Genomic DNA, 288,358 nt, shown 5'->3' with positions numbered 1-288,358 from the left:
AAGTTCAACATCAAAATCCAAAGCGTTTCAGGTAACAGTAATCAACATGTCTTCCAATATTGTCAACATTTCAAAGGCCAAATGAAGTTTCAGTGCTCCCCTCGCGAATTAGAATCTCAGCCCCCCCCCCCCCCCCCCCCCGTGCTTGCCAGATACAGTGGCAAAAGTCTTCAAACTAGTTTATAGTCATTCTCACGATGTATTCCTTGAACTTTGTTGATCACAAGCATCCTCACCGGCTATTCACTAACACCTCAGTGATAACTTTTTTTAAAATAATCACTTGTCAAGTTTTTAGTCGAACAAACACCGTGCAACAATCATGCATCCATCGCGTGACCGACTATAAACCAGCCCCTACAGGAGAACCTCCGTCTGAAGTGTCTCCAACCAAGCATTCTCGTTTTTCTCCAACTAGTTCCGCATCTCATTAAACAGTTTATAAATAAGGTCACAAACAACAAAATAATAACACTAAACAAATTTAAAACACTTTTGTTTATCGTGGGGCACCCGCGTCTTAAATAGCACTGAGTCTACTCGGAATTGTGTGTATAAGAGAGGCATATACCCGTAGACCCTGGTAAAGAATTGCATGCACTTGTGACGCTCCTTGAAATGCCAGTCGTCTTTGGAGAGAGCTTCTGGGCAAGAGGGACAGCGGAACGTCCAGCGAGAAGTGACCTGATACAAACGTCAAAAAGTGTCTCTTGGTTATTTTAGCCTGATTTTCTGAGACTCTTGGGAATCAATCATGCTTGGGTTAGGATGTCAAGGGGTAAGGATGTCATCAGGTTTAGACATCAAGGTTGAAGATTAGGAATATTTGAGGTTACTGTAACTAGAAGGAACACTTCACAGAAGACAGTACTCTGCGAATCACAGGCCATGAACTTTGATCTTGAAGGGGCACAGCGATTTTCCTCTAGAAAGGCCACCACAGCAAAAGTTCAGGGCACCACAGCAAAAGCTCAGGGCACCACAGCAAAAGCTCAGGGCACCACGGCAATTGCTGTGTGTGTCATCACTCAAAAGAATTGCGCTTTCTGTTGCGCTTTTGTATAGATGAAAAGGGTTGACACCTTTATTTTAAATTTCAACAAACTTGTACTTCCAGATTCTGGCTTGGCTAGGACTTTGTTGTCAACTTTGTTGTTAGGATTTCTCCATTTTTAGATCAGTGGATGAAGGAGAGGAGTTTGGAAGCAACTGTAACAACTGGACAGTACGCAAGATGAGAAGCAGCCTTGAGCCAAGCAATGACAAGCTTCGAGTTTTGCAGTATCTTGGGATGCTCCATCTTGAATTTTGAACAATCTGGATGTGGACAGCCTCATTTTTCATTCACAGCAAATTTAAACAGGCCATTAGCTCCCAGAGGTATTTGAAGTCCACAAATTCTTCTCGAGAACTAGTTTGTCAACTTCCAAGAATATTTACCATATGCTTGAGTACTTGCATGCACGCTTGGTAGACAGCAAAGATAGCATCTGGCATGTGATGTTGAACCAGTGAGAATTCGACTCTAGGTCGTGAATATGTATGAAATACATTGTATCTAATGTAAGGCCATGTCTGAGTGCGGCTGAAAGTAATGCTAAGGGTGTGCTATGGGCATCCTACAACCTCTCTCCTAATGGAGTACGATCTCGCCATGCCATTTTTTATCAGATCATAAACCCCTGGAAGTATGACTTTGAAATATTAAAAAATATTTTGATATTTTAATCAGTCCTGTGGTTGATCCATTCTGTGTTTGAGAAGTACGCAAAACGCACGCTCAAAAGAGGCATCAAGTCAGAGGGCAATTGTTTTCCTCTTATTCTTCTTTGATCTTGTGTCAAGTCAAACTATTCATGGAACAGTATACAAATAATGAATGTTTATGAGTGCAATGGTGCGAATATGTTCATGAGTTGAAAGATGGAATGTTCTATTCATTGAGGCGATGCTGAGTTGAATGGAACATCCCATCTTTCAACGAATAAAGATATTCGAACTATTGCACAAATAAAAAACATTCTTTATTTGTTTGTTTTATATAACATCCAAGTAGATCTTTTTTCCATTTTGATTGGGGGATACAAATTTTAAAACAAACAAAGCATCTGAGACATGCATACGTCGAAATAATGTGCCTTGCAGGAACACTGCTGCGTTACCAAAGACACGCGCACGCAGTGATGTTTTTACCTCACCGTGCAATAGTACTTTTTGGATGGAACGAAAAATGCACAGTGAGTGACGTAGCGTGCAATAGTACTTTTATTTGCTAACACGTTTCGGACAGTTCTCCAATCAAATGGCAAGGATCTGCTAGGGTGTAATATAATGCAAAATAATAACTTGCATAAATCCACTCATATGCATCCACCATTTGTCAGTATTTTCTTAAGTAGTGAATATTCATGTCACTGATAACTGTTGAATATTCATGTCACTGGTAAATGTTTAATATTTATTACACTGGTGCACTTACCTTTACTGGTGGTTTTCTTGTGACGTGAGATACCAGGAAGTTCATTGCGATGTCTTCACAGTTCATATATTCATCCACTTTATCTCTGATTACTTGTGGCATAATGTTACTATACAGGTATGCATAATACTGCAAAGAAAAGAAAGAACAAAAATTATAAGAAATTTTCTGAAACTTCTCAGATTCAAATTAGTTAATTTGAATCTGAGAAACGATTTGTTAAAGGCAGTGGACACTATTGGTAATTACTCAAAATAATTATTAGCAAAAAAACTTACTTGGTAACGAGTAATGGGGAGAGGTTGGGACATTAGAATAAAACATTGTGAGAAACGGCTCCCTCTGAAGTAATGTAGTTTTTGAGAAAGAAGTAATTTTCCACAAATTTGATTTTGAGACCTCAGATTTAGAATTTGAGGTCTTGAAATCAAGCATCTAAACGACACAACTTTGTGTGCCAAGAGTGTTTTTTCTTTCATTATTATCTTGCAACTTCAACGAAAAATTGAGCTCAAATTTTCACAGGTTTGTTATTTTATGCATTTGTGAGAAGACTGGTCTTTGACAATTACCAATAGTGTCCAGTGTCTTTAAAAGGTTGGGAAGGTAGTGCATTCTGCAATGTGCCCCTGGTGACAGCCCAAATGGGTTTACAGCCCAAATGGGTTTACAGCCCAAATGGGTTTACAGCCCAAATGGGTTTACAGCCCAAATGGGTTTACAGCCCAAATGGGTTTACAGCCCAAATGGGTTTACAGCCCAAATGGGTTTACAGCCCAAATGGGTTTACAGCCCAAATCAGTCAAGTGTAGCCCTCACCTTGAAGTGGCCGTCCATGGCCTTGTCAAGTTACGCGATCTCTCGTTACATTTTTTTAACAAAAGTATGTTCTCGTTTTTGGCAACTGTTTAAATGAGTTATGATAAACACATACATGTATGTCACTGGTTACCTTATGAAAGAAAGCTGCTCCTGTTAAGACCATAGACAGCTCACAGGAGTAGTTTGAGTTGTAAAGAAATCCATTATTTTGATTGACATCCCAAGCGTGATATCGCCCTGGAAACCCTACTATCTGCTCACGGTTCTCACGCCATACTCTGAAGAAAACAAGACGAAACGAAACAAATGAAACTGTTCCTCTATGCTACAGGGCTAGCTGTTGAAGTGAAAGTAATGTTAAGAGACAGCATACGTTTGGTAATCACTCTTCAAATTAATTGCAATAAAAACTTACTTGGTTGGAAGTACAGAAGCTTTCAAAAGCATTTTGAGAATCATTTCATTTGGAGGTTATGGAAAAAAGGTTTTAGTCCCTCTTAAAGCCATTGGACCCTTTCGGTAAACAGTATTGACCAAGGCCCACACTTCGTGTATCACAACTTCTATATCAAGTAACACACCTGTGAAAATTTGGGCTTAATCGGTCATCGGAGTCGGGAGAAAATAACGGGAAAACCCACCCTTGTATCCGTGCGTTTTGCCGTGTCATGACATGTGTTTAAAATAAATCCGTAATTCTCGTTAACGAGAATTGATATTGTTTTACCGTTTTCTAAAAAAGTAAAGCATTTCATGGACTAATATTTCAAGAGAAGTATTTCACCACTACCTTCTGTAAACCCTGTAAGTTATTTGTAAATCTGTGAACTTTTTTTTTTTTTCTGTACCGAGAGGGTCCAATGGCTTTAAGAGATGTTACCGTCAGAAATGTTTTTCCGATTGTGCATTCCATTAACGGACTATTCTTCCTGCATGGACATAACTGCTCTGGACTTTCAGATAAATCTCAAAACGCTGCCACCTCCTTTTTAATGAGGTTAGTTTTATTGTTATGATTGTATATTTATTGATTTATTTCATAAAAACATTACAAAGGAATGAACAGTATGACAACCAATATGTTTGAATTGCACCAGAACATGTACAGTATACAAAATTCTTTAAAAAGAGCTAAAAAGTTTAACAGTTAAAACACACAATACATGTAGGTAATTAGCAAGAATTACTAACAATCAAAACAATAAACAATCACCCAGCACTTAACCAAAAAGAATGAGACTTAACGAAAAAAAAAAATCAAATGGTTCCAGAAACCAAAGGCATACTTTGCCTTTTAATGTAGTGGATTGTTTGTATTTACCTGAAGCCAAATAGAATCTCATCATGTCTAAGATGTGCGTCATCATCTAGGGATAGTATAGCTTCAGTCTCGATCTCATCGTAAGGTAGAAACCGATTGTTTAGACTGTTCCTCTTGGTACGAATCACCTGACAACAACCAAAGTAAATAACAAACATCAACATAACATATAAGTATTGTTTGAAGCTTTGAATGGTGTATAAGAAGAAACTGTAATGTATATTTGGTTTGCGGTAACACAGGTAGAGTTGTTCTTAGAGAACTGTCTTGCTTTATTCTACTCACATGGTGTTACCGCAAACCAAATATACATTGATACCTCACCATGCAATGCCTCAAATCCTAGATAAGAAACTATAAATAAATAGTAAACTTGCGGGTACAACCATGTGTAAATCTCTTAATAATATATCATTATGATTATTATTCATGGTTTATTAAAAGTATTCAATTTGGTTGCCAAAGGCAAAATACTTATGAATTTGAATTACAGAATTACATAAAAAACACCACTGAATCCCCAACACTCACAACTCCTTATGAAGCCATTCCAACAGGGAATATTTTTTTTTTTTACCATTTAGCAAGACTCATTGAGTTTTGGTAATTAACATTTGGCTGTTGAGTTGCAAGTCTGAGTTTGATTCCAATGGGAAGGGTGCAGCTCTAAGTCCTGTGTCAATGACCATCATTAATCGATCACAAGTCAGAATCATTACAAAATGTGACTCACAAGATATGACCGATACAAACGTTCATTTTTGTTTTAAGAAAATGAGTAATGAATCACATCTTACTTTGATTGGTACATGGATTTCAGGCCAGATAATATCCGGAGCAGCAGGTTTTGGTGAATTCCATACGACTATAACCTGTAGCATGTAAAGAAAAGCAAACACCGTTGTAATATAGGGGTACAGTGAAATATATTAAGTAGATAAGACAGATATTTCAGCAAAGTTTAAGTCTAACATCAGTTTAAAACTAGATATACATGGCATGTCCTGGGCAAGAGGTTAAGCGCACTGGACTCAAGCTCTGGCGTTTCTTATCAGCAGAGTGTGGGTTTAGACCCAGTCGTGACACCTGTGTCTCTGAGCAAGACACTTAACAGAAAGTTACATGTGTCTTACACTAAGATAACTAATTTGCCTATTTCATTTGAAATATTGACTAGTAAAGACTGACTAGTGAAATGATCCTGCTGGCCAGTCACTAAAAACGAGATGGGCAAACCCTGTTGGATGTGCACCAGAGTCCATGGCTGTGAATAAAAGACTAATTCCATGGTTGGATCATCTGGATTTGAACCAGAGACCACACTTGAGAAACAAGTGAGGCTGTATACTTATTGGTGGCTACAGCTACAGCTACAACTGATGCTAACGGAGCTCATCCTACACTCTAACAATGATGCAGAAATCTAGCTGTACCTGGAGCTGTAGCCGCCAATTCGGAAATAGCCTAATTCCGACTAATCTTACCTTGTTAAGATACGGCAACCCCATCAATCTCTCCAATGAAGTCATGAGTAGAACTTCTCTCTCATAAGTCAACATGATGATCGTAAACTGCTCTCCAGGAACGTTACCTCCGAGAGCTTCTTGAAACTCCCTCCCAGTGCCTCCAGAGCCTTTCCCAATCGGTCGGAACCCAAGCCCCGACCCGATGAACTTGGCGTCTGAGGGGAGAAGGGGATCAAACGGGGTGTTGGGAAAGAGGTTGAAAGGACCAGGGACGTTGTTCCATGACGTATCGCGATTGATGGTGCTGTAGGTGAAATTGCGGAGGTATTTGAGGGAGGGATAGGGGAGTTCAGGAGGTGGGAAGAAGTCATCTGATTCCGGAATCATGCTCTGGACTTGTTTCTGCTTCGGTGGGATGCCGCTTGGGAAGATGCTCGGTGATTGCTCATCCCGGATGATACTCGCTGGGATGGATAGCCTGGTTCTTAGGGTCGCTAGGATGGTGTTGATGACGGCGCTGGTGGAGCTCAAGTACGTGGTCCAGATGAACCAACCTTGGCGTCGGAACAGCAAGATATCGTTATCTTGGATTGTCTTGAGGTAAAAGTGAAGCTCTGAAGCCCGGGCCTTCGGTAGGATGATTGCAGCTTTGTTCCACATGATGAATTCGCTAAAGGGAAGATGAACATGCTCTCCCAGGATAACTGGAATCGCTCCATGCTTTAATGCTTCAAATAGTCTCTTCTGTATCATGGTGGATGATACAATATGATCATCCGGTGCTATGATCAACACAAACGTTGACTGTTTTAAAATACTAAGCCTTTCTTTGGTTCTACAAATCCACCATTCCGATAGATCCACTGTCGATGGGTCTGCGTTTAGAGGCGGACAATTAAACTCAATATAAAATTCCCCCCCTTGTATGCCTTTCAACTTCAGAAGTTCTTCCGTGATAAAGTCACTAACTGAGTTTGCTTTAGTTCTATTGACTTCTTTTAGGCGTCGACTCATGACGACGTCCTCAACCCCAACATGGGTGTGGTCAAATTGTCTGTTAGTGTATGGCGATAAAACTCCCTCGAAAGACATCAGAATTTTTCTCTTAGCGGGAAGGTGGGACGGGGTCTCTTTCCAGTCGTATCCCGATTCTTTCCCTAAAAGCATCGAGGCAACGATATCGAACCCTGGACGGAATTGAGAGTTGTCAAAACTCGACTGCACCACAATTGCACGATCTGTATTGATGCTATAAAGTATATTTTTCATCGAAACGTTTCTCGCAAGATTCAACAAAACGTGATTCCTGCCATCCCCCTTCCATAATGGTAGCTTCCGGAGGCTAGCCTCCAACTCAAGGCTGTTGGTGCCCTGCCAATGGTCCTCGGTGTCACCGATTAATACAAGATATACACAAGCAATATTAGGATCGAAAGTAACATGAGGGTTGGTTGTCATAACATTCGCAACGCTACTCCTTATGAAATAATCCACTGGTCTCTTTGAAAGCACGACATCCTCCATGGCGTATATGTAAACGGGAAAATGTGATGTGAGCGCACAACGCGAATAATCAAAGCAATTATGTTGTCGGCATTTTGAACTTGCTTGCGGTGGATCCACGTCACCATTATCATCCAACTGAGGTAGGATCTGCTTGGGCGCTCCAATATAGAGCATAGCACGCTGCATTACCTCCTCGTAGTTCTTGCGTTTCTGCTCGATCTCAAAGTTCACCTTGTCTAGTTTATCCTGAGAGTTCCGAGTTTCTTGAGTCTTGGTGGTGATGAGATTCGTGAGTTGATCGATCTTATTCTGCATGTCTTTGCGTTTCTCCTCCAGACCGCGCAACTCGTGCTGGACCGAGGTCCGGATTCGGTGTAACTCCTCCAAGTGAACCTTGAGCTCCTGAGGTTTCATGGCGTGGACGTTCTCCATGGACACCTGCACGGTTTGTCGACTGACGCTGGCCGGCGCGTCGGCGTTACTCAAATAGTAATGAGTAACGAGCGGGATGCTGATGGTTAGGATTGCAATCAGCATGATCAACCTCATCAGGATTCCATTGCGTTTGATCCAACGTACAAAATCGCACGAGTATCTCAGCGTTGGGTGATGGCCACCTCCGTTGTGGCCCTTTCTTAGCTGGTACTCCATCACCGGTTACCTCACGTTTCTCGTCATGAAAACACCTCCTCGGTACAAACCCAAACTATCAACGCAAACCGAGTGTTCACATGAGCAAGTCATACCCATCCTAAACATTACAAACGATTCACCGAATCATAAACCTGTCATTGATAAAAGCCCCTCTCACTAAGATTCAAGTGAGGTCGAATACCACTCGTTCAATGGCCTTAGCTTTAGAGAGTCAATTTTAATGAGTCCATTTATCTCCATGAATATCCACTCTCCATAATGTCTTAATAGCCCACCCTAATCCAGCACAAATGATGACTCATGCGACAGTAAAGCCACCCTATTAGCTCCGACTGATAAAATGAATTTCTTCACAGGCAAACTTCACATAATTTCCACCACTCTAACTGCTAGTCCTACGTAATTATAATCAGTGTCAATTTCATTCCCGCATTGCTTTTCTACACCAAACTCCTTTTGTGATACTGCAGTGATAAGACTCCAGAATGATTTACAGACTTGTCCTAAAAGTGGACTAGTAAGAAACTGCCCAATATCAAAGTGCTGCAATTTGTCATCAATCCGTGGAGGGCTGCTGTGGTATTTCTCTGTGTTGATGACTGGCCAGTAGGAGCTCAATCATTGCTAGGCCTCGTTAACTCTGGAACCAAAATCCTGATGATGATTAATGGAAGGAGGTCTGAGTATTAAGTGTCCCACAAGTTGCCAACATCCGGTAGAGTCAGACCCGCTGGTTGTATCAGAGAATCTATGGATATAAACAAATATCATGGACAAATAAATACATTGTACAACACACAATACTAACTTTCGATTTGAGTATGTTTATGGGGAGTCCAATCGGTGTTAAGGGTATTGCGTGGATGTGTGTTTGCCATCAATTTTTCGTCGCAACCTGAAGCAAGGTTGAATTTACACAAGAATGCCAGACCCTTCCCTGTCCACATCTTAAAACCATTTCCTATTGTGTCATAGCCATTATCCAGGTCAGATAACAGCTATGATAAATGACATTTCCAACCTGTTTGGTATTATCGTAATACTGTTTATGACATATGTAGGCCCTTTTCAAACTACATGTACCTCGGTAAATTGGCGTCCAGTGTAAAAAGTCTTCTACATGGATTTAAAACTGACCAAGATATTCTTTTCACACTATAATAACACCTGTAGAAAATGTTGACCCAATTCCATCCTGTACAGTAACACTAAGGTGTGTGGGTTAACCCATGGAGCAATAAACTGGATAGTTTATTGCTCCATGAATTTTACCTGGAATAAGCCAATTTGGGGCTTGTTAATCCAGAGAACTTGTAGCCCTGAAAAGTGTAGCGAGATCGGTCCATTTAATTCGGCGAATATCTGTGTTCAATTTTTCTATAACACTGAGATGCTCCAGATGAAAGTGTAGTGTGAAAGGGGCTACACAAGCACACTGTGTGACTTGATTTTTAGAGTTACGAACAAACTATTATCTAAACAGTAGTAGAGAGTTTCAAGTGTTTTTTTTTTAGTAATTTCAAGTTCCCTTTTTGAATTTAAGGTTTGTTTAACAAGTTTCAAGTTCGTTTTTCAAGCTCAACTGAAAGTTAAATTTCCATTTTAAGAGTTGATAAACATCTAAAAAATTACTTCAAACATTGGCTCTTATTGGAGATGGTCACATTAGTGCCCAATTTCTTAGAGCTGCTTCAGCATAAAATGTTGCTAAGCACAACAAAATTATGCTCACCAGAATAAGTTACAGCTAAAAACCATTTTGTTTTTTATGTACAAAATGTGACCTGTATCCTGCTAATTTTCACTTAGCCAAAAACTGCAAAGCATAAGCATCTCTATGAAACTGGACCCAGGATAAAAGTCCATAACCTCGAATAATAGAAAAACAAGATGGCTCGTCCATGATAAGTCTTGTCAGTGACAGGCGATATAATTCTTGTCTTCAATTCATACAGTACTGTACTAGTCCCGCCTACATGTACTGCCTATAAAACTAGAACTAGCTCCGATTACTCAATGCGAGATGAGGACGCTCTCTCTCTATGATCATTTCCCAGGGATTGATTTCACAAGATCCCATTTCCTGTCATGTATGTGGACCACATGCCAATTGAAAAAATAACACACATCATGTCCATATGCTCATCACTCCATACGCACGCACGTAAGATTTTACTATCTGCCCACACAGGATTTCCCACAGAACGCTGTTAATGCCAAGACCTATTTTGATGTCCAGGAAGAGTAAAAATAAGAACAGTAGAAAGTTGGGGATGTTTATTTGCAAGGCAGCAAAGAATGAAAGTTTATTTTAACACAGGAATACATGTAAGCGCTAGAATATTGTTATGCGAGTGAGAAGCTATTTGTTACCACCATGGTGTGGTCCTGACACCATGGAGGAAGAAAACAGATAGATTACCGGTTAAGCCTATAGCCAGGTAGCATCGTCTCAGACCAGTCAAATCTTACTAATTCTCATACTGTGTATTGGCAGAGCCATTTAAATCATACAGTTCGAACATAAAATGGGCTGTGCATTTCCTCCTTGGTACATGTAGTAGAATTTTTGAAAGCAAAGCGGAACCAAAAGAAAAAACATTCTACATGTGTTCATACATGGTACCTCCATGGAAAACAAACCTCAAACCAGGAAAAAATACTGGCAAATTAAATTACAAGCAGGCATGATGTACGTACTTTGGCCCGCTGAAAAAGTATTAGTAAAGGACAATTTCATAAAGTACAAAGGGCCGACCTTCTACACAACTTTCAGGCAATTTATTAACAATTTTGCCGATTTTTTGAGGGACAAAACAGGCCTTGAACTTTGCTCTAGAATTGAAGGGAAACAGTAATTTCCTTCTGGTGTTTTGAGAGGCACTTCTATGGAGAATGAACCTTGCAGAGGGCACCACAGCAAAAGCACATGGCACTACTGCAATAAGCCTATTTGAGGTATGGCGGATGTGATACGCGCGCCACACGCGGCGCGACTTATGCCACACTCACCATGTTGGTGGTCATTAGGTTTACGTGTAAACTCCCGCGTCGCCAAAAATGTGCACTTCACTGAATAACACTGAATATTTCTATGGTCATAACGCACAAATTTACCCAATCCTTTTAGTGTTGTAGCATTGTGTCCGCCATATCTCAAAAAGGTTAATTGATGAGGATGCCCTGGGTTTATTTTTGAGGCCTGACAAAAAATCAGACTGGAAGAATATCATGTCTGATTACATGCCTCAAGTCTGGCTTCTTTGGGTAATCCAGTGGCCTTGTCCGATAGTAGCAATTTGTCAATAGGTGTGTTGTCCACAGTCAACACCCTAAGTCATAGACACCTGCCAAACTTCACTGCAATCTACATGTACCTCATCACTCTATATCTGACATCATCCTACAGGGCATTGAGGCACTGGGCTTGGTTTTTGTGCCTGTTTGTCTGTTGTTTGTTTTCCTTCTATGGTGGTCTTGCCAGTTAGTTTAGATTCTTTACAAAGGTAGGGCTAGAGGTGTCTGACTCCTGAAAAGATCAAAGCATTACCGATCCCAGCAAGGTTAGGCTTGCTTACATGTAGAAAGTAACTTTTAGTTCGCTGTTACTAACAGCAGGACAGACATATCCCTATACTGTGGGGTGGGCACTGGCCTGGTGACCAGTCTTGTTTCTTAAATCTTTTGCTCCCATTCTGTTCATTTGAAAAGATCATTGTTATGCGGCGCAATATAAATTTTAGTATCATTCTTAATTTGTCTGGCATCTAGAGAGACTGTTCATGGTTCATCTGAGTAGGGAGAAACAAGGACCTTTCACAACCCAATGGTTTGACCATCCAAGAAGGAAACCCACCCAACTGATTTGACCATGGATTTTTTTTTCACAGAATTAGGGAAAGTACAGAGTATACAGTGCTTTAATTGGTGTAAAGGGTAAAAACAACTTAATATATTGATCCATGATGTAAATAAAACATTCATTCAATCATTGAGTACCCACTGCTAACATATTGGACTTGAACTGCCTGTAGCCACCGGGCTAACTTGGAGGTCTAGTGGTAAGACATCTGTTCTAGCAATGCAAAGGTTGTGGGTTTGAATCCGATCAAGTGATTTGGCTGAAACTTGTTTAAGGAACTCAGGAAAGTACACAATGTACTTTGCTAAATACACATCAGTGTAAGAGTAAAACAAATTATACTGTTTTTTAAACGTTTTTTTTCTTAAACAATAAAGTAATCCATTTGTCCATGTATCTGTAATAGCAAGTAATCTTTACAGTAGAAAAACAGTCTTCACTTACTGTATTCGATCATCCCATCTTATGACCACATCTGTTCAACTGCCTTTAAAATAACCCAAAAGGAAGGAAGTGGTTTGTATCCCCACAAGATAAAGGTGGAGTTCAAAAGGTTAATGCAGGGGTCGGGAGGGTTTTGTTACCGACCATTAGCGATACGATTGACATATGTCCAGATTCAATATGACAGAAGACAGATACATATGATTAGGCAGGCATAAAATATCATTGAAAATTTTTTTATTTTTTTTTGTAACTGGACAAATTATAAACCGCCCTCTCCACAACACTTCAACATCTTCACCAATTATAGATTTTTATCATGGACAGAATAAGAATGTGCCAGAAAGATGTATTACATTAAAGGCACACCTTTGGTAATTGTCAAAGACCAGTATTCTCATTTGGGGTTTCCATAAGGCAATGGTGTGTCCCAACGTATAATTTAACTAATCTGTGAAAATTTGGACCCAATTGCTCTTCAAAGTTTGCAAGAGAATAATGAAAGAAAAAACACCCTTGTTGCACATGTGTGCTTTCAGATGCCAAGGCTTCAGGCCTAAAGTATTCTATTACTTGAGTGAGAAATTACCTCTTTCTAAATAATTATGACACTTCAGAGGGAGCCGATTCTCGCAAGGTTTTACACTATCAACAGCTATCCATTGATTGTTACCAATTTTTATGCTAACAATTATTTTGAGTAATTACCAATAGTGTCCAGTGCCTTTAATGAGAGATAGACAAGAATGGGCAAATCACAACATGATATCTACGCTGTACCTCGGTCGACTAGAGAGAGAGAATTACAAAAAAATTATTGGGTACTGCGTTTATTACTTATTTACAAAACTTATACTGTATGTACAGTTCAGCGAATGACAGATAAAGTACAAGGGTACAAACACTTAAAAGTGCGAGTCCCAAAGACCTCAAGATCCTACTGGCCGTTAATTGAACACTTTAACAGTTATGTAACTGTACATTGACACTATAAGTACAGTACAATCCTGTGAATTTTTAGCTTCACTTGATTCGGCGAATCTTCCGTGTTAAATTTTTTCTTAACACAGAGATTTTCTGGATTAATAAAGTGTAGTGTGAAACAAGCAACTATACATTTCTCTCTCTGCAAGAGCGACAAGTTTTAAAAACCGAAAACGTACTACGCTTGTTACTCATTTACAAAATACTTACAGTTCAGTGAATGACAGATAAAGTACAGGGTGCAAATGCTTTTAAAAGTAAGAGTCCCAAAGACATGAAAGACGTCAAGATCCCACTGGCCGTTAATTGAACACTTCAACAGTTTATGAGACTATTATAAGTACAGTACATACAGGTGAACAAACGTATACAGTACTATTGATGTCACTGACATTTGTCAATTATCCACACTGGCTATTACAAGTGTCTATAATTGGTACACTCTGTTAATTACAGCACTGTTGAACAAACAACATGCATGTAGCACTGAATGATGGACTTTTTCCTTGAATGACAAAGCTCTCTCATAAATTACTGCAAATGGAGTGGCGCCATCTCTTCCAATTGATTAGTTCTTACAGCCTAAACTGAAGTCTCATCCTAAAAGACACAGCTATCCTTGTGGTTTTAATGGCTCTTGCAAATGTTATTTTTGCCTATAGTCATGAATCCTCCAAAATCCTTCACTCTATCAGTGACTCACCACCAGAACGTCTAGACTGATGGTACATGTATACATGTGGCTCAATTTCACAAAAAGCTGAGATTCATCTTCAAGGAAAGTTTTTTCGTTTGGTATTTAAAATTAATTGCAATACAAACTTACTCATAAAATTGTATACAACATTTTGAGAATCATTGTCACTTTGGAGCCATGAACAATAAGTTTTTATCCCCCAAACTGTGAGAAGTGTTACTGACAGTAATGCTTAGCTCAAATTCTGTATTCCAATAATGGATCATCTTTCCTACATGTACACGGACATAATCTTTCCGGACTTTCGGCGATATCTCAAAATTGCAACAATAAACAAAAGGATAGATTATTTTTTTTAAACTTCTGATATCCTTTCTAGACCAAACTCCTTTGGGTGGGACCATTTAGCAGAGAGGGGATTCCTGGAGGTCCATTTACATGAATATCCAATCACAATCCTTCCTAATCCATGCAATCTAAACACTCAGCTTCACCCCTCATCTCCGAAACCCATCCATCTACTTTTAACAACTAACCCATTCTTAAGAGTTGTGGGTGTGTAGCTGTGATGATAACATTGAGTACTTGCATGTGACCCCCTTAAGGTCAGCTAATGGTCTCTGCATTGATCAGGGTGGTTTCTTAACTCCACTTACATCTACATGCACACTACATTTAGGCCCCTACTCCAAGTCCTATCAACCACTTCCATTTCAAAGTAAATCCCTTCCATTTCATAAGACAGACATTTCATAAGACATTCAATGTACTTTCTATAATTAACATAAGACAGACTCATGACATGGAATCAATAAGGAGTGAAGACACTCCAGTCCAGATGAGTGTGAGACCTCTCTCTATGGTGAGATGAAGCACCAGATCAAGTAGATGCCTCTAGCATTATGATTCATGTTGAATGGTAGGAATGTACCAGATAAGATACTGCCCATGGGTTGAAGTAAACAATACCCCATCCTGCATTGATTATTATACACATAATGAATGTTTATGAGTGCAATGGTGCGAATATGTTCATGAGTTGAAAGATGGAATGTTCTATTCAACGAGGCGGAGCCGAGTTGAATGGAACATTCCAGCTTTCAACGAATGAACATATCGTCGTGTGCCCGGCAAAAGGGCGTAAGGCCTTACGCCCTTTTGCCGGGAACATAAAGTAGTTCGACCCAGTAACAAAAGGACGTAAGCAACAAAATGGCTCCTGACATGAAAAATATGTCATTTTTGTTTGTTCTTTTGCTAGAATTACCCTGAAGACATGTTTCCCCATTCCCCATGCAGAATTTAACCTTTCTAGAATGACTTTTGCATGGCAACAAATTTACCAAACTTTCCCGCTCATAATTCTTGAAACACAAATTTTAACATAAATTGCTTACGTCCTTCTGCCGGGAACTTTCCCTTACGTCCTTTTGCCGGGCACACGACGATATTCGCACCATTGCACGAATGAAAAACATTCATTATTTGTTTTATATAACATCCAAGTAGATCTTTGTCATTTTGATTGAAAGATACAACTTTCAAAACAAACAGTTTCAACTGTAGAAGCCGAATGCTAGTAATTTTACTATGCCTTCTTGCAGTAACACCTGCTGCGTTACCAAAGACACGCGCACGCAGTGATGTTTTTACTCAGCTTTTTCGTTCCATCCGAAAAGTACCATTGCACGCTGCCAGCGTGCAATGGTACTTTTCGGATGGAACGAAAAAGCACGGTGAGTGACTCAGCGTGCAATGGTACTTTTATTTGCTATCATGTGACGGACAATCCTCCAATCAAATGGCAAGGATCTGCTTGGGTGTTATATAAAAAGCAACATCCATAAACAGTGTCCATTGTACAACCATCTGCCGACTACCATTCATGTACTGCTTCAAATCTGCATACAGCATAATTTCTTTGTTGTTTACCCGCGCATATGACATGTATGATGGCATCACTGACAACAATCTTTGTACATTGTGTGTACTCCAATGTTTATTTCATTATTATGCCTTATGTATTTTAAAAGTCCATTAATTAAAGGGGAGAACAGGCTGCATACATGTAACTCAAGTGACCAGGGGTAAAACTTGAGCACTATGAGCGTCTCTTTGATTTAACCACTAAACAAGAAGCCACTATTATTAGTCTTATTGGAGGTTTTTTTTCCACCAAAATAACCGAAGCATCCTGGCCCAATTTCATGGCTCTATGTACAATGTATAGGCCTATCATGTTTTCGGTATAGAATCAGTGGTTATGGAAGCAGTGAATTCCGTACTTATGTCAATCGTATTCACAGGTAAGCAGGGCTTTTGGCGTGTGAGTACTTCACCTGACTATAGTATTAGGCATTCTTCGCTTACACAGCTAGCGCAGCAATTTTGGTACATGCCTTGCAAGCAAAGAAGAACAGTACACATGTCTGCATGTCCCATTGTAGTTGTAGTAGTATAGTTCATTATGGTGACTAGCACACTACTTGATCTGTATGAATGATCTCATAACAATGTCTAATGTGACAGTCAGCCTGAGGGAATATTGCAGCATTAACAGGCCATTGTATCAATACAACAAGGGGGTTGACTCTAGGGTAAACTATGACTGGTTACTTTGCACACATGCCAACCATTATAAAGGAAAACTATCATCTCAAAGCATTTCTGATGCAGTTTTACAATCAATAAAGTGACAGAATGAAAATGTACTGCACAAATTTTCAATTTCAGGTATGCACTGCATGTTTGTCAAAAAGAGGGAGAGTGCCAGGTACAAGATGACGCTTTTAAAACAGTGTACTAAAAAACATGTAATTTTTGATGGCATACTGTAGCTGGGAAATCACAAACGAGCGAGATCATCCAATCAGCTAAAAAGTTGCATGCCTGATATTCACAAATTACAAGAATCCCGTGGCGTGTTCACAGTTGCGCATGAAAACTGCACATTATCCAACCAGATCTCAACGTTTTTCTTACAGCTTTAAATCCCCCAAACCCCCCCCCCCCCCACCAAAAAAAAACACCATGTGAAAACAAGTGCAATAACAGCTCAAAGTTATGTGTTTAACAACATCCAAACAACAAAGTGCGTGTTGCTTTTTTGTTTGCCTCAGTCTAGTTGCAAAAAATACATCTTTGTGTACAGCATGGTTACTTCTAGGCCAAGTTTGTTTATATTAGCTCCCCAATGATTTACACTTGAATTCCTTGCCTATGATGAAAGCCACAAAGCGTTACAGTTTCTTTATTAACGAAACTCACGCTCTAGATTGAATGGGATTATTAGAATGTGCAAGTCCTGCCCGTATTGAGAAAAAAACATTTTTTTTTCTTCTGTGAAATCATCTTCACAAAATTCTTTGAAAAAAACGAAAATACCTACTAAAGCAATTTGTTTATCTTGCAATTTAAATTTTTAGAATCAATTTTGTTTTTGATAAATGAAATACTATGCATGCAGTAACATTGAAACAAAATGATAACTTGGGACGAAAATGCTTTGTCATGACCAGTATTCAAACCCAAACTCTGACGACTGAACCATCAGATCTTGAGTCTGATGCAGATAATATGTAGAACCTGCCCTCCACGAATCAACCGCTCGGCCATGACACACCACATGAAACTTTCCAATCAGAAATCCTATCAAAACCATTGTACCTTTAAAAACAAACGATTGCCACGCTCCATACCTCTAGGGAAAACACATGACTTGTTTCCCTCCTGACCGAAATTTAATATAGTTTTTTATTTTATGACAGGGCTTCTCCTTGCTTGAACAACTTAAATGAAAAAAAAACAGCCACCCAAAACATAGACTGGAGGGCCAATGTTCCAAAGACAACTAACCCAATGTCCTGTAGGGCTTGTTCAGGAAATGCAAGGAATGGCTGCAATTTTCCCCTGTCAAGTTTGATATGTGACGCGACAGAGCGACCTCAAATATCTGACGAAATTACTTTTGCCGGAGGAGCTGTCAAGACGATCGGAAGGGTCTAGCAAAGAGACGGTGGGACAGACTACAATATATGAAGCCTTATTAACAAAATGGTGATGCCAAATCAACTATGGTGATTTTCAGGTGGCATGCTACATGTTTGGCAGAGCATGTGGGAAACATCCACAGGGCCAGATTCAAAATGAGAACAAAATTCCTGACAAAGTTTAGCATGCATTCAACTGTTTTTATATGAACAGGAACTAAAACATGTTATTGTTAGAAAAGAAGATATCACATTTGTCTTTATGGGTACTCTTAACAGAACTGTGCTACTCTTAAGAACTGCTTCAAGAGAGAAATTGCGTTATTGTCCCTTTTTCAGTGTACAGGTAGTTTGCTGATTTCACTAGCAGTCCTGTATGCTTAAAGTCCATTTGTGAAAGGGCAAGAGCACCAACGCATTTTCAACTTGGTAAAGGGCACCCAATGGGGGAAGTTATAAATGTCTACAGCTCCTGGGCATTTCAAGGGCAACAAGGCAATGACCAGGGGGTATGGACGCAATCGCTTCTGTTGCCTCTGTGATAAATCAGGCATGCACTAGTCTGCCAGGTTTTTTACTTAAAAATTCACATTTAAAAAAAGGGATTTTTTCAACACCCAATTAGCCAGCCAGTCGAACCACTTGGGAGTGAATGGTGTTTGAAGCTTTGCATGGTGTGGAGAATAAGAGCCACTATAAATATAAATATGAATAGTAAACTTGCGGGTACAACCATGGGTAAAAACTCTTTTGAAGGAGTGGTGGCTCTGAGTGTTTGGTCTCGACGTTTCAAACAGTATACTCTTCTCCTGAAGACAAGCAGAGTATACTGTTTGAAACGTCGAGACCAAACCGGCTCTTTTCAGAGCCACCACTCCCTCAAAAGAGATTTTACCCATGGTTGTACCCGCAAGTTTACTATTCATATTTATATTTATAGTTGCTCTCACTTGGGAGTGAATTTTGACTGGTCCTCTGTGTTTCAACAAGCAAAGCCAGCTGAATACTGTTAAGGGAGAATGCTGTTTGAACTGAATGAAATTGGGGTCAGAATCTTACCTTTTAGAGACTGTGTTTATCTCGGCTCAGAGCTCCTATCCATCGGATAGATACAGACAGTACTTCTCGGCATGTCGAGACATAAAACGGGTTTCTGTGAATATAAGGAATACCATGGAAATACAGACTTTATTAAAAGAAAAAAACTTGATATGTTTAACAACACATGTAATATGATGTTCTTTAAAGGCAGTGGACACTATTGGTAATTACTCAAAATAATTATCATCATAAAACCTTTATTGATTACGAGTAATGGGGAGAGGTTGATGGTATAAAACATTGTGAGAAACAGCTCCCTCTGAAGTGACGCAGTTTTTGAGAAAGAAGTAATTTTAGACAAATTTGATTTTGAGACCTCAAGTTTAGAATTTGAGGTCTCGAAATCAAGCATCAGAAAGCACACAACTTCGTGTGACAAGGGTGTTTTTTCTTTCATTATTATCTCGCAAACTCGACGACTGATTGAGCTCAAATTTTCACAGGTTTGTTATTTTATGCAATGTTGAGATACACCAAGTGAGAAGCCTGGTCTTTGACAATTACCAATAGTGTCCACTGTCTTTAAAGCAATAAAACATGCATGACATGTAAACATTTACAGGATGTGTCACATGGAGATTATAATAACCGACAATATTGGTTATCCATAAGTAGATCCAACCATGGAGGAAGGAAATCAATTCCCCCCCCCACCCCCCCAAATGTACCAGTGAACTTTGATAACCCATGAAACGAGAGTTAAAGACACTCGGCACTATTGGAAATTACTCAAAATAATTGTTAGCACAAAAACTGATTTGGTAACAAGCAATGGAAGGCTGTTGATAGTATACAAGATTGTGAGAAACGGCTCCCTCTGAAGTAATGTAGTTTTTGAGAAGGAGGTTAATTTTCTCACAGAAATATTGACTTCAGGCCTGAAGCCTTTTGAGGCATCTGAAAGCACACACATTTTTGGAACAAGTTTGTTTTTTTCCTTCATTATATCTTGCAACTTCGAAGACCATTTGAGTTCAAATTTTCACAGGTTTGTTATTTTATGTTGGGATACACCAAGTGAGAATACTGGTCCAAAGGTGTCTCATTGCCTTCAAAACATGAACCATGGATAAACTATAAACTGACGACCAAAAAACTCTACGTGGTTCAATTATAGTTTGACATAATGTAAACTGTGCTACAGAGAACAGACTGGTACCAGCACCAGCCACTACCCATCACATCCAGCCAGCATTCACCACCTTGCTCCCATAATTTGATTGTCCCCCGTGGCCTTGTGGTTTCCTACTCAGGGGGTGAGCATTGCAAGTGATGTAATTCACATGAGTAAGGAAGTGCCCATAGCTACACGTGTACTGTATGTAACAGCAGTATACACGTAAATGCAGATTAAAGAAGTACTTGAAAATGTTTACATATGTATCCCCAACTGGTAGTCCCTGCCCTCGATTCTGTACATTACAAAAATATATATTACAGTTGCGTCACGTCACCGATTGGTTTTTTCCAAAACGAAACAACTTTGATTTGTTTACCCTAATAATGCATTTTAACAGGGATGGTGCAAAGCAAACCCATTGCCATGTCCAAATTAATAATATGCCAGTACTTTATTAAGATAACTCAGCTATCTAGCCCTATATATCAGCGGTCTCCATATTTTGTTATTTTGTCAAATTAATCAATTTTATTCAGTCATTTTCCCTTGTGGTGTATTACTTAAAAGTATGGGCAAACATTGTACAGACTCAAACTCAAAGATCCGTACAGTAAGTTTACTGGCCCAATGCTGAAAACACTGGCCTCGGACCTGCTGTCCAGCATTAGTTTTGAGCCAGGTAGGATCCATCTTGTAATGGAGCATGTCTGTTTGTTAATTGATGACTACAACCAGAGTCTATTAGAGTAACTGTTCTTAGATCATGTTTTCCATTACCCGGATGATCCACGGTAATCTGTATGGATTCTGTGAGTCATGTCAACCTGAAACAACTGGTTCCCTCTCAGAGGTACAATTCAATTATACGCTCATATAGTATCGTTGAAAATAGCCTGTAGAGAAACACAGTGCTGGACAGACATTGCTACCCGAAGAAGTTGCAAAATTACAGACAAAAGGCTTGCCAGCCCATTAGATGGTCTCCTGGTTTTTCTGCAAGAGGACGTGAGGGCGTTCTTTTTAATTCTGTTTCAAGGAGAACAGGAGAATTTGCTGGCTTTGAAAATACTTAAAAACAAAAAAGTGTAGCCTTTTTGGAGACAAAGATATTTGTTTAAAGTTTGTTAAAAGGATGAAAGGATGCGGCTTCAACAAAGAACGATGGCTGGGACAATCAAGTGGAGGGTTTTTTTAAATTTAATTTTGTACTGGGCTTTGTGTTTGAATGGTCAATTGTATTGACTGTCTCCAAATGCAAAGTTGCAATCAGAAGTAAGGAGACTTAAGGCCGGTTTATAGTCGGTCGCGTGATGGTTGCGCGACGGAAATCTTGCGCGCAATCCTAAGACTGAGGCCTAAAAACGTGTCTTTTGATGATTGCGCGTCAAGATTTTCGACGCCCGACCATCACGCGACCACCTACTATATATTGGCCTTAACATGTACCTTGAAATACAAAACTACCTGATACACACTTTGATGTCAAGGAAATTCAAATGTCCTGGAAGTTGTACCCAACAAATTGTTCCAGAAATAAATGTACAAAATTACCATCACTATTTCAGACTGGAAGCATACATGAACATGTCACCCCTATCGTTTGGTGAACAAGAAATTCAATATTACACTTGAGTTGATTGTAAATTATGCAAATGTGTGTTACACTATGCATTATTAGTACATGTAGTCTAAATAACATAGATTGCAAGGTTGACTAATGAGCTATTTAATAGACGTGGATTGTTGCTAAATAGTCAGGTTGGCTGGCACCAACAGAGCCTTGGCTGGCATCACAAGCAATCCTCCGCAAACCACAGAACAGAAATGGCTCTGTTTGCATTATTATTGCGTGGGCTCGCTGTAGCTACAAAATTGATCGCACAGGCAGCCAGCAATAAAACCTCTGGCGCCAGTCATAGATCTGAAGATGTTTTATGAGAACATTCTATAGCCTGCTACTTTATTTATAAGAATACGGCCAAATTCTAAAGGTCTAGGAGCAAGAATTGAAATCCAAGAACAGAGACCAAGGGATAGAAAAAAATACGTGGATGCCCTACATCTCAAATATCTGAGATGCGAGTATTGAAGGTCCAGTAATGGACAGTGGAGGAAGACCTGAGCCTAGACCAAGTATCAAAGGTCAGAGACCTAGGTTCTGAAGGTCAAGTATTTATCTATAGACCATAGCTTCACTGGGGATTGACAAAGTTCCAAGGGTCAGAGATCCAATAATTGCAGATGGACATCATCACAGACAATGAGAAGGTCTCAGGCACAAATAACAAGTCGAGACCTACCATGTAGTACTGAAGTTCCAGTAATTGACACAGACCATAGAGGCAGGGCCTGGGTATTGGCCTGGTCCCAAAGGTCAGAGTCCTGAAAATCCTCAGAATGGCCTCCTAGGTCTAGACCAAACTCTGAGACCAAGACCTGGCCTGCCAAGGATCAAAGAACAGAGAACAACAGCAATTACAACAAATTGAACCAGTTGCAACCGTCTGCTCCTCAGAAATCACCGAGTTTCGAGCCTCAGTAGGGTTATACCTTCATGTTGGAAAAATGTCGGCAGTTGTCATCGACTTGCTTCCAGCCTTTGACGGTGGCATCGTTTTTGGCAAGTGAAATTGTGATCCTGTTCTGTTCATGTTTATGTTAGTTGTGCGGACCCACTCACTCTGTACTAGCTGAGGTGTTATGTCATCCTGGACTGGTGTTTCAATCACCACAATGGTGACAGTCTGTTAACTCTAGCACTTCTTTTGATCTTAACATCACCGTAATATTTTCATTCCCTTCATTCAACACCTTCCTCTGCATGTAGCCTACTCGCCACGTTCCCAATCACTGTAAGACCAATAATCTGGATTGGCTTATAGACCAAGTAACTGGGGCGCTGTATTCCTTTTTTCTAAATTTTGACATTATCGGTCACGCTAGTATGACCATGACCATGGAGGTAGAATTCTACCTCCATGTATAATGTCAAAATTAAGAAAAAAGGAATACTGTACAGCGCACCAGTTACTGGGTCTAGGATTGGCTGCACTTGTGTACAGTGTATGTAGCGTAACAATTCTAGACTTGTTCAGAATCATTCCTACATGTACTATTCTGTACTCTTGATACAGTATTCTGTACTGTATCAATGAACAGCCCCTTGCTCCATGCATGGATGCACTTAATGACTGTAGTCCTCCACTCATTCAACACCTAGCCTATGTACTTGTACACATTGCACAGAGCAATAAAACCAAGTATTCAATGCTGTTGTGTGCAAGAGCCCATAAATGGTCCCCTTTAATGTGGAGCAATTAATTAACTCCACATAGGTGTTAAAAGTCAAACGCTGATTGGTCTTGGATTTGACAGGTTTTTTTATGACAGGTGTAATCTTATCCATGATTAATGAATGGATCAGACTGATTAGGGATTAAGGAAGATAACGATGTTGACAATCTGGTGGGTTGGATGATAGATAGACAGATTGATTTGTTCAGTGGATGATTTACTATCAAGCGGTGATGGTTCCTGCTTGGTGTGCAGAGAGAAACCATAGTGAAAGAATGGTGAAACAGAACTGTCAGGAGAATTTAAATTTCATTTCACTGCATTTAATAATTCTGGTTATGAAGCCAGGGACTCTAAGATAAGGGACCCAATGGAGATAAGACAAAGAAGGAAGTTTCAGTTTGATATGCACAGAAAACTAACGCAATCAGGTCAGGACTGAGCACTCAATCTACATAGTGCCTCTGCAGGATTGGGACCCAACCCTAGATGTGGAAGGCAAGGAAAGATACCACTCCTTCCATACTTCCTAGGCATTCCATAATTACCATAGAGGCTATCAACTCTGTGGCATCCTCCCTAAACCCTTTCCTACTTGCCATAAGTCAACTCAACTCCTTCTACCCCCCCTCTTCCGTACCATAATTGGCAGCTTGATAGTTGTCCCACCTTACACACAAAAAAACACTGTACCATGGAGGTTTGACAATATTTGTTATTTATGGCATGATCGCACAGCAAAAAGTATTTAAAGATACCTGTAGCATTGCATTGCAGTATAAGTTTGATATGTTGAGGTTTGGGATTGTTTAATATGCAATAAACCCAGTCTTTATGTTTACACACATTCCAGGCATGACCTGCTTTTTCATTACTTTTAATTAAATTCTACGATGGAACAAACCTCAACTGTGTGTACATTGCTAATGTCAACCAGTATGTAAACACTATGGGGCAATTTGGCTCTACGATTGTGTGGCCAAAATATTTAAGAATAAACTATGTATAGGAAACTGACTGAATACACTTTAAAAAATTTTTGTTAAACTAGGACAAATTGACTAGAGCATTGCTCCACCAACTGAGCTATCTGGTCCTAATATTTGTGGTCTCCCTATTTTGTCAGTCTTAAGGGGTGCCATAAAGCCAAGGATCACAACGGCAGCAGAAGGATCACTTCATTTCAAGGGCATGCAACTTTTCATTTTCAAATATCAAGTAACAAACTACATGTTTAAAGTAATGCCAAAGGTATAGGTCTACATCAATACAAAATCATAAAGTAACCTCCTTCTTCCATCCAGACAAGACAAGACAAGGCAGTAAAATATCACAACATCCCTGGATAACATCAGGCAAATTCTCAAGTTCCACATACTTGGCTTCACCTTAGTACAGACTCGCCCAGAACTGAATCTATCTTCAGATGTCTACACATGTATTCAATAAGTAAATCACCTGTACCAGCACCCTAATGCTAGATCCATTATGATTGAGGTTGATTGAGGCAGTGAATTGTTGGTGTGTACAAAGCCAGCAGGGTCCAGAAGACCCAAGGGGATGCTAGCCATATGGTACCTGTTCAAACATTGTAATAAATGGTGTCAGGTGTTCAGAAACTTTTGGACAGAATGACCTCAAGCTTGCATGATACAAATCTTTTAATTAGACTCAAGTGCAGGGCTAAGTTAGAGGTTGTTCAGAACGGTGCTAAAAGTCAGTTTAAAAGGCACTGGACACTATTTGGTAATTACTCAAAAAAATAATTATTAGCTAGAAAACTTACTTGGTAACGGGCAACGGAGCAATCTAGTAAACAAATGAGAAACAGCGCTCTCTGAAGTACATGTTACAATACTTTTTGAGAAAGAGCTAATTTCTAACACAAATATTAAAATACTTTAGGCCTGATAATATTAGCCATGTGAAATCACACTAATTTGTGCAACAAGAGTGTTTTTTTCTTTCATTATTCTCTTACAACTTTGATGACCAATTTAGTCCAAATTGTTATTTAATGCATTCTTAGTTGGGATACAACAATTGAGAATACTGGTCTTTTACTTTGTTAGCCAAAAGCTTACAAGTTTTTAAGAAATACAGTTAGCTTTCATAATTACCTAGCCAGTCAGACCACTTGGAGTGAATTTTGACTGGTCCTCTGGAGTTTGATCTGGCATTTGGCCAGCGGACTTAAGTTAAGGGAGACTGCTAACAAATCCCTGCTTTCTGATTGCATTTAACACTGACTAGCCAGAGAGCAATACCCTAATTGGCTGTCTCAGCCAAAACTTCATCAAAATTAAACCTTCTTAACAACAACAAGAAATACTTTCCTCACTTAGTTACTAAAAGGATTATGAGATCCTGGGAACAGTTTTCTAATAGAGACCATCTATTAAGCAGACTATCGACTGATTAGATCAGAATCTAATCAGATTCTCACATTGAGCCTTGACATTTCCTGGGGATCTTAAGTAATGAGAGGACCAAGGAAATAATCTAATAAGATGTTTTGACAAGATACGATGTGGAGTCTTAGTCAGTGCATGAAGCATTACGGTCAGGGTAGATAGTTTGGCACTAGAATACAAATGAGACGAGTCACCACTGCTAATATTGTGTATAATTTACATGTAGGGGCCCATTAATATTTTAAAGTTGATTGCGAGAAACGATTTGGTCATGCAATTTCGCACAGCAAACTGACCATGCATGTTTGCTTACTGAACACTTTTAAAAGGGAAGGTACATTTGGTAATAACTCTTAAAGTATGATTTTATGCCATAAAATTTTAATCTGATTTCAACTACAGTGGAGTGGCATTAGAATGTAAATGATGCCAGTGAGCAGTTAAAACTGTGTTTTAGACTAATATGTAGTGTAGGTGCCCATTAATATTTTAAAGTTGATTGCGAGAAACGATTTGGTCCAACAATTTCGCACACCAAACTGAATTCATGTTTATGCTTACTAATACTAAATACTTTTAAAAGGAAAGGTACATATTATTTTGTAATCAGTCTTAAAATGTGGTCGTAAAAAGATATCAGATTTGTTTTGCCCTAAAACTTGAATGTGATAGTTTGCAACTACAGTGAAGTAGCACCAGAATGCAAATAAGACCAGTGACTCAGCTACTGTGTTTTTAGAATAAATGTAGTGTAGGTGCCCATTAATAATTTAAAGTTTATTGCAAGAAACGTTTTGGTCCAGCAAGTTCGCAACTGCCGGCCTGATGCCCTGTGCTTTTGCTGTGGTGGCCTCTGCATGTTTATGCTTACTCACACTGAATACTTTTAAAAGGAAAGGTACATTTTGTAATCAGTCTTAAATTTGGTTGTAAAAAGATATCAGATTTGTTTTGCCCTAAAAGTTGAAATAGTTTGCAACTATAGTGAAGTTGCACCAGAATGCAAATGAGACCAGTGACTCAGCTACAGTGTGTTTTTTAGAATAAATGTAGTGTAGGTGCCCATTAATATTTTAAAGTTTATTGCAAGAACATTTTGGTCCAGCAAGTTCGCACACCAAACTGAATTCATGTTTATACTTACTAATACTGAATACTTTTAAAAGGCAAGGTACATTTTGTAATCAGTCTTAAAATGTGGTTGTAAAAAGATATCAGATTTGTTTGCCCTAAAAGTTGAAATAGTTTGCAACTACAGTGAAGTGGCACCAGAATGCAAATGAGACCAGTGACTCAGCTACTGTGTTTTTAGAATAAATGTAGTGTAGGTGCCCATTAATATTTTAAAGTTTATTGCAAAAAACGTTTTGGTCCAGCAAGTTCGCACACCAAACTGACATTGCATGTTTATGCTTACTCATACTGAATACTTTTAAAAGGAAAGGTACATTTTGTAATCAGTCTTAAATTTGGTTGTAAAAAGATATCAGATTTGTTTTGCCCTAAAAGTTGAAATAGTTTGCAACTACAGTGAAGTTGCACCAGAATACAAATGAGACCAGTGACTCAGCTAATGCTGTGTTTTTAGACTAAGTGTACAATGTAGTGTAGTTGCCTGTTTATATTTTTAATTTATTGCAAGAAACGTTTTGGTCAAGCAAGTTCGCACAGCAAACTGACATTGCATGTTTATGCACACTAAGCACTTTTAAAGGGAAGGTATAATACGTCAAATGGCTAGTATAAAAACATACTTGGTTAGAAATCAGCTTTCGATATAATTTTAACATTTTTAGAATCATTTTACTTTGAAGTAATATGGTCATTTAAAAAGATAGCAGTATTACTCTTAACAAAAAATCTCAAAATGTACTGGTATTTGACAGTTTTATTACAATTTTTGTAAAACATTTTGTAAAACCATAATATAAAGGTCACCAATGAATATAAATATTTTGAAAGATGAGTATTGATGTAGAGAGTGTACACGCAAGCCTCAAAATAACCTCTGGCACCCACAGCAACTGCCGGCCGGATGCCCTGTACTTTTGCTGTGGTGGCCTGTGCAAGGTTCCAATACAATCTTACATTTCCCCATAGAATTGCCCCCTACCAGAGGAAAATTGTTGTGCCCCTTCAAGAGTGAAGTTCAAGGCATGCACACGTGTACACAAAATAAGTAAATTAATTCCCAGTTTATAATGATTGTGGTACAATACAAAAACATTGATATTTTAAACCAGCATGGTCGTGGCCAGCCAGGTGATCCACGACTGAGCCAACACGGCCAAAGGCGTGGTCTTTATCACACAGCCACGACCCGAGTGCCACAACCCAGTGATTTAAGCTTTTATAGGTTTTAAGCTATGTAGTGCTCCAAAAGGCATGCCTCGTATCGTTGACATGTAACCCATGGCATCCGCAGCTATTACTGAGGTGCCGTGTGCTTTTGCTGTGGTGCCCTTTGCAACGTTCAAAAACAAAAATTGACAATTTCCTCATAGTAGAAGTGCCCCTAATACAAAGAGGAAAAATGTTGTGCCCTTTAAGAACAAAGTTCGAGGCCTGAAAAGGTGCACGGCTACAAATGCTGAAGGGGCGTTCACAGCTGGTCTTACATTTAAAGGCAGTGGACACTATTGGTAATGGTTAAAGACTAGCTTTCACAGTTGGTGTATCTAAACTTAAGCATAAAATAACAAACCTGTGAAAATTTGAGCTCAATCGGTCGTCGAACTTGCAAGATAATAATGAAAGAAAAAAATACCCTTTTTCACACGAAGTTGTGTGCATTTAGATGGTTGATTTCGAGACCTCAAGTTCTAAATCTTGAGGTCTCGAAATCAAATTCATGGAAAATTACTTCTTTCTCGAAAACTATGGCACTTCAGAGAGAGCCGTTTCTCATAATGTTTTATACCATCAATCTCTCCCCATTGCTCGTCACCAAGAAAGTTTTTATGCTAATATATATTTTGAGTAATTACCACTAGTGTCCACTGCCTTTAAACAGTCACACCTAAATGCTAGCTTGTGCATCAGGAAGAACCATGCATGGCCCTGGTAGCCTTTGGCCTATAATTCGTCAAGTGTGAGAAACTGCTTTTACTTTCAGTACATCATGTAGTTCAACAAGTGGTGTTGATTTCAGGTAATGAATCATTGATGGACTGATTAGCATTGCACCAAAAGGAAACACCTAATTACAATACGTACTTGAGTGCATTAGGTGCCACTGTACAAGAATTGGAGACTGGAGTCAGTGACTTGGTTGTCTTGGGTCCATAACCTTCACATGAAATATTTCCCAGCCTCGCTACACCATGCATCATAGACAGCGGGCAATATTGCCCATTAGCTTTGTGCAAGTCTATTCTTGGTTGGATCAGACACAGTTGTCAACCAAAATGAAATAAAGAAGAAAGGCTGTCCGGTTATCCATGTTATCACGAGCATGAGATAGTGACATCTTGGACCAAGACTAGTGACTTGGACGAACTCCCGCCGTCAACCAAAATGAAATCAAAAAGAAAAGCTTGCCCTCTGTCGGGTTATCACATTTACGTTACGAGTATGAGATAGTGACGTCTTGGATTAAGACTTGACTAGGACTTGACCGTAGAAAATGGACCCTTTCTCATGAACTTGACTTAGTAATGAGTGGACAATTTGTCGTTTTGCATCAGACTGATTGTAACGCCATTATTGTAACTGGATAACAGAAAACCAATACACAGTTTAGATTGTGCATGGTGGTCAACAGAAGAAAAAGGCATGGCAGCGGGCGTGAGGAGAGGTGAATTTATTCCAGGTGTATGTTAGCCAGTAAGAGGGGCATCAACAGCTACGGTTGCATCGTGCGTGGCCGCACTGAATTTCGAGGTATGGGAACGGAAACCTGAATCAAAAATAATTTTGACTCCTGAAATCCTGACTAGTGGGCAGTTGTAAATTTTCTATAAACCGTGTTGGCAGTGCTCTCTCAATCCATTTATCAAAAGCTCGCCAGTTGCATGCCAAAAATAATAGGCTTGTGTTGTTTTTTTGCTTATCATTATCAATGTACATGTAACGAGTCACATTTCAAGTTTAGTTTCCGGTACCCAAAACTAACCCATCAATGATCAATGCACAGGCAAGCTATGCTGTATAAAATAGCAGAGTGTTGGTTCAAGTCTCGGCCGCGACACTTGTGTCATAAGCAAGACACTTCTTAACTATTCAATGCCTCGTCCTTCGGATGGGACGTTAAGCTGATAGATAGACTGATTGAGAGCGCACGTGCACATGGCCGGGTAAAACACAGTTAACGTTGCGAATGTTTTACCTACGGCTGTTTGCTGCGTGTGCAAAAAGTGTATACATACTGGTACCCTGTGCGAGCTTCGTGGTTCCGTGCTGCATGGACATATGTTTTGTACATAAAGCACAGATCGTACCTGCCCTCTCGTGACCTACTCTCGCAAAATTAAAAAGAGGTGTCTGCAAATTGTTGGCAGAACAGTATCAAGTACAGTAGATAGGGACTCCGAAATTACGGTAAGAATTTATCATTTTTAACCAATTTTTAGATTGCGGAGTGGATTCTCTGGTCGTCCCCTCGGACATTGAGATATCAAAGGACACATAGAGCTAAATTTTGGTGAGATAAAAAAAAGAAGAAGAGATATTTGTGATTCCAAGATTCATTGAAACCATCATCATCGTTTTACGCATGAGAGATATAAACCTATGAGGTTACGGGAGGCGATAGCCGGACAAAACCGAAATAGTTCTAGTAGGAGTAGTCACTCATGATGTCTTGCAGTCAGTTCGACTATCTTCAACCATTAGAACGTATGAAGAGACATTGAGACTAACATTACGATAACATAACCCAAAAGTCAAAACATATAAAAACATAATTAGTCGCAATGCCTTCCTTCCTCCAGGGATGGTCACACCGTGACCATGTGGTCACACGCCGGGACAGTCCTAGTACACTGACCATGTACAATACAAATCCCCATGCCATAGGATACGGCCTAATTGCACCATTTCCCCGATATGGCACGGTTGGTTTTGATTTTTTTTAAGGAACACAACAGTGAAATCAATAGACCTACGTCTGCAGTCAGAAACTGGTAAAGCAAAATACATTGCAGAGTTTGTTTAGCATATCAACGACGACTATTAATCTAAGTGTTGAGAACTTACCGTTTAAAACCTCGATGGCAAAGTAATGTTTAGAGCTCTGCAACTGACACAAAGACACCGTCTTCTCCTTGCAAGAAAGCCGCACTAATATGTATATTGTTAACTCGTTGCGCTAATAAACGACAACGTTTCGAGCAATGGATAGCGCCCTCTGTTGTTTTAAACTTTGCAAAAACAAAATGGCCGCGCCCACGTAAAAATAAAATCGGTACAGCAGCCAGTAGTGGGGCCTTATTATTTTCAGATTAAATACCAATTTAAAGTGACGAGATTGACAAGAAAACATTCAAGATGTTCTCTGAACTAAATGATTACATTGGGTTTGGTCCAGGTAACCCACCGAAGGTATGTTTTTATGAATTTTATTTTTGTTTACAAAAATGAAATCTCATCTCATCTCCTCTCAAATTCGAAACAAAGCAGTCAACAATTCAGCTCATTGTCAATGAATATTGAGTACAATGTCGGGATCCGAATGTCAATCATCAAGTGTCTGCTCTGTACTTTTTGTGGCATGTTTATTAAGTCTGGGCCTAATTTCACAGAGTGCTTGCAGCCTTTCATTTGCACTCGAGCACAACAAAAAGTTAAGTAGTTACGATAGGGTTGTTCTAAAACCCCCTCGACCCCCTCGACCCACGACCCACGACCCTCCGACGTCCGCCCCGTGTTCGAAGATCGAAGAATGTCCCAATTCCGAATTCATAAAATCGCTTTACGGCCGAGTAAGAATTAAGTCCCCGATTTAGAATTCAACAGTGTGTGATCCGTGACGCAACTTCCTTCCACGATTAGGCTTGACTTCAAGTCTGAGACTGCGGTTATATTTATCTGCATCAGCCACACAGTATTGGGAGTATTTACTCTCCGCTTCCGCACAAGACAAGTGCACACCGATTGGGGACCCCAAACACGTCCGTGTGGCCATTCGGTCGGTCGGGTCTACAACCTTGAGCTCCGCTTAGAGCAACTAGTAGTAGTACCATAGTACACAGGACGGGAGCGATTGGCCGGAAATGGGTCCATCTGATCATCACGTAATGAGTCGGCCGTAATCGTACTCGGGCGGTAAATGCAGGTTCCCAGTTGGGTTAATAATCTCGGATCGGCCAAGAGATACACGTGGAAATGCCGCGGTTTTTTATCTGTACATCGTAATTGCCACAGGCCCGATCTCGGCAGCCAATCACGCGAAGTTCGCTTCGTGCATACTACGTGTCTCGTACGCTGTGTTGTTGTGATCTGCGAGGCATGGTAGTCGATGTCAGCAAACAACATTGTGTGCGTGATTGGCTGAGGTTGTGAACTGTGGCAATTTCGGTGTACAGAAAAAAAGATCGCACAAAAGTCGATGGTCGAGGGGGTCGTGGGTCGTGGGGGTCGAGGGGGTTTTAGAACAACCCGTTGCGATAACGTAACCCCCCTCCCACCGTCAGGAGGAGGGTTACATTATCGCAACATTTTAAAGCATAAAACAAAATAATGTTGATTTAACAACAAATAAAAAGTTACTAGCAAAAATATATATAATGTACAATTTTTTTACACAGGGTCAACTGATGCTTGTAACAGATTCATTGACAGACGGAAGTTTTCTCATCCATCATTTTCTCTCTGTATTCCTAAAAGGTAACGTAAAACTAGGGTAAACCTCACAACAATAGCCAAGTTTGTGGTTAGACAAAACTTCACTGTTTGTGATGTCATCTACACAATCGTAGATGTGTGATTCTTGGAAATCTTTGTTTATACATGTATTTATGATCTACAAAAGAAAAGGCTCTTTTTCCATAAAGTTTTACTTTTAAATCAAGTATTCTAGGGAGAGCATCATTAATACTTTAGAAATAAACTAACTTGTTTTTTCTTATTGACAAGTGCAGTTCATTCACTTATTTAGTTAATTTGTTTACTCACACACAGGTGACCACAAGGTTTGTTTCTTAGCCTTAGCGCAGTCATTCAGCCATTACAGTGCCGTTGCACAGAAACTAGTAAGTAAATACCCCAAGCCTCTTCAGTAATATGAGTAAGGTGTTATCATTTCTTTCATATTTTAGATTTGTAGGCCAAAACATAGGATAGACCCAGTAACTGGGGCTCTGTACTAATTTTTTATTTTTATTTTGACATTTGCATCTTCATACATTTGCACTCTGGTATCAAGATGCAATGTAAAAAAAAATATACGGAGCCCCAGTTACTGGGTCTATAGACCTTATGCATTGACGTCATCCAGCGGCCATCTTAGTGGAAAAACGGTGACGAAACAATCGAATCGCACAGATTTGTACGCGTGGCGCAGAGGATTGGCCAATGAACAACCTCCTTTTGACCTCTAGGTGAGGGCGCCCTACTGAAATGACGTCATGTGCATAAGGTCTATTATAAGGATGTTTACAATAATTACAAACGAATTTGTTAATGGTACAACATTTTCTAAGAAAAAGATGCTAGTAATAGTATCAAGAAATTTTGTTTAAATCCAGAATCTTGTCTTGTACCTTGCCATAGTGTCTCATGCAAGATAAAGCAAAGCAAACAGATAACCTCAAAACAAGAAACTATTTAGTTATGATGTAAGAACAAATGATAACCTATCACTTTGACATTGTTTCACTGGGTTTTTTTTTTCAGGGAGTGAATCTCGGTATTGCAAGAAGGAACGAGCAGCTAACATTAGTCAATGGTTTAGACTTCTCACTGCAGCTAATGCATGATGGCATGGAGGAAAGCCATAAAGATGAACGGATGATATTACAGTGTCTAAAGTAAGTCTTTTGTTGAACAAGGATACCTGTGAGACATGCGATGTCAATGTCTTTGATGTCATAAAAAGAAAATGTGGCAAAATCATCACATCAAAGATACATACCCTGGCTCTACATGAAAGACTTTAACACACAAAACTATTTAGCTCACCAGAGAAAAATTCCTTAGCAGACATTTCTTTAGCACAATTATTGTCTGCTTAAGCACCTGTTTGAACCAGGCTGGGTCTGACACTCATGTCACTAAACCACTCTTGACCATTGGTGACAATCATAGAATTAATTGCAAGGTTATCCGATTTTGCCCACAAGCAGTAAATATTTATGTACTACTTTTCTTACACAGAGATGACAAAGTTTCAGTCAGACCGTTGTACAACATCATCACAGAGTCATTTGCCCAAGACCACCAAGAGAACAGTGGTAGCAGATTGATTTTAATTGATGACTTGAGTGTGCTGATCTCATTGGGACTGACTGTTCAGCAAGTGATGCAGTTCATTCACTACTGTCAGACTTCACAGGTTGGTGGAAATTTATCAACATGTTGTTAAGAATAGCTGAACATAATATGTCTGATAACTAACTAAGTCGTTTTAGTTTACAAAAGCCCGAGGAAACCTGTTCAGAGTGCTTGCTACGTGAACTAGAAACACCAGGGTTAACCCCTACTTTTCCATGCTCTGGGTGGCTTTACAAGCACTACCCGACCTAATACAATTGACATACAGCTTAATGTCTCATCCAAAGCCACGACATGTAAGCTTAACGACATGCAACAATATAATCTAAATGATAGTAGAAACTGACAGGAACATTGTCGTCCAAACTATCCTGTTTTGGGTACACCGATACCATGATGGGGAATAACCTTATCCCAATGATATAAGTTAAGGTCATTACAATAATTATTTCTTTTTATATTTTGCTGTAGAGAGCTTGTTATCTTTTATTATAAAAAATCACTTTATAAGTAGTTTGTATTATTGTTATCAATAATTATAAGACAGGATACAACATTTTGACCAAAGTGTGTTTTTACAACCCATGCTCTGACACATTTTGCATTTATCTTCTTTAGCCTGATGCAACCATAGTGTGTTTAGTACACTCTGATGCTGATGTGGAGGATGATATCAATCTGTCTCTAATCACACATCTCAGGCATCAGTGCCATTGCTTCCTTCAAGTACAGGGATTAGGAAGTGGTTTCTCAAAGGATATTCATGGACAGGTAATTCACGTGATCCTCTGTAGAATGACAAGGGGAATGAGGTGTGGGGGTGGTGCATCCAAAGGGGCTGGAGGGGAGGGGGCAACCAGTGAATAACCATTGGAGCCCACCCTTCAGGCATGATACTTCACATTGGCAAAGAAGGCGGTTTGCTTCCATGTCCCCTGGTCATTGCCTTGATGCCCTTGGAACTCCTCCAGCAGAAATTTACAATTTCCTCAAAGGGTACCCTTGACCAAACAGAAAATGCTGGTCATTGCCTTGATGCCCTTGAAATCCTCCAGCAGAAATTTACAATTTCCTCAAAGGGTACCCTTGACCAAACAGAAAATGCTTTGGCGCCCTAGCCCTTTTAAAAATGAAGCATACAGACCTGCACCCTGTGATATAATCTGTAGAAGAGACACATAACAACGATTTGAGGAGTTTTAAGGAGGCGGCTAATTCTGCGCTAGGCTAGCCGAGTGTCATTGTCGAGTGGTCAAGCACACTGGGCCCCTGCTCTGGTTACTGATTTGCAGAGTGTGGGTTAGAGTCCTGGTCTTGACACCTAAACCATCATTACTTTGTCTTTCGAATGGGACATAAAGCCATGGGTCACATTTGTTGGGTAACTGTAATGCACGATTAAGAACACGTTGTGATTGCAAGAGGAGGTTGCCTTGATGTGTCTGCATACCAGCTTAGCTATCTATGTGAGCTGTATAGGGATTATTCAACTCGAGACCCCCTCTCCCTACCCAGTTGGAATTAAAGTCGGCAAATAGGCTTTCATTGGCCTTTCAAAGAAAACTCCTAAATGCTTTACCCCTGGGTGAAAAAATACACCAGGTTAGTGTAAAGACGTTTTGCAAAAGATCTCAATTTTTTTGCAAACATTGCGGTTGTTTTTCATAAGAAAAGCCACACAGCACATTGATGTATGAAGTAAACATTCACAAGTTTCTTTGTTTCATTTCAGTTAACGATCATCAAGAGGGATCCAGATGGTACCAGACCAAACCGCAACCAACCGGATAGGACTCTGCAGTACAAAATACTGGACAAGTCTGTGACATTTTTCGCTGTTGGGACATCATCAGCTGTGTTATGAGACAAGCCACTTTGTGACTTTTGGATTGTGAACATCAATAACAAGGGTCAGCTGTCTGCTGTTTCTCATTATTTATATGCATGTGTCTGTATCTGTATCTTCACGAGCCGCATAAACAAAAACTGGCATACTGCACAATCTCCTCATATCAGGATCTACACAGGTGACTGAGCAGCAAGATTGACATAAAGTGGCCCCCTGATGTCTCAGATTAAACTGTAATTGAATAAAACAATTGGTGTCAATTACAGCTTGTCAAGCTCCTGTAAGGACTGCTCGCCAGGGCAACTGTGAAATCAAGTCACTGGTGATGTGGGCAGCTGTTCAAAGGCCAGCTCCACACTCGGGCTTAACCATCCAAAACATTTCGCCCGGAATCAACCATGATCAGTACGGCATCTGTTATTATCGGCACTAAGCTGCTCTGGGCAGGTGACATTCGAGTGGCTTGGTTTGTCTATATAGCCATGCAGCATTGATGTCGACTTTAGTTCAAACTTCTTCCCATTGATGTGTCGCCCAGGAGACTGGATTGTGATAGTCAGCATTACATAATAAAAGTGTTCTTTATTGAGGAAGGCAGGCAGACACAGAACGAGGAACATTAGATCAAACTTTTCTAAAAATGCCACCATAACAAGATCAGAAGCCCCCCCCCCCCAGGTAGAAAGTTCTTCTTTTTAATAATAATAATAACAAGTTCTTATATAGCGCATTTCACAAAAACCTTCTCAATGCGCTTTACGATCCTGATTCCCTTCAAATGTAAATCCTCATAGTGCAACTGATCAGGGTTATAACATTGTTATCCACACATTTGTGGCGAGTCTTGCTGAAAACTGCAGGCCTCAAAATAACCCATGGCACCCACAGCAATTGCCCAAGTGCCGTGTGCTTTTGCTGTGGTGCCCTGTGCAAGGTTCCATGACAATTTCACATTTTCCCCATAGAAGTGCCCCTTACCAGAGGAAAAACGATGTGCCCCTTCAAGAGCAAAGTTCGGCAACTGCCCTCAGCGACCAGAACTGCAGCTAAACAATTTTCAAACTCATCTCCAAAACCAAGTCACTTGGTTACATCTCTTTAATTTACAGTCCTACCCAATATACTCAAGGGCATGTACCAACAATTGTAACACTTGACTCAATGTAAAACCAACAACACAACTCTTGGAAAAATGATTCATAGGCCTGAAGTCTTGTAATATTTTAGTGAGAAATTACCTCTGTCTACAAAAAACTATGTTACTTCAGAGGGAGCCATTTCTCACAATGTTCTATATTAACAACAGTTCTCCATTGCTCCTTTAGCGAGTAAGTTTGTATGCTAACAATTATTTTGCGTAATTACCAATAGTGTCCAGTGCCTTTAAGAGGTACTTTGGCCAGTCCCAGGGCCCTTATTATATGATAGTAGACTGTACTTTAACAGTGAAGGAGAACCTATTTATAAACTCTGTTACATAAAAAGGTTAGTTATATTGTTTGATGTAACCATTTATAATGCATTGTACAAACAGTGGACAAGAAGAGACAACTTCAAATTTGGTAAGAATAAAACAATCGTCTAGATCACAGGTTTGATGATGATAGTAGAAAACATCATCCCATGAAATATTTCTGTCTGAATTGTCATATTTGATAAGAAATCTATAAAACTAATTTCTTGTTTGGAGTTTGCTCAGTGAGCGTTTTATAGACCATGTGAACTTTGTTTACAATAAGTGTGACCTTGCACATTCTTTGAGTATTCTGGCAGGCACAATATTGCACAGATCAATTGGGAAGTTGACATTTTGCGTCATAATTTCCACATAAATCTAAGAATTATGGGACAAGTTTTGAGATGTGCCCCCTTTCATCATATCAAACGCTGATAAGAATTAAACAGTGCAATCTCCATAAAATACAAGATTTTATGATTTCTTCCATTAGGCTGTGTGGCTCTTTTATAAACATGTGATGTCACAGGTCACATCGTCTGTGGAACTATTTTGTTAGCAAACACCAAATATGTAATGGTAATTAAACTTACCTGTCGAAGGCTCAGCTTGATATCAAGGATAACACGTAGATAGTAAAAATCCCAGACAAATCCATGGCTTGTAGACATGGCATCACCCTCAAGAGCAGATGACCAGCATTTTAACAATATCTTCAAGATCTATAATAATAAATTAAATAAGAGCAAACGGTAATAAAATGCATCTAAAACATTGTTTTAAAAATAGCATTAAATCTTAAACTAATTTGAATTTATTTTCCTTCCTATATTATGGTATCAATAAATGAAATTGAAAAATGTTTTTAAAATTGTATTGTTGTCCTATTTAAAAAAAACATTGTTAAAAATCTCAACCATTTATACAATTAGAAGAAAATAAGTTGTAACTAAGTTGGTGGAGCATCAGGATGCACAGAGGCTGCAGGATTTAAACTTGTTCTTATAAATAAATTAAAATTCACCCCAAGAATAAACAAGTTCATACATTTTTGTGTTAAGGCATTCAAGAATTCGTAAACTGTTATGAAGCACTTTATTTTACAAGTGGTCATAAAATTCCAGCAAAAGGTTTTTAAAGAGTAGCCTGGGTTCGATTTCACAAAGAGTATTATAGACTAGTTATAAGCATGGCTACCTCCATGTTATAAGTTTGGACGATTGTGGAACCACCCTAGGAACCCTTCACTTTTTTGAGAGTATTTATTAAAGTATTTTAACAAAACTTTGAGTTATGTATTTCATTTTGTGGACTTGCGGCAAGTTTAGGTAGACGTTCCGTTCGAATGAACGCAAACAATAAGTAAAGGGAAAGTGCAGGATGACGTTCACGAAAACAGCCGCGATTCGGTTCCGCTTGAGCGCATCACAAAAGCCCCACACCCTGTTCGCAATTCCACGGGCCATTCCCCGGCCCCGAAATATGCACCCACTATTATATAGCCATAAACATCGCCATTGTAATACATATCTAAACGTCATCTAAACAGAGCCAAATAAAACTAAACCTCGATGTTTTGACATCTCAAACGTCGATTATATATTTTGGTTTCATCTTTAATTGACTATCTGTGACGACAGCATGACTTCAAGACGAGGATGGTTGTGTCCCTTCGTAGGGATCGTCTTCCTGCTTTGCGTAACTCCGGTTGTTGAAGGACTGTTAGAGTGGGGTAAGTTGTGGGAGAACCATGGAGGAAGAAGAGAGCCATGGGAGAACATTGGCAGAAGTTTCCGTATATATGGTGCCATTCGATATGAAATAATTGAGTATTTAATGTATCTCACCGAGATATCCCTTTTGGTGAAAATGAGTGAACAAGTTCATAATGTTATAAACAAGTTAATGTTCGTTGAGATAAAAAAAATAATGCTTAGATGAATTGTCATTTTTTGTTATGTGAATGTCCCTTTTATTGTGAATTATATTTTGTTTTTTCATAATTATTATAATGAATGTCCGCCAAGGGCAACATCTTCCGCCCATTCTGTTGTTTATATTTTAAAGTTAAATCATCTAGGGGCCTAATTAATGGCTTCTTGGTCCCAACACAATAGCAATAATTGGTTTGACTTGCTTTTATTTTATAATCATCTGATCACATAGCACAAAATAATCATGAACGATGCAGTAATCGAGATTTAGTACGAGATACGAAGTGTCTTGTAAGAAGGTACGAAGTGTCTTGTAGGAAGGTACGAAGTGTCCAAAGTAAATTCGTATCTTGCAAGGGTACGAAGTGTCCAGCCGCCAAACCAAGTATGTCATGTTCTTAATTGTTTTTTTTATTTAGTATAAAAAAAGGTTGCGGTTTTCAACTTTGTATCGACCATTCAAACTAGGGTTCCCATTACTTTTGGCTTGGCTATTATTATTATTTTCACCCATTTCCGTTTTTTATATTTTTTATCCTTTATACCTGATCTCTATAATATGGCCTACTTTAAATTTCATTGAATTCCTGTAGCATTACATAATTCGTTTTTGCTAGAAAAACAGTGACAATTTAAGCACTTTGTGAAATCCACCATAATTATTTTTTTATACATAAACTGACAAACCTGGTTTGGGATCGATCGGTCATCTGGGTCACGAGAAAAATAGTGAAAAACGATTACATTATACACTTTTTGCATGACATCGATTAAAAAAATATATGAGTAAAACGGGAAACTAGTTTTATTTATTTCTCATCTATGACATTTCAGACATAGATATTTCAAAGGATGTTTTCTATACTGGCATCATCATCATTCTGTAATCTTCATTTTCTGAACATGTTAAGTGCTTACTGTTCCTGTAATAATATGTTAACTAACGGTGGCACTGTAATTACCTCTGGTATCATCTCTCAACGCAAACTAATACATTAATACATTCTGTCACCACATGCCTGATTTTTTATTACATTATTTGTTTTTCTTCTCTAAACTATGCATTTTGTGTGTCCTGGGTTCGAACCCACCGATCACGCGAATTATGAGTGTCCATAACCTACTAATGTAAAAGTTAACACTCATGGTTAAACCAAGGCCTAATTGATCAAGGACATTATTGTTAGTGGGGGTTGAAACCTGACATTGTCGCTCTTAATTCTTACGATTGAAAGTGCAATCTATTAAGATTGAATTTTCACTCTTTCACAGATTGCCGTGAAATGACAACCAATTTTTTTAAGAGTGAACATTTTCAATCTTAAATCGATTTGGATTAAATTTGTATAGATCTGGACTGAGGATTGAACTATTCATTCAAAAAGACCGAAATGTTCAATAATTTAAATAGATTGAAAATATAATGACATTGTTTTCAATCATTAATGGGAGTATGCGCTATAATGAGGTGAGGTTTGTTAGCACCACGGGGAAACATCTTTTAAAGACAGTGGATTGGTAATTGTCAAAGACTAGCCTTCATAGTTGGCGTATCTCAACATAGGCCCTATGCATAAAATAACAAACCTGCGAAAATTTGAGCTCAATCGGTCATCGAAGTTGCGAGATAATAATGAAAGAAAAATAACCCTTGTCACATGAAGTTGTGTGCGTTTAGATGGTTGATTTCGAGACTTCAAGTTCTAAATCTGAGGTCTCGAAATCAAATTCGTGGAAAATTACTTCCTTCTCGAAAACTATGGCACTTCAGAGGGAGCCGTTTCTCACAATGTTTTATACCATCAACCTCTCCCCATTACTCATCACCAAGAAAGGTTTTATGCCAATAATTATTTTGAGTAATTACCAATAGTGTCCACTGCCTTTAAGTAGTTTTGGTTCTGCTGAAAAGAACTGCAGCTCTAAAATATCGTTGGCAATAATGGTGGAATATAATTATATTTGTTAGTTTGTGCTATATAGATTAGTCATCTTCTACTAAAGTTTACGCCTATGTCTAGGCAGCGGTAGTTTTGCCACGGGCGTGAGTCGCTTTTGCATCGTGGGAATGTCATGCTACCCAACTCAGGCCCCATTTGCAGTTATTGTTATTAAAATAATTTTGTATGGATGCATAAACTTGAAAAAAATCTCTCTCCCCCAAATTGCTTGTGTTTAATGGCCCGTGAAAACAGCCCAAAAGATACCACGTAGGCGCCAATTCAGTTCATGCAGAATAGCAGTTGTTGATTTCCTGAGTGACTAGCTCAATTCGGCTGGTGGGTCAGTCTTGGTTCAACGGTTGGTATTCGAAAATCACGCGGTTATTTCAGAAACGGTTAGGCCTATTACTAGTTTTTGTAGTCTGTATAATCATCGTCCATAGAAATATTTATAATTTAGTGAAAAGAAGAAGAAGAAGAAAAAAAAAAAAACATTAAAAGGAGTCACTGTACGGATACCACGCATAATTTATTTTGTATCTAAAAAAATATGTTTCTATCTCACTCTTCGAGGAAGCTCGGGAGGGGGGGGGGTAAGTGATTTTATTTTGCTCGTATGTTTTTTCTTCTAATTTTTTTTTTTTTGAAACACTTTCTCTACAAGATATTACGGAAGCCAATGGGGCCGGCTAATATTGTGAGGTTACTCTCGATCTTGATGCGATACTTAATGATGACTCCAATAAGGAACACAAGTTGCAAAAGTTTGTCAGCCGATTCACATAAGTAAATCTGAACTATTGAGGGCGCCAAATCAAAGCAGATTCTTGGTGACTTTTTATGATTGTAAACAACAACAGAGTTTGGCAGGAACTTAGGAAAAGTTGTGGCTCGATCTGAAGTTCCACACACTAAAAATACAATAAGATCGAGCTTATTGACTGGGTGAGTTAAAGTAATAATGGTAGAGTAACTGTAGAGTTCCCTCAAGCCTGCTAAAACCACGTCGCGTGTTGCATCATGAGGCTGGCTGTATTTATTTTATTGTTAAATTTATACTAGTTTTGACTGCCGAGTGTTGGGTGGAAATGCAATGTATCCTCCCATTACCAATACCAGTTTTCACACTATTATGCCTTTTTGTTAGAATTGGGAAAAAAATAATGATGCCTTATATCAACCGATGCCCTAATTACCTTCTTTTGTTAATATGAAGTATGCAAACATATATTAAAACTTGATGGACATTGAAATGTTCACACTACACACCGATCATCGATGACTTCAACTGGCCCCATTTGTTTTGAGTTTTTCCTGTTTTCACGGCAAACAAGAAAGCATAGTTTCCCGGTGAAGCCATACATGGAAGAAACATCTACAGTGACTACAAGTGTTCTTTGAGACTCTGTGTATTACTCTATAGCCAGCAGTTGCCTTCGTTTTATTCAAAATATTTTTTAATGAAATTTTAAAATTACCATGGTAATTTGCAAAAAATAACAAAAATAAAAAAATTAAAAAAAAAAGTGTGAATAATCATTGGCTTTCAAATCTGATTTTTATTTATTTTTTCCCCCTTTTTTTTCTCTTAAAATTTAGAATAAAGCGTATAAATAAACAGTGATAACTGAATCAACAAGCTGATCGTTTAAATTTTAATATAAATAATAATATTGATCGGAGGGTTAAAAAAAAAAATCTCAAAAAATATTAGAAAATGATATAAGGCACATGGCTTCTTTAAGCCTCTGTATTTTTTTTCCAGAATGCTCAGCAAAATATTCAGTCACATGGTTTGATCATCATGATTTGTGAATTGAAATGGTGTTTGATGAAACTTTTTCGGTGGGCAAATATTTTTATATGGCCTCAACATTATTTTTGTACCTAGTAGAAATGCCTAAAATACCAAACTTTTTGCATTTACAAGTGCAAATATCCAGTGGAGCCTTACGTGTTTCTAAGTTTTGGTCAAGGGAGAGGAGACTCTTTACTTGGCAAATAAAACCACACAATTTTTATCTAGGGACTGTTTACATCGCGCACAGAGAGGTAAAAGATTTGCCACGATTTTAGGGACACCTCGAAAACAGGACCTCCTACGATATACTACACTGTGAGTGTGACTGTGTGTTTGTTGGTTTACATTATGAATATGAGACGAATGCAATTAATGTTATATCTCATCATTCCGTGTCATAGACGTAAATGTTTGTTTCTAACTTGTCATGCTTGTGCCCACATTTTGTTTTATATAATATAATATAGGCCCTCGGCCCTATATTCTACTACCAAAAAATATAATGTCTATTTTATTTATGAGTAAGCTGTTATTCAAGCCTATTTCGACCACATTTACACCAACAACAAAAAACAAAAATAACCAACTGTAAAACTGCTTAAAATAAAACAAAATTATCTATATAAATGATAATATTAAATGCAGATAAATAGTGATTAAATTAAACAATTGCCTGACCCGACATTTTTATTTTAAAATCGCAATGGCAATCCGTGGTCACGGTAACAATAATGTCAAAGTCCCAACAACAGTGCTGTTCCGGTGTGGCAGGAGATTCTGTTCCCCTCGGGGATTCGGTCCCCCATATGGCGAACTATGTACAAACTTTTTCTGAACATGCCCTCTTTTGAATCATCCATCTCCAGCCCATGATCATTTCCCCAGACAGAATTCACGGGACACCACACTGACTTCATAACATTTACTAACTAACTAGCTAGTACCAGCAAAATATCCACTACCTTTATTAATAAAAAAGTACTATGTTCTTACATTAGTTCAAAATTGTACGGACGTAGATGTTACGACAACACGCTCTGATCTGGTGTACTGGACGTCGCCAACGGTGACAACAGACCAAGCCAATGGGTTCACACTAACACGTGATAATCTACCAGGACGATACTACTACGAGACTACAACTGTGACTTATACAGCAACCGATGACGTCGATACGATAATGTGTGCTTTTGATGTCATAGTTATAGGTAATGTAACAAATCTTCATTTTTAGCTTTTAATGAACTGTGTTGTTAGCCAGGCTCTCCTGTTGATTAAAGCAGGGGTGAGATTGTTAAGTCTTTTGGCTGAATTCAGTCTTTTTATGTCCACAAAATAATAAAGAAATCCTGCTCATTTGTCTAATTTTCTGGTGCTTTGGATACTGTTTCCAAAAGCTCCTTGGAATCTATAACCCTGAGGGTTACCAAACAGTAGAAACGCCAACATTTCTACATGCCTTTGAATTTGTATCCAAGTTTCAGACTTTTTCACCTTGTTATAGTCATTGCATCAAAAGTGTGCATATCTACTGCATATAATTATCTTTTGGACTCTTCTCCTTTTGTTTGTCTCTTTCCTTTTTACAGCGCCTTATGAGCTCCTGTTGTGGACTTGTGCTCTTTTTAAAACTTTGGTATTACTGTTGTAGTATTATTATTACTATCAGGCCTAATACTTCACAGAGGCAACGAAGGCGATTGCCTCCATGCCCCCTTGTAATAAGCCATTTTGTGGTACAATGTTAAACACAATACAATGGCACCTTCAGGTTTGGGTAAATTTGTATGTATGCACCCAACCAAACCAAACAGTGCACTCCTAAAGTATACATCATATCTCAAAAAGGCTAATACCATGATGCCCTGGGAATGCTCCAGTAGAAATTTACAATATCCTTATAGAGTGCCCTTTATCAAGGAGAAAATGCCTTGGTGCCCCCTTTCAAAAACAAAAAGCAATCATGCCTGTATAGTTATTGTGGTTTGTAACTGCCTCTAGCTATCGGGCAATCTCGGTTGTCTAGTTGGTATGACACTGCTCTAGAATTGCAAATGTCGTGGGTTCAAATTCCGCCCGAGTAATGTGCCTTTTTGTCACAGAACTCGGGAAAGAACCTAGTATACAATGCTAACACACTGTTGTGATGCCACGCTCACCATGTTGGTGGGCAGTTAGGGGTACGTGTATTAACGCCGAGTCGCCTAAAATTCACACTTCACTGCATAACACATGGCATAGAGTTATATATATGAAAACACACAGTGAAATTGCCCACCAGTATGGCGCATTCAAGATTTTTCTGATGATGACGTCCGGTGAAATGAGTCAATACAGGTAAAACTAAAATGAAGAGTCTTTATCCCCGATGCAACTATATCACCTATTAGTCTGTTATTAACCTATAAATATATTCACTTGTTCTTAATTCTAGATAATGGTTCACCTACAATCACTTCCTGTCCTGGTGACATGACCGAGACTCCGGTCTCTGGCCAGAATCAAGCTGTTGTTTCTTGGACAAGTCCTGTTAGCTCAGCGACTCAAGTCAGTTCAACGAAGAACTCTGGAGACCTGTTTGATGTTGGTCGCACCACTGTCAAGTACACATTCATGAATGACGCCGTCAAAGACTCGTTCTGTACATTTGATGTGTTTGTGAATGGTAGGTAGAGTTATCATTTAATGTGACAAAGCCATTTAGGCATTCCCAGATTTCTGCTCACATGACATGACGGTCCTTTGTTTGATTTTATGTCATTTTGTCAAGCATCTTTTTGCTAGTTATATAAAACCAAAGAAGCTTTCAAAGTGTCAGGACAATGGGGGATTTTTCAATATTAGATGTCAGAGGAAAGCAAGAACAGAAAGAAACCCATGCAGTCAAGTAGGGACTAAAAACCCAATCCAGTTGCCAGGCTCCGGTCTAAATGAGTTGGGGTGGTTCTGATTTCTGAAAAGAACCATTGGTTTACAACTCATTTAGAGATAGTAATTACATGGTGTTACCGCAAACCTTTCCATATCGTATTTCCACCATGCAAAGTTTCAAATCCAACTTAAAAAGTAATCTGTCCTTGTTTTATGTATGCCTCACAGAGCCAGCAGCTACAACTCTTGAGACCATCACATGCCCAGCCGATATTGAAGTTGTCTTACCTATTGGTGTAGACTCAACGCCAGTCACATGGGACGACCCAGTCTATCCCACAAACATCGGCAGTGTCACGTTAACCTGTGGTAGAACTAAAGGAGATAAGTTCTTCGTTGGAATAAACACGATCACATGCGTTGCATATTTCGAGAGCACTAAAGCCAGAATGTGCTCATTTGATGTGGTTGTTACTGGTGAGTCCTTCACTTTATGCCAACCTTGAGGTTGGCTCTCTACACCTATTTCCGAATCCCAATAAGAATTAAGTTTCTATACTGTGCTTTATCTATGAGCATCTCAGAGCGCTTCTTATAGTTTGTTTTCAGACAGGTTTTAGAGCTAATAATAATAATAGTGGCTTCTTATATTGCATGCATATCCGTCACTCAGTGATGCTCAAGGCGCTTATACAGTATTTTCCTGCAAGGTATTTGGGACAGTGTTTGAATTATGAGACCTTCTCCTTTGACATAGCACCATGTAATAATTTATAAGGTGCTGTGGCTCAATATGCTGACAATCAAACCAGGAACACCAGGGGGAACCCCTTCTCTTTTTGATAAGTGCACTGGGTTCTTTTACAAGTGTTACACAACACGCGGGATAAACAGCTTCACGTCCAATCCGAAGGGCAAAGTGTCATGGTTAAGTGTCTTGCTTAAAGACAGTGGACACGATTGGTAGTTGTCAAAGACTACTCTTCACAGTTGGTCTATCTCAATATATGCTTAAAATAACAAACCTGTGAAAATTTGAGCTCAATCGGTCGTCGAAGTTGCGAGATAATAATTAAAGGAAAAAAAAACCCTTATCACACAAAGTTGTGTGCTTTCAGATGCTTGATTTTGAGACCTCAAATTCGAAACGTGTGGTCTCGAAATCAAATTCCCGGAAAATTACTTCTTTCTCGAAAACTACATTCCTTCAGAGGGAGCCGTTTCTCACAACATTTTATACTAGCAACCTCTCCCCATTACTCATTACCAAGAAAGGTTTTATGCTAATAATTATTTTGAGTAATTACAAATAGTGTCCACTGCCTTTTAGGACACAGGTGTCATGACTGCTACTCAAACCCACACTCTCCTGATTATGTAGAAACACTAGAGTTTGAATCCAGTGCTCTTAACTGCTAGGCCATGACTCCCGACGAAAGTTTATGAATTATCAGACCCATTTATTTGGTGTAATGAGCTTTAACATCTGTGTTCACAAGGTGCTACGGCACATTCAGCAGCCACTGCCAGAAACACGGGGTAAAAAAACCTTCTCTGCAGTATAACTGGGTTTGTATGTGCAGTTAACAGTTTTACGTCAAGCTGCTAAGCAGTATTTCTGCTCAAGCAGCTCTGGCGTTGACCCTAGAAGTATTTAAAAAATTAGTTTGCTCTGTGACACCACATGAAATTTATTTCTGAGCCTTTTGGTTTTCTTTGAACAGAAACACCAGTCGATGAGAACCCAAGTATTCTTAACTGTCCAGCCAACATTAACACGTATGTGGCAAATGCGGTATTTCTGCTTAAGCAGCTCTTGCGTTGGCCCTAGAAGTATAAACAATTATTTTGCTCTGTGACACAAGGTTATACTACATTTTTTCCACATGAAAATTTATTTCCGAGGCTTTTAGTTTTCTTTGAACAGAAACACCAGACGATGAGAACCCAAATATGTTAAACTGTCCGGCCAACATTCAAACATTTGTGGCCAATGCAGTATTTCTGCTTAAAGCAGCTCTGGCGTTGGCGCTAGAAGTATAAACAATTATTTTGCTCTGTGACACAGGGTTATACTACATTTTTCCACAGGAAATTCATTTCCTAGCCTTTTCCTTTCTTTGAACAGAAACACCAGACGATGAGAACCCAAGTATTCTTAACTGTCCGGCCAACATTAACACCTATGTGGCGAATACAGAGACGGGTGCCATCGTGACGTGGGATAGGGTGACCATCACCGATAACACCTTGACGAATCTCAATCTCGTTGGTACACACACAAACGGAGATTTCTATAATATTGGAACGTATGATGTCCTCTATACGGGAACTGATGACGCTGGTAATATGGCAACTTGTACCTTTCGGATTACTGTGCAAGGTGAGTCTATGGCTTTGTCGCACTAGGCAACTTTTACAGACAATTTGGCTGCAACTATACTCAGTTTGCTCAAACTCAGGGGCCCAAAGGTCAAACTAAGGTGCCCTAAAGTCAAATTCTCAAGAAACGCTGGGGTGCAAAGATCAAAATTAGAGGCAAGATTACAATGCAGTGATGAGATTCTGAAACGTTGACGAATTTAGAAATTTGCCCAGTATGGGAGGTGAACATACCGAAAAGCACAAATTCTTACCTGATGAATGGTACATTTCACTCGTAGTAGTGAACAGTTTTAGTGAACAGTTTATCCTCAATTGACAAAGAACTACCTGTGTGTTTTATAAAAGGGATAACAAATCCTTTGCATTCTTAAAATGGCAATGATATTTTGTTTGCCTTAGTGAATGGTGAACATTCCATCTTTCAACTTGTGAAAATATTATCAACTTTGCATCTTTTCTTGTGTCTATCATTTCTATGCCTTTGCTTGTTTGTATTCTCCTGATACACAGAGAAGACAAATATTTATAATCTTTAATATTTCCTTCCCCCAGTTGATGATCTCCTCCCAGTTGTGGACTGTCCACAACCCTTGGTAGTTAGGGTGCGAGCAGACGAGACTACAGGGTTTGTGACGTGGGTTGAACCTACTGCCACCGATAACTCTGGGCCAGTTACCCCTGTAATGACAACCAGTATTGTCAATGGGGCAGATCTCACTGCAGCAGGCACGCCTATGACCGTGTCGTACACCGCAACCGATAGATTTGGCAATGTAAATCAGTGTGATTTCACAGTGGATGTTGTGGGTCAGTACAAGTCAGTGTTCTCCTATAATCCTAAAACAACAAAAAACTAAAATTTCTACAGATTTCTGTTAATTTGACATGGTATAGAGATAATGTAAGAAAACTTCCATTAAAATATTACTTGCCTAGGTGCTGTAGTTTCTGAGAAATGAGGAAAACAATTTCACAAAAATATTTTTCTTCTCAGTGAGACAAAAATTATTTTTATCATGTACAACGGATTTTCATGACTCTCCTGAAAAAATTGCTTGTGTTTTTCATCTTTTTTCCCCTCAAAAACTTGACCAATGAAGCTAAAACTTTTACAGGTAAAATATATTACATACATCTTCTACAGTGAGTAGTGATATGTTTCATTTCTTTCACTATTTTCTCTTGACTCGCACAGCAGATTAAGTCAAACTTTTTACGGTTGTTAGTTCCATATTGGATCACACAAATCATGAATATTTTCTGTGACTAGACTAGTTTTTGTCTCGACCAATCCAGTATAATACCTGTAAATATAAAGAAAATGAAGGTATTTGCTCATCAGAATAAGCTTGGCATCAGCCAAAATGATGTTTTTGCTCAGCAGAAAATTCTCCAGCGATATTTGTTGCTTAAGCAGGTCATATGAAATTGGGTAATGGTTTAATGCGCTAAATGCACGCATTTCCTCAAATGCGCACCACCTAGTTTACTCACAGGGGACTCCCAAATAACACCCAACATGCCTAAAGTGATGAACCAAGATTGAGTGTGGTGATAATGCATGGGTTCAAGTTAAAAAATCTACTTATAATCACAAAAAGCTGCTTAGCACAACAAAATAGTGCGTATATCAGAACAAGGTTACCAGCCAAATTACCATGTCTTATGTACAATTTGTGTCCGGTATTCTGCTCTTTTCTGCTGAGCAGGAAAATATTGTCTTTCTAGATGTTAAACTTACATAGGGACAAAGAATATTCGTTTTGGTTTTACCGAAACACAACGATGTGTGTTAGCACTGTAAACTCCTTACTTTCCCAAGTTTTGTAAACAAATCACAGGCATATATTTCTTTGCTGGGACTCAGAATCAGGATCTTTGCAATTCTAGAGCAGTGTCATACCAAATAGTCCACCGAGAATGCCAGATTTATAAACAGGTCTATTAAATTAGGCAAAGTAATCTCTTAAAGGGTTTACACTAAACTTACACAGTTTGAAGATAATGATAGTAGAAAGCTTCCCTGAAAATACTACGTGCTGAGGTGCTGTAGTTTTTGGGAAATGAGTAAAACAGTGTCATGAAAATAATATTCGTCTCATTTCTCAAAAACTACAGCACCCCAGTAATTATCTTCAAACTGTGTAAGTTTAATGTAAATCTATGGACATTTTGAAAAAGTACCCAAATCCTTTAACTTAGACAGCTCCTCATTTAATAACTGATTTCTTTTGCAGTTGATGAGAGGCCATCGTACACTGGATGTCCCGCTAATATGGTGGTTGATGCAGAGCAAGGGGTTAACTATGCTAACGTCACTTGGGTAGAGCCGTTCGCTACTGATGATCTAGATGTTAACTTATTGAGGCTTACCAAATCACATGAACCTGGGCAGGATCTAGACGTTGGCGTCTATATTGTGGAGTATACAGCCACTGATGAAGCCACGAATGTTGCCACTTGCACGTTTACAGTCACAGTGAGAGGTGAGTTTTTTTTAAATCTGCAATAGAACAATGCAAATCATTCATGTTAAAGGAACATTTCAGAAGAACAAAATGGTGAGATCACAGATTTACATAAAACTTACACGGTCTAACGATGATGATGATGAAAGAAAAAAACATCCCTTGCAAGACTTCTGTCTGAAATGTTACATGTATATTTCATCTGTTCATTAGAAATAAATAAAAACTAATTTCCTGTTTGGAGTTTATCGCACGGTGATTATTCAACTTTGTTTTAATCGGTGTCATGCAAAATGTCTAATCTGTTTGTTGCTATGTCCTCGTGACCCAGATGGCTGATTGATCTCAAACGTCTGCAGGTTTGTCAGCTTAAGTATATTGTGGATTACAGTGGGTGCGTTCGATTAGCCTTCCCGGGAGGATCCTGTTGTGCTCAGCTTTGTGGTGTATTTTTTTTCCCAGGACGAATATGGGCAGATAATTACCCCATGTTCGTCCTAGAAAAGTTGCATATATTTTTCTCCTGGACGACTATCTGCAGACAATTACCCTTGTTCTTCCTGGAAAAAAATCCCTCACCCTTTTTAGGGTGCATCAGTGCACCTCGGGCCAGCCCTAAAGTCACCTGATTCACAACCGGAACCGGAAGCTGTTGTATTGTCGAATTGATTTATATTACATTTATATGTGTTAGTTAGTAATACATTTCCAATGTTCTTTTCATGGTCGTAAACTACTTCAAACTAAAATAATGGATGAAACAAAATCTCCCCACTGTAAAGCTCCATAAAGTTGGGACCATAATGGTCCGTAAAGTTGGAATACATGCCAGACTTCCACAGTCTATAGGAGTGTACTATGTGGTTTGAGTGAATCAGATTGACCTTCAGTGTTATAGTATTAAGACCATCATATCTCACAATGGCTTACTGAAGCTACAACATTTTCATGATCTTACATTTGTTATATCGCTCTATTTTCTCCTGCCAACAGATCGGCAAAACCCTGTTATCGGCCCATGCCCAACAGCCATTACCCTCAACCTTGCCCAATCACAGACCTCAGCAGAAGTCACATGGACAAATCCTACTGGGACAGATAATTCTGGAGCTACACCTATAATTACTAGTGATCAGCCCCAAGGATCATACACTGCTGGGGATTACACAGTAATAGTAACGGCGACTGATCCCTCTGGGAATGAAGATACCTGCACATTCTCTATCCGAATAAATCGTGAGTATTGACCCCTTGCACGCCCGTCACATGCGGCGACTCACGCCACGCTCACCATGTTGGAGAGCAGTTAGGTTTACATGTATTAACGCCGCGTCACCTAAAATGCACACTTCACTGCATAACGCACGGCATAGAGTTATTATATGAAAACGCACAGTGAAATTGCCCACCAGTATGGCGCATTCAAGATTTTTCTGATGATGACGTCAGGTGAAATGGGTCAATAGAACTTGATTGTTTTTTGTTTGTTATCCAGGCCTGATACTTCACAGAGCAGCCTTGAAATGCTCTAGTAGAAATTTACAATTTCCTCATTGGGTGCCCTTACCAAGGTAAAAATTCCTTGGTGCCCTTGCCCTTTCAAAATTGAAGCATAGAGGCCTTGCCGCGCCAGTGTCACGCCGAACCAAATAGAATAGGAGCAACTCGAGGCGTTCCCAAATAAATTTTGGTTTCAGACAGACAAACTTAACATAACATTTATATTAGCTTAAAAAAGTATCACCCCTGGTGGACCATATTTCAATCCCTAAACCATCTCAGCTTCTGGGGAGTAGACAGCCAGGGGTCGATTTCACAAAGAGTTAGGACTAGTCCTAATTTAGGACTAGTCTTAGGAGATATGAAAAACTTAAGGCTAGTTTATAGTTAGGACGAGTAACTCATCCTAACTCGAGATAAGACGAGTCTTAACTCTATGTGAAATCCACCCCTGTGCTGCCAAGTATGTCGGGCATCAAGATAAATCAATCACAAGAACCATCTCTGCCCCCACAGGTGCCCATTTACCCCTAGGTGAAGAGTAGCAATAAAAGTAAAGTATCTTGCTCAAGTGCCATGACTCACACACTGATGACTCGGCAACCAGACCTCCAGTCTGGTTCACTAAGCCGCTCAACCTTTTACAGCTGTGTGATTCTCTCTTAAAATAAAAAAAGGCACAGGACACCTTTCGTAATTGTCAAAGAGCAGTCTTCTCACTTTTGTATCTCAACATATGCACAAAATAACAAATCTGTGAAAATTTGAACTCAATTAGTCGTCCAAGTTGAGAGATATAATGGAAGAAAAAACACCCTTGTCACAGGAAGTTGTGTGTGTTTTTTTTGGGACCTCAAAATCCAAGGTCTCGAAATCAAATTCAAATATTTTAGTGGAAAAATACTTCTTTCTCGAAAAACTACGCTACTTCAGAGGGAGCTGTTTCTCACAATGTTTTATACCGTATCAACAGCTCTCCATTGCTTACCAAGTAATTTTTGTTCTAACAATTAGTTTGAGTAATTACATGCACCAATAGTGTCCGGTACCTCTAAATATCTAAATGATAACTTTGTTTGTTTTGATGACAGCTTATGTACCAGATAACTCAATACCGACATGGGGGAACTGCCCATCAAGTACAACAATAAATACAGACAGTGGAGTTGGGACAGCGTTCTACACTTGGACTGTTCCGGAATCATCAGATGATCGTGGCGTTGTGACACATTTTAATTCCCACGATTCACCGTTTGATTTCCCGATCGGTCCTACTGTTGTTGTGTATAGGGCCACAGATGCTGCTGGTAATGTTGGAGAGTGTACATTCACTATTACTGTTACAGGTTAGCTTCATGTCATTTCATTTATATGTTATTTTGCGGGGAAAAAAGACCAATAGTGCTTGAATTAACGGACATGTATTTCAATAAAGATATACAAAACAGGTGCAACAAAAACTCATCAACTTGAGTCTCTAACCTTTGACCTGTTTATGGTGTGGTGCAAATACTTGTTGTAATACCCTCGGTTGTTTTTAAGTCGTATAGAAAGAATTGATCAACCCACGGCACCCACAGCAATAGACCGATCCATTAGGCTCCGCCCATGACGCACGTGTGAGCAAGAAAACGTGGGCCTCTCCAATGCCTTTCTGCATAACTCTGCCGCGCACGCCAAGCATACGCGCATGCATGTCGGACTTTATTTGTCGGACCTTTGTTGTGTTGTGATTGGTCAATAAGCAATGGGGCGGAGCTTAATGGAGCGGTTTATTGCCTGTAGGTGAAAGGGCCTGCCTGTGCTGTGGTACGTTGAACAAAGTTCCAATGCAACATTACTTTTTCCACATTAGAGCCCCTTACCTGAGGAAAATTAGCACGCCCCTTCATTGAAGCAGCTATTTGGATTTGGGCCCTGACCCCATGGTTAAACACGCTTGAAATCTCATCTACGAAGTACAGGAAAATATTGACACTTCATTGCTGCATCCTTCAGATGGGATGTAAAGCCATAGCTCTGAGTTGTTGTACAATGCCTGAAAATAGCCCAGTTATAAAGTCATAAAGGGAAGGGGTTCACCCCTTGGCCCAATTTCATAGAGCTGCTAAGCACGAAGTTTCTTCCTTGATAATTACAGGATTACCAACCAAATTTCCACAGGATTTTCAGGATAAGCAAACAACAGCTGAATACCAGTATCAAGCAATATGCAACAAATGGAAATTGGGTTGGTAATCCTGTTTTTATCAAGGAAGAAATTTCATGCTAAGCACATTTTTGTGCTTAGCAGCTCTATGAAATTGGGCCCAGGTCTGATCAGCATCATACAGCACCTTGTAAACCATTAGGCCTCAAACTTCAAAAACGTAGCTATATACATATCTTGCTGGAAAGAAAACATTGACGGTTTGATACGCCCCTTGGGGTGTGATAAAGCATGCACCATATAAGAAGTACCTACATGTATTCATCAACTAGTAACTGTGTAGTGATGTGATTCTCTCGTTAATATTTGCAGATAATCAGGCTCCAGTGTGGACACAAAACACAGGCTGTGGAACAACTGTCACTCACTATGTCCTTCCTGAGCGCACTGACTCTGTGGAGGTCATCATTACGGATCCAGTTGCTACAGACAACTCTGGCATAGCTCCTACAATCACTGCAATGCAAGATAACTCAGCGACACCAGATATGTTTCCTGTTGGAAGTACACCCATAACTTATACAGCAATGGATGGATCTTCTAATGCCGTCTCAAATTGTATCATTACTGTGGACGTGATTCGAGGTAAATTAATAAAATTCCACTTGATCAAAATTTGTGTTGGTCTGTAAGATATCTAGGCCCCTGGAATCCCAAGCGGCCACGGAGACCATGGCCACTGTTATACCTTGGTGTTAGCAGAGTCTTTCTCGAAAGGCTATTTATTTTTACATTTCGAAAGGCTATTTATTTTTACATTTCATGTCATGCTATTTGTTGAGCGTCTTGACTGTGTTACTGCGTGACGGAACTGTGTGCTGTGCTATTTAAGAAGCAATTATTATTAGAGAGGTTTCGCAAGCGTACGGGCAGATACAGATATATGATAACCGTATCCGTTCACGTCAGCCGCGGGTTGGATTTTGTTTCGCAAACTATAGGTATGTTTCACTTGAGTGTGCTCGCATTCATCATGAGTGTTTTTCTGACAAACAAGGCCGATAGAGACCCTGTGTTTTATACACTGCATTTTCTCATCGTTTTGCTTGCAAATGACTAACAATTTTCTATCTATATCAAGCACGATACCAGTGAAAGCAATTCCGTGGGAAATGTTTTTGATCTGGGACAAAAATACAACTAAAAGTGTGCAAAACAGTATCCGTTTTTCTCAAGGTGTATGAGCTCCCGTAGGTCAACACTAGATCAAAGAGCTGGATATTTATATATGTGGGGAAAACTAACGGAGGTTTTTCAGATAAAAATCTGAAACTTCTCATTCTTGAAATGCATATTTTATGATATTGAGTTTCTTATTGATTTCTAGTTGTAGCCACATCAACATGGTCTCCACAAGGCAGTATTACTTTTACCAGGATCAGAGGAACGGCAAGTGGCTCGATCACCAGTGCTGGGTCTGCTCAGCTACTCAATGAGTTAACTAGTGATGTAAGCTGCAGAATTTCTGAAATCAAGAGTTCGAGCCAACTCTCTGGAACCAATTACCACAGACTTTAAGATCCCCACCAACAGTTGATGCTTTCAAACGCAAGAGCATCGAATTCAAACTCTGGTGTTTCTGATCAGCAGAGTGTGGGTTCGAATCCCAGTCGTGACACCTGTGTCCATAAGCAAGACACTAAAACCATGACACTTTGTCCTTCGGATGGGACGTAAAGCTGTTTGTCCCGTATGTTGTGTAACGTACTTAAAAGAACCCAGTGCACTTATCAAAATGCGAAGGGGTTCGCCCCAGTGTTCCTGGTTTGACTGGCAGCATATTGCGCAACAGCACCTTGTAAACATGTGAAAGGAGTAGGCCTCATGATTCAAACTGTGCGTTATTCAGTGAAGTGCGCATTTTAGGCGATGCAGCGTTTACACGTAAACCTATTGACCACCAAAATGGTGAGCGTGGCACAGTTGCCGCTTGTGATAAGCAAGCAAGGTATGCTGTGAGAAAAATTGCGCGATGAGATTTATCATCCCTGGGAATGAGGATGGATATTATAGGCACAGCTTGTTCAGCAGAGTGTTCAGCAGAGTGTGGGTTTGAGTCCTGGTCAGGACACTTGTGTCCCCGAGCAAGACACTTTAAACTGTTTTTGCTTCTCTCCACACAGGGGAAAATGGGAGGGCAGATGGCAGAAAGGGTTCTTGTGATTGATACTAGCTTAGTAATAGTAGCGCAAATTTGTTGTACAGGCTGTGTACTACCCAGGGAGCTGAGATGGTTTACCGAATGAACTAAATGGCCCAGTGACCAGGGGGGTGATATGTTGGAGTGCTTTAAGAAGCCCTGCACAATGTAAAAACTGATCATTACTTTTGGTGTTGAACAAAGAATTGACTAGAGTGGGATTTGAACCAACAACCTCCAGATTAATGTGCCGGCGCTCTACCAACTGAGCTTTCTTGCCCAATGTTGGCGGTGTACCTTGTGGTTTATATTGATATAATTATTATTGTTGTTATTATTATAATTATTATTAAATCAACTATTTCAAAAATCTGGATCATGATGGAACCTAGTGGCACAGCCTCAGTTATAATGTTTTTTTCTCTCTTGAACTAACAGATGGACAAGTTTTTCCGTCAGACTTCAGTTGGGGCCCAGTTTGTTGGAGTCTCTGGTCTCACCCATCAAATCAATGGTCTCAACACAGTGGTGACTTTCCAGCTCTATTTTACTCGCAATGGTCGACATACCTCTAGAGATATCATGAATGCTTTTAATAGCGCCTTATCAACAACAAACTCATTTTCCACTGACAATGTGGTTGTGGCTAACTCGTTCTCTCTGAGTAAGTTATTGTATTGTTTCGAATTAAGATAGAAGGTTCTATTGTCACCACCTACTACTTTCAAATAGTCTCTCTCTCTTGGATGGCCTTACACAGTTGGGGTTGAGGGGGGGGGATATGGGTGAGGGTCACTATGGGTAAAGGTTTATCGCTTGAAGAGAGCATTGGAATGGGGGAAGGGGGGGCTCATTGTAAGAGGAGAGGGTAGTTGGGATGGGGGAGGATCTTTGTAAGAAGAGAGGGTAGTTGAAATGAGAAGGGGGTGTTCCTGTCCAGAAAGGAGGGTATTTTTTTTATTTATTTAATTTTTTTTTTTTTTTGGGGGGGGGGTCATTGCCAGAAGAGAGGGTAGTTGGGGTGGGGGAAGGGGGTCACTCCTAAAGGAGTAGTTGGGCAGCTCTCTGATTAAGTTTGTAAACCCTTCTTGGAAATCTATCAGTCAGAAAAAAGACACACTAACAATGTTGATCTTGACAGTGTGTTACTAGACAGGACTCTCTAAAGACTCAATATCTCCAACTGAATACTAAGATTCATCTCTGTTCTTCATCCAGATGTACGTGAGTTCAAGCTGACTACCAGGCTAATTAGACTGGACGCTGTCACCAATCCACCCTTCCTAAATAACTACAATATCCCAGGATCAAATGAGTTTACGGCACTTGCAAACCGATTGGATGATGAGGTATGTTCATGTATCCCCCCAGTGATAGGACCGTACAAAGTCATCCCAAATCTGAGTAATTCCTTCACTGTCTTTATACTCTCAGTAGCATTTGCCGGTCTTGGCATTAATAAAAAAAGAAATGCAAATTAGAGTTATCCAAACAGAGTTACCCCTTAGTGTTGACAACAAATCTACATTTTATTATATGATTTGAAGCTGGTATTAAGGAGCTTTCCTGCTAAAGGCTAGGATGGGGCGAGTTCCAATGATGTCGCCCTGAAACAGAAAAAGGATCGGTGTCCCAAGGAACGTTGTGTTCTATTGGACTATTATAGGGGAAATGCACAAGGGGTTTAAAGTTAACAAACTGCACTTATAGTTATTTGGAATGTTAATGCTGCAACTTGACCAACCATATGAAACTATTGGACTGCACAGGTTGTGTATTAATAGAGGTATTGAATGGGGCAGAAGTGGGAACACATGTTGGTGTTGACTTGGTTGGAAGCTGATCTGGCCACACGAATGAGCGTGATGACGCTGTTGTTTTACAGAACTACACTTGATTAGTTGAAGAAGGGTGCCATGCCCATTTGCAACAAAGAGCCCCAGAAAAGCCCTGGGAAAATATGTTCATGGTCACAAAAATACCAACTAGACAGGGTTTGAAAAGCCCACCCAACATGACAAAACTAACCAAGTGTTTTTTTATCCGCAAGTGATAAAACGAATACAAATTTGACAACTAATAAGAATAAATTGTTTTTTTCTGAACTAGTTTGATACAGCTTTCCTGGGCAGTTTCAGCTACTTAGTCTCCACAGTGGTTGATATGAGATCCGGTAGCATCATTTCAGACAATATCCTGATGTTTGACGGCGCGTCATTGGCAACGGAAGCACAGATTATGAATCAGTTCAACGGAAAGTTGAGTTCAGATGGAGAATTTAGAATTGGATCTGGACTTTACTTTGACCCAATTAACAACACAAACAACCAAGGTAAAGTACGTTTACAGTGTTTGGGTACTTTTTGTATGACATAAAACACAATGTCCACAGATTAACATTAAACTAACACGACTGCGCACAGGTTGTATACTCCCCAGTTAGGGAGCTGAGATGGTTTAAGGAATGATTTAAGGCTCAGTGACCAGGGGTAATAATGTGAAGCGCTTTGAGACACCCCTTGAGTGAAAAGCGCTATATAAAAACGGTCTATTATTATTATTATTATTACAATTTAAAGATAATGATGGTAGAAAGCTTCCCTTAAAATAGTACTTGCTGAGGTGCTGTAGTTTAAGAAATGAGTAAAACGGTGTCACAAGAAAAATTTGTTCAAAAATAAAATTAATTTAGCCAATACAACTTATTACCACGACTCTCCTGAAAACATTGCTCTGTGATTTTCACCTTTTTTTTTCTCAATCCACATGCAAACCTGACTTACTAGAAGTCATTTTGCGTCATCTTAGAAAAAAATCATGATGAAAATAAACACAGTTATTAGCAAGCTTTAGCGTGGTTAACTAATTTAAGGATGACTATAGACCTTTCTATTGTTGATAAACAAACCGCGCTGGTTTAGTTGTTTGAGTGAGCGCGTCACTGCCAATGTGCGTTGCTAGCAAGTGTTCAACCACAGTTTGACTAAATGTGTGCACTCGCATTTGCACAGTGCACAGGACAGTCCAGTGAGAAAATAATTTTGACCTTTGCAAGATTTTCTCACGACATTATGCGCAAAAGGTCAATAAGAGCTACATTATGATTGTTTTTTATTTAGTTGACACAGAAAATTTTGAAAGCTGTAGACTTGACTTTCACATTATATTTTGTGTTATTTATCCCAGAACTCTGTCCATCTGACGAGTGTTTAAACGATGGAACATGTACAGTAGATAGCACCTACACAAATGTATGCACGTAAGTAACATTTCAAAATAATATTTCAGGGGCTAGATTATGTGCTGAATAGACAATGTTGTTAATAGCAGCATGAGTGTTTCTTTTCCGACTTGCCCCTTTGTAACAACAGGACAAAGGTTTAGAAATGGGTATTAAACAAAATTAATACTCGCTGAAAGGGATTTTACATTGTACAAGGCATGTTTTCATGAACCGATTGTCACTCTTCGTCATCAGGGTGTGGGTTCAAATCCTGGTCATGACACTATAATTGCTTTTCTTTACCAAGGGGTATAAATGAGTACCTGCGAGGGTAGAGGTTGATATTGTGTGTTTGAAAAAGCCTTTGGAGTGCCCCGTTAACTCAGGGCTTTATACGCCTCTCTTAATATTTATGCATGAAAACGTCACAATCTAACCCAAAATGAGGCTATGGGCCAGCCACTTCAAGTGATGGAGGACGTGCGCCCATAGCCTCATTTTGGGTAAGAATTATGACGTCATGCATAAATATTAAGAGAGGCGTTTACTGCCCAGAGAGCTGAGAAAGATTACGGGAATGTTATTGGCCCAAATGAAGAGGCACTAATGTAAAACACATTGCTACATAATTTAAGAACTGGTTATTATTATTGTTATTGAAACAAAAGCATAATATCACGGTAGGTGCCTGCCTGTGCATGCTGCACATTGGAAAGTCTGGGTGGATAAAAACATCAGTCGTTCGCTGCAAACAAACAATTTAGAAAAATCCAATTCATTACAGGTATTTAAAAATGTCTGCCATAACTCTGCTTAAGAATTCGCCAACCAGAAGTGGTTTAAACTAATACCAAGTTACCTCTTGGTTAAATTTGCAGTTTCCCTTTATGCAATGTTTCAAGATGTGAACAACTTTGAGCAATCAAGTAATAATGAAGCTGAAATTCACAATGTTGTCATTGAAATCGTTTCAATCAATTTCTTTTTCTACAGATGTCTTGCTGGGTTTTCTGGTGCCACTTGTGCGACAGAGGGTACAACTTTTGGTAAATCACATAATTTCTTTGTGTTAATTGTTTATTTAATTGGGTCAGTGCAGCTAGATTGTAACTCCACTTTCGGTTGTTTTGCGTAAAATCACTTATTGGGGATGTTTTAGACAATCACTGGTTGTTTGAGACAAGTCCACCTGCACATATGACAGAATTGAAACTTTTACAGTTTATTCAGACAGAAACAAAGCACCTTTTGTATCTCAATTTCATCGAAAATGTGAGCTATACGAGCTTGTCGCACTAACCAAATGATATACACAAGTTAAAAATAGGCATGATTGATTTACACTCAGAGGTAAGAATAATAAACACCTTCAAATAGGAGACTTTTGAGACGCTGGCAGCAGCAGACATACCGGCCCTTTTGTGCGGCTCTGAGCTGCGTGCATAGATCTAAGCACCCGCCAAACCGTGAAAAAGGACCATCTAAAGGTCTTCCTTTGTTGTTTGCCACAGTTTTGTTTTCACTGGTAGGAAACACTGCTTATGATTGGCCTTACACTCCAAAAAAAACTTGGAAAAACCTTGAACCTGATTGGCTGACCAATCCAAACTTTGATTGGCCGAAGTGTATGCATATTTAGCGCCTGAAACATTAACTGAAACCTTGATTTGCATTTGTGCACATACCAATGGTGATATGGGCAATGAACAGATGTGTGTAATGTTGTATGTGCAACCAAATTGTACCTTGCAAAGGATTATATCAGATAGATTTCATAATAGCTAATAACCAACTAATGAAAGTGTAAAACTTACCATTTACAGTGAAGCCAAAACGTCATTTTAAAGACTTGGGACTGTGTTTTTTACTTTCTTGCCGCTCATCCTTTGTCTTGCACACCTATGAAGTAAATCAATTATATTTAAAAAGATTGAAGCTTATACTTCAATCAATCTATCAATTCATCAAAATCATTTGCAATGTACAAGAGTTGTTTAGACAATCGGTTCTTTCCAGAACCATCAGGGCCCAATTTCATGGCTCTGCTTACCATAAACATAGAATCTGCTCAAATGGAAACAGGGAACTCTGTGCTTACTTCCAAGCGTATTTCACTGGTTAGCAGGGAGTTTCTGCTTAAGAGCTTACAGGTATATGCATAGTCATCGTTACAGGCATTCAGAAGACAACAGAAATTTTGAAGTGACATCTTAAAGTAGGATTTGAAATTTTGCATGGTTGAAATGTGATATAGTAAGGTTTGGGATAACACCATGTAATAATAATCTCTGAATGAATTGGTCTTGTGGAGAAAGCTTTCTCTAGAAGACGGTTCTTTTCAGAACCACCCAAACTCTTTTAGAGATTATCATAACACGGTGTTACCGCAAACCTTATTATAGACCCATTGCATATGACGTCCCAATCTCAAAAAGGAGGCAGATCATTGGCGGTAGCTGTTCTCTGTGTGTAAAAACATGTGCGTGACCTCAGCGTACCTGTAGCGTTTCACGTTATGCAAGGGGGAGCCATTGATTTCTTACACAATACAGAGCGCGCCTCTGAACAGTGCTCGTAACTTTGGGTGTCAACTCTCTTTTGTGCATCTTTGGCACATGTTAGTACGTTGCGCGTATTGCATGGGGTCTATAATGACCATGGCCCAGTTTCTTTGCTCTGCTTAATAACGTGAGCAAAGAATTGGTGCTTACGACGCAGGAAATTCCGCCCTTACATCAAGTGTATTTCACAGGTTAGCAGGGACCTTTTGCTTGTGCGCTTTCAGACTCTATGTTACGAGGCAAAGTGCGCGTATTGCAAGGGGTCTACCGGTATATATCTTATATTATATAACACCCAAGCAGATCCTTGCCATTTGATTGGAGGATTGTCCGTCACGTGATAGCAAATAAAAGTACCATTGCACGCTGAGTCACTCGCCGTGCTTTTTCGTTCCATCCGAAAAGTACCATTGCACGCTGGCACGCTGCCGGATGGAACGAAAAAGCTGAGTAAAAACATCACTGCGTGCGCGTGTCTTTGGTAACGCAGGTGTTACTGCAAGAAGGCATAGTAAAATTACTAGCATTCGGCTTCTACAGTTGAAATTGTTTGTTTTGAAAGTTGTTTCTTTCAATCAAAATGACAAAGTTCTACTTGGATGTTATATAAAACAAATAATGAATGTTTTTCATTCGTGCAATGGTGCGAATATGTTCATTCGTTGAAAGCTGGAATGTTCCATTCAACTCGGCTCCGCCTCGTTGAATAGAACATTCCATCTTTCAACTCATGAACATATTCGCACCATTGCACTCATAAACATTCATTATGTGTATACTAACCAATAGTTTGTCTGATTTTGATTTCTCAGAGCTGACTTCGCTGGCCATAGCACTCATCGCTGGGGGCGGTGGCCTTCTTCTTCTCCTACTCCTCATTATTTTCATCTGTTGCTGTGTTTACTGTTTGCAAACGCCATTACACCCAGTGGACCAGTATCCAATGAAGAGGCCATTCAATACTTTTGAAGATGAGGGAAGCGTTGCTTCATCTATGGATGTTTTTATGTTGCCTAGGCAGAGGGTGAGTAAAGAAAAAGCACTCTTTATAGTTGGGCCAAAAAAACAAAACATATTTAGCGTCCTAGACTTGTGGACAAGTTGTAAAATTTCTGTCGCAGTGATAGCGTTCTGACGCTCCCCGCGATTCCCACGTTATTCTACTACTGCCGTCACGATTTTGGTCCCATTTACTGGGGAGAAGAAGTCGGCAACCAGCAGTTCGCGCGAGAGCAGTGTACTCGCCATAGCACTGCCACAACTTGACTATCTCACCGCGTGGAACCTTAAATGACTTGTCCACACGTCTATTTAGCATCCAGGCTTTTTGGAAAACGGAATTGTTTTTTCTCATTGGAGATCGTTAAAATGAATCCTTTTTTTTTAAGAAATTGGAAAAAAACAATCCCCCTTTTTTTTATTGAAATAAAGGGAGGTAGCCTCTAAATAGGAAGCGGGTGGGGACACTAATCATGGGCTTTTTTGTTAAAAAATATATTTTTTTTTTTGAGAACGTTAGAATAAATCCTTTTTTTCATGGAAATGAAGAAAAAAAATAATCCCACTTTTTGGGGTTTTACTTACTTGTTGTTGCTGTAGGAGCGTTCTTATCTGCCTGCATTGCCTCCACCAGCACCTCCTACACTGCATCTTGAGAGAGAGAGGTTCCCGTCAGCTGGGCCATCGTTCTCCCCAGATGGAGAGGTTTACGTCACGGTAAGATAGGCCAGAATTCCCTGTTAATCAAAAGTACTATTCATTATAATAATCTGCATTGTGACGCCCTCTGTTGATTATAAGTGGTGTCAAAGCCTTGTGTTTTTGTGGATGGCATCCATCTTATTTGTTGTGAAGTAAATGAAAGGTTAAAGGTTAAATGCCTTGGATTGGTCGAGTTGGTCTTTGAAAAGCATTTGTAATCGTTTGTAATAAAATGCATATGATTAGAAAGATATTTTAAAAGTAGAATATAATGATCCACACAAATTTGCCTTGAAGTTGCGTGGTTTTCCTTTTACTTTGCGAACTAACACGGTCGGCCATTTATGGGAGTCAAATTTTTGACTCCCACAAAGGTTTCCAAAATAATTAATGTAGCCTTAAGCTGGAGCCAAAGCCCATGTCATGCTTTAAAAGATTTCATAGGTTCTAGATACATGTATAGATAGATACTGAAGGAGAAAAATTCATTCGAGTATCGTTCACTTTGAAAAACAAATCTTCTAAATCATAATCATTGAACTCTAAATTTGCAGGGACCAAACCAGGTGGCCATCCGACCCAGCAGCAAACGCTACAGTTTTTACTAGGAAGTTAAAACTCCATCAAACGGTAATTGAATAATTTAAATTGTCAGATAATGTTACAAAGATATCCAGGGCTGTATGCTTCGTTTTTGCAAGGACAAAGGCACCAAGGCATTTTCGTCTTAGTAAAGGGCACCCCATAGGATGTTGTAAATTTCTACTAAGAGCATTTTAAGGGTACCAAGGCAATGACCAGGGGCATGGAGGCAATCACCTACGTCGTCTCCTTGATATTAATAATAATAATAATAATAACATGTTTTTATATAGCGCTTTCAGCCTGAGGGGTGTCTCAAAGCGCTTCGGACATTATTACCCCTGATCACTGGGCCTTATCATTCTTTAAACCATCTGGGTGGAGAGAAGCAATTATAGTCAAGTGTCTTGCTCAGGGACACAAGTGTCACAATCAGGATTCGAACCCACACTCTGCTGAACAGAAGCATCAGAGCTTGAGTTCGGTGCTATTATCCACTCGGCCACGACACCCCACTCCTTGAAGTATCAGGCCTGGATACGTTTCCCCTTAAAACTTATATTTCTTTTTAAACAGTGAAAGCAACTTGATTTATAATAATAATAAACATCTCATGAGGTACAAACATTTGTAGAAATGATTTTAAAAATCAAGTAAGAATCTTCAACATACTATTTTGGTTCAATCTTGACTCATTACAACCTCTGACTGACTATTATATTTCTTCTTTGTTACAGATATGTTCCAGGGCCGTTTTCTTAGGATCTTAAAGCTATTATGGTGATGGGTAGTAAAAAGGATCAGAAGTTTACTGAAATAAATAAAAGCTGCTTAGAATTCTTAGTTTCTTATCCCTAGCAAACAGATTTTTTGTTTTTTGCTTTACAGTGTTCGTGTTAAAAAAATTGACAAATTTGACATTAATGGCATATAAACCTTATGACCCAACCATTGGGTCATTTATTAACTTCTCTAACCATTTCAGCTCCCTATGGAGTATAAAGCTGGTGCTGCCAAGTTAAGTAGCACACCAGGCTAATCAATCACAAGAACCATCTCTGCCCTCACATGAACCCATTTTACCCCAAGGTGAAGGAATTATAGTGGCCTTGCTCAAGAACACAAGTGTCATGACTGGGATTCGAACCCACACTCAAATGGCTCAACCATGACAAGCCATAAATGGTAATGATAAAAAATTGAAGCTTTTTAGTCTGTCGTCATTTGTTTCGTCACCTGGAAAAACAGTACAAATGTTTCTGAGAAATATTTGTTTGAAAACTGTTTACCCAAAGTTTGTGTTTTCTCAAAATTGAATATGGTACATCCACACAATCACTGACAAAACAAAAATGGTTTATTTTTTCTCTAAAACATCAGTTATTTAATGAAATTTTCATCAGATTGTTGTGTGTAATTGGAAAATTTGAGAACACTGAATATTTGAGAACACTGAATATATTATGCCTCATAGTCTTAACAAAAACTCTTGACATGGCCTGATAGTCGGCACTATGTGCTCTGAACTAAGGCAGCATTGTATTCATTTGCGACAGTAGAATACAAATTTATGATTTTTGTTATGTAGAATTAAGTATTTTGAAGTTTATAAAGTCAGCAGTTACTGTTAATTGTATTTACTTGACACAGGATAGTGGCAGTTGGTATGGCTAAGGGATGTAATGGAAACTACCTTTATCTTAAAATATAATGGGATCATGCTTTGTTGGATTTGTGCTTTAAATGTTTAAAGTCACACACTGCTGTCATCATGCTCGTACTTAAAAGATACAATAATTTCCGAAAAAGGAGTCATGTAGTGTGAAATAATTAACATTTAAATCAAGGCCCAGTTAGTTTTATAGCCTGCTATGAGCACAGAAAGTAGCTAAGCACAATACAATGATGCTGACCAGAACATAGTTACCAGCCAAAAGAAAATTTCACATGAAGCGTCTGTGACTGGTATCCTGCTGATTTCTGCTTAGCAAAAATTGTAAAGTAATGATATGTTATGCTTATATAAAATAAGAATGGATGCAGCATATTACCATCTTAGAAAACGTAAGATAAAAAACTTCAACGGAGTTGGAAGAACTCCAAACTGGATTCGGAAAATGCCGCGGTTTGCAAAACCACCCCTTTTAAAAGGTGGTGGCGTATATCTCAACCTGGTTCTTCTCAGAGCCTACACATTCACATAGGCTCAATTTCGTAGAGCTGCTTAAACACAAAAAGCTTTGCTTACCAGAAGGAGGTTACTAGCCAACATACCAACACATGTACCATCCAGGACTGGTATCATGCGTGTATTTGCTAATAGCAGATAACCTTTGGGCAGTTCTCACAACTTACTTTTTTGTAGTTTAAAAGTACAAGACACCTGTTGAGACGCCTCAAGAAAACTTCAAGTACACTAAGCTCTTTTGTATGTATTCCACATTTATTTTGTCATTTAAAACTCGCTGTTGTCTTTCAAATGTACATGTACTCCCACGCTTTAAAAATGCAGAAGATGCTTGAATAAATAAAATATAGGAAAAATATTGTTTCTTTATTTGAATTTTTTTTTTATAAACTATACAATGTTGTTAGTGCTCAATGGGGCATGGTATAATCCCCACCTCCCATTGTGTCTTAATTGTGTACTTAGAATACCAGCCTCCCAACTATGGGAACAATGGTAGGGGTACCCTTTGCCTCGTATCGGGCATAGTATATTACAATGATGCTAACCTACAAGTCTTTGTCTGGTTTAGCACCGCAATATTTATCATGCCATGTCAAATATTCTGTTCCGGGAAGAGTCGGCCTCCGATCATCGACAGACATGAAACTGGTAGAGTTTAGAACGAACAGATCATGGCGGGATAGATCCTTTGCTGCAGCAGCCCCTCGTCTCTGGAACTCTTTACCACCACCCATTAGGTCATGCACCAGCATATCAATATTTAAGAAACAGTTAAAAACTCATCTGATGGGAGTTGCTTTTAATTAATTAATTTCCTTCGGTTTTGTTTTTTCATTCTAATGACTTTCTTGTTGGCGCCTTGAGCATTTTCAATGGATATGTGCGCCCTATAAATGTACATTATTATTATTATTATTATGATACATAAATATGTTTAAAATCTATATTCATCTATAATTTGATGGTTAAATAGATAACTTTAAGGTTTACACACTATTGTTGCCTTGGACTCAATTAAAAAGCTGTTAATGCTGGACCATTATATCCATTTGGTGGTAACAGTTATGCATTAACTGCTTCTTGTTTTGCATTTATAACAAGATTTCACTTTTTATCCCCCAAAATTTCAAACCGAGTAACGCTTCTCAGATTATGTATCCAATGGGAGACTTTGGGACGCTAGGTGACAGCAGACTTACCAGGTAAATTTCCATTGTGTACGTAGTTCTGGGCGTGCGCACATGACCAAGAACAATGGATTTTACCTGGTAAGTCTGCTGCCACCAAGCGTCCCAAAAGTCTCCCATTGCAAATCATTCCCCCAGCGTGGAAATAACTGCTTCCAGATTTTCACCAATATCTCAAAAACACTGCCACCTTTTGAAATGGAAGTTTTCACAGGTTAGATTTTAGAAAATCGAACACAGGTGTACAACAATATAGAATTGAAAACAAACACAGGGTTACCATTACAATCACTTTAAGACCAACCTAGTACGTGTGCACATTATTTCAAAGGTCAAGTACGTAACAACAAAGGAAACTGACGGCGTAAATTTGAAATAATTTACAAGAGCGGGATTTGAACCTGCGACCTCATTGATTATTGTGCTCTACCAGCTTTGCTACATAGCTTTACTGTTGATTGATGGTCTCCCTTGTTTGTTGTTTGGGTGCCAGTCAGAAACAAAACAAATCAATCCAATGGTTTTAACAATTGATTTAGGGGAAACCACCATTTTGATATCACATTTCTCTCAATATGACTTAATATTTATACAATCTGTCAAATTCTTACAATATTAAAACATACCCGTTACAACTTTACATATTTACTATGTACACAACAACAGTAACCTCCGGTGAAATTGAAAGTAACTTATAATCCTTAGATTTATACAATACAACAGTCCGTACAAAGTACGCCACCTTGGTGATTCTCTGCCTCTCATCCACACAACTAAATAGAAATAAATAACAATCTCAACATAATCCCGCCGATGTTGTACCACAGCTGGATTTTCAAAATATTAAAGCCCTTTTTAGGTCTCTATTCCCCTGGGTTGCCCCTGTAGAATAACAGTCAACCTTTTCACAATATGATCGCTTTACCCCCGGTCTGCCCTGGCAAATGAGCATACCCCCGGGAATAGCCACCTCTGCTCCAGGGTCAGCGGTAAATCCCAGGGTATTCTTGAAATGTGCAGTCGGAACCCTGTGGAATCGGGATAGGCCTGCATGTACATTGTAACCACAGGGTAAGAAAAGTTCCTGGGCCTCCCAAGGGCTGTATTCTACAGGGATAAAAGATACAGTGTGAAAGGGGATTAAGAATTCAGATTAGCTGTTGTCAATATCACCATAGTGATCTGTATTATGACATCACACAATGTTTAGCAACTAAGATTGATACACCAATCGTAGCTCTTAGAAAACAAGCACAGACTTTCAGTTTGTTCACCTCACATCTCCGGAATATTTTTCTTGACACTCACTGATGGAGACATGCTGTCTGTTTCTGTATTGTCGTCTGTTTCGGTCATTTGTAAGGTCTCGAAGATTTCAGGTGGGATGGTTCCTTGGTCGATTTTCTTACACCACTGTTTGTACTGTGTAAAGAGAACAAAACGAACTTTATTTGAGTCCAAGTCAGAAATCAAAAACTCCTACCAACAACTTGGGTCAAGTTTCATAAAGCAGTAATAACCATAAAAGCAGCAAGTGGCTAAAAAAGTAACAAAATGCCCCCAGAGCAACAAATGGCCACAAGGTTTGACCTACATCCACTCAACTCAAAAGGTCAAAGTAAAGGTCATGTCCTAAAATGACATATCTGTGTTAAATGTTGTTTCCCCTTTACAAAATGGAACAAAGGGGACTGGAATTCATCCTCAAAATCTCCCTTTTTCCAGGATGATTATGTAATCTCAGATTCCAGACCTTTATCCTTTTGTGAATACAAATTAGGATTACAAGACTGGTGGTGGGCTACCACTATTTAGTAGTAATCATTATTGTGCAAGGGCTCAATGGAAGAAAGGTCTGAGTGGTCTGAGATTTCAGCATACCATGGTTTTGTGATTCACAGTTTACTCATATTTTCTCAAAAGAGAACAAACCCCTGTGCTTTTTATCAGGACCTTTGTTGTCAAGGTTTCAATATTTCAATGATATTCTCCAAGACAAATTATTACAAACAAGTTTTGACAAACAACTCAGTTAAAAAAGGCAGTGGACACTATTGGTAATTACTCAAAATAATTATTGGCATAAAAATTTACTTGGTAATGAGTAATGGGGAGAGGTTGATGGTATAAAACATTGTGAGAAACGGCTCCCTCTGAAGTTGCATAGTTTTCGAGAAAGAAGTATTTTTCAACGAATTTGATTTCGAGACCTCAAGTTTAGAATTTGAGGTCTCGAAATCAACCATCTAAAAGCACACAACTTCGTGTGACACGGTTTTTTTCTTTCATTATTATCTCGCAACTTCGATGACCGATTGAGCTCAAATTTTCACAGGTTTGTTATTTTATGTATATGTTGAGATGAACCAACTGAGAAGACTGGTCTTTGACAATTACCAATAGTGTCCACTGTCTTTAAAGAGGCATGGTAAAGATTTTTTAATATCAAAGTGGAGCGTCAACTGCTTAATGAAATTGAGGCCCTAGGAAAGCTGTTTGACAAAGCCAAACAAAGAGGTACACAAAGTTATTCATACCATATCAAGCTCTTGTCTCAATGCACAGATTGAACTCTCCTTGTTTGCCACCATCTCTTCCAGCAGTTGGTATTTTTGCTTCTTACGTGCCCGGCAGTCTCTGGCGCTTTGACGACTTCTCTCTAACTTTGCATTCTGGTCGATCTTAGATGGCTTGCGTCCTCTCTTTCCACCGCCTTTTCTTACTTTCCCTGATGAAACTGTCAGGATTTTGGGCTGTCAATAAAATTGTAAGTATTCAAATTACATACAAATTCATAGTTTATTCTTCAAATATTTTAAGAATTTTTTTGTTTACTTACTACAGCGTAAAGCATAAATTTTTTTTATATTAATTGTAATTGCGATAACGTAACCCTCCTCCCGATCGATAGCAACAGCCATCAGGAGGAGGGTTACGTTAACGGTTATCGCAACAGCCATCGGGAGGAGGGTTAGGTTAAATCTAAACAGCCGTCGGGAGGAGGGTTACGTTATCGAAACAATTTTAATTGTATCACTATCATTTCAATCATTCAATTCAATTCAAAGTTTTCACAATGCAAAAAAATCAAAATCAAAGTGTCCTCATCAATAACTCGTATTTTGGAAAAGTTGCCGTATGGCGCCCCAATTTTTTTATTCGGTATGAAATAATATAGCATCTAATTTACCTCATATCCCTTTTTGTAAAAATAAGTGAAAAAGTGGTGGCGCCATAGTCCATACGGAAAGTTATCCCTGACTTTAGGTCCTCATTGCCATTCAAATTTATAATAAATACTGAGAAAACTACTTTTCCTAGGATACGAACAAATGTAATAAGGTGAAAATGAGGCAATTCCGGAAGTACCCCCCCCCGCCCAATCAAATTAAAAACATTCATTATATAAATCATTCCTTTTCCAAACGAAAAACACGACGACCGAGACGAAAAGGTGAAATGACATGACATGTCACAAGAGTCAAGAGTAAAAACATAACACCTTACCTTTTTCGTATCTTCTGGCGGCTCCTGGTCGTTTTGCCGTGTGGTAGGTTTCGTCATTTTAATGCAATTTGTTTATCGCGAAAACAACAAAATCTTTCTCACCAGTCGATCACTCATCACTGAAGTCACTACTCGACTCCATGTTTACGTTTTGGTTTTAACTTTATCTATTGCCCAATTGGTGATTATTCCAAATTAAAAATGTGTACACCCCAACTTGACTATACGCCCAACTTGAGTAATGTGGCTCAATAGTATAAACTCGAGTTGGAATTACCCAACTGTGGTTGGGATAGTTACTCAAGTTGGGCAATAACTTGTTCCGTGAGACCGATGACACATCATTGCTGGTACCCGGACATCTAGAATGCCCTTTTCAACACATAACTAAACACTAACAAACTAACTTGCCGTTTACCAGCTTTATTTGACAACATTTATTTATGCCAATAGAGGGCGCTATTGAAATGTAATACTGCCGTCGTCTGCTCTTCAAAGTTGTAAACAAATACTTCAGAAACACTGTTTGAGCAACTCCTGAAACTCTTTTGCGTAGGCATGAACGAACATTGATTTGATCTTAAGTTGGGATAAATGGTGACAGGATTCATTCTGGCTTGATATATTGTTCACGCATATATTTCTACCTAATAAAAACAAGTCAGGTTTATGCAGTCACTAACTTTTCATATTGTTTGTTATATATTCTATAAATTAGGCAAAACAATACAACTTTGCTAAATAGATTGGGACACTTCTTTCGAAATATCAATGGCCGTAGAAGAATAATTTGACAACAAACCCGTTATTCCTAACTATTTGTTTAGCTCCCAAGAGTTGAGAGTTACTTCTTTATCTTAATTAGTTTGTGTGACAATAATTATTATTAATATTTGGACATGAATAAATTTGTTCCAACCATTGAAAGTTTTTGCATTGTGACTGTAATATTTCATAGTGGTCATTACTTTAATTCCATCATATTCAGAATGCACTTTCTTCCATTTTGTTCTATGCGTATCACAGTCCCTAAAGCGTGGAACAATAATGTAATTTTGAAAAAAATTACCTTTCTCTAAAACTATATTACTTCAAAGGGTGTCAACTCAAACAAGGATTCAAAATGTCAGCAACTCCACAGTGCTTAGTGAGTGAATTTTTAGGGTTATTAATTTTTGGAGTAATTACCAAAGGCATACTCTCCCAGACAAGCCCTGTTGAAAAATTCTGCGCCTCAGAATAGGGTCTTGTCATGTACACTAGACAGATGGCCCATTATAAATAAGGGAATTAAAGGGTAGCGACGAGTTCTTTCACGTCCGTTTAAAGCCGGCAGGGTCGTTGCCGTCTGATAAAGGCCCGAGCCGAAGGCAGGGCTTTTATCGCACAGCAATGATCCTGCAAGGTTTTAAACGGACGTTAAAGCCTTTGTAAGAAGCCAGTCTCTGTTGCACTGCATTGATGTGTTGTATGCATCAGAGTCCAACCATAGCAGCAGTACACCATAGCAACAGCCAATTATTCGGCATCAGCCTTATCAATTCCTTAACATAACATTATTGTCATCACACAAGGAAACAAGTGTCATCACCAGAATTATCAATCTATGTAAACTGAGCCACGTGTAAACTCACAATATTTCCAGATTCTTGGGTTTACATCACCACTCGTCACCAAAATCCAACAGATTTTCATCCTGTATCGAGAAAATTGCCATATTCGCTCCTTGATTTTGATTCTTCTCTGTCACATCTCCTGCAGTGTAACTTCCCAGCGGTTTAACTTCAATACTGGTTGCTTGTCTTGCCAAACCATCAGGATAAGTATGAGGTTTGCCTTGATTTTCAGTTAGTTGTCCACTGTATCGAAATTGGAGTCCACAACTTGTATCATTGTAGTGGTGTTGTAGGGAATTGTTAACGTTTGGCACATCTCTGCTCCAGGTTTGGGTCCTAGTGGTGGAGCTTTGGAAATCACTCCCCTCCTCCTCCTCCTCCTCCTCCTCCTCCTCCTCATCTTGAAGAAACTGCCCCCACTTACTGCTAGTCTCTGGCTTGGTTTTAGTTGTTGCCTTTTTTGTTTCTCTACAAGTTGTACTTGTCTGTTTTGGTTTCAGTCTGAAGTCGACAGCCAAAGCTTTTGGCATATTGCTCCAGGTTGGAGTCGTGGTGGAAGAGTTTTGGAAATCACTGTCTTCCTCCTCCTCCTCCTCCTCCTCCTCATCTTGAAGAAACTGCCCCCACTTGCTGCTAGCTTCCGGTTTGGGTTTAGTTGTCAACTTTTTTGTTTCTCCACAAGTTGTACTATGATTCTGTGTTGGTTTCAATCTGAGGTCACCAGCTGAAGCTCCGGATTCTTCAGTAAATTTTACACCATCAGTAATTTTGGAAGTATCATGGGATGCATTTGCAACTTGACAATGTGGATAAGGAACTCTAGGAAGGACATTTTCCTCATTGTTAACGTCACTCGGTTTTACATTTCTGAAAGATGTATTTCTATTTTGCTGACCGCTAGGGTACTCAGGCGTGTCCTAAAAACAACAACAATAAGATGACCATCACCTCACGCCAAAAAAAAGGTAATAGTGAAATAGAAAACAAACAAAACATTAGCCTTTATATTAATCTGATGTGTTGTCTTCTACTCTTAACCATGGAAGTGCCTGGTTTATGTTTGGCAAGGAAACATCTTAAATGCGCTCTCGGAAAGAGGTGAGGGGGCATTTCAAGGCAGATTCCACAATAACACCTTTATTTTCAAGATAAAAAAGAAATGCACCAGGCTACCAGCATAAAAATTGAGGGTACTGCTCCGAAATTGTTTCTGTTACAAGGAACCGTTCTCTGTAAGCCAGTCAAAAACAAAATGGCGGATATACACATTATCCAAAGTGAGGCCACTCGACAACGAGTGATTGTGATTGTATTGAACACATTTCTTTTTAAAGATTACCACAATTCATAAAAACATTTCTCAAAAAAACTTATAACCAAAGCTAACCATTTACTTCCTGAATATTATACTTAAGTTGGGTTTTGAAAATAGTCCCCAAAATGACACCAAAGTTCATTCAATGGGAGTTGCTACTATTTGTTTTGATTAAAGTTCATTAATAATCATCAACATAATAAATTTCCTAACAGAGAAGTTGAGAATATTCATACCTGATCCAAATCTCTTTTCCTCTTTCTTCCGCTGTCCCATCCACCGTTCTTCCTCCCACCTCTTCTTTGCCTTTCTGGCCTGCTCAGTGTAACCTCAACATTGTCAAGATAAGGGTGTTGGGTAGCTTCTTGGAAGGAGCTCCCAGGCGTTTCGTCATCTTCCACTTCCTCCTCATCATTCATGAATGTTTTCCATTTAGATGTTCCCTTTTCAACCTGCTGATAAAAAAAAAAAAATAATCAGATTCACCCTGTCAGTTTTGTAAATGGATACCCCGCCTAAATACTTTATTAGATTATCATTATTATGGTAACCACTGCACATGTCTAAACGGAGGGAAAAGATCAAATGAAATCTGAAGGACAAAGCACATTAGTAAAGCATCTTGCTCAAGGACACAAGTGTCATGACAGGGACTTCAACCCACACTCTGATGATCAAAAGGTTGAATCTGACCTTACCATTAACAATTACCTTTGGTTTTTCAAAACATGGTCTATCTTGCGACACTCTTGGTTCTTCATCTCTATGGACACAATTTGGGATAACACTTTGATCGTATGATCCAGAACCTCCAGGTGTATCGCGACTCTCACCAGCAGTCATGTTGAGTTTCTGAACATGTCGTCTGCAATCAGACCCAGTGCCTCGTCCATACACCTGAAACAAAAGTTGCAAAAGTAATACACATGAGAAAGGTTTCTATTTATGCCCAAATCTGTCATCCACACTCAGGATTGTAGCTAGACCAATGGGTGACTTTTGGGACGCTTGGTGGCAGCAGACTTACCAGGTAAAATACATTGTTCTCGGTCATGTGCGCATGCTCAGAACTACTTAAACAATGGAAATTTACCTGGTAAGTCTGCTGCCACCTAGCGTCCCAAAGTCTCCCATTGTAGCGGTGAGCAATAAATCTTTTTTCTAAAGTCTACCTAGGACGAGCAGATCAACAAAATTGATAATATTTAAAGGAACACGCTGCCTTGGATCGGTCGAGTTGGTCTTTGAAAAGCGTTTGTAACCGTTTTTATAAAATGCATATGGGTAGAAAGATGAATCAATGATCCACACAAACATGCCTCGTAATTGCACGGTTTTCCTTTTACCTCGTCGACTAACGGTCGCCCATTTATGGGAGTCCAATTTTGGACTCCCATAAATGGCCGACCGTGTTAGTTCGCACAGTAAAAGGAAAACCACGCAATTTCGAGACAAACTTGTGTGGATCTTTGTATTCTACTTTTAAAACATCTTTCCAACCATATGTATTTTATAAAAAAAAACGCTTTTATAGACCAACTCGTCCAATCCAAGGCAACATGTTCCTTTAATTATGAGGGCATTAATAATGAAGTGCGAGCTTCAGGCAATTGCTGTGAGTGCCTTGGGTCATTTTGAGGCCTTCAGTAGAGTGAAAATAGAAAGTAGAGTGAAAATATATGAGAGTAATTATACCTTTTTCAGTGATTGCTTTTCACCACACATCTTACACTGCCACTTGGAGATCTTTTTGACCTGTTGAACTTGAAACACCTCACAAGCATAGCACCGAACTACATGAAACTCTTGAGGCATCGTGATGCAGAAAAGAAGCTAGCCTGAATTGGAAATGAACAAATACAACAAATTAAAACTTGATAAGATACCTATGTATTTCACCGACTTTATTTCTGGAAACTTGGCTCTGTAATTTTCTATAGCTTAGTCTAACTAGTTTTCTATAGCTTAGTCTGAATCTGACCCCAAAGTGTTGTAGTTACTGTTGTTGCAATGTTGGTCAGGAGATTTCGTGTGTCCCCCCCCCCCCCCCACCCATATAGCAATTTTGTTCTGGACTGGAGTGACGATACAGTACAACGAACTACAACAACGCACCCATGACACCCCATGATACACACACAGGCAAACATGGCAAAGGAAAGCATTTATTTTTACAAGAACATTTGCATTTATTAATACTAAAAAATACACACATACACAACCACACAGGTGTAATTTGGAAAAATTTCAGTGGTTTTGGAGTTAATTAAAAATTAAGCCTTTTATTAAAAGGGTTGATAAATTGAAGGCGACGTGCGGAAAATTATCCCAGGTATTATTTAACCATTGATTGATAAACAGGAAATCTCCATGATGTAACTGACTAAATAGGTCAGGCTGTAGTGAATGTGGAAGTCACAACTTCTCCACCATCATGACCAGGTACCTCATGACCATGCTCGCCCATAAGGTAAATTATCGGGAATAGCAAAATATCAAGAGAGGGCGCTGTTGAACCCACACAAAGATATAGGCGTTACGTGTGCGAGTCGTAGAAACTGCATAGAAACCGCCCCATATTCCTTCCCACAAGGCATTGCGGTTCTGAATCGCGATAAACCTTATTGCCCACACGCAAAACAACTGACTTTCTATACACAAATTGAAAAAGGAAAGAAGACAATGATTTCAATTTCGGAAAGTTTTCCGTATGGCGCCACCACCTTTTCACTCATTTTTACAAAAAGGGATATCGTAGCGTCATACGTTTTTGACCCTCATCTGGTTCCGGTCCCCAACTTTGATTCCCGTTTACCGCGAAATGTGCAAGCTGCACCGGTGACAGAAGCTATGCAGTTTACTCACCACGGTCTGTATTTTCATCAGGCTTAATCATGCTGAGAATAAAGTTTCCTGTCATTGGTTATGCTCAAACATTTATAAAATGATTGATTTTCGGTACAAATCACTAGTGCATTATTATGCCAAAATTCAAATGAGTCAAAGAAACATCATCCAACCTCGAAAGTTCAAAACAAAATTACTATTAAATTAATTAGATACCTATCTATACTATTTCATATCGAATGAAAAAGTGGTGGCGCCATACGGAAACTTTTCCTCAATTTCAATTCAGGATTATCATTTATATGATTAATTAATAATACAAATTTAAAACATAAAAAAGACATTTATTAAGTTCGCACATTTGTGATTGTGGGGATATCCCCACTTCACTTCACTTGTGTGGCCAAGGTTGAAGGTAACTATCCTTGGCCACACAAGTGGGGCTAATTGTGGGACAGAATTTACTTCTATCTGTCAACATGATACTTGCTATTCGTTATTTACTGACCTCCCAGTCTTTACAAAAATCTAAAGTTGTCTTGATGAAGAAATGCAGCCCAGAAAGAAAGTGATTTGACTTCATGCGTTTACTTGAATTTCGTTCCACATGTCCAACTACATACCGCCCTCAAGTGGCAATCAATAAACAGGTTTGACGACAGTAATTTTTGTCGCAATCACAATCAGATTCGAGAGAGCACAAGTCGCAATTTACTTTTCATTCATCATTCTCAATATTGAAGTTTGGTATTTGAACGTTGAAGCTTACATCTTCGACTTTTAAAGGGTAATATGATAACATGTTATTGTTATTAGTATTTTACTTTCGTAGTTCTTGTTATTAAAATTACAACGAAACCTTTGTGCATGACACTCTTGTTGACAGCGGTTTCGTGTTTCATCTCCATTGGTCAGTCAGCAAAATATCCTGCCGGATACATCTACGACTACGCTAACGTGTTTGGCATGGGCATGGCATGTTCGTTGATTGTTCACGCTTCACAACACACAACACACACACATGACTGAAGACTACTAATAAATGTGGTGTCCATATGCTCGCTTGGCTCTTCATTTTCAGGCTCATGTTAAAAACCAGGAAAAATTTTACGTCGTCGCCACCAACTTCCGGCCCTTTTTTTTTTTTTCCTCTGCGCATGGACGCTGACCGACTGATTGGAGCGTTGAACAACAACACTCACACACACAAACAGCATAAACATGGCGGAGTTCGATGTCACTGGGAGTCAAAAACGGCCCAATTTTGACCATTGTTTACAAACTAGTTTGGCTAGTTTTTAATGAGGCACAACCTAAGACAAGAGTATAACTCGGCAGAGAGTGTTATTATAATTGCGATAATTGTAACCAACCATTCTCCTGACAGTGCTGTTGTCACAGTCGACTTGTTTGCAAGATTGTCATCAGATTTGCCCAATTATCGGTCGTACAACCGATAATGAAGGATTTAAATAACAAAAGAGGAGTAACTGGGTCTACTTACCACTTTCAAAGTCATGGCACAGATTTTGCATGAATTTAATCTTTAGAATGGTTATATTTTAAAACTATTTATTGTGAAAACAACAACAAAATTACTGTATACTTCTTTCAGAAAGTTGAATCCATTCACAGTTAGCGAGGTTACCAACTGCATATAAAACACCATGGAAAAAAGACACATGCAGGAAATCTTTGAAAAGTAAAATTTGTATTGATCAGAAGGAGTAATTTTGCAGAATGCTCATAAGATAGAACATTACCATCTTTATGTGAAGACAAGTGAAGACTTGTTAGTATTTATACAATGTTTTGCACAGTTTCTTTTGGGGGTCGTTGTGCATGTATCCTGCTCTACCTTAAACACCCATCTCTCATTTTGATTACAGATTGTTGACGCTATTTTAGTGTTTGTTTGCTGTTTTGTTCACTTCAAATCTGTGGATTGGCTTCTTTCAAAATGATGACATCCAAAGGCAACAACTTTGCTTACATGCCCAACACATCGGACGTTGACCCGGATATGCTGCTGAACTGCCCGTATGACATGGCACATAGAATACTTGCCAAGCGTTTCCCATACCATGTCATGAAATGTAGAAAGGTAAGAACAATGTGTTATCATTTTAAATTCCATGTGATTGTTAACATGAACCTCATTCTTTCACTTTTGTTTTTTAGGGAAAGTATACTTCAGATTTCTAAAGGGTTTTGATACCTTTTGTTGATCAAGTTTTTTGTCATGACATGAATCTATACTCACTGTGAATGAGGATGTATGTAACTTAATTAACCTGTAGAAATTTCAGCTTCTTTAGTAGTCAAGTTTTTGAGAAAAAAAGAAGAAAATCACAGCAATGTTTTCAGTTTTGTGTCGTACAAAAAGTACCCTCACCCATTAACTGTGAATTTCTTTACGGTTTCATGATATTTTGACTGCCTGTATTATTGTACTCTTGTAATAATTGCAAAAAAAATAATATACCACAATACCAATAATGGAAAAACAGTTTGTTTTACTTTCTTCGCTTCATGTAAATTTTGTTCACAGATGCCCTCACAAATTTAAAAATAATATGTAATTTATCAAAGCCGGCAGTGGTTTAAAGTCTTAATGTTATTATTTTTCCTAACTTCCTTATCTGTTTTTATTTTTTAAAATGTTCTACTTTTTTAATTTTCAGAATCACATTCTAGCCAATATCAGTATCTGACATATCTATTGTGTATCTATATATTTTTCCTGACTTCCTTTTCTGTTTTTAAATTTTCTACTTTTTTTTTCTTTTCTTTTTCTTTTTCAGAATCACATTCTAGCCAACATGAGCATCTGTCCCTTTAATGCCAGACATATCATCCCTATATCTGAGCTAAGACACCATGTTGCCAACTGTCTTGATCGCAGCACAATTGAACCAGACATTGCGTATGGTAAGCAAGGTTTTTATATTTTTAGTTATTTTTATTTTTTTGTGAGAGATCTCCTAACATTAAAAGGCCAGGGGTCGATTTCACAAAGATTTAGGGACTAGTCCTCGGAGATATTAAAAACGTATGGCTAGTCCTAAATTAGGATTAGTAACTTGTCCTTACTCAAGATAAGACTAGTCTTAACTCTTTGTGAAATCCACCCCAGGGCCCAGTTTCACGGCTTTGCTAACCATAAGCAAAGATCGGCGCTTGGTGTAGCAGGGAAATTCCCGCTAATGTCAAGCTTATTTTTGTGCGCGTCGATTTAACAAAGCAATCAAAGCCATCGTGAGATAAATTGTCAGTATCACCATAGTGATTTGCATTGGGACATCACACTTAACTAAGCAACCACAATTGATTTGCAGTTAAGATCTATCGTAACTCTATTTTAAATCTATCCCTGATGGCCACTTCCAGGTGTGGGCTAAGCTTAACTGATTTGGGCTATCGACCCAAATCAACCATCACCAGGGGCTCGTTGCCACCTACTCCTGGGGCTGTCACATGATTATCCACTCACAATCCGTAATGATGTAGGCATGGGTATCATATACTAGGAGCCTGACTAGTAGAGCGGAAAGCACTTGCCTCCCCATGTTTTGTTTGCCCATGACTTCAATCATTAATCTTATTGTTTTTGTCTGTCCGTAGCTCAAGCACCTGATGGCAGTTATATGAAGGGAGATACCTCGGTACCGAGTTACCATCATGAATATCATCCACCCTCAACAGAAAACTGGGACGCAGGTATGAAAACTTCACTTTTAAAACAGCCAGGCGTGCAACTTTAAGCTGATCTGCTAATTTCCTCCTATTTTTGTTTCTCAGCAGTAGGCCTACAAAGTATTGGTGTGCCTGGCACTTTCCTCTGTTATGACAAACTGAATTTGATGTGTAGTTATAAACCTGACACTTTGAAGTCCCCAAATCAGTTTTGAACGAAAACATTCCTAACTATGGTTTCTTTTTCCTTCCTCTGTATTTAAATTGCTCATTGCTGTATATTTTAAAATGTTTTTACCTAATTTATGTGCAATATTGTACTTTTTATATACCCGTGAAATGAAATAAATATATAACTATAAATATGGTAAACAGTATTTTGGCGTTGCTTTTGTCATTATTGCAATATTTATGTGTTTTTGTTATTCTTTAATCTTCTAGAAGTGTCAAATTCAAGCAGAATACACGTAGAGGAAGAGAATCCTAATATCATACACAACTTGGTCGGGTAAGTAGGATTATTAATCAAGGCTAAAAAACAACATAAAATAATACTTGGAACACACGTATTAGCCAGGAATGAGGTTTAGACGCTAACTTTTGACCAACATGCACCTCATTCAACATTCCAAGTATTTGCGAAGATGTCTATGGTGAACTTAACCACTGAAGCGCTTGACTTGACCGTGGCAAACAATTTCCCATAGACTTTCAAATATTACCAATCGAAGTGCAAGTAGCAAATTGCAGTAATAGTGGTCAGGTAACTGGTAGTAACAGTGGTTCTATGGTACAGGCCGATTGTATTTTTATAAATTGAATGTCTGATAATTTTTTCAACAGAATGACAAGATCTCAAAGAAGAGAGTTCAGTAAGAAGCTAGTGGAAGTCAGCAAAAATAATGGAGTAGTAACTGAGTAAGTTTTCCTTTACTTTCCTTACACCTTTTAAAGACACTGGACACTATTGTTAGTTATCAAAGACCAGTCTTCTCACTAAAACAACAAACCTGTGAAAATTTGAGCTCAATTGGTCTTCGAAATTGCGAGATAATAATGAAAGAAAAAACACCCTTGTCACACGAAGTTGTGTGCTTTCAGATGCTTGATTTCGAGACCTCAAATTCTAATTTCTGAGGTCTCAAAATCAAATTTGTGGAAAGTTACTTCTTTCTCAAAAACAACATTACTTCAGATGGAGCTGTTTCTCACAATGTTTATACTATCAACCTCTCCCCATTACTCGTTACCAAGTAAAGTTTTATACTAATAAATATTTTGAGTAATTACCAATAATGTCAACTGCCTTTAAGGCTTAGAGGATATTATTCAGAAGCAGAGAAACACAAACCAGTTTTCGTGTCACAAAATTTGGTTCCCATTATGGATAAGGCCAAAGATAACGATGTATTCAGTTCTTATATTATACACCATATTGACTGGCAATGAGGGAACTAGTGTAGGTCTATTCCCCCTGCAAACCTTACTATATATTGTATTTCCACCATGCAAAGTTTCAAATCCTACTTAGTGTCGTCTGTTTGTCTTCAGGAAATATTTTTGGTCTGATATATGGGTCTCAGAATTCTTCACTGCAATAACCTATCTTTCTGAAAGTTTGTCTAATACTCAGCGCCTTGAGTACCTTGTTTGGTATTTAAATGCGCTATATAAGACTTCAATTCAATATTATTGTTATATTTTTTGATAGCTCTGAAGAAAACCCAACCATGGAGGAACCTGAACAACCCATGGAGGGAATAAGACGACCAAAGCAGATCCCTAAAGCAGCTTCACTTCATACTAATGATCAAAGAGCAGCACAATTTGGTGAGGGTTTAAACTATGCTAGAATTCGGCAATCTTGGTAGTCTAGTTGATAAGACACTGCTCTAGAATTGGCAGGGTCGTGGGTTCGAATCGAGTAACATGCATGTGATATTTGTTCACAGGACTAGGGACAGTACTGAGTATACATTCTTTATCCCTATGCAAATTTTGCATATATTATTCTAAATTTCATAGAGCTGCTAAAGCACTAAAAAGTAGCTAAGCACAACAAAATTATGCCTATATTGTCTGTAAGCTCAAAACGGCTGCGTACTTATTTTATGAAATTTGGCCCTCGTGAATTGTTTAAATATTTATCTTCCATCTTGTCATTACTTTTTCAGGGATGTCAAACTCAGTTGATGGGACTCAACCAAGACTCCATGGATTGGGAAGATCTATGCTGGTGCCTAATAATAACACCTCAGTACCGAGACCAGGAACGAGTAAGTTTTATTTACTTACCTTTTGTTGATCATTCATGTCACTCCACTGCTGAAAGTAGATCTCTTCACCGGTAAACTGGAACCAACTCTGTTTAAGCTGTGCTATCTTTTTCCAACTTCACCCTCCTGTGTTAGTTGTTGCCATGCTTTTCCAACTCTGATCTCTATACTTCATTAGTGTTTTCCGACTAGTACACTTAAGTTTAAGTCTGTTTTATTGTGTGTCTATTTGTTGTCCATTTGTTGAGCATTTGTTGCCCACTTGGTGTCCATTTGTTGTCCGTTTGTCTCCTACATAAATCTGTCTATGAGGTGTCCGGCTTGGCTGTACCCTGATCACTGCAAAACGTATTACCTCAAAGATCAAGCTTGGTCGATGCATCTCTTGGGCTGTAAATAGGACAAAGAAGTTGCTATGAATAGTCAAAAGGTCAAAGGTACCTGGCACTGGCATTATTTACAAGAATCCAAGTGTGGCCTCAGACAATCAGGCTAGGGGCATCACAAAATAGTGTTGTGGAAAAGCTATTCACCTATTGCCAGATGAGGGCGCTGTTAATACACCATGCTGCTGCATGCTTTGTCCTGAATGAACTAGTCCAAATTAAAGTATGGGCATAAGCATGACAAGTTACAGCATTATTTTTTGAGAAAATAAAACAAGCTGATAGCAAACAACTTACCAACCAAATGGGCCGATGGTATAAATGCAAAAAATAGTTAATGGCCTGACGTTTCGACCCTAGCAGAGTCTTTCTCAAAGGCTAAATAACAACACAACAAACATGAACAGGTAACTAAGTGAAACATAAGCAGTGAAGTAGAAATACATGAATGGGGTTAGAAAGCATAAACTGTAAAATACAACCAACAAATAAGACAAAATGTAACAAAAAAACGGGGATGTAAGAAGGATCATGATTTTTTTAACAGTGTTCTAATGACTGTCCCCATTTAAAATTGCACATTACCTTGGGGTTGGGCACTTAATACTATAAAACATTTGTTTTGAAATGAGTATGGTTGGAAAGATATTTGTCAGAGTAAAATATAATGATTCACATAGATATCCCTTTGAAATAAATACTCCTATATTTTGTTATGTTACCAATGGTCCAGAGGTAAGTATAGAATAAAATTCAGTGACAAAAGATCTTTAAATATGGGTTACCCTTCAATATGACGTTCATTCCATACTTTTTTTGAAAATTAGTTCAAGTTCAATAAGAGACCTTACCAACACATACAGGTAACCAAATCAAAAGCGCATATTATAAGTATACAAAATAATATTGATAAAGCAGATAACTAATAAAATACTAGGAATCTACTATGTACAAGAAATAATAATTATTATTATTATTAAGAGAGAAGAGTATAAACTGAGTATAAGCCGAGGCTTGTAGAAAACACCCTTATGTACCTTGGGTGCTCTCACAGTTTAATTAGTTACATTACTACAATTTTTACAAAGTATCATTTCATAGGCCCAAGTCGTGTATATGGGCCATTAATTATCTAGTTCGCTGAGCGGGTCTTTAGATCACATGTTAATATACCCCAAGTGACCAGTGTTTCGCTTCAATCGGAATACATAAACTCCAAATTATTTTCATCAGTAATCACTAATTACAATGCATTGTAGGTATTTTAATGCTCAATTGGTCGTCGAAGTTGCAAGATAATAATGAAAAAAAAAAACACCAATGTCACACGAAGTTGTGTGCTTTTAGATGGTTGATTTCGAGACCTCAAGTTCTAAACTTGAGGTCTCGAAATCCAATTCGTGGAAAATTACTTCTTTCTCCAAAACTATGGCACTTCAGAGGGAGCGGTTTCTCACAATGTTTTATACCACCAACCTCTCCCCATTACTTCTCACCAAGAAAGGTTTTATGCGAATAATTATTTTGAGTAATTACCAATAGTGTCCACTGCCTTTAAACAGTGTTCCACTGTACACATGCTAAAACACCCATGAGCAGTAAATCAACTGAAGCAGACTGGTCCCACTGGTTAGTGACTTACAAAGGGGCAAACCCTGCCTGATACCATCTGCATGGATGTAAACATACTGTGAAGATTCTTAATATAAAATTAAAACATAATTAGAATCGGGATGTTTCCGCCCTAGCCAAGTCTTTGCTGACAACACAACACAACATACATTTGGAAGGCTAACTGACACATGAATGTGTTGTTTTGTCATTTAGCCTTTTAGATGGCTAAATGACTCTTCTAGGGCAACGTAAATCAGGCCTTTCTATTTATACCACAGGACCTTTTGGTTGTTAAGCAGTTTTTGAGAGCTAATTTTGTTTTCTGATTCAATTCACCATCTGAATAAATCCGCTGACTCCAGACTTGGGTCATGTCAGAGAGAAGATTTTTCCAATCTGCCTTTATATTACTTTAATGACTATGCATAGTTTTCCTTGGGTGTACTCCTCAACTTCTTTTTAGTACTAATTGAAAAATTTAGTAACTGGGTAAAAACCTTCACACCCCCATAAAATATCTCTCCATTCACGTTTGTCTAATTTTTGTGTCAGTTTACTTACTCCAAACTATGATAAATTGTTTTTATTAAGACACTGGGAAAAAACAATCAAGAAAAGGTGTTAAGACATGTTGTCATGGTTGTGGTGAAAACTTTTGAAGCAGCACCGCTAAAAGGCTTGTCAATTCGAATCACATTTCAAGGCCGTTTTGTTTTATAAGAGATAGTAAAGCCATAGCAGGCAATTCATTCTGTTGCTGTGAAATGGCCCCCAGAAAAGATTAACAGCAACTCTATTCAATAACTTAAAAGTGCTGGACACCTATGGCAATTGTCAAAGAACAATATTCTCACCAGGCGTATCCCAACATGCATAATAACAAATCTTTGAAAATTTAGACTCAATTGGTCATCGAAGTTGCTAGAGAATAATGAAAGAAAATACACCATTGTTGCACAAATTGTGTGCTTTCAGATGCCCAATAAAAGGCTTCAGGCTTGAAGTCTTTTATTATTTGAGTGAGAAATTACCTTTTACTCAAAAACTACGTTACATTAGAGGGAGTGGTTTTCTCACAATGCTTTATACTATCAACAGCTCTCCATTGCTTGTTTCCAAGTAAGTTCTTATGCTTACAATTATTTTGAGATGGGGTCTGTATGAATTAGGGAACCTTGGGATTTATAGTAGCGCGTAAAATCAATTCAAACTGACACAGCCCAACTTTATAGACCTCTTGTTGTACACATCAGAATCCCAAACTGCGCACTCTTTCAGGCCAAAGAAATACCTTGCATTGGCTGAGAGTTTTGCGTGATGCAAACACACACAATGCGAATTACCAACGTTTGTCCTTGGCGATGATGGCCTGTTATGCAAGGGATCTATTGTTATATAAGCCTGAGTGTTGATTAAGTTTGACCTACATTTGTAGTCCTAGCTTTAGCAGAATTTCTTTTTTAGGAACACTTCTGCCAAGAAAAACTTGTATTAATATTACCTCTGATTGCATGCTCTTCTATGCTAAGCTTAAACAAATTGATACAAAGGCTAATCAAAAGGTACATGCCAAATCAGCCCTTGAATTACACAGTGGAAACAGATGGCCTCTGTAGCTCTGGTCTTGGCCTTGGTGCCCCTTCAACAATTTCCCATAAAAGTGCCCTTAGTAAAATGAAAATGGCCTTGCCCTCTCAAACCTAATTCCAAGCCAGCCAAAATGACATGTAATGTATTGTTTGTGACTTTGTCTCAGTTGTTTGAGGCTAAACACAAATTTGGGTAAGCACAGAAAAATCTTTCCAGCCAAAATAACTATGCGCATTGCTTTGACTGGTTCACTGCTGCTTTATTTCTTAGCAAAAATAATTGCTAAGCACCATAATCTGAATAAACCAGCCTTATGCAATTAGGTTGTGGTAGTTTGGCTGGTAACTGTGGTATATAGGCTTAGACAGGAATGATATTCTTCCTACTTACGTCTGATTTTCAGGCTGTTTTCCCCTTGGTTAATTCAGAAAATTGCAGATGAAATCCCTTGAAAAGTGTGATGAAGCCCTCACTATGCACTACTAATGTCAGCCCTTGTTCTGGATAAAATGTTCCTACTTTTCCCCAAGGACCAAACACCATGTCTGCTTTGAAAAAAACCGTAAACAATGCATTGGGATATGGACTACCTAAAGTCTGAGATGTGTTTTGAGGTGCCAAGACAAATGTCTTGTACAATCCAGCCCCTGGTAGGGGGTAGACATTTGATGGGATAAAAAGCGACTGTCAAAATTTATTTAAAAGGAGGTGTTACAGTTTACTTTCTTCAGGGCTGTCTTTTTTTAGCCTCTGCCTTAAGCCTTGGTTTTGCTACAAAATTACTGGACAACGGACTCGCATATAGCAACTTGTTTTGACTGACTATTGTTGATTTTTGCAAAAGCCTTGGGTACAGCGAACAAAACTAAAGAAATCCTTGTGACAATTGAGGTATGAAGAATGCTCCAACTGTGCTTTATTGTGCAAAAGAACACAGTAATCACTCTCAAGCAATGATTCAGAAAACTGAATGAAGGGGAAATATCTTCCACATAAGTAAATGTCGGTGTTTTAGAAACACCAGTCTGAATCCAGGGGTTGTTTTTTAGCCTAGACTCCTCTCTTCACAATCTCTTAAGTGATGCCCTTTTGTGCAGTAGATTATTTTGCTGTCAGTCCTGTGTGTTTAGTAAAGCGATGCATTACGAGTAACAAGTCAGACAATACCTTTAGTAGGATGACCTGCCTCTTCAATTCTAAATCTCTTAATCTATGTCGTTAATACTTGGTTGGATTCATACATCACGACCCGACCAAAATATCAGCAAGGACTGTCGAGAATCTGACAACAGAGTGTCACACTTTGTTGTGAATCAATAACAATGTGTCCAAATTCTTCACTGCCACTTTGTTCTTGAAGGATTAAGCAAGGCTTACACACAGTTTAGAGAGATGCTCCACAGTTGCCCCACACCAAATAGATTAGGAACGACTCTAGGTCAATCCAAATAAATTTTGATTTCAGACAGGTGATCTTAAATTGGCTGGAGATGAAAATTAAATGAAAAACATTTCTAGATTCCCTCTAGCAGATTCATAACAAAGATATTAATCATTTGTTCGGCAAAGATTTTTTTTGTTTTTGGTTGATGTCACTTTCCAAGTATGTTTTGTTTTGAGGATTTTTTTGTGCTGAGTTTAGCCCGGTTCATACTTCCTGCGAATACCCTTTTGAAGTTAATTTGACGTGAATTTGACGTCTCCTTCTGCATCGATATTTGCAAGTGAATAAGCAGAGTTGAACTGCTGCAAATTATTTGTTGCGAACTTGTGATGTCAACATTCGCTACGCATTTGCATTCGCAGGAAGTATGAACCAGGCTTATTTGGGGGATTGCATCAACTTAATGGTATGTAAACTTGTATAACGTTGTTATTCCACTAAATTTGCTTTGTTGTATGACATCATTATACAATTGTTGCACTGTGACGGGGTCCATGGCGTTTTGTACACTTGAGGGGGAAAATGGAACCCAAGGTGAAGCCGAGGGTGCCATTTACCCTCGCGGGTGTACAAAACCACTGGACCCCAGTCACAGCGTGCAACAATTGTTTTGTTATACCTGTATAATTGTTATTCCCTCTTCTCGAAGTTCTGTTGTCATATTCAAACATTATTACGACCGACCTTTCATTGTTTTATAAGCAGACGAACCTCGAACCCGCGGTTGTTTCGTACACAGCGCTGGAAATCGACCAACGCCGGGAACAATCAAGGTGATGTACACCTGTGTACATCACTTTTCATGTTACCCAGCTCGTTGAGCCATGTAACACGCGTTTTGTTGCACGTTACATGATTGGTTCTCGACCAATCAAACTTCACAGTTTGTTACCGAGGTATAACAAAACATTTTGTTTTACTTTCTTCATGAAGCTGTACAGGGACGTGCCATTGCTGCCAACATTTTCAACTCCAAAAATCCACAGCAAGAGTCCTCACCAAAAAAAGCTGAGGTGGAGACTAGACGTGCTCCTACTGTCTCCATGGTAAGCCAGACTAAACTACAGAATTGTTACAGATTGCTATTCATAGCCAGAATTCATAGAGCCCAAACTGTCTTGCAAAACCTATTACTTGAATAAATTGCATATTTTTGACATAAAGGTCTGGGCTAGCCTTGCTCAAGGCAGTCGAATTATTCACTCCGATAAAAGACTGCCGCTGTACAAAAACCCACCCGTATTCACTGTGCGTAACATCGCACGACACGATGCCCCCGTACACTATCCGCATGCGGAGGCCGTCAGGCCGACAGCCTCGTAGGGTCTGTGTTGAAGCCACTGACCTCATTACTATAATAAGCGAAGAATTCCCACGGTCAGCTCATTACCATAATGCCCGCGAAAGACGAGACATGTTTACATCACACACCACCACCACGGACGCATGATAGGGTCCAAAGGTCGTGATAAGGGAAGTGCGTGATTGGACGTCAAAATGAATAATTCATTTGCCTCACATCCTGTGTTGTCTGATAGGTCTGACGAAAGATATACATATTCATGGTCTGCATACTAGCATATCCGAGAGCCCCCCCATTTTTTTCCACTTGTGGAATTTTTTTTAATACAACACATTAAACCCGGAAGTTACAGACCCGACAAGGCTGTCGGCCTGACGGCCACCGCATGCGGTTAGTGGTACGAGTGCGGATGACTTGTGTGCACAGTAGTTGTACGATGTGACAGTGTGTATATACGGGTGGGTCATGCGGTGTGATCGCACGCACCACGCACAGGGTATACGGGTGGGTTTACAGTGGCGTCTTTTCGGAGCGAATAATGCGACTGCCTTGAGCAAGGCTAGGTCTGGGCAGACATTTTCAACAGGTATTAGTCATTCTGTGCACAGGGGGACAATCATTGGTACTCATTATTTATTTATTTATTTACAGTTTGGAAACCACTGATGTAACAGTTATCTTCATAATATTTATCAATTAACAATTGCATGGTGATTAAAAAGTGCTCAAATTTGTTGAATACATTTAGTTCATATTTGGCAATATTTCTCTGAATTTCTCTCACCCTTAACACGAAACCTGTAAACTACATGTAAGTGACAATTTGTTTGCTCTTTTATTACCTATAGGCTCCAACGAACGTGGTACCCACTCTACCAGTCAAAAGTGCTTCTACCCCTAACCAGTTTAACAACACCCCACTCAGCCAGGTACCCAGTCTGGCTGGGCTCGGGAGGGGACTGGGCGCACCAAGGGGCGGTAACAGACCTGGCCTTGGAATGCCTGCTGTGGGTGAGTTTTCAGAACAATTTTATATCAAGACACTTGACCATTAATTCGTCCTTTGGATGGGACATGAAGCTGTTGGTCCCATGTGTTGGTAGTGTACCGCATGTAAAATAACCCAGTGCACTTATCGAAAAGAGAAGGGGTTCGCCTCTGTGTTCCTGGCTGTGGCTGCTGAATGCGTTGACGCACCTTGTAAAACCCTTGTAAGGTGCTTTATAATTGGGTCTCAGAATTCATACCTTTCACTCACCCATCTTTCTGTATAACCGCCTTGAGTACCTTGTTGGTAGTTGCGTGCGCTACATAAGACTTTGATATTATTATTATTACTATATAAATTTGTGATTTTGATTATTACTTCTAATACAGGTCATCAGTCAAGGACCCAGGCATATAGCATGGCCGATCCACTCCTATAGCTTCATGTGGTGAAACTTGTGAGATGTTCTCAGAGCAAAATAAAGAAGAGAGAATGACCCTTAGAAAGAAGAAGTGGTCAAGGAAGAAAGAGTTTAGAGAACGACCCTTCAGAAGAAGGTTGGGGTCAAGAAGGAAAGAGTGAATGCAAGTATTAACTTATGCCAAAAAGTATTTGGACTTTTTTTTTTTACTTGTATTTATTTCTGTTAGCACACACTTGTTGAGATTTATTTGTGTGTTTATTTTTCGGTGCTGTGCCGTTATACTTTGTTGGAGCGCTTTATTCATTCATTTTTATTTATTCATAATTTTTTATTTTTTTGACTATTGGCGTGTTTATAAAGTGTATACTTTGTATACTTAAATATTCAAGATACCAGTAGGTGGGAAAAAGTCCCACATTACAATTAGTTGAAGTCATTTATGCTTTTAGATCTTCATTTTCTTTATTTGACTGTTTATTAAAGTTCCAACTTTTGAAACACAATATGTTAAGAGCTCAAGTGGGGATGAAACTTAACACTTTCCTTTTCATTAAAAAACCTCTGCGATGTCATGTTAAAATTAAAATAAAAAAAAGGAACAGCTGAAAATCAAGTTAATAGACAAATTCCAATAAAGAACTGTACTAGAAAGTTAACTAACAGCATTTTATTTCTTGATCTTAATGTAAAAGGCGAGGTATACTTTTTAGTAAATATCAAAGACCAGTATCATCACTTCTCATAACCAAACATGCATAAAATAACAATCTAGTGATAAATTGGGCTCAATTAATCATTAAAGTTTATAGAAAATGATGGAAGAAAAATGTTTTGCTTTTAGATGCCTGAGAATGGCTTCATGCCTGAAGCCTTACTCAGATTCAATTTTGGGGTGAACATTATCGTTTTCTTGAAAATTACTTTACTTCATAGTGGGTCGTTTCTGACAATGTGTCATAATAAAAACATTTCTCCAGTGCTCTTTATCATTTTAAGCTCAACAACTAGTTTAGGGATTAGTTTGTCCATAAATTCATTAAAGAAAAGTTTTGAATGTGTAGCTTTTATTACAAGCATCTTAAGATCAAACTTGACATATGAAATCTTCAATCATAGATAACACTTTCAGTCTAACCCAGTAAAATGTTATAATTGTTGACAGATTAGTTTTAAAGGTACTGGAAACCATTGGTAATTCCTATAAATAATTGTCAGCATAAAAAGTTACTTGGCAACAACAATGAAGAACTGTTGATAGTATAAAACATCGTGAGAAACGGCTCCCTCTGAAGTAACTAGCTTTTGAGAAAGAGCTAATTTCTCACTTAAATATTAAAAGACTTCAGGCCTGAAGTCTTGTCTAACACAGGTTTTTTTAATTTGTTATGAATATATAAGCCACTTCGAAATGTCAGTGGCACATGTCTGTTACTGCTGACAAGGCATTTTGTCTATCTCCCGTAACCTTTTGACAAGTTTATTGGGACACACCTAGTGAGAATACTGGTCTCTGACAATTAAAGTGTACAGTGCCTGTAAAGCATGCTGTAATAAAAGTTTTGAAATATTAGATGTCGTTCTTGTCTTATTCCACCTTTTTAAATTGCCATCTAGTAGTTTTAAAGAGTAACTCATATATTAACGTTTAAAATATTTATATGTTTTTTGTTGTTTGCCTTTTCTGGCATCTTTGTTAGGTCTCCCGTTTAGATTAGTGTATTTCAAACCGAGGCTGGAGTGTAAAATAGTCTGGTCCTTCGAGGTGAAAAGAAAATGATTATGTTGGAAGTTGCTGGGTATAGGGGACCTGACAAAGACAATCTTGAGATGGTTACAGTTTTATGCATTAACACACAAGAAATAAAGAAAATAAACAGTTCATTTCTCATCGACTAAATTTTCAAATGCTTTTAAAATTATTGTGATTTAAGTATTTTTTAATCTAAGTTTGAATCTTTCTATTTCACTGTTGTACGATCTCATGTTAACGTCAAAATGACCAATCGTGCTATGTGATTTATATGCCATAACAAGCTATTTTTAATAAAAGTTCTTAAGTTTTTTTTTATATAAAGTTTTTGTGTTCGGTTATGTAAATAAAAAGTGACCGATTTATAGAATTACTTGGACTGTTTCCCAATACTTGTTTGGTGTAAAAATGTTGGTTGGGTTAATTTAAAAGGATCTGGGTACTTTTTCTAACACAAAACACAATGTCCACAGATTTACATTCAAATTACGCAGTTTGAGGATAATGATAATACAAAGGTTCCCGTAAAATGTTAGTTGCTGAGGTGCTGTAGTTTTTGAGAAATAGGTAAAACACTCATGGAAATACGTTTTTAAAAGCTAAAATAATTTTCGTCTCATGATCAGTGAGACAAAAATTATTTTCATTACATTGTTTTACCCATTTTTCAAAAACTACAGCTCCTCAGCAATTAATATTTTCAGGGAAGCTTTATACTATCATTATCTTCAAACTGTTTAAGTTTAGTGTAAATCTGTAGACATTGTGTTTTTCGTTCTACAAAGAGTACATATACCCTTTAAGGTCTTTCAAAGACTGCATACAGTTGAGCTAGCTCTGGTATAATGCTCGAACTGTTGTATCCACAAGACAGCATGGCCTGTATCAACAAATTGTACTCTACAACAACTGGTTTATCAAGACCAGAAACATAGGATTCGAACTGGCTCTAGCTACCGGGCAACCTCGATAGTCTAGCTGGTAAGACACTGCTCTAGAATTGCAAGGTTCGTGGGTTCGAATCCCACCCGAGTAACATGCCTATGATATTTTTTCACAGGACTCGGGAAAGTACTGAGTATACAGTGCTAGCACACATCGGTGTATGGGTAAAAACCAAAATTAGGGCCAGAATTAAAACGGAACAAAACCTATGTACTCAGTTTGCACATAGTGTTTTTTATTTGAACAAACACGTCGAGAATATTGATCTTATTATATTTCTTATGTCAACAGAATTTCGAGATATTTAATTATCAGACTCTCCAAAAATCACAATGAACAAAATCAAGATGTGTCATTTAATCTGGCGTTTACTGGCCCAATGCTAAAATCACTGGCCTTAGACCTGTGGTCCGGTGTAAATTTCGAGTTCTGCAGCGCGGTTGACATCAAACCATGGAGGTTCCTCCATGATCAAACCAAGGAGAGGACGAAACACAAACAAGTTTAGATCCTTTTCATTTATCTTCAATTAACTTAAATCTTTCTTGAAACCAAATCCTGATGGATAATCTTAAAGTCTAAAGAAGTCGAAATACTATTAAGCTGTCTGTTCTATTTGGTAGGTTATCTGGTTTCGCTTTATTTGTTTATCAGTATGCTTAGCCTATTACATGTAATTGCTTCAAGCATGAAGGTAAGCAACCATTGTCCGTCCCCAGTCTGCTTGGCCATTCAGAAAACCACCAACAAAGTGTAGAATGTATACCCGTCTTCTAATGCTGAAGCATTAAGCAAAATGTTGTGCTTAAGCAGCTCTATGAAATTGGGCCCTGGTGGGACCATAGACCCCAACAATAACACAGCAGTGTTATACACTAGTACCCAAGCTCACCAAAATGCCTTCTTGAGGAAAACTTTCATTTTGGATGTCCTCCCTGGTGGGACCATTGACCCCCAAGTAACTTTACCAGTGCTACTACCATAGCTCACCAAAATGGCTGTCGATTGTAGAAACCCACAGAAGACAGGAAAATTCTTTACTTTTGGTGTTCTCGCTGGTGGACCCCTATTGATACAGGCATTTACTACCACAGCTCACCAAATGCCTTTGTGGTGAAACCCACATCAAATGAAAGACAGGTAGAAATCTTTAATTGTGCGTTCTCCCTTGTGAGACCTACAAAACAAAACAACGCCCATCCACGACAGCTCCCGAGGATCAATGATGTTGTGGTGGCAGACTTTTAATCGCCTTGCGACTCTCCAAGGACTTGCCTATCCTACAACAACGACCAGTTTAGGTAGTAGGCAGTGATCGACGGCGACTGACAAATCTGCGATTTAATCCTATACTTTTTAGTACAGAACTTACATAACTTCTCTTGTTTATCTTTCGGGCCAATCAAAACAAAACTTTGTGTTATTTGTCCTCTCAAAACATCGTTAACAAGTTTGTTTCCATTAACTCACAGATAGGCCTATATCAATCAAAGCCCTACCAACAGTACAAACTGCATTAGCAACAAAAATTAACCCCTGATGGTTACGAGGGGAGTTTAAATTCGAACTGATAACTGATAATACAGTTCACATCAGTCCAAATCCTCAAAAGAACATTTCCATCTGAAAACCCACCACAGTATAAAGTTCATATAAACTAGCACCAATCCTCCAAAGAAAAATTACCATTTGAGTTTACTGATTTCAAAGTAGGCCTACGTCCTCCAGAAGTTATAAAATTACTGGACTCTTACCACAAAAATAGCTTCCATCAGACAAACTGTAAACGTCAGGCAAAGGCACTTAACCCGCAAACACCGTTTCTTATTGATTGCCAAAATCGAAATAAACCAGATGAACGTGCACACAAAATCCCAAACAAACCGTTTTTTTTGTTGGTTTCAGTCAGATGTGACTGCTGAATTTGACATCAAACTTTACAGATTGGTTTAGGCCTATATGGTGGATTTATTGAAAGATGGAAAAAAGCTGGCCTGCGGTAACTCTTCACACAAGTTTAATATTTTGTCCATTGAAAGACTTGAAACCGCGTCAAATACTGTTAATATCGAATATCGATCACCCTGCGAAAATAGTTACATAGTGCCGCCGCATCATGTACGCAGTTGATCAGTGTCGTGTACTTTTGCACTACGATAACTGCCAGAATACACACGTAACTCCATTGTTATCGTGTACGTACACGTTAGTTATCATGTACGTACAGATTCACTTTAGACTTGGCATGTACGTACACAAACTGTACACGATAATTGCCGTGTTATGTATGAACAGGACACAATAACTCCATAATGTTTGTGCACGTACACAAATAACTCCACAGACTTTTCGTGTACGTACATGATAGTTACCGTGGACATACATAACAGTATCCTGTACGGACATAATAGGTATACTGTACGTACACAGTTATTATTGTCCCAAAGGTATATAGTTACGCAGCGAGACAACTCTAAATCACATGAGTTTTGTGTACAAAAGTAAACTACTTGTTTTCGCTGCAAATAACAAAACAAGTGTTGTAACTTGAAAACTACTTGTTGTAATCCAACTGTTTGATTAGCTTATTGTGAGATTGTTTTGAAATGGCTCCACAATCTTCACAGTCTCTTACATTTGGTCAATTCCGCCCTTTTTGTTTAAAAGTTGACAAATTTACTTTAGAAGCCTCAATAATAGATCATCCAAAGTGAATTCCTCTTGAGCACGGATCTCAATGGATTAATTAAACAAACCGGAGACTGCATGTTGTGGCAGGAAGTATGTGTTGATACCCTGAAGGGAAAGCCAACACCAGAAATTCCAAAGTTTATCCTAGTTTTATCGATAAGCAAATACTAGACACCGAAACAACTACACAAATATCTGAGTATTTAAGATAAACAAAACCAATGTTGAGTTTCATCAATGAAAAACATGAGTTTGAGCCTTTTCATAGAGATGTTGCTTACTTAATGTTTTAGCTGAGCCCAAACAAGTACGAAACCAGTCAGACATGGCTGATATTATCCCTTTAATTAGTGGTAAGCACGATCGTTTTGTGCTTATATTAATTTGGACTACCAAACCCCGCCCGATTGCACCCCCTTAATGAGATCGAAACATTTACCCCCATATCAAAATGTCTTGTCAGGCCTAAAGTATTTTGACCAGGATTGTAGACCTAAAGTGGACAGTGACTTGGTTGTCTGTGGGCCTTGATCGTCAGGATAGACGTATCTGGTTCATACAAATAAGAAGATGTTTGGAAGTTGTATGAGATCTGCTGGGGGTAAACAATCATACAGTATCTTCTAAAGAAATGTTGAGTCTGAACTCAACATGTTTACACGAACTCTTCCTAGAACTTCATTCAAAGCATAGGCTTATCACATTGCTGTCCGACAAAGCTTTACTTCTTCGCTGTTATCTGCAAATTAGTTTCTTGTAACACACCGATATTCACACGGTGCAAACAAACTTGTCTTGTGTTATTTTCATCACGGGTTTGAGAACTACTGTTGGCTTGTCACGTCACACAAACATCAGTGGAGATGTGTTTTTGTCATGGTGTGTTTGCCATTAGTGTGTCTTTTTGAACCGTTCCCGCCACAATTATCTTCTATCAAGAATAAGTGACAACGCCTTGTGCCTTTCCTTGGAAAAAGCCCCCCTCCAGTCCATTTTATGTTACAATATTATGTGTAAAAATAAAAACGGTTTGGTGTTATCCTCGCTTTTACTTATGTAAAGATGTTCTATTTATAGCTCAACAATTTACACAATCGAAAAAAATCACTAAAAATAAAGGTTAATCCAAGCAGACGGAAGAGCTTAAACTATTGTACGATTTGTAGTTGTAAAGTTTGTTTTACTCTCAATCAACCTTGTTTCTGGTTCTCCCACTCTCCCTCACAAAAAATGGACATCATCTGCCAAGGAATGTCAGTTTGCATTGTTGTATTTTACCCCGTGAACAAAGGGCAGATTTTCCGGTATTGACTCAATCCACCCCAAAGAGGAGGTGGGGTGTATGGAGTGTTCACCCGGTATAGGCCTCCAGACTCCTCTTACGGTGGCTTCAATTCAACGGTAAGCCCTGCAATAACCAGCGGGAAGGCCATACCTGATCATCAGATAGTCATGGTCCGGTAAAACACCAGCATTTTTGGTCGTCTGTACCCATGGGGATCCAACTTTTAAATCCTATAATTACACATCTAACCTAAGGATACCATTCCCAGTGGATCTTTCCAAGAAACTGGTGTGTAAATGAGGCAGTTTCCGGTAACACTGACTTCATCAACGCAGTGTCTTGCAACAAATATTTTCTTTTGCCCGAGGAATTCCTTCTTTCATATAAGACCTGACAACACATCTTCACTGACCACAAGAACTTCATTTAAAGAGCAAATATTATGTATGAATCACCTTGCAAAGAACATGACGTAACTTTTAAACGTTTATTCTATTTCATTAAGTTGTTTCAGCCATCCAACTGCCTGAAGGTGGTCTGGGGACAATATGTTCCAATTTCCAGGCAAAATGTTTCCTTTTCAAATACCATTTTCAAAGACTACAATGTCAATTTCCGAAGTTGTTATCTTCAAAAAAAAAAAAAAAAAAAAAAAAACACGTAAAGAAAACAAAATTCCGAGTATGACTTAGAAATCAAATGCCCTTCAAAACTGCGACTGGTGCAATTTGGCGCCATGCGTTTTTCTTGAGGGACCTCTTGAATGTACAAGAAACCTCTCACCATTTTGCCTCGATCTATTTACTCCCAACTTGAGTCAATTATGCATATTACGGTGTCCCGCTACCCGAATCTTCAATTGTCACCCTTTGTTTTCCCATCACCATGCGTGAATGTTTGAAGACCCTCATAGCTTATCTAAACAAATGCTTAGCGTAACCCTGAAAACCTGCATAATAGGGCTTCTTGGTAAGTGTGAACTTTTTGGCAGGTTGGAGGAGGCAGTTGTATTTAGGAGTGAGCAAATGAAGTGGATTGAAAAGTGGAACGCGTAAATTTGACATGCAATTAACAGTGTTGTTTGAACATGGTATTACCGAGACGGTATAACAGTGTTGTTCAAACTGAATGCTTCACGTTCCAAACCGGCCCCTGGCAATAATATGACTTATGCAAACATTTTTGTTAAGTGTTTTTTCTGCTTTCATGATTTAGGTGCGTGATGGCTAGTGCGCGAGACAATACTATGGTAACACATATCAACTGTGTATGACGTCACTTTGATGACAAAAGTGACCCTTGTAACAGGGGCACTGTCTTGCAGGTACAACTATAATGAACTTCTCTGTCTATTATTGTTAATATTATTTATTAGTTTTTGCTAAACTTTTGTCGTCAGCCAACTTCACAATAACAGACATACGGACAACAATATAGGTTTAGCCCTGAACGTTTTTTAAAAAAAATGTAAATTGTTGTGGTTTCCTTTCACATTGCATAACTGACAATATCGGTTTTATATGGTGGCTCTAAAGGATTTGCAAAGCATTTTTTCTTTCACGATTTGGACCAAAATTGCAAACACTTGCGGAAATATTTCTGCACTGATAGGGGACAAAACCAGAAATAGTACACGTGTACTGATGAGGGTGGAAACATCACCTCGTCATTGAACTCATTTATAATGTGAAACTCTGATAAAACAAAGTTAATTTAGAGCAGGAATTTAATTCACGTTTTTCAGGGCAGACAATCTGTTGCAAAAACAATCCTAATGTATAAAATATCACCCTTGAAACCTAGAGTAATGGAGATTTCGAAACTTGAGTAATTTTTCTGAACAATGGACCTCATGCTTCAAGTTATAAAGGTCGAGTTTGTCTTGTTCTTGTATATCACATCCCCATCTCTTTATGGAAATTTTAAAGACATTTTTTAATGTTTAGTGTATAGGCCAAAAGTAATGTATTATTGTATTTCAGAATCCACATTTAAAGTGGTTCTTATTGATCTTTGTTTGTATTGTTACTGTTGTGTAAATCAGCTTTTGGCTGTGATGAATGACAATAGTCAACCATTACAAAATGAATGAACGGATGGATGGAATTGTGGATATTTTTGCCAGTCATCTCTGTTTGAGTAAGGCTTTGGTAAACATGAACTGAAACCGTGGCTGTTTGGACCATTATGCGTGAACCTCCATTGTGAGATTTAGTTACCCCAGGCTGCTGTAAGGCAATCATTTATTATGCACTAAATACAATATTTATTGTTATAAGAAGGCAGGGTTCAAAACGATTCCTTGCTCTATGGTAAACCCAATATTCAATTCCGAAACTAACATTCTTTTTCCGGTTTTGAGTCGCCTCTAAACGCGGCAGTGTGCCTTGCAAATAGTGTTTCAACCCAAGTGTTTGGTTTCCAGAGCTCCATTTCTAAAAAATCTATTTTTGTCATCTGGTAACGAGAGATTGAAAGACAATGTTGACTCGGGCCAGAGTCTTTGTTTGTTGTTTAGACAAAAGAGCCAATGGAAGTAAATTCATTAGGGTTTGTTCGGGTCCAGCGACCACACCATGACCTCAAGTACAACTGGCGTTCCATGGATGGAGTGGTATCTACGATAGACGTGCAGTAAATGAACTGTCTGGTGTTTACTGTTATTTATTTATTTGACATACACAACAAATTATTGAAACTATTAAATACATGTAGATTGAATGTTGGGACATGAAACAACAGTGAATACAATGTATTTTATTCTGGCCATCAAGGATCCTAGGCGGATCTAGGTTTTTCAAAAAAGAACCTTAGAGAAATATTATTTAGTTGAAAACTTAAAAAGAGAACTTTAGAAAATCCAAACTGTTGTCCTAAAATAATTGAAAAAACATCACATCCCCCTTTTGTGCAATCTAGGACATTTAAAAGGCGTTTTATTTTGTTATCCCATTTTAAAATAAGGAACTGGTTTTCATTGACGTATGTTCATTATTTTCCCGGTCAGCAGAAATGAGGGAGAGGGCCAGCCACGCCCAACCCTAAATCCACCTTTAATTTGTACTTGTAAGAGAAATATTAAAGCTTATTTTCCTGCCACTTAATAGGTCAATGAAACTGGAGCAAAATTATGCAAACATTTCTGCTTTACGGTTTAATAAAACAAATCCCTAAATATATACGAACCAGGTTTGAATAAATCAACTTAAGTACTGCTCATGAAAATTGAAAACATAATCCTATCCTGTCTTTTTTGAAAGATTTCCTTATATTGCATGTTCTGTTCGCCCATATTGGGATAAAAATAAACGGTTTACCTACACAGACACTACAGCACGGACATTGATCATTAACAAAATCTTTATGAAAAAATGTAAAGGGTACTTCAAACCACACTCCTAATATAACAAGACTTTAGCGACGCCATGGCATCAATGGAACAGTGACACCACTGTTTACAGAACCCCCAAACCTTTGAACATACACACTTTGGATCGCTTGTTATACACAGGGGCATTTTGTAGAGATTTCAAGTGTTGGAATGCACACTTGTTGGTTATCCCATGGATGGAGGGTTATCCTAGCAGTTCGAAAAGGTGGTTCCTACGACCTGCCAGCTTCCCTGGCAAGATTCAGTTTATATATAAAACTTTGATTGTATTATAATAAAACTTTTCAAAGAGTGGATCCTGGAGTTTCGAGGAACTGAGACGAAAAGCCACTTCATCTTTTAATGGAACCTCAGTCACTTCAAACGCCGCGTAATTGGTTTGATTAAAGATTCCATCACATTAATCAAAAAGCTGGTTTTACCACTTGAAGACGTTACCGTACCACTTGAAGACGCAGTCAGGATTGTCGTAAAAGATCAGACTCAGCAGGATTACAAAGTAAGTTGGGGTCTTCTGACTGCAGGTGGGTTAATACAAGCAGCAGAGTGATTTTCTAAGAAATACGTTTTTTCTCTAACGGACTGGAATGCCTGTGGCATTCAGACTTAGCTTATGTCCGTCTATCTTTGTTCAAATGGTGTCATAATATGCCTTATTCTCTAAGGGCTTTCTCAATACAAAGTGTGAACAAATCAAGACTTGAGACCATCTTCTGAGACAGACTGGCAAAGGTGTGTTTTTGTTTGTTTGGAGGACTGAGTTTTCACAATTCAAGGTTTGTCTCAAAATCCTACTCATAAATTTCCGCCCCCATCAAATTTTGAAATCTAAGTTGTAACAAAAACTTTGTGACCCCTGCCTGGGGTTTGAACCATGGACTTCCGGCTCCAGAGGCAAACAGTGTACCACAGGACCAACTCGATCAGTTGAAAATCCTACTGATAAAATTCCGTCGCCCATCAAATTTGTGTAAATCTTAGTCATAACAAAAGACTTGAAAAAAAAACCAGGATTTGAACCAGGGACCTCCGACTCAATTAGTTCTACCACTACACCAACTCGACCAGTTGAAAAACCTTGGGAAAATCCTATCTAATAAATTTCCGTCGCCCATTAATTTTTCTAAATTTATCTAAGTTGTAACAACAAAAATGTAGATCTCACGTGGGATTTGAACCAGGGACCTGTGAGTCCATATACAAACGGTTTTACCACTAGACCAACTCGATCAGTTGAAATATCCTAAAAAAATCCTACTAATAAATTTCCGTCCCCCAACAAATTTTGAAATCTAGGATTTTTCCAGGATATTTTAACTGACCGATTGGTCTAGTGGTAAAACTGTTTGCCTCTGAAGTCGGAGGTCCCTGGTTCAAATCCCCGATGAGGTCCACAATTTTGTTGTTACAACTTAGATTTCAAAATTTGTTGGGGGACTAAAATTTGTTAATAGGATTTTTCCAGGATTTTTCCAGGATATTTTACCTGACCGAGTTGGTATCCGAGCTAATATCTGAGTTGTAACAACAAAATTGTAGACCTCACCTGGGATTTGAACCAGGGACCTCCGCCTCCGGAGGCCAACAGTTCTACCACAAGACCAACACGATCAGTTGAGATATCCTGGAAAAATCCTACTAATAAATTTCCGTCCCCCAACAAATTTTGATATCTAAGTTGTAACAACAAAATTGTAGACCTCACCTGGGATTTGAACCAGGGACCTCCGTCCCGGAGGCAAACAGTTCTACCACTAGACCAACACGATCAGTTGAGATATCCTGGAAAAAAACCTACTAATAAATTTTCGTCCCCCACCAAATTTTGATATCTAAGTTGTAACAACAAAATTATAGACCTCACCTGGGATTTGAACCAGGGACCTCGACTCCGGAGGCAAACAGTTCTACCACTAGACCAACACGATCAGTTAAAATATCCTTGAAAAATCCTACTTATAAATTTTCGTCCCCCAACAAATTTTGATATCTAAGTTGTAACAACAAAATTGTAGACCTCACCTGGGATTTGAACCAGGGACCTCCGTCCCGGAGGCAAACAGTTCTACCACAAGACCAACACGATCAGTTGAGATATCCTGGAAAAATCCTACTAATAAATTTCCGTCCCCCAACAAATTTTGATATCTAAGTTGTAACAACAAAATTGTAGACCTCACCTGGGATTTGAACCAGGGACCTCTGTCTCCGGAGGCAAACAGCTCTACCCCTAGAACAACTCGGTCAGTTAAAATATCCTGGAAAAATCCTACTAATAAATTACCGTCCCCCAAAAAATTTTGAAATCTAAGTTGTAACAACAAAATTGTAGACCTCACCTGGGATTTGAACCAGGGACCTCCGTCCCGGAGGCAAACAGTTCTACCACTAGACCAACACGATCAGTTGAGATATCCTGGAAAAAATCCTACTAATAAATTTTCGTCCCCCACCAAATTTTGATATCTAAGTTGTAACAACAAAATTATAGACCTCACCTGGGATTTGAACCAGGGACCTCGACTCCGGAGGCAAACAGTTCTACCACTAGACCAATACGATCAGTTGAGAAATCCTTGAAAAATCCTACTTATAAATTTTCGTCCTCCGACAAATTTTGATATATAAGTTGTAACAACAAAATTGGAGACCTCACCTGGGATTTGAACCAGGGATCTCCGACTCCAGAGGCAAACAGTTCTACCACTAGACCAACACGATCAGTTAAAATATCCTGGAAAAATCCTACAAATAAATTACCGTCCCCCAACAAATTTTGATATCTAAGTTGTAACAACAAAATTGTAGACCTCACCTGGGATTTGAACCAGGGACCTCCGACTCCGGAGGCAAACAGTTCTACCACTAGACTAACACGATCAGTTGAGATACCCTTAAAAAATCCTACTTATAAATTTTCGTCCTCCAACAAATTTTGATATATAAGTTGTAACAACAAAATTGGAGACCTCACCTGGGATTTGAACCAGGGACCTCCGACTCCGGAGGGAAACAGTTCTACCACACGATCAGTTGAGATATCCTGGAAAAATCCTACTAATAAATTTCCGTCCCCCAACAAATTTTGAAATCTAAGTTGTAACAACAAAATTGTAGACCTCACCTGGGATTCGACCCAGGGACCTCCGACTACGGAGGCAAACAGTTCTACCACTAGACTAACACGATCAGTTGAGATATCCTGGAAAAATCCTACTAATAAATTCCCATCCCCCAACAAATTTTGATATCTAAGTTGTAACAACAAAATTGTAGACCTCACCTGGGATTTGAACCAGGGACCTCCGACTCCGGAGGCAAATAGCTCTACCACTAGACTAACACGATCAGTTGAGATATCCTGGAAAAATCCTACTAATAAATTTCCATCCCCCAAACAAATTTTGATATCTAAGTTGTAACAACAAAATTGTAGACCTCACCTGGGATTTGAACCAAGGACCTCCGACTCCGGAGGCAAACAGCTCTACCACTAGAACAACTCGGTCAATTAAAATATCGTGGAAAAATCCTACTAATAAATTTCCGTCCCCCAACAAATTTTGATATCTAAGTTGTAACAACAAAATTGTAGACCTCACCTGGGATTTGAACCAGGGACCTCTGTCTCCGGAGGCAAACAGCTCTACCACTAGACCAACTCGGTCAGTTAAAATATCCCGGAAAAATCCTACTAATAAATTTTCATCCCCCAACAAATTTTGAAATCTAAGTTGTAACAACAAAATTGTAGACCTCACCTGGGATTTGAACCAGGGACCTCCGTCCCGGAGGCCAACAGTTCTACCACAAGACCAACACGATCAGTTGAGATATCCTGGAAAAATCCTACTAATAAATTTCCGTCCCCCAACAAATTTTGATATCTAAGTTGTAACAACAAAATTGTAGACCTCACCTGGAATTTGAACCAGGGATCTCCGACTCCAGAGGCAAACAGTTCTACCACTAGACCAACACGATCAGTTAAAATATCCTGGAAAAATCCTACAAATAAATTACCGTCCCCCAACAAATTTTGATATCTAAGTTGTAACAACAAAATTGTAGACCTCACCTGGGATTTGAACCAGGGACCTCCGACTCCGGAGGCAAACAGTTCTACCACTAGACTAACACGATCAGTTGAGATACCCTTAAAAAATCCTACTTATAAATTTTCGTCCTCCAACAAATTTTGATATATAAGTTGTAACAACAAAATTGGAGACCTCACCTGGGATTTGAACCAGGGACCTCCGACTCCGGAGGGAAACAGTTCTACCACACGATCAGTTGAGATATCCTGGAAAAATCCTACTAATAAATTTCCGTCCCCCAACAAATTTTGAAATCTAAGTTGTAACAACAAAATTGTAGACCTCACCTGGGATTCGACCCAGGGACCTCCGACTACGGAGGCAAACAGTTCTACCACTAGACTAACACGATCAGTTGAGATATCCTGGAAAAATCCTACTAATAAATTCCCATCCCCCAACAAATTTTGATATCTAAGTTGTAACAACAAAATTGTAGACCTCACCTGGGATTTGAACCAGGGACCTCCGACTCCGGAGGCAAATAGCTCTACCACTAGACTAACACGATCAGTTGAGATATCCTGGAAAAAATCCTACTAATAAATTCCCATCCCCCAAACAAATTTTGATATCTAAGATGTAACAACAAAATTGTAGACCTCACCTGGGATTTGAACCAAGGACCTCCGACTCCGGAGGCAAACAGCTCTACCACTAGAACAACTCGGTCAATTAAAATATCGTGGAAAAATCCTACTAATAAATTTCCGTCCCCCAACAAATTTTGATATCTAAGTTGTAACAACAAAATTGTAGACCTCACCTGGGATTTGAACCAGGGACCTCTGTCTCCGGAGGCAAACAGCTCCACCACTAGACCAACTGGGTCAATTAAAATATCCCGGAAAAACCCTACTTATAAATTTTCATCCCCCAACAAATTTTGAAATCTTAGTTGTAACAACAAAACTGTAGACCTCACCTAGGATTTGAACCAGGGACCTCCGTCCCGGAGGCAAACAGTTCTACCACTAGACCAACACGATCAGTTGAGATATCCTGGAAAAATCCTACTAATAAATTTCCGTCCCCCAACAAATTTTGATATCTAAGTTGTAACAACAAAATTGTAGACCTCACCTGGGATTTGAACCAGGGACCTCTGTCTCCGGAGGCAAACAGCTCTACCCCTAGCCCAACTCGGTCAGTTAAAATATCCTGGAAAAATCCTACTAATAAATTTCCGTCCCCCAACAAATTTTGATATCTAAGTTGTAACAACAAAATTGTAGACCTCACCTGGGATTTGAACCAGGGACCTCTGTCTCCGGAGGCAAACAGCTCTACCCCTAGACCAACTCGGTCAGTTAAAATATCCTGGAAAAATCCTACTAATAAATTTCCGTCCCCCAACAAATTTTGATATCTAAGTTGTAACAACAAAATTGTAGACCTCACCTGGGATTTGAACCAGGGACCTCCGACTCCGGAGGCAAATAGCTCTACCACTAGACTAACACGATCAGTTGAGATATCCTGGAAAAAATCCTACTAATAAATTCCCATCCCCCAAACAAATTTTGATATCTAAGATGTAACAACAAAATTGTAGACCTCACCTGGGATTTGAACCAAGGACCTCCGACTCCGGAGGCAAACAGCTCTACCACTAGAACAACTCGGTCAATTAAAATATCGTGGAAAAATCCTACTAATAAATTTCCGTCCCCCAACAAATTTTGATATCTAAGTTGTAACAACAAAATTGTAGACCTCACCTGGGATTTGAACCAGGGACCTCTGTCTCCGGAGGCAAACAGCTCTACCACTAGACCAACTCGGTCAGTTAAAATATCCCGGAAAAATCCTACTAATAAATTTTCATCCCCCAACAAATTTTGAAATCTAAGTTGTAACAACAAAATTGTAGACCTCACCTGGGATTTGAACCAGGGACCTCCGTCCCGGAGGCAAACAGTTCTACCACAAGACCAACACGATCAGTTGAGATATCCTGGAAAAATCCTACTAATAAATTTCCGTCCCCCAACAAATTTTGATATCTAAGTTGTAACAACAAAATTGTAGACCTCACCTGGAATTTGAACCAGGGACCTCTGTCTCCGGAGGCAAACAGCTCTACCCCTAGCCCAACTCGGTCAGTTAAAATATCCTGGAAAAATCCTACTAATAAATTTCCGTCCCCCAACAAATTTTGATATCTAAGTTGTAACAACAAAATTGTAGACCTCACCTGGGATTTGAACCAGGGACCTCTGTCTCCGGAGGCAAACAGCTCTACCCCTAGACCAACTCGGTCAGTTAAAATATCCTGGAAAAATCCTACTAATAAATTTCCGTCCCCCAACAAATTTTGATATCTAAGTTGTAACAACAAAATTGTAGACCTCACCTGGGATTTGAACCAGGGACCTCCGACTCCGGAGGCAAATAGCTCTACCACTAGACTAACACGATCAGTTGAGATATCCTGGAAAAAATCCTACTAATAAATTCCCATCCCCCAAACAAATTTTGATATCTAAGATGTAACAACAAAATTGTAGACCTCACCTGGGATTTGAACCAAGGACCTCCGACTCCGGAGGCAAACAGCTCTACCACTAGACCAACTCGGTTAAACAAAATATCCTGGAAAAATCCTACTAATAAATTTCCGTCCCCCAACAAATTTTGATATCTAAGTTGTAACAACAAAATTGTAGACCTCACCTGGGATTTGAACCAGGGACCTCTGTCTCTGGAGGCAAACAGCTCTACCACTAGACCAACTCGGTCAATTAAAATATCCCGGAAAAATCCTACTAATAAATTTTCATCCCCAACAAATTTTGAAATCTAAGTTGTAACAACAAAATTGTAGACCTCACCTGGGATTTGAACCAGGGACCTCCGTCCCGGAGGCAAACAGTTCTACCACAAGACCAACACGATCAGTTGAGATATCCTGGAAAAATCCTACTAATAAATTTCCGTCCCCCAACAAATTTTGATATCTAAGTTGTAACAACAAAATTGTAGACCTCACCTGGAATTTGAACCAGGGACCTCTGTCTCCGGAGGCAAACAGCTCTACCCCTAGCCCAACTCGGTCAGTTAAAATATCCTGGAAAAATCCTACTAATAAATTTCCGTCCCCCAACAAATTTTGATATCTAAGTTGTAACAACAAAATTGTAGACCTCACCTGGGATTTGAACCAGGGACCTCTGTCTCCGGAGGCAAACAGCTCTACCCCTAGACCAACTCGGTCAGTTAAAATATCCTGGAAAAATCCTACTAATAAATTTCCGTCCCCCAACAAATTTTGATATCTAAGTTGTAACAACAAAATTGTAGACCTCACCTGGGATTTGAACCAGGGACCTCTGTCTCCGGAGGCAAACAGCTCTACCCCTAGACCAACTCGGTCAGTTAAAATATCCTGGAAAAATCCTACTAATAAATTTCCGTCCCCCAACAAATTTTGATATCTAAGTTGTAACAACAAAATTGTAGACCTCACCTGGGATTTGAACCAGGGACCTCCGACTCCGGAGCCAAACAGTTCTACCACTAGACCAACACGATCAGTTGAGATATCCTGGAAAAATCCTACTAATAAATTTCAGTCCCCCAACAAATTTTGGTATCTAAGTTGTAACAACAAAATTGTAGACCTCACCTGGGATTTGAACCAGGGACCTCCGACCCCGGAGGCAAACAGTTCTACCACTAGACCAACTCGGTCAGTTGAAATAGCTTGGAAAAATCCTACTAATAAATTTCCGTCTATAATAAAATGTTTGTTTTGAAAAGTAACAAATAATTTAAAAACAATCAGTCAATCAATCAGTCAATCTGTCAGTTAACCAATTGATCAATGTTGTTTATCACCAACCAAATGTATTAACTGTTTCCAAATACAAAAAACTAGCTTAAGATATCGACATTCCTGAAAGTGTCAGAATTAATCAGGTTGATTGACAACCTATATAATTATTATAAAAAGTTGACATAGAATAAGTTGTCTATTTGTTTACCGGCTTGGTATCCGTAATGTTACGCCTTAATGCGTCACTAATATCAAAAGCAGACTTGCCACTCTATTTATTTTGATAATATTAAACCGTTTAACTCAACTACTGAAATGTCTGTTATAAAATAACAGGTTGGTGGCCGGGATTAAAATTACATCCAAACTAGCATAAATTCAAACAATAAACCAGCAAGGGTTACATAGAACCTATTGGTAACATTTTCCAGCGAGTGGATCAACCTCTACCAAATCATTACACAACACGGATTGTGCCGGAACCACAGCACTCCCCGGGTTACAGTGACCTGGTTCCGGGTCCTATAGGCAGGCCTGACCGTTTCCTGGGCCCAATTTCATAAAGCTGCTAAGCACAAACATTTGCTTAGCGTGACATTTCTTCCTTGATAAAAACAGGATTACCAATCAAATTTCCATTTATTTGTAATGCTTGTTACTGGTATTTAGCTGTTGTTTGCTTATCCTGAAAATCACGTGGAAATTTTTGGTTGGCATTCCTGTTTTTATCAAGGAAAAAATTTCATGCTAAGCAAATGTTTGTGCTTAGCAGCTCTATGAAATTGGGCCCTGACCAGTTTGACCCGGAGTATGAGTCACCGGGTCAGCATGACCAAGGAACGATTCAGGCCCCCCAACACCCGAAATCTGGTTTACTGACCTGGGAGTTTTGAAGAAGCACAACTACAATGTGCAAACGCAAAAGTTTTGTTTTGATATACCACAGCAATAGGCCCTATCCTAGATTCAGACAACTTGAACATTCAACAAGTTGACATGGCAACTGAGTGCATTTCTGTACCCATTCGTACACAGCCCTGTGGCATCTCTTACGCATCGGTACTATCTTTTGTTCATCAAAAAACGATTATTCATTTTTGGAGTGGTTAAATCTCTGACCTCTGATAAACATTGTCAGACCATTATAATACGCCTCACGACACCATGATAACAGCAATAGTGATATTGGTTCAATATTTACTGACATATCTGTCCCTAAAGTATTTCAAAACCATTATATAAATGTTTGATAATCTGTGTTCAGACAGATACAAAATTAAGGGATTATATATAATCTTAAGCTTATTGGTATGAAGATTGTACTGGCGCCAGCAACTTTGCATATTTCCTCCTAAAACATTGTATCATAATTTCAGCTATCTTTTAATTTGATCTTGTCATTTTCCAATCGGCACATAACACTTTGAAGAAAATGTCGTCTCTTGTTGTTTGTAAGATTCATTCTAACTATCAACTTTTATAAAAAATAAAACCGTCCATTCGTCCAACCAACCTGTGAAAAAAATCATCAAATTCGGTGATCCAATTTCCGTAAGGAATCAGAAAACTTAAAGTTTTGTCAGTGATTGGTTTATCGTTGCTGGATATAGAAAACACGGCAAATGTTTAGCAACACCCAACAAACAGTGTAGGTTTTGATTTGCCAAATTTGTGCTGAGGAATAATTTTTAACATGAGAAATACATTATACGTACAAATTAATAGCTTGCCTACCATTTTAAAAAGATAATTGCCGTTCTCAACTGAATATCACACACACACACACACGTCCTTCTTATTGATTGGTGAATCACGCGTCATGTATTTGCTGTCTGACGCTGTTATAGCACTGAACAGGCCCGTCCAATATAAACAATTATTGGACGCTACGTAGTGTCGTTCCCAATACTCGCTCCCCACCAGTCGTTCACGTTGTTTCGAAATTAAACAATATCGTTGTGTGGGCGGACGATTTTCCATGGCTATTTCTGGTGCATTAGGGAAACAATATGCCAATGACATGCGTAATACAACGCAAAATGCCCATTTCATTTGCATAATTGCTAGGTGATGAAGTATCATTTTATTGCTTTTCCTGAGTTCACTCAGTTTCACCTCCTAAAATTGACTAGTCCAGACAAACAAACAAACAAACAAACAACCAATGCCCAACAAACAAACAAACAAACAAACAAACAAACAAACAAACAAACAAACAAACAAACAAACAAACAAACAAACAAACAAACAAACAAACAAACAAACAAACACCTCAACAAATACAAGCACACTACATAGTATTACACAAAAGCACTATTTTCTGCAATATCCAATAATCAGCCTAATTATTACAAGCTGACCTGCCATTATCTAAACAATCTGATTTGCCGAGTCACCAATATCATAATTCTAACACTAATTGCGAGCAAGTGAAGTTTGTACCCCATCCATCACCAATGAACAGACATCCAGACGACATTATGGCAATAGATCCCATTCTAACAATCAATGTTATGCCAAAACAGCACTAGCCACAGTATAGCAAAACAACCTTCATTAAATCCAACAATACAACACGTAAACCCACTTCGTTATGTGACACCCATGCTATTAATTTCACAAACAATTTTGCTGATTCATTATATATATCCTTTTACAGATATGATGGAGGTTTGTCAAGCTGGATGCATGCAACATTTCCACTTGATGTAATTCAATATTTTCATCAATGGTGCTATTTAAAAATAGCCACCGTCATCGTCGGCAAGCAGTGATGTATGACAAAAGGATATAAGAGGTGAATAAGAGCGAACCCAATGCCTTGATGATTAGATGGTTTGGGATACCTTACACCGTCTTTAACTCGCTCCATTGATCTATCAAAACTCGAGAGCCGAAAGTGAAACCTTTCACAACAATAGAGCACCTGTGGACTCTACTGTGGAGGAATCAAAGGAACCTGGAGTAAGATGCCATTAGTGTGTACCACCAGTCCAACCGAATCATGTAGACATACGGGACACGTTTATGCAGGATTTAATACTGTATTGGAACTGATCACACTGACTTCTTCCAGATGGATTCAAGTTAAGATTTATTTAACCTTCAAGATTCAACTTTTCCAAACTAGTGAGGAAGGCAAGGATATCAGCTGCAGTGAGCAACCGACCAATTGGTCAATATAAGTGTAGAAAACAATCGCTTATTACATTGAATGTATGTTCAACTCATCTAAACTTGTGTAAGCTCTGTACCGGCTTCAACATTACAACTTGTCACTTGGAAGCTGTAAAACGCTTTACATCACAACGGGAGCGTAATGAGTTGTGCATTTTTGTTTTAAAGCAACATTTTTGTGTGAAATGTTTGACTTGGAAATTGGATGCTCAGAATAACTGTCATCGCAAGCGCCATCGTGATTTTCATCAAACTTGATTGCATTGATTTCATCATGTCTCAACTTATAATTTTCAACAGGAGTATTGTTTGGAATTTCCACTGTAACTTGGTGTGGCAACGTCACAAAACGGAATAAATTCAACAGTAAGTTGTGTTACGGACATTTCCCACACAGCGAACTGTCGACATGACATTAATTCGACAATTTACAGTTCCAGTTAACAACATTTGATGAACATAACTTTCTGGAAGGGTTCGAGTTATCTGAATTTCAGAAAACTGTATTACCCCAAAATCGTATGGATGAATACGATTTGAATTGTCGTTACAGCTATCATGACGAGACAAAAAAAGACAACCTCAAAATTTCAATAGAATTACCCTTTTGAAATGGATTGTGTTGAGTGTATGGAATTACAAATAATCTGGTGATGCCACGATCAATTCTGTGTCCGGATAAAGATTATATGACATTAAAGTGAAAATGCAGTATTCAGTAATCATAACTCGGGAGTAAATTGCCAAGGAAACAAAAAGACTACTCAATTATCCACAGGAATTTAAATGATTTATGTTAACTCTACCAGGAGTTACAAACGACTGGTGTGGTCGCTTCATTAAGTGTGCCCAGAGAACAATAGGTGAACAGTGCAGTGAAACTAAATGCAGTATTCAGTGATCTGATTCAGTGATGACGTCAGGATTACACAGCCAATCAGATTCGTTGGAATCTCATGGTAATCGTGTCAACAATAACAACATTGTAAACACTTTTATATGCACAACAAGGACAGGGGTGGCCGGTATTGAGTTGATTGTGTCTATAGACGGGGAGCCGGCAGACGAGACGGAGCTATCACCGGTGTCGTCCCGCAGCAGTGACCGTAGCCCTCGCATCGAGCAGACCGACCAGAGGCGCGGAAGCCTACCCGACGGTATGCGGTTGTTGCCGCCGATAAAAGACCACGATTTTGAAGCCTCTTACCACCACGGAAAGAAGTCGGCTGGTGGGAGTATAAGTTTACGGTCGAGTCGATCCAACAGCCCGATGCTGCTTGATCGTGGAGAAACTGGATTTCACTTGGAAGCCCCGGAGCCTGAAAAAATGCTACCAGCGCTGTATGACGGTGGAATGGCTACCCATCGGACTCAGACCTTGCTGAGTCACAGTAGCCACAGTGGATCATCATCATTGCTGGGGAGGTCGCTATCACCGCGTCCACCCTCCCCATCCTTCCCGTACCACACTTCAAGAGACAGACACATGAAACCAAGCGACATTCACATTCTACAAAGGAGGTACAGTGAGGAAAAACAAGCAACTTCATTAGACTCTAAAATCTTAGGGCGGACACTCAAACCGGATAGTCCCTTGAGTGACATTACAGACAGTCATCCTATGTTGCAACGGAGACGTTCTTGCCAGCCAACTAAACGCATCCCACTCCCGAGGAGAGCCAGTGAGGGTGTCCTCCCATTGCCACCATCTCACCTCGGCAATTACCCCTACACGAAGAACAAACTGGAGCAAATGAGCCAACCTGGTAGGTCATTAAGCAGTGGGAAAGAAGTTGGCGAGTTAATCACTCCAGGGGGAAAGAACTACCATGGAAAGAAACAATCCGGTAGTCTTGGCTTCTCAAGGATATCAAAGTTGAACAGCGCCTCTTTGGAGGCGATTCACAAACACGAAGATGTGGACAGTGATAGTGAACATGAAAAGCAAAGGATTCTTAATTGGTTGGAAGGAGTAACAAAAGGCTCGCTGGATGACAGAGAAGGGGATTTAAGAAACAGTGAGATAATCCCTCTGAAGGGAGGCGGTTCAGAGACCGCAATCCGGATCATTCATAATGACTAACAACACATTGTGGATTAGTTACGGATCATGATGTCAGTGATCGACTTATTTGGTACGGATTAACAATGTTAGAAAGTCAAGAGTCAAACGATATAAAGGGATTTGAAGAATCCGATTTTTTATTCACTATGGGCGGTTTGCAAAAAACAACTTAACTTTCAAAGTGTAAATTTAAAGTTGTCACGCTTGTACTAACTAGTTTTTACTTTCTAAAACCTGCAACCGATTTCACAAAACGCTAGGATTAATCCTATCTCGAGTTAGGACGAGTAACCCGTCATAACTTAGGATGGGTTCGATTCGTCCAAACTGAACTCGTCCTAAGTCCTATAAGATCAATCCTAAGTTAGGAAGAGTTTGGCTTGATCAGTGTGGTTATTGGTTCAAAGGCCTTGTTTTATGATCTTCCATTCAAGCCTCCGTTTGTTCATACTTAGCTGGAATGGAACTTGGAAGGAAAACTTCGTAAAATGAGATTCAAGTTAATCATTTTCAGGGGGTTCTGAATTTAAAATGCATATTCTGATTTATAATTTGTTTTTGCTTTTACATGACTGTGTGTTTTATGCACTGTTCCTTTCCGAGCTAAATAGCAGGGCGCAATTTCATAGAGCTGCTAAGCACAACAATTTTCTTAGCATGAAATTTCTTCCCTGAAAAAAAAACTGATTACCAACCAAATTTCCACGTGATTTTCAGCATAAGCAAACAACGGCTGAATATCAGTAAGAAGCAAAATGCAACAAATGGAAATTTGGATTAGCAAACAACAGCTGAATATCAGTCACAAGCAAAATGCAACAAATGGAAATTTGGTTGGTAATCGTGTTTTTTTATTACGGAAGAAATTTCATGCTTAGCAAATGTGTGTGCTAAGCAGCTCTATGAAATTGAGCCCAGAACAGTTTACTTTCCTGAGTTAGTGGAACAAAATATTTTCACTAGTAGACTCCTGAGCTTGTCCGAGGTAGCTATAAACCTTTATCATGGTGCGGCCATCTTGACTTTCTCCCATTCAAATCAATGTAACCAAACCGAGGCTCGAAGGAGAAATAGTCTGGTTCCTTCTCTGTATAATGAATGTTCAAGCATGCGTTACTGTTGGGGCATTACCAATTGTGGTAGCATGATGATCAATGTCTATAAAGGCAGCTATGTAAAATGGACTCTCATATACGTGCATTAAGGGGGTATAAATAGCTCCATTTCGGTCTCTGTTTTAGATATGTATGTAACAGATAAGGTGGAATTAACTTATCACGAAGATTATACCAATAACATTTTGAGCTAACGAGTGCAATGAATAGTCTTGTTTAAAAAGTCTATTAGTTATAAAGTGTTACGCCTATAGTAATGAACATTATTGTAACACATGGATTGTTAGTATTTTACGAAAGCTATTTGTGAAAATATCACTGTAAACATATATTTGTTTTTTTTTTAGGTTTCCTGTCGTTAACATGTTACAAATGCTGTCATTTGGGAAAATTGTGTTAACATTATTTTCAAAGATAATTCATTCACATTTGAGTATTCACTTTTTTACTTGGGACTCGTTAAGACCATGATTAGATAAATTAGCCTACACATGTGCCACAGCGTTTTCTCGTAGCACTGCACATGGTTGACTCCAAGTTGACTGTAAAAGTTACCTCGTATGAAAAAGTCCGTAAGATCACCACTAGCCCTATAATTCTCCTAAATCTAAAAATCAATTTTGTTTAGGAAGTATTCTGATTTTTAAAAACTTTGGGACTGAGGCCCAAAACAATTCAAAACATTTAATGCTTATAGTTACCATAAGTGGGGGAAAGTGGATTATTTAGGAGGGTCTAGGACACAAGGGAGAAATTGTAAAAGAAAAAATCTTGTAGTCGTGATCCAAGTGTCTACAATTTCATGGCGAAATGTCCGTAATAAACTCATTTTATCACGCAAACAAAATCAATGTTTGGATTATAGGCGATCGTATCTCGACTATCATTATTATCCGCAGATCAAAAATGCAAATTAAAATTCAGTTTTATCATTAAATGTGTTTACGTGTGACGGAATCGGATGAACTACCCGATGATAGTGACTTAAACAAACACGAAAGGTTGTTGGTATCAGTATACAAACAGCTAATTTGAAAATAAAAGCTAACGTGTTAAATCTATGCTACCGATGAAACGCCAGAAGCGCGTTGGGTCAATATTAGCTGTCTGGAAAAACCAAGGACAGGGAACATACGAAATTGGAACTGTAGATAGAGCTGTTAACATTGTACACACCTTGAAATCTTCGTTCTAATAAGAACAAGTTGTTTGTTATTCAACCAGTGATGACCAAGTCGTATGGTGAACGCAGCTTTGCTCACACTGCCTCAACTTTATGGAACAATCTCCCAGAACAACTAAAAAACATTGACTCCATTAAGATTGCTTTAAAGACGCACTTATTTAACATTTAATTCATCCATTTCGTTTGTTACCCAGTACATATTGTGTTTGTATTCTGTTGTGTTTTTTTAAAGAGCGCTTTGTGACATGTTTTATTACTATGTTATGCGCTATATAAGAATGGTTAATTATTATTATTATTTTAGAGTCATGCCTTCATGGTAGAGTCTATGGTCAGAAGAAGGAAGTTAAGGAGCGACTATAGGTTGCAACATTACGTAAATTGGTTATCTTTACAGGTAAAACACACAGTTATGTGTTCAATGCAAGAACTGCGGTGTTTAAATTTACACCATGGGTGCTTTCACAAAAAGACACCGAACAGAGAATCAAAATAACTACACAGGGTGTTAACATAACACCAATGTCCCTTGTTGCCGACATTTGTGTTGTTTCCACACCCTATTATAATGATGTTAAAAATGTTGATTTGTTTGAGTGTGGTTACTATATCGATGTAACAACATCAATGGTTTCAATTTACCACCCTGCCGAGTTTTTGCAGCTTGGAATGGCGTCATGCACGCGCACATTTCACAACTCAATGCACTTGGGCCCAATTTCATAAGGCCTGTAAGCACACAAATTTGCTTAGCATGAAATTTCTTCCATAGTAAAAAGAAAATTACCAACCAAATTTCCCTGTGATTTTTAGGATAAGCAAACAACGGTAAATGCCAGTAATTATTTTTTATTATTAATGGTTTATTTTAATCTGAATAAAAAACAACCAAAAGGTTGACAACATTCAAATTTACAAAGTTTTTACAGAATTAAGAAAAATGGAATTACAATAAACAGGCAAAATCTATACATAAATACACAAAAATTTAAAGGAAAAAAAACATTAACTAGCAGAAACACGCCATAAAAATGGCAAAGACATACATCAAAAAAACAGACAAAAAGTTTAAAATTTGCCAAGCAGCCCCAAACACTATACTTCAGTAACAAGCAATATACAACACATTAACATTTGGTTGGTAATCCTGTTTTTATCAAGGAAGAAGTTTCATGCTAAGCAAACTTGTGTGCTTAGGCCTACAGGCTTTATGAAATTGGGTCTTGGTTAGTGAACATCGCGGTTGCTAATAATTAATTTATGCGCTTGACGCGTGACGGGCCTGCAAGCCTACTTTGCTCATAAATATTGCGTCTATTTGGAACTATCCATTCATAAGACTCGGAAGGTACTGAGTATACAGTGCTAACACACATCGGTGTATGGGTTAAAAACCAAAATTAATATTCTTTATCCCCGATGCAAATTTAACAACTATTATACATTCATAAGACATTGTTTGCCACCGAATCAAAAGTTTCAGACTTTTACCAAATTTTGTTTATAGTGAAGTTGATTCCAGTTTGTTGTTTATTAAGTTCAATGTGTAATACATCTTGTTGTAATTTTCACATAACTGTTTGATTTTTAAAGAGAGACAGTCCTTCTTCCTCCAAAAAATATTTGCCGTGATGTGTTATACTTTATACTTTTATTAACAATACATTGTTGTTTGAATAATAGTAAGATGGACACAACAATATGGCGATTGTTCTTGTTTGTGTCAATAAATAAAACTACACTTTGTGAAATGATGACTGTTTTCAGTTTTATATTTTGTTTGCAAAACTTTCTTTGGAAACCTGTGTGGCTATACCTCGATTTTACTCCATTCAAACTCCTTGTAACCAAACTGAGGCTGGACGGAACAATAATCTGGTGCCATGTTTGCGCAATAAATGTTAGCATTCATTACTGTTATTGGAAGCAGGGAACATGACCAATTATGGTGACACCGTGATAAAGGTATATACTATAGACTATAGGCTTTAGGCTATGCTAAAAATAGTTTGGAGCGCTGGGGGAGATAGGTCCTATGGTTTTTATTAACAATTCCAATGAAGCGAAATCAAGTTGTTTATATATCCTGTGCACGATACTATAATTATTGTCCAGTGATGATAATTTCAGTCCCATGTGTTTTTGTATAGCTCGGTCAAGGATAAGAGATTACTTGTAAACAGTAACTGAATATAAAATATAGGTCAATGAGCTAAGGTCATGAAGCAAAATCAGACAAAAACCTGAACTTGATCGGAAGTGTTTTTATTATCATATTATTTCACACCACGATTGTCACAATTTTGTGTGCGGGGTGTTGGTGACTATTATGATCGAAAGAATCGAAAGTTTATCAAAAGAATTCAGGTCATAATATCATTCAGGTGGCCTTTGGTATGGTCAAGGCTAGAACTGCAAACCCAGCATCAGAGCCACTCAATGCTAACATGTTGCAAGCACACAATCTCAAACTATTCCCTGAATTGCAGAGCATCGTGCAGAAATACAGAGCAAAAGCCTGACTTATCATCGATCATTAAAAAAAAACATGCACAATTCTATAGGTCATTGCTCAGGGCACCATGGAAGAAAACAAACTCTTACTATTTATTGCGACTTCATATTAGAGAGGGAGAACATAAGTGTTCAGATTTAAAACAATACGCGCAGCTATGTTTAAATCGCAATAAAAAAAAAACAGCAGGCGCTATGTGATGTGAAACTTTAACAACTTTTGAATGGGTGTTTGAACAAAATAAAAATTCTGCATCTAAAATTTTGTTAAAAAACATGTTCTGAACATGTTTTTAAATACTTTGTTTAAATGCAGAATTTTTTGTAAAGAAGTGACAAAAATTTTCCATAATAATGAATAAATTTCAAATGATTCAACATAATCCCTCCTGCTCAAACGACTAATTAAACGCATAAATAAAAGAACCCACCCTCCCTCATTCAATTCACATGCGGCAGTTTCATCAACAGAGGGCGTGTAGTCACAAAGACGGTTACCGGTTACTCGATTTGCTTATAATCGCAGGCTAAAATAAATGACCAAGTTAATGTATACACAGTTTCTTATACCTGCCATTTTGTTGAGAACTAAACTGAATGCAGTTTGATTAAATCCCGTACGAAAAAAGAAAGACAACAAATCATGTGGTTTTTTTTTTTTTTTTTTTTTTTGGGGGGGGGGGGGGTCAGGTACCGTTTTCATTATTTTTGTTTTTCATAATTAAACAAGTGGGTATTTTTTTTATCCATTATTTTCTTTTGTAAGAATAGGCCTACCTACATTAGGCATCAGTAGAATGTAAAAGTTTAAACGATCGGCTGGTGGTTTCGGATGGGGGCTTTAGTTTTTTTAAATTCATTAATGAATTATCCGCAATCAAAACGATGGCACTTTCTCATATATATTCCAATAAAATTAGAGCTAATTCACGTATCGTTTCACTCATTATCTGTACGTTAGTTGGCGGAATGACCCTTAACAAGTTAATTGAAATTCAGGTTTGATATTTTTGTATTTTTTTTTGTACTGTACCGGAAGCATGACATGAACCATTTTATATTGATTTTAGGTAACACAATTCATCCCCAAATACAACTCAAATGTAGAATATTATTTGTCATAAATGATTAATTTTGTTACTGCTAACTCTGGTGCACCGCCCATAAAATAACTCCATCTTTCGACACAACCACTTTGCTGCAGTGACCCTACTCTATTTTGTATTATGAGTACTGGCAGCTTCTTGTCTGGTTGTTTCAAAAATGGAGTTAAAATGCATAAAATGTGGGATTCGAGTAAATGCTTACATTTTTTTAATTGACAACCATTCAAAGTATTTGCGCCTTTGTCCGGCTTGAGAGCAACAGGTGGGTGCACAGAACTGTTTCACATTTAAAGCTTATTGTTGGACATGCTGGATGTGAGCCAATTTTAGTGTTACATGTAGGGCTAGGCCTACTTGTATGGGGAGGGAATGATATTACAATTGACTCATTACAATGGAACACCAACACGTAACATTCACAAGAACAAAACTTGATGTGTGTTGCATAATCGCAACTTAAAGCATGACAGGAGAAACTTGCCCCCTACTTGTTATAGACCGTGGAGGAAGTTCTTTCTCCATGGTTAGATCATGCCATAAATTGCTAGCAGGGGTCATATAAAACGGTCTAGATTATGGTACATTAATAACGAGTCGGCCATCACTCGGCTTTTTGACCCCACAGAAACAAAGAATTGCACTGACCAGCTCGACTCATGAACTCAGTAATAAAACACTCCGAGAATTAAAATTTTTCCAAAGCAGAGGGCTCACTTTTACAAATAAAAACCCCTCTATATTCATGACATTTTGAAAAGGAAACTAATACAATATCAGCAACGAAATACATTCTATTTTACAAAACATGTTTCCATTAATATTGTATCATTAACTCACCCAATACACGTCAAGGTCTACTGAACATTGATGAACTCCTCCCCGGCCAAGTACATGAAGGTAGACCATGGGCAACAACCGGCACTTGTAAGTTGTATGCATCCACTTGACCGGATTTTAACGCACCAAAGGTGAGACTTTCTCCTCGAGAATTTCGAGTTTTACATGTCCTCCTCCAATAGCAAACAAGTTGTCCTTGATCTATATCAGTCACAGTTTCCTTTTGTGTCCATAAGTTGTCTGAAGTCGGTGAAATGGGCGTAAACAGACGTGATTTCAAAACCCCAAGACAGGTGAAAATGGCCGGTGTTTCGTCAGTCCCGTGTGCAGACTACAACAACGTTATGGTCAATGTTATTCAAAAACCGCACTTTTCGCACTTAGGCCTAATTGCGGCTTTAACTCCTGCTAAAATTCCTCCGCGTAATATTAAAGACCTTTAAAATCCCTTCAAATGTCACATTAAAGAAAATATTAAACAATTTTTCTTCACTGAAAAGAATTACTTAGAGAGATTATTTTGGTCACCGATTTTTCCTTTGCTCACACTTTTAATCAGAATGGTGGATTATTTTTAAAAAATGAGCGGAGGGATTTTGGATGTTGTACGGCTTTTGGAATGTTGTCCGTGAAAACTGGGATTATGGGGGAGGGGGGGGGGGGGGGGGTCGACGTGCACAAAAATAAAAATGCTGGTGAAGATTGCAGGGCGCCCCCAAGCTCCGACCTGAGCAAAGGCTACGTGCAGGTCAGAGTTCACGCATGGTAATGTTGTGTTTATCTCGTTTACGGTGTCATGTCGCATGTTGTGAAATAGTGGTGGTAAGTAAAAATGTCTTCTTCTTTTTTTTTTGGGGGGGGGGGGGTAAGCATTTATGTGTACTGACTGTTGTAAGATATCAGAGAGCATTGACCATCAATAGGCCTTGACAATATGACATGGCATTTCCCGATCTTCGCGAATAAAATACGGATTAAAATATAATTTTATTTTCTACCAAAATTCATCCACCCATGATTCATGATCGGTTTTCAATTTCAGAAATTCAGATCATCTCGTATAAATAAAATAATTCAATTATTAATTGCATTGCTGCTCGATCGATTCTCCTAAAAAAAGCTACTGGTACTGCTTAGATTTGTGCAAGATCCAGCTGATGTCACGATTAAAAATCAAAATTGTAAACTAACTATTGAGCATTGTGATAATGTGAGGTATTTACTCTACTGTAACTAGTACTAGTTCAAAGTTGTAGTTTGAAAAGATTCTGTATCACTCAGGAGGTGTATCACGCAACCACTTTTTCATTCGATATGAAACAAATTTTCATCAACAATGAGATATCCCTTTTTGTGAGTGAAAAAGTGGTGGCGTGATACAGAAAGTTATCTGATAGTTTTGTTACATGTACTTCTAGCAGAACTACGAGGTTCGTTCCGCTATTGTTTCCATGAAATTTGTTCAGGGACGATAGCAGAACAAACCAATTACTAGCCCAGCTAGGGCTAAACAAACTTCCTTTTTTAGTTCTAGGAGTTTGTAACATGATTATACTGCCTGTGCTGTGTTTAGTTTTAGCTAGTTGCGATAACGTCAGGAGGAGGGTTACGTTATCGCAACTAAGTTTAAGCTTTGTTACTAGTACTACTTACTGTCTGGGATGGGAAATCAACTGTTTGCACACATTGATTTCTTACCACATAAAAATTGCTGTTGATGATTGAAAACTTCCATCAGATGTTAGGTAGCAAACTAACTACTGTCCTGTCTTTACTGTCACCTCACTCATAGATTCCATGAAGCATTATGTCTGGACTGAAATTGCCGAGGCGTAAACGTCGTGTCTACCAAAAGGTTGATTCACCGTTCCCTATTCCCATTGAATCAATCACCAACAAGCCAGCTTCAAATCAACGATGGTTCTATTACACTGGAGTCCTGAAGGAGAACTGTGTTCTTGTACAACAACAAGGAGATGCTATATTCCTGTATAAGATGGTTAGTATGAAAACTGAATCTTATTTAAATTTAAGTGTTATGTCAAGAACAAGGATTCCTTCATTCCTTATCATACAAGAGAGGATATTTTGCACATCCCACCCTGTACATGTAAAGTTAGAACAAACTGCTTTTTAGACCTGGGGCCGATTTCACAAGGGTCTCAAATTGATCGTAACTTCAAATCAATCGTAGTTGCTAAGTAAAGTGTGATGTCACAATACAAATCTCTATGGTTATACTGAAAATTTTTCTTGCGATGAATTTTATTGCTTTTTGAAATCGGCCCCATTTAACCCTCCCAAAATTTGATATTATTTATTGCAGGGATTCTTTGGGAAAGGAATCTTATCGAAGAGTAAACCCGAACATGAAATCTTCCTCAATTCGTACCAAGGACTCAGAAAGAAAAACTGTAAGTCGCTCAGACAGTATCCATATGCATGAAGGATTTGAAACTATGTGTAATTCTGAGTAGTGTTGGTCTAAGGAGAACAAGTGTTGGACAACTCAACTTTTCGATCAGTATGCTCTGATCGTCTTCAGGAGAAAGGACCCAGAACTTGAGATTGATATCTGAAAAGTGCATCTCAATAGGAGACTTTCCAACGCTAGGTGGAAGCAGACATACCGGGTAAATTTCCATTGTTTACGTAGTTCTGAACATGCGCATAATTCTGAGAACAATGGATTTACCCGGTAAGTCTGCTGCCCTCTATCGTCCCAGAAAGTCTCCCATTGACAGCCTCTGCCAGAAACACCAGGACAAACCCCCCTCTCTTTAGCGATGAGTGTAACTTGCTTCTTTTGTGTGCATTACACAACACACAAGTGTGAAGACCGGAACTCAAACCCAAACTCTGCTGATCATAAACACCAGAGCGTCTTATCAACTGGCTCTTTTTTTTCTTTTTTTCCGCAACATGCTTGGTTGGGGGGGGGGGGGGGGAGGGGAGGGGGTTTATTGTCATAATAAGCAGTCCATAAATTGGGTGATCATAAAGCCTTGTTATGGAAGAACATTTTTTTCTTTTTCAGTGCCCCCAAAGGAGCGCAGATTCCAGCAGCAGCGTTTTCAACAAGTTCGGAAACAGAGGTATGTGCTAAGTATAATACAGAGGCAGGTCTCTAAAATTACTATGCACCACACGCCAATTATTTAAGAGCTGGGCAGTAAACTTATGACCAAACAAGTCCGGTTCTTGTGTGTTTTTCAGTAATAAAAAAATCGCGAAGGGATGTACATGTATCTTGCAACTTGTAATTAGTTTGACTTGATGTTAATGCAGTTAAATGCATGTATTATTTACCCATTATTATGACAAGTAAAATAGATCTTCTTTAGTGTTTATTAAAATTCAAACAGTTTTTATGTTAAAATGTGCAACAAGTTTGGATTTTGGTCTTGTAAAAAATACCTTGTTGTCCAGTGACACATTTCGAGCTACAAGACCTGAGGTCTTATTGCTTCCCCCCCCCCAAACCAAAGCCTTGAACAATGTCATTTAACTGTGGACTCCATGCTTGCTTAAAATGTCTTCTTCACAAGTGTCAACTTTTGAATTGTCATATTGTAGAATAACTAATTCCTCATCCTCTTTCCACTAAAAGGTATGAACGTCATTTAAGTTGGCAAAAGCAACTTGTTCTTCAGGCTCAGGAAAGAGCTCAGATCAACCGTACAGATCCTTCCACCTCTGACAAAGAGGACCTGACACATAGACAAGAAACTCATCAAGGAATGGAATGTACAGATCGTGTAGGGACAGTCCATAGCAATGAGGAAGTTTGCAAAGTAGATGACACTGAAGGACAGACCATGGCAGCTAATGATGTAGAGATTGACTTCATGCAACAAGTTGATGACCGTACTACTGATGTTGTTGATGCTGTAGTTATAGCAACTGATGCTAACCAAGATGTTGGTGTTGATAGAGTACCAAGAACGACTGAATCACTGCCAATTAATCTAGATGCTTGTAATGATCAGATTATTGTAACACCTCAGACTAAAAGAACTCATGATGTATGTGGAACCTTTGATGATGTCATTGGAATAGCTGATGGTGTCATTGGAACAGCTGATGATGTCATTGGAACAGCTGATGTCATTGGAATAGCTGATGATGTCATTGGAACAGCTGATGATGTCATTGGAACAGCTGATGATGTCATTGGAACAGCTGATGATGTCACTGGAATAGCTGATGGTGTCATTGGAACAGCTGATGATGTCATTGGAACAGCTGATGATGTCATTGGAATAGCTGATGATGTCATTGGAATAGCTGATGATGTCATTGGAACAGCTGATGATGTCATTGGAACAGCTGATGATGTCATTGGAACAGCTGATGATGTCATAGATCATCAAACAGAAGACACAGTAACACCTCAAACTGCAAATGCCAGAACTGATGATGTCATTGGAAAACCTGATGATGTCATGGACAAAATGGACTCTGAGAGAAAAGACTGTGCCTTAGTTACCATGGAAACGGTTGAATCTGGTTGGGAAGAAGGTCTGCCTTCTACTTCGGCCGACAAAGATGAAACAGGATCAACGATGGATGCTGAAGTAATTATATTAATTTAATACAATAAATTTTATTTGAATTTATTTTATTATAATGCCTGGTTAGTCTACTGCCCACAGCATTACAAAATATTCCTTTAACTATTGATGTCATGTCACCCGCTACTAACAGTATAGCTGATTATCCTCGTTTTATTTTCAGGACCAGGGATTTATCAGAAAGGATGACCCTTACAAGATTCATGAACATTTGCAGCTAAAACTGGAAGAGGTACGTTTATAAGCAGCTGCTGTAAAAAGAAAATGTGGCATACTTTATTGCTTACAGCTTATCTTGAGGATAATAACAAATTGTTGATATTGACCCAATTCACCTGACGTCATCATCAGAAAAATCTTGAATGCGCCATACTGGTGGGCAATTTCACTGTGCGTTTTTATATTAACTCTATGCTGTGCGTTATGCAGTGAAGTGCGCATTTTAGGCGACGCGGCGTTAATACACGTAAACCTAACTGCCTAACATGGTGAGCATGGCATCAGTCGTCGCGTACAAGGGGTCAATAGCGCCAATAATACTTCTTGGTTATTATAAAAGGTACATATGAGTAACTAGATTAAGAAGCTTTGCAACATTATTATCTTAATAGATTTCGCACCGGTCGATGTGTGTTGCATTTTAATGCAATATTTTTTTTTTATGCAGGCTTTCTTCTTGTCTTATGGTTTGGGTTGTCTGTCGGTGTTGGATGAAAACAAGGTTAGCTGTTTCCTTGATGATTATTTTGCAGTAATAATACATGACTTATGTTTCTGTTAAGAATTTACAAGCAAGTGTTACATCTACCATTCAAAACCATTGGTGAGACAACAGAAGAAATGACTGTGCAATGTGTAGTTGTATTCACCACATGATACAATATTGCAGGCTTGCATCTAAGGCCGTGTCCGAAACGACGACTTCGGCTACAGCTACGTCTAGATCAGCGCGTCTACCAGTGTTGAAGAATAGGCAGACGCGCGCGATCTAGCCGTAGCTGTAGCCGAAGTCGCCGTTTCGGACACGGCCTTACATTCAAAACCAAAGTTGATGATATGTAATGGACTAGGAGTGTTGACTGTTTACTGTGTATACATATGTACAACCACCACAGTTTCTCTATCATTCGAAACTGCAGTGGATGATATGGAATTGACTGGCAGTAGGAGGGTTTTAAAGATAGGTATAATGACAATCAAAGTGAATACCTAATATGATAGCATCGTTCCTTTACTATCTTTTTGTTACAGAAAGCTCTTGATCTGACTGAGATGTGGCAGGCATTCTGCTCCAGGCAGGAGAACTTTGTGGCTAACTACATCGCCTACCATTACTATCGGAGCAAGGGATGGGTCCCTCGTGATGGGGTCAAATATGGAGCTCATTTTGGTGAGTTTGTAGGACAGGGCAAACCCCTTCTCTTAGCGATAAGTGCACTGGGTTCTTTTATGTGTATTACACTACACATAGGACCAATATCTTGAGTTCCCATGTGAAGGACGCAGCAATAACAGTCAAGTGTCTTGCCTAAAGACACAAGTGTCATGATCAGGACCCGCACTCTGCTGATAAGGAATACCAGAGCTGGAGTCTGGCACTCTTTAACTGCTCGGCATAGACACCCCACTGGGAAGGAATTTGGAAATGTGTACATATTTAGAGCGATTCAAACTGTGGAGAATTCATTGGTGTGAATGTCTGTAGCCACCTGGAGTTTCAAAGTCTGTCATTGCTTTGCATCTTCAAAGTAACACTGCTCATCTATCTATATAATAGCTAATATTAATAATGATAAAAGGTTATTGTATTTGTACTCACAGCATGGGCATCTGAAAGCACTCATTACAAGGTATTTAAACTGTACTCTTTATTTCCATGCAGTGTTGTACAAGCATGGACCGCCATTCTATCATGGCAGCTATTCCATAATTGTCAAGATGGTGACTGAAGGATCATGGGATACCTCCGACCCTTTGACCTGGCCGGCTCTATCTGGTATGGATAGAATTACTGAGACCGTTGCCAAGGTCAGTATGCATACTTTCTTTTTCTTTTGTTTATCACACACTTACAGTGTACAGAGTTGATTTGTTGCTTGTAAAGCACTTCATGGAATAACATTTCAATGGCAGTCTTTCACCATTAAAGAATTTGTGAATTGAGCCACCAAATACATTTTTCAGTGAATGAGTGCGCCTACATTGTAATTACTAGAGTCATTAAACTTAATGGATGTGGATGAGCAAATCATCAGCCATGGGTAGTCAGCAGTGCTACTGGCTTGTTCATGATTAAATTTTTAAAAAGTCTACTGTTTGGAAATGGAATTGAACTCATCTTAAGTCCTTAGATTAATTCCAAGTAAGAAATCGACAGATGGAATGCATAATGGTACGATGCCACTCCCCTCAGCCTCTTCCTTTTCCTGGCAAACAACTCTCTCAATCAACCCCTGACATTGACTTTTTTCATTTTCTGCCACATCAGGAAGTTATGTTCTGCTACGTCTTGAGGCCTGCCAATCTAAGCGACGATGAGATGACATCTCCAAGATGCATCCCACGCTTCAGAGTCCAAGAGATCTTGATGAGACGCTGGGTTTCATCACGAGAAAGAGATCTTAAAGATCAGTTACCACCTCTTATATCATGAAGAGTTGACGTTAAAGCCACCATTCCGGTCATGTTCCCTGTATGGGTGTGTTCAATAGCAGTCATGGATACGCATTATGAAATAGGGGCCAGGCTTTCTTCCTACCAGCCTCAGTGTGACAGATGTAATAATATGAGGTGCACACAACTCAAGACATGAAGTTCAATCTTATCGCATTGTACCAATTAGGGCTCAATTTCGTAAAGCTATGAGCAGAAAATTGTGCTCAGCTTATTTGTCCGTTAAATAAAAGTTAGCAGAGAACCAATCACAAAAAACGTACAGTGGTATTTTCAATTATCTTATTTTGGTTGGTAGCAAGATTTTTCTTTGCTGAACATATTTTTGTGCTAAACAGCTTTTGTTTCAGTGTGTGAGAATGTGAGATAACAAACTTTCAGACAAGAAATCCGATTTTTATACAATGATGAGAAAAATCTGACCTTCAGAAAACATACTTGTCTGTTATTATGCTGCCCCCATTGTTGTGTTGTGCCCTGTATGTAATAATAAAAAGCCATCAGTGAATCACATCAATCAAAGCGGTGATTTTCCTTTGAGTAGGGAGATACCAGGGCCAATTTCAAGGTTCTGCTTACCGCCAAGTTCTGCGCTAACGATCACCATTCTCCGCTTGCAGAGCAAGCACTGAATTGCTCTGCTAGCTGTGTAAGCAAAGATTGCCTAGTAACGTAGATTATGCACGTGCACAAGCCAAAATTCCCCGTGAAATGCACTTGACCATAAGCGCAGAATTCCCTGCTTCTGCAAGCGCCAAATCTTCGCTTTCGGTAAGCAGAGCCATGAAATTGTGCCCAGCTATGATTTTTGGCCCTTGGGAAAAAGCTGGATACTTTTATTGAGTACAAGGGCTGACCTACAATTTTTTTTTATACAAACGGTACATGGGCTTTAAAGACACTGGACAATATTGGTAATTGTCAGAGACCAGTTTTCTCACTTGGTGTATCTTAACATGCATGAAATAACAAACCTGGGAAAATTTGAGCTCAATTGGTGGTCGAAGTTGTGAGATAATAATGAAAGAAAAAACACCCTTGTCACACAAAGTTGTGTGCTATTAGATGCTTGATTTCGAGACCTCAAAATCGAAATGTGAGGTTTCAAAATCAAATTTGTGGAAAATTAATTCTTTCTCGAAAACTACATTACTTCAGAGGGAACCGTTTCTCACAATGTTTTATACTATCAACAGCTCCCCATTACTCGCTACCAAGGGTAAGGGTTTATGCTAATAATTATTTTGATTAATCACCAATAGTGTCCACTGCCTTTAATATTTCAGGCTAAATAACAATTATTTTGACAAGGCAAATACAAAACTGAAAATCAGACTCGAGTAGGAAGAATATCATGGTCTAAAGATACCATACCATAAATAAAGAACAACAGAATCTTTGCACTGATGTCGTGTGTGGCTACTCTGTTTGTGGCTATGTCCATGGTGTGTCAGTTTTGGGAGTCAAATTGCAGTGTATTGACATTTCATGGGCAGATGCAATTTTTTACCATCATTGTTTCACCATGTACATCTAAACCATATTAGCATCAAAACAACAAATTCATAAACATTATACCTATCATTTATAAACTTGTTTATTCAAGTACTTAAAAATTAACCCATTTCATAATAATTAAATGTCTTAAGTCACAAATCAGGTTCCATGACAAAAAAATCATGCCAGAATATTTGGTTAAATAATACCCTGCTTTTTATCATTTTTTTTTTTTTTTACATAATGCAGAAATTCGAAACATAATATTTTACCGTTATGCAACTCATTAAAATACACAGGTAAAATAAAATAACTAAATTTGAATGTTGAGGTCTTTCTGCTAAGAAACGATGTAGGGAACTAGTTAGTCAGTAATAATACACATTACTTACATGCTGATTTGGCTGGTGACCTGTGTCTGCTAAGCAAGATTCTCAGCTGTGCAATGGAAAACTACAAAAAGCGTTGATGCATGTCCTAATACACATTACATTGTACAGTACGAGGTAAAGGATGAAGTCGAAGCAACACCATCAACCACCATGATGCTCTGATTTTGAAGCATTGCCTTACACAACTATGTGAGTCAAAGAGAAGATGTCAAAGAGAGTGGATAGGGAAGGGTAAGAAAGAGTGATATTAAAGAGAGGGAGAGGGGATCAACAGGCTGTCAAGAAAATATACAAGTGATAGGTTCATATTTCAAAGCTTCCAATTGGGATGAAAACAGGTTATCATTTTGTCAGACAACAAACACCTTAAATTTTCTAAATGAGCACAAGTTGCTTGTGTTTTAGGACAGAGAAAGAATTTCCGGCAACATTCATAAAGCAATTGAAGCCCTTGCTTACAAGCAACAGGGCCTAATTTCATAGCGATGCTTAACAGTAAGCAAATTTTCACGCTTACTGTAGCAGAAACATTTGCTAAGGTGCAAGCATATTTCACAGGTTATGGGCGTCCATATTGCGTGTTTTCCATGGATATGCATTGTGACGTCATATATTTTCTTGCGGTAAGCACTGGAAGGTTAGCATGCCTTTCTTATGCTTACAGTTAGCAGCGCTAGGAAATGGAAATCCCACAGTAAGCACAAAATCGCCTGCTAAGCAGCGCTTTGAAATTGGGCCCGGGCTACCAACAAACCCAACACTGCCATGCATCATATTATCAATCTGACTGGTTCAACATAAACTTTAGCCTAGTTTATAATACTTTGTGAGAAGAAATAAATAATCAAATAAAATTAAGCGTAATCCTTAACATATACTATTAACATATAATATAAGCTGAGGCCATGAGCACAATTTTCAGAAATGGAAATCAAGTTTCAGAAATCTGGATGCAATTTTTTTACTCTGTTAAAGATGCCATGTCAGATTTTTGGCCGATTTGACCCAAAAATTTTAATTTAAAATTCAATAAATATTTTGATGGGGGTCGAGAATATTAAAACCTTTCATTTGAGCCATTGCTCGAAAAAGTCCGCCAATTATTAGTAGCAGTGAAATAAAGTGCTCAAAATTGTCGGGATCTCGACAATATATCACGTGACGTTTTTTTTTGTTTTTTGTTTTTAGAGCGAGTGATACTCTTTGAACTACCATTTGGTAAAAAAAAATCTATTTTTTAATGTTTTGGGCCAAAAATCTGACATAGCAAATTTAACTAAATAACTCTAAATAAAAAAGTGTATCTGATTGACTAAGTATTTGGTTGTTACCATGGCTTTTATCATCCAATATAGATCGTAGTGACTGGTACCCCACTCATGTTATGCTAAGTGGCTAAATATTCATGGAGCTGCTTTAGCACAAAGTGGCTAATCACAACAAAAATATGCTGACCAGAAGGTGGTAACCAGCCAAAATACAATGTCACCATCTGAGACTGGTATACTGCTCATGTTTGCCGAAGAAAAAAATGCTAAGCAAAATTGTCTGCTTATAAAAAAACTGCTCCAATGAAATTGGACAGCCCTAAATTAAGATAAGAAAATTGCATATAAAGACTGGAAATACCTTTAACATCATAATCAAACTTGCATAAAAAATACCAACACTTTGATGTGTCACACGAAACAAAAATTACCAAATAAGGAACCAAAGATCTGAGAACCATGGCAATGTCTTCAACGACATTTAAAGTCTCAAAACCTCTGATTTCTTAGAGCTTTTACTTAAAGGCATGGACACCTTTGGTAATTGTCAAAGACCATTATTCTCACTTGGTGTATCCCAACATATGAATACAATAACAAACCAGTGAAAATTGACTTGATTGGTCATTGAAGTTGCAAGAGAATAATGAAAGAAAAACCCTTGTTGCACAAATTTGTGTGCTTTTAAATGCCTAAAAAAGCTTCAGGCCTCATGTATTTGAGTGAAAAATTACTTCTTCCTCAAAACCTACGTTACTTCAGAGGGATCTGTTCTCACAATGTTTCATACTATCAACAGCTCTACATTGCTCGTAACCAAGTAACCAACTAAAACTATTTTTTAGTAATGACCAATAGTGTCCAGTGCCTTTAAGCAAGTTTTGGTGCTTAGGTTTTTGCGCAGAAATTTACAGATCTGTGCAGCTAATAGAAAATTTGGCCTAATTTTTTTGGTATGCTTGCTTGACCTATAGTCACCTCGCCCCTTTTAACATTACACTATTTTTCCACATTATGTCAACGTATTTATATTATATACAAACACTTACTGGCACACTCAATTTTAAAACATTCCCTACGTGTTGCTTTCATTCTCCAAAAATGATCTAAATATATTCGACATATTTACATACTCAAAATAATTTGTTGTCAAATGGAAGCATCGAGCATAAATACTAAAGACAAACATCTTAATTAAATTGAATGTACATTTTGTGACATAACAAATCCCACAGGGCAAGACAAAAAGACTTTTCTGATGAAAAACACTTCCATCAAAACAAACAGTTAACTCTATGACTATAAATCCATCATATTCCAACAACCAATTTTGTTACGATTTTTACATGTTTGTCTGGTATGACGGAGAGGTTGAGAGGTTAAATGGTATTCTTGGTTTTACCATCAATGTGTGTGCTCCCCCCCCTCAGTCATACAGAAAAGGGGGACAAAATTGAAGGCACACTACTCAGATGGGATTTGAACCCACAACACCAACATTCTAGAGCACCCATGATACCATAACCACATGCCATGCAAGCCCAGTGGCGAGAGGCCAGTTTGAATCATGAAAATAGTACAAGCTTTAACAGAACTCTTCCTCAGAGGCCTACAAACATTTCTTTTTGCTAGCATCACTACTCGGTGGGGTTTGAACCCACAACCCCCGCATAGCAGATATCTCAACCACAGACCACCGAACATGCCCAGTGGCGAGAGGCCAGTTTGAACCATGAAAATAGTACAAGCTTTACAAAATTCTCAGAGTCTTACAGGTTCTTTTTTGCAAGCATACTACTCAGGTGGGATTCAAACCCACAACCCCCGCATTCCATTGCAGATATCTCAACCACAGACCACCGAACATGCCCAGTGGCGAGAGGCCAGTTTGAATCCATAGCAGTGATCTTAAAATTAGTCTGTGTACAAGCCACTTAAAGTTGTGTGATTCAAAGTTGCGTGAAGATAATGAATTTTACTTTAACGCATGAAGCAAGACTACAGAATTAAGTTGCCACTTTGGGGGCCAACTTGCATATACAATAAGTAGAGCGAAGTATAAATCATTCTGAATTTATTGTGTCCAAGATTTTTTGTATAGCTTGTACTATTTTCATGATTCAGTAAACAACTTATGAGGTTGAGGGCCTTATGATTCAGTTGAAGTGCTTCACAACAGTCCAATCCACACACTTTGATAACACTGGTACAAATTGTGCAAAGTTTTAACCAGTTTAACACTAGGAGTTTAACAGCAGTGCCCTTGTGGGATCTTGTACACAATTGAACAATGGACCCCAGTGAAAGCCGAGTGATGTCTTCATATAGGCCTGGAAAGTCCATTATGTAGCATGCACATGAATCATGCACTCACCAGTCTACGTTTCTTTTCCCGTATTTAGAGGAACAAAGGGTACTTGAATTCATGCTTGAAATCTCCCTTTGGAGTCCAGGTATTCTTCATTTTTTTGAGGGATTGATAAGCTGTTTACAGGTGTTTTTCAGCAAACAGGTGTTTTTCAGCATATTAAGCTGATGGTCCAGGATTCATGGTCAAGGCCTTACATAATCTTCCGAAAGAGAACAAAACCCTGTGCATTTTATGAAAACATTCATTGACTTTGCTTTGTTACACAAGTCATGGTTTCATTGTGACTAAGATAATTTCAAAATCAAATTAATCCAAATGTTAGTTTTGAAGTTAATCTTTCTTTAATACTGACATGAAATGAGTCTTTTGTCTATATCCTTTTTTTTTTATCAATTTCATAAAAGGAATCATTAAAATAATTCTTATAAGTATAATCTCTCTCAATAATAAAATGTTTCCGAAAGAGAACAAAACCCTGTGCATTTTATGAAAACATTCATTGACTTTGCTTTGTTACACAAGTCATGGTTTCATTGTGACTAAGATAATTTCAAAATCAAATTAATCCAAATGTTAGTTTTGCAGTTAATCTTTCTTTAATACTGATGAGTCTTTGGTCTATATCCTTTTTTATTTATCAATTTCTTAAAAGGAATCATTAAAATAATTCTTAAAAGTATAATCTCTCTCAATAATAAAATTGTTACGTACAAGTATTTTGAGTGACATAATTTTGGATAAGTTATTATTTAAAGTAAAGCAAATTTAACCCTAATTTCCACATCCTGCCATAAAATCTTGCCAGATCCAGTGTTAGGCATAGCTTAACTATGGTTGATGAGGTGATTTAGGAGTGGATAGAACAAAATGTAAATCTGCCAAATGCAATCAAGTCTTACATGGCAGTCATAATCAATATAAATACCATTCATGGTAACCCAATATTACATATTATCTCACCAATAGTATTTATATTTGGCAATCATCTTTATATACGCCATTACACACTTTCGGTACAGAAAAAAATAATAAAGTTCACAGATTTACAAATAATTTACAGGGTTTTTAGAAGGTAATGGTGCAAGACTTCTCTTGAAATATTATTCCATGAAATGCTTTACTTTTTGAGAAAACATTAAAACAATATCAATTCTCGATAGCGAGAATTACGGATTTATTTTAAACACATGTCATGACACGGCGAAACGTGCAGAAACAAGGGTGGGTTTTCCTGTTATTTTCTCCCGACTCCGATGACCGATTGAGCCTAAATTTTCACAGGTTTGTTGTTTTATATATAAGTTGTGATACACAAAGTGTGGGCCTTGGACAATACTGTTTACCGAAAGTGTCCAATGGCTTTAAGGTCCTCCTATACATCTCCCTTTCATTAATGCTGAAGTTCATAAAAAAATTAAAATTACTTACATGTACACAATTATACACAAACTTTTTTACTAAGTACATGAACCTCATTTCTCTCCAGAGTATCGCCTTTTTTAATCGTCTAGAAGATTTCAATAAATTATGAACTTGAGTTAAAATAGAGTTGTTTATTAAAAACTATTCTTACAGATCTAATGGGGGTTGTTTTCCAACTATTGTTCAGGAACATGGTTTGGATGGCAACTTTTGTGATAAAGACAAACTCAGAGAGTTGAGTGAAAAAGCGTCCACAATTGTAGGGACTTTTCAAACTATCTAGCTCTGATCATTGCCAAAAGGCACCACAAGTCTTATCCAAGTTTACTTTAAAAAAAAAACTTGGTTCAAACCCTGCCCTGTGTGAAACCAGGTACTTTTGGCAGTGTGAAATCAGCTTTTTTTTTTGACAGCTTGAAAATTAGCTTAAATTTTCACAGGTTTGTTATTTTATGCATATTTTGAGATACACCAAGTGGGCAGACTGGTTTTTGACAATTACCAAGTGTCCAGTGTCTTTAACCAACGACAGATCTCCAAACACGTTTCTGAATCAGGTCTGGAAAAACAAGCCCCAGGTTACCAAGGAGACGACTGTCAAATACATGACACATTTCAAGACCAGGGGTAAAAATGTTATTTTGTAAAAAGGGTTGGTTTAAAAATGAGTACACTTGTTTGCAGCCATCATGTAATTCAGTATACAATGAGTACTCAAAAGGTTTGTACATGAGGTCTAAGATGAGTCTTGCTTAAAATTCAGATTATCTATAAATCGTAGAATTTATTGTTCTACTATTCTTCTAGAAGCTAGAGGCACTCTGCATATTTTAATCTAGCAGCAGGTACCGCAATGATTTTAATAAATGCTAAATTTGGCTGCAATTTCATGTATGAAGGAAAATAGAAAAGGCTATTTAAATTTTTCAGAGGGCTTGCCATTGGACAATCTGAAAAGTCTATGGGAACACTTTCACAGGGATTAAGGCCAACAGAGGACATGGCTCCAGCAGCCTACAATAGACCCTTCCCATGAAATATTTTGTAAATTGCTCGTAGCGCGTGCGCACTAACGTTTTGGTTGGCAAAATGAGGGAACATCGCGCTGTTTTGTACACGGCTAATGGGTGCATGACGCAGACGCGACCGCGCGTCTGCTTAGTGCACAACTCTATGGCGTTTGCCAACCAACAGGGTCCGTACGCATGCGTGAATGTAATTAGCATAAATTATTTCATGGGAAGGGTCCATTAACGCAGGTTTTTGGCTACTTCAGCCTACAATTAACTACAGGGCCCAATTTCATAAGGTCTGTAAGCACTAAAACTTGCCAAGTACAGAAAAATTATGCTCAACAGAAACGGGTTACCAGCCAAAATTACATTAGTGTAGGTTCACATTTTTGTAACTTGTGTCCCACTCAAATTATGCTACAGTAAGCGAAGAAATAACAGCTTTTTGAAATTGGACCATCCCTTGAATATTAATATAAAGAGTTTAACATCTACAGTGCTACATTAACAGTCCCATTTATGAGATTTCGTTTGAGCCTTTTCACAGGAGGCAACCTTTACAGACAACTTGACCGCAACCAACTACAGTGCATGATAAAAAATCGTTTAAGATCCATAAAAAAGTATGTGAACAATCAAATATGAATGCCTTTATTTCATGGAGATTACCTGGAGCTGGTTGCCTGTAAATTGCCTCGTGTGACAGGGCCAAAACACTCGTTCATTGAACCAGGGATGAGAGTCATTACTAAAAAAGTCTGAAACTTGGATACAAATTCAAAGGTATGTTTAAATGATGCCATTTCTACTGTTTAGTAACCCCTGGGGTTAATCGATTCCAAGGACCTTTTGGAAACAGTTCCCAAAGCACTAGAGAAGTAGACCAATGAGCAGGATTTCTTTATTAGTGGGAAAAAATAGTGTCTGATTTTCTTCACCAGGCCTACATAAAAGGTCTGAATTCAGCCGAAATTCTGAACAATCTCATCCCTGTTGAACACATTGCACTTATCTCATAGACGTTTATCAAAGTATGGCCATCTTGTTTTCTAACCGGTCAAATTAATGTACACAAGCTGAAGCTGTGTTTAAATGACGGGCTTCTCATAAAAAAAAAAGAGGCTTTTCTCAAACCTTGGCTTAAAGTCTGGCACCAGGCTCTGTTTGATGGTCGAAAATCAAAACACAATGCATAAATGTACGTGTACATCTACATGTAAATGAATTTTATGACTTCACATGTTAGAATTTGTTCTAATCAATCACAAATTTCAAAACCATCATGCAAGAAATATCAGACCGATTTCTGCAATATGTCAAAATGAAATGAGTCACTGTAGAATAAGCCATTTGCAAGTTAGATTTGAATATTGCCTGGTACAATGTTGTGCTTGACCACAAGTTATCACATGAATTTGAATTCTTCAGATTATAGGAAGTAATGAATCGGGGCAGGCTTTTATTTATGTAAGAGACAGTGAACACCAATTCTGAATGAATGTGTATAGCAAAATTGCACCATGGTTTGCTCATCTGGAGGTTGCTACAGTATGTAAAGGCTTGCCCCTAACCAATCAGAAACTGTCTCTATACTCTAAGAAATTGATATGTTAGCGGTAACTTGTTAGTAAGAAAGTCTTTGTACAAGACTTGATTCCAATCTAACTCCAAATGGCTTATTACCTACACATGTAGTGTGAATGCGGGATGGGGTTAAATTACACATCGCTGAAGTTAGCTTGGGTAAACTTTTATCATGTACAGGTTAAAATCCCCTTATCCAACTTTAGATCATTACTTTAGCACACTTAAAACTTATGGCTTGGTAGCGGCAGCTAAGACAACTTAAAAATAAACTTTACTACATTCGCTTTACTCGCTCAGTCCTGCACTGTAACTCCACAGTCACTCAAGTTCCACAGACCTCATTGAAAAATCGACAATCTCTAACCACTGAAGCATTTTGTTGTATTTGGCAGGGTTAGCTTTAAACCAACTGCATAAAAGAAGTAGTTTGACTAACAATTTACACAATAATTAGGCATAACTTTGTGTCACACAGTGATTTAACAGGATTTTTGCTTTTTACAAACTTTTACAACCTGTATTGTAGACTTGTCATTATTGTTCAAAATTGTTAACCATTCTCAAATATAATTTTCCATGAATTTTTCTTTCCTTCTACAAAAGGGAAAATAGGATCAATGTCCCACTGGTTCTTTTTGTACACCCCTTCTATTTACAATGGACTGTCCCTTTTTTTGTCCACTGCCATTGTCCATGAGAACTCCTCGGCTGGAATTGCCATTCCTAACCCTGACTCTCACTCAGTCCTCACGACATCTTGAAACTGTCCCAGCCGCCTTCCGCAAGACTAAAAATTTAAAAACCCTAATTTCCTGGTGTTGTTAGAAAATATCAGGGCTATTTGAATAGTTGCGATCCCAGTATTTAGAAGTGAAGATCCAGTCTTGTTCACCGGTGTTTGGGTTCACATCCAGTTTGAACCACATCGGATTCCAGGATGATTCCTTTGACTTACCGCGGTGCTTTCTACTCATTCGTTGTTTTTCTTCTAAGCGATGCTTCTCATCCGAAGCGCAATCTGCGATCAATAAAACACCAATTCTTATTTGTTTTCCTTATGTGCATCAATCTATCTCTGAGGATTTAAAGGGAATGTGTATGTTTGGTAATCACTCTTAAAATAAATGCCAATAAAAACCTACTTGGATAAAAATACAGCAATTTTCAATAGTGAAAAGCATTTGGAGAAACATCTCACTTTGAAGTAATGTGGTTATAAAAACATATAAGTTTTTATCCCCAAAAATTGGAATATGAAAAGCGTTTAACGTCTCCCAGAATGTGTATTCAAATGATTAACTATTCTTCCTATAATTGCTCCAGATTTTGGGCAGTATGGTTAATAAAACACTTCCCTTTGAAATGAAATTTTCAACAGCGACATGTGTAATAAAACACTTCCTTTTGAAATGAATTTTTACAAGGTTAGTATTAATGCATTTTTTATCTATATTTATAAATAAGATTAAAACAATGAAATAATTCCAAAGTTAAAAGGTACACTTTGCCGTTAAGGGATCAGTAAAAGCCATTTAGTTTTTTCCATTAGCTCTCTGTTGCAGCTTTACTGTTAAATTAATTTGATAACCAACAGGTTTCAGTGAGAAACAGAAAAATATAACGCTTCTGAAACTCAACATTGACACCAAAAAACGCTTTATTTTTTCTTGTGGGATAAAAAAGCTGTACATGTACATGTACATACCTATGTCCCCATTCTCCATGCAACGTATATCAGGTCTGTATCTAGCGTCGGTTGGTGGTAGATACGACTTCATATGCTCTGTCATCTCATTCAATCTTATTGCAAATGATGTGAAGTTATAATACTGCAACAAAATAACAATCAGTGATTACAAATCATAAGCCATACAAATCTAGAAGAGAAAACTCTATAAATAAGTTATAAAACACTATTTGAAGTTTATAAAGCTGGTAAGAATTCAGGCACAGGACCCAATTTCATAGAGCCGCTTGAGCAGAAAATACTGCTTAACATTTTCCTGCCTAGCAGAAATGAGCAGGATACTGGTCACAAATGGTGCACGTCAGTATCCTACTTCTGGCCAAGGCAATTTTGCTGTGCTTAGCATTTTTTTGTGCTTAAACAGCCCTGTGAAATTGGGCCCTTGTACTTAATGCAAAGTTTCAAATCCTACTCATGGAAGATATGTCGATGTTGTTAAAGCCATTGGACACTTTTGGAACAGGAAAAAAAAAAAAAAAGTTCACAGATTTACAAATAACTTACAGGGTTTACAGAAGGTAATGGTGAAAGACTTCTCTTGAAATATTATTCCATGAAATGCTTTACTTCTTGAGTAAACATTAAATCAATATAAATTCTTGATATCGAGAATTACGGATTTATTTTAAACACATGTTATGCCTTGGATAATACTGTTTACCGAAGTGTCCAATGGCTTTAACGATATACCCTCTCCATCATGCAAAATTTCAACTCCAAACCAAACTGATAGTTACCTGAGATGAGTTTTCCGGCCTTTTTGTGTTGCGCCAAAGAAGCTGAGCATTGTTGAATTCCTCCCCTTCAGGATTTGTTGAGTCTGATGGACTCTGCTGATCAAGTCAATATTATAAGAAATCATCAGATATGAAATCATTTATACAAAATCATTTATGTTTCTTATAAATGAGTTTTGATCAATGAGATGAAATTCAATTTGTCTTTAATATACAATAACAGAGTACATGTAGGCCTGAAATATTACACAAAAAGATCACTAAAATATGACAAAATGGGTTTAAACAATATTTCAGCCCCTACTAAAACACTTTTGCTTCAATGTTCAAAGGAAAGTTTGACAGTTTAAAAAGTCAAAAGATTTGAACCTGCGCAAGATTTTCACAGCTAAACTCTGAAAAAAAAAAAAATTATCATTCTTATTTATTTGACCACAACATCACAAATAAATGTTAAAAAATACAAACAAACCAAAGAACTGTAAAACCGACCCACAAAGAACGAAACAAAAAACAAAACATGTAGGCCTAGCCAACAGAAACATACAGAATAACAAAGTACAAATAAGATAAGATGACGACAGCAGAGCACCTAGATGAACCTAGATGAATCTGTCGGTAAGACACTGCGCTAGAATTGCAAACGTCTTGGGTTCCAATCCCACCAGAGTAACATGCCAGTGAATTTTTTTCACAGGACTTGGGGGAAGTACTGAGTATACAGTGCTAACAAACATCGGTGTATGGGTGAAAAAAAAATTAATAAGATTATCATCGTAGAGAAAATGAGATAAGAGTGTATAAAGGGAGTATGCAAGTACATGTACAGGAAGTCAATCTTGGGAAGGACACAAGAAAAAGGACCTGACAAAATAAGTTAAATTGGTGGGTGGGTGGAGCGCATAATATTAATAACAATGTGATTGTAACATTTAACCATAACAAGGTTAAATAAAAAGTACATTGAACACAATAATAATTTATTAACTTTTACATTGCGCCCATTCCATAAAATGTACACAAGCGCATAACAAAATAAAATAAAATAAGATACAATCCTAAAAATTAACCACCCAAAAAGTTACATAATAACTTTACAATCAAAGTTGAAACAAACACAACAGTAAACCGCAACCAACATAGAGGGAAGTGAAGATAACAGTTTGGTTGATTGTTGGTTTACTCCCTAGTTTTTATGTACCAAGCAGTATGTTAATCAAAATAGGCGGAGCTTAAAATGCCATTTTATTATTACATTAAAACCCTGAACCCTCTTGGGACGGCCCCCTAAACAATTGCTTATCACTTAGTCCCAACATTTAACTGGATGTGTCTAGCCACTGTCACTTATAAGTAATCATGATGCTTTTTAGCATTACGGCATCATAGAATACTCATGAAACTATTCTAAATAACCTTGTTCACAATCTGCCTCACTATCAAAAGCAGAGCTCGAGATTGGAAGAAAATCCAAAAGGTTGTAGGGCTTGTAGCCAACCATTTTTATTGAACAAGAAATTTTGTACAAGACAAGAAAAATGAAAAACTAAGGACTAGTCCTAGGAGATATACAAATTGCATGGATAGTCCTTTGTTGGGACGAGTAACTGGTCCTATCTCGAGATAAGACTAGTCCTAACTCTTTGTGAACTCCACCCCTGGAACAGTCTGAACTCAGATACATGTAGTCTGACATTTCCTATCCCTGGCTTGTGGAGGAAAGGTTAATCAGGCATGATACTTCAGAGAGGCAACGGAGGCAATTGCCTCCATGCACCTTGGTCATTGCCTTGGTGCCCTTGACATGCTCCTGTAGAAATTTACAATTTCCTCATAGGGTGCCCTTTACCAAGAAGAAAATGCCTTGGTGCCCTTGCCCTTTCAAAAACGAAGCATACAGGCCTGGTTAATACTTACATGTTCTGAAGGACTTCCAGGGCTATGATTGTGAGAATGTCTGTGTTTCTTTTCCTCCTTCTTGGCGCCATCATATCCATCTGGGCTCATGGCATAAAGGTACTCCGTCCATTTCCCAAATAACATCACAATCTTCTTGTCTCTGTAAGGATTAACCAGTAAAAATAAATCAGATTAATATTGTCTTAGTCTAAACCCTTGGTGTCTCAAGGAGGAATGGTCTAGTTCAAAGGATCTGAGCTCTGGCGTTATCAGCAGCAGAGTGTGGGTTCGAATCCTAGTCCTGACACATGACACGTTACCTTAATTTTCTTTTGTCAAAAGTTTGGAAGGTAAAGCATTCTGCTCTACCAGCCACGCTCCTAGTGGATGGTATCCATGCCTACGTCCTTAGCCAGGGCAGCCAGGTGATCGCTTCAAGTACATGCAACTTTTTATTTCAGATATAAAATATCAAGTTTCCCTAGTGGTTTATTATTTGACGTTACAAACACCACTTAACTCTAACATTTGCACAACAGAGCTTTATCTCTAGTGAATCTCAAGTGTTATTTTAATGACAGGTATTTGGAGTTCAGCTTTAACTATGAGACTCCTAGAAATTGTCTCCTCGGGGAAACCACGGGTACATGTAAATGTAATGACACAGCAGGGCAAAATGTCTTTACTTGCAGGTTATAATAAGGGAATCAATGTGTGGTGAATAGGTTTTCAACTAGTGGTTTAATCCCGATGAGGCCTGGTTCTTGATAATTTGCACCTGTGCTTTTAAGACAGTTTCTTCATTCCTATTGGTCGAGAGCAAAGGCTGAAACAGTTGTGCCACATCACAAGATACGCGCGATGCGCACAGCATTCCCTTACAAGGAGTTGTTTACCCGAGGATACACACCCACATGACGCGCTCTCCACCAATAGGAATAGCGAAACTGTCAGAGGTATTTATGAATAATGATTTTGGGTTGAAGTTACTAGAGTGGGATTTGAATCAACAACATCAGTTTATAACCAATCCGTTTATTGACTTACTTTGGGTTAGTGATGTATCCCTCTACCTTGTGTAAATCCCTGCCGAACCAGCCGGCTGGTTTGAACTGTAGGAAGCATTTGTGACCTGTCTTGTGATTGGTTAACTCCAGTAGACCATACATCTCAATCCACAGCTTACCAACGATGAGGTTGTGAAGACAGCTGCTTGGATTGTGCCATGTGTACGTTTCATTGTATCTTGAATCAAGACAAATCATGGAAAATTAGAAACTTTTAAAGCCTTTGAGAAAAACTCTGCTAGGGTTGAAACGTCAGGCCGTTAACTGTTTAAAAAAACATTTCATCAACATTAACAACATTAACAACTAATAAACAGATATTTTGGGTGAACAAAACAAATAATTTACTAGGGCAGGATTTTAACAGGGGTTACAAAGTAGTGCTCTAACAACTAAGATATCTAGCCCTTATCTTGGTGGTCTCCCTATTTTGTCAATATCTTTGTTTCCCATACAGTTTCCCTTGTGGTTTTATATGGGAATAAAAGAGTGGTGAACATGCTCAACTTTCGGGTAGCTCCTTCAACTAGCCAGTTCTTCAATTATTAAGTACCCTAAGGGCCATGTCACACAAGGCAATGATGTACAGCAACCATTTCTAGTTCTCGAAGAAGGGAATCCATTCACATTAGAATATTTACATGTTATTCTTGGGGATCATAGGACATTGTCAGAAAAATTACCAATTTGCAGAACAAGTTGTCCTGTAGGATTTGCTGCAGTTGGTTATGATTGCCTCTAAGTAGCTTCGTGTGACAAGGCCCTAATAAATAACAAAACCGACACTCTTTTAGTGTTTAAAAACCGCTATGCATAAGTTTGACTTACTTTGGTATTGAGATTGTAACAACTCCCTTTGGTATCACTTCTAAGCTTTTCCCCCAGAACTTGAGTTTAGGGTAGATAGAGCCATGGAATTCAAAATATGGCGAAGTACAATGGAAGGCGCTGACTGGAGGATGGTGGCTAACTTGCTCCAATACTATCTTAATATCTAAGTCTTCCCTGTAATTGGAAACAAATTATTATCATGTTACTTATATCAGGCATGATATTTGGTCCTTGGAAAAAGGTTGAGACAAATTTATTGAATACAAGGGCTGACCATGTTGCATGGTGTAGGCTCTAATGAGACTTTTCAGGCTTTTTAAAAACAATTTGTTTAGATTTTTCAAGGAGAACATCGGAAATCATAAATCAAGTAGGACGAGTATCATGACTGTTGCTGGTAGATAAACTCTGGTTACAAATAGTTATTTTGTGGAGTGTCGATGGTACATGTACATCAATGGTGTCTGAAGCTTTACATGGTGTGGAGAATAAGAGTAAGTAAACTTGCGGGTACAACAATGAGTAACATCTCTCCTGACGACGAGCAGGTTCGAAACGTCGAGACCAAACAGGCTCTTTTCAGAGCCACCACTCCTTCAAAAGAGATTTTACTCATGGTTGTACCCGCAAGTTTACTATTCATATTTATATTTGTAGTTACTCGTACATGTACCATGTACATGTTTCATAGCTGCCAACCTTTGCATCTTGTAACTAGGGAGGTTTTGCCATTAGTAATCACATGTACATAATAGTCAAAGATGTGTCTCTAAGTGAAACCTAAAGAGTTAGGATGTGTGGCTCATCGTGAAAAACATAACAAGTATCAGCCCCATCCAGTATTATTAATTAGGGAATAACAGTGTTCGTACCCGGTCTTCACTGCGTGGTAATGACCGGGTTGGTGGCTGGCGCTGTTAACGGACCGAGCCGGAGGCGAGGTCCGTTAATAAATACCTTTTTTAGCAAATTAAACGGCTACAATTGTCCAAATTTTGTGACTTTTCTCTCGGCGGTACTTCCAGACATGTTCAGGGGCCATATTTGAGCTTTTGATGGTTCCCATCTCTTTCGTGCGTTAATCACATTACTGATCTTTGAGACCAGTGACTCATGATCTGTTCAGCGCCTTCACTGGCGTCAAAGGAGGCAAATGATTGGACGATAGCTGTTCCTTGTGCATTAAAACGCGCGCATGAGCTAGGCGTCAGTTTATACGTGCGCACATATTACACGCGCGCACTCAAAATTGATACATTTTCAGCGCGCGTACGCGTAATTGCGCGAAGTTGCAATGAAACTAACAGGGATTTAAATAAGCGTGCGATACAGTGCAACGCGCAAGGTTTACACAATGTATGCTGATTTAGTGGCCACTTATTCGCTATTTTCCAAAGCCGGTCTTTATACCACCATTAACACTCTCACACGTGACCGGGTTTTGACCAATCAGAGACGTGAAACTGTCCAAGATATTTATTAATAAACGATAATTTGCAATTTAACTAATGGCTCCATGTTAAAACGAGTAATCCGTAAATATTAATAAATGCAAAAGAAGGAAATGAAGGAATACCTGATGAGTTCGTAGGTCTCTCCAAGTAACGGATTGAATGGTTTACTAAGCCTGTCTAGATTGGAAGCACCGGCTGCCATTACAAAAGCTGCAACATACTGCAAAGATAAGAACAAACACAAGGTAACAATGTAATACCTTCTCATTTTAATATTGGAACTTTTAAAAGGCAACAAGGCAATGCCCAAAAGGATGGGAGCAATTGGGGACATGGAGGCAATTTAGGGGGGGGGGGATTGAGGCAAGTGGGGGTATGCTCCATTAAATGTGTCCGGTCGGTCCAAGGCAACAAGGCAATGCCCTGAGATATGGGAGCAATTTGGGACATGGAGGCAATTTCAGGGGAGGGGGGATTGAAGCAAGTAGGAGCAATAAGAAGGCATTTAGGGACATGGAGGCAATTTCGGGGGGAGGGGGGGATTGAGGCAAGTAGGAGCAATAAGAAGGCATTTAGGGACATGGAGGCAATTTCGGGGGGAGGGGGGATTGAGGCAAGTAGGAGCAATAAGAAGGCAATTAGGGACATGGAAGCAATTTCGGGGGGAGGGGGGGATTGAGGCAAGTAGGAGCAATAAGGAGGCAATTGGGGACATGGAGGCAATTTCGGGGGGAGGGGGGGATTGAGGCAAGTAGGAGCAATAAGGAGGCAATTGGGGACATGGAGGCAATTTCGGGGGGAGGGGGGATGGAGGCAAGTGGGGGCAATAAGGAGGCAATTAGGGACATGGAGGCAATTTCGGGGGGAGGGGGGGATTGAGGCAAGTAGGAGCAATAAGGAGGCAATTGGGGACATGGAGGCAATTTCGGGGGGAGGGGGGATGGAGGCAAGTGGGGGCAAGTGGGGGCAATAAGGAGGCAATTGGACAAAGGAAGGCCTTTGTGTTGGCTTTCCGTCTTACCTGTAAATCTAACTGATTGTGGGGCATTGTCAACAGCTGTAGTGCTTCTTACCAAGTGAATTTTTATGGTCAATAATTTTGAGAGTACAGTAATTACAAAAGGTATACCCTCCTCTCTAAGTGCAAGATTTGTTGTGTAAGTAGGCAATAAGTGTTGTGCAAATGGACTTACGTATTTGCATAAAGTTTTTGATAACGTTTTGTTAAATCAGTGACCGGGAGTTAGTGACGGCAGGGATGGATACGGTGTGCTGCCAATGATGGTATCGAGGCTGCTGTACTCAATCAGGCAGTGGACACTATTGGTAATTACTCAAAATAATTATTGGCATCAAACCTTTCTTGGTGACAAGTAATGGGGAGAGGTTGATGGTATAAAACATTGTGAGAAACAGCTCCCTCTGAAGTGCCACAGTTTTGGAGAAAGAAGTAATTTTCCACGAATTTGATTTTGAGACCTGAAGTTTAGAACTTGAGGTCTCGAAATCAACCATCTAAACGCACACAACTTCATGTGACAAGGGTGTTTTCTTCTTTCATTATTATCTCGCAACTTTGATGACCGATTGAGCTCAAATTTTCACAGGTTTGTTATTTTATGCTTATGTTGAGATACACCAACTGTGCAGGCTAGTCTTTGACAATTACCAATAGTGTCCACTGCCTTTAAGACAACAACTCTTTTTTTTTTTTTTTTTAGATGATCTTCCCATCAAGGGTACTCAGCAAACCCCCACAAAGGGATACTAACACCAAGCTGGCAACAGCCAATCTCTCTCATATCATACAAACATCGGTTTAACGTCTATGACTATAAACTGCACAATCCAAGAAATTGTGATTCATAAACAAGACGACAATACTGATTCTAGTCATTGTGAAATTAGCAGCTAGCTTGGCAGGATTTGAACCCACAACCTTGTGACTGCACGTCCTTCAGTCTAACTGAACCAAGTTGGCCTTTCGGTTGTACTTGTTTATAGTCTCACCTTTATTCTCTCCACTGGGTCTTCATTCATAGCTGCTTTGTATAGTAACTGGCAATGTTCTGTGTATTCACAAAACCTTTGTAAGAAGCTGAGCGGTTCATTGAAGACAACTGGCATAGTGATTTTGGAGAGTTCCTTCCCGATGCACTGTTTGAGGACTGTCCATAGACTAAACTGATCCCTCCGTATCATAACAGCTGGAAGTTGAGTCCTGCAGGAAAAAATATTTAACAACATTGTTAAATGCTTCGCCTCGGGTGCCTTTTTTCCCCTCGGGTGTACAAAACGCCATGGACCCCGTCACAGTGTGCAACAATTGTATACTGGCCTCATTGAGTGGTGATCAAATGAAAAGTTTCGAACCTCACGTCATGATGTAAATTGCCACTTCCAGTGCATAATTTGTCTACATCCACAACATTTGATCACATCATTCTGAGAAAAATAGGTTTGTGCATTCTTGTTCAGGGATGTTTTGGAGTTCAAAAACTAATGGGTCTTCACATTCCCAGGAGGAATATTTTGTCAGAGAAAATTTCAAGTTCAAGGCCATTTTGATTTAATATCATTGACATTTATACAAGCAAGTTGCCCAACCGTTTGAAACCATTTAACTGTAAGGGCTGTGTAGGGTTGCATGACTATGCACAGAAATAGCAGTATGCATCTGTACATGTACCACATCACAGCAGGCTGGAATAGTTTGTCATGTTATGAAAACCTCAGATGATGTTACATGGTCGGACAGTAGGAGGGTTGACTGTGTACTTTGTAGTGCATTCACTTCTGAGTATCATGTTACAGGCTGGCACAGCACATGCAATGCTACAAAATACCAGCAAAATCATGATACGTATTGACATGTATAATATTGTCCTTTACATGTAGGAATGGGCAGGTTTGGCAACTTTGAGTGGAGCTTGAAAGTAAGCCAAAAAATAGTATATCTCTATATTTGATATTGTTGAGAAAAAATATGGGAGGGGGGGGGGTAAATTTTCACTTCCAGATCATGTGATACACAAGGTTAAATCCAAGGCCAAAGAAGGGGGTCCAAAAGGTTATTAAACCTAAACATGTGACTACAAAAAAGAATAATGGCAGATTTGGAAGGCTTAAATGCAATTTCCTTTCCAAAGACACCAATTTCAACGAATTTTACCCAATGGTTACCAATTTATGGTCGTTTAAATATCGATAGTCGGGCACATTTTGACCGAAATCAACGAGAAAGAGCATGCCGTAGTGCAAAAAAAACCTATTTATCGGATAGAGCTGAAATTTGAAATTTGAGCTTGTTGAGCCACAATTACCACATGAACCAAATTTGAAGAGGGTAGGGTTTAAAATTGTATAGATTTGAAACGGAATGACACGAAAGGAACTATGCACCAGGCAAGGAGTTCAATTCTAAGAGATGCAGTACATCTTGGCAAAGTAAGGGTGTATGTGTGAGAATAATCAGAAAGCCTGGTTTCACGCTCAAACACCCTCCCCTAATAGAAGGAACAAAGTCCGACAGAGTGATGGAACACTTAATGTGTCATGGAAATATCTGTAGAGGGGACAGAGGCTGGCTTCAGACCTGTGGTGAGATATAGAGGCAAGACCATCACCATGACACTTCGGCACTAAATCTAATAAAGATAAATGACAGGTAGAAATGAACAACAACACTCCATTAGGGGATACATGTCTTTAAAGCCATTGGACACTTTCGATAAACAGTATACTTCGTGTATCACAACTATATAAAATAACGAACCTGTGAAAATTTAGGCTCAATCGGTCATCGTAGTCGGGAGAAAATAACGGAAAAACCCACCCTTGTTTCCGCACGTTTTACCTTGTCATGACATGTGTTTAGAATAAATCCGTAATTCTCAATATCTAAGTTTTAACGTTTTCTCAAAAAGTAAAGCATTTCATGGAATAATATTTCAAGAGAAGTCTTTCACCATTACCTTCTGTAAACCCTGTAAGTTATTTGTAAATCTGTGAACCTTTATTTTTTTCTGTTCCGAAAGTGCCCAATGGCTTTAAAGTGAGGGTATGTACATGTTCCTTTGGTAATTACTCCAAGAAGTAATGACCATAAAAACTTACTACATGTTTATGTAGGTAAAAACTAATATATAAGAAGCATTGCAGCCGTTGACACTGTTTAACATTTTGAGAAACAATTCCCATAAACAGGTTAAAAGGAATGGGATTTTAGAAAGAGGGATTCAAAAACTTGAATCTGAGAACTGCTTCAGCATGCATGAATTAATGTAATTCTTGTGTTCAAATTATGCACTCTCTCACAACATGTTTTAAAACATACTAAAACAATTATTGTTTACATTTGAAAAAGAAGAAATTATGACCAACACAAACAAAGTCAGAAATTTGTTTAGCTCTCAGGACAAGTTCAGAAGTATGTTTCTTAGCACATCGCCAACCGCTTTAATTCTAGACAATATGTACATCGCCAATCGCTTTAATTCTGTAGACATCATGTACATCATGCCAGGCTTTATCATGGGCTATAGATGGAAATGAACTACTAAGTAGAATTGATTAAGTAAACATTTGTTTTTTTATCTTAAGTGCACTATGATCGTTTATCTTGTTTACCCAAAACAAAATCATAATTTTAAGTACCAAGATTACAACAGGTTGTTTTTTTATTGTTACATCAGAGCAGCTAGGCGAAATGGTTTACATAATGGAATGCTACAGATGTACAGTACCTGTTGTTTTAAAAAGGGGTAATTTTCATCAACAAATTTGAATCTGAGACAGGCTTAAAAGGCATTTCTTTGCTGAGCAAAAATTGAATGGGGGCACCAGTCACGACAATGCTGAAACTTAATGCAATTTTTGGCTGGTAACCCATTTCTATTACACAATGCTTTTCTTAACAAGTTTTTCCGATTACAGGTTTTTTGAAATTGGGCCCAGATGGCGTCACATTTAAAATCTTTGCACGGTGCGATTCCAGGATGTACACTGAAGTAAGCATGACAATGCTCAAAACTTCCTTTCAAAGCAACAAAGACCTATTTTCGTTATCAACAAACAACCACTAAGCTTGACCTTTGCCCTTCCTTTCCCTGGATGATTCTATGATCACGTTTCATATGGTCAACAAATTAAACGTGACAAGACATTATAACATAGAGGAACCTGGGTTAGAAAAATTAAACTTAAAGAGAATTGTATGGGATTAAAACTTTAAGGAAAACAACCCAAAGGAATTATTTTAAAACTCTAGGAAAACAACTTTTCATTCTGAATTACTGACAGGTTTAAGCATTAGCACTTAAAGAACCCCCAAATCACTTTGCTTATTTTTATTGACACAAGTGAAATACACAGTTAGTGTACGTAGTATGAACTGCAAAGGATAATATAGTTGCCAAAAACATGAACCCTTATAATTGATGTAGCACTTTGTGGCATGCTGTCACCAGGCGGTCAAGAGCGTTGCACTCGAGCTCCTGTGACTCTGATCAGTGGGTCTTGGCACGTGTCCTTGTAAGCTGTCCTTAAAGCAAGACACTTAACAATTATTGATTTGTCCTTCTGAAGAAAGACGTAGGTCCTGTGTTTTTGTTTGTTGTAATGTAAGTAAAATAAACCAATAAATCTTGCTAACATGTACACAATATGTATCTTTTAAGAGAAGGGGTTTTATGTCACAGTATTTTTTGCAGATTGCTTTTACTCATTCTACATGGTTAAACCTAGTACACTGTATGACTCCTTGTTTTTGCCTTTGGAAAATAGATCACTACAGGGTCTACCTTTGGAGTAGTAGAGTAGTAAAAGCATTTAAAAACTGTTGTTGTGTTTAATTATTAATTCTTTATAAATTGGTTTTCTTTCATAGTGGAACTTCCTTTGAATTTCAAATGAGTGCATTTTCTTCTGCTTTTGGCTACACTACATTGTAAATTTCTTGGTTCAAAACAAATGCCCACATAAATACAAGCATTTATAACTAGACATGATTACATTTGTGCACAAATGCATAGCTGTTTCGTCAATAGAATTTTCAAATTTCTCAACTGATTTTGATTTTTTTTTTTTTTTTCAAAGCAGTTTGCCAAGCCGCATAAAAAAATAAAAAATTCAGATTATACCTTGTTCAGTTAGCAACTTATGACTTAAAGGTGCAAAAATTGAAAAAAATCATAAAAAATCATGTTATGACGTCATCATGACGTCACTTCACAGTTCACAAGAACTTTCCATTATCTAACAACCTGCAAAGTTTCAACATGAGCGTATTATTGCTTCTAGAGTTATAAACGTTGAAAAAGTGCACCTTTAATGCCATGTCGCGTGACCCCCCCCCCTCCCCGATGACGTCATCAATCTGAAACTTCACACATAGGATGCCTGGCTGATGATCAACATGTGTGTTCATTTTGAAGTGATTACAAAAACTTTACCACACACATCTTCAAATTTACAACTTTAAGATGACGTCACGTGACAGGTGATGACGTCATCATGACGTCATTGTGTTATGGTCATCATTGTACCATTGCCTTTCATCACTGAAAGTTTCATTGTAATTGCTCTTTAAGAAGTATTCAAAAAAACACGAGTACTAAAAAATATATTAAAAAAACATAACAAAAATAAATAAAACTCTAACAAAAACAAGAGCTTATTTGCAGCGCTCTGCTACGAAACAGCTAAAAATCAATTAGAAGTAGATGGCACCAGCATGTTGGGTCCATGACAATGCGTCACTACCACCTAAAATTGTCAAAATTTTAAAGCTTTTTAGGGCCAGGGAATGATGATCAAAAGGATTCTTGTTTTTACGTTTCAATTTAATGCCTTTATAAGTATGTAGATTCTAAACCCCTAAAAGACCATTTGAAGCGGCCAGAAACGGCTTGAAACTAAAATGCCTGTAGCGGCCAATCGGCTGCAACATTTAACCTACTTTCACTGAAACAAAAGTAAAAGTCATGTCCTGAATTTACATATTTCCAATATTTTCCATGTTAACATGTCATATATTTCTTTCAAAAACACAACTGAATTTTGTTTCAGACAATTTGTTCAGACAATTTCGCATGAAAAACAATTGTATTATAAACTCTTTCTAGGGTTAATCATAAACCGGTAAAATAATGATTGACAAGAAAAAAGTGCATTATAAAGGGTACCACTTTTCTGCTGGCATGATATCAGTTTATTCCAATGGTTGCAACCTCTTTTAAAGGCAGTGGACACTATTGGTAATTGTCAAAGACTAGCCTTCACAGTTGGTGTATCTCAACATATGCATAAAATAACAAACCTGTGAAAATTTGAGCTCAATCGGTCATCAAACTTGCGAGATAATAGTGAAAGAAAAAAACACCCGTGTCACAAGAAGTTGTGTGCGTTTAGATGGTTGATTTCGAGACCTCAAGTTTTAAAATCTGAGGTCTCGAAATCAAATTCGTGGAAAATTACTTCTTTCTCGAAAACTATGGCACTTCAGAGGGAGCCGTTTCTCACAATGTTTTATATCATCAACCTCTCCCCATTACTCGTCACCAAGAAAGGTTTTATGCTAATAACTATTTTGAGTAATTACCAATAGTGTCCACTGCCTTTAAGTATGTAGTGTACATGGAACCACCCCTATATCAAAAGTCTCTCCAACATTCAGTATTTTGATGGGATTTCCTGGCTTAAACAAACAACTTTTACTTTGGATTAACATTGACGATCTTGACCAGCTAGTTTGTCTTCTTCTTTTTAATTTGTAACATGTATAATAAATTGTATTAAATTTCTTCTTTATAATGAACAAATATAAAGTAATTGACTTTTGACCATCAGTTATTGACCTACGTACATGTAGCACCAACCCACAACTTTGAAAAACATTGAGAATCTGAATGGACCTCACTGTGGAATTCTCTGCTTTTGACGCGCGCAAAGCACAACACATGGGCTGAACATGTCATAATTCTAGCAGTCATGATATTTGACCCAGAACTCTAGTTTCTCTCACCTTTAACATTTTCAGTTACATGTCTGCTGGACCAGTAAGCTTGATGGTGTTTTAGTAACCACAAATAATTTGTCCTGGTGTTCCTGATGGTATAGTAGATTATGACTTCCTGTCTAAACTGATTTTAATGCGATTTTAAAGCACCAGCGGATGATTTATGGTGCCTGTGATTTACTAGTTATATTTCTGAAACATTAAATTTAATAAGTTAATAAATACACTTCGACCCAATATTTTTTGCTGGTACATGTATATTGGGCATTTTTAAGGGTATTTTGTTTTCAAGGCAATGGACACTATTGGTAATTACTCAAAATAGTTGTTAGCATAAAAACGTACTTGGTAAAAAGCAATGGAGAGCCGTTGATATTATAAAACATTGTGAGAAACAGCTCCCTCTTAAGTAGCGCAGAAAGAAGTAATACTTTCCACTGAAATATTTGAATTTTATTTTGAGACATCAGAATTAGATGCGAACTTACAAAATTATAATTTTTGGTACACTTAGTTATACATTTTGTTTAAAATTTTGCTACCATGGGCAGCGCGCCATATTGATACACCTCGTCAGTAACCCCTGGTAGAGCTGTACTGAAAACAAAAACACAGATTGGCACCCAAGTTTGCGTGGAAGCGTGTTTAAAACTTTCAGGAAGAGTATGTCAAAACGCAAGTGTCTGATGCAATTCTATTTCAAATGAATCATGTTTTTACATGGTCATCCTCAACTGCATACAGTTAGATAATCACAAGATGTAAGAAGAATGAGAGGGGACCAGTTGCTCTATGAGTTAATTCCTCTTTTGCGGGCTATCATACTTGTACATGATCGGCAACAATTGCTCCACAGCACCTTGTAAAACATTACATGGTGCTATCAGATTTAGGTCTCATAATTCAAACGTAGGCTCACATCTGGCAGGAAATACTGTATGTTACAGCGCCAAGAGCGTCACTGAGTGACGGACATGTGCGCTATATAAGAAGCCAGAATTATCATTATTATTACTTGAACGGTGGATCTGCCCAATGTGGTTTACTTGGTGTTGTAACAGCAGCAGTACATAGCTTTTTAATCTGGCGCATTCTAAATGGTTTCTTTATGATTTTTTTGTGAGTTTTATCTGAAGTCCCCCCCCCTAACAACCAGGTCAGGAATTTCATCTTTCAGAGGGCAAGGCCATTTGTATTTTGCCAAGGGCACTTCCATTGGAAAATGTTGAAGTCAATGGGAAACTTCTGAAGGGGCACCAAGGCCAAGACGTGGGCATCAGAGGCTATGACCTCCCTGAAATTCCAGGCCAGAACAATAACCCTGCTTACCTTGCACAGCCTGGTATTACTATATCTGTCGTTCCATTCGCAATCGTCTTGGACTCCTCGGACATCTTTTCTTCTTTACTCTTCTTATCTGACCTTTGACTTTCAGGGGTCGAGTCAGAGACCTGTAACCTCTCTAGGGAACTCTGCATCCCGTCCGTCATACTGTGAAAACTGTCCGAGTCACTCAGGGCGTCGGCAAAATCAAGAGATGCCCTTTCACTCAGCTCCTGGGAAGGTGAAAAGCACAAAAATAATTATAAACAACGATATAGGGGCTTACAAATGTTGCTCGCGTTTCTCGTGTTCAAATGGTCAAGCGCTCTGATGAGCAGAGTGCGGGTTCCAGTCCTGCCGTCGATTTCAACAAATTTTTTCTAACTTAGGATTAATCTTAGGACTAATGGGACGAGTCCCAGCATTGAACTATAACATGAAAGTCTTAAGATTAATCCTAAGTTATGACTAGTTACTCGTCCTAACTCAAGATAGGATTAATCCTAGTCTTTCGTGTGAGGCTGCAGGTCTTGATGCTTATAAGTGTAAGACACTTAACCATTATTTGTTTGATTGCACCCCAAAAAAAGCTCCAACAACAGGATGAGAACAGCAGCAATTGAAAGAGAACAGGACCCAATTTCATAAAGCTGTTTAGCAGAAAATTCTGTTTAGAAAAATTTCTTTGCTACACCAGAAATAACCGGGGAAATTACCAGTCGCATCTGCACGGTATTCTAGCTGGTAACCTAAGTAAATTTTTGTTGTGCTAAGCAAATTTACCCCTATTACAATCTGAGGACGAGGCAGCCATGGACTCAAGTTTATGCCGAATGATGAGACATAAAGTGTGAAGACCGTTTCAAGGCAAACATGTACATTTGTATACATCTTGAATTAAATCCTGAACATTCATTTCTAATTTACCTCAGCACAAGGGTTTTCTGCGTTGCTGGCCTCCGTCTTGGCATCATACAAACTCCCACTGTGAGAAGAAAACTTGGACAGTTGCTCCAAGTTGTGATGTTCCTGTGCTAAGGCCTGCAGGCCATCCTGGAGGATACGTGACTTCTCTAAGGCTTGGGAGAGCTCGAGTTTACGCAGCTGGAAAATAAACATCCAAAACAAATGGATTTAGAATCACTATTCAAACATGTACATATTTTTTTACATACTGTAGACATGGTAGATAATGATCAGTGAGGGTATCGGTTTTTTGTGTACCAGAGCTGCAAACCTTGCATCTCTCAGCCAAAGAGATTTTGTGCAACAATCGGGGCGATATTTCAAATTTACTTTAAAAATACTTTGATTATATATTTGTTATGATACAAAAACATACAATTCTTAAATGACCAGTTACATTTCCTGCTAGGACTATTTCTGGAATTAGGTCTCTCTTTTTATAATTTATGTGAATAATGATGTACATGTACATGATGTCAGGTGACAGTTGGTCAACATGTTCCTGGCATCACATGGAAAGTACAAATCGTCACCTCAGGTCTACATTGTACATGCTCATAATAGTCAAAAGGTCACTAAATGAAAAACTTGTATTAATTTGAAAGATAATCAAAATCAACACATAAATGTTTAACTAAGAAAAAGAATCTCTTTTGGCTATAGCAAATACTTGGAAGATCACTCTTGATCAAATTGCACTAAATGACCTTAGCCTCATTCAGGCAAAGATGCACCAAATTAAGGTTGGCAGTAAAAATCTCCCTTTCTGGTAGATTGTGGAGGCACCAGTGTTACACCATTTAACAACATATCAATTAAATGACTTCAATGTTTGTGTAGTCCTACGCTCTGAGTCTACCGGCAAATGTGAGAAATTAACTGTGAGTTATTAAACATGGTCAATCAGAAGAGGGTTTAATAGTCGGTAGATCTTGCCTGACTCTATTACTGAATTGAGACAGAAAGAGATGTTACCGGTACACATTTATAGTACATAAAATATCCATTTCAAACCAGTACAAGAGGAATCTGTCGATCTAAAGTATAGTCAAAGTCAAGAGAATAGCCTTTGAAGCTCCTAAATGTTAATGGCCAAAATGTTAGTAACATTACAACACCCGAGGACAGGTTACAGTTCTCTCCAAAGAGGATTTTAAATCTGGCTTTCTCAGTGTTAAATACAAATCAAATAAAATATTCATTATGAATCATGGACTAGTGGAATTACTAGTTAACTAAATACAAGTAACTCCACATGTTGGCACAGGGAATAACAACATTATTCATTCTACAAAAGGATCTCCACAAAAATGAACCATGATGTAACAATTCTAGGCAACATGCAAAGTGACATATGACCTTTCCCAAACAATCATCCATACCCAATCAAGACAATGGCTGACCATACCACCATGACCACTTGAAACAAACTCAGGTCTTTCATCCAAAAGATACTCAAACTGGAATAATGGATAATGTGTCCTTGGATAATATCATTAGCACATGTTACACATGATGTCAAATAATAAATAACATAAATCATTCTTTGCTAGACCAGACTTGGGTAATCACTTTCAATTAAGATACATGTTCATGCAGCAATGGACATTAAAGGCAGTGGACACTATTGGTAATTGTCAAAACAATTATTAGGCCGAACAAAATAATAGTTGTGTTTCCGGTTACCCGACCGTCCCTAGAAAATCACGCCGACCCTACATGTTTTTATTAATAAAAACGATCTAAAATAAAATCTTATGGTGCCGACCCTGAACCTCATTTTCGTGCACATCGTCCTGGATTTCTTCTTCGTTTTTTTCCTTTATTTTTTTACTCATTCAAACATGAATGTCGGACACTTCGAACCTTTTCCATTTCGTACCTTGGTCACTTCGATCATACCACCACGTAATTTCGTGAGCTAGCTCCTACAAAAGTACAAGTCGTTCCATTCCGTCGGCAAATTCAGTTGTTGTGTTACATGTTCCATCAGTGTGCTTAACTTGCGCAAATTGAAGATATACCTACGCAAATTAAAACATTTACGTGCGCGAATGTGCACAATTTTCAACTTGCGTGATTACTATTTTGCGCGGTTCTGTGACGTGTTTGGGCTCGTCGAAAAAGGAGCGTAGGGGTGTTTCAAAAATTTATAATGCCAATTAATAAGCTAAATCTGCAGATAAAGTTGTAATTTGCAGATGAAGTTGACATTATAATTTCTGAAAGGGTTTTTTTGTGTGCGTATTTTCAATTAATTTAGGCTCCATTAATAATGAGGAAAGTGTTTTGGAAAATGTTTGACTTGACGTCACCTCCAAGTCCAATGACAGGAAACTTTTCACAGTTGGGTACCAGGCAATGTAAAACGTTGGTCAACATGAGTGTGTTTTGAAAGCTCACTTGCTATTGGTTGTGAATTGCTTGGTGAGCACCGGAAATCAGAGAAACAGAGCGCCCGCTAGCGTTCGTTCATTACAAGCGTGTACAGTTTTTGCCGTGCATACTCGGAACGTTGGTTGTGTGTGACCACGCAACACCAATGGTCTAGGAACCTAGACTATGCTTCTGGCTGCAAACACGTGTGATACCACGACGCTTTCGATCGTGACTCGACTGACTGCTCGAGGCCGTGTGTTTCCTCGCAGTATAGTTTGCAAGGCCGTTTGCAACATGGCGGCACCGGGGACAGGAGGAGTGTTCGCGTTGACGTGGGATAGATGCTCCCACAAGTTGACCACTACAAACATGATGCGATCGTTACCACTTGAATCAACAATAAACTCTGCATTTACATTAGGACACCCGGACACAGAAGACAAAATACAGGCCTTCGCAAGTACATCAACTACCAACTTTACAAACAAATTTGATGTAGACTTGCTACTTACATTTTTATCTGTTCTGTTGCTTATTATATTACGTATTAAACGTGCAATCAATTATTTGTGTTGGCAATGCATGCCAAAATTTCTCAAGGGAAAAAAGCAAGGGCACAAACAATGCATTGAGGGGTGTTAATTTAGGACAAATCTATACATGTTCATGGATGTATTGTGACCAACACATTAAAAGAAAAATATATGCATGATAATAGAAATATATTTATTTCATATTTTAAAGTATCTGGTAGTAGTTGTGGTACAAATGAATTTTATATTGCCATTTATTGTCTTTTGTGTATTTATTAAGAATGCTGGACTCTGATGCTGCAAGGGATCTTGCATGGTGTTACCACAAACCTCACATCTTTCACGGATTGTATTTATTTATTTACGTACATATTATAAAACAGCAATAAAAACATGTTGGTGTTATTTGTCTTTGAAAGAATGGTGACATGTTCTTGTGTTTTTATTTGGACTCAAACCATCCACTTTCTACTGGTGTTAAGTCAGATACATGCATTGAATCAGTGAATAGACAGTGCTGATAGGTACTATTGACATACAATAACAAATTTGACATGGTCAGTCTTTAAATTAAGTGCGCAAAAAAAACCATTTAGGAACATTAGCCTACCCTAATTTTCGGAGCCATAAAAACTTTAAGCAAAAAAAAAAGATATTACCCCCCTACCTACCCTATTCCCATCCACAGTGTAATTGGAAACACAACTATTATTTTGTTCGGCCTTAGCATAAAACCTTACTTGGTAATGAGTAAAGGAGAGCTGTTGCTAGTTTAAAACATTGTGAGAAACGGCTCCCTCTGAAGTAACGTAGTTAACCAGAAAGAAGTAATTATCCACGAATTAGATTTCGAGACTTCAAATTTAGAATTAGAGGTCTCAAAATCAAGCATCTGAAAGCACACGACTTTGTGTAACCAGGGTGTTTTTTTATCATTATTATCTTGCAACTTCGACGACCAATTGAGCTCAAATGTTCACAGGTTTGTTGTTTTATGCGTATGATGAGATCCACCAAGTGAGAAGACTGGTCTTTGACAATTACCAATAGTGTCCAGTGTCTTTAAAGGTGACTCTACCCAGAAAGGTTAAACACTACAGACTGCACTGTTCTACACAATATGTTCCAATATTTTGTTCTCTGGCAAAAATATGTATTTAATCAGTCAGTCTTCCCCTGACTGACGAACTGAGTTAGGTGGTAAAAATCAGGATTGATGGTTGAAGCCAAATTTATGCAGCACTCAAACAAATGCGCGTTATCACCAAGAGTTATTGAATGTAAAGATCAATAAAAAGCTAACAAATGATCAACAAATAAATGTTTATCTAAGAAAAGAAATGTTTCTCTTTTGGCTACCCAAATACTTAGAAGACCACTCATTGATCAAATTGCACTACTGACCAGTAGGACTAGTTACCTTACTAGTACAAACTTAGTCTGTCAGCATTTACACTTGGCCTTCAAGAAAGACTCTGCTAGGGTGGAAACGCTAAAGCAATGTTTTTTAGGAGAGTTGCGTAATATACGCTGTACATGCTGAAATGGTTTTTGCCTCCTGAGACAATTTTTTATTTGCGACATTGTTGTTACTCATCTCAAAAAACTACATCACCTCAGCAAGTAATATTTTAAGAGAAACTTTCTTCCATCGTTATCTTCAAACCGTGTAAGTTTAATGGTTTAATGTAAATCTGTGTACAACCTGTTATGTGTCCTACATAAAGTACAAAAACCCTACTCACTCAATTATTAACATGGAGGTAGAAGCTATTTCTACTTCCATGATTACAACTACCAGAATGGTCACTGTAAAATGCAAATGCATCCATTGTTTATTCAAAGGGAAACATGTGGGAGTTCAAGTACCTGCTACTCTACACCCACTTGTGTACAGATGTTAGTCAAATAATGCTGTATTTATGAATCCACCATGTACAGTCATTTATGCCTTACAAAACTCAACCACAGCAGTCCAACCATACAAGTATTTTTTGTCACTAACTTGGGGGGTCAGACAATGAAAGGTCAACAAACTTTCATTGATACCAAAAACTGAACTGGGGAAAGGAAGTGTGAGTGAACTGTAGTTATTCATGTAGTTTATATTGTAAACAAATTATACAACAGGGGATCATGCGGAACTACTCTTTGTTATCCTGTGAACAATTTCACCGACTGTGGAAAGGCCATTGACCGTGTTGACATTTCAATTGAAAAGAAAACTGTCTACAGCATCAAGCAGTACATCAATCGTTAATGTCAGATACCAACAGTTATATTGTGCATAGGCCTAATTGGTACTGACAGGCAATTAAATGTCAATGCTATAAACTGTTCATACAATTGCTACAAATTGTCCCTTGTTTCCTTCTGAATTAAATACTGTCATGTGACTGGAAGTTGTCTCGAAAAACTCATGTCATGACTCTTGTCTTGATTTTCAATTACCAAACTGGCCCCAATCCTGCATTAAGAGCAATAGAAAGGGCTGTAGCTACAGTACACTGTACACTGGTCGGCACAGAACAGCACTTGGTAATGCCTGACCAGTATGGGAAAAAAATGAAAACACTCCCAGTGCTCAATTTATGAGCACAATCCTGAATTCATGATTTACATGTAGATGTGTTGCAAAACTATTCTTTTTAATTCACTTCTTACTCCAGCTATAACAGCTACAACATGCATCTTACCAGTCTCAACCCAATCATGCAACACATACCATACAAGTACGACTGACTGCATTAAGGCCGATTTATAGTCGGTCGCGCGATGGAAATCTTGACGCAGGATAAAAAAGACACAGTTTTTAGGCCTCAGCAATTACTAAAAATTGTGTCGCATGTCAAAATTTCCATCGAGTTGATCGGAAATCTAAGATTTTTTGTATACACGCATTTATCATGAACGACTTCCATATTTTTTAGCAGACTTTAAATCTTGCCACCATCTTAGAAGTAAACCATGATAAAACAATGGCAATGCAAAGCTTCACCAGACGGACACATTAAGGGACAAAGAGCGACACCCATTTGACCTACAGGAAAGCGCCCTGCATTGGAGTGCCACCAGTTTCATCATATCACACAATGATACTGCAGCACAGTTTAAACCCAGACATGACTGCAATTACTGTGCAGCTGTATCGCCCATCAGAACTCAAGGTCACGACACGACCTACTTCAACACATGACTGCACAATATACGGACATTCCTACATGACTGCAATATGATTGTGAAAACACACCCTTTGAATACTAGCAGAATTTCTTGGAGATATTGGTGTTAACCATGGCATCAGGACCCATGTACTTTACAACTTAATCAGAAAATGCCCAGCCTGAGGTTTTTCAAAAGTCACCAAACAAAATGTATCTCTTCTGATTTGTGTTGCCTACTGTGACCTTGCCTTTTCACCAATGAAGCAGCAGACCTGCAAAAACATGCAATGGCATCCCTTCAATACATTATGTATTTTACATGCGTCACATATTTGTACAGATTACCATTAGTTTCAATTCTGAATTTCCATAATGTCCAATCAAAAATAATCCTTGGAACGACAGAACAATTTGCTATTGACATTCATTGACGTCATGTTTCAAATTCCGCTCTGAAAATTTGCGTTATAAAAAACACAAAAAGGGCATTTTAAAACATTTTAACATGAGGCTTATAGCATGGTTAGAGACCTGTAGTCTTCTTTCAACTCTCATAAGGACTGCATCTGTGGAAACGAGTCCTCATAAAATTGAATTTGACCTTGGAGCACCTCTTGACATGAAATCCATCATTTTCAATTTGTCCACCTGCGGGCCTACTGTGAAGCACTGAGCATACAGCTAGTATGCATTTATTAGAACCTACAATATCATGTTTTGTCAACACCCTTCAGTGTCAAGTGTTTGTCTACAATGATTAAGGTGCTACTTGAAGGTGATCAATCTTTACTTATTTGCTTTGTTTACCTCAAACCAGGCCTGGAATGGACCCTTCCCATGAAGTATGCTAAATTACATTCACAAACACCCTAGAGTTGTGCACAAAGCAGGTCGCGCAATCACGCCTGCGTCACGCAGCCATTACCTGTGTACAAAACTGCGCGATGTTCCCTCATTTTGCCAACCAAAACGTTAGTGCGCACGCGCTATGTGCAATTTACATAACTCATGGGAAGGGTCTATTACATGTACATGGGGTCAAAGAGGCCAAGCCCTCTGGTCGCTACACCTCTTTCAAAAGTTCTTCATAGACTTTATTTCAAAATTACTTTGATCACGCTTCGGCCATTCGATTTTTCATCCATTAAAATGAATACATGTAACCAAACCATGACTGGAAGGGGGAAATATTCTGGTTCCATTTTGTACTACAAATATTAGCATCTGTCACGGTAGTTGGATACAGGGGACCTGACCAAGATGGTGGTAGCATGATACAGGTCAATGACACCCTAGACAAACTCCTAAGAGTCCAATACAGTTGTTGAAATAAACACTAACCCACATAAGAAGTTCTGCTTAATTTGTTCAATTCTGTTGAGGACAGTACTAGTATGGAACAAAATCAGCACTTAACTGGAACAAAATCATGTAATTCAAGCACATCTAGTAGGCCTACCTCAGAGGATTCATGAACATACATGTACTGGGTTGCATGTGGATTGTAATTTTTGATACATGATCACATCAAATAAAACAGTTATCACTAGCTCATTTCCTGCTATGATTTGTTTCCATGACAGTTTTATAGCTCGCTTTGAAATTTAAATTCTAAAGAGGACAGTGCTCACTAAGTAGTATGAAATGTCACTGTTTATCTGGAACAAAATCATGTAATTCAAACACATCTATTACCTCAGAGGATCCATGAACATACTGGGTTGCAGTGGATTGTTATTTTTGATACATGATCACAGCAAATAAATCACTGTTATCACTAGCTCTTTTCCTGCTATAATTTGTATCCATGACAGTTTTATAGTTTGCTTTGAAGTTTTGATTAATATTGTTATCTCATCATACAAAAAATAATCAGTAGCTATGGAACAGCTACTATTAATAGGGACTCAAGGTTAGAATAAAAGGGAATCGTTGAGAAAACTTGGCCTGATACTTCATTGGTTTGCCTCCATGCTCATTGCCCCCCGACAATGGACCCTTCCCATGAAATATGCTAATTACATTCACGCATGCGTACAGACCCTGTTGGTTGGCAAACACCATAGAGTTGTTCACTAAGCAGACGCGCAATCGCGTGTGCGTCACGCACCCATTAGCCGTGTACAAAACAGCGCGATTTTCCCGCACGCGCTATATGCAATTTACATATTGCGTTGGAAGGGTCTATTGACTTGGTGCCCTTGAAATGCTCTATTCAGTAGAAATTCAAATTTCCTCATACTCATAGGGTGCCCTTTACCAAGGGAAAAATGCCTTTGAGCCCTTGCCCTTTCCAAAACGAAGCATACAGGCCTGGAAAATCTTGTATCTAGATTTGCATTATAAAGTTCAAAACAGCAACATTTTGAGAGGTGTTGAGGCAATGTGCCCCTTTAAGTTTTCCCAATTATAAACCTCGAACACAATGTCAGCAAGATTTGAAAACGAAATTGAGATTCTTTCAGTTTTCGATCTGCAGTCTAGTGCCAGAGATTTTCTTGGAATTCCAATATCGGTATAAAACAAGATAGCAATCTGAATACAGGAAACCTAATTCCTTAATCTCGATCTAACCGCTATGTAAGCCTTTTAATGATACAATTTTGTGTACAATCATGGAGGGAGAATATGGTACAGTACAATGTACATTGCACATTGACACAAAGGCTAATAAGAACTGCTAGTCTGAATGCCTATTATAATGTAAATCATGGTATATTATGTAATCAAGCAAACAAAGATCTGTGTCATCTGAAAGCGGGTGCACAACTTTGGTAAGATTGAATAAAACATATTCACATATTTAACTTATAATACTTTGGGGATTGAATGGTCATAACTGTACACATGTAGCAGGCCTGTTTCTATGAATGAATCTGAACTCTAACCAAGTTACTGAATACGCGCGCTGCGCAGCCACAGGGCTAGAAATTAACACTGGACTGCAGGCCCAAGGCTAGAAATGATAGTGTTAGGCAGGTAAATTCAAGACCAAACAAGCCTGGCGGTCTTGTGTTTGTTAAAGGAGCACGTTGCCTTGGATCGGACGAGTTGGTCTAGAAAAAGCGTTTGAAACCGTTTGTTATGAAATGCTATGGTTAGAAAGATGTTTTAAAAGTAGAATAATAATGATCCACACAAGAATCACTCAAAATTGAACAGTTTTCCTTTAACGTCGCGAGCTAACACGGTCGGCCATTTATGGGAGTAAAAAATTTGACTGCCATAAATGGCCGACCGTGTTAGTTGACGAGGTAAAAATGGATCCCGTCACAGCGTGCAACAATTGTATACTAGTGTTTGCCAATAACTAATGTTGGAGTGTTATTCATTCACGATTCAAGCTCTAATACAAGGCTACTATATGAATCTTAAGTCAACACAGAGAAGAGATACTGGACAAATACCTGTTCAGGGATTATTCAAAGGGATTCAATTTTATCAATCCAACCACGATGTAATAATGAATCAGTCAGCTATTTCTTAATGCTTAAATGAATTGCATAACAAATCAAACTGGGCTTACATCAGCTCGCGAGCTTGAGTGGTTATGTAAGTAATTAAATGTGATACAGTGCAGTCTGCTTGTTCATGTGGCAAGTTGAGGCTGAGCGGTTGAGAACACCGGACTCAAGCTTTTGTATATTTTTTTCTGTCTGATCAGCAGATGGGGGTTTGAGTCCCGGTAGGTAGGTCAGAGCACTTGTATCCTTGAGCAAAATGCTAATCTAGATACTTAAATAAATGTTTATTCGTCTTGTGAATTAATGATTGGTAGTACACGCACTAGAACCCAAACAGAATTTATTATAGAAGAGCAAGTAGCCTGGGTTATCCCTGGTTTTTCTGTTTCAGATACGTGTGTAGCAAGCACTCTTGCTTACAGGTTTCCTCAGGCTTGCAAGCTACATTGATTAAGTTCACTACTAATATGAGGCATCATTGGTTTCATTACCAGAAATATAATAGTAATAATCATTTTAATTTATACAATTTACATTGGCAGGTGAACTTATTGATTCATGGTTTACTGCTAAAGGTCTGAAACTCTTAATTTTGCTGAATGCAAAAATGACAACAGAAAAATATTATAGTGTGAAAATTTTCACAATATTACCGGATACATTTTGGGTCTATGTACACAGTATTCAGTGGAAATTTTTGAAGGACATTTTATGGCCTTGTTTTCATTTCGTAAAATAAATTATTTTAATGAGTGTTTGAGACGTCACGTTTTTAAAAATTAATTTTTCTGGCGTTTATGTTTTCCAAAAGGGTCGTAAAATTTAGCGTCCAGGTCATCGAACATTCCACATTATTTCAGAAAGGAAGGTCGTATGATCATGATTTTTATTTTATTTAAAATGTTGAGATTTGCTTGTTGGGATTATGATGTTCACTCAAAAATGAAATTTACTTGATAAGAAAGCCAAAACCACAATTTTTTTTCTTGAGGTGTACTTCATTAATAATAAAGGTATGTTTTTGTAACCAGAATAATGTACTTTCCTGGGAGGACACAATTTGAAGCCATCAAATCATGTATTCATTGGAACCTGATTTATTTTTATTGCAAATACAGAAACTGTATTCATCTATCAAGCCTACATGCTTTACCGAGCTACTAAGCCCAGCTTATCAACCTGGTCATGATCCCTCCTTTGGGCACCATTGAGCCAAGCCCAACTGCCAATCTCCACAGCAGTACGTACTTGAGCAGCATCCAAAAACAGAGTCAAGAATCCTTCCGAAGACGATCAGAGCAAACTAGACGAGGTACTCTGTTCAGATCAGATTTATATGGAGGCAACAAAGGCAGCTGCCCCACCTGCCCCTGGTCATTGCCTTTTTGCCCCTTCAAAAGTTCCAGTAGAAATTTCCTCATACATAAAGTGCCCTTTTCCAGGTAAAAATAACTTGATGCCCTTGCCCTTCCCAAACTGAAGCATTGAGCAAGAAGTTTACAGATTGGTAAAAACATAAACAAGTTTTTATCTGAGTGAAGGCACAATTATTATCACTATCTTTCTGCTGTTAGTAGAAAAGGTCAAAAACAGTCAGGACTAGTAGCTACAATGTAGGCCTTACTTGGACGGAGCTACATGTACAATGTAGTATGCATCATATCAGGCTCGGTTCTTTTGGGCAATCCAACAGTGATTGGAGAAAACTGTTAAGCTATGTTAACATTTTGCAAATTTGTTGTACAGTTGTTTAGAAAAATGTTAATTTTATTCAAAAGATCATCACTTCCTGATGCCACGTTGGGCTGAGGAAAAAAAGCGGGGGAGTCCAGCATATTGGGACAATTCACAGTGGCTATGCTAACAATACCAAGTGTTACTGAAACCTATGCTGTGTTATGTTGTGTCATCAACCCTTCTTCTGGACAGTAGTAACACTTAAATGTGAGTTCACAGCACAATAAGTGTCGTGTAATTTCACAAGAATAATTTGACCTATTTAAAAGAAAGATAAAGTGGCAGCTGGACATGAAACAGCCTTTGTCTCCAATTAATTGCAATAACAGTCTAGCAACTGTCAGGATGTTAATGGCAATAGATCAAAGAGGCGAGACATGACTAGACAGTCGGTCAGGACACCTGCCAAACTAGAAGTGAAATAATCAACATACATGTAACATCCAACTAACTGAAGAAACAGAGAACTTGTCTGGTTTTGAAAACACTGGGACCGGGAAGCTAAAAATTGCTTAGATTATGACATGTATAATGTACAAAAAAGTACAACTACAATTGTCAACAACAATGTAGCCCCTATATCATGCCTAGTGGGCCTACTTTTAGAAACTATGGCTCACAGGGGAGCTTTTTATAGTTTCTTGAGTAGTAGAAGGAGCACAGGCCATACTCATTGACCCCCGAAATAGGCTACCCAAAAAAAAAAAAAAACAGGCTGAGGCAGGCAGAATTCTTAGCACTCTCATGCTCAAAAAGAAGTTTAAAAAAGGTATTTCCATGAGTATGTAGTAGTGAGTAGTCATGCAGTGTGGTCTTTTAATTCAACTCTCGAGACAAAATACATAAACTTGACTGGAGACCTGAAAATACATTTTTTTAAATCATTAGGCCTACTACTTAAGTACTATACTAGCCACTTTACTAGTAGTTGTAGTAGTAGCAGAGCAATGGTTAGACATTCAAAGTAGAAAAGCTCATTTAATTCCTTTTTTTTACAACACTGTCAACCCTGGGGTTTTAGGACAGGAGAATATGATCTGATCTACACACACAGTACTGACTGTATCATCTGATCTTTGCATGAGTTTGATGAGCTTTGTTGAGAGAGAAAGAAAGGAAAAGCGAGCTTTTGGTTTGCCATCTAATCTAACTCCAATGTTGTTCTGTCAGTTTTACATTTTAAAAGTAACAGAAATTAAATCAAGCGCAAACAAAATGTTAAGAAGAAACATGAACATTGCATAAGATAAAAACTCAGCCCACAGAATCATCAGGTTATGGTTTGGTTCTGTTGTTCATGGAGACGAGAGCGAAGAGTATGGCCGAAAGACAGCTGACAAATTCGACGTGACATCCCACCGTCCATGCCCCCACATCCGCCGATCGCCCAGAAAAAAAAGTAATTAAAAAAGTTAACATATTAAGTGTTTCCACTCCGTACATACCTTAAGACTTGGTACAATTCCAGCAATAAAATATTCCCAACACAACAGCAAAAAGAAATTGTAGAAAACTAGAGCAAAATGTGGCTTATGTGACAAATTGAAAGATAGTTCTTCCCTCCAGACTCATCCACGTAAAATGTCACCCATTCATTTACAAGGAGGCCCTGCAGAAGTACAATATTGACACCCTAGCTCACTAAAAATTTAGCACTAAGCTATAGAGGGCGCTATTATACTTTAATGGTAAAACAAAAAAAATGAATTATTTAAAATACTGTCGGCAACAATTCTTATGGTTCCAACAAGTTCTAAATAATTGATTTGCTAATTTCCACATGGCACAAAACAAATCAGGAACATTTCAAACGACAACATGACTTTTTTCTACCTTTATCATCAATTATTGACAATAATTGACAATAATTAAAGCCACTGAACCCTTGCGGTACAGAAAAAAAAAAAAAAAAGTTCACAGATTTACAAATAATTTAGAGGGTTTACAGAAGTTAATGGTAAAAGACTTCTCTTGAAATATTAGTCCATGAAATGCTTACTTTTTGAGAAAACGGTAAAACAATATAAATTCTCGTTAGCGAGAATTACGGATTTGTTATAAACACATGTCATGACACGGCGAAACGCGCGAAAACAGGAGTGGGTTTTCCCGTTATTTTTTCCCGACTCCAATGTCCGATTGAGCCTAAATTTCCACAGGATTGTTATTTTATATATAAGTTGTGATACACGAAGTGTGGGACTTGGACAATACTGTTTACCGAAAGTGTATAACGGCTTTAAAACTGTAAACTAATAAATCTAGTAATGGCTACATGTGGCGATGATAACAGAATTTTTTTCTCTATTCGCACAAAGTGCTTAATTTTATCACCTAAATATAAAAAAAATTGATTTGAGAGAAATGAGGTGCATCATAAAAAAAAAAAAATGCAACAAAAAAGAGGCTTTAAATGTTTTTAAAAATGTATACAAAAAAAAACAGCTGACAAAAATAATTAGAACACAGGAAAATGCTGATAATCATACCTTTTTTCATGGAAAATAAAGCAAAACACAAATCTTTGAACCATTCCATCGAGTTCAATTAAACCGTTTTAGTTTGTATTGCACAAAACTGGCATAATAGGGTGAAAACAGTCTACTTAAGAGTTGATTAAAAGATTCATATGAACTTGATGACAACTCCGTTTAATGTTTTGTAAGAATTCTATTAAAATGTTTGGTTTTTGAAATCACTGGGTAAACATAAACGGGTCAAATGTGATAATTGTGAAATAAATTCCAAGACTATTCCTGGACAAACAAAACAAACACAAATCCATGGGGATACTACTTTAGTGGGATTTGATTTTTCTGTAACTTGCAGCATACCACGTACAGATGTATGACACCTGCTCTACGATGCAGGGTTTGAATTCCACCCAAGTAATGTACTTTTGCCGCAGGACTTGGAGGTATCACTGGTGAACATACATCTTTCTGCAATATGCATAAAGTGACCTCTAACCTTTCAACCTTTGCACTATAGTTACTGGATGTTAGCTGAAAACAGTATGACTTGGTCTACAATCTTGTGGTCTAAAATCCTGTTCATTCACCTAGAAGTACAACCCTTTACACACACTTAATCTCTTTTCGTTTCCCGGTGAATGCAGCCCATGGGGAGGCCCCACGGAATACCCCCATGCACTTGACAAGACTGTCCCAGCCTAGGTCCCTAGTATTAAAGAGTTCCTGGCTGCACCTTTCAAGAATACCCCAAGGGTTTACAGCTCATAACCCCTACTCCACAGCAGGGGTGGCTATTGCCCGTGGTATGCCCATTTGCCGGGGTAATAACAATAATAATAATGGACACTTAATAAAGCGCCGGTGTCCGCCGCAAGCGGCGCTCATGGCGCTACTCTACAAAGGAACAACAAGCAATGAAAGTAGCAAACAACAAAATAAGAAAAATAAACTTAACAAAAAGCTTCTCTATGAAAATGAGTTTTTAAACTGTTCTTGAATGTGTTGAGTGATTTGGAGAGTTTTACAGTGTCCGGGAGGGAGTTCCAAAGCTTTGGTGCTGCGCTTTGAAAACTTCTCTCCCCCTATACATGTTTAGTTGTTTTTTCCTGGAGGAATTTGTGTTTTGTAGACCGAGGGAAGACCGGGGGTGAAGCGCTCATAGTGTGAAAAAGCCGGCTGTTGTTGGAGTAAGGGGAATAGAGTAGTGTGAAAAGGGCTTTAAGACATAGAGTATTGAAACACATCCTACCTCATCTTGTTGTTTCATAGCTGCAAGGCACTGTGATAGAGAAACACACACTGTCTTAGACGTGTCTGCTAGTGTAACCAGCTGGGACTTGGCTTCGGACAAACATTCTACACACAGACAAAGACAATAAAACATTACAAACAAACTCTTGGTTTAGAAAACAGAAACACAAGACAAACTTGACAAGTAGACAGTGGCATATAACCATGGGATGGGGGGGGGGGGGTGTTGGGGGTAGTTTAGGGGAGCCAGAAACAACAAGGGTTGTGCATTCTGGCTTCTTTTAAATGCACAGCCAATCTTTGTACACCAATAGCTTATTGTCCCAAACGACATGAAGCAAATTTTATTTATGTAATTTATTTGGATTACACATCCAACAGCCAAACATGGAATGAGAGAAAAATCAAATGGTGCTCATTGGGATTTGAACCCAAGACCCCTGACACTCCGGGCAAAATGCTCTACCAACTTAGCTATGAGGCACTGCGGTATACACCTTATAAAAGCGCCAATAAAAGGGTGAATAGAAAACGAGAAGAAACGTTTAATTTCAGATCTTGGAGGAAAACCCCAATGGGGGAAACCCATGCAATCAGGTGTAGACTGAAAACCCAATCCACATGCAAGGCTCTGGTCTAAGGTGAGATTCGAACTGGGGTCAACAGAACCAGGGAAAAGAAACCACTGAGGCAACCTGATTCGAACTATGGTAATGTATCATGCCAAGGACCGTCACAAGTGTCAAGACCAGGATTCGAACCTACACTATGTTACTCAACCACCAGAACCTCAGTTTAAATACACTAGACAGTTCTCAGCGATGACACCCCCACAAACATCCAGCTGTTTTCCTGCAGCCGATTTCACGAAACGCTAGGATTAATCCTAACTCGAGTTAGGACAAGTAACTCATCCTAACTTAGGATGGGTTCAATGCGTCCTACGTATTTTGATACGGAACTGAACCCGTCCCAAGTCCATGAGATTAATCCTATAAAGTTAGGAAGAGTTAGCTGGAATAGACGGCTGGACTTTGGTAAACTTGGTTCTTGGGTCGAAAAGTTCAAACTCACCAATATAAGTAACGAGTGATGCGACATCTTTGGTAGCTTCTTTCTTCAGACACATCTCAACAAACGTCACAAAACCCTCAACAGTTTGCTCCAATACGCGCTGTTTGGTCTGAGCTTTCTGTTTGGTTTAAAATATTCACAAGTTCAAATAAAATTTCTATAGTATGGAAGATTTAACACACTGATTAAAGGTACAAGTTAAAAGTATAAGTGATTATGTTCATAGGTGCAGCTAGGCGCCTCCAGACCATTCAACAACATAGTCTGAACATCCAAGAAGGAAATGGCTAAAAACTTTTTGTGTCTGTGCTTTTTTCACAAAAATCCTTCTTTTTATTCTCTCTCTTACATTTTCTCTCTTTTGATTTTGTTTCTTGTGTTCCAACTTCTTGTGGTTAAATCAGCCCCTTCCCTCTACCTCCTCCCCCAGGTTGCTCCTTCCACTGCTCTCTGCCTCTCTCTCTCTTTTCATTTCTTTCCACTTTAAGGCAGTGGACACTATTGGTAATTAATGATCAGCATAAAACCTCACTTGGTAACAAGTAATAGGGAGAGGTTGATAAGGTATAAAACATTGTGAGAAACAGCTCCCTCTGAAGTGACGTAGTTTTCGAGAGAGAAGTAATTTTCAACGAATTTTATTTTGAAACCTCGGATTTAGAATTTGAGGTCTCGAAATCAAGCATCTGAAAGCACACAGCTTCGTGTGACAAGGGTGTTTTTTTTTTCATTATTATCAACAGCAATAAAAGAACCCAGTGCACTTATCGACAAGAGAAGGGGTTCGCCCCGGTGTTCCTGGCTGTGGCTGCTGTATGCGTCAGAGCACCTTGTAAACCCTTATAAGGTGTTACATAATTGGGTCTCAGAATTCATCTCGGCAATAACCTATCTTTTTGAAAGTTTGTGTATACTCAGCGCCTTGAATACCTTGTTTGGTAGATACGTGCGCTATATAAGACTTCGATATTATTGATATTATTATTATTAGTCTTTGAGAAAGAATTAATAGGGTCGAAACATCAACGATTAACTATGTGTTGCATTACCATAGGACCTTTTGGTTGGTAGCAGTTTGCAGCTGAATCTATTTTCTCAGATTAGTACCTCTATTACAGGTTTTTATGATTATGTTTTTTACCTTAAGTGAATCTGCAAGCGAGCCTAGAGACATGAAGTCATCAGTGACATCATCATATTCATCATCGATGTATGTAGTTGTTGTGTAGTATTCACTGTAGGCTCTGTGACCTTGTAGCGCTGTTATCCACTCCTGAGGATTGTACATTATTAAAATGGCTTTCAGTTAACATCAAATTAAAAACAATAGTGACTGTTTTTGAATAAGTATTGTTTGAAGCTTTGCATGGTGTGGAGAAATAAGAAGAAACTATAAATAAATAGTAAACTTACGGGTACAACATAGAGCTATATAAAAGAACATATTATATAGCTCTATGGGGTACAACCATGTTTTTGGATGTTGGAAAATTCAGCACTGGAAGGTATAATAAAATACAATGGTATTTTACACCATTTTAACGCGAGGTTAAAGACTTGAACAAATCTTTAAGACTTTGGAAAGAAGAAAATTTGTGGCGTGTCGAGGCCAAGCAGTCTAGTATACAAGACCCAAGCTCTTGTGTTGTCTGCAGCAAAGTGTAGGTTTCAATCCTGCAAGGCACCTAACCATAATTGCTTCATAAAAATATAGGTAGGTCTAGTACATTCTGTTCTACCAGCCAGGCTCCTAGTGGATGATACCAATGCCTACATCACTACGGATTGTAAAGAGAAGGGGTTCGCCCCGGTGTTCCTGGCTGTGGCTGCTGTATGCACCGTAGCACCTTGTAAACCCTTATAAGGTGCTAAATAATTGGGTCTCAAAATTCATCACTGCAATTACCTATCTTTCTGAAAGTTTGAATTTACTAAGCGCCTTGAGTACCTTGTTTGGTAGATACGTGCGCTATATAAGACTTCGATATTATATTATTATTAACCATGTTATAGCCTCAGGAGTAGGTGGCAACGTGCCCCTGGTTGCACCAGTTGATTGGGTCGATAGCCAAAATCAGTTAAGTGTAGCCCTCACCTTAAAGTGGCTGCCAGGCCTTGTGATGTAAGGATTTTTCTCATTAAAGAAAAAAAAAAAAAAATAAGAATAACATTCAAAGAAATCTCACCTGCCTGGACAAATTGGAGCCATCGTTTACGGTAAGCCAGGTATGTACAGTATTGCTGGAATACTGAATAGTAAATGTACTAGGGTCCAATGCACTGGCCTGTATCAATTCAATTAAACATATTATCAATAAATTTTGCTGAGATTACTGTTAAAGCGGTTACTTATAAACTCTAGAAGTGTCCCGTATTAAATATGTGTAATGCTGTGTATTTTAAAAGCAGGGTCATAGAATTGGTAACAAATTTATGGCCATAAAAACTTACTTAAAAACAAACTTCATAAAGCCTGTAAACACAAAAACTTGCTTAGCATAAAATTTATTCCTTGATAAAAACAGGCATTACCAACCAAATTTTCATTTGTTGCATATTGCTTGATACTGGTATTCAGCTGTTGTTTGCTAAATCCTGAAAATCACATGGAATTGGGCCTTGGTGAGAAGCGCTGCAGCTGTAACCTTCGAAGTAACATATGGTTTTAATAATTGAAAAAAAAAATCTGTAAATTATACAGGTTTTATTTAAGTTGCAAACAAAAATTCGGGAAGGATACACTGGGGCCAAGGCATACAGCACAACATTAACTAACATTTATCTGTTTGGCTTCTGATTCACTGTCAACCCGAACAAAGATATTTACAAAATAGGGAGACCACCAACATATAGGGCTAGAGCTTAGTTGGAGGAGCACCAGCACATCAGTGGTCGTTGGTTCAAATCCCACTCTAGTCAATTTTTCTATGTTCAACCCCAAACTATTTTAAAAATTTGTTTTGGTCACAACATGAGCTTTCACAAATTTCATGCTAAGGTCAAGGGTGCTAATTAAAGGGCCTGCATGATAGTTATTCATTAAACTTATTATTATTTAATACATTCCAAAACTTGAGCCAATTAGTTTGCCGGAGCTAGGGTTAGAAATGTAATGCCACCCCTCACTTTTTGTTTTTACTTTGTACGTTTAAAGATGATCAGTTTAATTTATTCCATACATTTTAATTATTTATTGAACAAAGGCAACTTAAAATTGTGTGCAGTATGTAGACAACTTCACCTTTGGACAAGTGATAAGGTTGGTACATGCTGACAAAGTGCTGTGGTTTTTAGATTTGCAACGCTAAATCAGGAGTCATATTTCCCTGTGTGTCTCTGTGCAGTGCGTGTAAGCGAGGCTTGTGCAGTATTAGATGCACAACAGTGCTTGATTTCAAACAGTTTTTTCTGCTAAGCATAAAATAAATTGGGCACCGGTAAAATACAAAATGTTAACTTCGATGAATTTTGCTTCCAGTATCTGCTAAGCAAGATTGGTCTTTGGCTCTAAAGTTTTTGTGCTTACAGAGTTTGAATTACGGCCAATAACATGCATTTTTACTCCCCAAAATGACAGACCCGATTGGCAAACCATCCAGTAGCTGATTGTGAAATCAGTAAATTTTCAAAATTACCTCATAAACCATAACCCCCACCCCCCAAAACAGGGTGTAGTTTGGGGCCAATTTCATAGCGCTGTTTACAGTAAGGAATTTATGTGCTTACTTTAGCAGAAAAAAAGCTTAACATCTTCAAGCAAATTTCATAGATTATCAAGAAAATTAGGCGGCCAGTTTGCGCGTTGAACATGGACTTGCATCTACGTCTGTTTAGTACTGTACAAACGCCTGCTGTGGCTATATATCCTGTTTGCATTAATTGTTTCGTAATTCATTTTCATACAGTAATGTTAGCATGCCTTTTCAGGTTAGCAGCGCTATGAAATGGAAATCGCACAGTAAGCACAAAATCATCCTTTAAGCAGATCTATGATATTGGACCCAAGTCTATTGTGTTCCTTCACCTCAAACTCAGCGTGATCCAAATACTTGAAGCCCACGCGTTTAACACCCGCCACCGCATCAGCCCTGCCATGTCAAAATAAACAACCCACTGTCAAATCAAAACTTTCAAGAAGTGCTTCAAGTAAAACAACGCAAACAAACTAAACTAAAAACAAACTAAAAAAAACATGCACTAAAACAGCAAAGCATAACAATGAGTGATGATCAAAACACAGAACTTCAAGCAATGACTTGAACAAGCCATTTTGGAGTTCTGCCATCTTTTAAGAGGAGTATCAATTCCTACAATGTACCTTCAGATCCACTGAGTTTCTGCATTTCTATGTTTTCTTCCTTATAGCCCTTTACCTTTAAAGGCAGTGGACACTATTGGTAATTACTTGAAATATTTATTAGCATAAAACCTTTCTTGGGGATGAGTAATGGGGAGAGGTTGATGGTATAAAACATTGTGAGGAACGGCTCCCTCTGAAGGGCCATAGTTTTCGAGAAAGAAGTAATTTTCCACAAATTTGATTTAGAGACCTCAGGTTTAGAACTTGAGGTCTCGAAATCAACCATCTTAACGCACACAACTTCGTGTGACAAGGGTGTTTTTTTCTTTCATTATTATCTCGCGTGTTCGATGACTGATTGAGCTCAAGTTTTCACAGGTTTGGTATTTTATGCATATGTTAAGATACACCAACTGTGAAGGCTAGTCTTTGACAATTACCAATAGTGTCCACTGTCTTTAAGCCTTGTTTTGGGCGAACTTGCATGGGAAAAAAAGAAAGAAAAAATAAGTGTTCCAAGGAAGAATAGCCGTTGAGGTTACACCTACCTTTTCCTGTAGTAAGTCAGCACGCCTCTGTCAAGCACAACCCAGTATTCTTTCAAAATACCAGTGAATTTGGAGGACTAAAAAGAAAACCACACCATCAAAATCTTGATTGGTCAATGAGTCAAAACATCAATATAAATTATACAAACAATGCACAGGCTTGGCTCTGCACAGAGGTATTAGAGGTAATTGCCTCTATAGACGATGTGACCTTTGTTTACATTCAAACCGCCCTCTGTTGACAAAACACTATATACGTCATGTTTCGCCGGGCACTGAGTTGCGTAGTCGTAGTAAGATTGCGTACACTTTCTAGCTGGCTGCCAAAACACAAAGGTTTTGCCCGGCGGTATGCGCGCGAATCATGTTATGGTTTTCGTGTGACGTCAGAGGTCACATCGTTTATATCCTTGGTCGATTGCCTTTGTGCCCCTTGTTGGCTGAAGCGAGTTTGGCGTTCATGGCACGTAAGCTTTTGCAGGGGAAAATATCAAGCAACACGAAACAGTGCGTTTGCATATGAACAACCATTAATCACAGTGTGCAAATTGATAAACTGCCGAGGACAGAAATTCAAAAACTTTACAATAAGACAAGTTCAGGGGCCGTGGGTGTGCACTAAATTAACTCGCCTTTGGCTTAGTCTTTTTAGACACTACCCTGGCTATGTCAGTTTTGAAAGACTGTTAAAGACCTCGTCGCCATTCTTTATAATCTCAAAAGCGTCTCAATTTAAATTGACTTACCTTTAACAATGGACCTTCCAATTTTGTGACAAACCGCTTAAACAAAACAGAGAGAAGTTTTGGTTTGATTGAAAATACATCTGCACTGAGTGTAACTATTTCAATATTTCATAAAATAACATCACAGTCGCCTGTTATTGTTTTTTTCAAGGAACTCTGGAAAGTACCGAGTTTATAGTGCTAACACACATCATTCAGTGTTTTGGGGTAAAACCAAAATGACTATTCTATCCCTGATGCAAATGTATCATCTATTACATTTAAATACTAACAGGTTAGTTCATAAAATATGATAATGAGTTATGAAAACTAGAGTAGATGATACTCTTCCAAAACCCAATGGTGCACCATCCCTTTATGATTTGTTACTTGACAAAAATGTACCCTTCCAAAAAACAAAGAGTTTATAATAAGTTTCTTAAAAATGAAACAATTAAAATGAATGTGCTATTCCAAAACCAATGATGCATCAACCCTTTATGATAGAATTCTTGAAAACTACAGAGGATTGGATTTAATTGTTGTTCTTTCGAAAAAAAGATGGTGAGAAATTGCAAAAGTAGCAAAAGAAGTTGACAAAAATTCCCCAACTAAATTCCTTACCTTGACTGATTTAACATGAAGAAGTTGTTTCATCTGTTGAGACTGTGCAAGGTCAAGTGCTGTATGACCTTTCTTATTAGGAATGGCGGAGTTGGCGCCATGTTGGATTAAAAGTTTAGCAACTTCTCTCTGGTCTCGGTAGCTTGCTGAGTGAAGGGCTGTGTTGCCGACCATGTCTATACTGTTGATGTTAGGTGGGCGAGGACCAGCTAACTGTAATGATGTTAAATGTGACTATAGTCAAGGATTTGGTACTACCGTGTAGCCAGTTATCACACCCAAGTTTACAATACAATCTGAGAAGCGACAGTGCAAGGGATCATTTTGTAAGGGGATATGACTTTTGATTTAAAGCCATTATACACTTTCGGTAAACAGTATTGTCCAGGTCCAACACTTCGTGTATCACAACTTATATATCAAATAACAAACCTGTGAAAATTTAGGCTCAATTGGTCATCGGAGTCGGGAGAAAATAATGGGAAACCCTCTCTCGTTTCGGCGCGTTTCGCCGTGGCATAACATGTGTTTAAAATAAATCCGTAATTCTCGCTAACGAGAATTTATATTGTTTTAATGTTTTCTCAAAAAGTAAAGCATTTCATGAAACAACATTTCAAGAGAAGTCTTTCACCATTACCTTCTGTAAACCCTGTAAATTATTTGTAAATCTGTGAACTTTTTTTTTTTTTTTTTTACCGAAAGTGTAGAATGGCTTTAAAGTAAACACAATCACCCAGTCAGTATCCCTTGTGGTATATTTCCTTAAATTTGAATTCCTCATACTCTAGAGACTGTTGCTATTGGTGTGTTCGATTAGCTTCCCCAAGTGTACCGGGGACTTACCCTCACGGTAGCCATGAAACAAGGCTAATTGAATGCTAATTAAGGTCAAAGGTTGTTGTGTAGCAGCGTGTACACAGACAGCTCGGTTGTCTGCTGAATTGAAGTGTCCTCTGCGAAGCAATTTAATAATCTTGAACAGAGTTACCAACTGTTTGTTTTTTCGGAAAATGCATTGTTTTTTCATTTGCGTTGTTTGTTTCAAAGACAATAAATCTCTGTATTAATTTGTAGTTTTTGTGTTTTGCGAACGCAACTTGTTCCCCACCATCTTGTCATGATACGCCTGAAGCCGGAAACTGCGTCATCACACCAGGGCATACACCAAAGACCTGCTAGCGAGCTGGGGCTGACAAAACATGGCTGATTGAACGCCGAGTGTTAGTTTTACTTAAACGCAAATTACATGTATGTCTTAAAGGCAGTGGACACTATTGGTAATTACTAAAAATACTTATAAGCATAAAAACTTATTGGTAATGAGTAATGGGGAGAGGTTGATACTATAAACAATTTTGAGAAACGGCTCTCTCTGAAGTAACATAGTTTTTGAGAAAGAAGTAACTTTACACAAATTTGATTTTGAGACCTCAGATTTAGAATTTGAGGTCTCGAAATCAAGCATCTGAAAGCACACAGCTTCGTGTGAAAAGGGTGTTTTTTCTTGCATTATTATCTCGCAACTTCAACGACCGATTGAGCTCAAATTTTCACAAGTTTGTTATTTTATGCATATGCTGAGATACACCAAGTGAGAAGACTGGTCTTTGAAAATTACCATACTAGGGTCTAGTGTCTTTTATAGTTGTTAAATTTGCATCAGGGATAAAGAATTAATTTTGGTTTTTACCATATACACTGATGTGTGTTAGCACTGTATACTCGGTACTTGCCCGAGTTCTGTGAAAAAAAAACACAGGCATATCTCAGGTGGGATACAAACCCACGACCTTTGCAACTCTAGAGCAGTGTCATACCAACTAGATCACCGAGAGATTGCCAGGTGGCTAGAGGCAGTTTGTGTATGCCACTTACCAATCTTTCTACATCTTCTAAGATCCCCTCTGATGCTGCTCTCAATAACTGCTGCTCTAACCTCAGCTTCTGAGCTTGTTCAATAGCTGTTTACAGAAACACAATTTCTTTTGTAGTTAGAATTGTGTGGTGTGTTGTGGTCGAGCGGATAAGGACACCGGACTTGAGCTCTGGCGTTTCATAGTGGCAGAGTTTGGGTTTGAGTCTCGTTTGTGACACTTGTGTCGCTAACTTCAGCAAGACACTTAACTATATTGCTGCATCCTTCGGCCTTTTTAAAGTTTTGTTTTCAAAACCTAGTATCTTTGTTCTTACAATCAAGTTTTGAAAAGGTATTTAAGTTTGATTGCAAAGTATTTTATAAAATAACAGTTTTGCCAAACACATCATAAATGTTGTCTTTAGTTTGTATCATGAATCATTTATGTTTATATTGCTATGTTGAATAGATCAAACATGAATGGTTTATTGCAACAAAGCCACAAACTGAACAGGCGAAATGTTACAAGGTACACAACAATAACACAGGATATCCAAGACAACTCACCAATTAGCATCTTGATGATATCTTCACCATAAGCAATATCCCTTGCCTTATGACCTTCTCCATTAAGGATAGTCACATCGGATCCATACTTGAGGAGCAAAGCCACCAACTCCTGAAAGACAAGAAAATTACAGGGTTTATAATTTTGTTAAAGTACATCCATTACAATCCCCTAGTTTTCAAGGTCCCCGTCATAAAAGATTGGTACATAATTGATATTTAGAAAAGTATATTCAATCTAATCCTCTCATTCAGGTGAGGTCTGCGATAGAGCACCACATCTGCGATAGCCCCATAACTGCGATATGCACCATACTTTTTTGAGTAGTGTTGATTCTGAAAAGAACCGGTGGTATGGTTGAAAACTGAACGTTTCAATCAGTAGTGTCAAACGGTTCTGAGAAGAACTGGTGGTTGACAACTCAACGTTTCAATCGAAGGTTGAGTTGTCAACTACCAGCTCTTTTCAGAATGAGATAATACACATGGTGCTACCGCAAACCTCACCTGATTATACCCCATCCATGCAGCGTTTCAAATCCCTCTTCCTCGCATTTTCAAGAAAGTTTCAACTCATTGGTTTTTGGAAGGGTATATATTCACAAGATTAAAGGCAGTGGACACTATTGGTAATTACTCAAAATAATTATTGCCATAAAACCTCACTTGGTAACGAGTAATGGGCAGATGTTGATAATATAAAACATTGTGAGAAACGGCTCCCTCTAAAGTGATGTAGTTTTTGAGAAAGAAGTAATTTTCCAAGAATTTGATTTAGAGACTTCATAAGAATTAGAATTTGAGTGCGACAAGGGTGTTTTTTCTTTCATAGTTATCTCGTAACTTCCGACGACCAATGGAGCTCAAATTTTCACAGGATATTTATTTTATGCATGTTGATAACACCAAGGGAGAAGACTGGTCTTTGATAATTACCAATAGTAATTAAAGTGGTAATTTTAAGCCCTACAAAGAACTAATTTCCAGTACCATTCTTCCAGTGAAGGCTGCCCGGTGTAAAGGTGTATCTCCATTCTGGTTGACTATATTAACATCCGCCTTGTGAAGGAGCAAGATGGTAGCAACCTCAATGTGACCAAAATAGGAAGCAAGATGTAATGGACTCCAACCTAAGTTAGCTTTGCTTGTACCTTTAAAATAATTAATAGAAAATGCTGACAAAAATATATGATTACATATGCCTAATTCTTTAATTCCAGATGTTTTTCTTTAAAGGTTACTATAATGGGTTAGAGTAAATGGGTTAGTAGTTAGGATTAGAGCTAGGGTCAGGGCCAGGGGTTGGATGTTAGCAGTTGGGGTCAGGGTTGGTCGTTGTAGTGGTTAGAGTTATGGTGGAAATGGTTCTAACCATCCAAGGTCAAATTTTGTGATCCACTGATTCCCAACAAATAATAATAGTAATAATAATGTTTGCTTCTTATATTGCGTGCATATATGGTGGCACGGTTGGCTTGTGCGTAAAGTGCTCGCCTCTCACCAAGGTGACCCCGGTTCGATTCCCGGTCGGGGCCATATGTGAGTTGAGTTGTGCGTTGGTTCTCTGCTGTGCCACGAGGGTTTTCCAGACAATCCAGTTTTCCTCAGGAAAAAATCAAACACTTTCGATCTTGGCTGTGCTCCGTGGTCATAATGGGTTCATGTGGCTGGCAGCTGAATGCGCCCTTGCATGCCTGCTTCTCGAACACGTTGTAGCCGCGTCCTTCGCAATTCAGCTCTTAGCTGCGAGTAAGGACGATTAGCCCCCCAAATTATTATATATCCGTCACTCGGTGATGCTCAAGGCGCTTTAACATACAGTATTTACTTCCTATACCATCCATCTGAATGAGTTTGTTTTCTTGAAGAACCACCTTAGTAAACAATTTTGGAATATTTTAAGACCTGTAGTTGTAGTTCTGGGTTATGGTAAGTGTTAGTTGGGGTCAAGCTTAGAGTTAGGAGTAAGGGATATGGACAGGATAGAGTTAGGGTAAGGTTAGGGTAGGGGTCGAGGGTCAGGGATAAGGGTTAGGCTGTAGGGAACATAAGGGTTAGGAAAGGGTTAGGTAATTAGGTTTAAAGGGTTAGGGTCAGGATTAAGTTTTACGCTTAAAAATTATTTTGATTTGTAAGTGACCTGATTTTACCCTCCTTTTACTCACTATTTACAAAATAAATTAAAGTTGATGAAGAAACTTTTAAAGAAGCACCAGTCAAAAGGTCAATTTCTTTGTGATCCATCATTATCAAAATCAAAATCAAATAAAGGCTCATCCATTGACTATTACGTACCTTTGCAGTTAACATTCAATTGAAGTGTGCCCTCACTGTGCTGATCAAGTAGGTGATTGACTGAGTCAGTGTCTCCATTCCTTGCTGCGTAAAGAAGTTTGTCCTCATGGGTCAAGAACACTAGTGGATGATCATTTGAGCCCGAAGACCCCTTTTCACTCGACGCCATTTCTAAAAGATTAAGTTGATGTTGAGCTGATTAGCATGTTAGAAGAATACCTCTGGTAGAAAGACAAAATAAAAACAAAAATTTAGAACTTCCCTTTTAATTGTTTATTATTATTATTTGTCTTTTTTTCCGCCGGTTCGATGATTAAAACTTTGTTGTTTTTCAAGTGCAGGTTGAAACACTTGAAACAGGAAATTTGTCTCTGAAGAATTAGAGTCAGACTTGTCCTGGGACTGATACAGGACAATTTACCAAGTACGTTAAAACTTAACAGCCCCCCCCCCCCCACAGCACCCTCACACAAACAAACGCCCCCAACAATAAGAAAAACAAAACCAAACAAGATTTGATAAACAGTTTAGTTTATAAGTGAACAAACTTTTAAATAAAACTACCTAACAAAAAAAAGGTTATAAAATAATACAATTTTCAATTTTCAATACGTCATAACAAAATTACAATACAAAAATGTAAGGAATGAAAATTAGCATCTGGAACTGTCTGTAGTTCAGTACACTGACTACTAATTCTAGAACATATGCATTAATAAATGTAGACCTACCAATAATTTTAATATAAATAGTACTAGTTTGTTTACATCTGTCTGTCGACGTAGTCTATTCTTCCTCCATGGTATTTTAGTAAGCACGCTGTTTACTTGTACATCTAACCATAGAGGAAGCCTCCATGATCTAACACTGCTACTTTACTTCACCTGCCAGTGCCAGTGCCACCCATCCATTGCGCTGTACACATGGTCTCGCTCGTATATACGGGGGTTTCTAATTTAGTTTTGGTTGGAAATCAAAATGGAACTTACCATTCACTACTCTTCAGACAGTGGAAGCGTTTTATTTGAATATGCATCTTCTTTTGCTCGGTTTTCAACAAAACACACTTCGATCGGGGGTTCCACAGGTTGGTATTTAAACGCCAAGTAGATAGTAAACACAGCGCACTCAGCCGGCCAGCAGGCGTATTTTTTTTTCCTAGGACGAACGTGGGCAATTGACATAAATGGGCGTAGTTAACTATACATTTTCCCATGCACATGCGTACTTCGACGTAATAATAGTGTGGAAATACACTCACGCATATTAAACATGTACACATATCATAGAGCTCTATGACACATACACGCATACACGTACACATGTTGCATGTACAGTGCACATGTATATTTAGTACATGTAAAACTGCGTGTTTGTACAAGTCTACTTTGTCCATAAAATGCGTCGCGCTTGCTTTCATTGCCAAGTCTTACTTGCCCAATAAAATATTATTATTATTATTATTATTATTATTATTATTATTATTTATTCGGCCAGTGTCAAAAACAAATACATACAAGTAAAACAAAGGATAATAAGACTTCAAAAAAGGTAACTTAAATACAGGGTAACTAGAGGAGCGGGATTAGGCAAAAGGGTACAGGACAGGTACGGGATGTGGAGGAAGGAAAAGGAAGGGGTAACAATCCATTCTAAGACGGCCAGGATAAACAAAAGCGTACTACTACACTATGACTCAAAAGCCTGCTTATCCAATCCTCGAATAGAGTATAAATAAAAAAAATCACTATGATAAACACTTAGATACTATAAAATAAACAAATATAAATATATACTTTGAGTAAAACTAATAAAAAATTTGAAGCACTAGATAGATATTTGATAGATTAAGAGCTGCTAACAAACTTGACAACAATTGAAGCTATTTAAACAAGTTATTTAAAAAGAAAAACAGAATAGATAAATAATAAATACTTACATTAATACATGAATAAATGAATAGATAGATAGATAGATAGGTAGATAAAGAAATAAAGGAAGGGAGGAAGGAAGGGAGGAAGGAGGGAGGGAGGGAGAGGGGGAGAGAAAGAAAGAATTAATTAATTAAAGAAAGAATGAGATAAGTAAATAAATAAGTAAATAAATGAAAAAGTAATTGAGTAAATCAATAAATAAATAAAGGAATAATTAAATAAATAAATAAATAAATGATGAAAAATAAACAAAAGAACGAACGAACGAATGAATAAATAAATTAATTAATAAGTAGCTAAATGAACAAACAGATAAATAAATAAAAAATATAAAATAATAAATTAATCAATCAAACAAACAAAAGATAATTTCAAAAATAGATAAATAAATAACCATTAAGTGGGGAAAAAAATCAATACAGATCAAATCAAGTCAAAACAGATCAAATCAAATACAATCCAATACAATAAAAAGGATTAGCATTAAACATCATTATTGAAATAACTAGACAGTTGGTTGTTAAAACCCCTCCATGAGTCAAGAATGACCGAGTTCTTAACGGCGGTTGGCAAGCTACTCCAGATACGAGGGAAAGAATGAATTAGAGAATTCTTCAGGCAATGAGTTCTGGCAAAGTGATGGTTGAAGGTCAGAGTGTCCAAGTGACGGGTATTGATTTGGGTGAGGTAAGTAACTGCGGAGCATTTGACTTGTCCAAATAAACATTTCATGGTAAATAGAACAGTTAGTCTGTTTCTCCGGGCATCTAAGCTTAGCAGGTTCAGTGATTTGAGTCTATTATCATATGACATGACACCTCTTTGTTGCTTGAGACACATCCTGGTAGCTCTCCTTTGCACTCTTTCCAATTGGGACGACATAGTTGCTGTGTAAGGGGACCAGGCAGGCAGACCATATTCTAGCACTGGAAGAACTAAGGAACGGTAAAGTGATAGTAGTGCCTTTGTGGATGATCCCCCTGCGACATGCCATATAAAACCAAGAGTTTTGTTTGCTTTTTTGACAACAGCATCAACGTGGTCGTTCCAGGTGAGGGTGTTGTTGATGATCACTCCAAGATATTTGTAGGTTGATGTGACTGCAAGCTCTGAACCATGCAGTGTGTAGTGAGGTAGAGTAAGTGTTTTTTTGGAGCGTGTCATGTGCATGACCTTTGACTTGACAATGTTGATTTTCATGCCATTAGATTCGCTCCATCGACCAATGGCGTTGATATCAGATTGAAGCGTGATTTCATCGTGGGTGGAGAAGATGGGATGGTACAACAATGTATCGTCAGCAAATAAGAGGCAGTTAGTTGAAACATTACAGGAGATGTCACTGATAAAGAGGTTGAAGAGTAATGGGCCAAGGACACTTCCTTGAGGAACACCAGAGGTGACAGGTGCCCAAGATGACAAAGCACCCCGGTACATCACGCGATTTTGACGGCCAATAAGGAATGATTTCAGCCATGCCCAAGTTTGTCCTTGAATGTTGAAATTGCGCGAAAGTTTTTCAAGTAGAAGATGATGTGGCATAGTGTCGAAGGCCTTGCTGAAGTCAAGGAATACAGCATCAATGCGTGGTGGGCGAGGCTTGTCCATTATGGAAGACCAGTCTTGGATTGCATTTGTTAATTGGGTAACACAAGATCGGCGTGCAGTAAAGCCATGTTGTTGATCATCCACTAATCCAAATAACGAAATGTGGTCGTTAATGTTATCTGCGACAGCTCGTTCCATCACCTTGCAAATGACTGATGTAAGTGCAATTGGACGATAATTCTTAACATCTGTGCGAGAGCCCGATTTGAATACTGGAGCGATGTTGGACAATTTCCAGGCCATTGGGAGAACACCATTGGAGAGGGAAGAATTCATGAGAAGCATTAGGGGTGGAGCAATGTAAGAAGCTGTAGCTCGGAGAATAGTTGGAGAAATACCATCCGGGCCAGGTGCCTTGTGGGCATTGAGATTCTTAAGGGATTTTGTTAGCCAATTCAGGTTAACACTGACTGATGACAACTCGGGGATTGGAAGGGAGCAGGGTGGAGGAGTCTCTGAACCACATACAGCAGGTGAATGAACCGATGAGAAAAACGTGTTGAACGCTTCAGCAATGTCGAGGGGTTTGTTTAGCAAGTTGTCTGAATCGTGGAAAGCTGGAGGACACTTGGATTTTCTCTGGTCTCTAACAAAACACCAAAAACTGCGTTTGTTATCAGGCGAAGAGAACAGACCGTTGATATACTTCATGTACAATGTTTTAGTTAGACTTTTCACTTTGTTTCTAACACGTTTGTAGGAAGTCCAATCGGAGCTGTTGCCAGAGCGTTTTGCTTTAATGAACAGCTTACGTTTGAGAAGGATGAGCTTTTTTAGTTCAGGGGAAATCCAGGGAGAGATTTTATTTCGACGGCATTGTTTCCGCGGAATGCTATCATGGATGGCTGCTTCAAAAATGTCCATGAAGCCTTCCCAAGATGCATCAGGATTGTTAGTATCCATGAATGCTGTCCATGGTGCAAGGTGCAACAACGTCTCCAGATGTGACATGTCAGCTTTTCTGTACTGTAGAAATGAGCGTACAACAGCTGGTTGAGGGGGAGCTCTGAGTGCACTGAATGAAAAGTGAACTGCATGGTGGTCACTGCTGACAGGGTTTGGAAAAGATTCAACCACTGAGAATTTCTCAGGTTGATTGGTGAAAATCAGGTCAATAGTGGATCCAGTAGAGGAAGAGTTTCCAGATGGACGGGTTACATCTTCGACTATTTGTGTAAGACCAATTGAATTGGTGACATCATTGAGGTTAGTCTTTGAAGGAACATCAGCCTGCCAGTTAATATTGAAGTCCCCAAGTAGGAGGAGTCCTTCATATTGTGGGAGATAAGCTTGTACCCTGTCACATGCATCCTGGAGTTTTTGAAGAAACGAAATGTCAGAGTTTGGGGGGCGATATACAAGTCCAACTAACCACTTGGAGTGCTTCGCAGTTAGCGTTAGCCACATTAACTCAATGTCCGTTGGGTGTAAAGCATCCAGTTCCATTGGGAGTAAAGTATCCTTGACGATGGCCATAATACCACCACCACGACTGTTCCGATCACGGCGAAAAGAGGAGTACCCAGGTAAATGTGACAGAGAATCAGTATCATCACCAGTCATCCAAGTTTCAGTAATGCATACCATGTCCATGGGGTGAAGTTCCATAAAAGCTTCTAACTGCCGTTGCTTACTGCGAATACTCCTAGCATTAAGAAGCAAACCAGAGATGGAATTCATGTTGAAGGATGATGGAGGAGAGCCCAAGGATTGTACTCTGCAAGTGGCCTCGTCAGATGCCCGAGTGGAATTGAGGTCTTGAGTAATATCGAAGACCTCTTGAAACGAGGTATCCGAACAAGATGAAAAAGGCAGGGTGAAGGAGCAGTGAGAGCAAAACCAATCAATAGTGCTGGATATGAGTTCCGTGTACTGTATGATGGTCATTGCAGGAATGCATTTCTGATGCCAAAACTTGTTACAGGCCTCACAGAGAAGGGATCTCTGATTGCACTTTACAGGGCGACTACAACTGCCACATGGATCCTTAACAGGTCCTGGGTTACTTTCAATGTCTCCAGATACAGTTAAAGGGATATTGAAGGATGCTGTGGAGTTGGAATAGTACTGTGTTGGAGCTCTGCCAAACTTACATCTTCTTGGAGTACTTGGTTTGAATTTGTAGATCAGCCATGTTGAACATGAGTTATGATGCATGGGTGCATGGAGAGGACAAAGGCTAGCTGGCAGGGCACAATGGGGTCCATGCTGGGGTGAATGGAGTTGGTCATGCGTACCTTGTAGGATGCTACTGGCTTGAAGACTCCCAACTTGGTATGCTAGTTTTAGTTCAAAACTCCAGAAGAAATCTAGCAAGGATCTCCATGCATTTCTCCAACAATCTTGAGCAGAGGAACCAGCAGAATCAGTGAATAAAGCTCTATTTGTTGGTATACAATTCAGACAGCAAGGGGGATTGGAAATAGTAACAAATGTAAGAACTGTCAGAGCCCAACAAAGGGCTTGTTGCATAGGCGCCATCTTTATCTTGGTTCCACCAAAGCTAAAATTCAGTGAGAAATACAATATGTTATTCAATCTCCATAAAGAGAACGCTGATTAAATTCTGACATTTTTAATGGGTTTTACATTATGATATGTCTGGATATGGTTGGGAGGGGGAGGGAGGGCAATTATGAAAATAGACTGACGGTCATAATGAACAGTTGTGGTCCGGAATGTTTGTTGATGAAATTTAATAGTACACTCCATTACAAACAGCACTTGTGCATCTGGAGCGCACACAACATTTTGCAACAAAAATAATGTTGTTTTTTTTCCACAGGTTTGTTATCTTATGCATGTTGGGATGGATACATCAAGTAAAAATACTGGTCTTCGACAATAATTACCAAATCAAGTGAAAATACTGGTCTTCGACAATAATTACCAAATGTGCCCAGTTTAAAAATAGACCATGGATGGTATATCTCCATAGACCATGGAGGAAGAATTAAGAGGTAGACTGGTTCATCACAACCTGTATACCATTGTGTGAAGCGATAGAAGAAGAAAGGCAGGTTGTGGGTCCCCATTAATTTACCACAACTATTTCCATTCCACATACCACCACCAGTGGCCCAAAGTCCCTTGCGGTCATCACTAAAGCTCGTGCATGCGCGAAAGTGTTTTTCGGGCAAAAACACGCCCATTTTATGTTAATTGCCCACGTTCGTCCTAGGAAAAAAAATACGCGGCCAGCAGTAGTAAACAAAGCCGGGTCACCGCCTTGATAGACTGGTCCCCTTGTCAAAGATGAGGCTAGGCACCGGTTTCATTTGACAGACTTGTGGCTTCCATAACCTGTGTTATGATTGGTCCGAAGTGATGAGCGGCGCCATCGCACGGTGGTGTAGGGATCGCCTATGATCGCCCCGTTAGGCTTGTCTGGCTTGATTGAACAACTTGTGGATTTTGTTTGTGGATTCAATAGCAAGTTGAATGTAGACGTATTCTAAAATACTAACTAGACACACGGGTACACCATGTTCATCCAAAATTTGACGTGAGGTCAAATGGATATTATTGTCAGGATACTGCCGGGCGCGCAAGGCCGGTATCTGGGAGTGACTCACGCGTGGTTACTGAAGAGAGGGCGCTATTATACATTTAGTGGTGGTGAAGTTGCAGCCTCGCTGAAATAATGATTTGACCACTTTGGGGTTTAAACTTCAGCCCCGCTGACCATGAAGGTCTTCCACGGCCTGGCCGACGTAAAAACGGGTCAGACGGCTTGCGACCCGGAATCCGCGTCACTACCAGGAGTTTTTAGAGTGCAGGAGAGGTAGGGGCAATCTGTTTTGAAGGACTTGGGGGGGGGGGGACATTGCGTTGTCGTAAGATCTACGGGGAAACTTTTGAGGCCGTAGTTGCTCACTCTGGTGCAATCTAGGGAGTCTGAGAGGTGATGTGCCCCCCTTTCATATGTTGGAGTTTAAGGCCCATTTCAAGATGGACCTGTTTTTGCCATTAATTTGTTATTGTATAAAAATATATATAAAAATCAGTTATAGCCGTATCCATACTATTTTTGCATATTTAATGCACAGCGGCATTTATGAATCCCAATCATCACCAGCATCGTAAAGGATGGATCCAGACAATAAATTTATAGCCTCACATTCTCCGGAGGCAGATTATTTTATTTGATCGAAATTAAGCAACTTTCAGTAGGCACTGCGTCTTCTTGGATACCATGAATTAAAGACAACTTTTTCATGAAATTAAACTTACTTCATTCATGACTTTCAAAATCATGACACTCACAATACTTAATGTGAACCCCTCTATTATAGCATGTACAACACGATTTACTAACAAAACACAAATAGCACATTAATTATTTATGGCCGCACAGAGCCTCCATTACAAGCTTTATTATCGTTGGAAGAAAATATTTTGTTAGTGACTTCTTCCATGGTTGACGTTTGGTGAACTCATGTCACGTATTAAAATAAGCTTCTACAAATAAAATAGAAATTACTTTATTTATGACTGTCACACTTATGAAACTCAAAATAAATACATGGTGAAGCTCTCTAATACAATTGTCACAAACAACATAATAAAACAAAAACAAAAAAAGCACAATACTGGCTGCAAGAGCCTCCCAATAACAAGCTATACATCCTTAAACTTTCCATTTTATAGGCAATCGATATACCAATGTGAACAACTCCGTAATACAATTTTTCACAAACTACATTCATAACAAAACAAAATAGCTCAATAATTGTTTTGTTTTGTTGTTGTTAATTTGTTTTTGTTTTTTTTTGTTTTTTTTTTTGGGGGGGGCTGCACAGCGCCTCCATAACAAGCTATCTATCGTTTGAAGAAAAATGTTGTGTCAGTGACTTCTTCCATTGTCGACTTTTTGCTGAACTCACATAACAATATTATTATATAAATAAAACAGCTCTCAGAAGCTTCCATCATTGAATAATTTATGAATTTCATGCATGATGTCAACAGGTTTCTCGCTTATTGAAGATCATGTTCTTGCATATAGTGCTTACTAATAACTTTCCAATTAGTTAAGTGTTATTGCATTAAAGGCCAATAAATGTCATAAACCTCTACACTAAGTTCGTTATTCCAATCATACATCCAAGTCATCACAGTTAGTTTCGTTAAGTTCATAGATTGACGCAGACTCCTCTCAATCGCGATTCTGATTGGTCCATTCATTGAGGCTCACGCGATGACGTAATGTTTTTAATTCCAGTTTGCAGTGCACAAACGCTTATATGAATGTGATGTCACGTGTTGACGTAAGACGTTGTTGTCTGTTTGACTGAAATGAGCAATGTTTGATGTTTGTAATTGTTGCGTCAGTTTAATTGTTTAGGTTTAGTTTAACTAATGCAGCAAGTACTCTTTAATGTGTTAGTTGACTATTTCGACCACACTTTTAAAATTCATTCAATTTCATCCATTTCAGCTTCATCAATCACTCAGTACTCGTGTCGTATCAAGTTGTCACTCACGGATTTGTTACGTATAAACTGTTCAATTAGTCCTATTGTACAAATAAAAATATATAAAAATAAATAAAATAATCGTTTGTTTTCCACCTCACTGTGGTATTCTCAGATGGTGAGATCGATACTATCTCCGGACCGCCATTATAGACGTGTCATAATGTACCCTGTATACGGTATATTCGTGCATTGATCTTTTTCTGGACTATGTGCATGTGCCTATGGAGGACGATATTTTCCCTTAGCCAATCGGTTCCTTTTTGTTACAGAGTCCTGTCTTGTCAGAAAAACATTTTTCCAAGCTAGACAAAAATGTGCAACGAGACGAGTTTCCTTGTGATATGCAAGTAAAAGTTATTCAATATTGGTTAAGCTCGCATCCCTGTTCATCTTGACGACTCCCTCTCCCTTTTGTAAAGATGAAAGACAATTCTGGCAAACTTGAGCCTGTACTTTCGAACATCTTTTCTCTCAGCATGGGATCTGAAGTAGATATGCACCGTCCCTCTTTGCGTCAAACAGGATGGTGTAACAGCTTTCTTGAGATGTCTCAAGCTTTGGCACACAGCTTAGAAGGAAGTATAATCTGAAGCCATCTTCAAAGATGGAGAATGCTTGATTTCACAGCCAGGAACGAAGAAAGTTGTAACATCAGAGTATTTTGTAAAGAAAGAAGACAGTTTTGACATTTTAAAGACTACATAATAGCCCCGCAGTCGGCATGAAGAGTGCCCGTATTCCACACTTACCTTTTTTGCAATCATTACAGAGCTTTTTTTTCAAGGTCAACAAACATAAATTTGTCGTGGTATCTGCTCTTTCAAGACATAGAATAAATACCTTAAGACGACAGGCGGAAGAAATTTAGTGTCTTACAAGAGAGAACCCTGTTTCCACAATAGTGAAAGGTTGAATGTGATTTTGAATCAAGGCAACTTCCAAAGAATGGAGCACTCAAAACATGGCAAAGGAAGAAGAAAGTAGAAAGGGGTTATGGGAATTTTCACATAGAGAGAAAAAGTTGTCTGAATGAAAAAATAGTCAGACCACCAGTTCTTGAGGATGACCCTTGTCTATACAGGAAAGGATGTGATGTACAAATTGATGAACGAAGACAGGTTATTCCTTGAGCAATTCCCACCAATAACAACAAACTGGTTTCCTTTGACCGAATTCCGATTAAATTAACATTATTTATTCAACTATTTAAATGTGTTTAACACACTAACGCACGAAACCCATCTCTTTTCATTCATCTGATGTCTAACACGCGTTTTCATTAAACGTCTTTTAGAATTTATCAACGAAAATTTAGATGTTGCATTCGTTTTTGTTAACGTTTGTATGACCGTTTCAAAGTCAAAAGTGTTTTTTATATTTGTTTGCAATGCGCTTCGCCGCCTATTGTTCGGATGGTGGATACAATTCGAAAAGTATTGTCCTTGACATTTTCCTTGTCAACTGGCCTTTTTGCTAGAGTCAAATGTCGACTCTAAAAAACTGTTCACTCGCAATAGTGTCCTCGTTGTCACTTCCAGCTTCTCGTTTGAAGATTGTTTGCTGTTTTCTTCATTGTAAATGACACAAGTCTCGATGTAAGAAGTTGCTGTTCTTTAAAGTAACTAAATTAAACTATACAAAATACAATATAAGCAATTTTTGTTTATACATTTTTAAAAGTTTGTAATGACATTATTTCTCATTTCATTTGTCGTGATTTGCTATACTCTTTCTCAATAAAGACTTGGAGGTTTCAGAGTTTGTGGTCGCTGTAGTCCATCTCTACTCGAAGTATGGTACTGGCAGTCATGCGAGGTAGGCCAATGTGTCCACAGATAATATCCAGAGAGGTATAATATCCATTGAGTTATTACCCACAGAGGTATATAGTACAATTATAGTTTATCAATTTTTCGAAGCAAAGTAGTACAAGCTTTATCCGTTTGCACATCTTGCTGATTTTCTTGAAGTTTAAATCCATCGAGTAATTCCTCATTGACAAAGTGTTCCATTATACATAAAGTTAATTGTTGATCTGTAGTGTTCCTTCACCATGTAATAGTCGCTTGGCACGCGTGTTGACGATGATTTGTGTTTTTTTAGGAAATTATGTTTGTTTGAATGATCTTATTTCTTTGGTTTAATACAACTATTTTAGTGAACATATTAATTTAAGTAGTGGATATTACCCATCAACCAAACCAACCAAACATTCACACTTCTCACACCCTGAATTATTTGTGTTATTATTTTATGTTGATACATACTTTTTGAAATTACTTGAAATTGATATTTGCCTTTAGCATAAAATACTACCAATAAATAAACAGACACGGCACATAAACGGTTGACAAGAGCAGATGAAGAAGTTTCCATCAATTCCTAAGACGTTCCATTAATTTTACAGTTTTAATTGTTTTAAAGCTAAGGATTCTCAGAAAAGCAGATTCAATCCATGTAGATAGCCAAACACCCAATGGAAAGATGACAAGGAATGAAGTTTCAGTTTAAGATGTAGGAAGAAAACCCCAGGGAATGAGCCCATAGAAAACACAAGTAGTCATGAAGTAGGGACTGAAAACCTAACCCACGTAGTGCCTCTGGCGTGGTTTGAACCAGGGTCCTAAAGGGGAACGCAAGGAAAGACCGCTACACCAACCTGACAGCCTTTCTCGTCTTATCCTCAGGTCGGTAGATTAAAGAGCAAATAAGCTTTGAAGATCTATTACTAACCCAATGTTTCGGCACCACAGAGACCATCCCAGAACCTTGCACTATTCCAGATACCCTTTGGTAAAAATGGTACTTTCAAAGATTTTTTGTATAAACTTACTTATGAGTTCGTTTATGAAATACATAATAGGCCTATTTTACTGGGGTTTTTTTAACCAAAAAATTATACTGTTTACACGGCCCATTAACATTCTCAACCATCACTTCATACATGTTTTAATTATCAGTTTGTTTGAACAAAAATGAAGAATTTGATAAATTAAGTGTTTTGTATGCGTGTAAATTGTTTTTGGTGTTGTATGATGTGATTGGGTATAACCTAAGCCAGAGTTAAAAATCTTCTTAGCGGGATGGAAGATATTTGCTGCGATTACAGTTTCAACTGTCCTCAATGTTCAAATCGCTCTTTTTCACTTCCTATAAGTTGTTCATTATTTGTATACATACAAATGTTTTCTCCTTTTGACAAAGCTGTTTCCAGGTGACAGGTGCGCCCTCAACGCTACGTTCTGTGTCGATAACAAACATTGCGAAAGCGATGATCTCATGATGGCTCTGAAGAGTTGAAAACATACACATAATTTCCTCATTGCCTGCAGCAACATTAATATATTAATTTCATTAGAGATTTGAACAGGACCTTAGAGACTGTATTACGAAAGTTTATACCAATTTAAGTAATATACTGACACCAACTTAAAAACAAGAGTAAAACAATACACGAATTGCTATAGTTTGACCATGGTTTGACACACAAGCAATATTACTTTTGTTCAGGAGTGCGTTTTGGCGACCCCAACCAAAAACTGTTTCTGACGTCATAACCAATACGGTAACCGAGCTCACAACTCGGTTATCGTTCAGTCTGAACAGCAGAACCAACGACCAACAACCGAAACAGTTTTCGGTTGGGGTCGCCAAAACGCACTCCAGTCTGTTTTTACTTTACTGAAAAGTTAGATAAGCAATGATAAAGTCTCATTAATGTTTGCAGGCTTTCCTTTCTGTTCAGGGTGTGGTTAAAGATGCATTCACATGACCCTTTCTGGGCGTGGTAAACAACCGCATTGTGGATTTTTTGGTTGTCTTTGGTGGGCGTGGTTAATTGATGCATTCACTTGACAACTTCTTGGTTACATTGATGGGCGTGGTTGATTGACGCATTCACATTGACAACTTCTTGGTTAACATTGATGGGCCTGGTTAATTGACATTATTCACATTGATGTTTTCTTTGTAAACTTTGAAGGGCGTGACAAAAACTCATGACATAGGCGTGGTCGATTCGACACTGTTGGAGGTGTCTTGGTGGGCGTGGTGTCAAAGCCTGAAGATTTCCGACATTTTTATCAGTACCCTGAGTCACTTAATATTTATGGTGCATCATTAAGAAATGACAACCTCAGTTCAGTTTCCATATTTGAGCACGCGAGGGCTTCATATTGTCCGCAGCTGTGTTTTCGCGTTAGCAATGCGATGCGTTTGCTGTTGTTACTTGCATGAATGTTTGTTGTGGAGTTTTGTGTTTGGTGGACATCTTTTTATTTACCTAGATTTTATTTAAATTTATTTAGTCAAATTAATCAACTAAGGCTACTTTTTACTCAAGTTCCATTTTATGTTCAGCAACCCATGCATCTATCTCACATCCATTAATTCACATGCTCTTTAATTCACTCCTCATTTATTTACCTAATTTACTGTTAAACAACTAACTAATTACTTGCGAACTTATTTAGTTACATCCATACATTGAATGATTTATGACTCTAATTAACTTTGAAAAGAAATCATTGCAATGAGGGTCTCTTCCAAAGTAGTGGTCATGGCTGAGTGTATCGCTGTCCTTTACCCTTGTCGTTTCCAAGAATCTCCCAACATTTGTCCTTTTCTTGACACGAACATGTCTCAATTGTTTTATTTTATCCTCCATTTCAGTTACTAAAGCGTATCATCCATTATGTACAGAATCGAATCCGTTATTCCTTTTTGCACACCGCACTTACCTGATTCATGACAAGGCCAAAGATTTTGAAATGAATTTAAGAAATGGGTTTGCAGCAGATGAGGGAATCTGAATTGAGGCAGAAAATAGATTGTGCACCATCTGTTTTCTTTCCTAATTCTCATCCATCAAGATGGGTTTTACAAGCACAGGAGAGTGTGTGCTTTAGGACTTGACATCACAATAGATACGTCTTGAAGTTACAGAGCGGTAATTGATACATCATATTGAAAATATGAAGACGATCAGAACAACTGATCGAAACGTCGAGTTGTCTAACCGCGGTTCTTCTAAGAACCACCACCAATACTCACAGAGATTTATGCACGTGTCACCGCAAACCTCACTTGATTATAAAGTACAAGTAGAAGGTAAATACAAGTTTCACGATGTACATAAGACATCTTTATATCTTCCAAATACTAACCTCAACAATACATTGTCTACACAATTACTATATTTATGACCTTTACACAATGTACCCCACTCAGTAGTATCATCAGAGAGAAAGATACTCGGAGTTGATATTCAATGAATTTGGCAGCTGACCGTGCACACATGCTACCTTTGTGGGGCAGGTACTTGTTTCTACCAATGGGGACTTATAATAGAAACCTGGAAAATAGGGAGTGTATATGGGCGTCACAGAGAGCAAAAGCTTTTGTTTACATCATAAGGAAACTATGAAAATAGATGTAGAATATTTAGCAGAGGGTATAGTGAGATGACAACTCAAGTGTCTTACACCGACCGTTAGGGACAAGAGACAGAAGAAAGAGAAAGTGTATCATAATTATATTAAAACAATAAAGTAAAAAACAAATAATTTGCACCATAGACTACACTTATTCAATTAGCATACTTGTTAATGAAAAACTTTTACTTTAAATACTTACACAATTAACAATTGAACTTGTGTTTACTATACAATACACCTACAAAATTACCATTATGTGAGACAATATGCATGTACAAAAACTTACCTTAATTTTGTTATCCATGATAAGAAAAATATTATGGGATGGGAACTGTCTCATTTAAAAAAAAGATCCAAAGTCCATATTTTTCTTATCTAATAATGTCTCTTATCTATCTATAGACAGAGAAGAGACATTTGTAAGATAAGAAAAATGAGATAAGAAGAAACTGTCTCTTAACTATCTCACATCGATAAGCTAATGACAAGAGGCATGGGTTGTGAAAGGGAAATTGTCCGGAGAGGGGAGAAAAGAAAAAATAATAAATCCATACAAAATATATTTATACAATAATTTGTATGGCATAGACTACTCTTACCCATTATGCCAATACTGCTATATTTGTACCTTATTAACTACTTACAACACATATTAACCACTAAATTTTACTGTTTACAGTCCGAGCACACCTTGGATATTACCAAAGACATAACAAGTTGTAAATATTTCTGACACTGGTAAAATTGGTTATCCCTGACAAAAGCAAATAGTCATCGGGAGTGCATCTTAGACAAAGAGATACAGAGTCCATAGTTTGAGAAGAGACATTTTTTATAAGATAAGACAAAAGAAAGGATTTTCAAGATGAGATGACAGCCCAAAGAAACTGTCTTGTACATCACCTAGGTTAAGGACTAGAGACGCATGTAATGAGACAGGAAAAGCGTCTTAAAGGGAAACATATAAAACCCAATAATTTGCACCGTATAAGAAGGGGAAAACATATACAAACCCAATAATTTGCACCATATAAGAAGGGGAAAACATATAAAAACCCAATAATTTGCACCATATAAGAAGGCGAAAACATATAAAAACCCAATAATTTGCACCATATAAGTAGGTGAAAACATATAAAAACCCAATAATTTGCACCATATAAGAAGGCGAAAACATATAAAAACCAAATAATTTGCACGATATAATACACAAGTTTACTACTTTACCATGCTTACATAATATCATTAACTACTTAAAAAAATTGTAACCACTAAACTTATACATAGAACACATCTAAGATATATTATTACCAGTAAGACATAACAAGTTGTTACTATTGCTAACACTTGATTAACACACCCATACATACAGAAACTTACCTTGAACAACCTTGACAAGTCAGATTGTCATGAAAGAGAAAGAAAAGAGAAACTATTTAAGAAGTAAGGATTTCCAAGGTGCCAGTACATCCAAAAGAAACTGCCTCACATGAATGGGACAAGAGTCATGTAAGATGAGACAGGAAAATGTCCCCCAAAATAATAATAAAAATAACAATAAACAATAATATCAAAATAAACAACAGTTTGCACCATACACTATAATTTACTTACTTATCATGCTTACTGATATACAATCTACATTTTATTAACATACTTACAGAAATAATAACCACCACTAAATACATAATAAATTGTAAATAATCCTTCTGACACTGTAAACAGACACTTACCTTGGGTTGGTTTTATTCCCGACAGAAACATTATGTCATGGGATGGGGAGTGTGTCTCAGAAAATGGAATTGAGGGTCAAAGACAGAGAGCTTCTCTAAGATGAAGAAATAAGAAGAAGTGTTTGAAGGAGAACTGTGGGTAAAGATTTCACATGTGAGAAAGGACAGCTAAATTGCACTTTAGATCACCCTTTGTTTACTAACTTGCAAAACTTACTTAAACTTGTATTATAACTACTTAAAGATATAAACTCACATTTGCAACACACTAAGCAAGAGATATATTTTTAAGGTAGAAGTTACTTTAAACACCAGATTCATGTATTTACTTACCTTTTAAAATTACTTTAATATTTATAGGCTATGTTGAATGGGAATTTGTAAAATATATGGATGCTGTAATTCTCTTCAAACAAGAGACTAGATTGTGGCAAACACATACATGAAGAAATTTCAAAGTAAGAATCCACACAAGAAGAATGTTAGACTGATCAAGACAACCTAGGGCAGATAGATGGGGGGGGGGTGGCAGATGCGTCTTCGTGACCTCAAGACATCAATTGCAGACCACCAAAGTTTCTTCTAGTAGGGAAAAGATGGTGGCAGAAATGTCAGTGGTCAGTGTAAGAATCCACGCAAGAAGAACGTCTTGTTGTTTTTAAAAGACAAAGGAAATGGCAGCTGGTTCATAACCTCATCACATCGATGGCAGGACCACGTCATACAAATATTACAAACAATACTTCATCTATTAACAAATTCAATATAGTTCCACTATTACATTCTCAACATTGTGTACGAAAACACTTCATTACATCACATCCTGATTGCAAACAGGTGAATACCTGATTCACAAATAATGATCACCTTTGGCGAAAAATACATGAGACATGATCACAGAACAAGGATACTGCGCATTCATGATCTCAGAACCAAGAAAGATGATGTGGTTTTTATGAATCCACGAAAGGCAGCATGAACTTGAGTATAAGGACATCAAAAGAGTAAACAGAGTGGGCAAAGGCTTCAAAGTAAGACTTTGAATGTCAGAGTTTGAAGTGTGAGGAGAGAAATTATTTTTATTAGTAAATATACTAAAAACTGTAAGCCTAAAAATGATTGTATCTAATACTTTTGGTTCTGTTGTTATATTCCTAATAATTTGTGTATGCACTCTTTTCCCAAATATTTATTCCCTCTCCAAGAGGCTACTTGTTCATCAAAATCTCAATCATTCGCTATACACTAAAAACTGTAAGCCTAAGAATGCTACAATTTAATTTACCTCATAACTCTATTATTTCATAATACTTTGAGTTTCCACTCTTTTAACAAACATTTATTCCCTCTCCAGGAGACCACACGTTCATCCAATTTTTATCTCAATCATTCACTCTATACTACCTGGAACTTGAAAAAATCACAACAAGCTAATTGGGATTTTCCTTCTACTATTTTCTCTAGTCTAATTTAAAAAAGAGACTATTTTTTCAGGTGTTAACTTTCCTTAGGAAAATGTTTTTAATATTTAAAGTCTAGTATTTATAATTTAATGTTTGTTTGGTGGATTGTTTGGTTCAGTAAATGTTGGTGTTGAGTTTTGCCCTGCATCGCATTGCGTATAATAAACAAATGAAACGTCCCAAAGTCAGCTTTCTCATCGCAGTCATTTAAAGTTATGCAATTCAATAGACCTTATAATCCTGTTAGGTGAATTGAAGATCAATGCAGTTTTCCTCTTTTTCTCGACTCCATTGGAAATTGTATTACTATTTATTTTGTTGGTGCAGTGAATGACATCAGTTCTGAGAGAAGTGTTGGTGCCATAGAGCTATATGGTTGGTGCTGAAAGCTAAGTTGGCATACAACAGTTCACGACCTTTCCGCATCATTGTCCAGTTCGTGAGTGAACAGGTGTGTGCACTGCGAGTACAGCAATAGCTGAGTAGGGCTACCGTATTCCAATTCAGGCTATATAAATGGCTACAACTTTTGTTTGAATTTTAAAAGTACAATGTTTATGTATTTTTAAAGTTTTAACATGACCAATTTTATTCTTATAAGAGCATAGAAATACACACATTTCGTGAAAAAACACAGCATATATTGTGGTACTAGTATCAAAAGATCAGAACAATTTTCACAACACATTTTTTAATGAGGTTTAGAATTATATTCCCTTTTAAAAACATATCATCGTTTATTAATTGTCTGTTTATTTTTTTTTTAAACCTGTCTCATTGCATTATGCATTGCTTTCAAATTTGACCCAAGGTAGATTTAAGTTGGTATTTCATGCAGTGACTCATCTGTGAAACCTTGCAAATGAGTACCAATCATTTTCATCGTCACTGAGAATTGTTAATCGGTGTTTTTATTTTTGAGAAACAATTATTTTGCCTTAAACAAGTATTGTTTTTGCACGAGCAGAATTTTGAGCATGAACACATTAACTACAGTTTATGAGGAATTTGGTTGTGAACCTGTTCATATATCATGCATAAAATACAACATTAAAAAAAATGTTCCATGTGTTTCGGAAAAAACCTAGGGTAATCAACACTGAGCTAAACATTGTTTGTCGCCTAAGATTTGCAGTAAAACATGGAAACAATATTTCTCTATTATTCATGAAAGTTTTCTGCCTTACTGAGTATTGGTGTTTTGTTTTCGTGTTGACTCATTGACTCACCCCCTCCTGGTCTGGCTTGAACTCCACACAAGAACTCAACAAGGACGACAATATTCCTCATTCTGCTTGGAGAAAAAACTGTCTCTCCTGATGCACAAAATTTGAGTGCAAGTTTCAGTACAACATTCGCCGTCAAGCAAGAGTCACATACTTTGCTCGCAATAGTACGGACCGTCTCAAACGTCGTGCTCTTACAGCACGGCCCCTGCGATTGGCGGACGGCACACGGGCAAACTGGTGAGATGGCGCAACATTTTCAGCTCCAGAATTTAGCCTTTTTACTCGTCCAGTTCCAGCTACAGACAGTTTCTATTTGGTCTTTATAATTTAAGGCGTCAGCTTCAAGTCCATGGCGTGACAAAATTTGGCAAAATTGTGAAAATTTCCCGTAAATTTTAGACAGCGGAATACGAAGGAGTCACAAGGTAGTTACATCCGTTCTAACGTGTGCTAATTACACCAAAATAAAAACAAACAATTTGCCTTGGTGGACCGTTTACTCATGATTATATTTCTACGCGTGGCGTTTACTTGTTGAAAAATGTAAACAAAAAGTACATTTTAAGAAATTTGAAAACCTTTTTCCTTAAAAGTAACCCAAATAAAATAACTTGGGAAAACTTCATTGTGTTTGTCTTTCGTTTTCCAGTGTTTACACAGCAAAGGCGCACTACTTTCACCGGTGCACGGAAGGAGTTTAGTGTTCTTCGGTCGCAGAAATGTTGTCCGTGAAACTTTTAGCATGAGAAGCATATAGCTTTTAATTGATGATCGGGGGGGGGGGGGGCTTGGCATCAGGGTGCACGGACTAGTGACGAGGGGGGGGTGGAGGGGTCACTGTGGACAATTTTTGCTCAGCAATAAATTATGTCTTAGTACTATGTAACACATAAATGGTTATCAGCAAACACATAATTAACAACGATATTAATAATCATTATTGATTAAACAACCATTATACAAGTTATTTATTTGAGCATTATTTATTAAAAAACCTTTAATTTTGGAGGTGACTTTTTTGCATTTTTAATGGCCAAACTTGATAAAAAAGTAAGGCTTGGCTCATGTAACCTTTTGTTCGACTCCTCTCCGGTGCCCGGACTTCCGACCGTTCTGCTCCAGCCAGTCCGTCGTAAACAGAGCTCTGCTGGGCCCCACGAGGGTTTCAAGGGGAAGTATTGAATTGTGAAGAATACAACCATTACAAACTTATATGTTTTTATAAGCTTGGTGATACAAATTTTATTTATTTGTTTCTATTTAACAAGCGACCCGGCCTGGGCACTGCTGGGCCGGCCTTCGTCGATACAAATCAAGAGTCTTTAGTGGGTTTTAAATTTGGGTGTTGAAGTCATGGTGCGAAAGTAATTAAGTAAGTAAGTAATCGGGCGTGAAGAAAACGTTTATGAATAGTTCAACCATGATTTCAACGACGTACCCTAAATATTATACCCTGTTGCCCTAAATATCTGAAACTTGATGCTTCCATCCCCGGGTGCCATGGGCCTCGGACACGGTCGGACCCATGAGCACGGCTGGGCACGGTTAAGTCTCTCTCTGTGCACGGGTTAGTCTCTGTGCACGGCCAGGCCCGAGGGCGAGGCTGGATCCCTAGGCCATGGGCACGGGGGAACCCCTGGGCATAACTGGACCTCTCGGCTCGGATGGACTCCCGTGAACGGTTTGGAACCTGGGCACGACTGAGCCGCGCCCCTCGGCACGGTTAAGCCTCTGAGCACGACTGGCTGGGGGCACGGCCAAGCCTGGCCAGAGGGAATGGCTAGCCCCCCCCCCTGGCACGGCTCCGCCCCCCTTGACCGAGCCCCTGGGTACGGCTGGGCCGCGCCTCTGGGCACGGTTTAGCCTATGTGCACGAACGGACACATGGTCACGGCCAGGCCCGAGGGCATGGCTCGGCCCCCCTGACATGGCTGGGCCCTTGCACGGTTGGACCCCTATCACGGCTTGACCCCAATCACGGCTGGACCCCTTGGCAGGGCCCCTGGGCACTGGCTGGACCCCTGGCATGGCTGGACCCCTGGCATGGCTGAACCCCTGTCACGGCTGGACCTGGGCATGGCAGGACCCCACGGCAAGGAAGGACCCCTGGTATTGGCACGGCTGGGCTCGGCTGGACCCCTGGGCATCCACGGCTTGGCCGCGCCTTTGGGCACGGTTTAGCCTCTGTGCACGACTGGACACCTGGACACAGCTAGACCCGTGTCAAGGCCGGCCCTGGACCCCCATAGCTTGCTCGTCGATACCAACCAAGAGTCTTTAGCGGGTTTTAAATTTGGCAAGGCTATAATTATTTGGGTGTTTGAAGTCACGGTGCGCAAGTAGTTTGCAAAGATCGGCGTGGAGTACACGTTTATGAATAATGCTTGTTCACTAAAGATCTGCATAAGATGAATGATTAATTTAAAACGTTTATTCCACGTCCGATGTTCTATGTGTGATGCACACCATGATTTCAACGACGTACCCTAAATATAGGCACTTGCCCATAACCTGGTATCTGATGTATCCATCCCCGGGTGCCTCGGGCCTCAGGCACGGTTCTGGGCACAGCTGGTCCGCGCACCTCTGGGCACGGTTAAGCTTCTGGGCACGACTGGGCACTGCCATGCCCGAGGGCATGGCTGCCCCCCCCCCCCCGGCACGGCTGGACCCCTGTGCACGGCTGGACCGCCCACCCCCCTCCCCCTGGGCACGGTTTAGCCTCTGGGGACCACTGGACACCTGGGCACGGCCAGGGGCGAGGCTAGGCCCCCCCGGCACGATTGGACCCTGGGAAAAAGGCTAGGCCCCTGTCACGGTCGGATTCTGTTATTCACGACTGGGCCCGGTTTAGCCTAGGGGACGACTGGACACCTGGTGGGCAGGGCCAGGCCCACAAGGGCATGGAAAGGCCCCCGTGGCACGGCTGGACCCCATGGCATGTAGAACCCTGGCACGACTGGACCTCTGGGCATGGCTGGACCCCTGTCACGGCTGGACCATGGGCAGGGCTTGGTCCGATGTGTTGTGTAAACGCATGTAAAAGAACCCAGTCACTTAATATCGACAAGAGAAGGGGTTCGCCCCGGTGTTTCCTGGCTGGATTGGCAACATATTGCGCTACAGCACCTTGTATACCATTACATGGTGCTTAATTTATTATTATTTTATTCAATGGTTTATTAAAATTCTATTCAATTCGCTGCCAGCAGCAGAATTACATGAACAGTTACGTAGTTAAAATAATGTGGAGTAAAACATTACATTACTATTTAAAATTGCCTAAATCTTACACAGAAAGACTGAGAGGGAGAAGTACTCTACACTCATATAAGGGTGAGAACAGTTACTTAAAATTAATTAATTAAACATATGAGTTAAACATTACAATCAAAATTAAAATGGCGTAAAAACTATAACACTCAAAAACGGAGATTATTTAGAAAACAGTTTACTCTCAATGGGAAGGGATTTAAAGTCAATCCAAAGGACCGCAGTCAGGGACCAATCCACTTCATGCACCAAAAATAAAACAGAGGCACTGAAAATTTAAATGTTTAAGGATTAGGTCTTATATCTCAAAAATTTGCCCCACTCCTTGCAGTGCTTTGTATCCTTTGGCAAAAGGCGCGTATAAATACGGTTATTTTTATTATTATTATTAAAAATAATGTGATAATAATTTTGATGTTTTACAACTTTTTAAATTTGTCATCTCCGCGGGCAGGCCTTCTTGTTTTTACTCTGACGCTGTGGGGGTCCATCCTCCATGAAAAATGCAAACAGAAGTGCCCCCAAGAAAAAGTTGTCCACTTTTTTACCTCTAGTAAAATTGTACCCACTGGCGTTCGCTTTGAAGTGTACACTTGTTGACCTCGTGCTTCCGTTTTGTTTGTAAACAAGCATATATGATACAGCAATGGGATACGTCCAGGTACCGTACACATTGAAATGGCAAACTGTACACAGCTACTCCAAAAGTCCGCGCCTTTGCGTGTATAAACATAATGCGCCAGACCTTTTTCGCCTTCCGATGTATGACGTCACTCAATAACATCATCATGGCGGTTCACCATCGGCAACAGAGCAGTGCTCGGAGAAAAGTTCAGGTTTGTTGTTGATAAATCACTGGCACAATTAAGAAATTCACTTGGGATATTCTATGAACTATGAGAAACTAAATTGTCAATAGCCCAGAGCTCGATCTTGAAGCTGGCAGGCTGATCCGTAAAGATTAAAAGTCGTTTATTAGCGTTCAACGTTATGTTTAATTTACCGTTGATCCTTAACACTAACCCGTGTATTTCCGACAGTCAAGCTTAAGTAGAAAAACAGAAGGGTTAGACTCACTAAGTTAGTATGGGATGGGTAGACAAGACATGTCAGCTTCGCTAACCCAATACGCAGCAGGGATAACTTTCCGTATGGCGCCACCACTTTTTCACTCATTTTCACAAAAAGAAATATCTCATCGAGGTAAATTAGAATTAGATACTATTTATTTCATATCGAATAAAAAAGTGGTGGCGCCATACGCAGGATACGGAAACTTTTCCTGCAGCAGAATCGCAATGCTGATTCTTTTGTGCTGAAACAGAAGCAATACCTATACTCTATTTTCAAGTCGCGTGTTGATGTTTTGGATGTTGAAATAATTAACATTTTCAAGAGATATATCTTCTTGAGTTCAATTTTTTAACCTCCACCAAATTACTTCCTGGACATGCTGGATGTGTACTGCTGGGCATAGCCAATTTGGAATACAATGCCTATTGTGCAAATTAAATCATGGCGTCATCGGTGGAAAAGTTTCCGTATGGCGCCACCACTTTTGTAATATTCAACATCAACAATTATTCAACCCATTCTTAAAGACACTGGACACTATTTGGAATTGTAAAAGACTAGCCTTCACAGTTGGTGTATCTCAACATATGTAAAAATAACAAACCTGTGAAAATTTAAGCTCAATAGGTCTTCAAGTTTGCGAGATAATAATGAAAGGAAAAAACACCCTTGTCACACGAAGTTGTGTGAGTTTAGATGGTTGATTTTGAGACCTCAAGTTCTAAATCTGAGGTCTCAAAATCAAATTCGTGGAAAATTACTTCTTTCTTGAAAACTATGGCACTTCAGAGGGATCCGTTTCTCATAAAGTTTTATACCATCAACCTCTCCCCATTACTCCTCACCAAGAAAGGTTTAATGCTAATAATTATTTTGAGTTATAACAAATAGTGTCCACTGCCTTTAATGAAACATCTTACTTAACTTTTACAGGTGTCCTTTGTGATTCGGGACGAGGTTGAAAGACAGCACAGGTCAGGGGTCAATGCCCTGCAGTTTGACCACGCAAACAACAAGCTTTACTCTGCTGGTCGAGATTCCATCATCAGAATATGGAATCTCAACAACCCAAAGGTAAAAATCATGGATGAGCTTTATGCTTAGCAATTTTTTTCTGATAGAATGTTGAGCAGGAAACATGTCACAAAAAGTATTATACTAAGTGGCTGGTGGTAACATGTTTCTACTAAGCAATATTTTTGACCACGTAACTTTGAAATGATTTGTACCATATCCCGTGCCCATCAGTAATGCTTTATTTCAAACCCAGTGTGGCAACCATGTCCAATGCTCACCTGCTCTTTATACCCTTTCTACATTTATTTGGATTTGAAAAATAGACCCTCATTATCCATTATGAAATATGTTTGTTTTCTCCACTTTATTTCTTTGTGGTATCAGGATCCATCCATTGTTAAAAAAAAGTCATTTGTTTTTTTTCCCACTTTATTTCTTTCTTCTTTGTACCAGGATCCCTACCAGCAGTCTATGGAGCATCATACTGACTGGGTGAATGATGCAGTGCTTTGTTGTGACGGGAAAACATGTAAGTCAATCCCGGTTCATGGTTGAGTGGTTCAGTGCATTGCATTAAAGCCAATGGACACTTTCGGTAAACAGTATTGTCCAAGGCCCACACTTCGTGTATCACAACTTACATATAAAATAACAAACCTGTGAAAATTTAGGCTCAATTGGTCATCAGAGTCGGGAGAAAATAACGGGGAAACCCACCCTTGTTTCCGCACGTTTCGCCGTGTCATGACATGTGTTTAGATTAAATCCGTAATTCTCGATACCGTGAATTGATATTGTTTTCATGTTTTCTCAAAAAGTAAAGCATTTTATGGAATAATATTTCAAGAGAAGTCTTTCACCATTCCCTTCTGTAAACCCTGTAAGTTATTTGTAAATCTGTGAACTTAAAACAAAATTCTGTTCCGAAAGTGTCCAATGGCTTTAAACGTCTTGTATTTAAGGAATATGGACTATTTTCCAAGAAATACTTTTCCAGGGTTTTCTTCCCACATCTAAAACTGAAACGTCCTTCCTTGTCTTCTCTTAATTGGGTTATTGGCTAATACACTGATTGAGTTCACTTTTCTGAGAGTCCTTGGCTTCACAACAAAAATGAATAAATAAACAATTACTCTAATATGTGGATGATGGAGAACATTCATAAATGTTTATATTTTACCTTTTACTTTTGTTTACAGTAATATCTGCCTCATCAGACACAACGGTCAAAGTTTGGAACGCACACAAAGGTTTTTGTATGTCAACACTAAGAACGCACAAGGTGAGCTTGTTTGTTGTTTGTTTGAATGATCTTCCCATAAAGAGAACGCGGCAAACTCTCACAAAGGGATATAAACACCAAGCTGGCATCAGCAAATCTCTCTCATTCAAACAATTGTAACGTCTATGATTATAAATTGCACAAATCAAGAAGTTGTGATTCAGTAACTAGACGACAACATTTATTGTAGTCATTGTGAAATCAGCGGTTAGCTGGGGGATTCGAACCCACAACCTTGTGATTGCAAGTCCTGCAGTCTAACCACATGACCTCGGAGTTGGTGGTTGTTGTTAGATCTTCTCTTGACTCACATAATGGATTTAATGCAATCTTTCCCTGGTTTAAGGCCAAGCTACACTGCAGCAATAACGAAAATGATAACATCACAATGCAAAGAGAACACATTCTATTGGTTAAATGAGCGTGTGTGTATTCTGCGTGGAGCAATTCAACCAATATAATGCGTTCTTTTTGCGTCGTGATCGTTATCATTTTCGTTATCACTACAGTGTGACTTGCCCTTTATAGTTACATGTATATGGGGATCAGGTTGGCTCTGTGGTTTTCTTTCCTTGCATTTCACCTCTGTGGACCTGATTCGAATCCAACCTCAGACTGGAGCCTTGCATGTGGATTAGGTTTTCAGTCCCTACCTGATTGCATGGGCTTTCCTCCCCCTTCTGAAGCTATTGACCCCTTACACGTGCGTCACGCGCGGCGGCTGATGCCACGCTCACCATGTTGGTGGTCAATAGGCTTACGTGTAAACGCCGCGTCACCTAAAAATGCGCACTTCACTGAATAACACACGTTGACATTGACCACCAAAATGGCGCATCCAAGATTATTCTGATGATGACGTCAGGTGAAATGGGTCAATACATTTCTTTTTGTTTCCTATTCACCATGTTATTGATGCTAATTGTGCTGTTGGATGCTGTGTAAACCAATAAAACATTAAAGGCAGTGGACACTATTGGTAATTACTCAAAATAATTATTAGCGTAAAACCTTTCTTGATCACGAGTAATGGGGAGAGGTTGATGGTATAAAACATTGTAAGAAATGGCTCCCTCTAAAGTGCCATAGTTTTTGAGAAAGAAGTAATTTTCCACGAATTTGATTTTGAGACCTCAAGTTTAGAACTTTAACACTGTCTGCGACTGTTTTGTCTGCTTCACAACTCAGGTAGTAAATTTAAATGGAGTGATTTATAGTGACTTAAATGTTAATATTTCTGCTTGCATTGCTTACAGGATTATGTGAAAGCATTAGCGTATGCCAAAGACCGTGAGCATGTAGCATCTGCTGGTTTAGACAAACAGATATTCTTATGGGACGTGAGGACATTGACGGCATTAACAGCAACTAACAACACTGTCACAAGTAAGTAATTTGTGTTTCATCTGTGAAATGATTTCTGACTCATTTAGCCAGCTACGGGGACAGTGGTTTTTCCAGTACAGCTCCTGAAAACCTCAGGGAAATACACAACATCTCCATTTTTCAGCAGCAACTGAAGACACACCTGTTTACACTTGCTTTCCCTACCACTTGAGAATTCCCTCTTTTCCATCTTAACCGGCGCCTTTGAATGGTTTAACATCAGATTCATTGTGCCTTTATAAATGCTGGGTAATTATTATTATGCCATGCTCGAGTGGTCTAAAGCAGTTTAGAGAATGTGGGTTTGTTTTTTTCCTTGAGCAAGGTTCTTTATCATAATTACTGACCTCCACCCTGGAGTTAGTTCATTCCGATTGGTCAAGACAGGATCATGTGGCCTTCGGCAGTTTGACCCTTCAGGTAGTGGAGCCCGAGGATGTGACAGGAAATTACAAAGAAGTCTTACAGTTTTTCCAACATTATTATGATGTTTAATAAAAAGAGCATTTGTGAATGTGAATAAAAGAGAATTGAAGAAAAGGTCTTTTTTAAAAACCTTGCGAGGTCCAGGTTTTAAAGGACCGTTTCTGACCTTCTCTTTTATCAACTATTTCTCTTGAATAATCAAAAGTAATAATAATCTTAAAACCTCACCAATCTTTGTGGATTGAGATGTAGAGAATCCAAGGGTGGTTTGACTTATGTCTAAAGCCCTTTTGTGCTTAAATGAGTGAGTAGTGCACACACATTCACAAATGTATCCATTGTTTACAGCCTCTTCACTAAATGGTCAGAAGGATTCTATTTATAGTCTTGCAATGAACCAATCAGGGTCAGTCGTTATCTCTGGATCCACAGAAAAGGTAAGTTTTGGGAATTTAAAGGCAGGGTAATTTTCAAAGACCTGCATCCTCACTTGGTAAATCGTGACATATGCATTTGATAAAAACCTGTGAAAAGGTGGGCCTAATTGGTCTTCGAATTTGAAAACAAGAAAACAATTAAAGCCATTATACACTTTTGGTACTGAAAAGAAAGAAAAAAAGTTCACAGATTTACAAATAACTTACAGGGTTTACAGAAGGTAATGGTGAAAGACTTCTCTTGAAATATTATTTCATGAAATGCTTTACTTTTTAAAAAAACATTAAAACAATATCAATTCTCGATAGCGAGATTTACGGATTTATTTTAAACACATGTCATGACACGGCGATATGCGGAAACAAGAGTGGGTTTTCCCGTTATTTTCTCCTGACTCCGATGACCGATTGAGCCTAAATTTTCACAGGTTTGTTATTTTATGTATAAGTTGTGATACACGAAGTGTGGGACTTGGACAATACTGTTTACCGAAAGTGTATAATGGCTTTAAAGGAAAAAGAAACACTCTTGTAGCATAGAATTGGTATGGTGGCTTTTGGAAGTTCATGTGGGTGGCACGGTTGGCTTGTGCGTAAAGCGCTCGCCTCTCACCAAGGTGACCCCGGTTCGATTCCCGGTTGGGGCCATATGTGAGTTGAGTTGTGCGTTGGTTCTCTGCTGTGCCACAAGGGTTTTCCAGACTATCCGGTTTTCCTCCTTCAGGCAAAAATCAAACACTTTCGATCTTGGCTGTCCTCCGTGGTCATAATGGGTTGATGTGGCTGGCAGCTGAATGCGCCCTTGCATGCCTGCTTCTCGAACACGTTGTAGCCGCGTCTATCGCAATTCAGCTCTAGCTGCGAGTAAGGACGATTAGCCCCCGAAATATTATGTCATGGCATGTTTAGGCGAAGGGGTTAAGAACACTGTACTGAAACTTGTCTTAGAATGGTTTTTTCTGCTCAAGCACCTTGAGTACCTTATTGGTAGATACATGCGTGTTATAAGACTATTATTATTATTATTTTGTCAAGGTTAAAGAAATAATATACTTGTGTTCAGTGCTGTAAACAGTGTTATCTAAAGACTTTTTAATTCCTTTTAAATCATCTCATATAATTCTTTCCCAAACTGCGTATAGGTCCTGCGAGTTTGGGATCCAAGAACATGTGCCAAAGTGATGAAATTGAAGGGCCACACAGACAACGTCAAATCCCTGCTAGTTAACAAAGACGCGACCCAGGTATGTAGCATCAATTCTTCAGAATTAGAACTCGGCCCTGTAATTTGTCCAGATTTCTTAAAATTTCAGAACGATGAGACGCATTCTACTTGTGATTTTTTACAGAACCAAATTTTGTTGTGCAAGTGCAAAACATAAACGTATCTTGCACAAAAATGCTCTGTTTAAAGCACACCTTTGCATGCATACTTTTTTTGTGTATATGCAAGCTGTTTTAAGCGAGAGACAAGATTATGACAATATTTCAAACTCGCCTGTAACAAAAGTGCTATTTTAGGAGTATAAACGGTTTGGGCACTGACACAACAATTTTTCCAAGAAGAGACTTTATAAAAAAAATCGTAAAAATATTTTGTTTTTATGTATTTTCAAAGTGTCTGTCTGGTAGTTCCGATGGGACGATACGGCTGTGGTCGCTTGGCCAACAGCGTTGTACTGCAACATTTAGAATGCACGAAGATGGTGTCTGGGCACTACGAGCAAATGCATCATTTACTCACTTCTACTCTGGAGGAAGAGATTGCAGGCTTTTTGAAACTGATTTAAGGTCAGTAATGGTACAGAATTTGTGTTTAATAGATGTTTAATTTGCATCAAGATTATTTGATGTCATCAATACACCGATGTGGTAGCACAGTATACTCAGTACTTTCCAGAGTCCTGTGAAAACAAATCATATGGATGTTACTTCTGAAGGATTCAAACCCACGATCATTGCCATTCTAGAGTGCGATGTTTTACCACCAGGCAGACAGAGACCAGACAAGCAGACAAATGGAGACAGTATGAAGGCTGATTTGATAAATCGAGGCTTGTAGTAATCAGATTGAATAGAAAGAAATGAAAGTGTTTCTTTGAACTTCTCTCAGATGGAAGTTGGTACATTAATAACATGTGGATTTTCAATTCAATTTACATTTATTCCCGAATGTCATAAACAAAGTGGTTCAATATACAAGGTACTAATTAACAAAGTTTGCTGAGTTAATATAGGATTGAAAAAGCAAAGAAAGGCAACAGTACTGAGGCTTATTTGATAGCCAAGGCTTCTAGTTATCAGCCTGTGGACAGCCAGAGACTAACAAGACAGCGTGCAAACAACAACAATCTTGATGTACCTGATGAAGCAGTCAGTGGAAAGACAACATACAATATCTTCCATGTATTCATTTTGACAAGAGCGTGCCATTTCTTTGTTATTGTAGGTATCCAGAAGGCAGTGTACTCATCTGTGAGGAACATGCCCCCATTCTAAGAATAGAAATCACACCAGATCAGAAATCTCTCTGGGTAGCAACAACTCGCTCAGACATCAACAAATGGGTAAGTTCAACCATAAATGTTTATGCCTCCCCTTGTCCAATACTCAGTAAAAAGTTGTGTTGTATCCAATTAATGCATTAATACACTTACACTTACAGGCAACCAGTTCTAGAGATCTCCAAGAAGAGAATTCATTCACATTTGAATGCTCGCATTTATCATAAGACAATGTTTGGAAAATGACCCATGTGCTAAGTGGTCCCTTAGCATGCACTGTAGTTAGTTGGCCTTTAAAGGGTCTATATACTTTTTGTAGAACGAAAAACATAATGTCTACAGATTTACACTTAACTTACACAGTCTGAAGATAATGATAGTATAAAGCTTCCCTGAAAATATTAGTTGCTGAGGAGCTGTAGTTTTTGAGAAATGAGTAAAACAATGTAATGAAAATAATGTTCTTCTCACTGATCATGAGACGAAAATTATTTTAGCTTTCGAATTTTCATGCCTTTTTTTTTTTAATTATTTCTCAAAAACTACAGCACCTCAGCAACTAATATTTTAAGGGAAGCTTTGTATTATTATTACCTTCAAACTGTGTAAGTTTAATGTCAATCTGTGGACATTGTGTTTTATGTTAGAAAAAGTACCCAAATACTTTAAGTTGCCTGTAAAAGTTGCCTTGTGTGACAAGTTCCTTTCGTTTACAAAAATCCAATCTATGACCCTACCTTTAATTATTTGCTTATTTTACAATCAGTCATTAACAGGTGAGAATCACAGGAACTCAGGGGAATACGACAACGCACCATGTGAACCATTCATCAAAACACCAGAATACACAGTCAAAGGTAAGAATGGGACTTGGTCATCAAGACCTAGAGAATCTATCTTGATTCTGGAATCAATAACCCAGAACTGGGTTCTTTAACTTGCATCGCAAAAATCACGGTACCAACAACTTTACAGAATACAAAACAACTTTGGTCAACTGTCTTTCTTAAAGGCAGTGGACACTATTGGTAATACTCAAAATAATTATTGGCATTAAACCTTACTTGGTGACAAGTAATGGGGAGAGGTTGACGGTATAAAACATTGTGAGAAACGGCTCTCTCTGAAGTGCCATAGTTTTAGAGAAAGACGTAATATTCCACGAATTTGATTTCGAGACCTCAGATTTAGAACTTGAGGTCTCGAAATCAACCATCTAAACGCACACAACTTCGTGTGACAAGGGTATTTTTTTCTTTCATTATTATCTCGCAACTTCGACAACCGATTGAGCTCAATCTTTCACAGGTTTGTTATTTTGTGCATATGTTGAGACACACCAACTGTGAAGGCTAGTCTTTGACAATTATCAATAGTGTCCACTGCCTTTAATAACACTAGCATCAAGACCAGGACTCAAACTCACACTCTGCTAATCAGATCATCAGAACTGCAGTCAAGTATGCAGGCATTTGAAATGTATGTGTTACTGCGGATTTCCAAGGTTTTTATTTCCTGTTCTGCATTAGAGTGTCATGGCCGAGTGGTTAAGAGCATCGAATTCAAGTTCTGGTGCGTTTTCACCGGAGTGTGGGTTCGAATCCCGGTCGTGACACTTGTGTCCTTGAGCAAGATACTTTACTATAATTGCTTCTCTTCACCCAGGGGAATAAATGGGTACCTGCGAGGGTAGAGGTTGATATTGTGAATGAAAAAGCCTTTGGAGCGATATAAACTGTTGCCCAGGTTGTATACTCCCAAGGGAGCTGAGAAACATTAAAAAGGGATGTTATTGGCCCTATGACCAGGGCACTGATGTAAAGCGCTTAGAGAATTAAGTGTTAGGCATTAGGCGCTATATAAATCGAAAGTTATTATTATTATTATTACTTTTTATATCTCCGCTTTTTCCACGCTGCGTTGTGACTCAGCTTTTTATTTCCGAACATAAACACAGAGATACAAAACAGGCATCAGGCTTTACATTAATAAGATCGCACTAAACAGTGGAAGCCAGGGGTCGATTTTACAAAGAGATAGGACTAGTCTTGTCCATACTCGAGATAAGACTAGTCTTAACTCTTTGTGAAATTCACCCCTGGACATGTTCAAACATGTGGCCATAAACTAGTCCGTAAAAGTAGCTATGACTTATAATCAAGTTGATAGAGAAGAGATAATATTATTTTGTTATTTGTATTTGTTGTAGGTGGACCAAGCATAGTCCAATATCACATCTTGAATGACAAGAGACACATCATAACTAAAGATACAGAGAGTAATGTGGCCCTATATGATGTACTCACAGTAAGTATTTCTTACAATTGGGATCTCAATTTTGTTTAACCCTATCCCTGCCAAGTACAACAAAATGTGCCAAATGGCGAAAGTTGTTGGATATTGTTGCATTTACCAGTCAACTCAAAATCGTCAAATCACACCCTCTGTTGCACTGTGCTGCATTAAGCAGGGCTTTTACATAGCCTTGATATGTCAACGTGAAATTGGTGTTCCCAGTAGGGTTAAATGCCCAGTACCAATGCTGGCGTAGACCAGTTCAAGTCTTTGCAGCATTTAGCAGCATTAAACATACGTACATGGCAATGTTCGATCCCAGTCCCCACTGGTCCCCAGCAAACTTCCAATACTGCTGACAAGGCTGTTGTAAACCAGTTCACTTCACATTGCAACAGAATCATCCATTGCATTTAGCAGGGTTTTCATTTCAACTGTGTTGGCTAGACAACACCTGACACTGTAGTGGTACTAAAGGATTAATAGAGAGGTTTCGCAGAGTCATGGATACGAATATGCATACATATATCGGACCGTATGCGTTTGCGTCAAGTGGGCTGTGTAGTTTTGTTTCGCAAAATTCTAACGAATACCCTCAACTTGAGGCTCAAGAGGGCGCTATTAACCAAATGTACAGTACATAAAAACTCCACAGGCTAAACTAACATCCGTCGCCTAACTTTTAAGTTCATTTCTCTTTTTCTGAAGCGTGGTGGTTAACAAATGTCCAACTACATCCATGTATGATACATTTAATAGACATGGTGAAAACCTGGTGCATTAAAAAATGACAATCCGCTACAAAAACATGAACAAAATATACTCGTTGTTTACTTACTTGTATGGCGACAGATTCCCGTTTTGAGCGACTATTCTAACTTGTGTACAACGGTTATACGTCACATGGACCTCAAAAAGTGATGACGTATTATGACGTATCCATTCACTTAAGAGTATCGGTGACTCTGCAAAACCTCTCTAATGAGTAATTTGACTTTCTCATTCAGGCAAAGAAAGTTGAAGATTTGGGACCTGTTGACATGGAGGTCGTTATTAAGAACAAACACCAGATGGTTCACGTCCCTCACTGGTTCTCAGTTGACCTTAAAATAGGAGTAAGTATGAGAAGAGAAGCGATTATTTATCTATTGTTTTTGGTTGTGAAGCCAAGGACTCTCAGAAGAGAACATAATGAGTGTGGGTTCGAATCACGGTCATGACACTTGTGCACAAGTGTCATGACAAGGACACAATTGTGGACACAATTGTGTCCACAATTGTGTCCACAAGGACACAATTGTGTCCTTGAGCAAGATACTTTACTATAATTGCTTCTCTTTACCCAGGGGTATAAATGGTAACTGCGAGGGTAGAGGTTGATATTGTGAATGAAAAAGCCTTTGGAGCGATATAAACAATTGCCCAGGTTGTATACTCCCCAGGGAGCTGAGAAACATTAAAATCGATGGCCTTATGACCAGGGCACTAATGTAAAGCGCATTGATACTGTTATTGTGAAATGCGCTACATTAGAATTGTTATTATTATTATTATTTATTATAATCACCATTCTTGCCAAGAACCCTGGTGGAAAGAAGACAAGGAATGAAGTTACAGTTTTTTAGATGTGGGAGGAATAGCCCAGAAAGTATATTCAGGAAAGCCTTTCAACTATCACTGTAAGGGGCTGTTAATTTTAAACAACAAGTGATGAACCAAAACTGACTGGTAAGTGGTAATAGACCTTAATCGTGCTGCCTCCATCTTGGTGATGTTCCTAGTATCGAATAACATTAACAAATGCTAATAATCATTAAGCAAATAGGAACCAGACTATTTTGTACTTTGGTTTGATTACATTGTCATCAATGTGGGAGAATGAAGATGGCTGCACCATGATAAAGTTCTATAGCCAACATAGGGCTAGACAGCTTGGTTGAAACCTCGGGCCATTAACTCTTTTTAAATTTTTTATTGAACAGATGTTGTGTATACATGTTGATGAGAGTGACTGCTTTGCTGCATGGGTATCGTCCAAAGATGTCGGTCTGGGGCCAGTGGATGGACCAGAAACAAAAGGTAATTTCTTTCCACTTGACTGCTTTTACTACACCAGTATACTATAATAATAATTTTTTGAAATTATTATTGCGCTCTCTCCAGGACCAGCCTGTTCGAGAGCGCATGACAATTTAACACAATTCCTGTAAAAAAAATTAAAATTATGAAACTTAATCCATACGAAAACAATCAAATGCGTAATTAATCAAAAATCCATAAAAAAGTTACAGCAAATAACAAAAATCCATTAAAAAGTTACAGCAAATAACAAATATACTAGCCCTATATATGACTCTTTCCTTTGTGCTGTACACAGATACAGAGTTCTAGATATTAGAAATATATGACGTCTGAAACTAGGCGCAATTGTATGCTGCCATAGAATGTGAATCTGTTGAAATTAGAGGCTTCTTGCAGGAAAAGTTTGAGTTATGAAGCTTTTAAAATTGTTTACCCCAGAAATGAACTTTCATGTCCATGACGTCACTGTAGTGTATAGCAAGAGTTATAGGGAAGGTACACGTTTGGTTTATTACTCAAAACAAATATTAGCTTAAAAACTTACTTGGTTACGAACATTGGAGAGCTGTTGATAATATAAAACATTGTGAGAAACGGCTCCCTCTGAAGTAGCATAGATTTTGAAATAGAGGTAATTTCTCACTAAAATAATAAAAGACTTCTAGCTAGAAGTTTTTTATTCCTATCTGAAAGCACACAAATTCGTCCAACAAGGGTGTTTTTTCTTTCATATTTTTCTCCCAACTCCGATGACCAATTTCACAGGTTTGTTATTTTATTCATATGTTGAGATACACCAAGTGAGAACACTGGTCTTTGACAGTTACCAATAGCGTACCTTCCCTTTAGCCCACCAGGGCTAACCAGTATACCTTTTTATGTGTTGTTTTGTAATTTTAGTCTTTGAGAATGACTCTGCTAGGGTCGGAACATCAGCCCATTAATTTTTCCCTTTCTTTTGTTCTATTTTTTAAGTGAACTTTGGTGGGTTATTGCTTCAGGCTCTATTGGAACATTGGCCTCGCACTCACAGCCTGGAGCCAGAAGAAATCAATGGACATGGTAAGGGCTGAGGAGCTCAAGAAATTAAACTGTCATACCTCAAAGCAGGGATGTGATTTGTTAGTTTGTTTGAATGATCTTCCCATCAAGAGAATGCGGCAAACTCACACAAAGGGATATGAACGCCAAGCTGGCAACAGCCAATCTCTCTCATACAAACATTGGTTCAACGTCTATGATTATGCATGACACATATCAAGAAATTGTGATTCAGTAACTAGACGACAATACTTATTCTAGTCATTGTGAAATCAGCGGTTAGCTGGGGGATTCAAACCCACAACCTTGTGATTGCAAGTCCTGCAGTCTAACCACTTAGCCATGATTTCTCAGTTTCTAACCATAACTTTTAACCCCCCCCCCCTCCCCCTGACGACAATCTCCCCGATTTTGGAAACCTTTTGCTCTTATGTTGACTTGTAATTCTATATATATCTCCATGATTGTTGTACAAAATATCCCTGATTGCAAGATGCACATGTTGGCAGCTGCTTTGCATGAAATTTTTACATATAACTTTTATTACTGGAATAACAGTATCGCCCGTAACAACACCCGTAACAAGAAACGTCTTGCATCAAGACTAGCGCAGAGTATCCGCTCACAACCGGTTATAAACACTGGTCATTATCAAAGGTTTAAACACCCCCACATGACGCGCTCTCCACCAATAGGAATAGCGAAACTGTCTTAGGTATTTATGAATGTATCTTTCTAGATAGTTTTGCCTATAAATCAGCATTACGTTAACAAAAAACAAACAATCACCCTTTACTTGATGATATTTTTCTTGCAGTCAATGGTCATAATACAAGTTCAGACGATGTAAATCTATCAATGGATCCTGTACACCAAGGGACTATCCTGAGGAAAGGAAACAGTTATTTCAGTGTACCGCCTCACACACCGGTCATATTCAGCGAGGTCGGAGGTCGTACACTATTCAGATTTTTGTGTAGAGACGCAGGTGGTGATTCTGAGAGATCATTATTGAGTGAGACAGTGCCACAGTGGGTTGTGGATATCACAGTAGAGGTATGTATACGTCTTGGACTCAAATCTGACTTCTGACTTTTCAATTCAGTTAAATTCAATTCAATTCAATTCTGACTTTTCAATTCAATTCAATTCAATTCAATCCAATTCAATTCAATTCAATTCTTTATTCATCATGCCCAGCATGAAAATTACTTTCACGATTTGCACATTAAAATACATTTATTATAAATAGCAGAAAAACATACATGAACCGTAGAAATTAAAACAGCAACAATATAAAAATATCACGTGGCACAAATGTGCCATGATGTGTGTTTGGCCAAGTTAGCTATGATGTATTTTTGGCCAAGTACTTGGTGTTAAAAATTATTTGCCGTAAGGGTCATGTCACACGAGGTAGTTTACAGGCAACCAGCTCCAGGAAGGGAATCCATTTACATTTGAATGTCCATATAATATTCTTGTTGATCCCAAGACATTGTTTGAAAAATGACTCATTAACTACCAAAGTGGTCCTGTAGCATGCAATGCAGTTGGTTGCTTCCAAGTTGCCTGCAAAAGTTGCCTCCTGTGACAAGGCCCTAAGTCTGTTCAAAAACATTTTGCATAAACAGACGTCATCTGATTACTAATTATTTATTCCATTTCTTGCAACAGAAAAATCAGCCAAAGTTCAACAAGATTTCCTTCTTCTTGCAACCACACTCCAGCTCAGGTGCAAAAACTCTCAAGAAGTAAGTTTTAAAAAACTGTAAGATTGTAATGAATACAGCCCAACCAAAACTTTAACAAATTGTCATTTGTATTCTGACATTCGACCCCCTCTATGCAGCAAATCATTAGTTATGCGGGTGGTTCAAATTATGTATAACATTGGATAATTTAATTTTCACATGTATATTATTACTAGGCCTGTAGTCATGGCATGTCATGCCGACCTGAAGGTTTAGATAAAATAGCTACACTTCTATCATTGATGTCATTTGGGTTGTTCCTTTGTTATATCTCCATTTTGCATCAAAGCGGCTGTACAAAAAAGAAACTCCCAAAATGAATTAATATGGATGATGATGTATTCAACATGTCCTTTTGTGAATCATACTGAACTTCCTTATTAATTGAAAACATATTAAATCAATTCAGAAAACAACACTTGTTGTCGTTTCATCAAGCTGGTCTTAAAACTTCATATTATCAGGGATGGAAAATGACAGACTTTTTTCCTGAATTCAGACTTTTTGGTAAACCAAATTAGTATTTTTGTCCAGATTAAATAAGTCGTACTCTCTGATCTACTTCTTTAGCACTGGGGATACTGTTCCCCAACACTCCAAAAGATCTCAGCAATCTATAACTCCAGGGGGGTACAACTGCTGGAAACGCCATCCTTGCAACATACCTCCTAAGATCTGGATACCAGTTTCAAACTTTGTTGTCAACAATGACTCTCAACCATGGTTTATCAGTCAGTCTTATTATAAAATATTTTATCTATTACAGAGACAGACTGTCTGCCAGTGACATGTTACAGGTGCGTAAAGTCTTAGAGCATGTTTATGAGAAAGTGATGGGTTCTGATGGAGGATCAACGATGAATGGAAAGGGACCCTACGAAGGAGACGAGGAGTTGTCAAGTATCTCAGAGGATAAGGTGGAATTACTGTGCCAGGATCAGGTAAGTCACAATAATTATAAGCCCTTTTTACACTACTCTATTCCCCGGGGTAACCCCTGGGTAATAGCGGCCGGCCTTTTCACACTGTGACTGCTTTGTCTCTGATCTGTCCCCAATCTGCCCCAGCAAATGGGCATACCCCTGGGAATAGCAGCAGGGGAGAAAGCGGTAAAACCCTGGGCTACAATCCCAGCCAAAATGCTTGGGCCACCCATTCCTAACATCATATAAAACCATTCCCTGGTCCACTTCCCATTGACAATAAACAATTTCTCCCCCGCCCCCAGTCCCCCCCCCCCCCCCCCCCCGCTCAATATTGCCAATTGGAAACAACATTGAAGGGGGGTAGGGGGGCCCAACGAGATATGGCTGGGATTGTAGTCTTGAATCGTGCAACCAGAACCCTGTGGAATAGGGACACAGCCGGGTATCACCATTGGGGTAAAAAACCCGGGGCTGTATTCAACAGGGATAAGAGATACAGTTTGATATGCTGTGAGTCTCCAGAGACACTATATAAATCTCTAATGGACAATTTCTGACCCTGGCCATTCACGACTCTCCAAATTCCATACCAACTCCAGATGTTAACGTTGTCCTGGGCCCAATTTCATAACGCCTGTAAGCACAAAAATTTGCTTAGCATGAAATTCCGTCCTCGATAAAAACAGGATTACCAACCAAAATTCCATTTGTTGCATATTGCTTGTTACTGGTACTCATCTGTTGTTTGCTTATCCTGAAAATCACAAGGAAATTTGGGTGGTAATCCTGTTTTTATCAATGTAGAGACACGGTAAGGAGAGCCGGTCCTCTAATTAATAAAGGACGAGCATTCGCCAAAATACAATCAATATTAACAATAAATGAACAATAAGAGTTAAGTAAAATATATTAAATAAACTTCTCCTGTACAGGCTTTAATGGTAACCCATAGCAAACAACACAAAAAGTTATAACACTACAGTATATACATTACATAACATTACACAGTGCACAGTGAAAGTTCACAAAAAGGTCAGCACACACAGAGGCTAACGGACGCACGTGTGTGACAGTGCTGCCTGGCATACACACTACACATAGTTTTACAAATAAAACGATCCAAATAGAGAGCTACAAATTCACAATAATTTGGGCATTAATGAGGGTAAAAACACAAAATAATACTCACAAATATCTCTACAACTCTATTGATCCCATATAAATAGATTTTTGGAGCATGGCCAGAGCCATGCTCCCTATAAAAATAGAGAGAATCACAGACCAAATAAATTAGTTGCTCTTCCAAGTCGAAGCTATAGAAAAAGAGAGTGAATGTCATGTGACATCCCCAAAAGTAAACTTTATTCAAGTCAAACAATGAGGGCGCACTTGGCGGATCCCTACAGGAAGGAAGAAATTTAATGCTTAGCAAATTTTTGTGCTTACAGGCTTTTTTAATGGGCCCAGAAAGAAGGATAAGTACACAGCGATACCAGCAGCTGTCTAATAAACGGTACAATGAGCAGTTGGAGCAACGAGCTTTGTTTTGCTCATATCCCTTATTACAAACTTACGCAGTCTGTTAATCAAGAAAGGTGTATTTAATAGTTCCAATTAATATTTCTCTTTTTCCCAGGTTCTAGATGCCAACATGGACCTGAGAACTGTCAAGCACTTCATCTGGAAGAGCGGAGGCGATCTTACGTTACACTTTCGCAACAAGCAGCACTGACCAACAACTCCGCTGCACCTGCCAATTGTAACATTTCTGTCGTATATTTTGATAAAGAAACTTATGTATAATATTTAAATGAAATCACTTATATTTATCTGTACTGCAAGATTGGTAAGAATAAGAAAGAATGATCCAAATAGGATTATTAGATTAAATTTTCTTTATCCACTGACATGAAATTTCAAAATTTAATGCCAGAAATTAAGTAAATTGTCAAAATTTGTATTTTTTTTATTGTCACATATTACTGTTATAAATTGTTTCAGAGGGAAAGTCTCTTTGTGGAGATCATTTTGTATACCATTGTGATAGATACCTTGTAGATTACGACACATGCTCAAACAGCGCCCCAATAAGGTAAAAGGAAAACCTAACGTAGACCATATCGAGTATGACCGTACCGTACCATTCAAACACCTGCCCACAACATGGCCTCCGTGAGCGTGTGCGTGTCTTTGTACGTGCATGTGTCATAGAAATCAACCAGGAATGCTGCGTGCCGAGAGCTTCATTGATGCACGCTTTTAGATGGGCATACCGTCTGTCCTACAATATGGCTACTTTCCTAGCAGCAAAGGGGTTATTCAATACGGTCAATTGGCTGAGAGTTGTGCATGGTGCATATGTGCGGAACTTTTCCTTTGTTCGACCACAGCGATGGCAGCCTATGCAAGGGGTCTGTTTGTGCAATCCCGTTGGTACTGCAGAGCTCGATTTGGGCTATAAAAGCATTTGCTAAGAAATTAATTGAAATTGATTTGGTTTTAAAAAGATGTTTTAACAGTAGAGTGTAATGAATCCACACAAATATGCCGCCAAATTGTTTGGTTTTCCTTTTACTTTGTGAACTAACACAGTCTGCCATTTTGTGAAGTTAGAAAGGGGTGATTCTACAATATGGTAGACCGTGTTGGTTCACGAAGTAAAAGGACAACCACACAATTCCGGCATGTTTGTGTTGATCATTCTACTCTGAACTTCTTCTTGATTGGGAATCAAGTTGTGTGACATGCTCGTTTCTCGGTGAGTAAATGTTGGTTGCAGACTTCAGAATCTTTTGACACCGCCCTCTCACTATTTGTTTAGTTCTGCTCTTTGATTTTTTATGTAAATATGTTGTTATGTTTGGAAGCCGTTTGAAAATATTTAAAGAAATGAAATTGTTATTATATAAAGCTTTACTAATGACGTCACAATCATGGCATCTATCTGTATACAACAATATTAACAGTTTGTCAGAAATTTAACTCGTAGGTACACATGTAACTCACAGCAAACAATTCAAATTAATTTGTTTATAATACATCACAATTTACGCAAGAAGAGTGTAAAATCACAACAAATAAATAAAACACTGGAAAACATTACAAACCAAAATACTACATTGGTAAAAAAAGACTAAAAATTTCAAATTTTAAACAAGAATTGTGCAATTGTTGCTTTGTACTTGGTGGTAAAGTGGTTACTTTTATCAAATATTCACAACAAATTTTGATGAAATTTTTGGCAAAGTTTTGGCAAACCCGTCTCGTCTGCTCTTTTTGGGGTTAAAGGTAAAAGACCCCAAAATGTAACTTTTTCCAATTAACTTTTTACACACAAACCATATTCTGTATTGAAAACAATGCACAAATAAAGTGTTTATAGTCTGCAAAATACCTTGACATGATCTTTACGTTTTCTGTTTTTAAAACAATGTTTGCTAAAATGTTTTCTTTATATTGTAAAAGCTTTCCTTTTCCTGTAGGTAAACAAGGGTAAAAATTAAGTGTACATTTTCTATCTTATACTTTTTAAGTATTTTTGTCTCTTTGTATATCTATCTTGCATCAATCTTCTTATTTTTAAGATTTAGTATGGGAACTTAATAAATTGTAAGTCAACCTGGAGTTTCAGTTAAAATGTGTCATCTTTATTGACCTTTGCCTTAGACAGGAATTAACATCCTTGTAGGCACACTTCTGGACCAATTCTTCTTATTGTATAAACATAAGTAAATAAAGATCCTCTGAATTACTGCAAAAGTAAACAGAAAAAGCTATTCCAGATACAAATTGTTGTTGCCTATAATCCCTATATTTTTCAAAACTTTTAAAATTGTGTTCATTGTTTTCAATCAAACTTTTTGACAGAAGTTGATTTAACAAAATGTTTTTTTTTTGGTGGTTTTATTAATTGGAACTTGAGAGCGTTTATCAATCATTCAAAAAGTAACAAATATTTTAAATTTATACTTGATATCAAATTAAAGATCAAACAGCAGAGCCCGATATTAATGTTTTTCTTCAAATAATGATCCTAGATATATACTGGGAAAAGTCAGACAATTTGGTGGTGATCAGATGCAGTGTTAAATAGTCATGGGCAATTAAAAACATTGGGGGCCACCCCCCCCCCCCCCCCCCCCCACCCCACTCCTCCCATTTGAAATGGGTTCCAACATCTCATAATGACATGAATGATATTGAAACAAAAAGTCACAAACTTCAGCAGTGTACAAAAAGTACTGTTAGGAGTCGACAACCCTGGGGCAAATATAATATCAGACTACAAAACATTTACATCCCCTGTCCCCACCCCTTATTGCTTCTTGAAGAAGCTGTGTGTATTTGCATAGGAATGCTTACGTGTCACGTGATCCGCTGCCTACTTAAGCACTGGTGTTGTTTGCGAACTTCTTATGGACGAAAATAATCCCCTTCTTTGCGAAGCAATTCTCTGATTAAACATATCTAGAGTGGCAATACAAAGCAAATGAATGTTTGATAGATTGGATACAGCGTTGCTTTATTGACTGAGAGTAAACAACGGGACTTTGAAGGTGGTGAGGGGAAGTTTAGGGGAAGATTTATAAGACGTTAGACGTCTTCTGGAACTGAACTTATTCTCTTTGTAACGTAGAAAGTTATGTGTGGGCTTTCTACGTGCAGTTTCCAACATGAAACGACTGTAATACCGACACCTCTACTGGCTGCAGCACGTCCGTCAAAAAGGAGCTGGAAATGCTAGGTAACGTACCGTTTTCTCTGACTTGCGTTGGGAAATTGAAAAAACGATCATAGAGTATTTCAACAACCAGGTATCCATACAAATTGACAAACACGTGACTTAAATTGTTAACTTTTTTTTAAATACGAGTGTTGCTTTTCTTTTGCCTTTGGTTTTTGTTTGTTTTGTTTTGTTTACTTGTAACTTACTAATACTTGCTAACTTTTGGTCCTTCTTGGTCTTGGACGTTGGTTTGTAAACAAATCGTTAGTTATTCCATGGTTATTCGAACTATAGCCTATATGAGATATTAGATACTTTATTGTCCCTCTTCAACACTCATTTTATGGTTTGAATTATATTTTTAGGGAATATATTAAGGGAATATTTGTGCCAAAATTGTCTTTCCTATGATTATGAATGATTGATGAGACTGAGAGTGAGACTCAGACTGAGAGAGACAGAGAGGCAATATTCTGACTTTTGTGAATCTCATTGTCATGCCATTTTTTATTGGTCACTTTCTATCCAAATTTAAATCTGAGTTTCTTTGCTCAGATCAGAGTCAGATTATGAGAATTTATTATAAGCTTTCTTTTGGCATCTTATAATAATTAATATTAATAATGTGGAAATCACATCACACTTTTGTTGCTATGATCGTAACCCTCCTTTCAGATGGTTATGAACATCGCAACAATTTTGAGCAAGGTATGCATTCAGTTGTCTCATGATTTGTCAATTCTTGTTTAATGCCTTTTAATTGTTTTTACGGTGTAAGTACTGTTGAGTGTGACATCAAGGTTCTCTGCCTGCAGATTTCTTGTAATGAGGAGAAAACCTTTTCATTTGTTTTCATTATTTTTTTCATCAGGATGTCCTCCGTTGATCTACATGTAATCTACACTACTTCTGCAATGCTAACATCTATCTCATCACACATCGTCCAAGAAATACATTCATAATGTTAAAAAGAAAGTACTTGTAATCTCAGAAAAATATGGTTTATGCAACTCCGATCAAAAGCTTATTGCTAATATCTATACAACTTACTTGTGCAAAAAGCTGTTTGAAGCAAGAAACTTTATTTATGGGAGGGAAATAAATTCATTTTAGATGTGTTGGAAAAGTTCTAGATTGTCCCGCCCAAGTTCTAGAAGTGTTCTGAGTTGAAGAAAACTGAACATTGAAAAATGGCTGGATTGTTATGCACTCTGTCTGTGCTGTGTTTGATGGTAGCACAAGCAATAGCCGTCAACTTGACTATCTTTGACCCAGTTGTGCCACAATGCAAAAAAGCATCCACATGTGTTCCAGTTATTAACAGTACTTGTCTGGGCTCAGCTATAGATCATTCGTTTACTTCATTGGACCTGGCCAATGATTCCGTAACGCAGGATGATATTCTAGCTAATCTACGCATGTGGGAAGGTCTGCAACTCGTACCGAAGTGTTGGGAAGTGATCCAGCCGCTGATCTGTGCTATCTACTTGCCCAAGTGCGAGAATGGACTGGTGGAGTTACCTAGTTACGATATGTGCTCCGTGACAAGGGGACCGTGCAGGATTGTGGATATAGAACACGGGTGGCCAGACTTTGTTACTTGTGAGGAAAGCCGTTTCCCACCAGACTGTGATGTAAGTTTTACCCAGGAATGGGAAATTCCAGACTTTTATGTGCAAAATGTTTGCAGCTCTGTATTTATTTGTTTACAATTTTTTTTCTTCAGATTTGACGTCGTGTTCTCTGATAAACGTTTCTATGGCGTGGTAACTGTTATTTGGCGAAGATTTTACTAGCAACAATTCAAGAGAGCAATATTTGTTGCTGTTCAGTACTAATGATGTAATGAATCAAACAGTAAAAAAAAGCAAGACAAAACAAACTCGTTCTAAATAAGGGAATAAAAGGGTAGCCCCGAGTTCTTCAACATATGTTTAAAGCCGGCAGGGTTGGCAGCCGTGTCATAAAGGCCCAAGCCGAAGGCGAGGGCCTTTATCACACGGCAGCGACCCTGCAAGGTTTTAAACGGACGTTGAAGGATGAGTCACTACTCTTTTATTTCCATTCATAAATGCCCTTTTGTTAAAAAACGTAAACAAAATACAGTTATAGACACTTTAACAATTGAAAATTCGAGGTTTGAAATATTTTTTTCCAAAACTTTGTGAAGAATCTGTTCGATTACGCGCTGATAGCTATGATTTGCGTGTTCCGCGTGATAATCTTGCGCGCCTGACACGCGGAAGCCAGCTCAGTGTGCAATAAACAGAGCTCCAGTGTGCATTAACAAAAGGTTTATGCACACCCACGTGACGCGCTCTCCACCAATATGAGTAGAGAAACTGTCTGGGGTATTTATGAATAAGCATTTAAGGATGTGTGACTAGTCATAGCTCAGCTGAATTTGATAATGTTTTTTTTATTCTTTGACAGAATGTGTACAAGACGATCACCTTCAATACTACCGGTGAATGTGAACCACCGCTAGTTGTGACTGATAATGAGAAGAGTTGGTATGAGAATGTAGAAGGCTGCGGGATCCAGTGTCGTAATCCTCTCTATACAGACGAGGAACACGCCCAAGTTCACACCTTCATCGCTATCTTTGCTAGCGTCTGCGTTATCTGCACATTCTTTACACTGGTGAGTTTGCAAAAATGATGCGGAGACACCTCTTTTACGATTTAAAGCAGAAATCTTAACTTTAATCCAGCTAAGGTTTCTCAAACAAACGAGAAAAACATCAGCAATCAGAGATTGTGCATGAGAGCATCAACTGTTGGTAAGGATCTTAAATGGTCTGTGGTAACTGGATTCATGGAGTTGGCCCGAACACACCAAACGATCCATCGCCTATTCTCTTTCTAAATTGTTTACTAATTATTCTTCAAGTTTATAAAAATTAACTTTTTATTTCCAATCTCAGGTTACATTCTGTGCGGATTGGAAGAACTCCAGTAAATACCCGGCTCGTATTCTGTTTTACATGAATGGATGTTTTTTTGCGGGGGCCGTTGGTTTCTTGGCCCAGTTTCCGAGTGGAGCCAGAGAGGACATCATATGCAGGAAAGATGGGACCATGCGTCTCGCTGAACCCAGGTATTGTCCCCCTTTATCTGTTTCTCTAGTCAACTGAGTTCTGAGTCATGTGGGTGGCATGGTTGGCTTGTACGTAAAGCGCTCGCCTCTCACCAAGGTGACCCTGATTCGATACCCGGCCAGGGCCATATATACATATGAGTTGAGTTGCCCCTTGCATCCCTGCTCGTCAAACACAATGTAGCTGCGTCCTTCGCAATTCAGCTCTTAGCTGCGAGTAAGGATGATTGCCTCCCAAATTATTTAATCATGTTGAACATCGTAATGCTTTCAACATTAATAGACTAACACAAAAGTCAAAAGAAAACCTAAATTTTGAAATGTATCGCTTATCCCAATTAAATTGCCTCACTATAATTTTCTCTATTTCCTTAGTGTCAAACCTCTCTCATACAGTCGTAATCAATTAGTCTCAATACCTGCCAAATCCTGCCTTTCATCTGATAAACATGGCCACTTATTTCCACCAACTAGGCAAACAGTATCAGGACATAACCTCACAAATTCTCAGGGACTGATGAGTGCATATTCCCAAAACCTTAACCTCAGAAGAATTCTCATGGACTCAGTGCATATTCCAAAAACCAGAACCTCCAAATAGAAACAGTCATCCATTTCTTGTATCACTAGCCTTTTAAATACAGCCTCACTAATTCTGTGTTAGCTCATCCCCTTGTAATTCTTGTCTCGTTACCACTTTTTCTTGAATTTTTACTTGTATGTGCCTAATGTTTTATCTCTAGTTTATTATAATTTAAATAACTTATTTTGATGTTACTCTTTGTAAACTGAATGTTTTTAGTCCATGAATGAATGAATGAATGAATGAAAGACACAAAAGCAAAACACTCTTACCACCTTCAATTGGCCCCCTCGGTGATAGTACTAGGGTAAGTCTGTTTTCAGTTCTCTCTTCTATCATTCTTTGTTGATGTATTCTCATGTTACAGTGAAGGAGAGAATCTATCCTGCACCATCATCTTCATCTTAGTCTACTACTTCATCATGGCTGGTGTCATTTGGTTCGTCTGCTTATCATACTCCTGGCATCTCTCATTCCGTTGTCTTGGAACGCCTCGCCAAGCCCTCGTCGGCAAGACCAGCTTCTTTCATCTCTTAGCTTGGAGTCTGCCGTTTGCTCTTGTCGTTATTATTCTGGCTTTGAATCAGGTAAGTTTGCTGCTTGCCTTTTATTTGGCGACTTATAATAATAAATAATCATACACAGCATTTAATATGCGCTTAATACGTTTGTTTCGAAGCGCACACTCAGTATTTTCCTGCAAGGTATGTGAGACTATGTTTGAATTATGAGACCTACTCCTTTTACATACCACCATGTAATGGTTTACAAGGTGCTGTGACACTAAGCTGCCAAAGAGAAACAATACACATGTAGCTACTTGTAAGTAAGTAAAAGAAAAAGAAAGGAATCTGGCTATAGAAATAAAAGTGGTCGAGATAAAATAAACATAAAAATTTGAAGCGGCACACACATTAAAGAACTAAGCACAACAAGTAAATTGCAGAGCACAACAGAGATTTAGTATTTTTGAAGGCTCTGAAAAAGACGAAAAACCATCTCAAAACCAAATGTACTCATAAGTATCCATAACAATATTTGTATAGTATTTGTCACATTAACACATAATAAATTGTTCTAACTACACATACTATACTTTATATTTGACACTGTCTATACAGGTTGATGGTGATTCAGTCTCGGGTATTTGCTTTGTGGGTTATCAGAACCATTATTACCGAGCAGGGTTCGTCTTGGTTCCCATTGGTATTATGCTGACTGTCGCTGGCTTCTTCCTCATGAGTGGTGAGTATACAGTCAAGTTAAGGGTTGTGGGTTCGAATCCTAACCAAGCTAACCGCTGATTTCACAATGAATAGATGGTCGTCTAGTTACTGATTCACAATTTCTTGACTTGTGCAATCCATAATCATAGACGTTAAACCAATGTTTGTATGAGAGAGATTGGCTGTTGCCAGCTTGGTGTTTACACACTATCCCTTGTGTGAGATAGCCAGGTTCCCTTGACTGGAAGATCATCTAACCCCCCCCCCCCAAAAAAAAACAAAAATTGAAGTTTATTACAAGCTTAATAATCACCATGGTTAATATGGTAATTTTTATCTCTGTGCAGGTCTTAAAACATTGTGTACAATTGACAGAGACAACCCAGGGCTGCTAAGTGACAAGGCTGCTCATCGTATCAAGGGAACAATCATTCGAATTGGTGAGGTTAAATACAAAATTACAAATTTCTCTTGTCAGTGATTGGGAAATTGTTTACCCTTTTAACAAAACAAAGCATGTTTTATATTTCCAAATACATGTAGAAAGTTTCTTTTAACATTGCTGTAATATCCTTGTGGGTGGTTTTCAAAGAACTGAGTATACTGTGCTTACATTAATAACATTCTTTACCCCTGAGCCAAATTTATTGACTATAATTGAATATTAATTTTGTTTGTTACCCATACACCGATGTGTGTTAGCACTGTATACTCAGTACTTGAGTCCTGTGAAAAAATATCACAGGCATATTACTCGGGTGGAATTCGAACCCACGACCTTTGCAATTCTAGAGCAGTGTCTTACCAACTAGACTACAGAGATTGCCCGGTAGCTAGAGGCTCGGGAAAGTACTGAGTCTACAGTGCTATTGGTGTATGGGTAACAACCAAAATTAATATTCTTTATCCCCGATGCAAATTTAACATATTTATATTAAATTAATTTAATTGCTTCTCATTACACTAGGGTAAAGTTTGATTAAACTCTTTCCGTTGTTTGATTTCAGGTGTTTTTGCCAGTCTTGCATTCCTGTTTGTCTTCATCACATTTGCCTGTCATCTTTATGATTTCACCAACCAAGAATCATGGAGAAAAGGCTTCCAGGACTATCTTGTGTAAGAATCTTGTCTCTATGACATAACTTGGGCATTACACGTACAAATGGCTTTTAGGTCAATTCAGTGATGCACTTATTTTCTAATAGATAGAATCCTTGTGAAAATGGAACAATTTGTACAAGTCTGGTGTTAAATCTCCTGTTTTAAAGGTGTCAAATGCCACAGTATTTGGTATTTTAAGTGCATTTTTTGTCAAAATCCAAATGTTTTTTATGGCGTCTTATTTCAAATAACTATATGCTCTTGCTGTCCTGGTATCATCGTAAACTTTGATGTGATCCCCAATGGCTGCTCTAGGTTGTATTGCTTCTGACCGGCAACCCTAAACAAAGACATTGACTAACAAGGGAGACCACCAGCATCATGGTTATATAGCTCAGTTGGTAGCAGGGTTGGAGGTTGCAGGTTCAAGTCGCATTTTTGTCAATTTGTCTTTGTTTATCCCAAAATCGATTGACATCGATCTGCGCCTTGAACACCCAGCAGGGTGGATACGTGCGAATTACAAGTCTTATTAGTTACTCAGTCAGTTGCCCTTGTGGTTTACTATTTATTATACTTGTTATTGCTTTCTTTATTTTATTTAAATTGTTTATTTTTTTTAATTAGATGTGAAGCCAACGTGACGTTTCTGAGTGGTCTATCCAAGAAACCTATCGAGTCATGTTCACTCAACTCTCGTCCTCATATCAGTGTGATTATGGTACATCTGTTCTCTATGTTTGGGGCTGGGATTGCCATGAGCATGTGGGTATGGACGCCATCATCACTCGCCATCTGGAAACGGACATGGAGAAAGTGAGTTTCTACTAATGGAATTGTGATTGATAAACATTTATTTTTTTTTAAAGGGAAGGTATACATTTTGTAATTACTCTTAAAATTAATTGCAATACAATTTTGGGGGTTTATAAGCCTACAGCAGCTTTGATGGTATAAAGCATTTTGAGAAATACTTCACTTTGAAGTAATGTGGTTATTGTAAAATGATATCGGTATTTATGCCCCAAAATTTGAATCTGAGACAGGGATTCCTTTTCCTGCGTGAACATATTAATTTGTGTTTGAAAAAGCCTTTGGAGCGCCACACAGGCCTGGCGCCACTGCAGCCCAGTGCTGTGTACCCCCAGGGAGCTGAGAAAGTTTACAGGAATGTTATTGACCTATGACCAGAGCACTATTTAAAGTGCATTGATACGTTAATATGAACTAATTATTACTTGCATCCTTCACAATTTAGCTTCTCAGCTGCAAGTAAGGATGATCAGCCTCTGAGATACAACAAATTTGCTAACCATGGACTTTCCTTTCTAACTATTTTCTTTGATTCAGAATCACACGCCAAGCCATCAATGAGCCTCAGAAATTGAAGAAGAGTCGAATGATTGCTAAGGCCTTTGCTAAGAAGCTGGAGAATAAGATGGGTGATAACGATGATGCGTTATCAGTCAGCTTTGAGTCTGCATCTCATGATGATGCCATCGGTAAGAACCAAACAGTGTCTTAATTTTGTTGTTGTGTTATTGCGAGAGATGATTCCATGCAAAAGACGTATCTTGGAGCAGTTCTCACCTGGGATAGTCTAAAGTCAGGTCCAGATTAGCAGCTACAGCTACTGCTACAACTAGAATTTGTGTAATCATGCATTGAGCGACCTTAGTAAACACCCTCAGCAGCAGTCTTAGCCATAGCCATAGCTGCCAATTTGGAAACAGCCTGATAGTAAGTCATCCAAATAAAGAGTACTCGTTTTCTTTCGGTCATACCCTTACACCGATATGTAATCAGCATTATGTATTCAGGATGTCTAAGCAGGCATACTACTTGGATTTGAACCCACAACCCCTGCCATTCTAGAGCTTGGGCTTTTTATAGTGCTGCTTAAAGCTAATAATTAACTTACCACCACTTTGACGGCCCATAGAAAAAACATGCTTCACAGAGTGCCTAATGCTGTGGCAATTCTGTGGTAATGAAATTTGGCCCAGATGTCTTGAAAGGGCTGTGTTGTCTTGATCAAAGCAGGCCTGAGGCTGTACATGTATTTTTGAACTCTCAAATGTCCCTCATCAAATTGTATTTCTGTTGATTGAATGATTGAATGATTGATTGATTGATTTATTTGAGAAGACTTGTATAAAAACTCTAAGTCATTACTTGTGATTGAAACAGGTATGAAGTTGGATTTACCCAAGTCCAGTGCAACAGAAGATTCTTCCTCTGTGTGGGGAGGGAATAACGTCCCAGCCAGGATGTTGATGAGACGAGGGGGCGGAGCTTTACCCCTCCCAGTCTTTGCAACCAATTCAAGCTCCCCAAGACAAACACCAGGTAAGAAGAAGACATTATCCTTTCACAATCTTTTTCAAGTCATTCTTAGGTAGATGAGGTTGATGTACCGATCCGGTCAGAGGCAAAACATTTGTGTGTTGAGTTACCATAGAGTGGAGTATTTTGATGGATTTGGTACAGTACCACCAAACAACCCTTTCTTAAGTTTTCAGTCCCTACCTGACTGCTTGTGTTTTCCCTTGAACAAATCTCTAGGGTTTTTCTCTCAAATCTTAGACTGAAACTTCCTTCCTTGTCTACTCTCATTTGAGTTTTTGAGAGTCGTTGGCTCAATCACAACCAAAATAAACAAATTAAAATGAAATTAAAATAATAAATAACATTTTCATTTATCAGATTCTGAACTTGGGAGTAGACCACCTACTGCTGCTAACCGTAACCTCGTTAAAGCAGACGTCGTCATCGAACCTCCACCGCCTAACATGCGCAAAGCACGACGCAAACGAAAAGACCGCGCTCACAAAACTAATCTCAACCTTCGTCGTCCGAGCGGACTGGAAACACCAATGGATGATAATTTTCTGGATGACGACGAAAATTATACAGATGCCTTGAATTATTATCAACGGAAAGATAGGAATTCAATTCCAGGAGAGATTTGCAATTTGGGAGAAGTGCCGCCTCTGAAATCCAGCGTTCCAAAGCTCCCAGCCATTAAAAGGAAAAAACAGGTGACTATTATGGCTCGTCCCGTGGAGTACGACCTCCCAGGACCAAGTACAATCTCTCTAGATTCTGTCGTATGATTACCAGAATAAATTTTGGACCAAGTGCCTTGAAAGTTACATTCTTTCAGTCTCTTCATTAGGTTTAATTGGTAGATGTTCATAAAGGGAATTCATTAGAAAGCAATTTTCTCTTAAAGGCAGTGGACACTATTGGTAATTACTCAAAATGATTGTTAGCATAAAACCTTTCTTTGTGACGAGTAATGGGGAGAGGTTGATGGTATAAAACATTGTGAGAAACGGCTCCCTCTGAAGTGCCATAGTTTTCGAAAAAGAAGTAATTTTCAACGAATTTGATTTCGAGACCTCCAATTTAGAACTTGAGGTCTTGAAATCAACCATCTAAACGCACACAACTTCGTGTGGCAAGGTTTTTCTCTTCTTTCATTATTATCTGGCAAGTTCGATGACCGATTGAGCTCAAATTTTCACAGGTTTGTTATTTTATGGACATGTTGAGATACAGCAACTGTGAAGGCTAGTCTTTGACAATTACCAATAGTGTCCACTGCCTTTAACCCTTTAGAAACCAAAGTGGCCACAAGTGGCTTGTACCAAAATTCTTTGTTCAACCTAACCAGTGTGTCACCTTATTGTGGAATACCTACTTCAGTATTACGAACATAGCACCTCAAAAAATCTCCCAATTGTGGATCAGGCAGATAGGAACACCTATTGTATGTAAGGGAAAAGACATCTCAAAGTCTCCCAACTGTTGATCAGTATTTAATTAGGAATACTTGTTTGAGTATTAAAAAAACGGCATCTCAAAGTTGCCCAATTGTGGATCAGTAACTAGTTAGGAATACTTGTTTGAGTATTAAAAAAATGGCATCTCAAAGTCTCCCAATTGTGGATCAGTAGCTAGTTAGGGAATACCTATTTCAGTGTTACGAAAATAGCATATAAAAAAGTCTCCCAATTGTGGATCAGCAACTACTTAGGAATACTTGTTTGAGTATTAAAAAAATGGCATCTCAAAGTCTCCCAATTGTGGATCAGCAACTACTTAGGAATACATGTACTTGTTTGAGTATTAAAAAAAATGGCATCTCAAAGTCTCCCAATTGTGGATCAGCAACTACTTAGGAATACATGTACTTGTTTGAGTATTACAAAAAATGGCATCTCAAAGTCTCCCAATTGTGGATCAGCAACTACTTAGGAATACATGTACTTGTTTGAGTATTAAAAAAAATGGCATCTCAAAGTCTCCAAACTGTTGATCAGTAGCTAGTTAGGGAATACCTATTTCAGTGTTACGAAAATAGCATATAAAAAAGTCTCCCAATTGTGGATCAGGTATGGTAGATAGGAACACCTATTGCTGTGTTAGGAAAAAGGCATCTAAAAGTGTCCCATTTTTGGATCAGTAACTAGATGGGAATACATACTTCAGCATTTTAATTTTGCAAATGGCACTTCAATTGGAAACTTATAAAGTCAATGGGAATCTTTTGAAGGGCCAAAAAGGCCAACACCAGGGGCAACAGGTGCCATGGCCTATGTTATATGGGTGTTGTGTCATTTCAAGCGTGAAATAAACAGGAAACCAATTGCAATTATATCAGAAGATTCTGCTTTGCGAATTTCTTGGTTAAGCAAGAAATGATCCGTCAATAAGTCGCAGCATTGGTAACTGTATACTGTTCTGGCTGGTAACAGACTTTTGCCTAGCAAAGGTTTTAAATTATTTATGGTAGTTTATTCTAATTTCAAGATGCATCATTCATTGTTTGTATCTTAGAACTCAGTGTGCTCACATGTTTTTTTTCTTATATTTAAAGTCAATTGACTTTAAAACATAGTGTCTTCCAAATGATGAGTTTGTGACTTCAAATTCAAGTTTAAATACAATATAGGCTTCATTTTTATTAATTTTTAGTGTTTTTTTATTCACTAAAGGTTTCATGAAACAATTAATGAATTGTGCTAGTTCTTAGAATTTTAATATAAGACTTTGAGAAAAGTTTTTGTTATTGCAGCACTAATAGATGTAATGTTTTTTTTTTATGAAACAAAACATTTCAAAGCCTTTCCATATTGCATTTCTTTAAATGAGGATATTTATTTTTATGCGGTTTAGTTTTCTACTTACAAAATTATGGTAGGTTGTATGACAGAAACCGTAAGAATACTTACTACAGTACTTAATGTATTTTGAATCCATATTCTTATTTTTGCTCTCAAACAATATTTTATATTTTTAAGTCTGAATGGAATTTAGGGTCAATGGTATATCTAGACATTTAAATTTTGGGTGAGGGGGTTGGAGTGGGGGGGGGGGTGGTCAAGCAGGGGCACAAGCATAATAGGTACTAATGTTTTCAAGAAAACACAATAACAAATATTGTTTGTTTATGGGATGTTCAGAAGTAATTCAGATATATTATTCCTCTTGACAACTGGTACTGAGTATTAGATTTTACATAATTAATTTTCCCATAAAAAAGTGCTAAATCTATAATTTATTAAATTAATAAAGTTTATCCTTCTCTAGTAAATTTGTCTTTATTCACACCCAACATTACTTAGTTGATCAGTGCCAATCATGCTCTACAATTCTCTTGCTTATGATTCTCCTTTTTACACTAATTAAAATGATTTAATTGTAACAAGATCAAAAACACTTCCAAATTGTGTTGCCAAAAAGAAGTTTGTCTTGAGAGATATAATAATCGTCAAAGGCTGCCAAAAATACCTCGTATTTCTTTTGAACATAGCTTTACTAATAGTTATTTGCATTACTATTTACTAATAATTTGTTTTTATAGACCAACTATGCAAATTGCATTCATTGAAATGCTCAGTGCTAATTTTGTTACGTGCTCAAAATTAATCCCACCTTTTTGTAAATGTTAAACAACTCCACTGCATGCTGATATTTGTGCAAAGACTATAGAGTGCTGGAGCCACAGTATGGGGGTACTCGGGCCAAATTGTTAAGTGTGCACTGGACGCCATTTCAGCAAGCAATTCTTTTGATGCAACATTAGATCAGTGCAGACAACGACTGTTGCTATCAATCAATCAATCAGAGGGAATTTATATAGCGCCAAAATCAACCAAAGTTGTTCAAAGGCGCTCTAGACAGTTGGATGAAATTCATTTTGATACACTTGTTGGAATAGAAAATCAATGATATAACAAAATATTTGCTTGCTGAAATGGTGCCCATGCGAACCTCACTGTGGGTGCATTCGTTTAGCTTCCCTGGGTCGACCCCGGTGTGTGGCGTGTTTTTTTCCAGGTCGAACATGTGCAGATAATAACCCAAGTTAACCCAAAAAGCTAAACGAACGCACCCATAGATTGAGCTCCAGTACCCTGTCTTGCACCTTCAGCCCTCTATGATCTTTGGTGTGATGCAATTAATATGAATAACTCAATCCAGTCTGTTGTAAATACAGGTAGCTATTTTGTACAAATACAGTATTCTTTTTTTCTTTTTTACAAGTAAGTAGATTTGTAACTCGTGCTTTAAAAGAAGTACTCAACATTTATTGTTTTTAATATAATGTTCTAAAAAGTAATTTTTTTGTATTGAGCCTCTTTGTATTCAGCAAATACATTTCTTATGAAGAAATCAAATTCGTGGTTCTGCTTACCTGGAAATGTTATTCTTTTGTACCAGAAATAAGCAGGATATTAGTTACAAATTGGCATGTGACATGGTAGTTTGGCTGGTAACCTTCTTCTGGTAAGCATCATTTTGTGTTGCTAAGCTAAATTGGGCCCAGGATGCAGTATTGAAGGTCTTGCTCTCAGTCTTGTTGTAATTTGTATATAAATGTATATACCATGTAGAAACTATTGTACAAATTTTAGTCTACATGTGCTGCCTTGTCGCACTTTCTCTGAACAGTACAGTTCATCTTGAGCCAGTTTCATTTAGCTGCTTAACTGCCTGGTCAAAGGTTAGAATTAAATGTACAAAATAATGGTTGAGTAGAGGTCCTTAACATTAGTAAGGTTCAAATACATCGTATTAGTCAGTTTAAAAAGAAATGGGTCATATTTACAATGTATCATCATAACATTGACTAGATAAAAGTTAGCTTCAAGTTTTACAAACAAGTTATTTTTTATTGATATGTGCTATTTCAACCAGTATTAAGCAGTCTTTAGTCCATGCAAAAATATATTGCATTCTATGCAAAGTATCTTTATAAGTAAAAAAAAAATATAAAAAAAAATCACAAAAATTAATTTGTTTTTCATTTTGATAGATTTTATTCATGCTTCATTTTAAAGATGTCACCAAAAAGGTTGTATTCATCGAACACCGTCCATGATATTTTTATACCAAAAACATACTATTTAGACCTCTTGTGTACCAACTTGCTAAACACAATTACAAAGTCAGTTAAAAATGTTTTCAACCGAAGTATTATTATTAGTTGTTTTTAAACTTTTACAAAGACCTCAAAGTATAGTATTAAAATTATGACCCATATAATTTGAAGTGTTGTATGTTATTCCTTTCCCTTGTCATTGTGTACATCATTCGTATACTATACTTTTGTGTGTGTAGCGCCCACCCACTGAACTCAACACCTCCGAGCAGAAGTCACCGACAAACTTGGTTGAGCCCACTTTCTTTTAGGGGAGTTTTTCCTAGAAACAATTCCGTTAAGAACACCAACGCCTGATAGTTTCGTTAATTTAATGTCACAGAAAAGATGATTGGGTTTTGCACGGGATTCAAAGATATCGTACACCATAATTATTTTTATATAAACAAAATCAAACCAAAGTGGTATTGTGGAATTTTAAGTGGCAACCCCCACGGGTACAATGGCTCTTCCCATAGGATTTGGGCGACCTATGTGTATGCGTAAAACTTTGGGCTTTGTTATGCAGATTAGACCGGAGTTATGTGTGGTATGTTGTGCTTTATATAGTGCATTACATTAATTACTTGTGTGTGTTACATTCTGGAAAACAAGATGGCTTCGCGTTTTTGTCTTCTCGCCAAAACATCCAGTTTTCACAACAATTCCGGGGGGAAAATCACCTCGATGTGTCCACGGTAAGTCAAAGATATTCTTTGTTCTTTAATCTCGATAAGTAGTTGTACTTAAATAATGTGCAAGGCGCGGAGTTCTACGTTTAAACAGGTTAATTTTGCGCAGACGACATTCAATTACTATTTTGGCGCACGAATTTCGTTACCCAAATATGGATTTTGGCGTAGAGGTGAATTCTTCTTTGTTTAATACATTATACACTATTTAAAAAAAAATTCCCTTAGAGTTAAAGAGTTTGATTAATTGTGTGACGGGAAGGGGGCGGGTATGGCTTCGCAAATTATTTATTTTTATAGTTTCAAAAGTGATAATGTGCTCCGGGGTTGTTGGCCTGGGGGCCAATGGTTTAATTTTCTGTTTTTTGAGACAGGATTACCAAGATTGTAAAATAATAATAATATGTGCAAAATTGTAGTTCCCCTAAGCAGCTAGCTAGTAACTCTTTAGAGTGTGTCACTTCCTGTAAAGTTTCAATTAGGAAGAAACCATGAATATAGTAAACTTGCGGGTACAACCACTTTCGGCAAATCTCGTTTTTGTGAGTATTGGTTCTACAAAGAGCCGCCGGTGATAGAGTTTCGAAGAAGGGGAGTGCGCTCCGTCTGGTCAAAGGTCTGGTGTTCAGGAGAACCGTGCAGTGAGTTTGACAGACTCCCAAGTTTTGCCTCTGTCGGATACGTGCGTTTGGATTTCGTCAGCCAAGCTTTTATGTTCACCCCCTTTTCTGCCCTATAGGTGAGTTTGATTTTACTTAAAATATGTCTCATTTAATCCTAGGCTTAATATTAAACTATTTATCTTAAAGTTTCTCAACTCACAAAGTCTGTTTGTCGAGTGAGTAAAGTAAAGTGCGCCCTCAACATTTTGTAAATCATAAAAATGACTGGTTTCCCTCTGCATGGCATTGGTTTGTCTAAAGAGGAGGAAAGCACCAGACTACGCTTGTCAAAATGCATTAAATAACCAAGAGTTGGCAAACATTTTTAAGATTTACTTGTTATTTTTGTCAGTTTACGCTCTTTTCTTAAGCGTTAACTCTTTTACGGTGAGTAAAAATTAAGCTTTGTAAGTTTAGTGGTAGGTTAGTGAAAATATTTGTACGCTAAACTGAGGATAGCGTTATTTTAAAGACTTGTTGATAAGTAAGATAAAATATTGACGAAGAACAATTATTTATGTTTATAAAAATATATTATTAATAACAAAAATACGAAGCAATAATAATATTATTTGAAATAACATGTATATACTATAGCCTAGGCCTATTTTATTTTATTTTACAGCGGCACATTTTGAGGTAAATTGGAATTTTTAACTGTTCATTAATTTTTCTCTGTCAAAACAAAAGCTGCAACAGTACAGCACTGTATGTAGCACAGCGCCCCAGTTCAGTTCGGTTGGGTTTAAATCATGTCCAGATCAAAATACTCACTCTGTCATCATGTCACATTTGCGTTGGCTATTTGGCAGGGCTTGGGCATGTTGTGAGGACAGGGGGCACTACCATTTACATTACGGGCATCTCCACATTTTTGTTTTCTGTGATTTGTACTTTTTTTCTGAAAAACCTGGATTATGAAAAACTTAATAAATGACATGTTCAAATGAAGCTGAAAACTCTACACTACAGGTAAATTATATTATATGGAATCCATACGTCTTCATTCACTGTGAGTGTGTGCTGTGCACACATGTATTTAAAATGGCCAAAACAATTGATCTACTACTACACTACTAGCTAGTACTACACAAAAGGTATCAAAGTTTTTCAACCCATTTTAACAGATTTATTTATGTAAGAAACTTGAATATTTTCAGAAAACCCACTCCTCTCATCTCGCATCACCACCGAGTCTTTGACATCCTCCTTGCAATCGCCATTTGGAATGTAGATTGTGTTTATTCTTGGTGCTTGCAAAAGAACTGCCACAAATCATGCCAGTTGTAGAATTTCAACGCTTGCCACCAGAGAGTGATGATGGGGAGCCAAGTGGCCAAGGTATAGTATGTTTATTGACTGCTTCGAGTGCTATGGTTTAAACTATGATGCCAGAGGTGATCCTCCGCGCGTTCCATTTTCCCTTTAAATGACAGCATTATGATTTAGCCTTCGAGAAAAACTCTGCAAGAGTCGAAGTGTCAATCAATTCCCTATTTTTTTTTACAGTATAAAGGAAGTATGGCGGTAACACCATGTAATGATGATCTCTAAATGAGTTGGGGTGGTTCTGAAAAGAACCGTTGGTTTCAACTCAATGTTTTGATCAGTATGCTCTGATCGTCTTCTGGAGAAAGCTGGACTCTGATGCTGCATGCTGCTTAAGTACTGGGGATGCAAGCTTGGTGGTGCATGAAGGCGGGAAATGGAGCTCAGTTCTTTTCAGAGCCACCCCAACTTATTTGGAGGTTATCATTAAAGGGTGTTATCGTGAAACCTTTCTATATCAGATTTCCACTTTGCAAAATATCAAATCCTACTTATTTTTACAGATTAGATTCTTGTTGTCTTTATTACTCAGGTGATTTCTTCACCGTGGCCGTGAGCACCGCCATGACAGAGAACCCAAACTACAGTGCAAGAACAGCGAAGTGGCTAGGTATACTGCAGCTAATCATAGCCTTCTGTTGTGTGATTGATGGAATAGTGACCGAATCATTGGGCTACTGTAGCATCTCATCATGGGCCACACCTATCTGGAGTGGCTTCCCGGTAAGATTCAGATACTTCCAGTCAGAGCTGTGTTTGGGAAGAGTTGCAATATACAACGTGTATGTTGAGGGAGCAGTTTTCTTCGGATGCCATTTTTGATCCAAATGCAGCACAATCCAATGTGCATTCTGGTCTGGCACCCTATGTGTGCACTGTGCGCATATCATAGAAGCATACGTAATAACTTGTTGGCGCACTGGCCTAGTTATGTGGCAAAATGGCACGCATGTCTCCTTGCAGATCCGTCACGTTTGTGCTTGCAGCATCACCAGTACGTCCTCTAGTTCTTGTGCGCTTTTTGGGGTGAGCAAAAATGGCTTCTAATCAAAAGTTGTTGCAGAGCTGTCAATACACAGCTCTGCTTTCAGCGCTATTGTTGTGTACTACCCATTATTTTGATCCACTTGACATTTTAGAATTGGAGCAGTAACCTCCCTCCCCCCATAAACCAATGTAACCAAAAAGAGTGATGGTGTAAATTTCTGAGCTTTACTGGCAGGCAAGACACTGCACTGGCCATATGAGAACATTTTGTGTCGTAATTTCGAAATGGTTTCAAGAGTTGCACAAACAGCTGCACTAGCTTTAAGATTTGCCCCTTACTGAAATTTTTGAAAATAATATAATTCTACAGTAGGTCTAGTAAACTAAGAGTGTGTTTTGGACTGATGAAAGTGTTTCAATGACCTACAAAACTTGTGATCGAAAGTGGAAGTTTTCTTCAAATTGTTCTCTTTAAATTATCTCCATGCAGTGTTTCTTCTTCGCTGGTCTTCTTGCACTGTTATCAAGGAACAAGAAAACAAGCACGGTGAGTTTGCACACAACATTGAGATTGTGTTCTGCTGATTGCTAAAATGTTCATTTTGTACTAGAAACCTTGACTCCTGCTAGAAATCAGTGAAGTCCTGATTTTTTGTTCATTTGATCATTTGTTTTTTTGGTATCTTGTTCACCGTTTTAAGTGTTTAGATATTTGCTACACAGTATTTGTAAAATGTTATAAGTTTCTACAAGCATTTAATACTGTACCAGAGCAAAGACGTTCCATCCACTTCCTTACATATGCACACATTTTTATTGTATAATTGCTTTTTGTGGCTTTGAGCTATAAAAGTGTTTCTTTTAAAATGTGTGGTTGACAAGATATTTTAAGGGAAGAATTTAATGATTGACATACGAATCTCTTGGAATTGTGTGTTTTTTTGTTTTTGTTTTTTATTTTCACGACATTGTTTTACTCATTTCACAAAAACTACAGCACCTCAGCACATAGTATTTTCAGAGAAGCTTTCTACTTTCATTATCTTCAAACTGTGTAAATTTAATGTAAATCTGTGGACATTGTGTTTTTTGTCCTACAAAGTTACATAGACCCTTTAAAGCAACTTTTTAATTCTTCTTGGCTTTAGATTATTGTGTTCATGGTGTGTTCAACCATCGCAATGCTTGCTGCAGTAACCATGGTTGGCTTCATGCTGGTTAGTGGTGTTACAGATTACCACCAAGGGTACCCCTTCAGTTATGTCCGCTATAACGTTGCAGCAAAACTGGTAAGTTACAGAACTCTTACCCTAAAGCCCGGTTCATACTTCTTGCGAATGCGAATGCGAAGCGAATCTTGACGTCACAAATTCGCAATGAACAATTCGCAGCAGTTGAAATCTGCTCTACTCCCTTGCGAATAATCGCTGCGAAAGGAGGGTGTGACGTCAAATTCGCTTCGCATTCGCATGAAGTATGAACCGGGCTTAAGTGTGCCATCCAAAATCATCAGCAATGAATTTGGCCTCGTATTCCGCCACTGTCATACATACCAACTCTGTGCTATCTGCCAGGTTGACTTGTTTCCTGTGATGGTGCTCTAATACTTGCATAACATCAACAATTTTGTACCTGGCTCAGGCCTCAGTTGTTTAAAACAAACAATGCACCAATAAATTAGTGGAACCTTCTTCTGGATTCGGAGTCTATTTCACAAAGATTGTCTTACATTATGACTAGTCCGAGGACAGTTTAAGTGTTATTAAAAACGTTTAAGTTAGTTAAAAAGCTAGTCCTATGTTAGGATGAGTGAGATAAGACTAGTCTTAACTGTTTGTGGAATCCACCCATGGACCCTTAGTCAATTTGGTCATGAATTTATAGCATCATTGACATTAACTTTGTTAATTTCAACCCCAGGGTGTCTGTTTTGGCTTTGACATATTCGGCATCATTCTGGGTTTCATAGAAGTGTTTGCTGCCCTCACTGGCATCATGATCGGCAGTGACAGGAATCGTCAGCCAACATCAGCCCACAGTATGGGCTGTCGTGTCATGGGTGACGTCCTGTGAATGGAGAGACAGAAGCTGTGTCTGCAGATTGTAATACGAAGGACCAAGTTCAACAAACTCCCCCCAAATGCATGTATACATTCTATTTTCAATCGTTGGAGGGTTGGTTTTGGGGGTGGGACTGGGTTGGGAAGTGGGAATTGACTTAGTTTATGGGTCTCTCTTACATACAATATCATACATCTATTGCTCTTAATAATGTCAGTGTTGAAATGTACAGATGATGGTAATTTCATGGTAAGTTTTACATTTCTCTGTGTGGTACATGTAAAGTGTACATGTACTGGTTAATGGTACTTTACTGAGCATGTACAGGTTACTATCATGGTAAACTGTACGCACATACTGAGTAGTACTTGACATGTACATGTATCATGGTAAATTGTACAAGTACCGAGTATGTACATTTAACATGGTAAACTGTACATGTACTGAGCAGTACATGAACTTGTATCATGGTAAACTGTGTACATGTACTAGGTAGTATCGAGGTAAACTGTACATGTACTGAGTAGTATTGTGGTAAACTGTACATGAGTAGTATCATGGTAAACTACTTGTACATGGTACTCTTATTTTTACCATGTTTAACTCTACATTTAAAGCCATTGGACCCTTTCGGTAAACAGTATTGTCCAAGGCCCACACTTCGTGTATCACAACTTCTATATAAAATAACAAACCTGTGAAAATTTGGGCTTAATCGGTCATCGGAGTCGGAAGAAAATAACGGAAAAACCCACCCTTGTATCCGCGCGTTTCGCCGTGTCATGACATGTGTTTAAAATAAATCCGTAATTCTCGTTAACGAGAATTGATATTGTTTTACTGTTTTGTCAAAAAGTAAAGCATTTCATGGAATAATATTTCAAGAGAAGTATTTCACCACTACCTTCTGTAAACCCTGTAAGTTATTTGTAAATCTGTGAACTTTTTCTTTTTTTTCTGTACCGTAAGGGTCCAATGGCTTTAATGGATAATATTGTACATGTAAGATCTACATGTACTGGGTAACATACAATGTGCATATTGATTGTAGACTTTACACGAAATGGGTAATATCGTATTAGATATTACATGTAAAGATAATAGTTTATTTTCCAGTAAGTTGAAAATGTACTGGTTAATTATGATGATTCACATATGGTGTGTTGGGAGATGTCACACACATTAGTGCCCGTTTTGTTGTTGGTAACAGCTCCCATTGGTTTTGTACACATGCTCCACTTGGGACCTTCAACCAACCTGTTCCTCTTTGTTTATTATAGCTAGGTCCCTTGTTTGAATGTGTAGGTATGTGCACAACCGCATAAGTGTTTAGGTGTGCCATAGAGTGGGTGTGTCTGTATGTTGCAAATTATTAGCTTGCTAATTAAGTGCCGGGTTAAGAATTTCTTACCAATGGCACAGCTCCTTGTGTGGCTATGGACGGCACTTGGCGGAGCTGAGGGGAAAGAACATCCATAAGGTCATAAGTTCTGGCTATTCTTCAAGTGGTTTACAAGTTCTGAAATAATGTTTAAAGAATCATTTATTGGTCACAATTCTACTAAAAACTAATGATGCCATTTTGTTCTTATTCTAGTTTTTGAAACCTTTCCTTTATTCCTTTCTTTATTTTGATATTTCATTTTGATATTTCCGTTTCATATCATCACAGTTTGGGGAAAGATCATTGAGAAAGTTTGTCACAAAACAGAGGGGAAAAATATCCAAATAAATTGCTGATTGTCAAAACATGTTTACTTTTAACAATAAAACAAAACAATCAACAAATTATTATGTGTTGATTCATCTTTGTTTATGTTTAAAACTTTTTGGGACACTAATCAATTCATTTGGATAAATTTGTAAACCAAGTATTTTGATTTATGCATGTAATTATTTATTTATTTATGTTGAGTTAAATGCAATGCACCATACTCGTTTGTGTTACAATTTGAATGAGTTTTAAAACATTTGGTTATTTTCGCGTGAAATATTCTTTCAAATTTCTTCATTTTTTTGTTTCATTAATTCAATCCTTTATTCATTTGATTGAAAATAATTTGTCTTAAAACTTTAAACAATGCACCACAAATTATGTATAAAAGTTACAGCAAAGTTACATCAGTACTGTTATTTTGTATTGACTTGCATTTGGAGTTTTATAAGTTTGTTCACCGTTCATTGAGATTTGAGGCGCTGAGGACATGGTGAATAATTGTCACAGTTCTTCGTTTGAATTAGTTTAACCTTACTTTTCCCAAACAGTATTATATTCTCACTAGATTTTATTGATTAATTTAAGAAATGCACCAACAAGTTTTGATACAAGTAACAGCTTGCTTATTCCAGTTATAACTGGAATAATTGCTACATTTTGACATGAATTTTTGTCCATCATTTATTTTGCCAACCAATCATCAAAATTGTGTCATCATCAATTTTGTTTGTTCATGTATTTAATAATGTGTTAATTTATATGTGTTTCTGGTTTTACTTATTAATTGATAATTATTTGTTTCTTTCATTATTTTTTATTAATTCATGCATTAATTTTGTCTTCTTCATATTTTCATTTAATATACAACAGAAGCAGAGTATTTTTCCCCAAACTGGCCACTAAATTTGATCGACAGTTGGAGAAATTTTGTGCAATATTTGATGAAATACTTTGTGCTGATCCAAACCAAAGTTTCTATTTATAGTTGTAATTTAGCACAAATATTTATTATGTGTTTATCAAGTAGTCACAACGCCTTTTTTGTTGTTGATATTTTTCATTATTTTATATAATATTGTTCTTCTAAATGACAAAACCCCCACAGGCATCACCCTTGCTGTTATAAATTTGTGGCAATCTGCTTTTCGCTGTCTTTTAACTCCCAGTGAGGGCGTTTCAGCCAACGATGTAAGCAATGGGTTAATTAACTTCATTTACACATTGAGTGCTACTTCAAATGTTAACATAGCATGTGATATATAGAATTAAGGTTTGTGTTTTGGGGTTTTACATTATGAACACAATTTCACTCGTTGAAGTGGGTAGTCCAGGTCCTTTTCACTTTTAAAAAGTCAATGCACGATTCCCAACATATATTTTTAAATTGTCATAATATAGACAAGTCTTTCTAGATGTGTGTTCGTTTTGAGTCTGCAAGTGTAATAATTATGTGCAATATTGTATCTAAGTAATTAGAAAAGAGGAGGAATTTTTTTAAACTTTATTTAAATGTCATACTGTACATTTTGCATTCAGTACAAAAGTATGTATTTCTTAGATAGACATGATAGAGTCAGTTGTGCTTTGATTAGAAAAGTACAATGCTCTCGAAAGTACTAGGCTTGTGTTTACTTGATTTCTCCCGATTGAAGTACTTTTATGTATTTCTGTTTTTAAATCAGCCTGATCCTCTAAGTTTTTTTGGAAAGAAATGAAGAAGTCACAGGAGAGGGAAAGAAATAGTCCACATTGTGTCATTGCTGGTCATGTTCAGCGTCTGTAAACCTCCCAAATGTTCACTCCGGGTCTAGAATAAAAGGAATCCATTTAATTACACCATTCTCCAAACTTGAAATGTCTTTAGGTTGTGTTTTGTGCTGCGAAATGGTCGTAGCGCCTAAAAAAAAAACACAGTTCTAGAAAAAACAATAAATCGTATTTCGTTTAATCAGTACTGTACAAGTATTTATTTCAGCAGTGTCAACTTAAATAGCCAGTGTAGTTGACATACTTTCTTATCCAATATGTTGGCCAATTGAAATAATTAGCCATTAAATAGAATTATGGTTTAACACAATTAACGGTACTTATACAATATTTGATGTGTTTTACTGGCCAATGTTTATGAGAAAAGTAAGTAATTATATCTGCAAAATTTAGTTGTACTATATTAAATTACTAACGTTGTTTACTGGTTTTTTTTGTTTTGTTTTTTTTTAATTTTTTTTTTGTTAGAGTGGATGGTTATCGCTTAAAAATAATTATATATGTTATTTATTAAGAATTCTAATGCTGCAGTGTCATTGGTGTGCTATTTTACCATTTGCTTGAAATAAATTTAAAAGAATCAACTTTTTTTTACCCGATTACACATTGTTTCATTTATGCAAAAAACAAACATTTGTTTCAATTGATGTCTTCTGAACATTGAACCATTGAACCAACAAGGCAAAGCGCATTGAGACGATTATTGTGAAACACGCTTTATAAGAACTATTCTCTTTATTTTGCATTCCTGCATAGATATCTGTTGTTCTTTCCGTGGTCCCTAGTTAAAGACAGTGGACACTTTGGGTAATTGTCAAAGACCAGTCTTCTCACTTGGTGTATCTCAACGTATACATAAAATGACAAACCTGTGAAAATTTTAGCTCAATCAGTCGTCGAAGTTGCGAGATAACTGTGAAAGAAAAAACACCCTTGTCACACGAAGTTGTGTGCTTTCTGATGCTTGATTTCAAGACCTTAAGTTCTAAATCTGAGGTCTTGAAATCAAATTCGTGAAAAATTACTTCTTTCTCGAAAAACTACATTACTTTAGAGGGAGCCGTTTCTCACAATGTTGTATACTATCATCCTCTCCCCACTACTCTTTAACAATTAAGGTTTTATGCTAATAATTATTTTGAGTAGTTGCCAATAGTGTCCACTGCCTTTAAGAACATCATATTAAAGACTTTGTACAAAATACAAATTCCTTGTGGAGCATCCCAGTGTTAAGACTATGCTCTTTGTGTTAAGACATTGTTTGTTCCCTTTTCTGTTTTGTTCTTCATACCTAATGTGTAGGAAATCATTATTTGACACAAAGACTCACCAAAGCCCAGTGAATGACTGTGGTGTAGCGCCACCAAGCGTTAAGAATCAGAACAAAAATCGTTCCCTTTTTATTTTGTTACCCATAGGCCATCTCGGGAGGTTTACTTTTTGTTGTTGTTTTTTTAACAATGAATTGTTTCTTCTTTTGGTCACATATAACTGGATAAAGTGTCCAAATCAAAGTCTCAACTATCCATGTAGTTCTAATCTGTGTGACTACTAAAAAAAAAAAAAAATTAATAACAATAAATCGCTTGATTTCGGCAATCGTGTTTCACTTTAACAAAAACTCGCTCAATTCGCTGCATACGATTTCTCCTGAAGACGAGCAGAGCACACTATTTGAAACGTCGAGACCAAACCGGCTCCTCTCAGGGCCAACACTCATTCATAAGAGATTTATACATGGTTGTACCCGCAAGTTTACTATTTATTTGTAGTTTTTCCTGTTCGATTTATTGTTGGTACCTTTTGAATGAAAAAGTTACATTTTTGACATTCTGACCAAAGGACCTTTTAATATTTATTTCGAACAATACAAAAGTTCAATATTAGTAGACGTCTGTGTCTTTCAATGATGTACAACACTAGGGCACTCTCCTCACTATACAGTTATACTCTCGTCGTGCTTCTCGTATTCACATTGATTCCCCCATCCATGACAAGCTTATAATGGGTGCGTTCGTTAAGCTTCCCTGGGTCGACCCCGGTGTTTGGCAGGTTTTGTTTCCAGGACGAACGTGTGCAGATAATTACCCACGTTCGTCCAAGAAAAAAAACACGCCACACACCGGGGTCGACCCAGGGAAGCTAAACGAATGTACCAACAATTCTGTTGGAGGCCATGCGTGTGTAACCCACGTATATACAGTCACTTTGATTTTGAGAGTCTTAAACTATTGCAATATAAGACTCATTGTTGTTCTTTAGTATATAGGACTCGTTAATACGACTATCAAATCATTTACTTTCTTTACGTCAAAAGATTTTGAAACATTTAAAAAAGAAAAGAAATAAGCCAGATAAGGCCTAAGGGGGTGAAGGCACATATTGGTCGTATTGAAAATTGATTGCCAGCATATTGCGCCACAGCATATTGTAAACCATAACATTGTACTATATTATGATTAGGTCTCATAATTCTAAAGTAGTCCCTTATACCACCTTTATGCACATACCTTGCAGGAAAATACTGTATGTTAAAGTGCTTCGAGTTTCACTCAGTGACGGATATGGGCACTATATAAGAAACCACTAACTACTATTTAAAAACTTCACTGCGTTATATTAGGCCTATTTCTGGGTATTATTGTTACGTTATTTAAAGCATTTCTACTTTTTTTTTTTGGGGGGGGGGGCGTGAATTGAAATCATTCACCGAGTATGACCAAGGACTGTTCCACTTTTGTCTTCTATAATGATTTTTTCGCAATACACATAATTGTTAGTATGAACACTAACTTGGCAACGGGCAACGGAGAGCTGTTGATAGTAAAAATATTGCGAGAAACGGCTCCTCGGAAGTAACATTGTTTTGAGGAAGAGGTAATTTTTTACTCGAATATTAAACGACTTCATGCTTGAGCCAAAATGTTCACAGATTTGCTATTTCGTGCATATGATGGGATACACTATAGTGATAAGACTATAGTCTTAAAGGCAGTGGACACTATTGGTATTTGTCAAAGACTAGCCTACACAGTTAGGGTATCTCAACATGTGTATCTCAATATATGCATAAAATAACAAACCTGTGAAAATTTGAGCTCAATCGGTCTTCGAACTTGCGAGATAATAATGAAAGAAAAAAATACCCATATCACACGAAGTTGTGTGCGTTTAGATGATTGATTTCGAGACCTCAAGTTCTAGACTTGAGGTCTCGAAATCAAATTCGTGGAAAATTACTTCTTTCTCAAAAACTATGGCACTTCAGAGGGAGCCGTTTTTCACAAGGTTTTATACTATCAACCTCTCCCCATTACTCGTTACCAAGTGTGGTTTTATGCTGATAATTATTTTGAGTAATTACCAATAGCGTCCACTGCCTTTAACTTTTTTCGTGTGAAATCTACCCTGTGCCTTTAATTGCATTCAAAAGTGAAGATATTACGTGATCAGATGAGTAGGCCTAATAAGAATTATTTATATCCGTGAAGGTTAAAATTTACAAATCTGATTGGGTCCGTGGCGAACAATGCTGAATTCTAGCGTTAGGACGCGAACATATGTTTTTTTCTCGATGAGATTATTGCATATCTGTTAACAAAAAAGGTATTGTATAAAAAAACAAAAAAAACAAAAAAAAACGTGAAGACAAAAAATTTAAAAATAAAAAGCACAAACAAAAAACGGAAACGCGTGATAGCATTTATTCGTTACTAACAAAGCAATGAAATGTTTGAGTTTTTTAAATTAACGAATATTGAACTTCAAGTAGTGCAGATAATTGTCTTCTGAAAAATAAAATCTCAAAATCATGTTTTTTTAAATTTTTCATCTAAAAGGTTTACACAAAAAGCCATTGATAACAACTAGCAAGGGAAAACGCGGGTAATTAATAAGTGACCTTGGGAAATATGTAAAGATCCATTTGTCTTTTATTGCATACACATTAATTCATTGCTTATTGTATAACGATAGAATACACCATTCGTAAGTTTGCAATCTTGTCGTGTCTTGGCCGAGCGGTTTAGTTCACTTGACCCAAGCTCTGGAGAGATTGGGTTCGAGGGCCGATTTCACAAAGAATCTTCTTAAACGGCAGTGGACACTATTGGGTATTACCCAAAATAATTATTAGCATAAAACCTTTCTTGATTACGAGTGATGGGGGGAGGTTGATAGTATAAAACACTGTGAGAAACAGCTCCCTCTGAAGTTGACGTATAGCTTTCCACGAATTTGATATCGAGACCTCAGATTTAGAATTTGAGGTCTCAAAATTAAGCATCTGAACGCACACAACTCGTGTAACAAGGGTGTTTTTTCTTTTATTAATTTCTCGCAACTTCGACAACCGATTGAGCTCAATCTTTCACAGGTTTGTTATTTTGTGCATATGTTGAGACACACCAACTGTGAAGACTGGTCATTGACAATTACCAATAGTGTCCAGTGTCTCTAAGATGTCCTGTCAGGCAGATTGCCATTGTGATCTGAATTGTGACATCACAGTATGCATAGCAATTAAGAGTGATTCCAAATTGAAACCGAGCCCTGGTCATGACACTATACAATACAATTTTCATAAAAAGTTAGGGAGGTAGAAGTGCATTCTGCTTTTCCCGCCATGCTCCTAGTGGATGATACCAATGCTTCATACTTAGGGACTATGAAGAGGGTAACCCTGTTTCAGCCACAGGAGAGGTAAACAGTACTCCTATGGTGAACTTTGGTTTGGGTCGACAGCCCACATCCGTTAAATGTATATAGCCCACCGACCCTATAAACAAAATGTAAAGTGTTTTCTAAACACATTCAAATAAACCACAAATACCAACAAGTGAAATAAGGTATTTCACAGAAGGCATACAGAAGAGCTGAACAAAAGTTGTTGTGCCTGTCGTAGTAAACAGCCATCTTCCGATTGCGCTTGAGTTTATTTTTTTAAAGAGCATGAGAGTGGTTTTTTTTTCAAAGCAGATTGTTTTCAAGAAAGATTCAATTTAGGTTTTTTCGAATCGTTGATAAAAAGGATTACTTCTATACGAGAAGTTGTGACCGACCAAAAAGTAAGTAACTATAGGCCTGGGCCTATTATCAATATTTGTTTTACAATAATATTATGTGTAATGAATAGGCCTATATCGAAGTTGGAAACTGCTTTACCAACCAAAATGACCTATGGTAGAAAGACAACCAAATAGTTAATGGCCCGACGTTTCAAACCTATCTTTCTCGAAGCAGCACTATGGAGCTTCAGTCTGTTGTTCTGATCCCCTCGGCAACGCCTCGCTTGCATGTTTTCTAGAAGATTGGACGTTCAATTGCTCTTCTATAAAACATACAAGCAATTAGGCGTTGCCGAGGGATCTGTGACTCGGACAAACTTTTCGTTTAATGATGTACTTAAAATATCTGGCCACGTACATGAAAACTTGTCGTGTAACTTTAAGCACCCTGATTGAAAAAGACTGCATAGACCCATTGTATTGGCTGCCATCTATTCTTTGACGATGAAATGTATACACGTGAAAGGCTATCATTGTGCACTTTTCCATTGTTTGTCATCGACGGTCATTGACGTCATATGCAATCAATCGATTACGGTTCATTTCACGTTGGACACTCGAAATTAAAGTAAAACCGATAGATTTAACACATTTTATGAAATCATGAGTCAGTTTAAAGCAACCATTTAAAAAAAAGATTTTACACAGACCTAGGAATTTTTGTAGTAGTTCTTAAAGGCACTGGACACTCTTTGTAAATTACTCAAAATAATTGTTAGCATAAAAACTTACTTTGTAGCGAGCTGTTGGTATAAAACATTGTGATAAACGACTCCCTCTGAAGTAACGTAGTTTTTAAGAAAGAGGTAATTTCTCACTCAAATAATAAAAGGCTTCATAGCTACAACCTATAATTTTACATCTGAAAGCACACAGAGTTATGAACATGAATATTTTTTCTTCTTTCATTATTGTCTTGCAACTTCGATGACCTTTATTGGGCAAACATTTTCACAGGTTTGTTATTTTATGCATTTGTTGGAACACACGAAGTGATAAAGTGTCCAACAGTGCCTTTAACCGGGCCTTATACGAAGCTAACAGTTAATTTGATTTGACTGGCTGGCCCTTCCTTAACAAAGCTCACCGCAACTGCACAAATCAACCGTTCATTTGATTTAAAAGCACGTGCTTTTGAATAGAACACAAATGAAAGATTGTACCGGAATTGGGAAGGTCGTTCTTTGCCAATCAGAACAGTATTATTTGCAGGTCTAAGTAGAGTTCTTTCGTTTAGACGGTTCATTGTACGTGTTAAACCGTTCTACGAGTACCATCCAATCAGAAGACACTTGACGAAACAAGGCCCGCCTTATGTCATTCATCCAATCGTGTGTGAGCACATCGACTACGTCATTGTAATTTCTGCCCATTAATGAATATTTTATGCATTCATTATTCGCGCTTATTTAAATACAGCTTGTGAGAACATACCACTGTAAGCATTCAGTGTAAAGGCTCTTTAAAGCACAAAATAATTCTTTCCCGGGAAATTCAAGGGTCGTTTATTAAGCTCATCACCGCTCTTTCTGGATGTTTGAAAAAGATGATTTAAAGAAACCCCAACCGCATTATTGGGTTAGTATTCGGTTTAAATAACAACTGGCATAATTTCGAGTATTCGCTTACGCAGATGAATTACATCAACTGATTTAATTATCAATTAAGTTCATTTAGAAAGTGGCATGAACTTTCAAAAAGTGTATTTTTTTCTCTCGCTCTAATGCCTATCCTTTTGGTATTTATTATTTCGTTCCGTCGATACTGTTAAAGACAGCGTTCCACAGGGGTACCCGCGAAAAATAGTTCGATTGCTTAACATAATTGTTTATTTTGTCCTCAAAATATTGTGTCCTTTTCCCCTGGAAATAATGATTATTTCCCTTGATTTTTTTATATTTTTTATTATTCCCAGAATTTCTATACTATTTCGAGGGCAACCTTATAAGTTTTGAAGTAATGAAACAATTGAATCGGAAAAAGGAAGCACACTGTCCTTGTTTTTACGTCCCATTAGGGGATCCTCGTTTGATTCATTTAAAAATATAATATTTTGAGGGAACGAAGCCTTAATTTTTGAAGTAATTCAATAGCTGCATCGGGTACATACTCACATCATCCTTGTTTTTACGTCCCATTAGGGGATCTTTTAATATAATTTTTAATTAAAATAGTCTTTCTCGTCGTCAAACATAGGCTCATAAGTATGCACTTTGAGAAGATATTAAAGGTTAGTTTTGTCAACGCAATGCATTTTACAGATACATATATTTACAGATACAATAAAAGTCACATGATAAGTTTCAGCTGAGTAAAGTCTCTATGGGTGCGTTCGTTTAGCTTCCCTGGGTCGACCCCCGGTGTGTGGCGTCGGGATCGACCCAGGGAAGCTAACCGAATGCACCCATTATTGCTGAGAAAATGGCAATACTTTCACTGGACGTCGAATTATATACAGGGGGTGATAAAGGACGTACCAACTGCATCTCTGGTCGCAACATTCCCAAGCAGACATCAACGCTCCGAAAAAGAAAAAAAGAACCATGCATTAATCTTTATTTTTAGATTCAATTTTTGTGTGAAATATTACAAAAACTTAATTACTTCAAAGCAGGTGTACCAGGGAACTAGTACACTTGAGACTCTGTCACCCTCGTGGAAAACTAACGTGGAGGGTTCCTAAAAGGGCGCCATGAGAAGAAGTTTGTACACACTTTCCCATAATGGATGACCGAGTCTACGGGGGGGGGGGGGAGCAGAATTTCATGCCACACAGGCCTGCTTCAAAGGGAAACCTTTTTCAATGTAGTTTATCAGCAGATATGTAGAGCTTCTTGCCAACCATATTATGTATTGTTTCCATTAATGTTTTAAGGGTAGGGGCCATACTTACACATGATCCTTTAGCCTTTATAAGCGCAGCCATATTCAATAATTAAGTCAATCAATTATAATTATGGCTTTCTTTCTAAGCCAGTAAGCCAGTAAGAAATGTTTAAGCTCAGAGATTTCGATCATTATGAGACTTCATGAACGGTTTAGTTCTTTCAAATATTGAGGTATTAACGCCGCTGGTCTTTTTGCGATATATTTGTTAAATTTTTACAAAAGAATTTCCGCTAATATAAATTTGATTAATACAGCATCTACAGCGAACAATTATTGTGGTGATCGATTTTAAAAAGATCTGTATAGTGTGTTAAAAAAAGTTCATACATTAGCTGTGGTTTAAACAATTCACAAAATTTTAATTATTTTCGCAAATCTTTGATTTGATTTTCCATTTTTGTAAGACGAACCTAACTTCCGTTTACACTTTGAAACCTTAAAGGCACTATGGACACCTTTGGTAATTGTCAAAGACCAGTCTTCTCACTTGGTGAAGGCCTATCCAAACGTATGCATAAAATAACAAACCTGTGAACATTTGAACTCAATTGGTCATCGAAGTTGCGTGACAATACAAGAAGAAAAACACCCTTGTTGCACAATATTGAGAAACTACTTCTATCTCAACTACGTTACTTCAGAGGGAGCCGTTTCTCACAATGTTTTATACTATCAACAGCTCTCCATTGCTCGTAATATTAAGTAAGTTTTTATGCTAAAAATTATTTTTTAGTAACTACCAATAGCACCTTTAAAGCCCATTCAATAAAATGTAATCGGGATTCTTGACGCATTTAATTTCATTCAAGCTGCTGCAAGGTGCCCAAACGCACGAAATTAAGACATTCTTGTCCCTTCATCGTCTCCATTATGCAACGTCACAAAAAAAAAATCAAATTATGAGAAACGAGGTCTGTTTTCGTGTTAACGAAGCGCTGCACCTCGATTTAAATGACTCATCTCGGTTTGTTAGTGCAGTCAAACATGGTTTAATCAGCATCAACATACACCAAATCGCCAACTTGATGAAACCATACCGGACAAGAGGGAAGGATACCTTGTAGCATGGAAACATTATTACCATTTATCCTTCCAGATGAAGGAAATCACTGAAGGAAAATCAATAATTAAAGAAAAAAAACGAAAACCCCTGGCTGGCAAGGATAGCCCATTAAAGGCACTGAACATGCATATTACAACCCGGACTCAATAATTAAAGAAAAAAAACGAAAAAAAAACGAAAACCCCTGGCTGGCAAGGATAGCCCATTAAAGGCACTGGACATGCATATTACAACCCGGACTCAATTAGTCATCGATCTTTTAAAAAAATAATGAAGGTCCCCCCCATCCCCATCTTGCACACCTGTGCTTTTAGATGCATACTAGGCTTCAGTTGAAGTTTTTTTGATGAGAAATTACGTCTTTATATACAAAAAATGTTACTTCAGAAGGAGCCGTTTCTCATAATGTTTTTTTTACTACCAACAGTTCTCAATTGCTCTTTACCAAGTAATTTTTATGCCAACAGTTTGAGTAATTACCAAAAGTGGCTTTAATTGTAAACATAATGTCTTATCCTTCCATAAAATCGATCAACCTCTTTACATCAAGTGAAGGGTATAATAGCACTGAAAAAACCCAAAAGTTTGATGAAACCGTGGCTGGTAAATATGTCTCGGAACCACTCATGACTCGCGCCTTTAAACTCTTGAGTAGTTTCAATGAGCTTAACATTTATTTCACATTCCAAGTAAAGCAGATATTATTAGAAGGTCTATCAGAAAATATTTTGACAAGACAAACCTGGTTTGACTAACTCTTGATTGCCTGGATTGACGTGAGTCCACGGGGTCGTCTCCATCGCAACCGAGGTCAATTAGAAGTAAACATTACTGGTTATACAGTAAGGTATGGTGGAGAATCCTCATCAACTTCCATACCTGTAATGATAGGCCTAAGCGCATTTTGTGGGGTTTTGGTTTGGTGTTTCGGACGTCGTATCAACTTTTTTTATAAATAATATATTGTGGCGAAGTTTATTTTGTGCACAGACATTGCCCCATTGTTTTACCCTTCTTCCGGTTCAAACTGGAAGTGTTATGAAAAAACTGTTATGTTTGCGGTGTGGGTAAACCAGATTTGAAATTGGACCCGGTGTGGCGGTTTCAGTCTTCCGCCGTGTTCAGTTTTCCGGGTGACGTAGCCGGACAAAAATACAGCCGCGAGTACCCTGGCGAGTACTGTAGTTCTCTCAGTGACCCCAAATTGTTTATTATTACGATTCTTTTCTGTTTAGTCACATTCTCTTGCCCCATCTTTACACGTATTCATGCGTACAGCTGTAAGCAGGTCACACTGCTTGTGCCACACCAAATTCTCTCATACGATCCACGCGTTCGCCGCTCGTTGTACTCGTGGACGCCGCCATGACTACAGCTACCGGAGAGTAACACGGATGACTCAATACAGCACTAAAAATTGACTACTTTTGCTTGCTGTGCGCAGGCATCGCATGACGTAATGTTAACGTATTTGGTCATTCGGAAAACTGAACACGGCGGAAAGTTGAAACCGCCACACTGGTGTATGGAATCACTAGTTAGGTGTACTCTTCCAGAATGTTGTTTAATGATGTCATCATAAGTAAGAGCGCCCTCCAGTGACGCCTTAAAAGGTTGTTTGGGGTATTTTATAGGCATTGTTAAACTATTTGGATTTATTGCAGGCCTACGTCACATTGGAAGTTGACAACTAAACTTAACTACACAAAACGGATACATGTATTTTTGTTGCCTCCGTTCTCCCCTGAGAAGGTAAAGCGCATTGAGCGCCATGAAATAAGACGAAAAAAACCCGGATCCATTATGGATTACGTTACAACAGATTTACACCGTTATAAGGATTTACAAACTGTAAACAACTTGACCCGAAGCAGATCGGTAATATAAAATACCGGATTGCGAATTCGTAAGAATGGACTAAATCCGTAATATTTGCGGTTACTCTGTATTTATGGACTATGGATCCGTACAATTGGACTAGCTGTGAATCCGAATTACGGATTAATAATGGACTGTATTTGTTTGAATATGTAATTAAGGATTGCGGGAATCCGTAAAGGTCTGTGAATCAGTAGATTGTGAATCTGTAGAATGGACCGTGAAAGCGTAATTACGGATTGCGAGTTCGTATAATTATTGCTTTTAATCCGTCGTGGGTTTTGGATCCGTAGGTGTTGACTGTTAATCCGTAATCACGGATAAATACTTTACCGTGAATCCGTGTAAAGATTGTTAATCCGCATTAATGTACTTTTATGGATGGCGATACCGTATACATAATGGACTTTGAATATGTAACTAAGGATTGCAATTGAGTCCATATTAATGGACTGTGAATCCGTATAGTGGACTATGGACCCGTAATTACGGATCGTGAATCCGTTATAGAAGCTGGGTAACAAAACGAAAAAACGTAAACTGTTTTTTTTTCACCGCTATTGATGAAATCGGTCTTTTGACCGTTCCAAATCAGCTCATGAGTGTCTCAATGTCTGCGAAAAGTAATGGCAAATTGCATGCAGCAGACGTTTCAAAATTAATTGGATCAATAAAAAGTACCCGCCCACTCCTACAAGATAACCAATAACAAAAGCCTTCCGAGCGTTCCTGTGTGTGACCATTTCATTTTCAGTACCATTTTACACAACGGCTAATTGAGGCAAGCTAATCCTATGTAACATCCAGAAACGCCACACTGGAATTTGCCAAATGACGCGTAAACTCTGAGCTTCTCTCACAAACTACTCAGACACACTTGTGAGAGGTTCTTCGGTCCTTACGATTGAGGGATGAGGTTTTACGATTGGGTGATATGCGTGGTGTGTTTAACCATCACAGCTATCTTGTGTGATGGTCAAAACACCACCAAGTTGTACCTTCTTGGGTTGTTCCCGATGACTGGGTCGTGGCCAGGGGGACTTGCCATGTCCCTAGCCACCCAGCTTGCCGTGCAAGATATCAATGACAACCCAGAGATCTTACCTGGCTACGAGATCGTCTTGATCCCACAGGATACAGCGGTAAGGAATTCCTCTATTTTTTTCTCTCTCTTTTGAAAATTGGTGGACTCTATGTCATTGCACTATTTAGTTTTGGTGGATATGTTCAGATTTACCCAGACCTGTGTATTATTGTGTCCGCCATACCTCGAATTGATGATACCCAAGCCTACATCCGTATGGACTGTAAAGGGGTTAACCCTGTTTCAGCCCTAGGAGTAGGTGGCAACGGCCTCTGGAAAAAATAATTGTAGCCCACACCTTGTAGTGGCCTTCAGGCCTTGTGTGCCAGACGACTTGCATAAAAAACAAAAAAAAACACCTCAAAATGGCTTATATTCAAGTGATCACATTGAATAGTGTGGCAAACCAACTCTTGGTGTGCCCAATTAGTGATACATATTGAGGCTGGAGAAATTAATATTTCACAAAAACCTCAAACCTCATTTCGGTTGAAACCATAAAATACTTGTCGTCATAGATTTTGCGTAGCTGTGATTTTAAAACTGCTTGACAAATGTAAAATAAATTCAGCTAATCAAATTAAAATAATAATGACTGCATCAAGCAGATGTAATATTGACATTGTCCTTCTTTGTGTTACTCAACACTGATGCATGCTATGACCAATTTATTGCAAGCTATTGTTTTAAACATTGTTGTGTGCTTGCCTTTATCTGTATACCGTCCAACATGACGTGAACATGATTATCTTTTTCTTGTGTTTGGTGTCTTTCCATACTATTCCATACACATTTGATTAAACGAGATTTCTGCTTTGAGTGACGTAAAAATTCCTGTAAAAAAAACCATATTTTTCTGCGAGAAAGGATAATTTAAACATAATGCTCGGTTCTCATCGAACTTATAAAGACAGAAAGAAAATGTGAAACAACCGCATTTATGGACAACTTCACAGACGATCTGCATATCAACGTGCTTGATTTTTCCATGTGTCTCTTTGATATGTCTTTAGCAAGCACCACCCATATCCCATCATGTTGTTCCACATGAAGCATTTATAGCTTTCTCGAAGCTCCGTTACACATTAGTTTTGATTAAATTAACCCGACGGAAGCGTGCACGATCGCAGTATAGATTAGTCCAATCTGTTGTTTATAATTCAACAGATTCTCTTTGGCCGGTCTGCGATGTTTTCAAATTGAACTATAAACGGTAATACCACTTAAACAAAAATTGCCATTACAATACACAGAAGACATTCAGTATTCAGAGGTTAAATTGAATTAGCGAAATTGAAGCAACGCACGGGACAAACGAAATACAAACTTAAAGAAACATCACATAATTTGTAAGACAACAAATCGTGAAGATCACAGATTTACATAAAACTTACACGGTCTAATAATGATGATAGTAGAATTATACATCCCTTGAAATATTTATGTCCAAAATGTCATATTTGATGAGGAATAAAACAAACTATGCGTTTTTCGCTCAGTGAGCGTTTTATTCATTTTTATTTTAAACCGATGTCATGCTGTGTGTATAATCGGTTGTCCACTATTTTCTCGTGACCCAGATGGCCGATCGATCTCAAACTTCTATACGGGTTTGTCAGTTTATGTATGGGTGATTACATAAAGTGCTACAGCCAGAAACTGTTTTATTAGCAAAAACCAATTCTGCAATGCTCCTTTAAGTTGTTTATACACGACCACGTAAAATCGCAAAGAGCCAAAGTGCAGAGAACATGGGTGGATGTCACAAGGAGAAATGTAAGAGCGTATGTCTTGTCTCGAGTTAGGACGAGTAACTTGTCCTTACTTAGAACTAGCCCTTTTTTTTGGGGGGGGGGAGGGACACATATCCTGGAATTGTAATGGGTTCCTTAGCCCGCACTGATTGTCAATTATACTGGTTTGTGACTTAGTGATGGGAACTCATTTAAATCCAGTTTTAAGACCGGAAATTAATATTGAATTTAGTTTTTATCGGCACAAATGACTTCAAAATCCATAAATTTTAATGAGAAATGTTAGACCGTAGTCTAATCTCGAGTTAGGTTTTTAATATCTCATTAGGACAAAATAAGTTGTTATGACTAGTCCCATGCTCATTGTGAAATCAACCAAGAGTATGCAAGTCATGAGCGTTCGAGATAGCACACTTTTCAACTAGAGGAATATAATTTGAAAGTCTCGTGAGTGGTGGCGGTGTACTTTTTAAAATCTCGTGCGTAAAAAGAATACAACTTGCAAGTCTCGTGCGTTGACATGATGTACTTTTCAAGTCTCGTGCGAAGAGATAATAATAACGTGTAACTGTCGTGATTTGATAGGATGTGCCTTTCAAGTCTCGTGCGTAGAGAGAAGATTTTGTAAGACTCGTGCGTAGAGAGGTTGTACTTTTTAAGGCATGAGCGCAGAGAAGACAAAGTAGAAAGTAAAAAAAAAATCGATTCCGAAAGATCACCGATTCAGTCAGTCAATAATAAGTCAATAGAATCACATGTAAACTTTTTAGTTAAAAAAAAGATGGGTTCATGACGAATGACACGACAAACCCGACTTGATTAATTAACCATGGGGTAACACAACACTCATCGACAAGCACTGTCATTAAACCCATTCCATTAAATGCCACTTCGCTCTCAGTTTAAGATTAAAACAGCCACTGAGACTAAGCGGTGGTTAATTAAATGCAATTACTGGATCTTAAGTGGCACAACTAGGCCTACGTTTAATTTCTCCCTACACGGTAATAATACTTGTTTAAATTGGTATACTCCTTTCCTTACACGCAACATGGAGGTAGAAATGTTAATGTCAAGCTATTACATACACATAGCGGCTGCTGGTGCAACGTGTTGATTTACTGAATATGGTACAATAGAGGATAGATTGATCCACGGATGCTGTGCTTCTGCTGTTTAAATATATCGTTAAATTGGTCATTAGAAGGGAGCAGTTGGACTGCTCATTAATTTAAGTACCAGAACCAATTATTAAGAGAACAATACCCCATGATACAATTATTGTCGAAATCAATATTTTTCGAAGATCACCCGCATCTCACTCGTTTAATTCGATTCATCTTAAATTATCATCACAATCTTATCTAAGTCTTATAAAACGCACGTATCTACCAACAAGGTACTCAGATCAATGCGCTTTTCGTATATACATTTTTTCAGAAAGAGGTTATTGAAGTGATGAATTCTGAGACCCAATTATGTAACACCTGTAGTTACTTGTAGTATAAGGGTTTTAAAATGTGCTATAGGGCTCATTCAGCATTGTTAGGAACACCGGGCGAACCCCTTCTCCTAGCGATAAGTGTTACTGGGATATTTTACGTGCATTACACAACCCACGGGACCAACGGCTTTACGTCCCGTCCGAAAGACGAATCAATAATGGCTAAGTGTCTTGCTTAAGGACACAAGTGTCGCGATTCTCGAACCCACACTCAGCTGATCAGAAACACAAGAGCTTGAGTCCAGTGATCTTAACCTCTCGGCCACAACGCGCCATTTGTCATCATTATCATTATCAGGCTGTATCCATCCGTTATTTGATGATGAAGTCTTTCTCCCTTCTCTTTTGTCACTTGTCATTCTATACTCCACGTCGCTATGGTCTTAAAGGCAGTGGACACTATTGGTAATTACACAAACTAATTATAAGCATGAAAACCTTTCTTGGTGAGGAGTAATGGGGAGAGGTTGATGGTATAAAACATTGTGAGAAACGGCTCCCTCTGAAGTGCCATAGTTTTCGAGAAAGAAGTAATTTTCCACGAATTTGATTTCGAGACCTAAGATTTTAAAACTTGAGGTCTCGAAATCAACCATCTAAACGCACACAACTTCGTGTGACACGGGTGTTTTTTTCTTTCACTATTATCTCGCAAGTTTGATGACCGATTGAGCTCAAATTTTCACAGGTTTGTTATTTTATGCATATGTTGAGATACACCTACTGTGAAGGCTAGTCTTTGACAATTGCCAATAGTGTCCACTGTCTTTAACGGCAATGGACTCCTTTGGTAATGTCAAAGACCAGTATTCTCACTTGGTGTATCCCAACATAATGCAAAAATAACATCTATGAAACTTTATTTGGTCATATCAACGTTGCAAGATATTAATGAAATAAAAAACACCCTTGTTGCACATAATACATTTTCGCTCTTTCAGATGCACAACAGAAGGCTTACTAGGCCTGTCTCTTAATATTTGGGTGAGAAATTACCTCTTCATAAAAAACTACGTTACTTCAGAGGGAGTCGTTTCTCACAATGTTTTATACTTTCAGCTCCCCATTGCTCGTCACCAAGAATTTTTGTTAAGCTAACATTTTGTTGAGCAATTACCAACAGTGTCCAGTGACAACTTTGTTAGCAAGCAGTACTTTAATGATATTTGAAAAACAAATAATTGGGCACTAAAGGGACCAATGGCCAGCGTACAATGGAAAACCAGTCTGCATAATGAAAGTGTTGACATAATGATAAAGTTTGCATGTTTGCTGTATGTACTGTAATAATGTGTTTGTCGATCATTGTTATAATAAATAAAACAATTATTGCAAAAATAATTGGTAATGCAAAAACTGTGCTCGTAGAGCCGCATCGAGTTTTTGATTGATAAAAAATAAGAATCATTAAAACACTTCTACAAAGTGTAAAATTTGTCTGTGAAAATGTTTAAAATGAATGATTTTGGTGACAACAGAGTAAATTGTTCGTACAAAATACAAACAACAGTTACTGCAAATCCAATAAAGACAAGATGTTTCCTATTGTGTTTATTGTATTAAAAGTACGGCATGGCCCCAGTTCTTTCCTTCGTCTTTTTGTGCCTCAGTTAATAAACAACGGTATAGTGTAATTGCTCAAACTGTTGTTTGGATTGTTTTCTGATCTCTTTGAATAAGTATAATGCGCAACGAGACGATTATGTTTTTCTGTCCGAGATGGATTACCCTCCGGAACTGTTTGCAAAATTTGCACAATATTAAAGTACACCTGCATGCTTACTTCATCTTTGTTCTGAAAAAAGAAGATATTACATAAACAAATTAATACATGTAAAAACTAAACAAACTCAATACAATTTCAGAAGTCCCACTCTACATTGGATGGTCAATGACTAGTTCAATTTTACGTTAATTTACAAACAAAAAATTAATGTGCTTTGTCCGAACCATGGACAATGTCATAGGCCTCCTATACGTTAATTTTCTTCTTTATTTTGTCTTGTTGATACTTTCCAGAATCCCCACAAAATAATGATACTCAACGATTATATAAATATTACATGAACAAAAAGTTATGCAGGTACATTGATGCCAACCACTTGGTGTGAGACTAATACACTCAACGAAATTAATTTGAAATACTTTAGAATGCGCACCTGATCAACTTAATTTTTTCCCTGAAAGTTTGAGTAAAATTAATTAAACACAATGCAATTTTAGGAGTCCTCCACAACTTAGGATGTTCGAGCCAGTATAAGCATGGAGTGAGGAACTCATTTCTTTATGGTATAAGTAAAAATTGCATTAAACAATTATTTATTAAAATACCCTTGAAAATAACAATGAGCAGGGATGCCGACCTTTTTTCTTTCTTTTCTAAAATGGCCTTTACACACTCGGCTAATTGGCAAGACTGGGACGCAACCACACCTGCTCAGATCACCTTTGTCATAATTATCAAAATATAAGAAATACCCAATTCAATTTCAAGAGTAATTTATGAATTCAATATTACTTATTAAACAAAAATCCCGACAATTGTAATTGGACAATGACGCCTGTTTTCATCGGAATAATTGGCAGTACTTGAAGATATTAAGCACACCTGCCCAATTAATCTCCGGATTGAGTGCAAGTACAATCTTCAATCCAATTTCAGGAGGCCCTTTCATATACATATATCCAAGGATATAGTATAATGAATACCCTGCCGAAGTCCAAATATTGGCCAATATGACACTGACCATTGTTGGTGAAATCGCATTCAAAAGCGTACAGGTCTTCTTCTTATTCTTGGTCGGTTTGCACTAAATTGTGCTGCTGTAGCCTTCAATAGGGACTTTTCGTTTTCGACGACGGATAGTTCTGCGACGGTAAATATGACATTTGGCGTCATCTGCGCATGCGTCGGCTTTGAGGATGGCCGTCCCTCAATTTCTACGACAGTACTTGGGATGAATCTTCGTTGTGCTGAAAACGACAACGTTTAGCTGAACAACCGTCGCAGAACCATCCGTCGTCGAAAACGAAAAGTCCCTATTATAGCGCTCCAACCAACTCTGCTATTTTGCTGGCGTCTCTACTAATCCGGTGCACCGCTGTATGTCATCTGTCCATCTCATTACTGGGGCCAATTTTAAAGAGCTGCTTAAGCAAAAAAGTTGCTTAAGCACGAAAATAGCTCGCTTATTTTACACATGTTACCGGCCAAAATGTCATGCCATATACAATGCTTGTGACTGGTATTAAGCTGTTGTTTACTTAGCATAACAATTGAGTGGAGTCTTGGCCGGTAATATGATTTTACTAAGCAAGGTTTTTTGTGCTTAAGCAAAATTTTGTGCTTAAGCAGCTCTATGAATTTGGGCCCTGGTCTGCCCCCTGCTTCTCTTCCCTCCATTCTTCCCTGTACTATCATCTTCTCCAAACCATCACTTCACAAAGAATTCATCTTCCTCAATGCAATTCCCTTTCTGGCTTTCATCTCTTAATACACATATTTTGCAAAACCCATTCGTTTGTTTTCTTGTCTTCAATGATATCCTCACCAGCAGCCCCCGATAGCACCGGTAGTGTATAGGTCTTACGTCACATAATAAATAAAAATAAAAATCTGAATAATTTGTGTAACGGGGGCTATCGCGTGTTATTCAAGCACGGTCGTATTCGAGTTCAAGAAAGTGCCGATTATGAAATAACAGCATGGATTTTGTCTGAACACGCACGCCGCTTGTTTGCCTTTTTTTAAAATTCATTTTCTTTACAAAATCAATTTTGGAGACTACAACGTGACTGTTGTTTCCGCTTTCCACCAACTCGACTAGTTTTTTAATACACTCGTATAAAGTGCAAGTCACGATGCCTTCAATGTCACAACGTTTTACCACGGAGGAATAATTTATTCCTCCGTGGTTTTACGACATATACGTAACGTGCTCTGTAAAACTGTGTTTAGAATTTGAACATGTGGTACCCACTTGTTAAACATGTTTAATTGGTTAACATGTTTGGCATGTTGACACCTGCCCCCTATAATAGTTTGCAGCATTCAAACACACACAAGAAGCTAAACATGTTTTAGGTTTTTAGTGAAAAAGTGGCTACAAAACTTGTGCGTGCTTTGCGTACGCGCCCAGGGCCGGCTTCGGACGAGAGGACGGAGCCCGAAGCTGAATCCAAAACCGATGCCGCTGTTTCGAAAAGGGCCTAATTATCTTCATCATGCCAAGTTTCAATTTGTACCCAAGCAATGGTCTGGTTCTTCTTACGGTTCTTTATTTCTTTTTCATGGTATCTCGGCATGTATAGATCAGGTCCCAATATCAAAGAGCTGCTGAATTCCACTTAAAATGTTTTCGATGAATAAGGAAATCGAATCATATGATTATAAATAGGTTTCAATTGTGTAAAAAAACAATCATTTTGTACGCCCTTGTCCAAAGCTTTTCTGCGAGATTTGCGAAAAGCCCCGTTACGTAATCACTCTCAAAACGTCATAAGTAGATAAAGCCGCTTTGTTGCAGCGTGGATGTATAACAAAGCAAACTCCCACAAATGACGTCAGCGGCATTGTCCTTTGACGCCCGCTCTCAACGGCAGAAGTGTTTTTAGTTTTTCAAAAAACCTTTAGGTAGGGGCCTGAAAAGTTCAGAAGTGTACACATATCAAAATTACATTAAAATGGTGAACAAGTGCATTATAAACAAGTAAAAATACCATTTCTGTTGAAAACATTCCGCTCAGGTAGCTGTTTAATTGAATTGAACAGTCCACCATAGTACCTTGTAATGCCACATTATTCAGCTTCGTGCTGCCAGTTGGTTTTTTAATAAAAATGAATGAATGAATGAATGAATGAATGAATGAATGAAATGAATGGATACCTTATTCATATCATTCGTGTCTTTAATCTGTTCCTGCAGTGCGACGGTGGTAAAGCAACTGATTCAATGTACAGAGAGTTATTCAACAGGACAACCACTAAGATGATGATCGTAGGGGGCGGTTGTTCCATCTCCACGGAACCAACTGCGCAGGCTTCGCACCATTGGAATCTTATACAGGTATATACCTTTCTATTGCACCGCCAGAGTTTTTGACAACTGAGGTTGGAAAACTATGGAAAGTCATGCCAATCAGAAACAGATAGTTTGTAGAATTGATACACAAATATTTAAAAGATGTTGGAGTTGTTGAAAACAAATCAGCAATGATTACCTAATGTTTTACGATAATTTATTGTGAAATTGGGGGGGGGGCAAAAAAAACAAAGAAAGACAAATATCAAGAGATATTTCAGCCCTCGAATCCTTAAAGAAAATGTTAAATTTGGTCACATGCAAACCGGCGCATATTTTTGTTTATACATGCTGAGATGTCAATATGATGGGATTTTCATTAGCAAACAGCAAAACAACACAAAGAATTCTTCAACTCAACTCAGAATAATGAAAATTTGTCCCATGTCTGTATTCATCTAAGACTGAAGCGTCAATGCGACATTGCGAGCTAACAAAAGGAATGTAATCACTATGACTTATATTTCAGCTATGCCAAAGTACAAGTCTTAGTTAGCTATGACCTAAACGAGACATTCTCATAATTCTAGTTTGTATTAAGCCCGGTTCGCAAAAGCAAATTTAATTTTGGTGATGCAATAACCATTATGCGCGCAGGTTTTCCCAATGTGAGACTTTGGAACTCTAAGTGGCAGCACACTTGCCAGGTTAAATTTTCATTGTTTACATTGTTAATGTTAAGAGCACGTGCACAAAACCAACAACAATTGATTTATCTGATAAGTCTGCTGCCACCTAGCGTCCCAAAAGTCCCTCATTGATTCAATTCATATCTTGACTAGATATCAATAGCGGCCTCACCACTGCTCTCAAACCGGGACCTGTTTCCCCGGACGTTTCGGCTGTTACCCCCAGAGTCTTCGTTCAACGTCGCCAAGCTCGCTATGTTCCAGGAGTTTGACTGGACCAAAGTGGCCACTCTGCACCAGTCAGTGCCGTTGTTTTCCCTGGTAAGTATTGATGGATTGCGCATGATTTTATGACCGCCATCTTTGATGTGAAACAATGGAAAAGTGCACTCGTGTTCGCGCTGAGCAGCCCCTCAGCAGCCAATAATAGCCTTTCATGCGTGCATGCATAAAAGATGACATCAAATGCAAGCGGTCTATCAAACAATGTTCAATAATAATATAGCACGGGGTCGACTCAATTATTGAGTCTTGGACACAAGGTTCTACTTATCGGCTGAGACTAGTCAGGTTACCTTCCGACACATAGAAAAATGCAGGAGAAACGCCACTACGAAATAGTTGACTTCTGGTTACCAGCCGCTGTACAATATTTGTAGCAAAGATCGATCTTCAGGCTCATGAGGGGCCTAGCTACAATCCCGGCCAAAATGTTCGGGCCACTTATGCCAAACGTTACATAAAACCATTCCATGTCCACGTCCCTCTGGCAAGAAACGCTACTAACAATACACCCCCCCGTTCAATGTGGACTGGAAAGCAGAAGGCCGTGTGATCAGAACAAACAAACCAACATTGAAATGGGGCAGGGGGGCCAACGAGAAATGGCCGGGATTGTAGCCTGAGCCGAATCTGAAGCCATTGCCGTTGAATCGAAAAGGGTCATAGACTCTGAGCCCGCAGTCACATTCGCAAAAGGTAAAGGAACTGATGATGAATGATTTGTTTGCGGGGTTGAATGTCTTCGCAGTCAAAGTCAGTTGAATTCCCAACTGGCTGTTCCAGAGACACGCAACATAATGTTTAGCCGTATGATTCATCACGGCATGGTGCAGTCCAATCTGAAATCAATGGGCGTAAAGTCAATTTCAGTTGTGTGATACATTCAATTTCCAATTATAGATACAGTGAAAAGGGAGGAAAATTTACAGGGTTTAGGTACTTTTTGTAACTTAATACACCGTGTATTAAGTTACAAAAAGTACCTATAAACCCTTTAACTTTTCCTCCCTTTTCAGTGTATCTATAATTGGAAATTGAGTGTCCACAATTTTACATTTTATCACAGTTTGAAGATAATGAAGGAACATGTCAGTGTTCGATACCCTTCAAGTGCTATACTTGTCAAAACCTAAAAACATTCAATGACGTCACGTAAATGTATAAACTGTACATTTTGTGCACGAGTGCATCACACAACTCAATTTGACATTGGACATCCTCTTTGAGATTATGCACTTAAAAGTAGCTCGTACGTTTTTCCCTTTAAATGCTAACATGAAGCTGTTGCCGTCAAAACGCTACTGACAATATTGCTGTCATCTTTTAGTGAAGTTTATTCGATTCTGTCATTAATTTGATGAAAGGTTCTGCGAGCAATGTAATGGTGTAATAAGTTGAAAAGATGATGGGTTCAAATAATTGTGTGGAGCATTTCAAACAATTAAAATTAAAAGAAAATTAAAAGTGCAATACATAGCATTAGACAAAACCGGAGGCATTATGTGAACAATTTGAAAACAAATTAGAGGAGTTGATGAGTTCTTTTAAGTGCAGAAGTGAGTTCCAATTAATGCGTGGTCTGCGCCAATTATTCAAAATCGTAACCGTAAAATGAAGTTTTATTCATTTCATAGACTGGTACCCTGTCTTTATCCGCGAGGATAAGGACAGGTATTGGTATATACAGAACCAGCGATATCATTGGATAAAACGCCTTGTATTACATTAACATCCATATAATATTGATGTTTTGTGAACGTGTAGGCCTATGTTGAATTTGATTGCGAACTGGATGCAAGATCAATGGTCTCTATTACATTTTTGATTGGAATTTCACTCCTAATGACATCTGCACATGATTTTGTCCTTAGTTCAATCGATTAAAGTAAATTTCAGTCTTAAAGCAGTTGATAGTATAAACCATTGTGAGGTAATTATCTGTTTCAACTGTAAATAGACAGATGCTGAGGATCTTTGCTTGAGTATTGTAACAACAAGGATCACATATGTTTTTTCTTTCACCATTCTCTTGCAATTTCAAAGACCAATTGAGTCCAAATTTTCACAGATTAGTTCATTTATGCGTATGTTAGAATACTGGTCTTTGACAATAACCGAACGTGTCCTGTGCCTTTAAATGTTTCAACTCTTTGCTTTTACGCAATTAATCATGCATATTACACACGCGTGCCACACGAACACTTCTTAATGGCTGATTGCCTAAAATCCAATATTGATTGGAGCACACTTTTAATCAAGGGAGCTGATTGGATCTAATTTGGCGGATTACAATTATTTCGCATGTAACTTTGTGTAAACCTATGTTTGTATAATCAGCGTGAACACGAGTTCGCGGTTATTCAACTATGATTTATATTATTGTATCTCTTAGGTCGGGAATTTAATCCGACAGATTTGTTTTGCGGTTTACCCGTTTTTTCTTGTTCCGTTGTGTGCTTCCTTTTAACAAACCTTTTCTTTTAATAACATAATATATACATGTGGACTGTCAATGAAGTCACAAGTGGAAGTCTGTCCCCCAAGGGACTTTAAGTGACCAAAAAATGGATCTATTTCCCGAGGGCGAAGGCTGAGTAAAATATATACCTCTTTTGGTCACTCACAGGCCCGAGGGGGAGGGGGGGGGGGTGGGGGTGATAGACGGGCACTACAGTGACTGATTTATGCCAGTCCATGTGTTTTTCGAAACACCATGGTCCGAAAGTACTGCTTGAACGGATTTCTTTGATAAGCAAATTGGGTGGGGCACCAGGCAAAACAATGTAAACTTTAAAAAGAATGTACACAACATTTTGTTTGGTAAGCAGTTTGCAACAGCTAATTCTGTGTTCTCCTTTCTTCATCTTGTACTACAGTCAATGGCTGACTTTCATCGGGATGCGAAGGACATTGGAATCGAAATAATAACCGCCGAGACATTCGTCAATAATCCGAAGGTACCGGTGGAACATATAAAGGTAACAAGTTAAAGGAACACGTTGCCTTGGATCGGACGAGTTGGTCTGTAAAAAGCGTTTGTAACCGTTTGTTATAAAATGCATATTTTACTTTTAAGTTATCTTTCTAACCATAATGCATTTTGTAACAAACGGTTTCAAGCACTTTTCAAAGACCAACTCGACCAATCCAAGGCAACGTGTTCCTTTAAAGGGAACATATACCTTTTTTTTTTAACCGTTTGATTGTTTTTCTCCTTTAATGAAGATGCGACAACATCAAACAACTAACATGGTGAACATTTTATTTAAAAAAGGTGGTTATACGTTTTTGAAACATCGCCGAAAATCACGTGCGTGTCAAACGCAGGAAGAATATTTCCTAACACGAATTCTCAGATTCAAATTTCAGGGCATACACAAATGATATTTTTGTTTGCATAACGACATTTTTTTATTCGAAGTGGAATGTTTCTCAAAATGCTTCATATTATCGAAAGCTGCTGTATAGGCCTTTAACCCACAATTTGTATTCCTTTACTTTTAAGAACCTTCCCAATTGAGGTCAGCCATTCATGAATAGGTCTGCCGAATGGCAGTTTATTTACAGACCACCAAGGGAATCAAAGACACACAAAACGCAGGAGTTTTGGTCAGAAGTAGTTATCCTTGCCATATACTCGTAACCATAAGTTGTCAAGATGGTTTTAAAATACACAATAGAAAACCTTGAATGAGCAGTCAATTAGTATTTTAAATGATACTCCTGAGATCATCTGTTTCATCACAAAGTCCTCAATATTATAATGTTTATCACAAACCACTCCCGACAACATTTTTATACATTTTATATTTGTTTGTAGTTTATACCCTTACACCTATATATGTTTATGTATACACACAAATCAAGTTCTTGATTCCCAATGCAACAATAACATTTGCTACACCAAAACCTTATAAATTGTATTTTTAAGTTATTAAACAGGATTGGTTGAGCTGACGAAATAGGTGCAAACCGTGTTCGTGTTTTGTTTGTCAACCATACATAATATGATCAAGCCTGTGAGTGTGTGCCTTAACCGTTGTGTGAGTCAGGGAAAAATTATGAGAAAACGAACATTTTTGAGCATAATAACAACCGAAATCAGCCGTTGCATTTTGGTTTTCAGATACAGTTGACTCGAATATATGACTTCATTCATTAATAGAGAGGCATGTACAGATAAACTTGCTCTATTAGAAACTTCATATAAACTTTCAGACACAAATTAAGCAAAAATCCCCCCCCCCTTAGCAGTCGTGTATACTATCTCTAATCATAAATAACATTTTCACCGAACCATTGACTGTTGTTATAGTGACCAGGGGTAACAATGTGAAGCGCTTTGGGACGCCCTCCTGGTGTGAAAAGCGCTATATAACAACGGGTCATTATTATTATTACAGAACTTGGGAGCCCGGATAATAGTAGCAGGTCTTTACGGCAACATGGCGAGGAAGGTGTTCTGCGAAGCCTACCACCATAACTTGTATGGAGCCAAGTATGTATGGATCATTACAGGTACACAGTTTATGTCTCGACTCCTTAAAAAAACATATCAAACCTCGAAAACATCTCAAATTTGCAATTGACCGTCGATAACATGATTAGAGTTATGAAGATGTCACCTAATGCATGAACTTGGTTTTTGTAAAAAAAAAAGGAGCACATTTTCTGTCATTTAAGTATCTTTCTTAAGGTCTGACAACTCTAAATTTAATTCTGAACCAACATTTGTCTTACTAAGCTTTTCAGCCTATTTCATTACACATGCAAGAGCCCAAGCGCCAGTAACAGGGTGGTGAGCAGGAAACAAGATAAATTCTCAGTTTTTAGATGCATATGCAATCCAAAAATGGGGGAAAATCCATACAATCAGGGCTTAATTTCACGGCTCTGCTTACCGTAAGCAAGAATAAGTGTTTACGGAAGCAGGGGAATCTGCGCTTTTAAATCAAGCGTATTTTAAAGGTTAGCAGGAAAATTGTTTGCTTCTACGCGTGCGTACTTTACGTGAAGAGGCATTTAGGCCGATTTCACAAAGCACAGTTCATCGCAAGACAAACTTTCAGTATCACCATAGTGATTTGTACTGTGACATCACACATTACTAAGGAACTACGATTGATTTACAGTTAAAGGAACACGTTGCCTTGGATCGGTCGAGTTGGTCTTACAAAAGCGTTTGTAACCGTTTGTTATAAAATGCGTATGAGTAAGAAAGATGTTTTAAAAGTAGAATACAATGATCCACACAACTTTGCCTCGAAGTTGCGTGGTTTTCCTTTTACCTCGTCGACTAACACGGTCGGCCATTATTGACTCCCATATGGCCGACCGTGTTAGTTCGCAAAGTAAAAGGAAAACCACGCAAACTTGTGTGGATCATTGTATTCTACTTTCAAAACATCTTTCTAACCATATACATTTTATAACAAACGGTTACAAACGCTTTTTATGGACCAACTCGTCCGATCCAAGGCAACGTGTCCCTTTAAGATCAATCTTAGCTGTTTGTGAAATCGGTATAATTATACAGCTAGCACATAAATTGTTTGCTCCGCAAGCGAAAAGGACACCAAACATTCTGCGATAAACAGAGCCATGAAACTGAAAAGGAACTGAAAACCCAATCCACACTTAATGCTCCATTAAGACTCGTCTGGGACCAAATTTTACCCATGCCTTGCATGGTAAGCCTACAAAATTGAATGTTTGTTATCAAACTCTATTCTATTTTCCCAATACTAGGTTGGTTGGAATCAAACTGGTGGCAGGTACCAGACGATTCAATTGATTGCACACTGGAGCAGATGGACGAAGTAACAGCCAATCAGTTCGCTGTATACATCAATAATCTACCGCCAGACGAAACCAGGACACCATCCATATCTGGGCTGGTAAGAAACCTGGGGCTGCTTTCACGAAACGCTATAATAATCCTATCTCGAGTTAGGACGAGTAATGGGAGACTTTGGAACGCTTGGTGGCAGCGGACTTACCAGGTAAATTGTCATTGTTTACGTATAGTTCTGAGCATGCGCGCATTACCGAGAAAAACGGATTTTACCTGGTAAGTCTGCTGCCACCAAGCGTCCCGAAAGTCCCCCATTCGTCCTTAAGAATAGGTTCAATGCGCCCCAACATCTAAGATATAAATTAGGAATAGTTTGGTGAAATCGACGCCTGGTGGGACTGATTCCGCAGCTAGCATAGGTTGATCTTTTAACTGTGTATCGATCTTAATTGCTAAGCGAAGAGTGATGTCACGCAAATCACCATGGTAATACTGACAGCACTTTAGGATTTATTTGTAGTGCTTTGGGAAATGGAGCAGATTTGATCGTGAATGTCAAGGCTTTTCATGTCTAACCTCCTTCTTGCCATCTTTTTTTTTTTTTTGAAAATCAACAACATTTCGGTTTATTCTGTGCAGACAACCGGCGAGTTCCTGAGGAGATTTCAAGTGATTTCAGGCATGGACAATCCTGAGAGTATGGCGGGTTATCTAGACATTAGCCTGGTGTATGACACCGTGTGGACGGAGGCACTCGCTATGCATGAAGCAGAGGCTATGCTAATGGAACTTGGTAAATATTCTTGCCATATATAGTTCTGTGCAGTAAGGGTTGGAAGTAAGTTTTTTTTCTGGCTGACGGAACCCCCCCCCCCCCCTTCAGCAACACACACACAAAAAACACCCAAACAAACAAACAAACAAACAAACCAACCAACAACCAAACAAACAAACAAACAACCACTCGAAAACAATACAAGAAAAAAAGCTAACTTCACATAACAAAACACCCCTAACAAACAAGCAAACAACTCCCAAGCAACACAAAAACAAGACAATTAACAGAAAACAGCCACGATCAGCATAACATACGCGTGTCCGACTTTCGACATGATTAACGTGAAATTGAATTTTCCTTTTCAAATCCCGTTTTGTTCGCACGGGAATTAAAAGCAATCTATACCACATTGTTGCTATTCGAGATAAAATATGGTTCTTAAGATGGATTTGCCGACTGATCCAAAAAGTAAAGACACAAATCCTAAATAATCCGACTATTTCAGATCCTCCCAGGACCCTTGCTGAGTTTGACTACGATGACGTCACTGTGCAGATTCTATTTGACATTATCAGCAATATGACATTCGAAGGCGTATCAGTGAGTACTCTATGTTAGTTCTGCATTTTAACTTCAATTTTGCAATTTAACATTATGTTAAATTTGCATCTGGGCTGTATTTTAGGCACTTGTCTTCCATGCAAATTAAACACATTGAGGTGCAAATAAAAGGTTTGTTGTTCATATGTACAGTTGATCCTTGATCACACAGAACATGAACACACTCTGCGACTATTTTTTCAGCTTTACTAATCCTGTATAATACCTTTAGTTGTTTTAAATATTATTATTTTAAAAGTTGCTCTCTTTTCATTGAATAATTTCAGGGACCGGTGAAGTTCAACTACTTTGGCGACAGACTCGGAGTGCTTGATATTCTACAGTTACAAGGTTAATCTAAAAAATATATATTTATTAATAAACGATTTGTTTCTTTCTTCAAATCACTGATAACTTAGACTTAATTGGCGACGACCAGTTGAATTTGGTCAACATACCAAAATAGTTAAAGGCACTGGAAACGTTTGGTAATTGTCAAAGACCATGATTTCCACTTGGTGTAAGCCAACATTATGCCAACATAACATAACCTGTGAAAATTTGGGGCTCCAGTTGTCAGCAAATGTGCAGGAGAATCATGAACGAAAAAACCCTTGTTGCATTGTGCTTTCAGATGCATAATAAAAGGCTTCAGCTGAAGTGTTTTATTATTCAAATTAGAATTTACCTCTTTCTCAAAAACTATGTTATTTATTCAGAGGGAGCTGTTTCTCACAGTGTTGTATACTCCTCGTTGCCATCAATTATTTTGGTTTATTACTTATAGTGTCCAGTGCCTTTAAATATAACCCTCGCCTTGAAGTGGGCGTCCGCCCATGTGGTGTTCGGCGATTTCTCATGAAAAAAAAAACTTTTTGAGAAATTTTCGCTTCATTATGTTAATATTATTGTGATTTGTTTGATTTAGACGGCAGTTCTGTATCCGTGGGAGTTTTGGAAGCAACTGGAGAGACTGCAGAGGGTATTATTTGGGATAAGAATCGGCCAATCTTCTGGGAGGGTGAGTGGATGCATTATAATGTTATGAACTTGCTTTGACTGTCTGTGAATGTATTAATCATAATTCTCAATTCTCATTTAGATTCACCAAACACAACCTTTTCGCATTACGGCCAACCTTCAAATCTCAGTTCAGTTCGGTTTTAATCACCAAAACTTGTTTTCAAATGATGACACTATTTTAGCCTCAAAGTAATAATGTTTATTCATTGATTCTCAACGAACAAAATACTAGGGGAGGCTATGTTGCAACTAAGTTTTATCCAAACAATAATATAATAGGCAAACCTAGAACCATGTCATTATTCTGAATTACCCAGTAAGTCGGTTATCATTATTATGATAAAAACATCAAATTTTGCTTTTACATTAAATGTTTTAGGTGGGGCGCCTCCTATTGACTTTATTATTGAGCGAGAAGATCGACAGACGATTCACCTGCCAGTGTTCATCACGGGCGTCATCTTCGCCCTGTTGGGAATAGCACTTGCCTGCTGTTTCCTCTCATTCAACATTTACTTCCGGAAACTGCGGTAAGTACAGTGTTTTTATGATTGTTTTCGATTTGGTTCTATTCCCCAAATGACCATTTTTGTATAAGAGAAGTTTTCCAAGGTCGATTCAGTTTAGTTATTAACCCATTTGGAAGAAAACTAAATCTAAGAAATCGGATTATGTGCAAAACTGATTTGTCCGCAAATAGTCTTTATATTCCATTCACTTTGAGTCTATCTGAGCAACAGTAGATGATCGTTGTCTTTACAAATCCATGAAGCAATAAAGTGTCATGTCCAGAGAAGGCTAGTTTATGTGAAAATAATGTGAAAATAATATGGCAAGAGTCAAATAGCAAAATAGTTTATGTGTATCTGGCGAGTTGTGTTCTAGTAATAGATAAATCGTCTCTCAAATTACAGTGTGATCAAGATGTCGAGCCCGAACATTAATAACTTGATGCTGATCGGTGGAATACTGGCCTACGTGTCGATCATCTTTCTCGGTGTCGACACTAACGTCACTTCCCAGGATACGTTTATCTGGATGTGCAAGGTGACCAGCGTTAAATTTTATAAAACAATAAGATTTAACACTAAATCATGGCACATTAATTAAGTGTTATGCCTTTGATCAAAGCCCTTGGTGCCTTAGACTGGACCATTTCACCATTTAAGAGGGGAGGTCCCAGAATTGTGAATTTGTGTTTACTTCGTGCAAAACATTGTACAGACATACAGACCTATACCAGTTATAACCCGCTGATAAAATTGAGCCATCTGTTCCTTATTATTTTGTAGCAGGTTAACCTTAATGCCTTTATACACTGTAAAAACTGAGATTAAAATGTACTCAATTTTGTGTTGTCAAGTCATAGATACCAAAAAGACAGTAAAAATAAACTCATGGTGTTAAAGTTACACAAGTGTATATTATTTTGTTGGCAGAAATTAGTGTTATTTTAACACTCTTTGAAGTAAATTTTGATTACTGATTGGTATATATAATGTAACAGCATCCAAGTTGTCTTCAACCACCCGAGTTTTTACAGTTTATGGACTCCCAACCCCCCTTCACAATTGCCGTTCAAACTTGTCGTCTTAATTAATTGGTAGCCAGTATTACTGGCTACACTGGCCCAGTAACTATTCGAACCATTTGGGTGAAGTTGTGTAATAATTGGGGTATTTCAATTAGAACTTGGTTTTAAGATGATTTGTCAATAATATAGCCAAAGTGATTTGTAAATGACGTCACACTTTGATTAGTAAGATGTGTACTGGTAAACATCAATCTTAGTTTGTACAACCGCGATAGTTCCTAATCAGCGCTGAAGTTCAAACATTTTTAATTTATATTTTCACTTATGAAATTAACCTCTACATATTATGTTGCAGGCTAAGACTTGGTGCCTTTCTGTTGGATTCTCTTTAGCCTTCGGTTCAATGTTCAGCAAGACGTGGCGTGTACATAAAATATTCACCAACAAAACAGCGAAGAGAATGGTAAGCTTTAACATCTTTTGAGTGAAAAATTAACCGATTCTTGTTCTAAATTTTTCAGGTTTTAGTTTTTTGAAACCAAATGGCAGTCAAAATATTCTCAAAAACATTCTAACACATGTTTGTTGACGTATGTGAGAAAGTCTCTTTTTGCAGCCATTGGGATTGGAAAATTGCATTTGGAGATGTTGTCCCTTCGAGTGTTGTGTCCCTAATAGTTTTGACTGGTTGTAGCTTTAGGTTCGCTGTTCTGAGTGTTCTTGGCTTCACAACCCAGAATAAATGAAATGAAATGAAACACATTCTAAAGTTTCATGATGAGGTTGTTGAAAAATTGCGAGAAACCAATAAGTGTAACACAATTAAACATTGCCAGATGTTACATTAACTTAAAACAATAATTGTCACTTCTCATTTAGGTGGTTAAAGATTCCAGGTTGTTCAGCTGCGTGGCCTTCTTGGTTCTTTTCGATGGTATCATTTTGATATTGTGGGAAGTGTTTGACCCTCTCGAAGTCATAGAGAACATTGGAGCTAAAGTGGTAAGAGTCTACTAAAGTTGCACAATACTTGTAGGCTATATATCACTTCGTCAGCACAGCTTTCTATTTTTGTTTTCATTTTTTCATGGCGTAACTCCATCTGCAGTGACACTATTCTTCCTGTTTATTTGTTTATGTGGGTTCCCTTACAATGTTTTAATTATATTTTCCGTTAGAGTTCCGAAACATGGACCCTGTGGTAAAACTTGAATCGTACAATTAATTAATTCAAACCCCTGGGCTAGGTGAAACGTGTGCAATCCTGCGTGTTTATGTGAGAGAAATGTTAACATTTGTTAAATTACTTTGTACACCCTAAACACTTCCGAGTCAGATTTGACTCAAATCCGGGTCCCCGTAGAGGGCCTGATGACCATGTTGTGTATATGACAGAATGTCTTGATTTGTGGGTTATTTAGACCGACAGCTACAATGATGATATTGTATATACACCAATCCGTATGATGTGCCAGTCAGCCAATCAGATCTACTGGATTGGGGCCTTCTACATCATCAATGGTCTACTTCTAGTATTTGGAGCTTTCTTAGCCTGGGAGACCAGAAAAGTATCCATCCCGGCACTCAATGACTCCAAATATATAGGTAAGATTTAGTTAACTAAGCTTTAATTTTTCGTTAAAAATTGATGTGATGTTTGTATGAAAGTATCGTGTCAGTTTATGCTGTTTTCTCAGAGAGTAGGAACTGCATTCAGCTGAATGTTTCAGATGAGACTTCTTTTGCATCTTGTGTATAAATTTGCCCCTTAACCAGCATTACTTTGAAAAAAAAACCAGTCTATCATTTTTTTTTTAAAGAGAAATAACTACACACACATACTAAAGAATTACTGACCTTTTAGTTTCAAATTGTTTTTCCAGGTATCTGCCTTTATAACATCATGATTCTATCTTTCCTTGGAGCACCAGTTTCCTTCGTCTTAGAAGAGAGAAATTCTCACTACATTCTGGTCTCGGCAGTTATCTGGCTGGCAACCACACTTACACTTTGTGTACTGTTCGTTCCTAAGGTATGCAGGTTTTGTCCAAGTTCTGCTTATTAGGTTCCTTTTGAATCCATGAGAACTCTAAAGGCTGGGATGATCAAAAAGGAAATTGTGTACACAATCTATGCCAAACTCTTTAGGAAAAAACAAAAGAATGCTCCACAAGTATGGACTTTTAAGAATGTGTATGTCGGGCGTATACGTCAAGTTTTTTTTAAACTGAATTATATGGAATGAAGGGTATAATAGGACACGGTAAACGGTAGGAAAAAACAAAAGAATGCTCCACAAGTATGGACTTTTAAGAATGTGTATGTCGGGTGTATATGTAAAGTTTTTTAAAATTGAATTATATGGAATGAAGGGTATAAAAAGAACACGGTAAAAACAAATATTCCGTTCGCAGTTATAATTTATCTCTGAAAAAAGGTAGTGGAAAAAATAAAAAACATATAATATCAACGGAATATCAAAGAAACTGTTCTTGAACCGTTGTGCAAAAGGGACATCGTACACTCTAGAAACTCTTGGATCAAATTTGGCCGGATTCGGGGTCCCATTAGACTTTACCTATTTCCGGATCAGACTGATCCTTTTCTGGGTCAGACTGATCAGAAAACTCATTAAAAAGGGGGATTTGAGCTCAGATTCTGGGTAATTTTTACATTAACTCTCCGTCTCTTTGACACAGATTCTCTGTCATTTTGACCCAAAAATGCCTCAGGTCATACGGGATCCGGGTCAACTCTGACCCGGACTATTTTAAAGTGTAAGCATAAAGAGGGATCCATCATGTCTCTTGAGTATTGACACGATCAATTATTAACACATTACAGATAAAAACTCGGAACGAAGTCCAGCCAGCTCAGAACACCAATCTAACTGCAGCCACAGCTCAAAACCTTCCAAGCACTAGTACCTCCGAAGCAAAAACAGAGCTTGTGCGCCTGCGTAAGGAAGTTTGTCTGTTGCGAAAGAGAGTTGAGGAATGCAAGTGCTCTTCGGTAAGTTACATGACTCTCATCCAGGATTTCATTCAAGCGGGGTTGGGGGGGGGGGGGGGCACTGTTCAAAACTGTTAATGATGACAATATTTTTGAAATAATCTAATCTTTGCCGAGACCTTAGACGTTCTACATACGTGTACACACGTATACATAGGCCTATGCGTAGGTCAATATTAAAGAACTGAACTGAACTATGTGGCCAAGTTTGGGTGCAGTTTAAATGTTGATTGCAGAGAATTAGACACTCCTATTTACGACTGGAGAGGGTTAAGGCCATACCTTGCTGTGTGTGTGTAGAAAGTAGCTTTCAAGATGAAATTATAGCGTGGATACGAAGCGAACCTTTTATGGGACGAACCGAAGAGCGAAGTGCAAAGCCTTTACAGCGTTTGGTTTGTTAAATTTAGGACGCATCAGAGAATTTGTTTACTGACTATAGTTACAAAGTTCAAAATCGGTTCTACAAGTAATTTCATTTTAACAATTCTTTAAAAATCCTTTTAATCCGCAGTCCCCCTGGATTCGCGCATGAAAAATGACATTGATTACTATGCCTTTGATACTTGTTTTTCCAACATGGTGAAGTCTTCTCTATAATTTTTGGGGTCGCTACATAACATAAAAAACATCTGGGTGTTGGGCTTGTCTCGTTGTTTAATGTCATAAGTACATGTTTTTTCGATTTGACGTTCTTAGCATTAGTCCGGCAATGAATATTCATTATAAAATATTCATTGAGAATAAGTACATTTCATTGGTTCATTCTTTGCAATATCGATAAACTACGATACAGAAAAAGAAGAATCGCGTCCGGGCCATAGCCTACTTGAGTACAACGTCGGGCCACAGTAAGGTGTTGGCCAGATTTATGTTTTGGCCCTATTAAGGCCAAAGGTTGGTAATACATGCAGGCTTTAAAGGACTTCACGGGCACAAATAGATGACAAAACTCGTTCACTGTGGTTTCAACTCGTACCATTCTGTGATTTATTACAAGGCGCTTAAGGCCCGGTCCCACTGCAACGATAATGAAAACGATATCGATAACGACGCAAAGAGAACGCAGTCCGTTGGTTAAATGAGCGTGTGCGTATTCTGCGTGGAGCAATTCAACCAATAGAATGCGTTCTCTTTGCGTCTTGATCGTTATCGTTTTCGTTATCGCTGCAGTGTGACTCGGCCTTTACTTCTTGAGAAAATAATGTTGACAAGTTCACATAAACTCACGGTGATAACACAACATACAAAAATCGTGATTTGCAAATAAGTAACAAGTTACATTCGGCTTTACAAAACGACGTGTTAAAATGTTAATGATGAAACGTCACTTTTTTAAACAAAACAGCGAACAAGAAAAACAAGGTGCTTTATGAACAGAATTACAAAATAAGAACATGAAATTGGTACGGTTAATTAAAAAGAAAAAATATTATTAAACTTTTAATAGGGTACTTTAAATTCCGGCATCAAACGAGTATCCCTTTCTCTGAAAAAGTTACAGGTTTATCTTTGTTTTTGATTGCTTGGTCGATTGATTGATTGACTGGAACTTAATATGCTTTTGTTCACAGGAGGCTACATAAAGGGAAAGTACGAACGATGATTGGTCAGAACTGCAACAGTCCGAAACGGCTTGCGTTCAAATGTCATCGACGATTCAAAGTATAATTTATTAAAACAAAAATCCCTCCATATTGTGTAGTTTTCCTTCTGTACATTGTGAAATAACACGGTTTCAAAGTTTAATGAGTCAACGATTTTGTTCTACTATGGCGTGGAAGCAGACAAACGCAAAAGGAATGTTCGACAAAGCATTGGTTTGAAAGACGAAGCTTCGCCAGAACTGACTGTCAAAAAAGGAAACTAAAAAGAAATGTATTCGTTTGGTTTGGTGTGGTCTAATAAAGATTTTTAAAGAGTATGATGTGATTTACTGTACAGAAGCAAAATGATCAGGTAATGAGATTATAATTTAAATATAAAAGTGTTTATAAAATTAAAATGTATAGTTTTGTTTTTGTAAATCTGTATTTTCAAATCCAACGCATGTTTGGGATGTGTTTCTATAATGAAAAGTATACAGACGTTATAGTGAGCAAACGGCCTTGATTATATATTATTTTGTTGACGAACAACAGTCGCAATGGAAATCAGTCAAGTATTTCTGTTAAGAAGTCGTTTCGGAAAAAGTTGTTATTATTTAAGAAGACAAAGTTAAAAGTAGAAAAAAAAACCCATTAAAAATACAAATAGGTACGGCTTGATGACTAAATTTGTACGTTTGGACCGCGCCAACAAGCCATTTTGATTCACTGTAAAATACGTTTCTGGTCTATGTGGTATTATTCGAACAGTTTTGTCTTACCTTGTAAGGTTTGACCAAAGTTTTTAGTTCGACATTATCCTTCCGCTACTCTGTTATTTTTCGAAACCTATTAAGAGGTTTGTTGTGTTTGATTATGTATAACAGTGCCCCCGTGGCGAACAGACTGATGGGGGTTTCCTTTTTTAAAATAACACTTGAAGTTAGTTATATAATACTACAAATAGCCCATCAATAATTACAATAAAGTTAGATGCCAAGAAATCTACAAAACACCACAAGTCTATTTTGCTACAATGTAAATCAGGTGTTTGTTGTTTTGTGGTAAACTAAAAATGATGTCTCACCATACTAAGATTTGTACGTGAACTAAAGGAGAAAGTACCTGTAACTATTCCGTACTCTAAGAACTCCCGGTAAAAATAGGAGACTTTCTGTGACGATAGGTGGCAGCAGACTTACCGGGTAAATCAATTGTTCTCAGAATTATGTAATTATGTGTTCTCAGAACTACGTAAACAATGGAAATTTACCCGGTAAGTCTGCTGCCACCTAGCATTGAAAAGTCTATTATTGACCCGGAATCCGGGTTCCGTGACGCCTGACCAATTTCTGGGTCAGTATGACCCTGAATCTGTTGTCAAAAAGACCCATAAATCGGTCAACCTGACACACAATCCGAGGCGAAACAAATATATTGTAATGCGAGTCAATCTGACACAGTTGGGGTCAAACCCACTGGAACCTAGCCTTTTGTCAAGGCATTCTTGTGGCTTGGACAGCTTCATAGAGCCGGAATAGGGGTCAATTCTGACCCGGGAAGTTTAAGAGTCACTCGTAAAAACAGTGATTGTATACTAATCAACTGGAAATTTGAACCTACATTTGTGTTGAGTGCATGATTTGTAAGAGTTTGTAGGATTAATTAGTTGGTGCACTGTACCATTTTGTATTCTTATTATATATTTATTATTTGCTATTGGTTGTATAATTATCTGTTTATTTTTAATGCTTTGTGTACTACATGTATATTATGTTAATCTATATTAATTTTATTGTGTACCCCAGATGTGGGGCAACAGATATACGACTCATAGTATGTATTTGCTTTTGTTGTCCCTTGCCCATGTCGGGGTATATTGTCAATGTATTAAATGTTGTACTGTTATGGCAAATAAAATAATAATAATAATAATATTAATAAGAATGTCCATACACCGTGTTCAATAATCTTTTCTATTTCCAGCCTTAGTGGTGTTCCATAGAGGGCAGCGTGCATCTTGGTTGACCATCGGAGTTTGAGTTGTCCATCAGAGTTCAGTTGACAGTCAAGCTGTGAGATGGTCCGTCGGAACTGAAGATTGTTCAGTCGGTTTTGTGAGTTTGCCGTCGGAGTTGCAAGAAAGAAGGTGAGTCCAAGTTTAAGGTATCCATCGGCGAAGTTGTGTGTTGCAGCCGTTGGAGTAGACGGGACCCTTTCTTTATCCGTAAGGATAAAGACAGGTTCTGGCTTTATGTGTATACACATGTACGTCAGATTTGACTGCGAATTTACAGGACAATGAAGGTCATGTGAATGATTGCGAGGTCAAAGGTGTATGGACGTAAAGGCTCAAGGTAGATACCTCGCGTAATATACGAGCATCAAGGTGTTGTGTCAGATGTAACATGTTCAGGTTACCATTGGAGTTAGTCAGAAAGTGATACTAGACCTTTCTGTTGCAACGGCACACCGAACTTTTCGACATCAACAAATTATTCTCAAAATTACGCAAATCAAATCAACAAAAATGGATTAAAGAAAACGGTGAATTAAAATATCGATAGGCCTTTCTTATATAAAAAAAAAAAAAAAACACGTAATTAAATAGGAGCTGAAACACACCACCGGGTCCACAGAAGTAAAGGTCGGGTCATGTTGGCTTTAAAGGCAGTGGACACTTGGTAATTACTCAAAATATTTATCAGCATATAACCTCACTTGGTAACGAGTAATGGGTAGAGGTTGATAAGATAAAACATTGTGAGAAACGGCTCCCTCTGAAGTGATGTAGTTTTCGAGATAGTAGTAATTTTCCGCGAGATTTCGAGACCTCAAGTTTAGAATTTGAGGTCTCTAAATCAAGCATCTGAAAGCACACAACTTCGTGTGACAAGGGTGTTTTTTTTCTTTCATAGTTATCTCGCAACTCTGACGACCAATCGAGCTCAAATTTTCACAGAATTGTTATTTTAAGCATAAATTATGTTGAGATACACCAAGTGAGAAGACTGGTCTTTGAAAATTACCAATAGTGTCCAGTGTCTTTAAGGCATTCATTTAAACAAAACTGTTCTTATACAACTTGTTTTTGTGTTGCATTTGTCTGACGGGCTGTGAACTTTTAGCATTCTTTAGAGAAACATCCATTAAAGTGAAGGCGTTGCTTTGATCTTGTCTGCATCGGTCGAGTCTCCATGTGCCTATTCGAAAAGAAAGAAGTTAAACTATAAATTTAACTGGTTTTATACACGAGACTCGTTACTGCACCTTTTGAAGTGTTTCATGGATTATGTTACTGACGAAATTTGTCTACCCGTAGAGAATACTTTTTGTTCATCCCAAAATAGTAAATGTTTCTTTGCACACCCCAAAATTTAATACAAAATGTACACAGCCTGTTTCACATGGGCTTAAAGAAGTTGGATCAAAAGAGGGCGCTAGCCAACACCGTGTGGAGGGAGATTCTCTACCCCCTCCCTCGAGATTCTGTGTGTCCCCTGGACCCCCATACGCCGAACTGTGTACAAACTACTACATACAGATAGCGCCCTCTTTTAAAATATTCCACTTCAGCCTACGTTAATTTCCCATAAAGAAAAGAATCTCCGGCGGGCAGGTTTCCCTGTGACACCTGCACGTTAGTTCCGGAAATCGCATAATTGAAAACATAAACATA

At 38.2% G+C, this 288,358-nt stretch overlaps 14 protein-coding genes across 22 annotated transcripts in view; 9 read left to right on the top strand and 5 right to left on the bottom strand.

Annotated features, from left to right (window-relative positions):
• Positions 1–132: 132 nt before the first annotated feature.
• Positions 133–19,375, bottom strand: LOC117300762 (exostosin-like 3). The gene is made up of 7 exons (XM_033784549.1): positions 19,284–19,375; positions 6,107–8,996; positions 5,420–5,494; positions 4,623–4,750; positions 3,432–3,579; positions 2,480–2,608; positions 133–684 (listed from the first exon to the last, which is right to left on the bottom strand). Exons 2-7 carry the CDS (start codon positions 8,243–8,245, stop codon positions 475–477), a joined length of 2,829 nt encoding a protein of 942 aa, XP_033640440.1. The 5' UTR covers positions 8,246–8,996; positions 19,284–19,375; the 3' UTR covers positions 133–474.
• A 10,272-nt stretch (positions 19,376–29,647) lies between these two features.
• On the top strand, positions 29,648–37,363 carry LOC117300761 (elongator complex protein 6-like). Of its 2 annotated transcripts, none has more exons than XM_033784548.1 (7): positions 29,648–30,035; positions 32,900–32,978; positions 33,273–33,343; positions 33,987–34,120; positions 34,467–34,644; positions 35,202–35,354; positions 36,316–37,363. In XM_033784548.1, exons 2-7 carry the CDS (start codon positions 32,909–32,911, stop codon positions 36,445–36,447), a joined length of 738 nt encoding a protein of 245 aa, XP_033640439.1. In that variant the 5' UTR covers positions 29,648–30,035; positions 32,900–32,908; the 3' UTR covers positions 36,448–37,363. The 2 variants fall into 2 exon arrangements, with proteins under 2 accessions (XP_033640439.1, XP_033640438.1); XM_033784547.1 differs by lacking the exon at positions 29,648–30,035 and adding an exon at positions 31,536–31,694.
• Positions 37,364–39,341: 1,978 nt separating this feature from the next.
• LOC117300720 (hyalin-like) lies at positions 39,342–67,752 on the top strand. Its single transcript, XM_033784482.1, has 20 exons — positions 39,342–39,620; positions 44,565–44,774; positions 46,001–46,231; positions 46,666–46,914; positions 48,566–48,820; positions 49,375–49,629; positions 51,060–51,308; positions 52,284–52,526; positions 53,882–54,136; positions 55,312–55,584; positions 56,327–56,448; positions 57,578–57,803; positions 58,358–58,488; positions 59,249–59,471; positions 60,326–60,398; positions 61,356–61,408; positions 63,736–63,947; positions 64,523–64,639; positions 65,179–65,254; positions 65,944–67,752. Exons 1-19 carry the CDS (start codon positions 39,530–39,532, stop codon positions 65,230–65,232), a joined length of 3,522 nt encoding a protein of 1,173 aa, XP_033640373.1. The 5' UTR covers positions 39,342–39,529; the 3' UTR covers positions 65,233–65,254; positions 65,944–67,752.
• An 888-nt stretch (positions 67,753–68,640) lies between these two features.
• LOC117300730 (cAMP-responsive element-binding protein-like 2) lies at positions 68,641–72,273 on the bottom strand. 2 transcript variants are annotated; one of them, XM_033784513.1, is made up of 4 exons: positions 72,092–72,273; positions 71,122–71,337; positions 69,859–70,006; positions 68,641–69,691 (listed from the first exon to the last, which is right to left on the bottom strand). In XM_033784513.1, the coding sequence occupies exons 1-3, from the start codon at positions 72,146–72,148 to the stop codon at positions 69,860–69,862; spliced, it is 420 nt and encodes a 139-aa protein (XP_033640404.1). In that variant the 5' UTR covers positions 72,149–72,273; the 3' UTR covers positions 68,641–69,691; position 69,859. The 2 variants fall into 2 exon arrangements, with proteins under 2 accessions (XP_033640404.1, XP_033640403.1); XM_033784512.1 differs by having other exon boundaries at positions 68,641–70,006; positions 72,092–72,270.
• A 715-nt stretch (positions 72,274–72,988) lies between these two features.
• On the bottom strand, positions 72,989–78,998 carry LOC117300728 (MRN complex-interacting protein-like). 3 transcript variants are annotated; one of them, XM_033784508.1, is made up of 5 exons: positions 78,729–78,998; positions 76,718–76,860; positions 75,734–75,919; positions 75,259–75,477; positions 72,989–74,624 (listed from the first exon to the last, which is right to left on the bottom strand). In XM_033784508.1, exons 2-5 carry the CDS (start codon positions 76,835–76,837, stop codon positions 73,752–73,754), a joined length of 1,398 nt encoding a protein of 465 aa, XP_033640399.1. In that variant the 5' UTR covers positions 76,838–76,860; positions 78,729–78,998; the 3' UTR covers positions 72,989–73,751. The 3 variants fall into 3 exon arrangements, with proteins under 3 accessions (XP_033640399.1, XP_033640398.1, XP_033640400.1); XM_033784507.1 differs by lacking the exon at positions 78,729–78,998 and adding an exon at positions 78,378–78,484; XM_033784509.1 differs by lacking the exon at positions 78,729–78,998 and adding an exon at positions 78,378–78,484 and having other exon boundaries at positions 75,259–75,474.
• On the top strand, positions 78,556–92,476 carry LOC117300729. 2 transcript variants are annotated; one of them, XM_033784510.1, is made up of 11 exons: positions 78,556–78,656; positions 79,759–79,973; positions 80,674–80,800; positions 81,494–81,589; positions 82,007–82,073; positions 82,409–82,483; positions 83,277–83,395; positions 83,740–83,841; positions 89,809–89,921; positions 91,027–91,189; positions 91,556–92,476. In XM_033784510.1, the coding sequence occupies exons 2-11, from the start codon at positions 79,830–79,832 to the stop codon at positions 91,603–91,605; spliced, it is 1,056 nt and encodes a 351-aa protein (XP_033640401.1). In that variant the 5' UTR covers positions 78,556–78,656; positions 79,759–79,829; the 3' UTR covers positions 91,606–92,476. The 2 variants fall into 2 exon arrangements, with proteins under 2 accessions (XP_033640401.1, XP_033640402.1); XM_033784511.1 differs by lacking the exon at positions 78,556–78,656 and adding an exon at positions 79,110–79,193.
• Positions 92,477–113,620: 21,144 nt separating this feature from the next.
• On the top strand, positions 113,621–114,802 carry LOC117301060. Its single transcript, XM_033784943.1, has one exon. It carries the CDS (start codon positions 113,621–113,623, stop codon positions 114,788–114,790), a length of 1,170 nt encoding a protein of 389 aa, XP_033640834.1. The 3' UTR covers positions 114,791–114,802.
• A 7,476-nt stretch (positions 114,803–122,278) lies between these two features.
• Positions 122,279–129,676, top strand: LOC117301168 (tRNA-splicing endonuclease subunit Sen2-like). 2 transcript variants are annotated; one of them, XM_033785068.1, is made up of 10 exons: positions 122,279–122,352; positions 123,323–123,529; positions 123,857–123,944; positions 124,568–124,625; positions 125,141–126,107; positions 126,268–126,336; positions 126,772–126,825; positions 127,356–127,494; positions 127,987–128,132; positions 128,593–129,676. In XM_033785068.1, exons 2-10 carry the CDS (start codon positions 123,338–123,340, stop codon positions 128,755–128,757), a joined length of 1,878 nt encoding a protein of 625 aa, XP_033640959.1. In that variant the 5' UTR covers positions 122,279–122,352; positions 123,323–123,337; the 3' UTR covers positions 128,758–129,676. The 2 variants fall into 2 exon arrangements, with proteins under 2 accessions (XP_033640959.1, XP_033640960.1); XM_033785069.1 differs by lacking the exon at positions 122,279–122,352 and adding an exon at positions 122,652–122,711.
• Positions 129,677–136,908: 7,232 nt separating this feature from the next.
• On the bottom strand, positions 136,909–184,440 carry LOC117300763 (oxysterol-binding protein-related protein 1-like). 3 transcript variants are annotated; one of them, XM_033784550.1, is made up of 23 exons: positions 184,351–184,440; positions 183,362–183,582; positions 182,057–182,217; positions 181,067–181,178; positions 180,520–180,605; positions 178,642–178,854; positions 178,039–178,074; positions 177,293–177,369; positions 176,469–176,532; positions 174,631–174,729; positions 173,586–173,717; positions 172,445–172,562; positions 171,369–171,475; positions 156,330–156,506; positions 155,409–155,635; positions 148,073–148,283; positions 146,185–146,282; positions 144,606–144,782; positions 143,758–143,955; positions 142,729–142,870; positions 140,812–140,907; positions 140,033–140,156; positions 136,909–139,345 (listed from the first exon to the last, which is right to left on the bottom strand). In XM_033784550.1, exons 2-23 carry the CDS (start codon positions 183,528–183,530, stop codon positions 139,149–139,151), a joined length of 3,021 nt encoding a protein of 1,006 aa, XP_033640441.1. In that variant the 5' UTR covers positions 183,531–183,582; positions 184,351–184,440; the 3' UTR covers positions 136,909–139,148. The 3 variants fall into 3 exon arrangements, with proteins under 3 accessions (XP_033640441.1, XP_033640443.1, XP_033640442.1); XM_033784552.1 differs by having other exon boundaries at positions 140,812–140,904; XM_033784551.1 differs by having other exon boundaries at positions 183,362–183,532.
• A 21,850-nt stretch (positions 184,441–206,290) lies between these two features.
• On the top strand, positions 206,291–224,736 carry LOC117300825 (WD repeat-containing protein 48-like). Its single transcript, XM_033784662.1, has 18 exons — positions 206,291–206,352; positions 207,524–207,664; positions 208,061–208,136; positions 208,807–208,889; positions 210,146–210,275; positions 211,050–211,138; positions 212,281–212,382; positions 212,757–212,929; positions 213,588–213,705; positions 214,409–214,499; positions 215,852–215,949; positions 216,945–217,052; positions 217,920–218,016; positions 218,995–219,081; positions 219,878–220,116; positions 220,738–220,814; positions 221,581–221,755; positions 223,377–224,736. Exons 1-18 carry the CDS (start codon positions 206,305–206,307, stop codon positions 223,470–223,472), a joined length of 2,028 nt encoding a protein of 675 aa, XP_033640553.1. The 5' UTR covers positions 206,291–206,304; the 3' UTR covers positions 223,473–224,736.
• A 1,431-nt stretch (positions 224,737–226,167) lies between these two features.
• On the top strand, positions 226,168–235,772 carry LOC117300854 (smoothened homolog). The gene is made up of 12 exons (XM_033784704.1): positions 226,168–226,484; positions 227,338–228,100; positions 228,900–229,109; positions 229,393–229,565; positions 230,516–230,735; positions 231,270–231,393; positions 231,722–231,814; positions 232,382–232,490; positions 233,103–233,291; positions 233,826–233,977; positions 234,666–234,824; positions 235,182–235,772. The coding sequence occupies exons 2-12, from the start codon at positions 227,657–227,659 to the stop codon at positions 235,589–235,591; spliced, it is 2,283 nt and encodes a 760-aa protein (XP_033640595.1). The 5' UTR covers positions 226,168–226,484; positions 227,338–227,656; the 3' UTR covers positions 235,592–235,772.
• A 5,773-nt stretch (positions 235,773–241,545) lies between these two features.
• Positions 241,546–246,005, top strand: LOC117300933. The gene is made up of 6 exons (XM_033784798.1): positions 241,546–241,648; positions 242,422–242,602; positions 243,123–243,313; positions 244,068–244,124; positions 244,726–244,866; positions 245,498–246,005. The coding sequence occupies exons 2-6, from the start codon at positions 242,539–242,541 to the stop codon at positions 245,648–245,650; spliced, it is 606 nt and encodes a 201-aa protein (XP_033640689.1). The 5' UTR covers positions 241,546–241,648; positions 242,422–242,538; the 3' UTR covers positions 245,651–246,005.
• A 15,014-nt stretch (positions 246,006–261,019) lies between these two features.
• On the top strand, positions 261,020–285,878 carry LOC117301059 (gamma-aminobutyric acid type B receptor subunit 1-like). Its single transcript, XM_033784942.1, has 18 exons — positions 261,020–261,160; positions 269,286–269,426; positions 270,224–270,391; positions 273,229–273,330; positions 274,756–274,870; positions 276,101–276,249; positions 276,786–276,939; positions 277,430–277,524; positions 277,812–277,875; positions 278,453–278,545; positions 278,927–279,077; positions 279,462–279,594; positions 280,437–280,544; positions 280,961–281,083; positions 281,503–281,686; positions 281,965–282,113; positions 282,926–283,093; positions 284,668–285,878. The coding sequence occupies exons 1-18, from the start codon at positions 261,035–261,037 to the stop codon at positions 284,677–284,679; spliced, it is 2,235 nt and encodes a 744-aa protein (XP_033640833.1). The 5' UTR covers positions 261,020–261,034; the 3' UTR covers positions 284,680–285,878.
• A 1,950-nt stretch (positions 285,879–287,828) lies between these two features.
• Positions 287,829–288,358, bottom strand: part of LOC117301058 (gamma-aminobutyric acid type B receptor subunit 1-like) — a 17,758-nt gene continuing 17,228 nt past the window's right edge. Inside the window, exon 18 of the mRNA XM_033784941.1 lies at positions 287,829–287,882. Within this exon, the coding sequence (XP_033640832.1) occupies positions 287,829–287,882 (54 nt within the window). The remainder of the gene's footprint in view (positions 287,883–288,358) is intronic.

The sequence above is a fragment of the Asterias rubens genome, chromosome 16, assembly GCF_902459465.1.
Source record: "Asterias rubens chromosome 16, eAstRub1.3, whole genome shotgun sequence".
NCBI lineage: Eukaryota > Metazoa > Echinodermata > Asteroidea > Forcipulatida > Asteriidae > Asterias > Asterias rubens.
Note: the sequence above shows the minus strand (reverse complement) of the source record. Positions and strands in the feature narration are given on the sequence as shown.

Coding starts and splice junctions, on each gene's coding strand:
- LOC117300762 (XM_033784549.1), bottom strand. CDS start 8,245: ATGGAGTACCAGCTAAGAAAGGGCCACAACGGAGGTGGCCATCACCCA. Junction 4,751..5,419: donor AAATCCATGTACCAATCAAA/GTAAGATGTGAT, acceptor GGTTGTTGTCAG/GTGATTCGTACCAAGAGGAA. Junction 685..2,479: donor CAAGAAAACCACCAGTAAAG/GTAAGTGCACCA, acceptor CGTTTGTATCAG/GTCACTTCTCGCTGGACGTT.
- LOC117300761 (XM_033784547.1), top strand. CDS start 31,641: ATGTTCTCTGAACTAAATGATTACATTGGGTTTGGTCCAGGTAACCCA. Junction 33,344..33,986: donor GTGCCGTTGCACAGAAACTA/GTAAGTAAATAC, acceptor TTTTTTTTTCAG/GGAGTGAATCTCGGTATTGC. Junction 35,355..36,315: donor CAAAGGATATTCATGGACAG/GTAATTCACGTG, acceptor GTTTCATTTCAG/TTAACGATCATCAAGAGGGA.
- LOC117300720 (XM_033784482.1), top strand. CDS start 39,530: ATGACTTCAAGACGAGGATGGTTGTGTCCCTTCGTAGGGATCGTCTTC. Junction 48,821..49,374: donor CTTTCGGATTACTGTGCAAG/GTGAGTCTATGG, acceptor TCCTTCCCCCAG/TTGATGATCTCCTCCCAGTT. Junction 51,309..52,283: donor GTTTACAGTCACAGTGAGAG/GTGAGTTTTTTT, acceptor TCCTGCCAACAG/ATCGGCAAAACCCTGTTATC.
- LOC117300730 (XM_033784513.1), bottom strand. CDS start 72,148: ATGACGAAACCTACCACACGGCAAAACGACCAGGAGCCGCCAGAAGAT. Junction 71,338..72,091: donor CGCCAGAAGATACGAAAAAG/GTAAGGTGTTAT, acceptor TTTTATTGACAG/CCCAAAATCCTGACAGTTTC. Junction 70,007..71,121: donor TGAGACAAGAGCTTGATATG/GTATGAATAACT, acceptor CTCTTTACACAG/TACAAACAGTGGTGTAAGAA.
- LOC117300728 (XM_033784508.1), bottom strand. CDS start 76,837: ATGCCTCAAGAGTTTCATGTAGTTCGGTGCTATGCTTGTGAGGTGTTT. Junction 75,478..75,733: donor CATGTTTTGAAAAACCAAAG/GTAATTGTTAAT, acceptor TTTTTTTATCAG/CAGGTTGAAAAGGGAACATC. Junction 74,625..75,258: donor GGAAAAGAGATTTGGATCAG/GTATGAATATTC, acceptor TGTTGTTTTTAG/GACACGCCTGAGTACCCTAG.
- LOC117300729 (XM_033784510.1), top strand. CDS start 79,830: ATGATGACATCCAAAGGCAACAACTTTGCTTACATGCCCAACACATCG. Junction 81,590..82,006: donor AACAGAAAACTGGGACGCAG/GTATGAAAACTT, acceptor TTAATCTTCTAG/AAGTGTCAAATTCAAGCAGA. Junction 89,922..91,026: donor GTGCTCCTACTGTCTCCATG/GTAAGCCAGACT, acceptor TATTACCTATAG/GCTCCAACGAACGTGGTACC.
- LOC117301060 (XM_033784943.1), top strand. CDS start 113,621: ATGACGTCAGGATTACACAGCCAATCAGATTCGTTGGAATCTCATGGT.
- LOC117301168 (XM_033785068.1), top strand. CDS start 123,338: ATGTCTGGACTGAAATTGCCGAGGCGTAAACGTCGTGTCTACCAAAAG. Junction 126,108..126,267: donor GATCAACGATGGATGCTGAA/GTAATTATATTA, acceptor TTTTATTTTCAG/GACCAGGGATTTATCAGAAA. Junction 128,133..128,592: donor TTACTGAGACCGTTGCCAAG/GTCAGTATGCAT, acceptor CTGCCACATCAG/GAAGTTATGTTCTGCTACGT.
- LOC117300763 (XM_033784550.1), bottom strand. CDS start 183,530: ATGGCGTCGAGTGAAAAGGGGTCTTCGGGCTCAAATGATCATCCACTA. Junction 173,718..174,630: donor GCTCCAATTTGTCCAGGCAG/GTGAGATTTCTT, acceptor TACAATCCTCAG/GAGTGGATAACAGCGCTACA. Junction 144,783..146,184: donor GAGACCTACGAACTCATCAG/GTATTCCTTCAT, acceptor TTCCAATTACAG/GGAAGACTTAGATATTAAGA.
- LOC117300825 (XM_033784662.1), top strand. CDS start 206,305: ATGGCGGTTCACCATCGGCAACAGAGCAGTGCTCGGAGAAAAGTTCAG. Junction 208,137..208,806: donor TTGTTGTGACGGGAAAACAT/GTAAGTCAATCC, acceptor TTTTGTTTACAG/TAATATCTGCCTCATCAGAC. Junction 211,139..212,280: donor TCTCTGGATCCACAGAAAAG/GTAAGTTTTGGG, acceptor AACTGCGTATAG/GTCCTGCGAGTTTGGGATCC.
- LOC117300854 (XM_033784704.1), top strand. CDS start 227,657: ATGGCTGGATTGTTATGCACTCTGTCTGTGCTGTGTTTGATGGTAGCA. Junction 232,491..233,102: donor GGCTTCCAGGACTATCTTGT/GTAAGAATCTTG, acceptor TTTTTTAATTAG/ATGTGAAGCCAACGTGACGT. Junction 234,825..235,181: donor CTCCCCAAGACAAACACCAG/GTAAGAAGAAGA, acceptor TTCATTTATCAG/ATTCTGAACTTGGGAGTAGA.
- LOC117300933 (XM_033784798.1), top strand. CDS start 242,539: ATGCCAGTTGTAGAATTTCAACGCTTGCCACCAGAGAGTGATGATGGG. Junction 242,603..243,122: donor TGGGGAGCCAAGTGGCCAAG/GTATAGTATGTT, acceptor TTTATTACTCAG/GTGATTTCTTCACCGTGGCC. Junction 244,125..244,725: donor GGAACAAGAAAACAAGCACG/GTGAGTTTGCAC, acceptor TCTTGGCTTTAG/ATTATTGTGTTCATGGTGTG.
- LOC117301059 (XM_033784942.1), top strand. CDS start 261,035: ATGACTGGGTCGTGGCCAGGGGGACTTGCCATGTCCCTAGCCACCCAG. Junction 276,250..276,785: donor CACCATCCATATCTGGGCTG/GTAAGAAACCTG, acceptor TATTCTGTGCAG/ACAACCGGCGAGTTCCTGAG. Junction 276,940..277,429: donor GGCTATGCTAATGGAACTTG/GTAAATATTCTT, acceptor CGACTATTTCAG/ATCCTCCCAGGACCCTTGCT.